Raw genomic sequence first — 273,887 nt, forward strand, 5'->3', positions numbered from 1 at the left:
CACACCGCGTCTCCAAGCGGGAAACCGCAGCCGGGGCCGAACCCCACCACACCGGCGCGCTCCCTCAGCGGGCTGCCCGCGAGCCGGCAGCCACTGCGCCACAGCGCTCCTCCGATCCGAGACCGCGCTCCTGCCTCGCCACCGACGCACCGGAGCTGGACCCTGGCCGGGGAGCCGTCGGCCAGAGCGCAGAAGCCAGGCTCGGGCACTTGGCCTGGCCTCTGGGCCTGAGGCCCGCTCGGCGGCGGGCGGCGGCGGAGGCCGCGCTCCCGGGCCTCCAGCTCCGACGGCTCCCCCCACGCCCCGCCGCCCCCGCCCTCGCACAGCCGGAGCACCGTTCCCGCCCGTGCCCGCCCTCGCGCCCAGCGCCCCGGCAAGAAAGCCAGCCGCCCAAGGCACTTTGGGACCGGGCTGTGGGTCGTCGAAGGAAACGTCGGCCTTCAGCTGCACCCGCCCACAGATCCCCTACCCTGACTGGCATTCGGGCGCGGGCCAGGCTTGGTCCGGCTCCCGGCTGCCTCTGGCGACGCCGGCCATCTCGCCGCGGCCCTGGGCGGCAGAGAAGGCGCGGCACGGGCCGAGCCTGCCTCGGTGCCTCGGTGCCTCCTCGCCCGCCCCCTTGCGACCGCGCCTGCGCCCTAGCGCCCTTCACGTACCTGGAGCCTCTCTTGGAGCCCACCAGTCCGCCGCCTGCTCAGATGGAGCAGGTGGCCGCGGAGGGCGGGCGGGGACCAGCGTCGGGCGGCTGGTGGCGGCGGCCATCGGTGCATGGGTGGTTCAGTGGTAGAATTCTCGCCTGCCACGCGGGAGGCCCGGGTTCGATTCCCGGCCCATGCAGCACCCCGATCCCCTTTTGGTCCCGCCGCCCCAACGCCGAGCGAGGCTTCCTCTCTCCCGCGCTCAAGGCACCTGTCCCACACCGGCTCTGCGGCCCACCGCAGCACATTCCACGTGCTCTCGTCTCCCCCGCCCCCACCCCCAAGCCCCCTCTCTCGCCCTGGAGACAGAAAGTGCACGCGGGGAACCAAGCCCCCGTGCCCAGACACCTCGACCGCTCAGCCACTCTTGTGCCCACACGCCTTCCTTGTCCCTCTGCTCTTCGCTCCCGTGACCCCGCTCGGCTCACGCCTTTCGCTTCGAGGAAGGCTACCCTGCACCACACACTGGCCCCCGCACGCCCCACTCCGTCACGGGGGTTCGCCCCCGCTCTCTGCCTCGCTCTACCCCCACTCCGAGAATCAGACCGTGTCGGTTCCTACCACCAGTAGGAGGCAACTTGCCACTCCTACGAGTGATCCACCGCATTCTCCCCGACGGTCACCGACTCGTGATGGCGCGCGCTCCAGTCGTTCCGAAGAGTTCCACGATATCATCACGATGCACACACACAGCGAGCATTCATTCACCTTCTCCCGCTTGGCCGCTCTATTTCCCAAACGCTGGCCCGCCCCTCCACCACTAAAACCACCTCCGCCGCCACCACCACCAAGTCCACCGAGTCACCTCCACCAGGGCCAGCACCACCGCTATCGTCACCGCCGCCGCCACGAACACCCCCGTCGCAGGCAGCACCACCACCCCGAGAACCACCGCGGACACTCCCGGGTCCAACAGCACCACAGCCTGCAAACCCCAAGCGGCACCGCCAGCCCCAGCACCTCCTCCTCCACCCCTCACCACCCTCCTACTCCCCCAGACACCCCTACTCCTCTCCTGCCCCACACTCCCCTCCCCGCTCCGCCCCCACCCGCGGCCCCCACGTTCCAAATTCTGCTTGGCCGGGGACCGCGGGTTGCATTCGTCCCTTTGGCCTCTTTTCAACTCAACCCCAGACACACACCTGAGACCCGACTCTTTGTCGTGGGCAGAGGTCACTTGTGTCTCTGGGGCAGTTGAATTCCCCACCCTTGCCTGCTGCCTACCCCTCCTCTCACCCTACTCCTTCGCCTGACCACCTCGCAGCACAGGACACCAGTCTCGCCGGCCTGGGCCCTCTCCCACCACGGGGGCTTCCATCTTCCTCGCGCCAGGGCCCACGCCCCCTGCCCGCCACCTGCTGTTCCTTCCAGCCCCCAGGCTCACCCCCTCCATCCCTCCGCCACCAACCCCGTGGACCCCGGGCCCCTCTACGCACACTTCCACCGGTCCTGTCCTCCTCCCTCGGGCCCCTCGGACAAACCCCTGCTCCGTCCCCACCGGCACCCTAAACCTCGGCCCCCCCACCGCACCGCCCCCCCCCCCCCCCCCGCGGCACCCGTGCCGGGCAAGGTGCGCCACCGCCCGGAGCCTGTGCAGAGCCCCTGCCTGAGCGGCCAGCCGCACTCCCGGCCACATCCCGCAAGCCCCGCACCTCCCCGCCCACGCTCCACTCCGACCCACCCGGGACGCCCTCCCACACCTCCCCCGTGAGCAGCACGACGCTCACGGCCGTCCCCTCTTTTCGGGGTCGTTTGGCCCTGTGCCCTGACCCGCGTGGGAGGCCACCCACGGGAACAGACACCTTCATCCCGCTCTGTCACCCGCCCACCCACACTCACCCCCAGCACCCCGGCCAGGCCGGTGAGGGAACTTCCTGCGCTGGCGGTGAGCACCCCCATGCCCACAGGGGCTCCTCGGCACACGTCAGAACGGCTCCGTCTAAACCCGCGGAGTGTGCCGCCGCCGCCGCCGCCGCCGCCGCGGCTCTCTGCCCTTCCTGGGCTCGGCTCTCCACTTTTGCCTCCGAAGGAGCCAGTCGGCGAAGAGGTGTTCAAGTCGCTGACAGCGGCCCGGTTGTTGTGGCGGGAAGGAGACCGAGAGCTGCCACCTACTTCGGGGAGTGTCCACAGAAGGAGATGGATCCAAGGGTGGAGACAGGGATGGCGTCCATCCTGGGTGGCTGGATGGTCGGTAAGGCGGGAACGGGAACGCATCGGACCGTCCAATCTAGGTGGCGGGTGGGGGGAGGGGTGTGTCGGGCAGGGAAGCGTTCCCGGTAACCTTCTGGCCACTTGGTGAGAGGACTGAGAGCGTCGGTGATGCCCAGTCGAATACAATGTTGGCCAGAAGTCCACTCTGTCATCCCTCTGCCTCCAGCCCCCCACCCCCCCTGCTTGGCCAGACTGGCCTCCTCCATCTCCCTGCTCTGTCTCCTCCGCCGCCGCCGCCCGGTGGTCTAGCTACCCGGACAGACGGACGGGTCCAGGTTCATTCTGACTTCTCCGCCTCCCGGGCGCCAGGCTCCGGCTCTCGGCTCCCCTCGGCGCACGAGACCACGACGCACTTGGCGCCCAATCGGCGGCCCCGGGGAGACGCAGCCGGCACAGGACCTGGCCGGCGGCGGCGGGTAAGCTGCCCGCGCCTTCGCCGGCACGAGGCGCCAAGTAAAAGAGCACGCCACAGGCCCCGGCCGGTGGCCGGACCTGGCGACGTAGACCCCGCGCCCTCCCCCACCACCCCAACCCGAGCCACACCTCAGGAGGCAGGAAGGGGTGGCTTGGGGGCCGCGACGTTTGTCCCGGCCGAAGGCGTGCCGCTGGAGAGTCGAAGCACGTGCGGTGGCCACGGCAGGCGAGAGTGGCTGCCCGGGCCACTGTGGTTTGGGGCTGAGGAAGAGCGGGAGCGAGGCGAGCGTCCGAGGAGGAGGAGGAGGAGGAGGAGGAGGAGGAGGAGGAGAGACGTCGGGTGGGCGAGGCGAGGCGAGCGAGGGCCAAAAAGGTTGGCAGGGGCGCAGGTGAGGTGGCAGGGCTTGGGCTGGCCGTGGAGGGTGCCGGGTGGCCTTGTCGGGGGTCCGGGGCCGAGGCCGAGGGGTAAGGGGCGAAGCGAGCGAGCGAGCTCTGGCGTGGGCTAAAAGGGGGTTGTGGAGGTGCTGGGGAGGTGGGGAGGCGGAGAGGAAGAAGATAAGGCTTCCCTGACCGGGAATCGAACCCGGGCCGCGGCGGTGAGAGCGCCGAATCCTAACCACTAGACCACCAGGGAGCGTCAGGCCTCGGGCCTGGCCTGCGCCTCCTGGACCCGGGGCCTCCATCCCGCCCGCTCGGCGCTCCCTTGGCGCCAGCCCCCTGCCTTTGGCAGGCCAGCCGCGCGCGGCCCCCGGCAATGCAGGCGCCCTAGCGTTCTTCCTGCCCGGCTGCACCCTCAAAACACTGCGCGCGCCTCCTTCTCGCACACACGCACACGGCCGCGGGCCCGGCTCCCGGCCTCCGGCTCCCGGCTCCGGGCCAGGAGGGCCCTGCGGTTCCGCAAAAGGTCGGCCCGCTGCGTTGGCCGGGAATCGAACCCGGGTCAACTGCTTGGAAGGCAGCTATGCTCACCACTATACCACCAACGCTGCACAGCCCGGGCCGCCCCGAGATGCCGGCCCGGGGCTCGCGCCGGCGCCGTCACGCCGCCGCCGCTGCCGCCGCCCGGCGCAGCCCTGCCCCGACGCCCCGCCCGCTCGCAGCTCGGCGCTGCCCCAGGCGCCGCCAACGGCCGCCCCGCGCCAGACGCAGCGGCCCTCGTCCGCCGGCCCGACCGCCTCTGGGGGCGCCCTGGCCGCCGTTCGACCCGACCAAAGCCAAAGCCGACCCCGACCCCGTCACGTCCGCCCTCCTCCTCCCTCCTCAGGTCCTGCGGCAGCGGGCTCGGCCAAGCCCTTCTCCACCGGCGGCTCCGCCAGGCCACTTCCGCGAGGCACCGAGGCGGGGGACCCATCCGACCCCCGACCCGTCCCGGCAGCTGTGCAGCTGTGCGTCGCGTCGCAAGGAGCCCATTGCGCCAGCCACCTTGGCAGGGCCGCTCGTCGGGCGCCGTGGGGAGGAGCAGAGGAAGCCCTCGCTCGGCTGCGGCGAGCAAGCGCCCGGCGAGGAGGAGGACAAGGAGGAGGGGAGAAGGGTCCGGGTGGGCGAGGGTGGGCAGCCGGGGCACGAGTCGGCGGCCTGCGCCTCGCTGGAGGGCGGGGGAGGGAGAAGAAGGGCCCTTGGGCGCAAGCGGCTGGACGGAGAGCGGTGCCGGCGACCAAAAGAGGGCGTCTTGCCTCCCCGTCGGGGAATCGAACCCCGGTCTCCCGCGTGACAGGCGGGGATACTCACCACTATACTAACGAGGACGGCGGCGGCCGCCCCGGCGCGCGATCGCTGTCCGGCTGCCCGCCGACGCCTACCCTGCTCTCGACCTCCTGCCCACCACGGCTGCCCGGCGCGTGCCCGGCCCGGCCCGACCCGACCCCTAAACAATCGCGTCATTCGACAAAGCAGATGGCGACCTCGATGCGGATGCGGACCCGGACCCGGACCCGGACCCGGACCCGGGGCTGCTCAACGCTCCGAGTGCGCGCTGCCTGTTGCCTCCAGTGCGGGGATCGCGCCGGCAGGAAGAGGCCCGAGAGGGCGAGCAAGGCGGCGGGGAGAAGGTGGGCGCGCGCCGTGCCACGTCCGCCGCGAGGAGAGGCGCGGGTGGGGGCTGGCGGCAGAGGACGGCCGCACCCCGGGGACGCGGCCCGGCGGGGGCCGGGGGTGGGCGAGGGTGTGTGGGCGGCGGAGCCCGGCGAGTCTCCCCGCCGGTCGGCGCGCGGGTCCCGTCCCTTGCGCGCCCACACAGCGGCCCGCCAGGCGCCGCGTGCGGCCAGGGTGGCACCGCTCTGCGCGTCGGGTCCCAGCCAGGTGAGCGGACACGCGCCCGGGCCCGCCGTCAGGATGGCCGAGCGGTCTAAGGCGCTGCGTTCAGGTCGCAGTCTCCCCTGGAGGCGTGGGTTCGAATCCCACTCCTGACACGCCAACCTTTTGGCCCGCCCAACAAATGCCCGGGTCCCGGGCCTCCGCGACACCCCGTCGCAGCTCTTTACCGCCTTACCGTCCGTCGCTGGCTTGCGCTCTTGCCGCCTCTCCAAAGTCCAGCCCCTACACCCACGCCTCTCGCCCCACCAGCTGCTCAGGCACGGCCACCTTTCCTGCCGACCCGTGCGCCGGCCTGGCAGAAATAGCCCAGGAGGGTGCTCCGGCGCCTTGAACCCCCTGGCAACTGGCTTGCTGGACGCACGCGCTCCCCCACCCACTCACACACCCTTCCTACCTGACCCCCCGCACGCGGAAGCTTCAGGACTTTGCACCACATCTTTCCCTCCCCTGCTTCCCCTCCCCGCCCCGGCGCCCCCCACCTCCCTCCGACCCGATCCCTGCGCCCCACCCCCTCCCCGCGCCCCCTCCCCCCGCTCCGTGCTTGTGGGTTCCCCCCTCCCTAACTGCCTCCCTCCCACTCCCGTCTCCGCTCCCACTGCCGCTCCCTCACCGCGCCCTGCGTGAAGAAAGCCCTCCACGGGTCACCGTCCGACTTCTGTCTGCTGAACAGCGACTCCCTCTGAGAGCCTGACACTCGCGCAACCAGCAGCACAACCGTCCGACGTTCTGTCCTTGCCGCCAGCCCCGCCCGCCTGCCCACCCATGCCATTCTCTCCACACCCTACTGAGGTCGCGGTCCCCATCTTGCTGGCCTGTGCCACCCACCGCGATTTTTCACCTCGGGGCCTCGCCCTGGCCACCTGCCTGCCTCCCGGGACACGCGCAGCGCAGCCATCTGCTCGCCAGCCAACGACAGAGCCCTCCCTGCACAGGGCCTGCCTGGCACCTGAGCCCAAGCCGGGAAGGTTGCTCCAGTGAGTAGCCAGCAGAAGCCCTGGGCCCCCCCCCCCGTCACGCACCCGCCAACGTCCGGCCCCCAGCCGGGGCCACCCCCCTCGGCGGCCACACCGCGTCTCCAAGCGGGAAACCGCAGCCGGGGCCGAACCCCACCACACCGGCGCGCTCCCTCAGCGGGCTGCCCGCGAGCCGGCAGCCACTGCGCCACAGCGCTCCTCCGATCCGAGACCGCGCTCCTGCCTCGCCACCGACGCACCGGAGCTGGACCCTGGCCGGGGAGCCGTCGGCCAGAGCGCAGAAGCCAGGCTCGGGCACTTGGCCTGGCCTCTGGGCCTGAGGCCCGCTCGGCGGCGGGCGGCGGCGGAGGCCGCGCTCCCGGGCCTCCAGCTCCGACGGCTCCCCCCACGCCCCGCCGCCCCCCGCCCTCGCACAGCCGGAGCACCGTTCCCGCCCGTGCCCGCCCTCGCGCCCAGCGCCCCGGCAAGAAAGCCAGCCGCCCAAGGCACTTTGGGACCGGGCTGTGGGTCGTCGAAGGAAACGTCGGCCTTCAGCTGCACCCGCCCACAGATCGCCTACCCTGACTGGCATTCGGGCGCGGGCCAGGCTTGGTCCGGCTCCCGGCTGCCTCTGGCGACGCCGGCCATCTCGCCGCGGCCCTGGGCGGCAGAGAAGGCGCGGCACGGGCCGAGCCTGCCTCGGTGCCTCGGTGCCTCCTCGCCCGCCCCCTTGCGACCGCGCCTGCGCCCTAGCGCCCTTCACGTACCTGGAGCCTCTCTTGGAGCCCACCAGTCCGCCGCCTGCTCAGATGGAGCAGGTGGCCGCGGAGGGCGGGCGGGGACCAGCGTCGGGCGGCTGGTGGCGGCGGCCATCGGTGCATGGGTGGTTCAGTGGTAGAATTCTCGCCTGCCACGCGGGAGGCCCGGGTTCGATTCCCGGCCCATGCAGCACCCCGATCCCCTTTTGGTCCCGCCGCCCCAACGCCGAGCGAGGCTTCCTCTCTCCCGCGCTCAAGGCACCTGTCCCACACCGGCTCTGCGGCCCACCGCAGCACATTCCACGTGCTCTCGTCTCCCCCGCCCCCACCCCCAAGCCCCCTCTCTCGCCCTGGAGACAGAAAGTGCACGCGGGGAACCAAGCCCCCGTGCCCAGACACCTCGACCGCTCAGCCACTCTTGTGCCCACACGCCTTCCTTGTCCCTCTGCTCTTCGCTCCCGTGACCCCGCTCGGCTCACGCCTTTCGCTTCGAGGAAGGCTACCCTGCACCACACACTGGCCCCCGCACGCCCCACTCCGTCACGGGGGTTCGCCCCCGCTCTCTGCCTCGCTCTACCCCCACTCCGAGAATCAGACCGTGTCGGTTCCTACCACCAGTAGGAGGCAACTTGCCACTCCTACGAGTGATCCACCGCATTCTCCCCGACGGTCACCGACTCGTGATGGCGCGCGCTCCAGTCGTTCCGAAGAGTTCCACGATATCATCACGATGCACACACACAGCGAGCATTCATTCACCTTCTCCCGCTTGGCCGCTCTATTTCCCAAACGCTGGCCCGCCCCTCCACCACTAAAACCACCTCCGCCGCCACCACCACCAAGTCCACCGAGTCACCTCCACCAGGGCCAGCACCACCGCTATCGTCACCGCCGCCGCCACGAACACCCCCGTCGCAGGCAGCACCACCACCCCGAGAACCACCGCGGACACTCCCGGGTCCAACAGCACCACAGCCTGCAAACCCCAAGCGGCACCGCCAGCCCCAGCACCTCCTCCTCCACCCCTCACCACCCTCCTACTCCCCCAGACACCCCTACTCCTCTCCTGCCCCACACTCCCCTCCCCGCTCCGCCCCCACCCGCGGCCCCCACGTTCCAAATTCTGCTTGGCCGGGGACCGCGGGTTGCATTCGTCCCTTTGGCCTCTTTTCAACTCAACCCCAGACACACACCTGAGACCCGACTCTTTGTCGTGGGCAGAGGTCACTTGTGTCTCTGGGGCAGTTGAATTCCCCACCCTTGCCTGCTGCCTACCCCTCCTCTCACCCTACTCCTTCGCCTGACCACCTCGCAGCACAGGACACCAGTCTCGCCGGCCTGGGCCCTCTCCCACCACGGGGGCTTCCATCTTCCTCGCGCCAGGGCCCACGCCCCCTGCCCGCCACCTGCTGTTCCTTCCAGCCCCCAGGCTCACCCCCTCCATCCCTCCGCCACCAACCCCGTGGACCCCGGGCCCCTCTACGCACACTTCCACCGGTCCTGTCCTCCTCCCTCGGGCCCCTCGGACAAACCCCTGCTCCGTCCCCACCGGCACCCTAAACCTCGGCCCCCCCACCGCACCGCCCCCCCCCCCCCCCCCCGCGGCACCCGTGCCGGGCAAGGTGCGCCACCGCCCGGAGCCTGTGCAGAGCCCCTGCCTGAGCGGCCAGCCGCACTCCCGGCCACATCCCGCAAGCCCCGCACCTCCCCGCCCACGCTCCACTCCGACCCACCCGGGACGCCCTCCCACACCTCCCCCGTGAGCAGCACGACGCTCACGGCCGTCCCCTCTTTTCGGGGTCGTTTGGCCCTGTGCCCTGACCCGCGTGGGAGGCCACCCACGGGAACAGACACCTTCATCCCGCTCTGTCACCCGCCCACCCACACTCACCCCCAGCACCCCGGCCAGGCCGGTGAGGGAACTTCCTGCGCTGGCGGTGAGCACCCCCATGCCCACAGGGGCTCCTCGGCACACGTCAGAACGGCTCCGTCTAAACCCGCGGAGTGTGCCGCCGCCGCCGCCGCCGCCGCCGCCGCCGCCGCCGCGGCTCTCTGCCCTTCCTGGGCTCGGCTCTCCACTTTTGCCTCCGAAGGAGCCAGTCGGCGAAGAGGTGTTCAAGTCGCTGACAGCGGCCCGGTTGTTGTGGCGGGAAGGAGACCGAGAGCTGCCATCTACTTCGGGGAGTGTCCACAGAAGGAGATGGATCCAAGGGTGGAGACAGGGATGGCGTCCATCCTGGGTGGCTGGATGGTCGGTAAGGCGGGAACGGGAACACATCGGACCGTCCAATCTAGGTGGCGGGTGGGGGGAGGGGTGTGTCGGGCAGGGAAGCGTTCCCGGTAACCTTCTGGCCACTTGGTGAGAGGACTGAGAGCGTCGGTGATGCCCAGTCGAATACAATGTTGGCCAGAAGTCCACTCTGTCATCCCTCTGCCTCCAGCCCCCCACCCCCCCTGCTTGGCCAGACTGGCCTCCTCCATCTCCCTGCTCTGTCTCCTCCGCCGCCGCCGCCCGGTGGTCTAGCTACCCGGACAGACGGACGGGTCCAGGTTCATTCTGACTTCTCCGCCTCCCGGGCGCCAGGCTCCGGCTCTCGGCTCCCCTCGGCGCACGAGACCACGACGCACTTGGCGCCCAATCGGCGGCCCCGGGGAGACGCAGCCGGCACAGGACCTGGCCGGCGGCGGCGGGTAAGCTGCCCGCGCCTTCGCCGGCACGAGGCGCCAAGTAAAAGAGCACGCCACAGGCCCCGGCCGGTGGCCGGACCTGGCGACGTAGACCCCGCGCCCTCCCCCACCACCCCAACCCGAGCCACACCTCAGGAGGCAGGAAGGGGTGGCTTGGGGGCCGCGACGTTTGTCCCGGCCGAAGGCGTGCCGCTGGAGAGTCGAAGCACGTGCGGTGGCCACGGCAGGCGAGAGTGGCTGCCCGGGCCACTGTGGTTTGGGGCTGAGGAAGAGCGGGAGCGAGGCGAGCGTCCGAGGATGAGGAGGAGGAGGAGGAGGAGGAGGAGGAGGAGGAGAGACGTCGGGTGGGCGAGGCGAGGCGAGCGAGGGCCAAAAAGGTTGGCAGGGGCGCAGGTGAGGTGGCAGGGCTTGGGCTGGCCGTGGAGGGTGCCGGGTGGCCTTGTCGGGGGTCCGGGGCCGAGGCCGAGGGGTAAGGGGCGAAGCGAGCGAGCGAGCTCTGGCGTGGGCTAAAAGGGGGTTGTGGAGGTGCTGGGGAGGTGGGGAGGCGGAGAGGAAGAAGATAAGGCTTCCCTGACCGGGAATCGAACCCGGGCCGCGGCGGTGAGAGCGCCGAATCCTAACCACTAGACCACCAGGGAGCGTCAGGCCTCGGGCCTGGCCTGCGCCTCCTGGACCCGGGGCCTCCATCCCGCCCGCTCGGCGCTCCCTTGGCGCCAGCCCCCTGCCTTTGGCAGGCCAGCCGCGCGCGGCCCCCGGCAATGCAGGCGCCCTAGCGTTCTTCCTGCCCGGCTGCACCCTCAAAACACTGCGCGCGCCTCCTTCTCGCACACACGCACACGGCCGCGGGCCCGGCTCCCGGCCTCCGGCTCCCGGCTCCGGGCCAGGAGGGCCCTGCGGTTCCGCAAAAGGTCGGCCCGCTGCGTTGGCCGGGAATCGAACCCGGGTCAACTGCTTGGAAGGCAGCTATGCTCACCACTATACCACCAACGCTGCACAGCCCGGGCCGCCCCGAGATGCCGGCCCGGGGCTCGCGCCGGCGCCGTCACGCCGCCGCCGCTGCCGCCGCCCGGCGCAGCCCTGCCCCGACGCCCCGCCCGCTCGCAGCTCGGCGCTGCCCCAGGCGCCGCCAACGGCCGCCCCGCGCCAGACGCAGCGGCCCTCGTCCGCCGGCCCGACCGCCTCTGGGGGCGCCCTGGCCGCCGTTCGACCCGACCAAAGCCAAAGCCGACCCCGACCCCGTCACGTCCGCCCTCCTCCTCCCTCCTCAGGTCCTGCGGCAGCGGGCTCGGCCAAGCCCTTCTCCACCGGCGGCTCCGCCAGGCCACTTCCGCGAGGCACCGAGGCGGGGGACCCATCCGACCCCCGACCCGTCCCGGCAGCTGTGCAGCTGTGCGTCGCGTCGCAAGGAGCCCATTGCGCCAGCCACCTTGGCAGGGCCGCTCGTCGGGCGCCGTGGGGAGGAGCAGAGGAAGCCCTCGCTCGGCTGCGGCGAGCAAGCGCCCGGCGAGGAGGAGGACAAGGAGGAGGGGAGAAGGGTCCGGGTGGGCGAGGGTGGGCAGCCGGGGCACGAGTCGGCGGCCTGCGCCTCGCTGGAGGGCGGGGGAGGGAGAAGAAGGGCCCTTGGGCGCAAGCGGCTGGACGGAGAGCGGTGCCGGCGACCAAAAGAGGGCGTCTTGCCTCCCCGTCGGGGAATCGAACCCCGGTCTCCCGCGTGACAGGCGGGGATACTCACCACTATACTAACGAGGACGGCGGCGGCCGCCCCGGCGCGCGATCGCTGTCCGGCTGCCCGCCGACGCCTACCCTGCTCTCGACCTCCTGCCCACCACGGCTGCCCGGCGCGTGCCCGGCCCGGCCCGACCCGACCCCTAAACAATCGCGTCATTCGACAAAGCAGATGGCGACCTCGATGCGGATGCGGACCCGGACCCGGACCCGGACCCGGACCCGGGGCTGCTCAACGCTCCGAGTGCGCGCTGCCTGTTGCCTCCAGTGCGGGGATCGCGCCGGCAGGAAGAGGCCCGAGAGGGCGAGCAAGGCGGCGGGGAGAAGGTGGGCGCGCGCCGTGCCACGTCCGCCGCGAGGAGAGGCGCGGGTGGGGGCTGGCGGCAGAGGACGGCCGCACCCCGGGGACGCGGCCCGGCGGGGGCCGGGGGTGGGCGAGGGTGTGTGGGCGGCGGAGCCCGGCGAGTCTCCCCGCCGGTCGGCGCGCGGGTCCCGTCCCTTGCGCGCCCACACAGCGGCCCGCCAGGCGCCGCGTGCGGCCAGGGTGGCACCGCTCTGCGCGTCGGGTCCCAGCCAGGTGAGCGGACACGCGCCCAGGCCCGCCGTCAGGATGGCCGAGCGGTCTAAGGCGCTGCGTTCAGGTCGCAGTCTCCCCTGGAGGCGTGGGTTCGAATCCCACTCCTGACACGCCAACCTTTTGGCCCGCCCAACAAATGCCCGGGTCCCGGGCCTCCGCGACACCCCGTCGCAGCTCTTTACCGCCTTACCGTCCGTCGCTGGCTTGCGCTCTTGCCGCCTCTCCAAAGTCCAGCCCCTACACCCACGCCTCTCGCCCCACCAGCTGCTCAGGCACGGCCACCTTTCCTGCCGACCCGTGCGCCGGCCTGGCAGAAATAGCCCAGGAGGGTGCTCCGGCGCCTTGAACCCCCTGGCAACTGGCTTGCTGGACGCACGCGCTCCCCCACCCACTCACACACCCTTCCTACCTGACCCCCCGCACGCGGAAGCTTCAGGACTTTGCACCACATCTTTCCCTCCCCTGCTTCCCCTCCCCGCCCCGGCGCCCCCCACCTCCCTCCGACCCGATCCCTGCGCCCCACCCCCTCCCCGCGCCCCCTCCCCCCGCTCCGTGCTTGTGGGTTCCCCCCTCCCTAACTGCCTCCCTCCCACTCCCGTCTCCGCTCCCACTGCCGCTCCCTCACCGCGCCCTGCGTGAAGAAAGCCCTCCACGGGTCACCGTCCGACTTCTGTCTGCTGAACAGCGACTCCCTCTGAGAGCCTGACACTCGCGCAACCAGCAGCACAACCGTCCGACGTTCTGTCCTTGCCGCCAGCCCCGCCCGCCTGCCCACCCATGCCATTCTCTCCACACCCTACTGAGGTCGCGGTCCCCATCTTGCTGGCCTGTGCCACCCACCGCGATTTTTCACCTCGGGGCCTCGCCCTGGCCACCTGCCTGCCTCCCGGGACACGCGCAGCGCAGCCATCTGCTCGCCAGCCAACGACAGAGCCCTCCCTGCACAGGGCCTGCCTGGCACCTGAGCCCAAGCCGGGAAGGTTGCTCCAGTGAGTAGCCAGCAGAAGCCCTGGGCCCCCCCCCCCGTCACGCACCCGCCAACGTCCGGCCCCCAGCCGGGGCCACCCCCCTCGGCGGCCACACCGCGTCTCCAAGCGGGAAACCGCAGCCGGGGCCGAACCCCACCACACCGGCGCGCTCCCTCAGCGGGCTGCCCGCGAGCCGGCAGCCACTGCGCCACAGCGCTCCTCCGATCCGAGACCGCGCTCCTGCCTCGCCACCGACGCACCGGAGCTGGACCCTGGCCGGGGAGCCGTCGGCCAGAGCGCAGAAGCCAGGCTCGGGCACTTGGCCTGGCCTCTGGGCCTGAGGCCCGCTCGGCGGCGGGCGGCGGCGGAGGCCGCGCTCCCGGGCCTCCAGCTCCGACGGCTCCCCCCACGCCCCGCCGCCCCCGCCCTCGCACAGCCGGAGCACCGTTCCCGCCCGTGCCCGCCCTCGCGCCCAGCGCCCCGGCAAGAAAGCCAGCCGCCCAAGGCACTTTGGGACCGGGCTGTGGGTCGTCGAAGGAAACGTCGGCCTTCAGCTGCACCCGCCCACAGATCCCCTACCCTGACTGGCATTCGGGCGCGGGCCAGGCTTGGTCCGGCTCCCGGCTGCCTCTGGCGACGCCGGCCATCTCGCCGCGGCCCTGGGCGGCAGAGAAGGCGCGGCACGGGCCGAGCCTGCCTCGGTGCCTCGGTGCCTCCTCGCCCGCCCCCTTGCGACCGCGCCTGCGCCCTAGCGCCCTTCACGTACCTGGAGCCTCTCTTGGAGCCCACCAGTCCGCCGCCTGCTCAGATGGAGCAGGTGGCCGCGGAGGGCGGGCGGGGACCAGCGTCGGGCGGCTGGTGGCGGCGGCCATCGGTGCATGGGTGGTTCAGTGGTAGAATTCTCGCCTGCCACGCGGGAGGCCCGGGTTCGATTCCCGGCCCATGCAGCACCCCGATCCCCTTTTGGTCCCGCCGCCCCAACGCCGAGCGAGGCTTCCTCTCTCCCGCGCTCAAGGCACCTGTCCCACACCGGCTCTGCGGCCCACCGCAGCACATTCCACGTGCTCTCGTCTCCCCCGCCCCCACCCCCAAGCCCCCTCTCTCGCCCTGGAGACAGAAAGTGCACGCGGGGAACCAAGCCCCCGTGCCCAGACACCTCGACCGCTCAGCCACTCTTGTGCCCACACGCCTTCCTTGTCCCTCTGCTCTTCGCTCCCGTGACCCCGCTCGGCTCACGCCTTTCGCTTCGAGGAAGGCTACCCTGCACCACACACTGGCCCCCGCACGCCCCACTCCGTCACGGGGGTTCGCCCCCGCTCTCTGCCTCGCTCTACCCCCACTCCGAGAATCAGACCGTGTCGGTTCCTACCACCAGTAGGAGGCAACTTGCCACTCCTACGAGTGATCCACCGCATTCTCCCCGACGGTCACCGACTCGTGATGGCGCGCGCTCCAGTCGTTCCGAAGAGTTCCACGATATCATCACGATGCACACACACAGCGAGCATTCATTCACCTTCTCCCGCTTGGCCGCTCTATTTCCCAAACGCTGGCCCGCCCCTCCACCACTAAAACCACCTCCGCCGCCACCACCACCAAGTCCACCGAGTCACCTCCACCAGGGCCAGCACCACCGCTATCGTCACCGCCGCCGCCACGAACACCCCCGTCGCAGGCAGCACCACCACCCCGAGAACCACCGCGGACACTCCCGGGTCCAACAGCACCACAGCCTGCAAACCCCAAGCGGCACCGCCAGCCCCAGCACCTCCTCCTCCACCCCTCACCACCCTCCTACTCCCCCAGACACCCCTACTCCTCTCCTGCCCCACACTCCCCTCCCCGCTCCGCCCCCACCCGCGGCCCCCACGTTCCAAATTCTGCTTGGCCGGGGACCGCGGGTTGCATTCGTCCCTTTGGCCTCTTTTCAACTCAACCCCAGACACACACCTGAGACCCGACTCTTTGTCGTGGGCAGAGGTCACTTGTGTCTCTGGGGCAGTTGAATTCCCCACCCTTGCCTGCTGCCTACCCCTCCTCTCACCCTACTCCTTCGCCTGACCACCTCGCAGCACAGGACACCAGTCTCGCCGGCCTGGGCCCTCTCCCACCACGGGGGCTTCCATCTTCCTCGCGCCAGGGCCCACGCCCCCTGCCCGCCACCTGCTGTTCCTTCCAGCCCCCAGGCTCACCCCCTCCATCCCTCCGCCACCAACCCCGTGGACCCCGGGCCCCTCTACGCACACTTCCACCGGTCCTGTCCTCCTCCCTCGGGCCCCTCGGACAAACCCCTGCTCCGTCCCCACCGGCACCCTAAACCTCGGCCCCCCCACCGCACCGCCCCCCCCCCCCGCGGCACCCGTGCCGGGCAAGGTGCGCCACCGCCCGGAGCCTGTGCAGAGCCCCTGCCTGAGCGGCCAGCCGCACTCCCGGCCACATCCCGCAAGCCCCGCACCTCCCCGCCCACGCTCCACTCCGACCCACCCGGGACGCCCTCCCACACCTCCCCCGTGAGCAGCACGACGCTCACGGCCGTCCCCTCTTTTCGGGGTCGTTTGGCCCTGTGCCCTGACCCGCGTGGGAGGCCACCCACGGGAACAGACACCTTCATCCCGCTCTGTCACCCGCCCACCCACACTCACCCCCAGCACCCCGGCCAGGCCGGTGAGGGAACTTCCTGCGCTGGCGGTGAGCACCCCCATGCCCACAGGGGCTCCTCGGCACACGTCAGAACGGCTCCGTCTAAACCCGCGGAGTGTGCCGCCGCCGCCGCCGCCGCCGCCGCGGCTCTCTGCCCTTCCTGGGCTCGGCTCTCCACTTTTGCCTCCGAAGGAGCCAGTCGGCGAAGAGGTGTTCAAGTCGCTGACAGCGGCCCGGTTGTTGTGGCGGGAAGGAGACCGAGAGCTGCCACCTACTTCGGGGAGTGTCCACAGAAGGAGATGGATCCAAGGGTGGAGACAGGGATGGCGTCCATCCTGGGTGGCTGGATGGTCGGTAAGGCGGGAACGGGAACGCATCGGACCGTCCAATCTAGGTGGCGGGTGGGGGGAGGGGTGTGTCGGGCAGGGAAGCGTTCCCGGTAACCTTCTGGCCACTTGGTGAGAGGACTGAGAGCGTCGGTGATGCCCAGTCGAATACAATGTTGGCCAGAAGTCCACTCTGTCATCCCTCTGCCTCCAGCCCCCCACCCCCCCTGCTTGGCCAGACTGGCCTCCTCCATCTCCCTGCTCTGTCTCCTCCGCCGCCGCCGCCCGGTGGTCTAGCTACCCGGACAGACGGACGGGTCCAGGTTCATTCTGACTTCTCCGCCTCCCGGGCGCCAGGCTCCGGCTCTCGGCTCCCCTCGGCGCACGAGACCACGACGCACTTGGCGCCCAATCGGCGGCCCCGGGGAGACGCAGCCGGCACAGGACCTGGCCGGCGGCGGCGGGTAAGCTGCCCGCGCCTTCGCCGGCACGAGGCGCCAAGTAAAAGAGCACGCCACAGGCCCCGGCCGGTGGCCGGACCTGGCGACGTAGACCCCGCGCCCTCCCCCACCACCCCAACCCGAGCCACACCTCAGGAGGCAGGAAGGGGTGGCTTGGGGGCCGCGACGTTTGTCCCGGCCGAAGGCGTGCCGCTGGAGAGTCGAAGCACGTGCGGTGGCCACGGCAGGCGAGAGTGGCTGCCCGGGCCACTGTGGTTTGGGGCTGAGGAAGAGCGGGAGCGAGGCGAGCGTCCGAGGAGGAGGAGGAGGAGGAGGAGGAGGAGGAGGAGAGACGTCGGGTGGGCGAGGCGAGGCGAGCGAGGGCCAAAAAGGTTGGCAGGGGCGCAGGTGAGGTGGCAGGGCTTGGGCTGGCCGTGGAGGGTGCCGGGTGGCCTTGTCGGGGGTCCGGGGCCGAGGCCGAGGGGTAAGGGGCGAAGCGAGCGAGCGAGCTCTGGCGTGGGCTAAAAGGGGGTTGTGGAGGTGCTGGGGAGGTGGGGAGGCGGAGAGGAAGAAGATAAGGCTTCCCTGACCGGGAATCGAACCCGGGCCGCGGCGGTGAGAGCGCCGAATCCTAACCACTAGACCACCAGGGAGCGTCAGGCCTCGGGCCTGGCCTGCGCCTCCTGGACCCGGGGCCTCCATCCCGCCCGCTCGGCGCTCCCTTGGCGCCAGCCCCCTGCCTTTGGCAGGCCAGCCGCGCGCGGCCCCCGGCAATGCAGGCGCCCTAGCGTTCTTCCTGCCCGGCTGCACCCTCAAAACACTGCGCGCGCCTCCTTCTCGCACACACGCACACGGCCGCGGCCGCGGGCCCGGCTCCCGGCCTCCGGCTCCCGGCTCCGGGCCAGGAGGGCCCTGCGGTTCCGCAAAAGGTCGGCCCGCTGCGTTGGCCGGGAATCGAACCCGGGTCAACTGCTTGGAAGGCAGCTATGCTCACCACTATACCACCAACGCTGCACAGCCCGCGCCGCCCCGAGATGCCGGCCCGGGGCTCGCGCCGGCGCCGTCACGCCGCCGCCGCTGCCGCCGCCCGGCGCAGCCCTGCCCCGACGCCCCGCCCGCTCGCAGCTCGGCGCTGCCCCAGGCGCCGCCAACGGCCGCCCCGCGCCAGACGCAGCGGCCCTCGTCCGCCGGCCCGACCGCCTCTGGGGGCGCCCTGGCCGCCGTTCGACCCGACCAAAGCCAAAGCCGACCCCGACCCCGTCACGTCCGCCCTCCTCCTCCCTCCTCAGGTCCTGCGGCAGCGGGCTCGGCCAAGCCCTTCTCCACCGGCGGCTCCGCCAGGCCACTTCCGCGAGGCACCGAGGCGGGGGACCCATCCGACCCCCGACCCGTCCCGGCAGCTGTGCAGCTGTGCGTCGCGTCGCAAGGAGCCCATTGCGCCAGCCACCTTGGCAGGGCCGCTCGTCGGGCGCCGTGGGGAGGAGCAGAGGAAGCCCTCGCTCGGCTGCGGCGAGCAAGCGCCCGGCGAGGAGGAGGACAAGGAGGAGGGGAGAAGGGTCCGGGTGGGCGAGGGTGGGCAGCCGGGGCACGAGTCGGCGGCCTGCGCCTCGCTGGAGGGCGGGGGAGGGAGAAGAAGGGCCCTTGGGCGCAAGCGGCTGGACGGAGAGCGGTGCCGGCGACCAAAAGAGGGCGTCTTGCCTCCCCGTCGGGGAATCGAACCCCGGTCTCCCGCGTGACAGGCGGGGATACTCACCACTATACTAACGAGGACGGCGGCGGCCGCCCCGGCGCGCGATCGCTGTCCGGCTGCCCGCCGACGCCTACCCTGCTCTCGACCTCCTGCCCACCACGGCTGCCCGGCGCGTGCCCGGCCCGGCCCGACCCGACCCCTAAACAATCGCGTCATTCGACAAAGCAGATGGCGACCTCGATGCGGATGCGGACCCGGACCCGGACCCGGACCCGGACCCGGGGCTGCTCAACGCTCCGAGTGCGCGCTGCCTGTTGCCTCCAGTGCGGGGATCGCGCCGGCAGGAAGAGGCCCGAGAGGGCGAGCAAGGCGGCGGGGAGAAGGTGGGCGCGCGCCGTGCCACGTCCGCCGCGAGGAGAGGCGCGGGTGGGGGCTGGCGGCAGAGGACGGCCGCACCCCGGGGACGCGGCCCGGCGGGGGCCGGGGGTGGGCGAGGGTGTGTGGGCGGCGGAGCCCGGCGAGTCTCCCCGCCGGTCGGCGCGCGGGTCCCGTCCCTTGCGCGCCCACACAGCGGCCCGCCAGGCGCCGCGTGCGGCCAGGGTGGCACCGCTCTGCGCGTCGGGTCCCAGCCAGGTGAGCGGACACGCGCCCAGGCCCGCCGTCAGGATGGCCGAGCGGTCTAAGGCGCTGCGTTCAGGTCGCAGTCTCCCCTGGAGGCGTGGGTTCGAATCCCACTCCTGACACGCCAACCTTTTGGCCCGCCCAACAAATGCCCGGGTCCCGGGCCTCCGCGACACCCCCGTCGCAGCTCTTTACCGCCTTACCGTCCGTCGCTGGCTTGCGCTCTTGCCGCCTCTCCAAAGTCCAGCCCCTACACCCACGCCTCTCGCCCCACCAGCTGCTCAGGCACGGCCACCTTTCCTGCCGACCCGTGCGCCGGCCTGGCAGAAATAGCCCAGGAGGGTGCTCCGGCGCCTTGAACCCCCTGGCAACTGGCTTGCTGGACGCACGCGCTCCCCCACCCACTCACACACCCTTCCTACCTGACCCCCCGCACGCGGAAGCTTCAGGACTTTGCACCACATCTTTCCCTCCCCTGCTTCCCCTCCCCGCCCCGGCGCCCCCCACCTCCCTCCGACCCGATCCCTGCGCCCCACCCCCTCCCCGCGCCCCCTCCCCCCGCTCCGTGCTTGTGGGTTCCCCCCTCCCTAACTGCCTCCCTCCCACTCCCGTCTCCGCTCCCACTGCCGCTCCCTCACCGCGCCCTGCGTGAAGAAAGCCCTCCACGGGTCACCGTCCGACTTCTGTCTGCTGAACAGCGACTCCCTCTGAGAGCCTGACACTCGCGCAACCAGCAGCACAACCGTCCGACGTTCTGTCCTTGCCGCCAGCCCCGCCCGCCTGCCCACCCATGCCATTCTCTCCACACCCTACTGAGGTCGCGGTCCCCATCTTGCTGGCCTGTGCCACCCACCGCGATTTTTCACCTCGGGGCCTCGCCCTGGCCACCTGCCTGCCTCCCGGGACACGCGCAGCGCAGCCATCTGCTCGCCAGCCAACGACAGAGCCCTCCCTGCACAGGGCCTGCCTGGCACCTGAGCCCAAGCCGGGAAGGTTGCTCCAGTGAGTAGCCAGCAGAAGCCCTGGGCCCCCCCCCCCGTCACGCACCCCGCCAACGTCCGGCCCCCAGCCGGGGCCACCCCCCTCGGCGGCCACACCGCGTCTCCAAGCGGGAAACCGCAGCCGGGGCCGAACCCCACCACACCGGCGCGCTCCCTCAGCGGGCTGCCCGCGAGCCGGCAGCCACTGCGCCACAGCGCTCCTCCGATCCGAGACCGCGCTCCTGCCTCGCCACCGACGCACCGGAGCTGGACCCTGGCCGGGGAGCCGTCGGCCAGAGCGCAGAAGCCAGGCTCGGGCACTTGGCCTGGCCTCTGGGCCTGAGGCCCGCTCGGCGGCGGGCGGCGGCGGAGGCCGCGCTCCCGGGCCTCCAGCTCCGACGGCTCCCCCCACGCCCCGCCGCCCCCGCCCTCGCACAGCCGGAGCACCGTTCCCGCCCGTGCCCGCCCTCGCGCCCAGCGCCCCGGCAAGAAAGCCAGCCGCCCAAGGCACTTTGGGACCGGGCTGTGGGTCGTCGAAGGAAACGTCGGCCTTCAGCTGCACCCGCCCACAGATCGCCTACCCTGACTGGCATTCGGGCGCGGGCCAGGCTTGGTCCGGCTCCCGGCTGCCTCTGGCGACGCCGGCCATCTCGCCGCGGCCCTGGGCGGCAGAGAAGGCGCGGCACGGGCCGAGCCTGCCTCGGTGCCTCGGTGCCTCCTCGCCCGCCCCCTTGCGACCGCGCCTGCGCCCTAGCGCCCTTCACGTACCTGGAGCCTCTCTTGGAGCCCACCAGTCCGCCGCCTGCTCAGATGGAGCAGGTGGCCGCGGAGGGCGGGCGGGGACCAGCGTCGGGCGGCTGGTGGCGGCGGCCATCGGTGCATGGGTGGTTCAGTGGTAGAATTCTCGCCTGCCACGCGGGAGGCCCGGGTTCGATTCCCGGCCCATGCAGCACCCCCGATCCCCTTTTGGTCCCGCCGCCCCAACGCCGAGCGAGGCTTCCTCTCTCCCGCGCTCAAGGCACCTGTCCCACACCGGCTCTGCGGCCCACCGCAGCACATTCCACGTGCTCTCGTCTCCCCCGCCCCCACCCCCAAGCCCCCTCTCTCGCCCTGGAGACAGAAAGTGCACGCGGGGAACCAAGCCCCCGTGCCCAGACACCTCGACCGCTCAGCCACTCTTGTGCCCACACGCCTTCCTTGTCCCTCTGCTCTTCGCTCCCGTGACCCCGCTCGGCTCACGCCTTTCGCTTCGAGGAAGGCTACCCTGCACCACACACTGGCCCCCGCACGCCCCACTCCGTCACGGGGGTTCGCCCCCGCTCTCTGCCTCGCTCTACCCCCGCTCCGAGAATCAGACCGTGTCGGTTCCTACCACCAGTAGGAGGCAACTTGCCACTCCTACGAGTGATCCACCGCATTCTCCCCGACGGTCACCGACTCGTGATGGCGCGCGCTCCAGTCGTTCCGAAGAGTTCCACGATATCATCACGATGCACACACACAGCGAGCATTCATTCACCTTCTCCCGCTTGGCCGCTCTATTTCCCAAACGCTGGCCCGCCCCTCCACCACTAAAACCACCTCCGCCGCCACCACCACCAAGTCCACCGAGTCACCTCCACCAGGGCCAGCACCACCGCTATCGTCACCGCCGCCGCCACGAACACCCCCGTCGCAGGCAGCACCACCACCCCGAGAACCACCGCGGACACTCCCGGGTCCAACAGCACCACAGCCTGCAAACCCCAAGCGGCACCGCCAGCCCCAGCACCTCCTCCTCCACCCCTCACCACCCTCCTACTCCCCCAGACACCCCTACTCCTCTCCTGCCCCACACTCCCCTCCCCGCTCCGCCCCCACCCGCGGCCCCCACGTTCCAAATTCTGCTTGGCCGGGGACCGCGGGTTGCATTCGTCCCTTTGGCCTCTTTTCAACTCAACCCCAGACACACACCTGAGACCCGACTCTTTGTCGCGGGCAGAGGTCACTTGTGTCTCTGGGGCAGTTGAATTCCCCACCCTTGCCTGCTGCCTACCCCTCCTCTCACCCTACTCCTTCGCCTGACCACCTCGCAGCACAGGACACCAGTCTCGCCGGCCTGGGCCCTCTCCCACCACGGGGGCTTCCATCTTCCTCGCGCCAGGGCCCACGCCCCCTGCCCGCCACCTGCTGTTCCTTCCAGCCCCCAGGCTCACCCCCTCCATCCCTCCGCCACCAACCCCGTGGACCCCGGGCCCCTCTACGCACACTTCCACCGGTCCTGTCCTCCTCCCTCGGGCCCCTCGGACAAACCCCTGCTCCGTCCCCACCGGCACCCTAAACCTCGGCCCCCCCACCGCACCGCCCCCCCCCCCCCGCGGCACCCGTGCCGGGCAAGGTGCGCCACCGCCCGGAGCCTGTGCAGAGCCCCTGCCTGAGCGGCCAGCCGCACTCCCGGCCACATCCCGCAAGCCCCGCACCTCCCCGCCCACGCTCCACTCCGACCCACCCGGGACGCCCTCCCACACCTCCCCCGTGAGCAGCACGACGCTCACGGCCGTCCCCTCTTTTCGGGGTCGTTTGGCCCTGTGCCCTGACCCGCGTGGGAGGCCACCCACGGGAACAGACACCTTCATCCCGCTCTGTCACCCGCCCACCCACACTCACCCCCCCCCCAACACCCCGGCCAGGCCGGTGAGGGAACTTCCTGCGCTGGCGGTGAGCACCCCCATGCCCACAGGGGCTCCTCGGCACACGTCAGAACGGCTCCGTCTAAACCCGCGGAGTGTGCCGCCGCCGCCGCCGCCGCCGCCGCGGCTCTCTGCCCTTCCTGGGCTCGGCTCTCCACTTTTGCCTCCGAAGGAGCCAGTCGGCGAAGAGGTGTTCAAGTCGCTGTCAGCGGCCCGGTTGTTGTGGCGGGAAGGAGACCGAGAGCTGCCACCTACTTCGGGGAGTGTCCACAGAAGGAGATGGATCCAAGGGTGGAGACAGGGATGGCGTCCATCCTGGGTGGCTGGATGGTCGGTAAGGCGGGAACGGGAACGCATCGGACCGTCCAATCTAGGTGGCGGGTGGGGGGAGGGGTGTGTCGGGCAGGGAAGCGTTCCCGGTAACCTTCTGGCCACTTGGTGAGAGGACTGAGAGCGTCGGTGATGCCCAGTCGAATACAATGTTGGCCAGAAGTCCACTCTGTCATCCCTCTGCCTCCAGCCCCCCACCCCCCCTGCTTGGCCAGACTGGCCTCCTCCATCTCCCTGCTCTGTCTCCTCCGCCGCCGCCGCCCGGTGGTCTAGCTACCCGGACAGACGGACGGGTCCAGGTTCATTCTGACTTCTCCGCCTCCCGGGCGCCAGGCTCCGGCTCTCGGCTCCCCTCGGCGCACGAGACCACGACGCACTTGGCGCCCAATCGGCGGCCCCGGGGAGACGCAGCCGGCACAGGACCTGGCCGGCGGCGGCGGGTAAGCTGCCCGCGCCTTCGCCGGCACGAGGCGCCAAGTAAAAGAGCACGCCACAGGCCCCGGCCGGTGGCCGGACCTGGCGACGTAGACCCCGCGCCCTCCCCCACCACCCCAACCCGAGCCACACCTCAGGAGGCAGGAAGGGGTGGCTTGGGGGCCGCGACGTTTGTCCCGGCCGAAGGCGTGCCGCTGGAGAGTCGAAGCACGTGCGGTGGCCACGGCAGGCGAGAGTGGCTGCCCGGGCCACTGTGGTTTGGGGCTGAGGAAGAGCGGGAGCGAGGCGAGCGTCCGAGGAGGAGGAGGAGGAGGAGGAGGAGGAGGAGGAGAGACGTCGGGTGGGCGAGGCGAGGCGAGCGAGGGCCAAAAAGGTTGGCAGGGGCGCAGGTGAGGTGGCAGGGCTTGGGCTGGCCGTGGAGGGTGCCGGGTGGCCTTGTCGGGGGTCCGGGGCCGAGGCCGAGGGGTAAGGGGCGAAGCGAGCGAGCGAGCTCTGGCGTGGGCTAAAAGGGGGTTGTGGAGGTGCTGGGGAGGTGGGGAGGAAGAAGATAAGGCTTCCCTGACCGGGAATCGAACCCGGGCCGCGGCGGTGAGAGCGCCGAATCCTAACCACTAGACCACCAGGGAGCGTCAGGCCTCGGGCCTGGCCTGCGCCTCCTGGACCCGGGGCCTCCATCCCGCCCGCTCGGCGCTCCCTTGGCGCCAGCCCCCTGCCTTTGGCAGGCCAGCCGCGCGCGGCCCCCGGCAATGCAGGCGCCCTAGCGTTCTTCCTGCCCGGCTGCACCCTCAAAACACTGCGCGCGCCTCCTTCTCGCACACACGCACACGGCCGCGGGCCCGGCTCCCGGCCTCCGGCTCCCGGCTCCGGGCCAGGAGGGCCCTGCGGTTCCGCAAAAGGTCGGCCCGCTGCGTTGGCCGGGAATCGAACCCGGGTCAACTGCTTGGAAGGCAGCTATGCTCACCACTATACCACCAACGCTGCACAGCCCGCGCCGCCCCGAGATGCCGGCCCGGGGCTCGCGCCGGCGCCGTCACGCCGCCGCCGCTGCCGCCGCCCGGCGCAGCCCTGCCCCGACGCCCCGCCCGCTCGCAGCTCGGCGCTGCCCCAGGCGCCGCCAACGGCCGCCCCGCGCCAGACGCAGCGGCCCTCGTCCGCCGGCCCGACCGCCTCTGGGGGCGCCCTGGCCGCCGTTCGACCCGACCAAAGCCAAAGCCGACCCCGACCCCGTCACGTCCGCCCTCCTCCTCCCTCCTCAGGTCCTGCGGCAGCGGGCTCGGCCAAGCCCTTCTCCACCGGCGGCTCCGCCAGGCCACTTCCGCGAGGCACCGAGGCGGGGGACCCATCCGACCCCCGACCCGTCCCGGCAGCTGTGCAGCTGTGCGTCGCGTCGCAAGGAGCCCATTGCGCCAGCCACCTTGGCAGGGCCGCTCGTCGGGCGCCGTGGGGAGGAGCAGAGGAAGCCCTCGCTCGGCTGCGGCGAGCAAGCGCCCGGCGAGGAGGAGGACAAGGAGGAGGGGAGAAGGGTCCGGGTGGGCGAGGGTGGGCAGCCGGGGCACGAGTCGGCGGCCTGCGCCTCGCTGGAGGGCGGGGGAGGGAGAAGAAGGGCCCTTGGGCGCAAGCGGCTGGACGGAGAGCGGTGCCGGCGACCAAAAGAGGGCGTCTTGCCTCCCCGTCGGGGAATCGAACCCCGGTCTCCCGCGTGACAGGCGGGGATACTCACCACTATACTAACGAGGACGGCGGCGGCCGCCCTGGCGCGCGATCGCTGTCCGGCTGCCCGCCGACGCCTACCCTGCTCTCGACCTCCTGCCCACCACGGCTGCCCGGCGCGTGCCCGGCCCGGCCCGACCCGACCCCTAAACAATCGCGTCATTCGACAAAGCAGATGGCGACCTCGATGCGGATGCGGACCCGGACCCGGACCCGGGGCTGCTCAACGCTCCGAGTGCGCGCTGCCTGTTGCCTCCAGTGCGGGGATCGCGCCGGCAGGAAGAGGCCCGAGAGGGCGAGCAAGGCGGCGGGGAGAAGGTGGGCGCGCGCCGTGCCACGTCCGCCGCGAGGAGAGGCGCGGGTGGGGGCTGGCGGCAGAGGACGGCCGCACCCCGGGGACGCGGCCCGGCGGGGGCCGGGGGTGGGCGAGGGTGTGTGGGCGGCGGAGCCCGGCGAGTCTCCCCGCCGGTCGGCGCGCGGGTCCCGTCCCTTGCGCGCCCACACAGCGGCCCGCCAGGCGCCGCGTGCGGCCAGGGTGGCACCGCTCTGCGCGTCGGGTCCCAGCCAGGTGAGCGGACACGCGCCCAGGCCCGCCGTCAGGATGGCCGAGCGGTCTAAGGCGCTGCGTTCAGGTCGCAGTCTCCCCTGGAGGCGTGGGTTCGAATCCCACTCCTGACACGCCAACCTTTTGGCCCGCCCAACAAATGCCCGGGTCCCGGGCCTCCGCGACACCCCGTCGCAGCTCTTTACCGCCTTACCGTCCGTCGCTGGCTTGCGCTCTTGCCGCCTCTCCAAAGTCCAGCCCCTACACCCACGCCTCTCGCCCCACCAGCTGCTCAGGCACGGCCACCTTTCCTGCCGACCCGTGCGCCGGCCTGGCAGAAATAGCCCAGGAGGGTGCTCCGGCGCCTTGAACCCCCTGGCAACTGGCTTGCTGGACGCACGCGCTCCCCCACCCACTCACACACCCTTCCTACCTGACCCCCCGCACGCGGAAGCTTCAGGACTTTGCACCACATCTTTCCCTCCCCTGCTTCCCCTCCCCGCCCCGGCGCCCCCCACCTCCCTCCGACCCGATCCCTGCGCCCCACCCCCTCCCCGCGCCCCCTCCCCCCCGCTCCGTGCTTGTGGGTTCCCCCCTCCCTAACTGCCTCCCTCCCACTCCCGTCTCCGCTCCCACTGCCGCTCCCTCACCGCGCCCTGCGTGAAGAAAGCCCTCCACGGGTCACCGTCCGACTTCTGTCTGCTGAACAGCGACTCCCTCTGAGAGCCTGACACTCGCGCAACCAGCAGCACAACCGTCCGACGTTCTGTCCTTGCCGCCAGCCCCGCCCGCCTGCCCACCCATGCCATTCTCTCCACACCCTACTGAGGTCGCGGTCCCCATCTTGCTGGCCTGTGCCACCCACCGCGATTTTTCACCTCGGGGCCTCGCCCTGGCCACCTGCCTGCCTCCCGGGACACGCGCAGCGCAGCCATCTGCTCGCCAGCCAACGACAGAGCCCTCCCTGCACAGGGCCTGCCTGGCACCTGAGCCCAAGCCGGGAAGGTTGCTCCAGTGAGTAGCCAGCAGAAGCCCTGGGCCCCCCCCCCCGTCACGCACCCGCCAACGTCCGGCCCCCAGCCGGGGCCACCCCCCTCGGCGGCCACACCGCGTCTCCAAGCGGGAAACCGCAGCCGGGGCCGAACCCCACCACACCGGCGCGCTCCCTCAGCGGGCTGCCCGCGAGCCGGCAGCCACTGCGCCACAGCGCTCCTCCGATCCGAGACCGCGCTCCTGCCTCGCCACCGACGCACCGGAGCTGGACCCTGGCCGGGGAGCCGTCGGCCAGAGCGCAGAAGCCAGGCTCGGGCACTTGGCCTGGCCTCTGGGCCTGAGGCCCGCTCGGCGGCGGGCGGCGGCGGAGGCCGCGCTCCCGGGCCTCCAGCTCCGACGGCTCCCCCCACGCCCCGCCGCCCCCGCCCTCGCACAGCCGGAGCACCGTTCCCGCCCGTGCCCGCCCTCGCGCCCAGCGCCCCGGCAAGAAAGCCAGCCGCCCAAGGCACTTTGGGACCGGGCTGTGGGTCGTCGAAGGAAACGTCGGCCTTCAGCTGCACCCGCCCACAGATCGCCTACCCTGACTGGCATTCGGGCGCGGGCCAGGCTTGGTCCGGCTCCCGGCTGCCTCTGGCGACGCCGGCCATCTCGCCGCGGCCCTGGGCGGCAGAGAAGGCGCGGCACGGGCCGAGCCTGCCTCGGTGCCTCGGTGCCTCCTCGCCCGCCCCCTTGCGACCGCGCCTGCGCCCTAGCGCCCTTCACGTACCTGGAGCCTCTCTTGGAGCCCACCAGTCCGCCGCCTGCTCAGATGGAGCAGGTGGCCGCGGAGGGCGGGCGGGGACCAGCGTCGGGCGGCTGGTGGCGGCGGCCATCGGTGCATGGGTGGTTCAGTGGTAGAATTCTCGCCTGCCACGCGGGAGGCCCGGGTTCGATTCCCGGCCCATGCAGCACCCCGATCCCCTTTTGGTCCCGCCGCCCCAACGCCGAGCGAGGCTTCCTCTCTCCCGCGCTCAAGGCACCTGTCCCACACCGGCTCTGCGGCCCACCGCAGCACATTCCACGTGCTCTCGTCTCCCCCGCCCCCACCCCCAAGCCCCCTCTCTCGCCCTGGAGACAGAAAGTGCACGCGGGGAACCAAGCCCCCGTGCCCAGACACCTCGACCGCTCAGCCACTCTTGTGCCCACACGCCTTCCTTGTCCCTCTGCTCTTCGCTCCCGTGACCCCGCTCGGCTCACGCCTTTCGCTTCGAGGAAGGCTACCCTGCACCACACACTGGCCCCCGCACGCCCCACTCCGTCACGGGGGTTCGCCCCCGCTCTCTGCCTCGCTCTACCCCCGCTCCGAGAATCAGACCGTGTCGGTTCCTACCACCAGTAGGAGGCAACTTGCCACTCCTACGAGTGATCCACCGCATTCTCCCCGACGGTCACCGACTCGTGATGGCGCGCGCTCCAGTCGTTCCGAAGAGTTCCACGATATCATCACGATGCACACACACAGCGAGCATTCATTCACCTTCTCCCGCTTGGCCGCTCTATTTCCCAAACGCTGGCCCGCCCCTCCACCACTAAAACCACCTCCGCCGCCACCACCACCAAGTCCACCGAGTCACCTCCACCAGGGCCAGCACCACCGCTATCGTCACCGCCGCCGCCACGAACACCCCCGTCGCAGGCAGCACCACCACCCCGAGAACCACCGCGGACACTCCCGGGTCCAACAGCACCACAGCCTGCAAACCCCAAGCGGCACCGCCAGCCCCAGCACCTCCTCCTCCACCCCTCACCACCCTCCTACTCCCCCAGACACCCCTACTCCTCTCCTGCCCCACACTCCCCTCCCCGCTCCGCCCCCACCCGCGGCCCCCACGTTCCAAATTCTGCTTGGCCGGGGACCGCGGGTTGCATTCGTCCCTTTGGCCTCTTTTCAACTCAACCCCAGACACACACCTGAGACCCGACTCTTTGTCGTGGGCAGAGGTCACTTGTGTCTCTGGGGCAGTTGAATTCCCCACCCTTGCCTGCTGCCTACCCCTCCTCTCACCCTACTCCTTCGCCTGACCACCTCGCAGCACAGGACACCAGTCTCGCCGGCCTGGGCCCTCTCCCACCACGGGGGCTTCCATCTTCCTCGCGCCAGGGCCCACGCCCCCTGCCCGCCACCTGCTGTTCCTTCCAGCCCCCAGGCTCACCCCCTCCATCCCTCCGCCACCAACCCCGTGGACCCCGGGCCCCTCTACGCACACTTCCACCGGTCCTGTCCTCCTCCCTCGGGCCCCTCGGACAAACCCCTGCTCCGTCCCCACCGGCACCCTAAACCTCGGCCCCCCCACCGCACCGCCCCCCCCCCCCCCCCCCCCGCGGCACCCGTGCCGGGCAAGGTGCGCCACCGCCCGGAGCCTGTGCAGAGCCCCTGCCTGAGCGGCCAGCCGCACTCCCGGCCACATCCCGCAAGCCCCGCACCTCCCCACCCACGCTCCACTCCGACCCACCCGGGACGCCCTCCCACACCTCCCCCGTGAGCAGCACGACGCTCACGGCCGTCCCCTCTTTTCGGGGTCGTTTGGCCCTGTGCCCTGACCCGCGTGGGAGGCCACCCACGGGAACAGACACCTTCATCCCGCTCTGTCACCCGCCCACCCACACTCACCCCCCCCCAACACCCCGGCCAGGCCGGTGAGGGAACTTCCTGCGCTGGCGGTGAGCACCCCCATGCCCACAGGGGCTCCTCGGCACACGTCAGAACGGCTCCGTCTAAACCCGCGGAGTGTGCCGCCGCCGCCGCCGCCGCCGCCGCGGCTCTCTGCCCTTCCTGGGCTCGGCTCTCCACTTTTGCCTCCGAAGGAGCCAGTCGGCGAAGAGGTGTTCAAGTCGCTGTCAGCGGCCCGGTTGTTGTGGCGGGAAGGAGACCGAGAGCTGCCACCTACTTCGGGGAGTGTCCACAGAAGGAGATGGATCCAAGGGTGGAGACAGGGATGGCGTCCATCCTGGGTGGCTGGATGGTCGGTAAGGCGGGAACGGGAACGCATCGGACCGTGCTGTCCAATCTAGGTGGCGGGTGGGGGAGGGGTGTGTCGGGCAGGAAGCGTTCCCGGTAACCTTCTGGCCACTTGGTGAGAGGACTGAGAGCGTCGGTGATGCCCAGTCGAATACAATGTTGGCCAGAAGTCCACTCTGTCATCCCTCTGCCTCCAGCCCCCCACCCCCCCTGCTTGGCCAGACTGGCCTCCTCCATCTCCCTGCTCTGTCTCCTCCGCCGCCGCCGCCCGGTGGTCTAGCTACCCGGACAGACGGACGGGTCCAGGTTCATTCTGACTTCTCGCCTCCCGGGCGCCAGGCTCCGGCTCTCGGGCTCCCCTCGGCGCACGAGACCACGACGCACTTGGCGCCCAATCGGCGGCCCCGGGGAGACGCAGCCGGCACAGGACCTGGCCGGCGGCGGCGGGTAAGCTGCCCGCGCCTTCGCCGGCACGAGGCGCCAAGTAAAAGAGCACGCCACAGGCCCCGGCCGGTGGCCGGACCTGGCGACGTAGACCCCGCGCCCTCCCCACCACCCCAACCCGAGCCACACCTCAGGAGGCAGGAAGGGGTGGCTTGGGGGCCGCGACGTTTGTCCCCGGGCCGAAGGCGTGCCCGCTGGAGAGTCGAAGCCGTGCGGTGGCCACGGCAGGCGAGAGTGGCTGCCCGGGCCACTGTGGTTTGGGGCTGAGGAAGAGCGGGGCGAGGCGAGCGTCCGAGGAGGAGGAGGAGGAGGAGGAGGAGGAGGAGAGGAGGAGGAGAGACGTCGGGTGGGCGAGGCGAGCGAGCGAGGGCCAAAAAGGTTGGCAGGGCGCAGGTGAGGGTGGCAGGGCTTGGGCTGGCCGTGGAGGGTGCGGGTGGCCTTGTCGGGGGTCCGGGGCCGAGGCCGAGGGGTAAGGGGCGAAGCGAGCGAGCGAGCTCTGGCGTGGGCTAAAGGGGGTTGTGGAGGTGCTGGGGAGGTGGGGAGGCGGAGAGGAAGAAGATAAGGCTTCCCTGACCGGGAATCGAACCCGGGCCGCGGCGGTGAGAGCGCCGAATCCTAACCACTAGACCACCAGGGAGCGTCAGGCCTCGGGCCTGGCCTGCGCCTCCTGGACCCGGGGCCTCCATCCCGCCCGCTCGGCGCTCCCTTGGCGCCAGCCCCCTGCCCTTTGCAGGCCAGCCGCGCGCGGCCCCCGGCAATGCAGGCGCCCTAGCGTTCTTCCTGCCCGGCTGCACCCTCAAAACACTGCGCGCGCCTCCTTCTCGCACACACGCACACGGCCGCGGCCGCGGGCCCGGCTCCCGGCCCTCCGGCTCCCGGCTCCGGGCCAGGAGGGCCCTGCGGTTCCGCAAAAGGTCGGCCCGCTGCGTTGGCCGGGAATCGAACCGGGTCAACTGCTTGGAAGGCAGCTATGCTCACCACTATACCACCAACGCTGCACAGCCCGCGCCGCCCCGAGATGCCGGCCCGGGCTCGCGCCGGCGCCGTCACGCCGCCGCCGCTGCCAGCGCCCCGGCGCAGCCCTGCCCCGACGCCCCCGCCCGCTCGCAGCTCGGCGCTGCCCCAGGCGCCGCCAACGGCCGCCCCGCGCCAGACGCAGCGGCCCTCGTCCGCCGGCCCGACCGCCTCTGGGGGCGCCCTGGCCGCCGTTCGACCCGACCAAAGCCAAAGCCGACCCCGACCCCGTCACGTCCGCCCTCCTCCTCCCTCCTCAGGTCCTGCGGCAGCGGGCTCGGCCAAGCCCTTCTCCACCGGCGGCTCCGCCAGGCCACTTCCGCGAGGCACCGAGGCGGGGGACCCATCCGACCCCCGACCCGTCCCGGCAGCTGTGCAGCTGTGCGTCGCGTCGCAAGGAGCCCATTGCGCCAGCCACCTTGGCAGGGCCGCTCGTCGGGCGCCGTGGGGAGGAGCAGAGGAAGCCCTCGCTCGGCTGCGGCGAGCAAGCGCCCGGCGAGGAGGAGGACAAGGAGGAGGGGAGAAGGGTCCGGGTGGGCGAGGGTGGGCAGCCGGGGCACGAGTCGGCGGCCTGCGCCTCGCTGGAGGGCGGGGGAGGGAGAAGAAGGGCCCTTGGGCGCAAGCGGCTGGACGGAGAGCGGTGCCGGCGACCAAAAGAGGGCGTCTTGCCTCCCCGTCGGGGAATCGAACCCCGGTCTCCCGCGTGACAGGCGGGGATACTCACCACTATACTAACGAGGACGGCGGCGGCCGCCCCGGCGCGCGATCGCTGTCCGGCTGCCCGCCGACGCCTACCCTGCTCTCGACCTCCTGCCCACCACGGCTGCCCGGCGCGTGCCCGGCCCGGCCCGACCCGACCCCTAAACAATCGCGTCATTCGACAAAGCAGATGGCGACCTCGATGCGGATGCGGACCCGGACCCGGACCCGGGGCTGCTCAACGCTCCGAGTGCGCGCTGCCTGTTGCCTCCAGTGCGGGGATCGCGCCGGCAGGAAGAGGCCCGAGAGGGCGAGCAAGGCGGCGGGGAGAAGGTGGGCGCGCGCCGTGCCACGTCCGCCGCGAGGAGAGGCGCGGGTGGGGGCTGGCGGCAGAGGACGGCCGCACCCCGGGGACGCGGCCCGGCGGGGGCCGGGGGTGGGCGAGGGTGTGTGGGCGGCGGAGCCCGGCGAGTCTCCCCGCCGGTCGGCGCGCGGGTCCCGTCCCTTGCGCGCCCACACAGCGGCCCGCCAGGCGCCGCGTGCGGCCAGGGTGGCACCGCTCTGCGCGTCGGGTCCCAGCCAGGTGAGCGGACACGCGCCCAGGCCCGCCGTCAGGATGGCCGAGCGGTCTAAGGCGCTGCGTTCAGGTCGCAGTCTCCCCTGGAGGCGTGGGTTCGAATCCCACTCCTGACACGCCAACCTTTTGGCCCGCCCAACAAATGCCCGGGTCCCGGGCCTCCGCGACACCCCGTCGCAGCTCTTTACCGCCTTACCGTCCGTCGCTGGCTTGCGCTCTTGCCGCCTCTCCAAAGTCCAGCCCCTACACCCACGCCTCTCGCCCCACCAGCTGCTCAGGCACGGCCACCTTTCCTGCCGACCCGTGCGCCGGCCTGGCAGAAATAGCCCAGGAGGGTGCTCCGGCGCCTTGAACCCCCTGGCAACTGGCTTGCTGGACGCACGCGCTCCCCCACCCACTCACACACCCTTCCTACCTGACCCCCCGCACGCGGAAGCTTCAGGACTTTGCACCACATCTTTCCCTCCCCTGCTTCCCCTCCCCGCCCCGGCGCCCCCCACCTCCCTCCGACCCGATCCCTGCGCCCCACCCCCTCCCCCGCGCCCCCTCCCCCCGCTCCGTGCTTGTGGGTTCCCCCCTCCCTAACTGCCTCCCTCCCACTCCCGTCTCCGCTCCCACTGCCGCTCCCTCACCGCGCCCTGCGTGAAGAAAGCCCTCCACGGGTCACCGTCCGACTTCTGTCTGCTGAACAGCGACTCCCTCTGAGAGCCTGACACTCGCGCAACCAGCAGCACAACCGTCCGACGTTCTGTCCTTGCCGCCAGCCCCGCCCGCCTGCCCACCCATGCCATTCTCTCCACACCCTACTGAGGTCGCGGTCCCCATCTTGCTGGCCTGTGCCACCCACCGCGATTTTTCACCTCGGGGCCTCGCCCTGGCCACCTGCCTGCCTCCCGGGACACGCGCAGCGCAGCCATCTGCTCGCCAGCCAACGACAGAGCCCTCCCTGCACAGGGCCTGCCTGGCACCTGAGCCCAAGCCGGGAAGGTTGCTCCAGTGAGTAGCCAGCAGAAGCCCTGGGCCCCCCCCCCGTCACGCACCCGCCAACGTCCGGCCCCCAGCCGGGGCCACCCCCCTCGGCGGCCACACCGCGTCTCCAAGCGGGAAACCGCAGCCGGGGCCGAACCCCACCACACCGGCGCGCTCCCTCAGCGGGCTGCCCGCGAGCCGGCAGCCACTGCGCCACAGCGCTCCTCCGATCCGAGACCGCGCTCCTGCCTCGCCACCGACGCACCGGAGCTGGACCCTGGCCGGGGAGCCGTCGGCCAGAGCGCAGAAGCCAGGCTCGGGCACTTGGCCTGGCCTCTGGGCCTGAGGCCCGCTCGGCGGCGGGCGGCGGCGGAGGCCGCGCTCCCGGGCCTCCAGCTCCGACGGCTCCCCCCACGCCCCGCCGCCCCCGCCCTCGCACAGCCGGAGCACCGTTCCCGCCCGTGCCCGCCCTCGCGCCCAGCGCCCCGGCAAGAAAGCCAGCCGCCCAAGGCACTTTGGGACCGGGCTGTGGGTCGTCGAAGGAAACGTCGGCCTTCAGCTGCACCCGCCCACAGATCGCCTACCCTGACTGGCATTCGGGCGCGGGCCAGGCTTGGTCCGGCTCCCGGCTGCCTCTGGCGACGCCGGCCATCTCGCCGCGGCCCTGGGCGGCAGAGAAGGCGCGGCACGGGCCGAGCCTGCCTCGGTGCCTCGGTGCCTCCTCGCCCGCCCCCTTGCGACCGCGCCTGCGCCCTAGCGCCCTTCACGTACCTGGAGCCTCTCTTGGAGCCCACCAGTCCGCCGCCTGCTCAGATGGAGCAGGTGGCCGCGGAGGGCGGGCGGGGACCAGCGTCGGGCGGCTGGTGGCGGCGGCCATCGGTGCATGGGTGGTTCAGTGGTAGAATTCTCGCCTGCCACGCGGGAGGCCCGGGTTCGATTCCCGGCCCATGCAGCACCCCGATCCCCTTTTGGTCCCGCCGCCCCAACGCCGAGCGAGGCTTCCTCTCTCCCGCGCTCAAGGCACCTGTCCCACACCGGCTCTGCGGCCCACCGCAGCACATTCCACGTGCTCTCGTCTCCCCCGCCCCCACCCCCAAGCCCCCTCTCTCGCCCTGGAGACAGAAAGTGCACGCGGGGAACCAAGCCCCCGTGCCCAGACACCTCGACCGCTCAGCCACTCTTGTGCCCACACGCCTTCCTTGTCCCTCTGCTCTTCGCTCCCGTGACCCCGCTCGGCTCACGCCTTTCGCTTCGAGGAAGGCTACCCTGCACCACACACTGGCCCCCGCACGCCCCACTCCGTCACGGGGGTTCGCCCCCGCTCTCTGCCTCGCTCTACCCCCCGCTCCGAGAATCAGACCGTGTCGGTTCCTACCACCAGTAGGAGGCAACTTGCCACTCCTACGAGTGATCCACCGCATTCTCCCCGACGGTCACCGACTCGTGATGGCGCGCGCTCCAGTCGTTCCGAAGAGTTCCACGATATCATCACGATGCACACACACAGCGAGCATTCATTCACCTTCTCCCGCTTGGCCGCTCTATTTCCCAAACGCTGGCCCGCCCCTCCACCACTAAAACCACCTCCGCCGCCACCACCACCAAGTCCACCGAGTCACCTCCACCAGGGCCAGCACCACCGCTATCGTCACCGCCGCCGCCACGAACACCCCCGTCGCAGGCAGCACCACCACCCCGAGAACCACCGCGGACACTCCCGGGTCCAACAGCACCACAGCCTGCAAACCCCAAGCGGCACCGCCAGCCCCAGCACCTCCTCCTCCACCCCTCACCACCCTCCTACTCCCCCAGACACCCCTACTCCTCTCCTGCCCCACACTCCCCTCCCCGCTCCGCCCCCACCCGCGGCCCCCACGTTCCAAATTCTGCTTGGCCGGGGACCGCGGGTTGCATTCGTCCCTTTGGCCTCTTTTCAACTCAACCCCAGACACACACCTGAGACCCGACTCTTTGTCGCGGGCAGAGGTCACTTGTGTCTCTGGGGCAGTTGAATTCCCCACCCTTGCCTGCTGCCTACCCCTCCTCTCACCCTACTCCTTCGCCTGACCACCTCGCAGCACAGGACACCAGTCTCGCCGGCCTGGGCCCTCTCCCACCACGGGGGCTTCCATCTTCCTCGCGCCAGGGCCCACGCCCCCTGCCCGCCACCTGCTGTTCCTTCCAGCCCCCAGGCTCACCCCCTCCATCCCTCCGCCACCAACCCCGTGGACCCCGGGCCCCTCTACGCACACTTCCACCGGTCCTGTCCTCCTCCCTCGGGCCCCTCGGACAAACCCCTGCTCCGTCCCCACCGGCACCCTAAACCTCGGCCCCCCCACCGCACCGCCCCCCCCCCCCCGCGGCACCCGTGCCGGGCAAGGTGCGCCACCGCCCGGAGCCTGTGCAGAGCCCCTGCCTGAGCGGCCAGCCGCACTCCCGGCCACATCCCGCAAGCCCCGCACCTCCCCGCCCACGCTCCACTCCGACCCACCCGGGACGCCCTCCCACACCTCCCCCGTGAGCAGCACGACGCTCACGGCCGTCCCCTCTTTTCGGGGTCGTTTGGCCCTGTGCCCTGACCCGCGTGGGAGGCCACCCACGGGAACAGACACCTTCATCCCGCTCTGTCACCCGCCCACCCACACTCACCCCCCCCCCAACACCCCGGCCAGGCCGGTGAGGGAACTTCCTGCGCTGGCGGTGAGCACCCCCATGCCCACAGGGGCTCCTCGGCACACGTCAGAACGGCTCCGTCTAAACCCGCGGAGTGTGCCGCCGCCGCCGCCGCCGCCGCCGCGGCTCTCTGCCCTTCCTGGGCTCGGCTCTCCACTTTTGCCTCCGAAGGAGCCAGTCGGCGAAGAGGTGTTCAAGTCGCTGTCAGCGGCCCGGTTGTTGTGGCGGGAAGGAGACCGAGAGCTGCCACCTACTTCGGGGAGTGTCCACAGAAGGAGATGGATCCAAGGGTGGAGACAGGGATGGCGTCCATCCTGGGTGGCTGGATGGTCGGTAAGGCGGGAACGGGAACGCATCGGACCGTCCAATCTAGGTGGCGGGTGGGGGGAGGGGTGTGTCGGGCAGGGAAGCGTTCCCGGTAACCTTCTGGCCACTTGGTGAGAGGACTGAGAGCGTCGGTGATGCCCAGTCGAATACAATGTTGGCCAGAAGTCCACTCTGTCATCCCTCTGCCTCCAGCCCCCCACCCCCCCTGCTTGGCCAGACTGGCCTCCTCCATCTCCCTGCTCTGTCTCCTCCGCCGCCGCCGCCCGGTGGTCTAGCTACCCGGACAGACGGACGGGTCCAGGTTCATTCTGACTTCTCCGCCTCCCGGGCGCCAGGCTCCGGCTCTCGGCTCCCCTCGGCGCACGAGACCACGACGCACTTGGCGCCCAATCGGCGGCCCCGGGGAGACGCAGCCGGCACAGGACCTGGCCGGCGGCGGCGGGTAAGCTGCCCGCGCCTTCGCCGGCACGAGGCGCCAAGTAAAAGAGCACGCCACAGGCCCCGGCCGGTGGCCGGACCTGGCGACGTAGACCCCGCGCCCTCCCCCACCACCCCAACCCGAGCCACACCTCAGGAGGCAGGAAGGGGTGGCTTGGGGGCCGCGACGTTTGTCCCGGCCGAAGGCGTGCCGCTGGAGAGTCGAAGCACGTGCGGTGGCCACGGCAGGCGAGAGTGGCTGCCCGGGCCACTGTGGTTTGGGGCTGAGGAAGAGCGGGAGCGAGGCGAGCGTCCGAGGAGGAGGAGGAGGAGGAGGAGGAGGAGGAGGAGGAGAGACGTCGGGTGGGCGAGGCGAGGCGAGCGAGGGCCAAAAAGGTTGGCAGGGGCGCAGGTGAGGTGGCAGGGCTTGGGCTGGCCGTGGAGGGTGCCGGGTGGCCTTGTCGGGGGTCCGGGGCCGAGGCCGAGGGGTAAGGGGCGAAGCGAGCGAGCGAGCTCTGGCGTGGGCTAAAAGGGGGTTGTGGAGGTGCTGGGGAGGTGGGGAGGCGGAGAGGAAGAAGATAAGGCTTCCCTGACCGGGAATCGAACCCGGGCCGCGGCGGTGAGAGCGCCGAATCCTAACCACTAGACCACCAGGGAGCGTCAGGCCTCGGGCCTGGCCTGCGCCTCCTGGACCCGGGGCCTCCATCCCGCCCGCTCGGCGCTCCCTTGGCGCCAGCCCCCTGCCTTTGGCAGGCCAGCCGCGCGCGGCCCCCGGCAATGCAGGCGCCCTAGCGTTCTTCCTGCCCGGCTGCACCCTCAAAACACTGCGCGCGCCTCCTTCTCGCACACACGCACACGGCCGCGGGCCCGGCTCCCGGCCTCCGGCTCCCGGCTCCGGGCCAGGAGGGCCCTGCGGTTCCGCAAAAGGTCGGCCCGCTGCGTTGGCCGGGAATCGAACCCGGGTCAACTGCTTGGAAGGCAGCTATGCTCACCACTATACCACCAACGCTGCACAGCCCGCGCCGCCCCGAGATGCCGGCCCGGGGCTCGCGCCGGCGCCGTCACGCCGCCGCCGCTGCCGCCGCCCGGCGCAGCCCTGCCCCGACGCCCCGCCCGCTCGCAGCTCGGCGCTGCCCCAGGCGCCGCCAACGGCCGCCCCGCGCCAGACGCAGCGGCCCTCGTCCGCCGGCCCGACCGCCTCTGGGGGCGCCCTGGCCGCCGTTCGACCCGACCAAAGCCAAAGCCGACCCCGACCCCGTCACGTCCGCCCTCCTCCTCCCTCCTCAGGTCCTGCGGCAGCGGGCTCGGCCAAGCCCTTCTCCACCGGCGGCTCCGCCAGGCCACTTCCGCGAGGCACCGAGGCGGGGGACCCATCCGACCCCCGACCCGTCCCGGCAGCTGTGCAGCTGTGCGTCGCGTCGCAAGGAGCCCATTGCGCCAGCCACCTTGGCAGGGCCGCTCGTCGGGCGCCGTGGGGAGGAGCAGAGGAAGCCCTCGCTCGGCTGCGGCGAGCAAGCGCCCGGCGAGGAGGAGGACAAGGAGGAGGGGAGAAGGGTCCGGGTGGGCGAGGGTGGGCAGCCGGGGCACGAGTCGGCGGCCTGCGCCTCGCTGGAGGGCGGGGGAGGGAGAAGAAGGGCCCTTGGGCGCAAGCGGCTGGACGGAGAGCGGTGCCGGCGACCAAAAGAGGGCGTCTTGCCTCCCCGTCGGGGAATCGAACCCCGGTCTCCCGCGTGACAGGCGGGGATACTCACCACTATACTAACGAGGACGGCGGCGGCCGCCCCGGCGCGCGATCGCTGTCCGGCTGCCCGCCGACGCCTACCCTGCTCTCGACCTCCTGCCCACCACGGCTGCCCGGCGCGTGCCCGGCCCGGCCCGACCCGACCCCTAAACAATCGCGTCATTCGACAAAGCAGATGGCGACCTCGATGCGGATGCGGACCCGGACCCGGACCCGGACCCGGACCCGGGGCTGCTCAACGCTCCGAGTGCGCGCTGCCTGTTGCCTCCAGTGCGGGGATCGCGCCGGCAGGAAGAGGCCCGAGAGGGCGAGCAAGGCGGCGGGGAGAAGGTGGGCGCGCGCCGTGCCACGTCCGCCGCGAGGAGAGGCGCGGGTGGGGGCTGGCGGCAGAGGACGGCCGCACCCCGGGGACGCGGCCCGGCGGGGGCCGGGGGTGGGCGAGGGTGTGTGGGCGGCGGAGCCCGGCGAGTCTCCCCGCCGGTCGGCGCGCGGGTCCCGTCCCTTGCGCGCCCACACAGCGGCCCGCCAGGCGCCGCGTGCGGCCAGGGTGGCACCGCTCTGCGCGTCGGGTCCCAGCCAGGTGAGCGGACACGCGCCCAGGCCCGCCGTCAGGATGGCCGAGCGGTCTAAGGCGCTGCGTTCAGGTCGCAGTCTCCCCTGGAGGCGTGGGTTCGAATCCCACTCCTGACACGCCAACCTTTTGGCCCGCCCAACAAATGCCCGGGTCCCGGGCCTCCGCGACACCCCGTCGCAGCTCTTTACCGCCTTACCGTCCGTCGCTGGCTTGCGCTCTTGCCGCCTCTCCAAAGTCCAGCCCCTACACCCACGCCTCTCGCCCCACCAGCTGCTCAGGCACGGCCACCTTTCCTGCCGACCCGTGCGCCGGCCTGGCAGAAATAGCCCAGGAGGGTGCTCCGGCGCCTTGAACCCCCTGGCAACTGGCTTGCTGGACGCACGCGCTCCCCCACCCACTCACACACCCTTCCTACCTGACCCCCCGCACGCGGAAGCTTCAGGACTTTGCACCACATCTTTCCCTCCCCTGCTTCCCCTCCCCGCCCCGGCGCCCCCCACCTCCCTCCGACCCGATCCCTGCGCCCCACCCCCTCCCCGCGCCCCCTCCCCCCGCTCCGTGCTTGTGGGTTCCCCCCTCCCTAACTGCCTCCCTCCCACTCCCGTCTCCGCTCCCACTGCCGCTCCCTCACCGCGCCCTGCGTGAAGAAAGCCCTCCACGGGTCACCGTCCGACTTCTGTCTGCTGAACAGCGACTCCCTCTGAGAGCCTGACACTCGCGCAACCAGCAGCACAACCGTCCGACGTTCTGTCCTTGCCGCCAGCCCCGCCCGCCTGCCCACCCATGCCATTCTCTCCACACCCTACTGAGGTCGCGGTCCCCATCTTGCTGGCCTGTGCCACCCACCGCGATTTTTCACCTCGGGGCCTCGCCCTGGCCACCTGCCTGCCTCCCGGGACACGCGCAGCGCAGCCATCTGCTCGCCAGCCAACGACAGAGCCCTCCCTGCACAGGGCCTGCCTGGCACCTGAGCCCAAGCCGGGAAGGTTGCTCCAGTGAGTAGCCAGCAGAAGCCCTGGGCCCCCCCCCCGTCACGCACCCGCCAACGTCCGGCCCCCAGCCGGGGCCACCCCCCTCGGCGGCCACACCGCGTCTCCAAGCGGGAAACCGCAGCCGGGGCCGAACCCCACCACACCGGCGCGCTCCCTCAGCGGGCTGCCCGCGAGCCGGCAGCCACTGCGCCACAGCGCTCCTCCGATCCGAGACCGCGCTCCTGCCTCGCCACCGACGCACCGGAGCTGGACCCTGGCCGGGGAGCCGTCGGCCAGAGCGCAGAAGCCAGGCTCGGGCACTTGGCCTGGCCTCTGGGCCTGAGGCCCGCTCGGCGGCGGGCGGCGGCGGAGGCCGCGCTCCCGGGCCTCCAGCTCCGACGGCTCCCCCCACGCCCCGCCGCCCCCGCCCTCGCACAGCCGGAGCACCGTTCCCGCCCGTGCCCGCCCTCGCGCCCAGCGCCCCGGCAAGAAAGCCAGCCGCCCAAGGCACTTTGGGACCGGGCTGTGGGTCGTCGAAGGAAACGTCGGCCTTCAGCTGCACCCGCCCACAGATCGCCTACCCTGACTGGCATTCGGGCGCGGGCCAGGCTTGGTCCGGCTCCCGGCTGCCTCTGGCGACGCCGGCCATCTCGCCGCGGCCCTGGGCGGCAGAGAAGGCGCGGCACGGGCCGAGCCTGCCTCGGTGCCTCGGTGCCTCCTCGCCCGCCCCCTTGCGACCGCGCCTGCGCCCTAGCGCCCTTCACGTACCTGGAGCCTCTCTTGGAGCCCACCAGTCCGCCGCCTGCTCAGATGGAGCAGGTGGCCGCGGAGGGCGGGCGGGGACCAGCGTCGGGCGGCTGGTGGCGGCGGCCATCGGTGCATGGGTGGTTCAGTGGTAGAATTCTCGCCTGCCACGCGGGAGGCCCGGGTTCGATTCCCGGCCCATGCAGCACCCCGATCCCCTTTTGGTCCCGCCGCCCCAACGCCGAGCGAGGCTTCCTCTCTCCCGCGCTCAAGGCACCTGTCCCACACCGGCTCTGCGGCCCACCGCAGCACATTCCACGTGCTCTCGTCTCCCCCGCCCCCACCCCCAAGCCCCCTCTCTCGCCCTGGAGACAGAAAGTGCACGCGGGGAACCAAGCCCCCGTGCCCAGACACCTCGACCGCTCAGCCACTCTTGTGCCCACACGCCTTCCTTGTCCCTCTGCTCTTCGCTCCCGTGACCCCGCTCGGCTCACGCCTTTCGCTTCGAGGAAGGCTACCCTGCACCACACACTGGCCCCCGCACGCCCCACTCCGTCACGGGGGTTCGCCCCCGCTCTCTGCCTCGCTCTACCCCCGCTCCGAGAATCAGACCGTGTCGGTTCCTACCACCAGTAGGAGGCAACTTGCCACTCCTACGAGTGATCCACCGCATTCTCCCCGACGGTCACCGACTCGTGATGGCGCGCGCTCCAGTCGTTCCGAAGAGTTCCACGATATCATCACGATGCACACACACAGCGAGCATTCATTCACCTTCTCCCGCTTGGCCGCTCTATTTCCCAAACGCTGGCCCGCCCCTCCACCACTAAAACCACCTCCGCCGCCACCACCACCAAGTCCACCGAGTCACCTCCACCAGGGCCAGCACCACCGCTATCGTCACCGCCGCCGCCACGAACACCCCCGTCGCAGGCAGCACCACCACCCCGAGAACCACCGCGGACACTCCCGGGTCCAACAGCACCACAGCCTGCAAACCCCAAGCGGCACCGCCAGCCCCAGCACCTCCTCCTCCACCCCTCACCACCCTCCTACTCCCCCAGACACCCCTACTCCTCTCCTGCCCCACACTCCCCTCCCCGCTCCGCCCCCACCCGCGGCCCCCACGTTCCAAATTCTGCTTGGCCGGGGACCGCGGGTTGCATTCGTCCCTTTGGCCTCTTTTCAACTCAACCCCAGACACACACCTGAGACCCGACTCTTTGTCGTGGGCAGAGGTCACTTGTGTCTCTGGGGCAGTTGAATTCCCCACCCTTGCCTGCTGCCTACCCCTCCTCTCACCCTACTCCTTCGCCTGACCACCTCGCAGCACAGGACACCAGTCTCGCCGGCCTGGGCCCTCTCCCACCACGGGGGGTTCCATCTTCCTCGCGCCAGGGCCCACGCCCCCTGCCCGCCACCTGCTGTTCCTTCCAGCCCCCAGGCTCACCCCCTCCATCCCTCCGCCACCAACCCCGTGGACCCCGGGCCCCTCTACGCACACTTCCACCGGTCCTGTCCTCCTCCCTCGGGCCCCTCGGACAAACCCCTGCTCCGTCCCCACCGGCACCCTAAACCTCGGCCCCCCCACCGCACCGCCCCCCCCCCCCGCGGCACCCGTGCCGGGCAAGGTGCGCCACCGCCCGGAGCCTGTGCAGAGCCCCTGCCTGAGCGGCCAGCCGCACTCCCGGCCACATCCCGCAAGCCCCGCACCTCCCCGCCCACGCTCCACTCCGACCCACCCGGGACGCCCTCCCACACCTCCCCCGTGAGCAGCACGACGCTCACGGCCGTCCCCTCTTTTCGGGGTCGTTTGGCCCTGTGCCCTGACCCGCGTGGGAGGCCACCCACGGGAACAGACACCTTCATCCCGCTCTGTCACCCGCCCACCCACACTCACCCCCAGCACCCCGGCCAGGCCGGTGAGGGAACTTCCTGCGCTGGCGGTGAGCACCCCCATGCCCACAGGGGCTCCTCGGCACACGTCAGAACGGCTCCGTCTAAACCCGCGGAGTGTGCCGCCGCCGCCGCCGCCGCCGCCGCGGCTCTCTGCCCTTCCTGGGCTCGGCTCTCCACTTTTGCCTCCGAAGGAGCCAGTCGGCGAAGAGGTGTTCAAGTCGCTGACAGCGGCCCGGTTGTTGTGGCGGGAAGGAGACCGAGAGCTGCCACCTACTTCGGGGAGTGTCCACAGAAGGAGATGGATCCAAGGGTGGAGACAGGGATGGCGTCCATCCTGGGTGGCTGGATGGTCGGTAAGGCGGGAACGGGAACGCATCGGACCGTCCAATCTAGGTGGCGGGTGGGGGGAGGGGTGTGTCGGGCAGGGAAGCGTTCCCGGTAACCTTCTGGCCACTTGGTGAGAGGACTGAGAGCGTCGGTGATGCCCAGTCGAATACAATGTTGGCCAGAAGTCCACTCTGTCATCCCTCTGCCTCCAGCCCCCCACCCCCCCTGCTTGGCCAGACTGGCCTCCTCCATCTCCCTGCTCTGTCTCCTCCGCCGCCGCCGCCCGGTGGTCTAGCTACCCGGACAGACGGACGGGTCCAGGTTCATTCTGACTTCTCCGCCTCCCGGGCGCCAGGCTCCGGCTCTCGGCTCCCCTCGGCGCACGAGACCACGACGCACTTGGCGCCCAATCGGCGGCCCCGGGGAGACGCAGCCGGCACAGGACCTGGCCGGCGGCGGCGGGTAAGCTGCCCGCGCCTTCGCCGGCACGAGGCGCCAAGTAAAAGAGCACGCCACAGGCCCCGGCCGGTGGCCGGACCTGGCGACGTAGACCCCGCGCCCTCCCCCACCACCCCAACCCGAGCCACACCTCAGGAGGCAGGAAGGGGTGGCTTGGGGGCCGCGACGTTTGTCCCGGCCGAAGGCGTGCCGCTGGAGAGTCGAAGCACGTGCGGTGGCCACGGCAGGCGAGAGTGGCTGCCCGGGCCACTGTGGTTTGGGGCTGAGGAAGAGCGGGAGCGAGGCGAGCGTCCGAGGAGGAGGAGGAGGAGGAGGAGGAGGAGGAGGAGGAGAGACGTCGGGTGGGCGAGGCGAGGCGAGCGAGGGCCAAAAAGGTTGGCAGGGGCGCAGGTGAGGTGGCAGGGCTTGGGCTGGCCGTGGAGGGTGCCGGGTGGCCTTGTCGGGGGTCCGGGGCCGAGGCCGAGGGGTAAGGGGCGAAGCGAGCGAGCGAGCTCTGGCGTGGGCTAAAAGGGGGTTGTGGAGGTGCTGGGGAGGTGGGGAGGCGGAGAGGAAGAAGATAAGGCTTCCCTGACCGGGAATCGAACCCGGGCCGCGGCGGTGAGAGCGCCGAATCCTAACCACTAGACCACCAGGGAGCGTCAGGCCTCGGGCCTGGCCTGCGCCTCCTGGACCCGGGGCCTCCATCCCGCCCGCTCGGCGCTCCCTTGGCGCCAGCCCCCTGCCTTTGGCAGGCCAGCCGCGCGCGGCCCCCGGCAATGCAGGCGCCCTAGCGTTCTTCCTGCCCGGCTGCACCCTCAAAACACTGCGCGCGCCTCCTTCTCGCACACACGCACACGGCCGCGGCCGCGGGCCCGGCTCCCGGCCTCCGGCTCCCGGCTCCGGGCCAGGAGGGCCCTGCGGTTCCGCAAAAGGTCGGCCCGCTGCGTTGGCCGGGAATCGAACCCGGGTCAACTGCTTGGAAGGCAGCTATGCTCACCACTATACCACCAACGCTGCACAGCCCGCGCCGCCCCGAGATGCCGGCCCGGGGCTCGCGCCGGCGCCGTCACGCCGCCGCCGCTGCCGCCGCCCGGCGCAGCCCTGCCCCGACGCCCCGCCCGCTCGCAGCTCGGCGCTGCCCCAGGCGCCGCCAACGGCCGCCCCGCGCCAGACGCAGCGGCCCTCGTCCGCCGGCCCGACCGCCTCTGGGGGCGCCCTGGCCGCCGTTCGACCCGACCAAAGCCAAAGCCGACCCCGACCCCGTCACGTCCGCCCTCCTCCTCCCTCCTCAGGTCCTGCGGCAGCGGGCTCGGCCAAGCCCTTCTCCACCGGCGGCTCCGCCAGGCCACTTCCGCGAGGCACCGAGGCGGGGGACCCATCCGACCCCCGACCCGTCCCGGCAGCTGTGCAGCTGTGCGTCGCGTCGCAAGGAGCCCATTGCGCCAGCCACCTTGGCAGGGCCGCTCGTCGGGCGCCGTGGGGAGGAGCAGAGGAAGCCCTCGCTCGGCTGCGGCGAGCAAGCGCCCGGCGAGGAGGAGGACAAGGAGGAGGGGAGAAGGGTCCGGGTGGGCGAGGGTGGGCAGCCGGGGCACGAGTCGGCGGCCTGCGCCTCGCTGGAGGGCGGGGGAGGGAGAAGAAGGGCCCTTGGGCGCAAGCGGCTGGACGGAGAGCGGTGCCGGCGACCAAAAGAGGGCGTCTTGCCTCCCCGTCGGGGAATCGAACCCCGGTCTCCCGCGTGACAGGCGGGGATACTCACCACTATACTAACGAGGACGGCGGCGGCCGCCCTGGCGCGCGATCGCTGTCCGGCTGCCCGCCGACGCCTACCCTGCTCTCGACCTCCTGCCCACCACGGCTGCCCGGCGCGTGCCCGGCCCGGCCCGACCCGACCCCTAAACAATCGCGTCATTCGACAAAGCAGATGGCGACCTCGATGCGGATGCGGACCCGGACCCGGACCCGGGGCTGCTCAACGCTCCGAGTGCGCGCTGCCTGTTGCCTCCAGTGCGGGGATCGCGCCGGCAGGAAGAGGCCCGAGAGGGCGAGCAAGGCGGCGGGGAGAAGGTGGGCGCGCGCCGTGCCACGTCCGCCGCGAGGAGAGGCGCGGGTGGGGGCTGGCGGCAGAGGACGGCCGCACCCCGGGGACGCGGCCCGGCGGGGGCCGGGGGTGGGCGAGGGTGTGTGGGCGGCGGAGCCCGGCGAGTCTCCCCGCCGGTCGGCGCGCGGGTCCCGTCCCTTGCGCGCCCACACAGCGGCCCGCCAGGCGCCGCGTGCGGCCAGGGTGGCACCGCTCTGCGCGTCGGGTCCCAGCCAGGTGAGCGGACACGCGCCCGGGCCCGCCGTCAGGATGGCCGAGCGGTCTAAGGCGCTGCGTTCAGGTCGCAGTCTCCCCTGGAGGCGTGGGTTCGAATCCCACTCCTGACACGCCAACCTTTTGGCCCGCCCAACAAATGCCCGGGTCCCGGGCCTCCGCGACACCCCGTCGCAGCTCTTTACCGCCTTACCGTCCGTCGCTGGCTTGCGCTCTTGCCGCCTCTCCAAAGTCCAGCCCCTACACCCACGCCTCTCGCCCCACCAGCTGCTCAGGCACGGCCACCTTTCCTGCCGACCCGTGCGCCGGCCTGGCAGAAATAGCCCAGGAGGGTGCTCCGGCGCCTTGAACCCCCTGGCAACTGGCTTGCTGGACGCACGCGCTCCCCCACCCACTCACACACCCTTCCTACCTGACCCCCCGCACGCGGAAGCTTCAGGACTTTGCACCACATCTTTCCCTCCCCTGCTTCCCCTCCCCGCCCCGGCGCCCCCCACCTCCCTCCGACCCGATCCCTGCGCCCCACCCCCTCCCCGCGCCCCCTCCCCCCGCTCCGTGCTTGTGGGTTCCCCCCTCCCTAACTGCCTCCCTCCCACTCCCGTCTCCGCTCCCACTGCCGCTCCCTCACCGCGCCCTGCGTGAAGAAAGCCCTCCACGGGTCACCGTCCGACTTCTGTCTGCTGAACAGCGACTCCCTCTGAGAGCCTGACACTCGCGCAACCAGCAGCACAACCGTCCGACGTTCTGTCCTTGCCGCCAGCCCCGCCCGCCTGCCCACCCATGCCATTCTCTCCACACCCTACTGAGGTCGCGGTCCCCATCTTGCTGGCCTGTGCCACCCACCGCGATTTTTCACCTCGGGGCCTCGCCCTGGCCACCTGCCTGCCTCCCGGGACACGCGCAGCGCAGCCATCTGCTCGCCAGCCAACGACAGAGCCCTCCCTGCACAGGGCCTGCCTGGCACCTGAGCCCAAGCCGGGAAGGTTGCTCCAGTGAGTAGCCAGCAGAAGCCCTGGGCCCCCCCCGTCACGCACCCGCCAACGTCCGGCCCCCAGCCGGGGCCACCCCCCTCGGCGGCCACACCGCGTCTCCAAGCGGGAAACCGCAGCCGGGGCCGAACCCCACCACACCGGCGCGCTCCCTCAGCGGGCTGCCCGCGAGCCGGCAGCCACTGCGCCACAGCGCTCCTCCGATCCGAGACCGCGCTCCTGCCTCGCCACCGACGCACCGGAGCTGGACCCTGGCCGGGGAGCCGTCGGCCAGAGCGCAGAAGCCAGGCTCGGGCACTTGGCCTGGCCTCTGGGCCTGAGGCCCGCTCGGCGGCGGGCGGCGGCGGAGGCCGCGCTCCCGGGCCTCCAGCTCCGACGGCTCCCCCCACGCCCCGCCGCCCCCGCCCTCGCACAGCCGGAGCACCGTTCCCGCCCGTGCCCGCCCTCGCGCCCAGCGCCCCGGCAAGAAAGCCAGCCGCCCAAGGCACTTTGGGACCGGGCTGTGGGTCGTCGAAGGAAACGTCGGCCTTCAGCTGCACCCGCCCACAGATCGCCTACCCTGACTGGCATTCGGGCGCGGGCCAGGCTTGGTCCGGCTCCCGGCTGCCTCTGGCGACGCCGGCCATCTCGCCGCGGCCCTGGGCGGCAGAGAAGGCGCGGCACGGGCCGAGCCTGCCTCGGTGCCTCGGTGCCTCCTCGCCCGCCCCCTTGCGACCGCGCCTGCGCCCTAGCGCCCTTCACGTACCTGGAGCCTCTCTTGGAGCCCACCAGTCCGCCGCCTGCTCAGATGGAGCAGGTGGCCGCGGAGGGCGGGGACCAGCGTCGGGCGGCTGGTGGCGGCGGCCATCGGTGCATGGGTGGTTCAGTGGTAGAATTCTCGCCTGCCACGCGGGAGGCCCGGGTTCGATTCCCGGCCCATGCAGCACCCCGATCCCCTTTTGGTCCCGCCGCCCCAACGCCGAGCGAGGCTTCCTCTCTCCCGCGCTCAAGGCACCTGTCCCACACCGGCTCTGCGGCCCACCGCAGCACATTCCACGTGCTCTCGTCTCCCCCGCCCCCACCCCCAAGCCCCCTCTCTCGCCCTGGAGACAGAAAGTGCACGCGGGGAACCAAGCCCCCGTGCCCAGACACCTCGACCGCTCAGCCACTCTTGTGCCCACACGCCTTCCTTGTCCCTCTGCTCTTCGCTCCCGTGACCCCGCTCGGCTCACGCCTTTCGCTTCGAGGAAGGCTACCCTGCACCACACACTGGCCCCCGCACGCCCCACTCCGTCACGGGGGTTCGCCCCCGCTCTCTGCCTCGCTCTACCCCCGCTCCGAGAATCAGACCGTGTCGGTTCCTACCACCAGTAGGAGGCAACTTGCCACTCCTACGAGTGATCCACCGCATTCTCCCCGACGGTCACCGACTCGTGATGGCGCGCGCTCCAGTCGTTCCGAAGAGTTCCACGATATCATCACGATGCACACACACAGCGAGCATTCATTCACCTTCTCCCGCTTGGCCGCTCTATTTCCCAAACGCTGGCCCGCCCCTCCACCACTAAAACCACCTCCGCCGCCACCACCACCAAGTCCACCGAGTCACCTCCACCAGGGCCAGCACCACCGCTATCGTCACCGCCGCCGCCACGAACACCCCCGTCGCAGGCAGCACCACCACCCCGAGAACCACCGCGGACACTCCCGGGTCCAACAGCACCACAGCCTGCAAACCCCAAGCGGCACCGCCAGCCCCAGCACCTCCTCCTCCACCCCTCACCACCCTCCTACTCCCCCAGACACCCCTACTCCTCTCCTGCCCCACACTCCCCTCCCCGCTCCGCCCCCACCCGCGGCCCCCACGTTCCAAATTCTGCTTGGCCGGGGACCGCGGGTTGCATTCGTCCCTTTGGCCTCTTTTCAACTCAACCCCAGACACACACCTGAGACCCGACTCTTTGTCGCGGGCAGAGGTCACTTGTGTCTCTGGGGCAGTTGAATTCCCCACCCTTGCCTGCTGCCTACCCCTCCTCTCACCCTACTCCTTCGCCTGACCACCTCGCAGCACAGGACACCAGTCTCGCCGGCCTGGGCCCTCTCCCACCACGGGGGCTTCCATCTTCCTCGCGCCAGGGCCCACGCCCCCTGCCCGCCACCTGCTGTTCCTTCCAGCCCCCAGGCTCACCCCCTCCATCCCTCCGCCACCAACCCCGTGGACCCCGGGCCCCTCTACGCACACTTCCACCGGTCCTGTCCTCCTCCCTCGGGCCCCTCGGACAAACCCCTGCTCCGTCCCCACCGGCACCCTAAACCTCGGCCCCCCCACCGCACCGCCCCCCCCCCCCCCCCCGCGGCACCCGTGCCGGGCAAGGTGCGCCACCGCCCGGAGCCTGTGCAGAGCCCCTGCCTGAGCGGCCAGCCGCACTCCCGGCCACATTCCGCAAGCCCCGCACCTCCCCGCCCACGCTCCACTCCGACCCACCCGGGACGCCCTCCCACACCTCCCCCGTGAGCAGCACGACGCTCACGGCCGTCCCCTCTTTTCGGGGTCGTTTGGCCCTGTGCCCTGACCCGCGTGGGAGGCCACCCACGGGAACAGACACCTTCATCCCGCTCTGTCACCCGCCCACCCACACTCACCCCCCCCCAACACCCCGGCCAGGCCGGTGAGGGAACTTCCTGCGCTGGCGGTGAGCACCCCCATGCCCACAGGGGCTCCTCGGCACACGTCAGAACGGCTCCGTCTAAACCCGCGGAGTGTGCCGCCGCCGCCGCCGCCGCCGCCGCGGCTCTCTGCCCTTCCTGGGCTCGGCTCTCCACTTTTGCCTCCGAAGGAGCCAGTCGGCGAAGAGGTGTTCAAGTCGCTGACAGCGGCCCGGTTGTTGTGGCGGGAAGGAGACCGAGAGCTGCCACCTACTTCGGGGAGTGTCCACAGAAGGAGATGGATCCAAGGGTGGAGACAGGGATGGCGTCCATCCTGGGTGGCTGGATGGTCGGTAAGGCGGGAACGGGAACGCATCGGACCGTCCAATCTAGGTGGCGGGTGGGGGGAGGGGTGTGTCGGGCAGGGAAGCGTTCCCGGTAACCTTCTGGCCACTTGGTGAGAGGACTGAGAGCGTCGGTGATGCCCAGTCGAATACAATGTTGGCCAGAAGTCCACTCTGTCATCCCTCTGCCTCCAGCCCCCCACCCCCCCTGCTTGGCCAGACTGGCCTCCTCCATCTCCCTGCTCTGTCTCCTCCGCCGCCGCCGCCCGGTGGTCTAGCTACCCGGACAGACGGACGGGTCCAGGTTCATTCTGACTTCTCCGCCTCCCGGGCGCCAGGCTCCGGCTCTCGGCTCCCCTCGGCGCACGAGACCACGACGCACTTGGCGCCCAATCGGCGGCCCCGGGGAGACGCAGCCGGCACAGGACCTGGCCGGCGGCGGCGGGTAAGCTGCCCGCGCCTTCGCCGGCACGAGGCGCCAAGTAAAAGAGCACGCCACAGGCCCCGGCCGGTGGCCGGACCTGGCGACGTAGACCCCGCGCCCTCCCCCACCACCCCAACCCGAGCCACACCTCAGGAGGCAGGAAGGGGTGGCTTGGGGGCCGCGACGTTTGTCCCGGCCGAAGGCGTGCCGCTGGAGAGTCGAAGCACGTGCGGTGGCCACGGCAGGCGAGAGTGGCTGCCCGGGCCACTGTGGTTTGGGGCTGAGGAAGAGCGGGAGCGAGGCGAGCGTCCGAGGAGGAGGAGGAGGAGGAGGAGGAGGAGGAGGAGGAGAGACGTCGGGTGGGCGAGGCGAGGCGAGCGAGGGCCAAAAAGGTTGGCAGGGGCGCAGGTGAGGTGGCAGGGCTTGGGCTGGCCGTGGAGGGTGCCGGGTGGCCTTGTCGGGGGTCCGGGGCCGAGGCCGAGGGGTAAGGGGCGAAGCGAGCGAGCGAGCTCTGGCGTGGGCTAAAAGGGGGTTGTGGAGGTGCTGGGGAGGTGGGGAGGCGGAGAGGAAGAAGATAAGGCTTCCCTGACCGGGAATCGAACCCGGGCCGCGGCGGTGAGAGCGCCGAATCCTAACCACTAGACCACCAGGGAGCGTCAGGCCTCGGGCCTGGCCTGCGCCTCCTGGACCCGGGGCCTCCATCCCGCCCGCTCGGCGCTCCCTTGGCGCCAGCCCCCTGCCTTTGGCAGGCCAGCCGCGCGCGGCCCCCGGCAATGCAGGCGCCCTAGCGTTCTTCCTGCCCGGCTGCACCCTCAAAACACTGCGCGCGCCTCCTTCTCGCACACACGCACACGGCCGCGGGCCCGGCTCCCGGCCTCCGGCTCCCGGCTCCGGGCCAGGAGGGCCCTGCGGTTCCGCAAAAGGTCGGCCCGCTGCGTTGGCCGGGAATCGAACCCGGGTCAACTGCTTGGAAGGCAGCTATGCTCACCACTATACCACCAACGCTGCACAGCCCGCGCCGCCCCGAGATGCCGGCCCGGGGCTCGCGCCGGCGCCGTCACGCCGCCGCCGCTGCCGCCGCCCGGCGCAGCCCTGCCCCGACGCCCCGCCCGCTCGCAGCTCGGCGCTGCCCCAGGCGCCGCCAACGGCCGCCCCGCGCCAGACGCAGCGGCCCTCGTCCGCCGGCCCGACCGCCTCTGGGGGCGCCCTGGCCGCCGTTCGACCCGACCAAAGCCAAAGCCGACCCCGACCCCGTCACGTCCGCCCTCCTCCTCCCTCCTCAGGTCCTGCGGCAGCGGGCTCGGCCAAGCCCTTCTCCACCGGCGGCTCCGCCAGGCCACTTCCGCGAGGCACCGAGGCGGGGGACCCATCCGACCCCCGACCCGTCCCGGCAGCTGTGCAGCTGTGCGTCGCGTCGCAAGGAGCCCATTGCGCCAGCCACCTTGGCAGGGCCGCTCGTCGGGCGCCGTGGGGAGGAGCAGAGGAAGCCCTCGCTCGGCTGCGGCGAGCAAGCGCCCGGCGAGGAGGAGGACAAGGAGGAGGGGAGAAGGGTCCGGGTGGGCGAGGGTGGGCAGCCGGGGCACGAGTCGGCGGCCTGCGCCTCGCTGGAGGGCGGGGGAGGGAGAAGAAGGGCCCTTGGGCGCAAGCGGCTGGACGGAGAGCGGTGCCGGCGACCAAAAGAGGGCGTCTTGCCTCCCCGTCGGGGAATCGAACCCCGGTCTCCCGCGTGACAGGCGGGGATACTCACCACTATACTAACGAGGACGGCGGCGGCCGCCCCGGCGCGCGATCGCTGTCCGGCTGCCCGCCGACGCCTACCCTGCTCTCGACCTCCTGCCCACCACGGCTGCCCGGCGCGTGCCCGGCCCGGCCCGACCCGACCCCTAAACAATCGCGTCATTCGACAAAGCAGATGGCGACCTCGATGCGGATGCGGACCCGGACCCGGACCCGGACCCGGACCCGGGGCTGCTCAACGCTCCGAGTGCGCGCTGCCTGTTGCCTCCAGTGCGGGGATCGCGCCGGCAGGAAGAGGCCCGAGAGGGCGAGCAAGGCGGCGGGGAGAAGGTGGGCGCGCGCCGTGCCACGTCCGCCGCGAGGAGAGGCGCGGGTGGGGGCTGGCGGCAGAGGACGGCCGCACCCCGGGGACGCGGCCCGGCGGGGGCCGGGGGTGGGCGAGGGTGTGTGGGCGGCGGAGCCCGGCGAGTCTCCCCGCCGGTCGGCGCGCGGGTCCCGTCCCTTGCGCGCCCACACAGCGGCCCGCCAGGCGCCGCGTGCGGCCAGGGTGGCACCGCTCTGCGCGTCGGGTCCCAGCCAGGTGAGCGGACACGCGCCCAGGCCCGCCGTCAGGATGGCCGAGCGGTCTAAGGCGCTGCGTTCAGGTCGCAGTCTCCCCTGGAGGCGTGGGTTCGAATCCCACTCCTGACACGCCAACCTTTTGGCCCGCCCAACAAATGCCCGGGTCCCGGGCCTCCGCGACACCCCGTCGCAGCTCTTTACCGCCTTACCGTCCGTCGCTGGCTTGCGCTCTTGCCGCCTCTCCAAAGTCCAGCCCCTACACCCACGCCTCTCGCCCCACCAGCTGCTCAGGCACGGCCACCTTTCCTGCCGACCCGTGCGCCGGCCTGGCAGAAATAGCCCAGGAGGGTGCTCCGGCGCCTTGAACCCCCTGGCAACTGGCTTGCTGGACGCACGCGCTCCCCCACCCACTCACACACCCTTCCTACCTGACCCCCCGCACGCGGAAGCTTCAGGACTTTGCACCACATCTTTCCCTCCCCTGCTTCCCCTCCCCGCCCCGGCGCCCCCCACCTCCCTCCGACCCGATCCCTGCGCCCCACCCCCTCCCCGCGCCCCCTCCCCCCGCTCCGTGCTTGTGGGTTCCCCCCTCCCTAACTGCCTCCCTCCCACTCCCGTCTCCGCTCCCACTGCCGCTCCCTCACCGCGCCCTGCGTGAAGAAAGCCCTCCACGGGTCACCGTCCGACTTCTGTCTGCTGAACAGCGACTCCCTCTGAGAGCCTGACACTCGCGCAACCAGCAGCACAACCGTCCGACGTTCTGTCCTTGCCGCCAGCCCCGCCCGCCTGCCCACCCATGCCATTCTCTCCACACCCTACTGAGGTCGCGGTCCCCATCTTGCTGGCCTGTGCCACCCACCGCGATTTTTCACCTCGGGGCCTCGCCCTGGCCACCTGCCTGCCTCCCGGGACACGCGCAGCGCAGCCATCTGCTCGCCAGCCAACGACAGAGCCCTCCCTGCACAGGGCCTGCCTGGCACCTGAGCCCAAGCCGGGAAGGTTGCTCCAGTGAGTAGCCAGCAGAAGCCCTGGGCCCCCCCCCCGTCACGCACCCGCCAACGTCCGGCCCCCAGCCGGGGCCACCCCCCTCGGCGGCCACACCGCGTCTCCAAGCGGGAAACCGCAGCCGGGGCCGAACCCCACCACACCGGCGCGCTCCCTCAGCGGGCTGCCCGCGAGCCGGCAGCCACTGCGCCACAGCGCTCCTCCGATCCGAGACCGCGCTCCTGCCTCGCCACCGACGCACCGGAGCTGGACCCTGGCCGGGGAGCCGTCGGCCAGAGCGCAGAAGCCAGGCTCGGGCACTTGGCCTGGCCTCTGGGCCTGAGGCCCGCTCGGCGGCGGGCGGCGGCGGAGGCCGCGCTCCCGGGCCTCCAGCTCCGACGGCTCCCCCCACGCCCCGCCGCCCCCGCCCTCGCACAGCCGGAGCACCGTTCCCGCCCGTGCCCGCCCTCGCGCCCAGCGCCCCGGCAAGAAAGCCAGCCGCCCAAGGCACTTTGGGACCGGGCTGTGGGTCGTCGAAGGAAACGTCGGCCTTCAGCTGCACCCGCCCACAGATCGCCTACCCTGACTGGCATTCGGGCGCGGGCCAGGCTTGGTCCGGCTCCCGGCTGCCTCTGGCGACGCCGGCCATCTCGCCGCGGCCCTGGGCGGCAGAGAAGGCGCGGCACGGGCCGAGCCTGCCTCGGTGCCTCGGTGCCTCCTCGCCCGCCCCCTTGCGACCGCGCCTGCGCCCTAGCGCCCTTCACGTACCTGGAGCCTCTCTTGGAGCCCACCAGTCCGCCGCCTGCTCAGATGGAGCAGGTGGCCGCGGAGGGCGGGCGGGGACCAGCGTCGGGCGGCTGGTGGCGGCGGCCATCGGTGCATGGGTGGTTCAGTGGTAGAATTCTCGCCTGCCACGCGGGAGGCCCGGGTTCGATTCCCGGCCCATGCAGCACCCCGATCCCCTTTTGGTCCCGCCGCCCCAACGCCGAGCGAGGCTTCCTCTCTCCCGCGCTCAAGGCACCTGTCCCACACCGGCTCTGCGGCCCACCGCAGCACATTCCACGTGCTCTCGTCTCCCCCGCCCCCACCCCCAAGCCCCCTCTCTCGCCCTGGAGACAGAAAGTGCACGCGGGGAACCAAGCCCCCGTGCCCAGACACCTCGACCGCTCAGCCACTCTTGTGCCCACACGCCTTCCTTGTCCCTCTGCTCTTCGCTCCCGTGACCCCGCTCGGCTCACGCCTTTCGCTTCGAGGAAGGCTACCCTGCACCACACACTGGCCCCCGCACGCCCCACTCCGTCACGGGGGTTCGCCCCCGCTCTCTGCCTCGCTCTACCCCCGCTCCGAGAATCAGACCGTGTCGGTTCCTACCACCAGTAGGAGGCAACTTGCCACTCCTACGAGTGATCCACCGCATTCTCCCCGACGGTCACCGACTCGTGATGGCGCGCGCTCCAGTCGTTCCGAAGAGTTCCACGATATCATCACGATGCACACACACAGCGAGCATTCATTCACCTTCTCCCGCTTGGCCGCTCTATTTCCCAAACGCTGGCCCGCCCCTCCACCACTAAAACCACCTCCGCCGCCACCACCACCAAGTCCACCGAGTCACCTCCACCAGGGCCAGCACCACCGCTATCGTCACCGCCGCCGCCACGAACACCCCCGTCGCAGGCAGCACCACCACCCCGAGAACCACCGCGGACACTCCCGGGTCCAACAGCACCACAGCCTGCAAACCCCAAGCGGCACCGCCAGCCCCAGCACCTCCTCCTCCACCCCTCACCACCCTCCTACTCCCCCAGACACCCCTACTCCTCTCCTGCCCCACACTCCCCTCCCCGCTCCGCCCCCACCCGCGGCCCCCACGTTCCAAATTCTGCTTGGCCGGGGACCGCGGGTTGCATTCGTCCCTTTGGCCTCTTTTCAACTCAACCCCAGACACACACCTGAGACCCGACTCTTTGTCGTGGGCAGAGGTCACTTGTGTCTCTGGGGCAGTTGAATTCCCCACCCTTGCCTGCTGCCTACCCCTCCTCTCACCCTACTCCTTCGCCTGACCACCTCGCAGCACAGGACACCAGTCTCGCCGGCCTGGGCCCTCTCCCACCACGGGGGCTTCCATCTTCCTCGCGCCAGGGCCCACGCCCCCTGCCCGCCACCTGCTGTTCCTTCCAGCCCCCAGGCTCACCCCCTCCATCCCTCCGCCACCAACCCCGTGGACCCCGGGCCCCTCTACGCACACTTCCACCGGTCCTGTCCTCCTCCCTCGGGCCCCTCGGACAAACCCCTGCTCCGTCCCCACCGGCACCCTAAACCTCGGCCCCCCCACCGCACCGCCCCCCCCCCCCGCGGCACCCGTGCCGGGCAAGGTGCGCCACCGCCCGGAGCCTGTGCAGAGCCCCTGCCTGAGCGGCCAGCCGCACTCCCGGCCACATCCCGCAAGCCCCGCACCTCCCCGCCCACGCTCCACTCCGACCCACCCGGGACGCCCTCCCACACCTCCCCCGTGAGCAGCACGACGCTCACGGCCGTCCCCTCTTTTCGGGGTCGTTTGGCCCTGTGCCCTGACCCGCGTGGGAGGCCACCCACGGGAACAGACACCTTCATCCCGCTCTGTCACCCGCCCACCCACACTCACCCCCCCCCAACACCCCGGCCAGGCCGGTGAGGGAACTTCCTGCGCTGGCGGTGAGCACCCCCATGCCCACAGGGGCTCCTCGGCACACGTCAGAACGGCTCCGTCTAAACCCGCGGAGTGTGCCGCCGCCGCCGCCGCCGCCGCCGCGGCTCTCTGCCCTTCCTGGGCTCGGCTCTCCACTTTTGCCTCCGAAGGAGCCAGTCGGCGAAGAGGTGTTCAAGTCGCTGTCAGCGGCCCGGTTGTTGTGGCGGGAAGGAGACCGAGAGCTGCCACCTACTTCGGGGAGTGTCCACAGAAGGAGATGGATCCAAGGGTGGAGACAGGGATGGCGTCCATCCTGGGTGGCTGGATGGTCGGTAAGGCGGGAACGGGAACGCATCGGACCGTCCAATCTAGGTGGCGGGTGGGGGGAGGGGTGTGTCGGGCAGGGAAGCGTTCCCGGTAACCTTCTGGCCACTTGGTGAGAGGACTGAGAGCGTCGGTGATGCCCAGTCGAATACAATGTTGGCCAGAAGTCCACTCTGTCATCCCTCTGCCTCCAGCCCCCCACCCCCCCTGCTTGGCCAGACTGGCCTCCTCCATCTCCCTGCTCTGTCTCCTCCGCCGCCGCCGCCCGGTGGTCTAGCTACCCGGACAGACGGACGGGTCCAGGTTCATTCTGACTTCTCCGCCTCCCGGGCGCCAGGCTCCGGCTCTCGGCTCCCCTCGGCGCACGAGACCACGACGCACTTGGCGCCCAATCGGCGGCCCCGGGGAGACGCAGCCGGCACAGGACCTGGCCGGCGGCGGCGGGTAAGCTGCCCGCGCCTTCGCCGGCACGAGGCGCCAAGTAAAAGAGCACGCCACAGGCCCCGGCCGGTGGCCGGACCTGGCGACGTAGACCCCGCGCCCTCCCCCACCACCCCAACCCGAGCCACACCTCAGGAGGCAGGAAGGGGTGGCTTGGGGGCCGCGACGTTTGTCCCGGCCGAAGGCGTGCCGCTGGAGAGTCGAAGCACGTGCGGTGGCCACGGCAGGCGAGAGTGGCTGCCCGGGCCACTGTGGTTTGGGGCTGAGGAAGAGCGGGAGCGAGGCGAGCGTCCGAGGAGGAGGAGGAGGAGGAGGAGGAGGAGGAGGAGGAGAGACGTCGGGTGGGCGAGGCGAGGCGAGCGAGGGCCAAAAAGGTTGGCAGGGGCGCAGGTGAGGTGGCAGGGCTTGGGCTGGCCGTGGAGGGTGCCGGGTGGCCTTGTCGGGGGTCCGGGGCCGAGGCCGAGGGGTAAGGGGCGAAGCGAGCGAGCGAGCTCTGGCGTGGGCTAAAAGGGGGTTGTGGAGGTGCTGGGGAGGTGGGGAGGCGGAGAGGAAGAAGATAAGGCTTCCCTGACCGGGAATCGAACCCGGGCCGCGGCGGTGAGAGCGCCGAATCCTAACCACTAGACCACCAGGGAGCGTCAGGCCTCGGGCCTGGCCTGCGCCTCCTGGACCCGGGGCCTCCATCCCGCCCGCTCGGCGCTCCCTTGGCGCCAGCCCCCTGCCTTTGGCAGGCCAGCCGCGCGCGGCCCCCGGCAATGCAGGCGCCCTAGCGTTCTTCCTGCCCGGCTGCACCCTCAAAACACTGCGCGCGCCTCCTTCTCGCACACACGCACACGGCCGCGGCCGCGGGCCCGGCTCCCGGCCTCCGGCTCCCGGCTCCGGGCCAGGAGGGCCCTGCGGTTCCGCAAAAGGTCGGCCCGCTGCGTTGGCCGGGAATCGAACCCGGGTCAACTGCTTGGAAGGCAGCTATGCTCACCACTATACCACCAACGCTGCACAGCCCGCGCCGCCCCGAGATGCCGGCCCGGGGCTCGCGCCGGCGCCCTCACGCCGCCGCCGCTGCCGCCGCCCGGCGCAGCCCTGCCCCGACGCCCCGCCCGCTCGCAGCTCGGCGCTGCCCCAGGCGCCGCCAACGGCCGCCCCGCGCCAGACGCAGCGGCCCTCGTCCGCCGGCCCGACCGCCTCTGGGGGCGCCCTGGCCGCCGTTCGACCCGACCAAAGCCAAAGCCGACCCCGACCCCGTCACGTCCGCCCTCCTCCTCCCTCCTCAGGTCCTGCGGCAGCGGGCTCGGCCAAGCCCTTCTCCACCGGCGGCCCCGCCAGGCCACTTCCGCGAGGCACCGAGGCGGGGGACCCATCCGACCCCCGACCCGTCCCGGCAGCTGTGCAGCTGTGCGTCGCGTCGCAAGGAGCCCATTGCGCCAGCCACCTTGGCAGGGCCGCTCGTCGGGCGCCGTGGGGAGGAGCAGAGGAAGCCCTCGCTCGGCTGCGGCGAGCAAGCGCCCGGCGAGGAGGAGGACAAGGAGGAGGGGAGAAGGGTCCGGGTGGGCGAGGGTGGGCAGCCGGGGCACGAGTCGGCGGCCTGCGCCTCGCTGGAGGGCGGGGGAGGGAGAAGAAGGGCCCTTGGGCGCAAGCGGCTGGACGGAGAGCGGTGCCGGCGACCAAAAGAGGGCGTCTTGCCTCCCCGTCGGGAAATCGAACCCCGGTCTCCCGCGTGACAGGCGGGGATACTCACCACTATACTAACGAGGACGGCGGCGGCCGCCCGGGCGCGCGACCGCTGTCCGGCTGCCCGCCGACGCCTACCCTGCCCTCGACCGCCTGCCCACGACAGGTGCTGAGCACGTGCCCCACTCGACTCCACACCCAAACTATCGCGTCATTCGACAAAGCAGACCTCGTCCCGTTCCGAATCTGGACTCTCAGCCGGAGTCGTTACTGGACCAGGGCCTGCTTAAAACTCCAAGTCTGCGGTGCCCGTTGCTTCCAATCCGAGTATGGCGTTGATAGGTAGAAGCCCTTTAGACCTACTGCATCAGTGTCCTTTTCGTTCTTGTATCCTACCCTACGTCTTTTTAAAGAGACTTTAGCAAGTAATTTTAAGGATGTAGGTCCTGCTCACAAGTATGGGAGATCCCTTGTTTTTCATTAGAGAGAAAAGGATCTTCTTGTGCAGCCTTGCTCAACCGTTTTAGATACAAGAGTGTCTGCATGCCTCATAACGTATCATCTCATCTGGGAAAACAATTACTTTAAGTGTGAAATTATTAACACAAAATTTCGTTTCTGCATGTCAAGTGGAATTGTAGTTTTTTGCACTGTATTTTTGTTATTGTGCATATGTCTTGACAACGATATTTTTTAATTATCCAGTTTACTAGGAATATTATAAATGGAATTATTATGTTAATATGAAATAACTTCATCAGAAGTCGATTACATGTATGGTTATAATAAAATATATTTAATGGTTTTACTTCACTTAAGATTATTTTCAAATAAAACTTCAAATATATTACCCTCTGGTGTATAAAACTGACACACTCCTAAAATGATACACAGTGTTAACAATTGACAGATATATTTATAGTAAGTATTTATCCTTGGCCAAAGAGAGATTTTGTCTTGTCCTTGGCCCTTGGTGGCAGTATTCAAGCCCTCAGAATGTCTGGCCTGATAAGATTGTCTTTAATTAGAGTGATGGTAGTCCATGCTCTAATGTCTAACAACCTAATTTATGCTTAGGTTTTGGGTTTCCTCTTATCATCTCATACCACTTGACCTCCACAGGGCTGGGACTGAGAGCAGCCACATAAGGACTCAACCCTGCCTAGGTGATGAAGCCCCAGTGGTATCTGGACCAAAGCTCAGTGAACCTCTCTATTCGAGTGTAAGCCATGGGTGTTGTCACACATCGATACTAGGAAAGTAATTTTGTCCATGACTTCAAGGTGAGCGGCCAGGTGAAATCTCTAAGTCTCGTTCTTTCGTTGATTCTTCCCTATCTGCTTCTTTCCTTGTGTGATTTTAATCTGTATCCTTTCTCTGTATTAAACCATAACTGTGAGTATAACAACTTTCAGTGAGTTCTGTGAGTTCTTCTAATGACCTTTTGAACCTAAGTGTGGTCTCACAGATGAGAAGTGGTAAACCCAGAGAATACAAACATGAAAAAATCTGGGTTCATGATCATATCAGATATACAAGCCAAAAAGCACTAAATGAGGCAAAGAAGAGTACTTTGTAATGCTAAAGACTACAATTAATGATGAAGATATTTAATAAGTATTTATGTTCCAGATAACACAATACAAACTTTTAAGAATGTACATTTTATGTAAGGAGAAATAATAGAAACACTGTAATGTTGGTGGACTTGAATACACCTCTCTCTGTCCAAAACAATGAAGCAGAAAAAATAAGTGAGGATATAGTATATTAAGGTAGATAATATGAATATATAATCTCTCTACCCCAATAACAGAAATACATCTTCAGCATGCAGTGCAGCATGCTGACTTCTGTAGAAAGGTCAAGAAGATATGAAGGGAACGTGTAGGGGGCTTTATGCATGAGTCAGAATAAGGAGCACCAAGTTTTGAGGGTCTTGAAACAAGCAAGAAAGGCAGGAAATGGTGGGTTTGTAGAGGACGCCCAAGACTGCAGCAGGATAGTAAACTGGGGCTAAGTCTTGAGGATTCTGATTCTCAGGTGGGTGGTGTTCAGGAAACGCAGACTGGAAGCTCTCTTGCTGCTAGGGGTCAAGTATCTAGACTGGGTTAAATTATTTTTTTTAGCCAAGGCTCCTTCATGTGCTTCCTGCACAGTCCAGTGACTGGCTCTTTGTACATCATGGACCATCTCCGAAGGCAAGGACTCTGGCTAGCTGTTTGCAGGACAAAATGAAGGTACCATTTCTCACCTATGTTTTCTGGTCTCCTTCCTTGGTCACTCCTGGAGCTGAGCAGAGCAGGTAGACAGGAGACAGGTAAATTTTGGCTTCCGAGACTGGACCACACTGCGTGTTATCCACTCCGCCCTAGCACGTGGCAGGAGTCTTCTGCTGCTGTTTTCTCCATTACCCGAACTGGCCTCTGCTCCTGTGTTGCGTCTCCATCCAGGATGCTCACCTGCACATTCTGCTGCCCCTGGACCACCCTGGTGTGCATGCAGCCGGGTGGAGACTGCGGCCAGAATTCTGGGCACCTGCTAGAGCCTGGCATGGGGTGTGGAGGTGGACAAGAGCCAGCCAAACCACATAGGGCCCTTTTCCTTAAGAATCTCACCACTCATTCCAGCAACGTTTCTGGCTTTTCCAACATGTGCCTGTGCTTGGCACTCACTGTCTGGTACACAAGCTGAATGTGTGTGTATACTTGTGGATGGATGGGTGAGGGACTCAGATGTGAAAAAGGAAAGGACTAGCCAGCAGGAGGGGTTTGGAATGCCAGTGAAATTGATTGACAGTGTGTTGCAGGGTTGCAGGGTGGGGTTGGGGGAGAGCTGGCGGCTTTTTGCCAGGCTGAGGTTGAGGACAGGATGGGATGGCATTCCACATACAACAAAGGGCATAAAACCAAGAACAAAAAAGAGGAGGGACATTTGTTGAGTGCTGGGAGGTGGGGAGAAGGAGTCCAGTGTGTCCAAGTGGGCTTCGGGCACAGAAGTGTCAGGCTTGCTGAGAGTGGCTGGGAGTGTGGTTGGTTAGTCAGGGAGGGGCTCTGTAGAGGCTTCAGGGCATAGAGACACCATGCCTGGTGTGTGCTGGGCCATGAAGGGGGGAGGGCGGGAGGGCATGCATCTAAGAAGCCTATAGGTGGCTAGGATAAGTGGTTTGCATTCTCAGGTCAGGCATGTGAGAGAAGTATATTGTAGCCAGCTGGAGGACTGCCAGATTGCAAGCTAGGAGTCAGTTCTGGGCCAAAAAAAGCAGAATGGAACAGATGGGTGGCTAGGACAGGTAGGAATGGTGTGGAGCAAGGCAGTGAAGCTTAGGGGTAGGGAGGAAGGCAGGCAAGGGTGCAGTTGGCAGAGTCTCAGCAAAGTTAGAAAGAGGTAGTGAAGATAACTTGGCTGCACTTTTCCAAAACCCAATGTAGTGGCAAACAAAGTGATGAAAGCTTAGGGAACTCTTTGAGATTGAGAGAGTAACCACTCAATGCAGTACATGATCCTAAATCAGAGGGGAAAAAAGTTATAAATATCACCACCACTTCACATACTACAGTCAAAATTAAAATTGTACCCCGAGATGAAACTGAGATAACAAGGTCATCTTGACTAGTTCTGGTCCTCCGAACAACAAAACTTGGAATATTTCCTGTCAACTTGAGTTCCCTAATAAAACAATTTTATCCCTAATTTTTGTAATGCTGATATCTGAGATATGTTGTGACTTGTGAATATGATGATCATGTGGTAAATCTGCTGTTTTGCCATCATGAACAGACTAACATAAACTTGGTAACCTTGGTAATTTTGGGTTTGTGTGTTTAGTTGAATACTTGTATTTGTATTAGATGACGGACTTTTTTTCTTTTAAAATACTTCTGTGTCTAAGTTTTCCTTTATAATTGTTTCAGGGAGTCAGAGTATCTACTGCACCACAGATTACTCACTAGTGTTGTTAAGGGGAAAGGTCTAGTTTTGGAGGTATGGAGGTATCAGGCTCCCACCACCACCTGAATACGTTAATTAATCTTAGCATCACTAAAAGCGGAACAAGTCTGTAATATGTGCCTCCTGAAATGATACAATGTAGTATATGTAGCATCATCTATGAAGTGTTCTTTCCAAAATGTCAAATCTGGATCTAATGAAACCTTAATAACTAACTTCCAGTTTACTGGAAATACATAGAAATTCATTAGAAAACAAGGTAAAAGACATCATGGGGAAGCAATTAGACAAATTCAGAGTGCAGACATTCTGAGGGAGAGCTGAACCCATTTCTTTAACAAATCAAGTGGTTGAACTATTCTCAATTAAAAGAGACTAAAAGGGCCTTAAAACACACCAACAAAATACAATATTGGGACATGTGGTGGAGTACATTTTCCAATGCTCCTGGCAACATTTTTGCCCATCTCTCATATATCTTCATTAATATGACTTTGCCACTCCCCCAATAAAAGGTGTAGTTTAATTCCCCTCTCCTTGAACCTGGGCTGGCTTTAATGACTGCTTATAACCAATAGATTGGGTCACAAGAGATGCTAGGTGACTTCTGATGCTCGGCCAGAAGATGGCTTGCAGCCTTTGCCTTGGTGTCTTGAAACTCTCCATCTCTAGATGTCCCTCTCACTCTCTCCCACAGCCTAGTCAGCATGCTGGGAGAAGTTCAACCAACGTGGAGAAGTGAGGTGTAGGTGCTCCAGTAGATAGTTCCAGCTGAGTCCAGATTTGAGGCACTTCAGCCTATGAGTCAGACATGTTCCATCCTGTAGACATTCCAGTCTCACATAGCCATTAGAATCAATTCCTCAGAAGTTAGGGAAGAGAGACAAGTTTCCCCTGCTGTGCCATGCCTGAATTCCTGACCCACAGAATCAATGAGTTTAATAAAATAGCTGTTGTTTTAAGTTACTAAATAGGGGGTGGTGTGTTACACAATAACAAATAACTGGAACAGGACCTTCTTTGGATTAAAAAGCCTCTGATATCTGGGAACTCGCATGATTCTAAGAGCTGGGCCTTGGTGTTGTTAGAAGCTGATCTGGCATTCACAGATAGGCGATGGGTTGATGTAAAGAAGCCATTCAATGAAATTGCTGCAAACCTAAAAGTTATGATAGCAATTTAAAAAGCTGGTCTCTGGACATTCTGCTCTGGAATCAGATGAAGCGGCTGGGACTGTGAGTGGCAGAATGGTCAGTGCTTAGAGCATTAGCTTTGCTGAGGAGGCCTTGAGCCTTCACTTGGAATCTGGTGAGAGCCAGGGGAAGTGGGGGTAACCAACAGAATCTTGCATTTGAGAAAGGCTATAATATTGCATGCTGGAACTCAACAATAAAAAAACAAACAACTCAATTCAAAAATGGGCAAAGGACTTAAATAGACATTTCTCCAAAGAAGATAAACAAATGGCCAAGCAGCACGTGAAAAGATGCTCAACATCACTAATCATTAGGGAATTGCAAATCAAAACTACAATGAGATACCACCTCACACCCATTGGGGGCTACTATCAAAAAATACACGCACACACACAAGAACAGAAAGCAACAAATGTTGGCAAGCATGTGGTGAATTGGAACACTTGTGCATTGTTGGTGGGAATGTAAAATGGTACAGCTATTCCGGAAAATAGTATGATGGCTCCTCAAAAAATTAAAAATAGATTTACCATATGACCCAGCAATTCCACTTCTGGGTATATACCGAAAAAAATTGAAAGCAAGGCCTTGAAGAGATATTTGTACACCTATATTCATAGCAGATTATTCACAGTAGCTAAAACATGGAAGCAACCCAAATGTCCATCGACAGATGAATGGATAAGCAAAATGCGGTATATACACACGATAGAATATCATTCAGTCTTTAAAAGGAAGGAAATTCTGGCATATGCTACAACACAGATGAATCTTGAGGACGTTATGCTAAGTGAAATAAGCCAGTCAAAAAAAGACAAATACTGTGTGATTCCACTTATATGAGGTACTTAGAGTAGTCAGAATCATAGAGAAGAGCGAGAAAGTAGCTTGGTGGTTTCCAAGGGCTGGGGAGAAGGGCGCATGGGTAGTTATTGTTTAATAGATATAGAGGTTCAGTTTTATAAGAGGAAAAGAGTTATGGGGATGGATGGTGCTGATGGTTGTGCAGCAGTGTGAATGTAATTAATACCACCAAACTGTACACTTAAAAATGCTTAAGATGGTAAATTTTATGTTATGTGTATTTTAACACACAAACACACAAAGATTGCATGCTGCAAGTTGACTGGAAGAGAGAGGCCAAAAGAAGTCTAGACCATCAAGAAAAGCAGTGTTCCCATGTTGGGAGGTGAGCTTGCTGAGGACAAGTCTGGAAATGGGGTCGTCTAGGGTAAATGGTGGTGTTTAAGAGAATGTGAGTATCAGTCTTGGAAAATATCTTGCAGGTGTTCAGCCAGCAAAGGTCAATTCAAATGCACTCAGAGCCCTATACCACTATTAACCATCCCTCCACTCCTCATAGCATGGTATTGCAGGCTGCCCAGAGCATATGCTTGTTTTGAGGTGAGTTCAGTTGAAGGTGAGATGATTTGTGTGTTGAGCCAACAGACAGCAGAGGTTGAATAGAGGAGAAATCTCCACTTTCCTAATGCCTTAGATAGCGGGGCCCACCTGGCCTGATAACTTAGTGAGCTGGTGCTGTCCTGGCTGGTACATTTCCCTGTCAGACCATTTCCCAACCAGACTGCCTGAGTCACCTCCCTCTGGGATCTCCATGCCAAGTCTTGTGACCTCCAAGGATGTGACCCCATTGTGACTTCCAAGAATGAGCATTGAGGCCATGAAGTCCAACTGTGGATTCCTGGGCTTTCCCTGCTGGAAACCTCAGAATGCAGAAAAGCCCCTGTCAGTGCCTCCACCCAGGTGTTTCTCCGAGAGCAGAGGTGTCAGGGCCCACACCAGAGTATTCACTGCCCTGCTCACTAGCCTACCCTCTCTCACCACGCTCAATCCCTGTGTTCTGTGGCAGTAGGATGGAGCACTCTGTTCAGGCCTCAGTTACTCCCTAATTCAAACTACCAGAGTCAGTGCCTGGGAGGAGAAAGCCCTATCACTGGTGGTGGGTGTCTGAGAGGCAGGAACAGCCAATGACAAAAGACTGGAACCAGGGTCATGCCCATCAGGGCTAGGTGGGGGAAGAAAGCAAATCACATTTGACAGCCAAGCAGGATAAAGTGAATACAGAGTATGCACCGTGATGATGCTGTGGGATTAATTTGAATTACTTGTGGGCGATAGTGACTTTGTGACCATCCAGGAGAATGCAATGTATCAACTTCTTGTTACTGGTTGTGCCAACAGAGTTTAACTTTGTTCCCAGGACGAAAGAGAGGAAGGGAAGTGACCTGATGGACAGAATGTGCGGCCATGGGCTGCGGTGGGCGCCAGAGCAGGTGTGGGACAGGTGCCTTGAGCGCGGGAGAGAGGAAGCCTCGCTTGGCGTTGGGGCGGCGGGACCAAAAGGGGAACGAGCTGCTGCATGGGCCGGGAATCGAACCCGGGCCTCCCGCGTGGCAGGCGAGAATTCTACCACTGAACCACCCATGCACCGATGGCCGCCGCCGCCACCAGCCGCCCGACGCTGGTCGCCGCCCTCCGCGGCCACCTGCTCCATCTGAGCAGGCGGCGGACTGGTGGGCTCCAAGAGAGGCTCCAGGTACGTGGAGGGCGCTAAGGGCGCAGGCGCGGACGCAAGGGGGCGGGCGAGGAGGCACCGAGGCACCGAGGCAGGCTCGGCCAGTGCCGCGCCTTCTCTGCCGCCCAGGGACCAAGCCTGGCCCGCGCCCGAATGCCAGTCAGGGTAGGCGATCTGCTTTGTCCTCTGCCGCCAGCCCCCACCCGCGCCTCTCCTCGCGCCGGGCGTGGCACGGCGCGCGCCCACCTCCTCCCCGCCGCCTTGCTCGCCCTCTCGGGCCTCTTGCTGCCGGCGCGATCCCGGCACTGGAGGCAACAGGCAGCGCGCCTGGAGTTTTGAGCAGCCCCGGGTCCGCGTCCGGGTCCGGGTACGGATCGGGGTCGCGATCTGCGTTGTAGCATGAGGCGATTGTTTAGGGGTCGGGTCGGGCCGGGCACGCGCCGGGCAGCCGTGGTGGGCAGGAGGTCGAGGGCAGGGTAGGCGTCGGCGGGCAGCCGGACAGCGGTCGCGCGCCGGGGCGGCCGCCGCCGTCCTCGTTAGTATAGTGGTGAGTATCCCCGCCTGTCACGCGGGAGACCGGGGTTCGATTCCCCGACGGGGAGGCAAGACGCCCTCTTTTGGTCGCCGGCACCGCTCTCCGTCCAGCCGCTTGCGCCCAAGGGCCCTTCTTCTCCCTCCCCCGCCCTCCAGCGAGGCGCAGGCCGCCGACTCGTGCCCCGGCTGCCCACCCTCGCCCACCCGGACCCTTCTCCCCTCCTCCTTGTCCTCCTCCTCGCCGGGCGCTTGCTCGCCGCAGCCGAGCGAGGGCTTCCTCTGCTCCTCCCCACGGCGCCCGACGAGCGGCCCTGCCAAGGTGGCTGGCGCAATGGGCTCCTTGCGACGCGACGCACAGCTGCACAGCTGCCGGGACGGGTCGGGGGTCGGATGGGTCCCCCGCCTCGGTGCCTCGCGGAAGTGGCCTGGCGGAGCCGCCGGTGGAGAAGGGCTTGGCCGAGCCCGCTGCCGCAGGACCTGAGGAGGGAGGAGGAGGGCGGACGTGACGGGGTCGGGGTCGGCTTTGGCTTTGGTCGGGTCGAACGGCGGCCAGGGCGCCCCCAGAGGCGGTCGGGCCGGCGGACGAGGGCCGCTGCGTCTGGCGCGGGGCGGCCGTTGGCGGCGCCTGGGGCAGCGCCGAGCTGCGAGCGGGCGGGGCGTCGGGGCAGGGCTGCGCCGGGCGGCGGCAGCGGCGGCGGCGTGACGGCGCCGGCGCGAGCCCCGGGCCGGCATCTCGGGGCGGCGCGGGCTGTGCAGCGTTGGTGGTATAGTGGTGAGCATAGCTGCCTTCCAAGCAGTTGACCCGGGTTCGATTCCCGGCCAACGCAGCGGGCCGACCTTTTGCGGAACCGCAGGGCCCTCCTGGCCCGGAGCCGGGAGCCGGAGGCCGGGAGCCGGGCCCGCGGCCGTGTGCGTGTGTGCGAGAAGGAGGCGCGCGCAGTGTTTTGAGGGTGCAGCCGGGCAGGAAGAACGCTAGGGCGCCTGCATTGCCAGGGGCCGCGCGCGGCTGGCCTGCCAAAGGCAGGGGGCTGGCGCCAAGGGAGCGCCGAGCGGGCGGGATGGAGGCCCCGGGTCCAGGAGGCGCAGGCCAGGGACGAGGCCTGGTGGTCTAGTGGTTAGGATTCGGCGCTCTCACCGCCGCGACCCGGGTTCGATTCCCGGTCAGGGAAGCTTTATCTTCTTCCTCTCCGCCTCCCCACCTCCCCAGCACCTCCACCAACCCCCTTTTAGCCCACGCCAGAGCTCGCTCGCTTCGCCCCTTACCCCTCGGCCTCGGCCCCGGACCCCCGACAAGGCCACCCGGCACCCTCCACGGCCAGCCCAAGCCCTGCCACCTCGCCTGCGCCCCTGCCAACCTTTTGGCCCTCGCTCGCCTCGCCTCGCCTCGCCTCGCCCACCCGACGTCTCTCCTCCTCCTCCTCCTCGGACGCTCGCCTCGCTCCCGCTCTTCCTCAGCCCCAAACCACAGTGGCCCGGGCAGCCACTCTCGCCCCCCGTGGCCACCGCACGTGCTTCGACTCTCCAGCGGCACGCCTTCCGCCGGGACAAACGTCGCGGCCCCCAAGCCACCCTTTCCTGCCTCCTGAGGTGCGGCTCGGGTTGGGGGGGGGGAAGGGGCGGGGTCTACGTCGCCAGGTCGGGCCACCTGCCGGGGCCTGTGGTCCCTTACTTGGCACCTGGTGCCAGCGAGGGTGCCGGTAGCTTTCCTTGCCACATGCCAGACCTTCACTTGTCTGTGTTAGTTGCGTTTGGTTAATATTCTTTATAAATCATCTTTTCTTTTGGTGAATAAGTATAAGGTAATGATGAATCTCACAGGTACCTTTCATGAATTTTGATAGTCTCGTGCTCTCTGCTTCTCTGCAGACAGTTATGGGAGGTTGTAGGTCCTGGGCTGAGGTCCACTGAGGAGTGTAGCTTCCCTTCCTTTTCCTTATCCCGCGCTGACTCGGAAGTTTTGCAGCCTTACGGTTGGCCTTACCCTTACCTTTACTGCCCTGTTTTTCATTTGCAAAGGACAGGTAGCGCTCACTCTGGTGTACTCACCACACTGTTGGCGTCTGAAGCCCAGTTTTTCATTGTCTGGCATATATCCAGGTAGCATCCAGGAGCTGGTGTATGGCTAATTTCCGGGGATTGAGTTTAGATTCCAGGTTTGAGAGCCCACTTTGGCCAAGTTGGCCTTGGCTGTCCTCATTTCTATAGTGGAAAGCTTCCACCCTGGCCCTCCCCCAGGTGGATACAGACGTTATTTTGGCATCTTAGAACGCTCTGCATTCCTTTTCATGTAGCATGGATGCTCCCTGATTTCTAGTTTGTTGCATGAATGTTAACTTTTCAAATATGTATTTTAAAAATTGAAAATAATTATAGAGTCTATTTCCTAATTTTGTAGATCTGTTCTTTAAAGTGGCTAGTATCATATTAAACATGTACTGTTTTTCTATGTTGCTGGTATGTTTCTTCTTTGATATTTTGACACCAGAACTATTACCTGTTTCTGGTTGGTCAGTTGCTTAGTCAATTACTGACACATATTGTGGGAATATCATTTGGTTCTTTGGGATCTGGCTTATGGGAGCCTTAGGCTCATCTCATTGTTTCTTTACTGCCTCTGTACACCTCAATACATTTGTGAGGGGTCAAATATTTAAACCTACATAATTCAAATCATGGTACCATAGCAATCATAATATTGGTGTGTGTAAATTCTTTCTTTGCATGACAAGTCACGTTTTTACATGAAAAACTTGTAACTGCTTAAAATCACCATATACAGTGTCAAATGATAAAAATAAAACAACAAAAACATTTGCAATACTTGGACCAGGGAAATCAGTTTTATTCTTAACTCGTTTTCTCAGAAATCAATAAGAGAAGGAGACCAGAACAGTTGAAAAAACACGTAAAGTCCCTGAGGGCATTCATAGAAGAATTTCAAACAGACAATCTGTATGTGAACACTGTTCACTCTCGCTAATAATTTCAGCATTTCAGCTGATGAAAATAAACTTGTGATATTTTAAATACCTCTTCCCATTTTAATATGAACACTTTCATACAAATAGGAAAAGTCAAAGTCTTTTACGGTGAACACTCGTGTAGTGTCCCCCTTAAATTCATGTCCACTTGGAACCTCACAATGTGACCTTATTAGGAATAGGGCCTTTGCAAGAGGATCTTGAGAGAAAACCGTCTGGATTTAGGGTGGGCCCTAAATCTAATAACTGGTGTCCTTATAAAAAGAGGAAAGGACACATAAAGACACACAAAGAGAAGGCCGTGTAAGCTGGAGATGGAGGCAGAGATTGGAGTTATGTTGTCACAAGCAAAGGAATCCTGGGAGTCACCAAAAGCTAGGAGGAGGCAAGGAAGGATTCTTCCTTAGAACCTTCAGAGGGAGCATGGCCCTGCTGACACCTTGATTGCAGACTTCTAGCCTCCAGAACTGTGAGAGAATAAATTTCTGTTGTTCTGAGCCAATCAGTGTGGTCATTTGTTCTAGCAGCCCTAGGAAACTAATGCAATTTGCATACCCACTATCTAGATTTTACAAGTAACACTCTACTATACATCCTTTATCACATATCCATTCATCTATTCAAACTTCTAGTTTGTGATATTTTTAGCCTTACCAGATATTATCAATATTTTAAATATTTAACAATGCCACGTTGCTGAGAGTCTGAGAAAATGGTCAATATTATCCACTTTGTTGGAAGTAAAATTATACTACAAAATTTTTAGAGAAAAATTTGGATCTCTCTAAATTTTAAATGTGTTTATCTTTTATCAAACAGTTTCACTGAAGAAATTTATCTCATCCAAATATTTGCCCTAGTGGGCAAACTTGTATGTTCATTGTTTCATTATTTATATTATAGAAAACTAGAAAATATCCCACATGTTCATAGTGAAGAGCCTGTTTATGAAATATACAACACAATGCAGCTGTTTAAAAGAGTAAGTAGATAAGTACATATGTCAGTTATACTTGTGTGGTAGTCAGCTTCTAACACAGCTTCTAATGATTACCACTTCCTGGCTCCCAACCCTCTGCAGTCTCCTCCCACATTGTATAGGGATTTGTCTATGAGAACAATAGAATATAGTTAAAATGAAGGTATGTCACTTCCAAGATTAGGTTAGGAAAAGCTGTGGCTTCCACCTTGGGCTCTTTCTCTCTCTCCTAACCATCTTTGGGAGAAGCCAGTTGACATTTTGTGAGGACATACAGGCAGCCTATGGAGAGGCTCACGGGGGAGGAACCAAGCCTAAGTAAGTAAGCAACCACCTGAATGAGCTTGGGATTGGATTCTCCAGTCTAGTTGAAGCTTCAGGTGGCTGCAGGCCCAAGGACAATCTCATAAGGACACTGAGCCAGAACCGTGAAGTTAAGCTGCTCCTGGATTCCTGACTCCAGAAACTGTGTCATTATAAATGTTTGTTGTTGTTGTTGTTGTTTTGTGAGGAAGATTAGCCCTGAGCTAACATCCGTTGCCAATCCTCCTCTTTTTGCTGAGGAAGATTGGCCCTGGGCTAACGTGTGCCTGTCTTACTCTACTTTATACGTGGGACACCTGCCACAGCATGGCTTGGTAAGCGGTGCATAGGTCCGTGCCTGGCATCTGGGCCTGCGAACCCCGGACCTCCGAAGTGGAGGACACAAACTTAACTGCTCCACCGCTGGGCTGGCCCCAAATGTTTGTTGTTTTAAGCTGCTAAGTTTTGCAGTAATATGTTATGCAATCATAGACAAGTAATGCAAATAGTATGTTAAAAAAGTAAATTTTACCATAGTATAATCATATTATATTATGATAAATCATATATACATAATTTTTTATATAAAAACTTGAAATTCATAACAGATAATAAAATGGTGAGTAAGAGCTACTGTATTACTTAAATATTTTTACAATTAACTTTTTTATTGCTGTATAATTGAGCTTTACTGATGTATAATTGACATACAATAAAATGTACACATTTAAGGTATACAATTTGATAAGTTTTGACACACAGAACCATCACTACAATCAAGATAATGAACATATTATCACCTGAAAAGTTTCCTCATGCCCCTTTGTAATCCCCTCCTTTTTGTCCCTCCCCAGGCAACAACTATTTGCTTGCTGTTACCATTGATTAGTTTATGTTTTCTAGAACGTGACTGTCCAATAGAATTTCTATGATAAGGAAAATGTCCTATATCTTCATTGTCCAATATGATAGCCACTAGTCACATAAGGCTATTGAGCACTTGAAAAGAGGCTTGTCCAAATTGAGAAATCTTGTAAGTATAAAATACACTGGATTTCAAAAACTTAATATGAAAACAAGACTGTAAAATATCTCATTAATATACTGATTATATATTGAAATGATACTATATTGGATATATTGGGTGTTATGGATTACATTGTGTCCCCCCAAAATTCATATGTTGAAGTCCTAACTCCCAGTACATCAGAATGTGAGCTTATTTAGAAACAGGTTGTTTATTTCCTATGTAATTAGTTAAGATGAGGTCGTACTGGAGTAGAGTGGGGCCCTAATCCAATATGACTAGCATCCATATCAAAAGGGGAAATTTGGATACAAAAACAGACACACACACAGGGAGAACACCACGTGAAGGTGGGAGTTAGGTTGCCACAAACCAAGAAACTATCAGAAGCTAGGAAAGAGGCCTAGAACTGATCCTTCTCTAGTGTCTTCAGATGGAGCACGGCCCTGCTGCCACTGATCTGACTTCCAGCCTCTGAAACTGTGAAACAATAAATTTTGTGTTTAAGCCACTCAGTTTGTTGTGCTTTGTTATGGCAACCCTAGAAAACTAATATATTGGGTGAAATAAAATATATTATTAAATTAATTTTACCTGTTCCATTTTATTTTTTTTATGTAGCTATTAGAAAATTTGAATTTATATATGTGGCTCACATTATGTTTCTCTTGGACAACACTGCACCAGAGGTACACTTAGCAACAAATTCATCCTGTCAGGTTTACCAGGAAGCTGTTTCTTCTTCTCCAAGCCCTTTATCTGGTGATGTCTGTCCATTCCACATCCCTAGTTAATATGGAAAGTCAATCCCTAATTAGCAAACAGCAACTGGTATTGCCTTTGGTATTCACCTAGAACACTCTCCCATTTATCTGTAATCTAGCTCTAAAACTCTCAAGCCTTCCTGATGACCTATTAGGAAGAATTCTCTGACTGACACTTGATCCCTCTCCTGAACACAATTTTTAATTTGCCCTTTAAATCCATGAAACTCCTGCCATAGACATTTTTGCTAATCAGCATACCAACACCCATTCATCCATCCTGATCCCATTGGAACCATTTCTATTGGGCTGGCCTGCTTGATTTTGCTACTAGGGGAGGAGCACTAAACAGATGCTATAGTATTCAAAATTCAGTCAATCAATGGCAACATTGGCATTGTTCTGTGAGTTATAGGGAGCCCCGTAGTGCCAGTTACTTTGATGGTTTTCTAGGTAAATATCATCTTGATTGTGCTCAATGGTGGTAAGCTTCAGGGACTAAATTGTTGATTCATTTATCAGTTGTTGTGGATGCAGTAATGCTCTTTAAAGTTCTGGCCTGCAAGGACGCCCTCGTCACATCTCCTGATGAAAGAAAATATAAAACACCTAAACTTTGGGGGAATATTTCGTTCCCAAAATATCATTTTAGAGAAGTTGGCACTGAGCTTTCTTTTTGACAATTATTAGATAGAAGAATCAGTAATTGAGGCCACTCAGTTCAGAGTTAGGGTAATAAAGTCTGATGCTCAATAAATGTGCCCATTTACGCAATTCAGCCAAAATCAGCATTATGCATCTATTAGGATCTCTGCCCTAGGGAAACTTTCAATCTGATGATCTTATTCTTGAATTATGGAAGGACAAATAACCGAGGCAATTAGAGAAACAGACATAGCCTGTAAGTCTTGAGTGGGAAGTGCAGATGAGTGAATGCAGGCAGTGAGGTATAATGGGACCCAGACTTCAGCACTGGAGAGAGGTATGTCCTGGGTCAACTCACAGCCTTTGTCTGGGCGATGGTTTCCTCATTTATAAAATGAAGGGATTGGACTTCAGCATTCTATTCGTGTGATTCTATAAATGAATCTTCTGCCCTTACGTTCTGGTGTCGGCAGCTTGAATCAACTGTCACCAGATGTCACATTTCACACTTTTTTTCTCTTTTTTTTGCAAAGCAGAAACCTACCACACAATTTATCATAAATTCAAGTTTCGAAACAAGATTCATACACTTCAGTACCCTTGCATCCAGAGTGAATGAGAATGTTCTGGTGATTATTTAAGTGATGCTAATTTGAACCACCAAGATCCAAACTGTAGCAGTAACAATTTCATTATAATAAGTAATAACTGCAGCTGTTAAGAGGGATTGTGATGATAGTAAATTAACAATTCAGGCTATGCTAGTGAAATAATCCAAAAGGAGATTAGAAAGAAAGCTGGGACAAGAGAGTTTAGAAAGCCCGGTTGTACATGTGAAAGTGACCAGGTTACAACAAAGTAAGGGAGCTTTGTGCCCAAATTTCTACCTATAAAGAAGCCTGAAGAGGGGGCAAAGGCATTCAGGCTGGGGACTCGCAGAAGCCTGAAAGTTCTAAGATCTCTGACTCTAAGACAGAGAGATGAGATCACAAAATTCTGACCATATGGGAAAGGAGAGTAATCTTCTAAGAAGGGTTCAGCAGGATCTTACACACTCAGGTGACACTTGAATTTCTGAGATGTCTTCAACCCCATCAAGGGCGTAGGGCAGCTCTGTTCAATAGAAATATGTGAAACATATATCTAATTTCTATATAAAATTTCTAGTAGCCACATCTAAAAAGGTGAAAAGAACCAGGTGAGATTAATTTTAATATGTTTTATTTAACCCAATATATTAAAAACATTATCATTTCAACATGTAATAAGTATAAAAAATATTAATATTTTATATTCTTTTTTCATACAAAGTCTTAGAAAGCCAGTGTGTATTTTATACTTCCAACACATTTCAATTTGGACTAACCACATTTCAAGTCCTCCATAGCCATAGGTGACTGGTGCCTACTGTCATAATGAATAGCAAAGGTCTGGAGGAAGAACGATGGATAAAACTGTTAATTCCCCAAGAGAAGTCAAGATTGGACCCTGTGTACAGGCACTAAGATTTAGATCACCCAAGATTTCTACCCCTATCCCCTTTACCAGAGGTCAAGAATGGCCACATATTTGGAGCAATGTGTGACACCCGGGCAACCTCAACTCTATCAACTGGGGTTAACACACTCAGAACTAACACAGGGCTTACAACCACTCTTTTGCTAGCAGGGATCAAGAGGGAGCTGCAGATGACCACTGCCCTCTACACGCCAACTCTTATAGCTTCACTGGCATTATCCATCTCGAGTATATTATTATGTCCTTTATCCATGTTTGTGCCAGTCAACAAAGGAAGCATCAATCTCCAGGTCACCTGAAGTCTCCATGAGGCTCTGCACACCAATATCTGATTGCAAGAGCATAAGAGACCCCAAGCAAGAAGTGCCTGATTGAGCACAGTCAATCTGCAGAACCATAAGAGATAATAAGAAATTGGTGGTTTTAGGCCATTAATTTTGAGGGTGGTTTGTTATGGTGCAATAAACAACTAAGACATTTAGGTTGAAAATCTTGGACTCATCCTTGACCTCTGTCTTTCTATCACTCCCCATATCTGATCTGTCAGGAAATCCTGTTGGTTCTATCTTAAAATAGACCCAGAATTTACCACTTCTTGCCACTTCTACTGCTACCACCCTGGTTCAGGCCTCCATCTTCTCTTGCCTGGGTTACTGCAATAGCCTCTTCACTTGTCTCCCTGATTCTACCCTCGCCACCCTAAGTCTATTTGCAACACAGCATTTCAGAATGATCCTTTTAAAACATAAGTCAGATCACGTCAGTCCTGTGCTCAAAATCCTTCCATGGTTCCCCATTTTATTCAGAGTAAAAAGCTAACGATTTCACAATGCTTGCATATGATCTGGTCTCCCTTGTTCCCTCTGACCTCATCATTTACTACTCTTTCCCTTACTCAGTTCCACTCCTCCAAATAATTCCTTGAACATTCCAGACATAAAGCAGTTTCAATCTGTTAAAACACAAGACAACAGGCCCAAAATGGAGTTGCTTGTGCTAAGCCCCTTGTCACCAAACTGAGGCTTAATTACAGTTTTGGCTCTTCCAGAAATGGAATCTTAAACCAGTCAATCAGGAATCACCTGATCACTACTAGTTAGGTAATCTGCCTGATAGACCCCTGCCATCCCCTAAGGGAAAGTAAAATTGCATTTACCAATCTGCTTCTTTGCCTAGTATAACTTACTTGTGCCTGCTCCTTCTGGCTTTAAAAGTCTTTCATTTTGCACAGCTCCTTGGAGCTCCTTTCTGTCTGCTAGATTGGATACTGCCTGATTCAAATCGATTTTTGTTCAGATAAACTCTTAAAATGTTTAATATGCCTCAGTTTGTCTTTTAACAGATCCCTTGCCTGACTGTTCCATCTGTTTGGAATGTTCTTTTGCTAGATATCCACTAGTCCAGTTCCTCTCATCTTTCAAATCTTTGCTCAAATGTCACCTTCTCACCATATGTAAACTTGCAATCCACCCCCAACTTCAAATCCCCTTCCCTTGCTCTTTTTCCCCCATACCCCTTATATGATCCTATAGACTCTACTTATTTAATAGGTTTGCTTTTTATTTTATATCTCTCCCCAATAGAGTGGAAGATCCCTGAATTCAGGGATTTTGTCTGTTTTATTCATGAATGTATCTCAGGTGTCTAGCACATAGTAAGCACCTAATAAATATTTGATGAATGAATGAAAATCTGTTGTTTGGTTGCTCCGAGGCTTTTACCCAGGCAATACTCACAGTTATATCTGAGGACAGGCCTCTGAGGCTTTTTTTGTACTTTGCCATTCTAATGAGTCAGAAAAACGTATAATCACAGGAAAAATAATGATGTGCAATGTATAATGAAAAAATATACGCTTTCTCATGGACAAACAATCATGCTCAGACACGTTTCAGCTCTCCTGCCTCAGAGAAAGTTCCCTGCCTGTTCATGAACTCCTGCCTGAGAGGGGGGAAGGTTTTGCATCTATATTTTTGTGAGTCACACCACCTCTATTCTTGACCTTGTTCACAAGTAGTCTTATCCTCGAACTGTTGTAGATCTTGTGTAAAGAGCTTCAAGTCCTCTTTAGCACCACAAAAATGCTGCTCCTGAGAATGGAATGCTGAATAGAATTTCTGTAAGTTCTGCTAAATGTGTCGGGGTAGGTGGCCAAGAAATCTTACAGAAGGCGTTGTTAAAACCCCAAGTCTGGGGTAGACACAGTTCTGTCAAATCTAATCTGAGATAACAGAAGAAGTTATCAAGAGATATGTGTACATGAAGGCCGTGGATCTTCTGGAAGGAATGGATCCCTCTTCCTCTGCCCGTCACACACTTAAACACTAAGTTCAACACGCATATACTTTCAAAATTCTACCTCAGACTAAATAGCAAATTCTTTTATTTTCTACACGTTCTTCTCAAGAGCCGTTCTTCTACAAAGCCTGTCTCTGAAGCCTGAAAAAACAACTAACATTCATGGATTCTTTATGAATTCCATTGACTTCATTTCCTAAGAGAAACACACACACACACACACAATAAAAAAAAAAACAAGCAAGCAAGAAACCTTGGCCTCTCCTAGTATATTTGAGGAGTCATCGTACTCTGTTAGGTCAAATTCACTGGCCCCTACCTGTGGCTATGTGTATTTGCACCGTTCCCTAATTCTCTCTAGAAGGGGCAAATATCCATCTATTGGCTTTTGATGTGCCATTTAAATTTTTAATGGGTTCTGAGGGTAAGGTTATTTTTTTCCTTCTTAGATTTCCTCCTCAACAGCTCCTTTTTCTTCCCTTCTTGAAGTCTGAATTCCAAGTTCTTTCCTGTCTCTACTGCACAGTGGGGCGAGACCATGTTGCACTCTCAGCACAGTGTGGGTAGTAACAAGCCAAAACCAGGGGGTATGTCCAGGGTAAGATGCTGGGTGATGTGGGAGAGGAAATATTAGTGTATGAGGGTGAAAGCAGAGTTAGGGGCATGGCCAGGCTGGAGCTGAAGTTTTGGAACATTTATTACTCATTGCTCAAAAGTCTTAGCATGTTTAATTTGCCAGGACTCCATAATATCAAATTTCTCTCAGGTATCAAGCTTTGGTTCTCTGGGACTCCTTTCTGCTAGGAAGTCTGTAGCTATAGTTTTCTATCTACTTTAGTACTACAAAAGAGCTTTTCTGATCTTCTGAGAAGTAAAACCATATCACTTCCAGTTTAGATTTTCCCTTGTTTCTCAAGGCCTCAAAAACAGCACCCTCTAGGGATGTTGTTCTTTGGGTGACCCAAAATTATCATTCATTTCTCACTTATGAGCAGAGAGTTGCCAGCTTTTATTTGCTGTATTAGGGTTTTTTCAGAGAAACAGAACCAATAGGATACATATAGATATATAGAAGGGGAGATTTATGATACAAATTGGCTCATGCCGTTATGGAGGTCGAGGAGTCCCAAGACCTGCTGTCTACAAGCTGGAGAACCAGGAAAGCTGGTCGTGTTATTCAGTTAGAGTCCGAAGGCCTGAGAATCCCAGGCCTAGTGGTGTAAGTGCCCATCTGAGTCTGAAAGCCCGAGAGCCAGGAGCTCTGATGTCTGAGGACAGGAGAAAATAGTTGTGTCAGCTCAAGCAGAGAGAGAGCTGGAATTTGCCCTTCCTCTGCCTTTTTGGTCTATACTGCACTCAAAGGATTGGACGATGCCTGCCCACGTGTAAATTAAAAATCACACTTGCCTTTCCTCTGCCCATCACACACTTAAACATTAAGTTCAACACACACATACTTTCAAAGTTCTACCTGAGGCTGAATAGCAATTCTTTTATGTTCTATAAAAGAATGTTTATGTTCTATAAAAATTTTTCTGTATATAAACTTACAACCATCTCCTGGGAGTGGAGGATGGAGTGTGTAGTATAAAGTAGCGTGAATTCACAATTTTCCATTGCTTCTCATTTAGGCTGTTTACACAGTTTGTGTTTCCTTTTCATTATTCCATAGCACCTCTTGATCCCTGCTTCACTGGTAAATCCCTCTTACGTGCCAGTCTTTCCCCCCAACTGAACCAAATCTGAAAAGTAACTTAATAAAATCCTAATTGTCGACTTCCTCCCTCTTTGGGCCAAAACAGAACCTCACAGAGGAAGGAACTCCTATAAATAACAAAGCAAGAGTGGTCTTATCTTGAAATGGCTTGACATTATCAATTCTATATGGTTGCCAATGCCCCAATCATCTCAAGGGGGAGACCTTGTTAATGAAAGGACAGAAAAAGATGAACTGCCCTTTGAGAACATAAGCCAGCAGTGGATGTCCTGGGAATGTGATTTTCCCAGGATCCCTAAAGAGTGCTGAGGCGTTACATTATGGAAGTGAAAGGAAATGCCTCCTTCCACGTTGAAACAGCCCAGAGCTTCATGCTTACAATTTCAATGGGAGAAAATTTCAATGGGAGAAAATGTTCTGAAAAACAGGGTAATCTATTTTGATTTTCTGTTCTTTGCACATGGAAAGTAGCAGGGCGCCACCATCTTCTCCAGGCTCTGGTCCCCTCTTCTCCAGCAGGCTGCATTGCTGGTTGTAGGTAATGCCTGTATCTTTGGCTCCTGCTGGGGGCAAACTACTCCAGTGCCTTCTTCTTCCTATTTTTGTGTTATATATACATTTTTATAGCTTTACTGGGATATAATTGATATATTATAAAACTGTGCATATTTAACGTATGCCGTCGGTTGCGTTTGGACATAAACATACACCCATGATACCATCATCATAATCAAGGTAATAAACATATCCATGACCTCCAAAAGTTTCCTTACGTCCCTTCCAGTCTCTTCGGTTTTTTTTTTCAGAGCTAACATCTGTGCAAATCTTCCTCTATTTTGTAAGTGGGTCACCGCCAGAGCATGACTGCTGATGAGTGGTGCAGGTCAGTGCCCAGGAACTGGGCCGAGGCCGCCAAAGCAGAGCACGCCAAACTTAACCACTAGGCCATGGGACCAGTCCGCTTTCCAGTGCCTTCTTGATGGGATTTTAACCCTAAAGACTTTGACAATAAAGAATCGATCCTTCAAGAAAAATTCGAATGTTAAAAACCTTGGGAATCCTCATAAAAATATAAAGCTACTTTTATTTGAACACTTATTAGACACCAGACAGTGTCCATTTTACAGATGAGGAAACTGAAGCTTTGAAAATTTAACAACCTTGTCCAAGATCTCATAGTCTGACTTTAAGAAATATTTTTTTTTAAGTATGGTAAAAAAAAAAAACACATAAAAAATAATTTACCATCTTAACCATGTTTAAGTGTACAGTTCAGTAGTGAGGAGTCTATTGTCATTGCTGTGCAATAGATCTTTGGAATTTTTTATCTTGAAAAATTAAAACTTTGTACCCATCCAACAACAGCTCCCCATTTCAACGTCCCCCAGCAACTGGCAACCACCATTCTATTTTCTGTTTCTGTCAGTTTGACTCCTTTAGATACTTGATATACAGTATTTGTCGTTTTTGTGACTGCCTTGTTTCACTTAGCATAATGTGCTCAGGGTCATCCATGTTGTAGCACGTGGCAGGATTTTTTTTATAAGGCTGAATAATATTCTATTCATTGTATGTATATACCACATTTTGTTGATCCATTCTTCTGTCACTGGACACGCGGGTTGCTTCCATCTGTTGGTGATTGTGAGTAATGCTGCAATGCACATGAGCATGCAAATATCTCTTCAAGATCTTGCTTTGGATTCTTTTGGATATATACTAAGAAGCGGAATTGCTAAATCATGTGGCAATTCTATTTTTAATTATTTGATAAACCTCCATACAGATTTCCATAACAGCTGCACCATTTTACATTCTCAACAGCAGTGTACAAGGGTTCCAATTTCTCTACATCTTCATTAACACTTGTTATTTTCTGGTATTTTTGGTTTTGTTAAAGTGCCATCCTAACGAGTGTGACATGATATCTCATTGTGGTTTTGATTTGCATTTCTTGAATGATTAGCGATGTTCAGTATCTTTTCATAGGCTTGTTCGCTATTTGTATATCTTCTTTGGAGAAATGCCTATTTAAGTCTTTTGCCCATTTTTAAATTGGGTTGTTTGTTTTTGTGTTTGTTGTTGAGTTGTAGAAGTTCTTTATATATTTGGGACATTAACTGCTTATCAGGTATATGACTTGCAAATATTTTATTCCATCCCATAGGTTATCTTTTCACTCTGTTGACTCATGTGCAGAAGTTTTTCAGTTTGATGTAATTCCATTTGTCTATTTTTGCCGTTGTTGGCTCCATACACTGACTTTTAACCACTGTGACCATTTTATCATGTTGCTGAACCCAGGCATACTACACAGCCACCTGCACAGAATATATAACATTGGAAATAACTTCACGGCTTTCTTACGAAAATTATTTCTTACGCTTGAAAATTTTCTTTTCTGTTAGGAGGGCAGTGGGTGAAGGGCAGGTGAAGGAACAACAGTCTTGCCTGTGGTGTACTTAGAGACTTCCTTGGGTTGAATCTTTCTGGAAGATAAAAACTCCATTTTGTTGTGGTTGTTTAACATTAATTCTTATTGGTTGCAGGTTTAACTAGGCTGACTTAACTTGTCTTGGTTGAAATTTATTTAAAACTTTCTGTACACTGGCAGAGAGGCAGCACAGGGAATGTGGTGGGAAGGGCACCTGAGAACTGAGAACTCAAGACAAGGGCTCCATTCTCAGTTCTGCTTCCTGGTGTTTCCCCTCATCAATTTCCTCACCAGCATAAGAACCCTACCTAGGGTATCACAAGGACAAAACAAGGTAATATAGGAAAGAGAGATTTGTCTGTAAAGCAGACTCAGCTTCTAGTTCGATTTGTTACTGATTGATTTGCAGAAATGGAGTCTGCTGACAGATGAGACCGTTTGAGAGGATGAAGCAATTTCCTTCCTCTTTTCTACGTTCATCTCCTAAACCCCACTGAACTCAAGCCCAGTTCTGGGATGACTATGGAGATCCAGACATTTCTGAATGTACATCCTGGTAGCCTTTGGCTGCTTCAACCACTGACAGTTTTGCTGCTGCTGAGTGAGTGAGGGTCATTCTGGAATAGGGTAATTTCAGTCACTTCTATGAGGACTCCAGGGATCAGTGTGGTGAGGAGCAGGCCTGGGCCCTGGAAGCTGGGGACAGATTGAAAGGCGAGAGAGAACCCTGAATTCTTACCATTCCACTGGTTCCTAAGGTCAGAATTCAGAGGTACTTTCACAGTCCCTGCACCACACATTTATGTTTTCTTTGTAGCCATGTGGAGAGACAGGGATGAGATGAGGAGGACATGAGAAATGAGTAGTCTTATAAGAGTACTGGAAACTGGAAATAGAGTAACTAGAAACAGGCTCTTGAGATGGGCCCTGGGGAAAGAAGGAGCCCAAGATGGCCTCCCCTTGCCCCTCTCCACACACCTACAACTACATTTGCTCTCCTCATCTTCTCCTGCTCTACACTGATCCACTCTCTTCTCTTTCACAGCTTCTGCACGCAGGGGAGCTGGTGAGTTTGCTCTTTGTTTCCTTGGGTTTATGGCATTATTGTCTCACAATGTGAGGCTATATTTACCATGTAGGGAAATATCTGTTCCAAGAACCAGGCTTGGGTTCGGCATGGGTGGTTCCCCCATTTTCGTGGGACCTGGGATTTGATTCTTGGTAGGATTCCCACTGGATCCACCAAAGACCTAAAGGGAATGAGGCTGCTACAAGTACACCTACCTTTAATTGAGGCCACAATAAAGGGGAGACTCTCTGGCCCCTGATGTGTCCTGTGAACTCCTTTGGAATCCATGGTCCCTCCAAGGTTACTTATTCCCATCCCTTTCTGCTCTCTGCCCCTCAGCACATCTCCCAAAGGCTGTGGTGAGCCTTGAGCCCCCGTGGATCAATGTGCTCCGGGAGGATACCGTGACTCTGAAGTGCCAGGGGGCCCACACCCCTGGGAATGACTACACCCAATGGTTCCATAATGGGAGCTCCATCACAACCCAAGTCCAGCCCAGCTACAGCTTTAAGGCCAGAAACAATGAAAGCGGAGACTACAAGTGCCAGACGGGCCAGACCAGCCTCAGCGACCCTGTGCATCTGGATGTGATTTCTGGTCAGTGGAGGAAGTTCCTGGAAGGGCCTGGGAGGAAAAGAGAGATGAAATCTGTTGGCGTGGCAGAAGTTTTTAGGAAACGGTGGTGGCTTGTTTACTGAGAAACATCTCTGTGAGTTTTTTGAAGCAGTTTTTGCCCACTCCTTTCCTTTTTTACCAACGCCCTTTGCTTGGTGTGTTTGGTAATGTAACAGATTACATTATGTTCATCACCCAAGGACTAATTGGGTGGAAGTTCCTAAGAGAGTCCTCAGAATATGTTATGCTGTTTGGCCTCAGTCCTGATTGAGTAGGAAAGTTACAAAGCCACAAACAAGCAGCCGGGGGTGAGAGAAGCAGAAGGAAATTTCTGCTCCATAAAACCATTCTACTCTCATGGCAGTGTGGTAAAACTCAGGGCGTGAAGGTAACCAGACTACAAAGGCCCTAAGCTGGGAGCGTGCCTGGTAGGCGTGAGGAGGTTGTTCTGCCCAGGGTGCAGGAGGCCAGAGGGAGCTATGGAATCTGGAAGATGAGGTCAGAGGGGAGGAGGACGGGCAGGGGTAGATCATGTGGAAGCTGTTAGTCTAGTATGATGACTTTAACTTTTATTCCTGAATGAGATGAGAATTCATTAGATGGTTTTAATTAAAGAAGTCACATGATGTGACCTAGGTTTATGTATATATCTGACAGTGTTCAGTTGAATAGATTCTGTAGAAAAATGCTCCTAGACACTGTATTACCCGACCCCCATGTCTGAGAATATGAGCAATTTATACTATAGTTGACTTCAACTGTACCTTGGTGTATAAACCCTGAAGATGGTCACATGTAAGCTTTCAGTGTTTTATGTTTAACATTGGGAAGATGATATTTTTTGTAGTCTTTTAAGGTCCCGGTGCCAGAGATCCTGGTGGTGGAGTCACTTTCTGTTGATGGTGCTCAATGGAAAGGGAAATAAATATTGACTCAACCTCAAAAACTTGACCACAGCTACCCATCTCTTCTCTTTGTTCATTGCCACCTCAGAAACAGCTGATTGTACTTCTGAGTTGTCCTACTGTACTTCTGAGTTGTCCTACCAAAATGTTAAAATATAGATTTCAGAAAGTTTAGATCTGAATGGTCATTAGAGGGAAACCACCTAGCCCCATCCTCCATTGTACAAAGAAATTAAGCCCATGAGACCTAACAGCCCAGAAGTAAATGTTGGAGCCAAAATCAGAACCTGACTTCAGATTTATGTCTCATGCTGTCTCAACAACAGTACCTTGCCTTTTGTATACAGGATACTGTTTTCTTAAATGAGTTTTCATTTAAATAAGATATACTAAATTCTAGAATTTATTTTTATAATAAATAGAGCAATTTGATTTTCTTCTCTAGGAAGTTTATTGAAATATTCTTGTTTTTTATTGTGGTAACATTGGTTTATAACATTATATAAAGTTCAGGGGTACATCTTTATACTTCTATTTCTGCATAGATTGCATTATGTTCACCACCCAAAGACTAATTACAGTCCATCACGACATACATGCGCCTAATCATCCCTTTTGCCCTCTTCCCTCCTCCTTCCCCTCTGGTAACCACCAATCCAACCAAATTCTCTTTGTGTTTATTTTTTGTTGTTTTTATCTTCTACTTATGAGTGAGATCATATGGTATTTGACCTTCTCCCTCGGAATTATTTCGCTTAGCATAATACCCTCAATGTCCATCCATGTTGTCACGAATGATTGGATTTCATCCTTTCTTATGGTTGAGTAGTATTGTGTATATATACCATATCTTCCTTATCCATTCATCCCTTGATGGGCACTTAGGTTGCTTCCAAGTCTTGGCTATTGTGAATAATGCTGCAGTGAACACAGGGGTGCATGTTTCTTTACGCATTTGTGTTTTCATGTTCTTTGGATAAACAACCAGCAGTGGAATAGCTGCATCATATGGCAGTTCTAGTCCTGATTTTTTGAGGAATCTCCATACTGTTTTTCATGGTGGCTGCACCAGTTTGCACTCCCACCAGCAGTTATGAGCGTTCCCTTCGCTCCACATCCTTGCCAGCACTTGCTGATTCCTGTGTTGTTAATTATAGCCATTCTGACAGGGCATGAGGTGATATCTCATTGTTTTGATTTGCATTTCCCTGATAGTTAATGATATTGAACATCTTTTCATGAGCCTGTTGGCCATCTGTATATCTTCTTTCGAGAAATGTCTGTTCAGGGCTTTTGCCCATTTTTTAATTGGGTTATTAATTTTTTTGTTGTTGAGCTGTATGAGTTTTTTATATATTTTGGAAATTAACTCCTTATCAGGTATACGATTTGCAAATATTATCTCCCAATTGTTAGGTTGTCTTTTCATTTTGTAGATGGTTTCCTTTGCTGTGCAGAAGCTTTTTAGTTTGATGTAGTCCCATTGCTTTATTTTTTCTATTGTTTCCCTTGCCTAGTCAGACATGGTGCTTGAAAATATGTTGCTAAGACTCATGTCAAAGAATGTACTGCCTATGTTTTCTTCTAGAAGTTTCATGGTTTCAGGTCTTACATTCAAGTCTTTAATCCATTTCGAGATAATGTTTGTGTATGGTGTAAGATAATGGTCTACTTCCTTTTTTTGCATGTGGCTGTCCTGTTTTCCCCACATCATTTATTGAAGAGACTTTCCTTTCTCCGTTGTATGTTCTTGGCTCCTTTGTTGAAAATTAGCTGTCCATAGATGTGTGGGTTTGAAACATTCTTTATGGACTTGTCCTCCAAGGTAGCCAAATTTTGGAATCTGATTACTCTGCCATCAGTGAAGGGAGGGGGTGGTTGGGACTGGGAATGTTTGTAAGCAGGGAGGAAGAATTGATTTTAAGTTAAAAGCTTTCTTTAATGCTCCTCTTGTTCAGAGTCACAATTGAATACTGAATTCACAAGGGCACACATTTTCATTTCTTATGTGGATGGAAATTCCATTCAGGGTGGGTGAGGCGTTATTAAAGCTCCATTTTGTTGCTAATATGGAGAATGGCTCCCCACCCTCATTTCCCAAAACTTGTTCAAAAGTTGCCGTTAAATTAGTAATTCCCCGACCACAAATGCTGTATCCACACAAACTGAAGGTTTCAGGTCCTGTTCACCAACCTCTACAGTTACTGAAATGCCCTCATTTCCTTGCTCCAGTATAGTGTTTTTAATGTCTCAAAATCACCCCACACCCCTGGGCCAGGGAGTGGTGTTCCTGCCATTCATCTTTGGAACTTCTGAAAACTGTCCTTCAGAGGTCCCACAGATAATGCCATATTTTGCCTATAAGAGAATGCTCACACCTGCCATGAAGCACCTTCAATTCCTCTGCTCCACATCTTTTCAAAAGTACTCAAATGAGTAATGTAACCCAAGCATGAGGCTCCAAGTGCCTTGGTATCCAGCCTTAGAACTTTTCCTTCCCATGTTGTGTCTTTCAGACTGGTTGCTGCTCCAGACCACTCGCCTGGTGTTCCAGGATGGGGAACCCATCCACCTGAGGTGCCACGGCTGGAGAAGCAAGCCTCTGTACAAGGTCACATTCTTCCAGAATGGAAAATCCAAGAAGTTTTCCCATCTGAATTCCAGCTTCTCCATCAGACAAGCAAACCTCAGTCACAGTGGCGAGTACCACTGCACGGGAGTTATAGGGCAAATGCTGCACACGTCACAGCCTGTGAACATCATTGTCCAAGGTGAGAACCAAGGCTGTTCAAGGGGCTTCAGACTTTGGAAGGATGGGTAGGGAGAGGATTACTGATCTTTTCTGGACTTCAGTACCTGTCTTCTCCTGAGTGGGCCTCTTTGATGTCAACAGGAACCCTTAAAGTCCTAGCTTGACCTGATTGCTGTGTGGATGTATAGCTCTGTTCCAGCTCATTCCTCGGGGATTATAGAAAGGGGTGTCATTCACTTGAAGTTTTAACTCTCAGGAGACAGAGTCATCCCCCCAAATCTGTCTACCAGACATAACCACCCTCTGTCTTTTCCAGCTCATTCAAACCACTCCACCTTGTCATATGTCCCTCTTGTCTCTAGGATTCTGGGGCTTCTCGTGCCTCCCTACTAACACTCTCAGCCTAGCCTCAAAGGTAAGCGGGGGGCAGCCATGTTGGCATGAGAGTCTCTCTGCACATGCAATGAACTGGGCTTCCATCTGTTCTTGAGAAATTGCGCATTGTGAAATCCATATCCTGCCCTTTCAGGAGGCATCACAAGCTATTTATGCCAGACTTGCACTGGTCAGTGAATACCGCCCATCCTGGGCTCAGAGGAGTTGGCAAGAGACAATCTGTTGATGTGGTCTGTGGATGCCCTAGTTCAATGTTTCCCAAAGGCTCTTCCCCAGTCACATGACTCTTTGAGAGGCTTTTCAGAATGAACATTTCTGTGGCCAAATTAATGCAGAACATGCTGCATATTCTGTTCCTCTCCTTTCATCTTCATAATGCACATTAAACACTTCTAGAAGTCCTATTGTAAAAAAAACTTTTAAAGTAAGTTTTATGAGTCATTTGCCAAACCTAGGTAACAACAAAACCTTTTTCCTCTGTAACTTCTACTAATGTCCCTTAGAACAGATGTGTCCAAGGTCACCCTTTCGGCAATGCTGATCCAGAGCTTTATTTGGGAAGGCAGAGAGATGAAGAGATGCTATGAAGACTTCCTGGGCTATCTGTCTGCGCTTGGCCTTGGCTTTAGCCTTAGCCCCTGGCTTGGGTGACTTCACAAAGGCTCCCCAGCAGGGCTCTGACTGGGTATTCCAAATTTATGCCTTAACACTTGTCAATCTTCTCATCCCTGTGCCTCTCCTATTAGGTCCGGCAGCACTATTCGTCTTTCCGCCTTGGTATCAAATCACTTTCTGTCTGGTGATGGCGCTCCTGTTTGCAGTGGACACGGGGCTGTATTTTTCCGTGCAGACAGACCTTCGAAGATCAATGAGAGACTGGAGGAACTACAAAGTCAGATGGAGCCAGGCCCCTCAGGACAAATGACCCCTCATCCCATGGTGTGACAGCAGCATCTCTTCAGGCCCTACATTTTCTCCTCCCCCAACCGCTATCTGACAGCATCCTGGGCTAAGGAGCCTCCAACCACCCTTTAGTCTCCAGGGAAAAGAAGGACCTGTGATCTCCAGAGTTAAATTCCAACAGACCACACACTCATGAAGTTCCTGAAGGTCAAGGCACAGTCACAGCCCACCTGGCTCTACAAGGACTCACAGCAAACACTCACACTGTTTTATAGACCCTAGACAGAGGTTCCTCAAATATACAAAACTCAGTGAATCCTGCGTCTACTTTCAAAATAAATCCAGCAATCTGACCCCTTCTCAGTACTCTACTATTAGCACCTTGGTCCAAGCTACCATCATCTCTCACTTGGGTTACTGCAATAGCTTCCTGATTGGTTTCCCTACACTCACCCTTGCCACCCTACAGTCTGTTGTCACCACAACAGCCAAAGTGATCTTTTAAAAATGTGTGTTGTATCTGTCGCTTCTGTGCTCAAAGCCATGCAATAGCCCCTTGCGATTAAGAGTAAAGCTAAAGCCTTTGCAATGTTCTACAAGGAGCTACATGACCTTGCTCCTCACTGCCTCTCTGACCTCATCTACTGCTCTTCCTTGCTTCAATCAACACACCAATTATACTTCTGCCCAGGGCTTATGTTAGTTCCAGTTTCTGGAATGTTCTTTCTTACAGATCTCCACATCATGCTCCATCATGGTCTTGACTCAAATGACACCTTATCAGTGAGGTCTCCTTCATCATTCAGTATAACCCCACTCTCTCACGGCCCCCTAATGCCCCTCTCCTGCTTTATTTTTCCTCATTGTACTTATTACCTACTGATGTATCATATGCTGACTTGTTTAATGGTTTATTGTCTCACTATGTCAACTCCCATCAGAATGTGTGCTCCAGGACAGCAGGGCCTTTGTCTATTTTGTTCGCTAATGTATACCTAGAGTCTGGGTCAGTGTCCAGCACATGACAAAGCACTCAGTAATTCGTGGAATGAGCAAATTCTTGAGCATTTGAAATCAGAGAATTTTAAAGCTAGAAAGTCCTTAGAAATGATGTGGTCCAGTCTCCTCATTTTAAAATTGAGTAAGCTGTGGCCCAGATGGGTGAAATGACTTGTTAAGGATATACAGGCCGTTGGTGTCACAGACCTTTACATAAACAGGTTTGGTTCACACTGTATGTTTGTTCTACAACTTGCTTTTTGTACTCAGTGTTGAGTCATCAGCATACCTCCACTTCACAATGTCTATTTAAGTTATCACTTTAGTATCTGTTCTACTTTTAAAGATACTCAAACTAAGCTACTAAACATAAATGGATACATGTAAGCGTGTGGATAAAGTTAGCACTGCATACATAAACTCCTATGTACTTGAACCTCTCTGAATTCAAAAGTAAAGAGAATGCCATTGGAAGAAGGCCTGTGTGAGGCTGTGGTGAATGTGCAGGCACAGAGGTGCTTGCTTTCGGGCTTTACCTGGAACTCTTGGGGCTGGGTGGGAAGGTGGGGTTTTGAGGCCGCTGAGGGCCGGGAGAGAAGGTTGGAGGAGCTTGGACAAGGCAGTCCCTCAACAGACCAGGGCACAGACCCCAGGCCAGGCCACCTTTTCCCTTCTGAGGTGAGGACCCTTCTCTTGCAGGTTCTTGGCCAAAATGTCTGGACTCTCACATCCAGGCCTAGACTCTGAGAGCGAATGAGTTTGGAGCTGAAGCTTCTCTTCCTCCTGGAGTTATGAAATAGGTTCCTTCTTTTTGAGGATGGTTTGATTTTCCACTGTGGAAGTCATTCATTGCACACTTCTTCAAACATTCCCTTTTTTCCTCGGACTGATCACCTTCCCGGCATAGCTGGATCTCTGTCCCAGAAGACTTTGCCAGTTCTTTCTCACTGGCACACTGGGAGAGGGTTGAACAAGAAATCCCGTCTAGAAGGGGGACTGACCTCTGCATCCTAACTCCCTCCTCCCTCTTCAACGGCCCCAAGAACTTTCCAAAGGATTCTGAGCCATTTGAGGAGAATAGAGCCACTTACCAAGCAAGGGTTTTTAGTTTCTCTTTTTAAAAATTAGTTTCCCTTGAATGAGGCAAATAACAATATATTACATGCAATACACTACTAAAGTTTAACGTTAGAAAATATGACGTTCCCCATGGATACCGTTCTCCTTAGTACAGCGGTGAGTATCCCCACCTGTCAGCCGGGAGACAGGAGGCTCCTCTTTCCTCCACTTCCACCCCCAAGTCTCCAAAAAGGGTCCTCCTTTTGGCTTCTCAGCAGAAGTCCACGCCAAGTAGAAATACTAGAAAACTCCAATAGGTTGTTCTGGATTAAAGAAAGTGAGACATGGCTAAGATTCAATTCGTAAGGCCGCAGGACTGACGGGAACTAGGATGGCTTTGCTGACCAATGGACTCCCCTCGCCCTCAGGCTTGCAGAGCATGGGATGGCCTGGGGCCTGCAGGAGTTTACTCCCCACCTGAGCTCTGGCCTCAGAGGAAAACGCACACTGTGCTTGCCAACCTGCCTTTGGGTACCATGCTCCTCGGGAATATGAGGGATAGGCATTGACAACAGGAGCGACATTCCACCACAGTTCATCTGCATCCTCCTTCCCGTGTGCTGAGTTCTCTCCAGGGTGGGGCGGCGAGATCACCCCCGAGTCTGCCCGCCACAGCGCCAGGTCTCGTCTCCCTTCAAGAAAGCGACTTCGTAGAGGATGGGGAGCCAAATCAAAAGAACCTAGCCTTCAGCTAACTGGTTTCGTTTACTTCAGTGTTGTAAGTGCTGCAATAGGAAAAAAAAAATTAAAATGACTATTTGGAAGGAAAAGATCACGCTACATTAGGCTGTTAATCGAACCCAGGCCTGCAGGGTGTCAGGCGGGAACCCTATGACTGAACCAGCAATGCGACCCACAAACAGTACTTTCCGGCGCTCTCTCTTAACCTCATCGCTGTCCCTAGCTTCATTCTGCAACCAGAATCAGGCCGCCTATCTGTGACAATTGCGAAAATACTGCTTTTATGTTTCATGACAAAAAAATGTTAAGACAAAAAAAATAACCATTTAAACTCCCGGCTTGGAGACCACGGCTCTATTCGCACGGTAACATACTTCCAGCTTTTGCCGAGCCGCCGGACTCAGGCCGGCTGTCTTCAGCCAACAGGAGGGGAACCTGTTTTGGGAAGTTAGGCCTTCACTGGCTTCTGCGGCAACCGACGGCCCCTAGAACCAGCCAGGAGAAGCTGCAACTGTCTCCGCAGCTCCGAGTCAGGGGCGGGTGGAGCCGGCGCAGCCAACCCGCGCCCCGCTCCGCGCCCCGCCTCGCACGGCCGGAGCCGCGCGAACCTGCTCCCCGACTCAGCGCGCCGCCCGCCCGGCTGAGGCCGCCCGCGCGGGCGGGGTGGGCGGCTCTGGGCTCTCGGCGAAAGCGCCGGCAGGTTCGCGGCCGCGCGGGCGGGCGGAGGCGGGTCCCCGGCAAGTGGCTAAAAGGCTCGTGGACGCGGAGCCGGGCAGAGCCGAGCTGGGCTTGCAGGAGAGAAGGCGAGCGGAGAGCGCGCAGCTGAGCGCACCTCGACGGTCGAGCAGCACCAAGTGCCGCAGGCTCGAGTATCAGACTGGTCCCCAGGAGCGCGAGAAGCCGCAGCCATGTGGGCCCCAGGGAAGTAGCGATAGGCATCGACCTGGGCACCACGTACTCCTGCGTGGGCGTGTTCCGGCCCCGCCGCGTGGACATCCTCGCCAATGACCAGGGCATCCGCACGAGGTCCAGCTACGTGGCCTTCACCGACACCGAGCGGCTGGTCGGAGATGCGGCTAAGAGCCAGGCGGCGCTGAACCCGCACCACACCGTGTTCCACGCCAAGCGGCTGATCGGGCGCAAGTTTGCGGACGCGACTGTGCAGGCGGACGTGAAGCACCGGCCCTTCCAGGTGGTGAGCGAGGGCGGCAAGCCCAAGGTGCGCGTGTCCTACCGCGGGGAGGACAAGGTGTTCTACCCCGAGGAGATCTCGTCCATGGTGCTGAGCAAGATGAAGGAGATGGCCGAGGCGTACCTGGGCCAGGCGGTGAGGCACGCTGTGATCACGGTGCCCGCCTACTGCAACGACTCGCAGCGCCAGGCTACCAAGGACGCGGGTGCCATCGCGGGGCTCAACGTGCTGAGGCTCATCAACGAGCCCACAGCGCCTATGGGCTGGGCCGGCGGGGCGCCGGAGAACGCCGCGTGCTCATTTTGGACCTGGGCGGGGGCACCTTCGACGTGTTGATCCACACTATTGACGCCGGTCTCTTTGAGGTGAAAGCTACGGCTGAAGACACCCACTTGGGTGGAGAGGACTTTGACGACCGGCTGGTGCACCACTTGACAGAGGAGTTCCGACGGAAGCACGGGAAGGACCTGCACGGGAACAAGCGGCCCCACGCAGGCTTAGCATGGCCTGTGTGCGTGCCAAGCGCACCCTGTCCTCCAGCACCCCGGCCACTCTGGAGATCGATTCCCTGTTCGAGGGCGTGGACTTCTACACGTCCATCACTCGAGCCCGCTTTGAGGAACTGTGCTCGGACCTTTTCCGCGGCACCCTGGAGACAGTGGAGAAGATCCTGCGGGACGCCAAGTTGGACAAGGCCCACATTCACGACGTTGTTCCAGTGGGCGGCTCTACTCGCGTTCCCAAGGTGCAGAAGCTGCTGCTGGACTTCTTCAGTCCAAGGCTGAGGATGAGGCCCAGAGGGACAGAGTGGCTGCCAAAAACTCCCTGGAGGCTCATGTCTTCCATGTGAAGAGCTCCTCGCAAGCGTAAAGCCTTAGGGACAAGATTCTTGAAGAGGACAGGAGCAAAGTACAAGACAAATGTCAGGAAGTCCTTGGCTGGCTGGAGCCCAATCAGCTGGCAGAGAAAGAGGAGTATGAGCATCAGAAGAGGGAGCTGGGGCAAATCTGTGGCCCGGTCTTCTCCAGGCTCTATGGGGGGCCTGGTGTCCCTGGGGGTAGCAGTTGTGGAGCTCAAGCCTGCCAGGGAGCCCCCAGTACTGGCCCCGTCGTTGAAGAGGTTGACTGAATGGCCCCTCCTGATAAGTCAGCTCAGACTGTAAGGGCTGGGCTTATGGGCCCCCTAGACTTCTGTGACCCTGCCCTGTCACTTCAGGAACGGGAGTGGAGGGGAATCTTCCCCCGGAACAGGGTGCTTTCTTCTCAGTATGTTTTATGACTGAGGTCTTTGTCCTTTGACTTTTTTTTAATCCTCTTCTCTCACATTAAACAAGCAGAACTAATTATTATTCACATGTGTGTGGCATGTTAATATTGCTATTACCTACATTTTGTGTATTTTGTTACTTGTGTGTATGGATTTTGTTATGTGAAATATAGATCTAAGTAAACTTTTAAAGCTCCTTCTTAGTTTCATTCCAACCAGTTAAGTACATGAAGGGGCGAGGCTTTCAGAAACAGAAAATGCTGGTGGGTGTCTGAAGGAGGGATGTGAAGAAAATTCACAAGGCTGTGTGAGATTTCTATTGGCGAAAACAGGGTAAGGGGAAGAGTTTGAGGCAGGCACATTGAATAGTAAGGAAATGTGAGGGCTCATAGGAGAACCGTGACTTGTGCTGTCAGGTTTACTAGGAAGCTGTTTCTTCTTCTCCAAGCCCTTCGATTGATGATGTCTGTTCACGCCACATCCCTAGTTAATATGGAAAGTCAATCTCTAATTAGCAAACCACAACTGGTATTGCCTTTGGTATTCACCTAGAACACTCTCCCATTTATCTGTAATCTGGCTCTCAAAATATCAAGTCCTCCTGATGATCTGTCAGGAAGAATTCTCTGACCTTGGCACTTGCTGCCCTCTCCTGAACACAATGCTTAATTTGCCCTTTAAATCCATGAAACTCCTGCCGTAGACATTTTTGCTAATCAGCATACCAACACCCATTCATCCATGCTGATCCCATTGAAACTATTTCTGTTGGGCTGGCCTGCTTGGTTTTGCTACTAGGGGAGGAGCACTAAACAGATGCTATAGTATTCAAAATTCAGTCAACTTTGACATTGTTCTGTGAGTTAGAGAGAGCACCTTAGTGCCAGTTACTTTGATGGTTTTCTAGGTAAATATCATCTTGATTGTGCTCAATGGTGGTAAACTTCAGGGACTAAATTGTTGTATCATTTATCAGTTGTTGTGGATGCAGTAATGCTCTTTAAAGTTCTGGCCTGCAAGGACGCCCTCTTCGCATCTCCTGATGAAAGAAAATATAAAACACCTAAACTTTGGGGGAATATTCTTTCCCAAAATATCGTTTTAGAGAAGTTGGCACTGAGCGTTCTTTTTGACAGTTATTAGATAGAAGAATCAGTAATTGAGGCCACTCAGTTCAGAGTTAGGGTAATAAAGTCTGATGCTCAATAAATGTGCCATTTACACAATTCAGCCAAAATCAGTGTTATGCATCTATTAGGATCTCTGCCCTAGGGAAACTTTCAATCTGATGATCTTATTCTTGAATTATGGAAGGACAAATAACTGAGGCAATTAGAGAAACAGACATAGCCTGTAAGTCTTGAGTGGGAAGTGCAGATGAGTGAATGCAGGCAGTGAGGTATAATGGGACCCAGACTTCAGCACTGGAGAGAGGTATGTCCTGGGTCAACTCACAGCCTTTGTCTGGGCGATGGTTTCCTCATTTATAAAATGGAGGGATTGGACTTCAGCGTTCTATTCGTGTGATTCTATAAATGAATCTTCTGCCCTTACATTCTGGTGTCAGCAGCTTGAATCACCTGTCACTAGATGTCATCGTTTCACATTTTTTTTCTTTTTTTTGCAAAGCAGAAACCTACCACACAATTTATCATACATTCAAGTTTCAAAACAAGATTCAGACACGTCAGTACCCTTGCATCCAGAGTGAATGAGAATGTTCTGGTGATTATTTAAGTAATGCTAATTTGAACCACCAAGATCCAAACTGTAGCAGTAACAATTTCATTATAATAAGTAATAAATGCAGCTACCCTGGTTCAGGCCTCCATCTTCTCTTGCCTGGATTACTGCAATAGCCTCTTCACTTGTCTCCCTGTTTCCACCCTCACCACCCTACAGTCTATTTGCAACACAGCATTTCAGAATGATCCTTTTAAATCGTAAGTCAGATCTCGTCTCTCCTATGCTCAAAATCCTTCCGTGGTTCCCCACTTTATTCAGAGTAAAAAGCTAACGATTTCACAGTGCTTGCATGTGATCTGGTCTCCCTTGTTCCCTCTGACCTCATCATTAACTAGTCTCTCCATTCCTCAGTTCCACTCCTCCAAACAATTCCTTGAACAATCCAGACATAAAGCAGTTTCAATCTGTTAAAAAAACAAGACAACAGGCCCAAAATGGAGTTGCTTATGCTAAGCCCCTAGTCGCTAAACCGATTCTTAATTACAGTTTTGGCTCTTTCAGAAATGGAATCTTAAAACAGTCGATCAGGAATCACTTGATCAGCACTAGTTAGGTAATCTGCCTGATAGACCCCTGCCATCCCCTAAGGGAAAGTAACATTGCATTTACCAATCTTCTTCTTTGCCTGGTATAACTTCCTTGTGCCTGCTCCTTCTGGCTTTAAAAGTCTTTCATTTTGTACAGCTCCTTGGAGCTCCTTTCTGTCTGCTAGATTGGATACTGCCTGATTCAAATCGATTTTTGTTCAGATAAACTCTTAAAATGTTTAATACGCCTCAGTTTGTCTTTAACAGATCCCTTGCCTGACTGTTCCATCTGTTTGGAATGTTCTTTTCCTAGATATGCATTAGCCCAGTTCTTCTCATTTTTCAAATACTTGCTCAAATGTCACCTTCTCACCATATGTAAAAACGCAATCCACCCCCAACTTCAAATCACCCTCCCTTACTCTTTTTTCCCCCATACTCCTTATATGATGCTAAATACTCAACTTATTTAATAGGTTTGCTTTTTATGTTATATCTCTCTCCAACAGAGGGGAAGATCCCTGAATTCAGGGATTTTGTCTGTTTTATTCATGAATGTATCTCAGGTGTCTAGAACAGTCTAGCACATAGTAAAGCACCTAATAAATATTTGATGAATGAATGAAAATCTGTTGTTTGTTTGCTCTGAGGCTTTTTCCCAGGGAATACTCACAGTTATATCTGAGGACAGGCCTCTGAGGCTTTTTTGGTACTTTGCCATTCTAATGAGTCAGAAAACTGTATAATCATAGGAAAAATAATGGTGTGCAATTTATAATGAAAAAATATACTCTTTCCCATGGACAAACAATCATGCTCAGACACGTTTCAGCTCTCCTGCCTCAGAGAGAGTTCCCTGCCTGTTCATGAACTCGTTCCTGAGAGGGAGGAAGGTTTTGCATCTATATTTTTGTGAGTCACACCACCTCTATTCTTGACCTTGTTCACAAGTAGTCTTAATCCTCGAACTGTTGTAGATCTTGTGTAAAGAGCTTCAAGTCCTCTTTAGCACCGCAAAAATGCTGCTCCTGAGAATGGAATGCTGAATAGAATTTCTATAAGTTCTGCTAAATGTGTCGGGGTAGGTGGCCGGGAAATCATACAGAAGGCGTTGTTAAAACCCCAAGTCTGGGGTAGACACAGTTCTGTCAAATCTAATCTGAGATAACAGAAGAAGTTATCAAGAAATACGTGTACATGAAGGCTCTGGATCTTCTAGAAGGAATGGATCCCTCTTCCTCTGCCCATCACACACTTAAACATTAAGTTCAACACACATATACTTTCAAAATTCTACCTCAGACTGAATAGCAAATTCTTTTATTTTCTACACATTCTTCTCAAGAGCCATTCTTCTACAAAGCCTGTCACTGAAGCCTGAAAAAACAACTGATATTCATGGATTCTTTATGGATTGCATTGACTTCATTTCCTAAGAGAAACACACACACACACACAATAAAACAAAAAAACAAGCAAGCAAGAAACCTTGGCCTCTCCTAGTATATTTGAGGAGTCATCGTACTCTGTTAGGTCAAATTCACTGGCTCCTACCTGTGGCTGTCTGTATTTGCGCATTTCCCTAATTCTCTCTAGAAGGGGCAAATATCCATCTGTTGGCTTTGGATGTGCCATTTAAATTTTTAATGGGTTCTGAGGGTAAGGTTATATTTTCCTTCTTAGATTTCCTCCTCAAAAGCTCCTTTTTCTTCCCTTCTTGAAGTTTGAATTCCAATTTCTTTCCTGTCTGTACTGCACAGTGGGGCGAGACCATGCTGCACTCTCAGCACAGTGTGGGTAGTTACAAGCCAAAACCAGCGGGTATGTACAGGGTCAGATGCTGGGTGATGTGGGAGAGGTGAAATATCAGTGTATGAGGGTGAAAGCAGAGTTAGGGGCATGGCCAGGCTGGAGCTGAAGTTTTGGAACATTTACTACTGATTGCTCAAAAGTCTTAGCGTGTCCCGTTAGAATGGCTATAATCACCAAGACAAAAAACAACAAATGTTGGAGAGGATGTGGAGAAACAGGAACCCTCATACACAGCTGGTGGGAATGCAAATTGGTGCAGCCTCTATGGAAAACGGTATGGAGATTCCTCAAAGAATTAAAAATAGAGATGCCCTATGATCCAGCCATCCCACTACTGGGAATCTATCCAACGCACCTGAAATCAACAATCCAAAGAGGCTTATGCACCCCTATGTTCATTGCAGCATTATTCACCATAGCCAAGAAGTGGAAGCAACCTAAGTGTCCCTCGACTGACGATTGGATTAAGAAAATGTGGTATATATATACAATGGAATACTACTCAGCCATAAAAAAAGACAAAATCGTCCCATTTGCAACAACATGGATGGGCCTGGAGCGTATTATGTTAAGTGAAATAAGCCAGAAAGAGAAAGACAAACACTGTATGATCTCACTCATATGTGGAATATAAACCAACACATGGACAGAGAAAACTGGACTGTGGTTACCCGGGAAGTGGGGGTGGGGGGTGGGCACAAGGGGTGAAGGGAGTCATATATGGGGTGATAGACAAACAAAAATGTACAACCCAAAATTTCACAATGTTAGAAACCATTAAAATATCAATAAAAAAAATATATCAAAAAAAAAAAAAAAGTCTTAGCGTGTTTAATTTGCCAGGACTCCTTAATATCCACTTTCTCTCAGGTATCAAGCTTTGGTTCTCTGGGACTCCTTTTCGCTAGGAAGTCTGTAGCTATAGTTTTCTATCTACTTTACTATCAAAAAAGAGCTTTTCTGATCTTTGGAGAAGTAAGACAATATCACTTCCAGTTTAGATTTTCCCTTGTTTCTCAAGGCCTCAAAAACAGCACCCTGTAGGGATGTTGTTATTTGGGTGACCTAAAATTATCATTCATTTCTCACTTATGAGCAGAGAGTTGCCAGCTTTCATTTGCTGTATTAGGGTTTTTTTTCAGGGAAACAGAACCAATAGGATATATGTAGACCTATAGAAGGGGAGATTTATGATACAAATTGGCTCATGCCGTTATGGAGGTCGAGGAGTCCCAAGACCTGCTGTCTACAAGCTGGAGAACCAGGAAAGCTGGTCGTGTTATTCAGTTAGAGTCCGAAGGCCTGAGAATCCCAGGCCTAGTGGTGTAAGTGCCCATCTGAGTCTGAAAGCCCGAGAGCCAGGAGCTCTGACGTCTGAGGGCAGGAGAAAATAGTTGTGTCAGCTCAAGCAGAGAGAGAGCTGGAATTTGCCCTTCCTCTGCCTTTTTGGTCTATTCTGCCCTCAAATGATTGGATGATGCCTGCCCACGTGTAAATTAACCATCACACTTGCCTTACCACCTTTAATACTTACAACAATCTCCTGAGAGTGGAGGAGGGAGTGTGTAGTATAAAGCAGTGTGATTTCACAATTTTCCCTTTCTTCTCATTCAGGCTTTGTGTTTCCTTTTCATTATTCCGTAGCACCTCTTGAGCCCTGCTTCAGTGGTAAATCCCTCTTATCTGCCAGTCTTTGCCCCCAGCTGAGCCGAATCTGAAGAGTATCTTAATAAAATCCTAATTGTAGACTCCCTCCCTCTTTGGGCCAAAACAGAACCTCACAGAGGAAGGAACTCCTATAAATAACACAGCAAGAATGTTCTTATGTTGAAATGGCTTGGCATTATCAATTCTATATGGTTGCCAATGCCCCAATCATCTCAAGGGGGAGACCTTGTTAATGAAAGGACAGAAAAAGATGAACTGCCCTTTGAGGACATAAGCCAGCAATGGATGTCCTTGGAATGTGATTTTCCAGGATCCCGAAAGAGTGCTGAGGCGTCACATTATGGAAGTGAAAGGAAATGCCTGCTTCCACGTTGAAACAGCCCAGAGCTTCATGCTTACAATTTCAATGGGAGAAAATTTCAATGGGAGAAAATGTTCTGAAAAACAGGGTAATCTATTTTGATTTTCTGTCCTTTGCACGTGGAAAGTAGCAGGGCGCTACCGTCTTCCCCAGGCTCTTGTCCCCTCTTCTCCAGCAGGCTGCATCGCTGGTTGTAGGTAATCCCTGTAGTTTGGCTCCTGTTGGGGGCAAACTATTCGAATGCCTTCTTCTTCCTACTTTTGTGTTATATATACATTTTTATAGCTTTACTGGGATATAATTGATATATAAAAAACTGTGCATATTTAATGTATGCAATTGGTTGCGTTTGGACATAAGCATACACCCATAATACCATCATCATAATCAAGGTAATAAAAATATCCATGACCTCCAAAAGTTACCTTACATCCCTTCCAGTCTCTTCGTTTGTTTTTTTTAGAGCTAACATCTGTGCGAATCTTCCTCTATTTTGCATGTGGGTCACCGCCAGAGCATGACCGCTGATGAGTGGTGTAGGTCAGTGCCCAGGAACCGGGCCCAGGCCGCCAAAGCGGAGCACGCCAAAGTGAACCACTAGGCCATATGGTCGGCCCCTGTTCCAGTGCCTTCTTGATGAGATTTTAACCATAAAGACTTTGACAATAAAGAATCAATCCTTCAAGAAAAATTCGAATGTTAAAAACCTTGGTAATACTCATAAAAATATAAAGCTACTTTTATTTGAACATTTATTAGACACCAGACAGTGTCCATTTTACAGAGGAGGAAGCTGAAGCTTTAAAAATTTAAGGACCTTGTCCAAGATCTCATAGTCTGACTTTAAAAAATATTTCTTTTTAACTATGGTAAAAAAAACCATAAAAGATAATTTACCATCTTACCAGTTTTTAAGTGTACAGTTCAGTAGTGTTAAGTCTATTGTCATTGCTGTACAACAGATCTTTAGAATTTTTTATCTTGAAAAATTAAAACTTTGTACCTATACAACAACAGCTCCCCATTTCCACCTCCCCCAGCCACTGGCAACCACCATTCTATTTTTTGTTTCTATCAGTTTGACTCCTTTAGATACTTCATATACAGTATTTGACTTTTTTGTGACTGGCTTATTTCACTTAGCATAATGTCCTCAGGGTGATCCATGTTGTAGCATTTGGCAGGATTTTTTTAAAGGCTGAAGAGTATTCCATTCCTTGTATGTATATACCACATTTTGTTGATCCATTCATCTGTCACTGGACACACGGGTTGCTTCTATCTGTTGGTGATTGTGAATAATGCTGCAATGAACATGAGCGTGCAAATATCTCTTCAAGATCTTGCTTTGGATTCTTTTGGATATGTACCCAGAAGTGGAATTGCTGAATCATGTGGCAATTCTATTTTTAATTATTTGATAAACCTCCATACAGATTTCCATAACAGCTGCACCATTTTACATTCCCAACAGCAGTCTACAAGGGTTCCAATGTCTGTACATCTTCGCGAACACTTATTATTTTCTGGTGTTTTCGGTTTTGCTATAGTGCCATCCTAATGAGTGTGAGGTGATATCTGATTGTGGTTTTGATTTGCATTTCTTTAATGATTAGTGATGGTCAGTATCTTTTCATAGGCTTGTTCGCTATTTGTATATCTTCTTTGGAGAAATGCCTATTTAAGTCTTTAGCCCATTTTTAAATTGAGTTGTTTGTTTTTGTGTTTGTTGTTGAGTTGTAGAAGTTCTTTATGTATTTGGGATATTAACCTCTTATCAGGTATATGACTTGCAAATATTTTATCCCATCCCATAGGTTATCTTTTCACTCTGTTGACTGATGTGCAGAAGTTTTTCAGTTTGACGTAATTCCATTTGTCTATTTTTGCCATTGTTGCCTCCTTAGACTGACTTTTAACCACTGTGACCATTTTATCATGTTGCTGAACCCAGGCATACTACACAGCCACCTGCACAGAATATAGAACTTTTGAAATAACTTCACGGCTTTCTTACCAAAATTATTTCTTGCGCGTTAAAACTTTCTTTTCTGTTAGGAGGGCCAGGGGTGAAGGACAGATGAAGGAACAACAGTCTTGCCTGTGGTGTACTTAGAGACTTCCTTGATTGAGTATTTCCGGAAGATAACTACTCCATTTTGTTGTGGTTGTTTAGCATTGATTCTTAGTGGTTGCAGATTTAAATAGGTTTCTTTATCTTGTCTGAATGGAAATTTATTTAAAACTTTCTCTTCACCAGCCAGAGAGGCAGGATAGGGAGTGTAGTGGGAAGGGCACCTGAGAACTCAAGACAAGAGCTCCATTCTCAGTTCTGCTTCCTGGTGTTTCCTCTCATCAATTTCCTCACCAGCAGAAGAACCCTACCTAGGGTTTCACAAGGACAAAACAAGGTAATATAGGAAAGAGAGATTTGTTTGTAAAGCAGACTCAGCTTCTAGTTCGATTTGTTACTGATTGATTCGCAAAAATGGAGTCTGGTGACGAATGAGCCCGTATGAGACGATGAAGCAATTTCCTTCCTCTTTTCTAAGTTCATCTCCTAAACCCCACTGAACTCAAGCCCAGTTCTGGGATGACTATGGAGATCCAGACATTTCTGAATATACATCCTGGTAGCCTTTGGCTGCTTCAACCACTGACAGTTTTGCTGCTGCTGGGTGAGTGAGGGTCATTCTGGAATAGGGTAATTTCAGTCACTTCTGTGAGGACTCCAGGGATCAGTGTGGTGAGGAGCAGGCCTGGGCCCTGGAAGCTGGGGACAGATTGAAAGGCGAGAGAGAACCCTGAATTCTTACCATTCCACTGGTTCCTAAGGTCAGAATTCAGAGGTACTTTCACAGTCCCTGCACCACACATTTATGTTTTCTTTGTAGCCATGTGGAGAGACAGGGATGAGATGAGGAGGACATGAGAAATGAGTAGTCTTATAAGAGTACTGGAAACTGGAAATAGAGTAAGTAGAAAAAGGCTCTTGAGATGGGCCCTGGGGAAAGAAGGAGCCCAAAATGGCCTCCCCTTGCCCCTCTCCACACACCTACAACTACATTTGCTCTCCTCATCTTCTCCTGCTCTACACTGATCCACTCTCTTCTCTTTCACAGCTTCTGCACGCAGGGGAGCTGGTGAGTTTGCTCTTTGTTTCCTTGGGTTTATGGCATTATTGTCTCACAATGTGAGGCTATATTTTTCATGTAGGGAAATATCTGTTCCACCAACAACCAGGCTTGGGTTCACCATGGGTGATTCCCCCATTTTAGAGGCACTTGGGATTTGATTCTTGGTAGGATTCCCACTGGATCCACCAAAGACCTTAAGGGAATGAGGCTGCTACAAGTACACCTACCTTTAATTGAGGCCACAATAAAGGGGAGACTCTCTGGCCCCTGATGTGTCCTGTGAACTCCTTTGGAATCCATGGTCCCTCCAAGGTTACTTATTCCCATCCCTTTCTGCTCTCTGCCCCTCAGCACATCTCCCAAAGGCTGTGGTGAGCCTTGAGCCCCCGTGGATCAATGTGATCCGGGAGGATACCGTGACTCTGAAGTGCCAGGGGGCCCACACCCCTGGGAACGACTATACCCAATGGTTCCATAATGGGAGCTCCATCACAACCCAAGTCCAGCCCAGCTACAGCTTTAAGGCCACACACAACGACAGCGGAGACTACAAGTGCCAGACGGGCCAGACCAGCCTCAGCGACCCTGTGCATCTGGATGTGGTCTCTGGTCAGTGGAGGAAGGTCCGGGGAGGATCTGGGAGGACAAGGAGAGATGATATCTGTTGACATGGCAGACGTTTTTAAGAAACGGGGGTGGCTTGTTTACTGAGAAGCATCGCTGTGAGTTGTTTGAAGTAGTTTTTGCCCTCTCATTTCCCTTTTCACCAACGCTCTTTGATTGGTGTGTTTGGTAATGTAACAGATTACATTATGTTCATCACCCAAGGACTAATTGGGTGGAAGTTCCTAAGAGAGTCCTCAGAATATGTTATGCTGTTTGGCCTCAGTCCTGATTGAGTAGGAAGGTTACAAAGCCACAAACAAGCAGCCGGGGGTGAGAGAAGCAGAAGGAAATTTCTGCTCCATAAAACCATTCTACTCTCATGGCAGTGTGGTAAAACTCAGGTGTTGAAGGTTACTAGACTACAAAGGCCCTAAGCTGGGAGCGTGCCTGGCAGGCGTGAGTAGGTTGTTCTGCCCAGGGTGCAGGAGGCCAGAGGGAGCTATGGAATCTGGAAGATGAGGTCAGAGGGGAGGAGGATGGGCAGGGGTAGATCATGTGGAAGCTATTAGTCTGGTATGATGACTTTAAATTTTATTCCTGAATGAGATGAGAATTCATTAGATGGTTTTAATTAAAGAAGTCACATGATGTGACCTAGGTTTATGTATATATCTGACAGTGTTCAGTTTAATAGATTCTGTAGAAAAATGCTCCTAGACACTGTATTACCCGACCCCCATGTCTGAATATATGAGCAATTTATTCTATAGTTGACTTCAACTGTACCTTGGTGTATAAACCCTGAAGATGGTCACATGTAAGCTTTCAGTGTTTTATGTTTAACATTGGGAGGATGATATTTTTTGTAGTCTTTTAAGGTCCCGGTGCCAGAGATCCTGGTGGTGGAGTCACTTTCTGTTGCTGGTGCTCAATGGAAAGGGAAATAAATATTGACTCAACCTCAAAAACTTGACCACAGCTACCCATCTCTTCTCTTTGTTCATTGCCACCTCAGAAACAGCTGATTGTACTTCTGAGTTGTCCTACTGTACTTCTGAGTTGTCCTACCAAAATGTTAAAATATAGATTTCAGAAAGTTTAGATCTGAACGGTCATTAGAGGGAAACCACCTAGTCCCATCCTCCATTGTACAAAGAAATTAAGCCCATGAGACCTAACAGCCCACAAGTAAATGGTGGAGCCAAAATCAGAACCCTGACTTCAGATTTCTGTCTCATGTTGTCTCAACAACAGTACCTTGCCTTTTGTATACAGGATACTGTTTTCTTAAATGAGTTTTCATTTAAATACGATATACCAAAACTAAAATTTATTATTATAATAAAGCGAGCAATTTGATCTTCTTCTCTAGGAAGTTTATTGAAACATTCTCTTTAAATTGCAGTAACATAAGTTTGTAACATTATATAAAGTTCAGGTGTACATCTTTATACTTCTATTTCTGTATAGTTTACATTATGTTCACCACCCAAAGACTAATTACAATCCATCACCACACACATGCGCCAAATCATTTCTTTCGCCCTCCTCCCTCCCCCTTCCCCTCTGGTAACCACCAATCCAACCTCAGTCTCTATGTGTTTATTTGTTGTTGTTTTCATGTTCTACTTTGAGTGAGATCATATGGTATTTGACCTTTTCCCTCTGACTTATTTCGCTTAGCATAATACCCTCAATGTCCCTCCATGTTGTCACATATGGCTGGATTTCATCGTTTCTTATGGCTGGGTAGTATTCCATTCTGTATATATACCACATCGTTCTTATCCATTCGACCCTTGATGGGCACTTAGGTTGCTTCAAAGTCTTGCCTATTGTGAAGAATGCTGCAGGGAATACAGAGGTGCATGTGTCTTTACGCATTTGTGTTTTCATGTTCTTTGAATACCCAGCAGTGGAATAGCTGGATCGTATGGTAGTTCTATTCTTAATTTTTTGAGGAATTTCCATACTGTTTTCCATAGTGGTTGCACCAGTTTGCACTTCCACCAGCAGTGTATGAGACTTGCCTTCTCTCCACATCCTCTCCAACACTTCTTGTTTCCTTGTTGTTAATTATAGCCATGCTGACAGGGCATGAGGTGATATCTCATTGTTTTGATTTGTATTTCTCTAATAGTTAACGATATTGAACATCTTTTCATGAGCCTGTTGGCCATCTGTATATCTTCTTTGGAGAAATGTCTGTTTAGGTCTTTTGCCCATTTTTCAATTCAGTTGTTAGTTTTTTTGTTGTGGAGATGTATGAGTTCTTTATATATTTTGGAGATTAACGCCTTATCAGTCATATGGTTTAGAAATATCTTCTCCTAATTGTTAGGTTGTCTTTTCATTTCGTTGATGGTTTCCTTTGCTGTGCAGAAGATTTTGAGTTTGATGTAGTCCCATTGCTTTATTTTTTCTATTGTTTCCCTTGCCCAGTCAGACATGGTGCTTGAAAATAAGTTGCTAAGACCGATGTTGAACAACGTACTGCCTATGTTTTCTTCTAGAAGTTTCTCGGTTTCGGGTCTTACATTCAAGCCTTAATCCATTTTGAGTTCATTTTTGTGTATGGTGTAAGATAATGGTCTACTTTCCTTTTTTTGCATGTGGATGTCCTGTTTTCCCAACATCATTTATTGAAGAGACTTTCCTTTCTCCATTGTATGTTCTTGGCTCCCTTGATGAAAATTAGCTGTCCATAGATGTGTGGCTTTGAAACATTCTTTGTAGACCTGTCCTCCAAGGTAGCCAAACTCTGCAATCTGATTATCCTGCCATCAACTAAGTGAGCGGGTGGTTGGGAGTGGGAACGTTTGTAAGCAGGGAGGAAGAAGTGATTTTAAGTTAAAAAGCTTCGTTTCATGCTCCTCTTGATCAGAGTCACAATTGAATACCGAATTAACAAGGTCACATATTTCCATTTCTTTTGTGGATGGAAATTCCATTCAGGGTGGGTGAGGCATTATTAAAGCTCCATTTTGTTGCTAATATGGAGAATGGCTCCCCACCCACACTTCCCAAAACTTGTGGAAAAGTTGCCATTAAATTAGGAATCCCCAGACCACAAATGCTGTATCCACACAAACTGAGGGTTTCAGGTGCTGTTCAGCAACCTCTACAGTTACTGAAATGCCCTCATTTCCTTACTCCAGTATAGTGTTTTTAATGTCTCAAAATCACCCCACACCCCTGGGCCAGGGAGTTGTATTCCTGCCATTCATCTTTGGAACTTCTGAATACTGTCCTTCAGAGGTCCTACAGATAAAGCCATATTTTGCCTGTAAGAGAAATCTCACACCTGCCATGAAGCAACTTCAATTCCTCTGCTCCACATCTTTTCAAAAGTACTCAAATGGGTAATGTAGCCCCAAGCATGAGGCACCAATTGCCTTGGTATCCAGCCTTAGAACTTTTCCTTCCCATGTTGTGTCTTTCAGTCTTGTTGCTGCTCCAGACCACTCGCCTGGTGTTCCAGGAGGGGGAGCCCATCCACCTGAGGTGCCACAGATTCACAAGCAAGCCTCTGTACAAGGTCACATTCTACCAGAATGGAAAAGACCAGACATTTTCCCCTCGGAACTCCAGCTTCTCCATCAGACAAGCAAACCTCAGTCACAGTGGCGAGTACCACTGCACGGGAGTTATAGGGGAAATGCTGTACACGTCACAGCCTGTGAACATCACTGTCCAAGGTGAGAACCCAGGCTGTTCAAGGGGCTTCCGGCCTTGGAAGGATGGGTAGGGAGAGGATTACTGATCTTTTTTGGACCTCAGTACCTGTCTTCTCCTGAGTGGGCATCATTGATGTCAACAGGAACCCTGAAAGTCCTAGCTTGACCTGATTGCTGTGTGGAGGTGTAGCTCTGTTCCAGCTCATTCCTCGGGGATTATAGAAAGGGGTGTCATTCACTTGAAGTTTTAACTCTCAGGAGACAGAGTCATCCCCACTAAACCGTCCACCAGACAGAACCACCCTCCCTCTTTTCCACCTCATTCAAACCACTCCACTTTGTCATACGTCCCTCTTGTCTCTAGGATTCTGAGGCTTCTCGTGCCTCCCTACTAACACTCTCAGCCTAGGCTCAAACGTAAGCTTGGGGCAGCCATGTTGGCATGACAGTCTCGCTGCACATGCAAAGAACTAGGCTTCCATCTGTTCTTGAGAAATTGTGCATTGTGAAATCCATATCCTGCCCTTTCAGGAGGCACCACAAGCTATTTATGCCAGACTAACACTGGTCAGTGAATATCACCCATCACCACCCTCTGAGCCCACCCATCTGGGCTCAGAGGAGTTGGTGAGAGTCAATCTGTTGATGTGGTCTGTGGATGCCCTAGTTCAATGTTTCCCAAAGGCTCTTCCCCAGTCACATGACTCTTTGAGAGGCTTTTCAGAATGAACATTTCTGTGGCCAAATTAATGCAGAACATGCTGCATATTCTGTTCCTCTCCTTTCATCTTCATAATGCACATTAAACACTTCCAGAAGTCCTATTGTAAAATAAACTTTTAAAGTAAGTTTTATAAGGCATTTGCCAAACCTAGGTGACCACAAAACCTTTTTCCTCTCTAACTTCTACTAATGTCCCTTAGAACAGATGTGTCCAAGGTCACCCTTTGGGCAGTGCTGATCCAGAGCTTTATTTTGGAAGGCAGAGAGATGAAGAGATCCTATGAAGACTTCCTGGGCTACCTGTCTGCGCTTGGCCTTGGCCTTAGCCCCTGGCTTGGGTGACTTCACAAAGGCTCCCCAGGAGGGCCCTGACTGTGTATTCCAAATTTCTGCCTTAACAATTTTCAACCTTCTCATCCCTGTGCCTCTCCTATTAGGTCCGGCAGCACTATTCGTCTTTCCGCCTTGGTATCAAATCACTTTTTGCCTGGTTATGGCGCTCCTATTTGCAGTGGACACGGGGCTGTATTTTTCCATGCAGACAGACCTTCGAAGATCAATGAGAGACTGGAAGAATTACAAAGTCAGATGGAGCCAGGCCCCTCAGGACAAATGACCCCTCATCCCATGGTGTGACAGCAGCATCTCTTCAGGCCCTATATTTTCTCCTCCCCAACCGCTATCCGACAGCATCCTGGGCTAAGGAGCCTCCAACCACCCTTTATTCTCCAGGGAAAAGAAGGACCTGTGATCTCCAGAGTTTAATTCCAATAGGCCCCACCCATTGGCGTTCCTGAAGGCCAAGGCACAGTCACAGCCCATCTGGCTCTACAAGGACTCACAGCAAACACTCACACTGTTTTATAGACCCTAGACAGAGGCTCCTCAAATATACAAAACTCAGTGAATCCTGCGTCTACTTTCAAAATAAATCCAGCAATCTGACCCCATCTCAGTACTCTACTATTGGCACCTTGGTCCAAGCTACCATCATCTCTCACTTGGGTTACTGCAATAGCTTCCTGATTGGTTTCCCTACACTCACCCTTGCCACCCTACAGTCTGTTGTCACCACAACAGCCAAAGTGATCTTTCAAAAATGTGTGTTGTATCTGTCACTTCTTTGCTCAAAGCCATGCAATAGCCCCTTGCGATTAAGAGTAAAGCTAAAGCCTTTGCAATGTTCTACAAGGAGCTACATGATCTTGCTCCTCACTGCCTCTCTGACCTCATCTACTGCTCTTCCTTGCTTCAATCAACACACCAATTATACTTCTGCCCAGGGCTTATGTTAGTTCCTGTTTCTGGAATGTTCTTTCTTACAGATCTCCACATCACGCTCCATCATGGTCTTGACTCAAATGTCACCTTATCAGTGAGGTCTCCTTCATCATTCAGTATAACCCCACTCTCCCACCACCCCCTAATGCCCCTCTCCTGCTTTATGTTTCCTCATTGTACTTATTACCTACTGATGTATCATTTGCTGACTTGTTTAATTGTTTATTGTCTCACTATCCCAACTCCCATCAGAATGTGAGCTCCAGGACAGCAGGGCCTTTGTCTATTTTCTTCACTAACGTATACTTAGAGTCTGGGTCACTGTCCGGGACATGAAAAAGCACTGAGTAATTTGTGGAATGAGCAAATTCTTGAGCATTTGAAATCAGAGAATTTTAAAGCTAGAAAGTCCTTAGAAATGATGTGGTCCAGTCTCCTCATTTTAAAATTGAGTAAGCTGTGGCCCAGATGGGTGAAATGACTTGTTAAGGATATACAGGCAGTTGGTGTCACAGACCTTTATATAAACAGTTTTGGATCACACTGTATGTTTGTTCTACAACTTGCTTTTTGTACTCAGTGTTGAGTCATCAGCATACCTCCACTTCACAATGTCTATTTAAGTTATCACTTTAGTATCTGTTCTACTTTTAAAGATACTCAAACTAAGCTACTAAACATAAATGGATACATGTAAGCATGTGGATAAAGTTAGCACTGCATACATAAACTCCTCTGTACTTGAACCTCTCTGAATTCAAAAGTAAAGAGAATGCCATTGGAAGAAGGCCTGTGTGAGGCTGTGGTGAATGTGCAGGCACAGAGGTGCTTGCTTTCGGGCTTTACCTGGAACTCTTGGGGCTGGGTGGGAAGGTGGGGTTTTGAGGCCGCTGAGGGCCGGGAGAGAAGGTTGGAGGAGCTTGGACAAGGCAGTCCCTCAACAGACCAGGGCACAGACCCCAGGCCAGGCCGCCTTTTCCCTTCTGAGGTGAGGACCCTTCTCTTGCAGGTTCTTGGCCAAAATGTCTGGACTCTCACATCCAGGCCTAGACTCTGAGAGTGAATTAGTTTAGAGCTGAAGCTTCTCTTCCTCCTGGAGTTATGACATAGGTTCCTTCTTTTTGAGGATGGTTTGATTTTCCACTGTGGAAGTCATTCATTGCACACTTCTTCAAACATTCCCTTTTTTCCTCGGACTGATCACCTTCCCGGCATAGCTGGATCTCTGTCCCAGAAGACTTTGCCAGCTCTTTCTCACTGGCACACTGGCAGAGGGTTGAACAAGAAATCCAGTTCAGAAGGGGGACTGACCTCTGCATCCTGACTCCCTCCTCCCTCTTCAAAGGCCCCGAGAACTTTCCAAAGGATTCTGAGCCATTTGAGGAGAATAGAGCCACTTACCTAGCAAGGGTTTTTAGTTTCTCTTTTTAAAAATTAGTTTCCCTTGAAGGAGGCAAATAACAATATACTACATACAATACACTACTAAAGTTTAACGTTAGAAAGTATGACGTTCCCCATTGATACCGTCCTCGTTAGTACAGCGGTGAGTATCCCCCCTGTCAGCGGGAAGACAGGAGGCTCCTCTTTCCTCCATTAGCACCCCCAGGTTTTCGAAAAGGCTCCTCCTTTTGGCTTCTCAGTAGAAGTCCACGCCAAGTAGAAACACTAGAAAACTCCAATAGGTTGTTCTGGATTAAAGAAAGTGAGACATGGCTAAGATTCAATTCGTAAGGCCGCAGGACTGACGGGAACTAGGATGGCTTTGCTGACCAATGGACTCCCCTCGCCCTCAGGCTCGCAGAGCATGGGATGGTCTGTGGCCTGCATTAGTTTACACCCCACCTGAGCCCTGGTCTCAGAGGAAAACGCACACTGTGCTTTCCAACCTGCCTTTGGGTACCATGCTCCTTGGGAATATGAGCGATAGGCATCGACAACAGGAGCGACATTCCACCACAGTTTATCTGCATCCTCCTTCCCCGTGTGCTGGGTTCTCTCCAGGGTGGGGCGGCGAGATCACCCCCGAGTCCGCCCGCCACAGCGCCAGGTCTCGTCTCCCTTCAAGAAAGCGACTTCGCAGAGGATGGGGAGCCAAATCAAAAGAACCCAGCCTTCAGCTAACTGGTTTTGTTTACTTCAGTGTTGTAAGTGCTGCAATAGGAAAAAAAAAATTAAAAATTAACTTTTTTTCCCCCAAAGCACCAGTAGATAGTCGTATGTCATAGCTGCACATCCTTCTAGTTGCTCTATGTGGGACCCGGCCTCAGCATGGCCGGAGAAGTGGCGTGCATCGGGATCCGAACCCGGGTCGCCAGCAGCGGAGCGCGCGCAGTTAACCGCTAAACCACGGGGCCGGCGCAAAAAAAAAAAATTAAAACGACTATTTGGAAGGAAAAGATCACGCAACATTAGGCTAATAATCGAACCAAGGCCTGCAGGGTGGCAGGTGGGAACCCTACTGCTGAACCACCAATGCGACCCACAAACAGTACTTCCCGGGGCTCTCTCATCGCTGTCCCTAGCTTCATTCCGCAACCAGAATTAGGCCGCCCATCTGTGACAATTGCGAAAATACTGCTTTTATGTTTCAAGACAAAATAATGTTAAGACAAAAAAAATAACTATTTAAACTCCCGGCTTGGAGACCACGGCTCTATTCGCACGATAACATACTTCCAGCTGTTCCCGAGCCGCCGGACTCAGGCCGGCTGTCTTCAGCCAACAGGAGGGGAACTTGTTCTCTTGGGAAGTTAGGCCTTCACTGGCTTCTGCCGCAACCCACGGCCCCTAGAACCAGCCAGGAGAAGCTGCAACTTTCTCCGCAGCACCGAGTCAGGGGCGGGTGGGGCCAGCGCAGCCAACCCGCGCCCCGCTCCGCGCCCCGCCTCGCACGGCCGGAGCCGCGCGAACCTGCTCCCCGACTCAGCGCGCCGCCCGCCCGGCTGAGGCCGCCCGCGCGGGCGGGGTGGGCGGCTCTGGGCTCTCGGCGAAAGCGCCGGCAGGTTCGCGGCCGCGCGGGCGGGCGGAGGCGGGTCCCCGGCAACTGGCTAAAAGCCTCGTGGTGCGGAGCCGGGCAGAGCCGAGCTGGGCTTGCAGGAGAGAAGGCGAGCGAGCGGAGAGCGGCGTAGCTGAGCGCGCCTCGACGGTCGAGCAGCACCAAGTGCCGCAGGCTCGAGTATCAGACTGGTCCCCAGGAGCGCGAGAAGCCGCAGCCATGTGGGCCCGAGGGAATAGCGATAGGCATCGACCTGGGCACCACGTACTCCTGCGTGGGCGTGTTCCGGCAAGGCCGCGTGGAGACCCTCGCCAATGAGCAGGGCAACCACACGACGCCGGGCTACGTGGCCTTCACCGACACCGAGCGGCTGGTCGAAGATGCGGCCAAGAGCCAGGCGGCGCTGAACCCGCACCACACCGTGTTCCACGCCAAGCGGCTGATCGGGCGCAAGTCTGGGGACGCGACTGTGCAGGCGGACGCAAGGCACCGGCCCTTCCAGGTGGTGAGCGAGGGCGGCAAGCCCAAGGTGCGCGTGTCCTACCGCGGGGAGGACAAGGCGTTCTACCCCGAGGAGATCTCGTCATGGTGCTGAGCAAGATGAAGGAGACGGCCGAGGCGTGCCTGGGCCAGCCGGTGAGGCACGCTGTGATCACGGTGACCGCCTACTGCAACGACTCGCAGCGCCAGGCTACCAAGGACGCGGGTGCCATCGCGGGGCTCAACGTGCTGAGGATCATCAACGAGCCCACAGCGGCCGCCATCGCCTATGGGCTGGGCCGGCGGGGCGCCGGAGAGCGCCGCGTGCTCATTCTCGACCCGGGCGGGGGCACCTTCGACGTGTGAGTCCTCACTATTGACGCTGGTCTCTTTGAGGTGAAAGCTACAGCTGGAGACACCCACTTGAGTGTGCAGGACTTGACGACCAGCTGGTGCACCACTTCACAGAGGAGTTCCGACGGAAGCACGGGAAGGACCTGCGCGGGAACAAGCGGGCCCCGCGCAGGCTTCGCACGGCCTGTGAGCGCGCCAAGCGCACCCTGTCCTCCAGCGGCCGGGCCACTCTGGAGATCGATTCCCTGTTCGAGAGTGTGGACTTCTACACGTCCATCACTCGAGCCCGCTTTGAGGAACTGTGCTCGGACCTTTTCCGCAGCACCCTGGAGCCAGTGGAGAAGGCCCTGCGGGACGCCAAGCTGGACAAGGCCCACATTCACGACGTTGTTCCAGTGGGCGGCTCTACTCGCGTTCCCAAGGTGCAGAAGCTGCTGCAGGACTTCTTCAACCGCAGGGAGCTGAGCAAGAGCATCAACCCGGATGAAGCAGTGGCCTATGGGGCTGCTGTGCAGGCAGCAGTGTTGATGGGGGACAAGTGTGAGAAAGTGCAGGATCTCCTGCTGCTGGACGTGGCTCCGCTGTCCCTGGGGCTGGAGACAGCAGGTGGAATGATGACCACGTCGATCCAGAGGAATGCCACCGTCCCTACCAAGCAGACCCAGACTTTCACCACCTATTCAGACAACCAGCCTGGGGTCCTGATCCAGGTGTATGAGGGTGAGAGGGCCATGACCGGGGACAACAACCTGCGGGGGCACTTTGAGCTCAGTGGCATCCCTCCTGTCCCTCGTGGGGTCCCCCAGATCGAGGTGGCCTTTGACATCGATGCCAATGGCATCCTGAATGTGGTGGCCACCGATAGGAGCACAGGCAAGGCCAACAAGATCACCATCACCAATGACAAGGGCCGGCTGAGCAAGGAAGAGGTGGAGAGGATGGTTCGTGAGGCTCAGCATTACAAGGCTGAGGATGAGGCCCAGAGGGACAGAGTGGCTGCCACAAACTCCCTGGAGGCTCATGTCTTCCATGTGAAGAGCTCCTCGCAAGAGGAAAGCCTTAGGGACAAGATTCTTGAAGAGGACAGGAACAAAGTACAAGACAAATGTCAGGAAGTCCTTGGCTGGCTGGAGCCCAATCAGTTGGCAGGGAAAGAGGAGTATGAGCATCAGAAGAGGGAGCTGGAGCAAATCTGTGGCCCAGTCTTCTCCAGGCTCTATGGGGGGCCTGGTGTCCCTGGGGGTAGCAGTTGTGGAGCTCAAGACTGCCAGGGTGCCCCCAGTACTGGCCCCATCATTGAAGAGGTCGACTGAATGGCCCCTCCTGACAAGTCAGCTCTGACTGTAAGGGCTGGGCTCATGGGCCCCCTAGACATCTGTGACCCTGCCCTGTAACTTCAGGAACGGAAGTGGAGGGGAATCTTCCCCCCAAACAGGATGCTTTCTTCTGACTATGTTTTATAACTGAGGTCTTTGTCCTTTGACTTTTTTTTAATCCTCTTCTCTCACATTAAACAAGCAGAACTAATTATTATTCACGTGTGTGGCATGTTAATATTGCTATTACCTACATTTTGTGTATTTTGTTACTTGCGTGTATGGATTTTGTTATGTGAAATATAGATCTAAGTAAATTTTTAAAGCTCCTTCTTAGTTTTCATTCCAACCAATTAAGTACGTGAAGGGGCGAGGCTTTCAGAAGCAGAAAATGCTGGTGGGTGTCTGAAGGATGGATGTGAAGAAAATTCACAAGGCTGTGTGAGATTTCTATTGGCGAAAACAGGGTAAGGGGAAGAGTTTGAGGCAGACACATTGAACAGTAAGGAAATGTGAGGGCTCATAGGAGAACTGTGACTTGTGCTGTCAGTTTACTAGGAAGCTGTTTCTTCTTCTCCAAGCCCTTTATCTGGTGATGTCTGTCCACTCCACATCCCTAGTTAATATGGAAAGTCAATCTCTAATTAGCAAACCACAACTGGTATTGCCTTTGGTATTCACCTAGAACACTCTCCCATTTATCTGTAATCTGGCTCTCAAAATATCAAGTCCTCCTGATGATCTGTCAGGAAGAATTCTCTGACCTTGGCACTTGCTGCCCTCTCCTGAACACAATGCTTAATTTGCCCTTTAAATCCATGAAACTCCTGCCATAGACATTCTTGCTAATCAGCATATCAACACCCATTCATCCATCCTGATCCCATTGGAACTATTTCTGTTGGGCTGGCCTGCTTGGTATTGCTACTAGGGGAGAAGCACTAAACAGATGCTATAGTATTCAAAATTCAGTCAACATTGACATTGTTCTGTGAGTTACAGAGAGCACCTTAGTGCCAGTTACTTTGATGGTTTTCTAGGTAAATATCATCTTGATTGTGCTCAATGGTGTCAAACTTCAGGGACTAAATTGTTGTATCATTTATCAGTTGTTGTGGATGCAGTAATTCTCTTTAAAGTTCTGGCCTGCAAGGACGCCCTCTTCGCATCTCCTGATGAAAGAAAATATAAAACACGTAACTTTGGGGGAATATTTCTTTCCCAAAACATCGTCTTAGAGAAGTTGCCGCTGAGCGTACTTTTTGACAGTTATTAGATAGAAGAATCAGTAATTGAGGCCACTCAGTTTAGAGTTAGGGTAATAAAGTCTGATGCTCAATAAATGTGCCATTTACACAATTCAGCCAAAATCAGTGTTATGCATCTATTAGGATCTCTGCCCTAGGGAAACTTTCAATCTGATGATCTTATTCTTGAATTATGGAAGGACAAATAACTGAGGCAATTAGAGAAACAGACATAGCCTGTAAGTCTTGAGTGGGAAGTGCAGATGAGTGAATGCAGGCAGTGAGTTATAATGGGACCCAGACTTCAGCACTGGAGAGAGGTATGTCCTGGGTCAACTTACAGCCTTTGTCTGGGCAATGGTTTCCTCATTTATATAATGAAGGGATTGGACTTCAGCATTCTATTCGTGTGATTCTATAAGTGAATCTTCTGCCCTTACATTCTGGTGTCGGCAGCTTGAATCACCTGTCACCAGGTGTCACATTTCACTTTTTTTCTCTTTTTTTTGCAAAGCAGAAACCTACCACACAATTTATCATACATTCAAGTTTCAAAACAAGATTCAGACACATCAGTACCCTTGCATCCAGAGTGAATGAGAATGTTCTGGCGATTATTTAAGTGATGCTAATTTGAACCACCAAGATCCAAACTGTAGCAGTAACAATGTCATTATAATAAGTAATAAACGCAGCTACCCTGGTTCAGGCCTCCGTCTTCTCTTGCCTGGGTTACTGCAATAGCCTCTTCACTTGTCTCCCTGCTTCCACCCTCACCACCCTACAGTCTATTTGCAACACAGCATTTCAGAATGATCCTTTTAAAATGTAAGTCAGATCACGTCACTCCTATGCTCAAAATCCTTCCGTGGTTCCCCACTTTATTCAGAGTAAAAAGCTAACGATTTCACAATGCTTGCATGTGATCTGGTCTCCCTTGTTCCCTCTGACCTCATCATTTACTACTCTGTCCCTTACTCAGTTCCACTCCTCCAAACAATTCCTTGAACATTCCAGACATAAAGCAGTTTCAATCTGTTAAACAACAACACAACAGGCCCAAAATGGAGTTGCTTGTGCTAAGCCCCTAGTCACTAAACCGAGGCTTAATTACAGTTTTGGCTCTTCCAGAAATGGAATCTTAAACCAGTCAATCAGGAATCGCCTGATCAGCGCTAGTTAAGTAATCTGCCTGATAGTCCCCTGCCACCCCCTAAAGGAAAGTAACATTGCATTTACCAATCTGCTTCTTTGCCTGGTATAACTTCCTTGTGCCTGCTCCTTCTGGCTTTAAAAGTCTTTCATTTTGTACAGCTCCTTGGAGTTCCTTTCTGTCTGCTAGATTGGATACTGCCTGATTCAAATCGATTTTTGTTCAGATAAACTCTTAAAATGTTTAATATGCCTCAGTTTGTCTTTTAACAGATCCCTTGCTTGACTGTTCCATCTGTTTGGAATGTTCTTTTCCTAGGTATGCCCTAGCCCAGTTCTTCTCATCTTTCAAATCTTTGCTCAAATGTCACCTTCTCACGATGTGTAAAATTGCAATCCACCCCCAACTTCAAATCCCCTGCCCTTGCTCTTTTTTCCTTGATACCCCTTATATGATGCTATATACTCTACTTATTTAATAGGTTTGCTTTTTATTTTATATCTCTCTCCAACAGAGGGGAAGATCCCTGAATTCAGAGATTTTTTCTGTTTTATTCATGAATGTATCTCAGGTGTCTAGCACATAGTAAGCACCTAATAAATATTTGATAAATGAATGAAAATCTGTTGTTTGTTTGCTCTGAGGCTTTTTCCCTGGCAATAGTCACAGTTGTGTCTGAGGACACGCCTCTGAGCCTTTTTTTGTACTTTGCCATTCTAATGAGTCAGAAAACTGTATAATCATAGGAAAAATAATGGTGTGCAATTTATAATGTAAAAATATACTCTTTCCCATGGACAAACAATCATGCTCTGACACGTTTCAGCTCTCCTACCTCAGAGAGAGTTCCCTGCCTGTTCATGAACTCGTTCCTGAGAGGGAGGAAAGTTTTGCATCTATATTTTTGTGAGACACACCACCTCTATTCTTGTCCTTGTTCACACGTAGTCTTAATCCTCGAACTGTTGTAGATCTTGTGTAAAGAGCTTCAAGTCCTCTTTAGCACTACAAAAATGATGCTCCTGAGACTGGAATGCCAAATAGAATTTCTATAAGTTCTGATAAATGTGTCGGGGTGGGTGGCCAAGAAATCTTGCAGAAGACGTTGTTAAAACCCCAAGTCTGGGGTAGACACAGTTCTGTCAAATCTAATCTGAGATAACAGAAGAAGTTATCAAGAGATATGTGTACATGAAGGCCCTGGATCTTCTGGAAGGAATGGATCCCTCTTCCTCTGCCCATCACACACTTAAACATTAAGTTCAACACACATATACTTTCAAAATTCTACCTCAGACTGCAGAGCAAATTCTTTTATTTTCTACACTTTCTTCTCAAGAGCCGTTCTTCTACAAAGCCTGTCACTGAAGCAGGAAAAAACAACTAATGTTCATGGATTCTTTATGAATTCCACTGACTTCATTTCCCAAGAGAAACACACACACACACACAATAAAACAAAAAAACAAGCAAGCAAGAAACCTCGGCCTCTCCTAGTATATTTGAGGAGTCATCATACTCTGTTAGGTCAAATTCACTGGCCCCTACCTGTGGCTGTCTGTATTTGCGCATTTCCCTAATTCTCTCTAGAAGGGGCAAATATCCATCTATTGGCTTTGGATGTGCCATTTAAATTTTTAATGGGTTCTGAGGGTAAGGTTATATTTTCCTTCTTAGATTTCCTCCTCAAAAGCTCCTTTTTCTTCCCTTCTTGAAGTCTGAATTCCAATTTCTTTCCTGTCTCTACTGCACAGTGGGGCGAGACCATGCTGCACTCGCAGCACAGTGTGGGTAGTAACAAGCCAAAACCAGGGGGTATGTCCAGGGTCAGATGCTGGGTGATGTGGGAGAGGTGAAATATTAGGTTATGGGGGTAAAAGCAGAGTTAAGGGCATGGCCAGGCTGGAGCTGAAGTTTTGGAAGATTTACTACTGATTGCTCAAAAATCTTAGCATGTTTAATTTGCCAGGACTCCTTAATATCAAATTTCTCTCAGGTATCAAGCTTTGGTTCTCTGGGACTCCTTTTGGCTAGGAAGTCTGTAGCTATAGATTTCTATCTACTTTACTATCAAAAAAGAGCTTTTCTGATCTTCGGAGAAGTAAGACAATATCACTTCCAGTTTAGATTTTCCCTTGTTTCTCAAGGCCTCAAAAACAGCACCCTCTAGGGATGTTGTTATTTGGGTGACCCAAAATTATCATTCATTTCTCACTTATGAGCAGGGAGTTGCCAGCTTTTATTTGCTGTATTAGGGTTTTTTTTTTCAGGGAAACAGAACCAATAGGATATATGTAGATCTATAGAAGGGGAGATTTATGATACAAATTGGCTCATGCCGTTATGGAGGTCGAGAAGTCCCAAGATTTGCTGTCTACAAGCTGGAGAACCAGGAAAGCTGGTCGTGTTATTCAGTTAGAGTCCGAAGGCCTGAGAATCCCAGGCCTAGTGGTGTAAGTGCCCATCTGAGGCTGAAAGCCCGAGAGCCACGAGCTCTGACGTCTGAGGGCAGGAGAAAATAGCTGTGTCAGCTCAAGCAGAGAGAGAGCTGGAATTTGCCCTTCCTCTGCCTTTTGGGTCTATTCTGCCCTCAAAGGATTGGATGATGCCTACTCACGTGTCAATTAACCATCACACTTGCTTTTCCTCTGCCCATCACACAATTAAACATTAAGTTCAACACACACATGCTTTCAAAGTTCTACCTGAGAGTGAATAGCGAATTCTTTTATGTTCTATAAAAGAATGTTTATGTTCTATAAAAATTCTTCTGTATATACACTTACAACCATCTCTTGGGAGTGGAGGAGGGAGTGTGTAGTATAAAGTAGCATGATTTCACAATTTTCCATTGCTTCTCATTTAGGCTGTTTACACAGTTTGTGTTTCCTTTTCATTATTCCATAGCACCTATTGAGCCCTACTTCAGTGGTAAATCCTTCTTACGTGCTAAATCGAACTGAAGCAAACCTGAAAATTAACTTAATAAAATCCTAATTGTAGACTCCCTCCCTCTTTGGGCCAAAACAGAACCTCACAGAGGAAGGAACTCCTATAAATAACAAAGCAAGAGTGGTCCTATCTTGAAATGGCTTGACATTATCAATTCTATATGGTTGCCAATGCCCCAATCATCTCAAGGGGGAGATCTTGTTAATGAAAGGACAGAAAAAGATGTACTGCCCTTTGAGAACATAAGCCAGTGACGGATGTCCTGGGAATGTGATTTTCCCAGGATCCTGAAAGAGTGCTGAGGTGTTACATTATGGAAGTGAAAGGACATGCCTGCTTTCACGTTGAAACAGCCCAGAACTTCATGCTTACAATTTCAATGGGAGAAAATCTTCTGAAAAACAGGGTAATCTATTTTGATTTTCTGTCCTTTGCACATGGAAAGTAGCAGGGCGCCACCGTCTTCCCCAGGCTCTTGTCCCCTCTGCTCCAGCAGGCTGCATCGCTGGTTGTAGGTAATCCCTGTATCTTTGGCTCCTGCTGGGGGCAAACTACTCCAGTGCCTTCTTCTTCCTATTTTTGTGTTATATATACTTTTTTATAGCTTTACTGAGATATAATTGATATATAAACAACTGTGCGTATTTAATGTATGCAATTGGTTACGTTTGGACATAAGCATACACCCGTGATACCATCATCACAATCAAGGTAATAAACATAACCATGACCTCCAAAAGTTTCCTTATGTCCCTTCCAGTCTCTTCATTTTTTTTTTAAGAGTTAACATCGGTGCGCATCTTCCTCTATTTTGTATGTGGGTCAGCGCCAGAGCATGACTGCTGATGAGTGGTGTTGGTCAGCGCCCAGGAACCAGGTCCTAGGCGGCAAAGCCAAGCACGCCAAACTTAACCACTAGGCCATGGGGCCGGCACCCCTTCCAGTGCCGTCTTGACGAGATTTTAACCATAAAGACTTTGACAATAAAGAATCAATACTTCAAGAAAAATTCGAATATTAAAAACCTTGGTAATACTCATAAAAATATAAAGCTACTTTTATTTGAATATTTATTAGATACCAGACAGTGTCCATTTTACAGAAGAGGAAACTGAACCTTTGACAATTTAAAGACCTTGTCCAAGATCTCATACTCTGACTTTTAAAAATATTTTTTTAAACTATGGTAACAAAAAAAAAACAACATAAAAATAATTTACCATCTTAACCATTTTTAAGTGTACAGTTCAGTAGTGTTAAGTCTATTGTCATTGATGTACAACAGATCTTTAGAATTTTTTATCTTGAAAAATTAAAACTTTGTACCTATCCAACAACAGCTCCCCATTTCCATCTCCCCCAGCCACTGGCAACCACCATTCTCTTTTCTGTTTCTGTCAGTTTGACTAATTTAGATACTTCATATACAATATTTGACTTTTTTGTGACTGGCTTATTTCACTTCTCATAATGTCCTCAGGGTCATCCATGTTGAAGCACGCGGCAGGATTTTTTTCAAGGCTGAATAGAATTCCATTCCTTGTATGTATATACCACATTTTGTTGATCCATTCATCTGTCACTGGACACGCGGGTTACATCAATCTGTTTGTGATTGTGAATAATGCTGCAATGAACATGAGCGTGCAAATATCTCTTCTAGATCTTGCTTTAGATTCTTTTGGATATATACCCAGAAGTGGAATTGCTGAATCATGTGGCAATTCTATTTTTAATTATTTGATAAACCTCCATACAGATTCCCATAACAGCTGCACCATTTTACATTCCCAACAGCAGTCTACAAGGGTTCCAATTTCTCTACATCTTCGCCAACACTTATTATTATCTGGTGTTTTCGGTTTTGCTATTTTGCCATCCTAATGAGTGTGAGGTGATATCTGATTGTGGTTTTGATTTGCATTTCTTTAATGATTAGTGATGGTCAGTATCTTTTCATAGGCTTGTTCGCTATTTGTATATCTTCTTTGGAGAAATGCCTATTTAAGTCTTTAGCCCATTTTTAAATTCGGTTGTTTGTTTTTGTGTTTGTTGTTAAGTTGTAGAAGTTCTTTATGTATTTGGGACATTAACCACTTATCAGGTATATGACTTGCAAATATTTTATCCCATCCCATGGGTTATCTTTTCACTCTGTTGACTGATGTGCAGAAGTTTTTCAGTTTGATGTAATTCGATTTGTCTATTTTTGCCATTGTTGCCTCCTTAGACTGACTTTTAACCACTGTGACCATTTTATCATGTTGCTGAACCCAGGCATACTACACAGCCACCTGCACAGAACATATGACATTTGAAATAACTTCATGGCTTTCTTACCAAAATTATTTCTTGCGCGTGAAAACTTTCTTTTCTGTTAGGAGGGCCGGGGGTGAAGGGCAGGTGAAGGGACAACAGTCTTGCCTGTGGTGTACTTAGAGACTTCCTTGGGTTGAGTATTTCCGGAAGGTAACTACTCCATTTTGTTGTGGTTGTTTAGCAATAATTCTTAGTGGTTGCAGATTTAAATAGGCTTCTTTATCTTGTCTGGGTTGAAATTTATTTAAAACTTTCTGTACGCCGGCCAGAGAGGCAGCTCAGGGAGTGTGGTGGGAAGGGCAACTGAGAACTCAAGACAAGGGCTCCATTCTCGGTTCTGCTTCCTGGTGTTTCCTCTCATCAATTTCCTCACCAGCAGAAGAACCCTACCTAGGGTTTCACAGGGACAAAACAACGTAATACAGGAAAGAGAGATTTGTCTGTAAAGCAGACTCAGCTTCTAGTTTGATTTGTTACTGATTGATTTGCAGAAAAGGAGTCTGCTGTCGGATGAGACCTTGTGAGAGATTGAAGCAATTTCCTTCCTCTTTTCTAAGTTCATCTCCTAAACCCCACTGGACTCAAGCCCAGTTCTGGGATGACTATGGAGATCCAGACGTTTCTGAATGTACATCCTGGTAGCCTGTGGCTGCTTCAACCACTGACAGTTTTGCTGCTGCTGGGTGAGTGAGGGTCATTCTGGAATAGGGTAATTTCAGTCACTTCTATGAGGACTCCAGGGACCAGTGTGGTGAGGAGCAGGCCTGGGACCTGGAAGCTGGGGACAGATTGAAAGGCGACAGAGAACCCTGAATTCTTACCATTCCACTGGTTCCTAAGGTCAGAATTCAGAGGTACTTTCACAGTCCCTGCACCACACATTCATGTTTTCTTTGTAGCCCTGTGGAGAGACAGGGATGAGATGAGGAGGACATGAGAAATGAGTAGTCTTATAAGAGTACTGGAAACTGGAAATAGAGTAAGTAGAAACAGGCTCTTGAGATGGGCCCTGGGGAAAGAAGGAGCCCAAGATGGCCTCCCCTTGCCCCTCTCCACACACCTACAACTACATTTGCTCTCCTCATCTTCTCCTGCTCTACACTGATCCACTCTCTTCTCTTTCACAGCTTCTGCACGCAGGGGAGCTGGTGAGTTTGCTCTTTGTTTCCTTGGGTTTATGGCATTATTGTCTCACAATGTGAGGCAATATTTACCATGTGGGAAAATATCTGTTCCACCAAGAACCAGGCTTGGGTTCGGCATGGGTGGTTCCCCCATTTTCGTGGGACCTGGGATTTGATTCTTGGTAGGATTCCCACTGGATCCACCAAAGACCTTAAGGGAATGAGGCTGCTACAAGTACACCTACCTTTAATTGAGGCCACAATAAAGGGGAGACTCTCTGGCCCCTGATGTGTCCTGTGAACTCCTTTGGAATCCGTGGTCCCTCCAAGGTTACTTATTCCCATCCCTTTCTGCTCTCTGCCCCTCAGCACATCTCCCAAAGGCTGTGGTGAGCCTTGAGCCCCCGTGGATCAATGTGCTCCGGGAGGATACCGTGACTCTGAAGTGCCAGGGGGCCCACACCCCTGGGAACGACTACACCCAATGGTTCCATAATGGGAGCTCCATCACAACCCAAGTCCAGCCCAGCTACAGCTTTAAGGCCACACACAACGACAGCGGAGACTACAAGTGCCAGACGGGCCAGACCAGCTTCAGCGACCCTGTGCATCTGGATGTGGTCTCTGGTCAGTGGAGGAAGGTCCGGGGAGGATCTGGGAGGACAAGGAGAGATGATATCTGTTGACATGGCAGACGTTTTTAAGAAACGGGGGTGGCTTGTTTACTGAGAAGCATCGCTGTGAGTTGTTTGAAGTAGTTTTTGCCCTCTCATTTCCCTTTTCACCAACGCCCTTTGCTTGGTGTGTTTGGTAATGGAACAGATTACATTATGTTCATCACCCAAGGACTAATTGGGTGGAAGTTCCTAAGAGAGTCCTCAGAATATGTTATGCTGTTTGGCCTCAGTCCTGATTGAGTAGGAAGGTTACAAAGCCACAAACAAGCAGCCGGGGGTGAGAGAAGCAGAAGGAAATTTCTGCTCCATAAAACCATTCTACTCTCATGGCAGTGTGGTAAAACTCAGGGCGTGAAGGTAACCAGACTACAAAGGCCCTAAGCTGGGAGCGTGCCTGGCAGGTGTGAGTAGGTTGTTCTGCCCAGGGTGCAGGAGGCCAGAGGGAGCTATGGAATCTGGAAGATGAGGTCAGAGGGGAGGAGGATGGGCAGGGGTAGATCATGTGGAAGCTATTAGTCTGGTATGATGACTTTAAATTTTATTCCTGAATGAGATGAGAATTCATTAGATGGTTTTAATTAAAGAAGTCACATCATGTGACCTAGGTTTATGTATATATCAGTTGTGTTCAGTTGAATAGATTCTGTAGAAAAATGCTCCTAGACACTGTATTACCTGCCTCCCATGTCTGAAAATATGAGCAATTTTTACTGTAATTGACTTCAACTGCACCTTGGTGTATAAACCCTGAAGATGGTCACATGTAAGCTTTCAGTGTTTTATGTTTAACATTGGGAGGATGATATTTTTTGCAGTCTTTTAAGGTCCCGGTGCCAAGATCCTGGTGGTGGAGTCACTTTCTGTTGATGGTGCTCAATGGAAAGGGAAATAAATATTGACTCAACCTCAAAAACTTCACCACAGCTACCCATCTCTTCTCTTTGTGCATTGCCACCTCAGAAACAGTTGGTTGTACTTCTGAGTTGTCCTACAAAAATGTTAAAATATAGATTTAAGAAAACTTAGATCTGAAATGTCATTAGAGGGAAACCACCTAGTCCCATCCTCCATTGTACAAAGAAATTAAGCCCATGAGACCTAACAGCCCAGAAGTAAATGGTGGAGCCAAAGTCAGAATCCTGACTTCAGATTTCTGTCTCATGTTGTCTCAACAACGGTACCTTGCCTTTTGTATACAGGATACTGTTTTCTTAAATGAGTTTTCATTTAAATAGCATATACTAAATTCTAGAATTTATTATTATAATAAAGCAAGCAATTTGATATTCTTCTCTAGGAAGTTTATTGAAACACTCTTTTTTTTATTGCAGTAACATTAGTTTATAACACTATATAAAGTTCAGGTGTACATCTTTATACTTCTATTTCTGTATAGATTACATTATGTTCACCACCCAAAGACTAATTACAGTCCATCACCACACACATGTGCCTAATCATCTCTTTCGCCCTCCTCCCTCCCTCTTCCCCTCTGGTAACCACCAATCCAACCTCAGGCTCTATGTGTTTGTTTGTTGTTGTTTTCTTCTTCTACTTAAGAGTGAGATCATACGGTATTTGACCTTTTCCCTCTGACTTATTTCGTTTAGCATAATACCCTCAATGTCCCTCCATGTTGTCACATATGGCTGGATTTCATCTTTTCTTATGGCTTAGTAGTATTCCATTGTGTATATATACCACATCTTCCTTATCCATTCGCCCCTTGATGGGCACTTAGGTTGCTTCCAAGTCTTGGCTATTGTGAACAATGCTGCAGTGAACACAGGGGTGCATGTATCTTTACGCATTTGTGTTTTCACCTTCTTTGAATACCCAGCAGTGGAATAGCTGCATCGTATGGTAGTTCTATTCTTAATTTTTTGAGGAATCTCCGTACTGTTTTCCATAGTGGCTGCCCCAGTTTGCTCTCCCACCAGCAGCGTATGAGACTTCCCTTCTCTCCACATCCTCTCCAACACTTGTTGTTTCCTGTGTTGTTAGTTATAGCCATGCTGACAGGGCGTGAGGTGATATCTCATTGTTTTGATTTGTATTTCTCTGATAGTTAATGATGTTGAACATCTTTTCATGAGCCTGTTGGCCATCTGTATATCTTCTTTGGAGAAATGTCTGTTTAGGTCTTTTGCCCATTTTTTAATTGGGTTGTTAGTTGTTTTGTTGCTGAGATGTATGAGTTCTTTATATATTTTGGAGATTAACTAGTTATCAGACATATGGTTTAGAAATATCTTCTCCTAATTGTTAGGTTGTCTTTTCATTTCGTTGATGGTTTCCTTTGCTGTGCAGAAGATTTTGAGTTTGATGTAGTCCCATTTCTTTATTTTTTCTATTGTTTCCCTCGCCCCGTCAGACACGGTGCTTGTAAATATGTTGCTAAGACCGATGTTGAACAACGTACTGCCTACATTTTCTTCTGGAAGTTTCTCGGTTTTGGGTCTTACATTCAAGCCTTAATCCATTTTGAGTTCATTTTTGTGCATGGTGTAACATGATGATCTACTTTCCTTTTTCTGCATGTGGCTGTCCTGTTTTCCTGACCTCATTTATTGAAGAGACTTTCCTTTCTCCATTGTATGTTCTTGGCTCCCTTGATGAAAACTAGCTGTCCATAGATGTGTGGGTTTAAAACATTCTTTATAGACTTGTCCTCCAAGGAGCCAAACTCTGGAATCTGAATACCCTGCCATGAACGAAGTAAGGGGGTGCTAGGGAGTGGGAACGTTTGTGAGCAGGGAGGAAGACGTGATTTTAAGTTAAAAAGCTTTGTTTGTGCTCCTCTTGTTCAGAGTCACAACTGAATACTGAATTCACAAGGTCACACATTTTCATTTCTTATGTGGATGGAAATTCCATTCAGGGTGGGTGAGGAATTATTAAAGCTCCATTTTGTTGCTAATATGCAGAATGGCTCCCACCCTCACTTCCCAAAACTTGTGGAAAAGTTGCCATTAAATTAGTAATGCCCAGACCACAAATGCTGTATCCACAAGAACTGAGGGTTTCAGGTGCTGTTCAGCAACCTCTACAGTTACTGAAATGCCCTCATTTCCTTGCTCCAGTATAGTGTTTTTAACGTCTCAAAATCACCCCACACCCCTGGTCCAGGGAGTGGTGTTCCTGCCATTCATCTTTGGAACTTCTGAAAACTGTCCTTCAGAGGTCCTACAGATAATGCCATATTTTGCCTGCAAGAGATGCTCACACCTGCCATGAAGCACCTTCAATTCCTCTGCTCCACATCTTTTCAAAAGTACTCAAATGAGTAATTTAGCCCCAAGCATGAGGCTCAAAGGACCCTGATATCCAGCCTTAGAACATTTTCTTCTCATGTGTCTTTCAGACTGGTTGCTGCTCCAGACCACTAGCCTGGTGTTTCAGGAGGGGGAGCCCATCCACCTGAGGTGCCACAGCTGGAGAAGCACGCCTCTGTACAAGGTCACATTCTACCAGAATGGAAAAGACCAGACATTTTCCCTTCGGAACTCCAGCTTCTCTATCAGTCAAGCAAAGCTCCGTCACAGTGGTGAGTACCACTGCACGGGAGTTATAGACAAAAAACGCCCATCACTGTGGTCACAGCCGGTGAACATCACTGTCCAAGGTGAGAACCGAGGCTGTTCAAGGGGGTTCTGGCCTTGGAAGGATGGGTAGGGAGAGGATTACTGATCTTTTTTGGACTTCAGTACCTGTCTTCCCCTGAGTAGGCCTCTTTGATGTCAACAGGAACCCTGAAAGTCCTAGCTTGACCTGATTGCTGTGTGGATGTGTAGCTCTGTTCCAGCTCATTCCTCGGGGATTATAGAAAAGGGTGTCATTCACTTGAAGTTTTAACTCTCAGGAGACAGAGTCATCCCCCCAAATCTGTCTACCAGACATAACCACCCTCCCTCTTTTCCACCTCATTCAAACCACTCCACCTTGTCATATGTCCCTCTCGTCTCTAGGATTCTGGGGCTTCTTGTGCCTCCCTACTAACACTCTCAGCCTAGCCTCAAAGGTAAGCTGGGGCAGCCATGTTGGCATGAGAGTCTCTCTGTACATGCAAAGAACTAGGCTCCATCTGTTCTTGAGAAATTGCGCATTGTGAAATCCATATCATGCCCTTTCAGGAGGCATCACAATCTATTTACGCCAGACTAGCACTGGTCAGTGAATACCACCCATCCTGGGCTCATAGGAGGTGGCGAGTGACCACCTGTTGATGTGGTCTGTGGATGCCCTTGTTCACTGTTTCCCAAAGGCTCTTCCCCAGTCACATGACTCTTTGAGAGGCTTTTCAGAATGAACAATTCTGTGGCCAAATTAATGCAGAACATGCTGCATATTCTGTTCCTCTCCTTTCATCTTCATAATGCACATTAACGATTTCCAGAAGTCCTATTGTAAAAAAAACTTTTAAAGTAAGTTTTATAAGGCATTTGCCAAACCTAGGTGACCACAAAACTTTTTTCCTCTATAACTTCTACTAATGTCCCTTAGAACAGATGTGTCCAAGGTCACCCTTTGGGAAATGCTGATCCAGAGCTTTATTTGGGAAGGCAGAGAGATGAAGAGATCATATGAAGTCCTCATGGGTTACCTGTCTGCGCTTGGCCTTGGCCTTAGCCCCTGGCTTGGGTGACTTCACAATGGCTCCCCAACAGGGCCCTGACTGTGTATTCCAAATTTCTGCCTTAACAATTTTCAATCTTCTCATCCCTCTCCCTCACATATTAGGTCCGGCAGCTCTATTCATCTTTCGGCCTTGGTATCAAATCACTTTCTGCCTGGTGATGGCACTCCTGTTTGCTGTGGACACGGGGCTGTATTTTTCCATGCAGACAGACCTTCGAAGCTCAATGAGAGACAGGAAGAATTACAAAGTCAAATTGAGCCAGGCCCCTCAGGACAAATGACCCCTCATCCCATGGTGTAACAGCAGCATCTCTTCAGGCCCTACATTTTCTCCTCCCCCAACCGCTATCTGACAGCATCCTGGGCTAAGGAGCCTCCAACCACCCTTTATTCTCCAGGGAAAAGAAGGACCTGTGATCTCCAGAGTTAAATTCCAACAGGCCCCACACTCACCGAGTTCCTGAAGGTCAAGGCACAGTCACAGCCCACCTGGCTCTACAAGGACTCACAGCAAACACTCACACTGTTTTCATAGACCCTAGACAGAGGCTCCTCAAATATACAAAACTCAGTGAATCCTGCTTCTACTTTCAAATAAATCCAGCAATCTGACCCCTCTCAGTACTCTACTATTGGCACCTTGGTCGAAGCTCCCATCATCTCTCACTTGGGTTACTGCAATAGTTTCCTGATTGGTTTCCCTACACTCACCCTTGCCACCGTACAGTCTGCTGTCACCAAAACAGCTAAAGTGATCTTTTAAAAATGTCTGTTGTATCTGTCACTTCTCTGCTCAAAGCCATGCAATAGCCCCTTGCGTTTAAGAGTAAAGCTAAAGCCTTTGCAATGTTCTACAAGGAGCTACATGATCTTGCTCCTCACTGCCTCTCTGACCTCATCTACTGCTCTTCGTTGCTTCAATCAACACACCAATTATACTTCTGCCCAGGGCTTATGTTAGTTCCTGTTTCTGGAATGTTCTTTCTTACAGATCTCCACATCACGCTTCCATCATGATCTTCACTCAAATGTTACCTTATCAGTGAGGTCTCCTTGATCATTCAGTATAACCCCACTCTCCCACCACCCCCTAATGCCCCTCTCCTGCTTTATGTTTCCTCATTGTACTTATTACCTACTGATGTATCATTTGCTGACTTGTTTAATTGTTTATTGTCTGACTACCCCTCCTCTCATCAGAATTTGAGCTCCAGGACAGCAGGGCCTTTGTCTATTTTGTTCACTAATGTATACCTAGAGTCTGGGTCAGTGTCCAGCACATGACAAAGCACTCAGTAATTCGTGGAATGAGCAAATTCTTGAGCATTTGAAATCAGAGAATTTTAAACCTAGAAAGTCCTTAGAAATGATGTGGTCCAGTCTCCTCATATTAAAATTGAGTAAGCTGTGGCCCAGATGGGTGAAATAACTTGTTAAGGATATACAGGCAGTTGGTGTCACAGACCTTTACATAAACAGGTTTGGATCACACTGTATGTTTGTTCTACAACTTGCTTTTTGTACTCAGTGTTGAGTCATCAGCATCCCTCCACTTCACAATGTCTGTTTAAGTTATCACTTTAGTATCTGTTCTGCTTTTAAAGATACTCAAACTAAGCTACTAAACATAAATGGATACATGTAAGCGTGTGGATAAAGTTAGCACTGCATACATAAACTCCTCTGTACTTGAACCTCTCTGAATTCAAAAGTAAAGAGAATGCCATTGGAAGAAGGCCTGTGTGAGGCTGTGGTGAATGTGCAGGCACAGAGGTGCTTGCTTTCGGGCTTTACCTGGAACTCTTGGGGCTGGGTGGGAAGGTGGGGTTTTGAGGCCCCTGAGGGCTGGGAGAGAAGGTTGGAGGAGCTTGGACAAGGCAGTCCCTCAACAGACCAGGGCACAGACGCCAGGCCAGGACGCCTTTTCCCTTCTGAGGTGAGGACCCTTCTCTTGCAGGTTCTTGACCAAAATGTCTGGACTCTCACATCCAGGCCTAGACTCTGAGAGTGAATGAGTTTAGAGCTGAAGCTTCTCTTCCTCCTGGAGTTATGACATAGGTTCCTTCTTTTTGAGGATGGTTTGATTTTCCACTGTGGAAGTCATTCATTGCACACTTCTTCAAACATTCCCTTTTTTCCTCGGACTGATCACCTTCCCGGCATAGTTGGATCTCTGTCCCAGAAGACTTTGCCAGCTCTTTCTCACTGGCACACTTGGAGAGGGTAGAACAAGAAATCCCGTCTAGAAGGGGGACTGACCTCTGCATCCTGACTCCCTCCTCACTCTTCAAAGGCCTCAAGAACTTTCCAAAGGATTCGGAGCCATTTGAAGAGCAAAGAGCCACTTACCAAGCGCCACTTACCAAGCAAGGGCTTTTAGTTTCTCTTTTTAAAAATTAGTTTCCCTTGAAGGAGGCAAATACCAATATATTACATACAATACACTACTAAAGTTTAACGTTAGAAAGTATGACGTTCCCCATAGATACCGCCCTCGTTAGTACAGCGGTGAGTATCCCCCCTGTCAGCCGGGAGACAGGAGCTTACAGAGAACTTTGGCTCCTTTTTTCCTCCATTTCCACCCTCAGGTCTCCTAAAAGGCTCCTCTTTTTTGCTTCTCAGTAGAAGTCCACACCAAGTAGAAACACCAGATAACCCCAATAGAATGTTCTGGATTAAAGAAAGTGAGACATGGCTAAGATTCAATTCGTAAGGCCACAGGACTGCCGGGAACTAGGATGGCTTTGCTGACCAATGGACACCCCTCGCCCTCTGGCTTGTAGAGCATGGGATGGCCTGCGGCCTGCAGGAGTTTACACCCCACCTGAGCCCTGGCCTCAGAAGAAAACGCACACTGTGCTTTCCAACCTGCCTTTGGGTACCATCCTCCTCGGGAATATGAGCGACAGGCATCGACAACAGGAGGGACATTCCACCACATTTCATCTGCATCCTCCTTTCCCGTGTGCAGAGTTCATTCCGGAGGCGCGCGCGAAGCGGGGGAGGGTGGCCAGATCACCCCTGAGTCCGCGCGCCACAGCGCCAGGTCTGGGCTCCTGAAGAAAGCGACCACATAAGGGATGGGGAGCCAAATGAAAAGAACGCAGCCTTCAGCTAACTGGTTTCCTTTCAGTGTTATAAGCGCTACAACAGGGGGAAAAAAAAAAAGGAGGCAGCGAGAGAAAAGACTCCTCACATTGCATTGGCCGGGAATGGAACCCCGGCCTCCAGCTGCCAGGCGAAAATTCTACGACTGAACCACCAATGCGCAGAGCGCTTCGCTGTTTCTGGCACTCTGTTAACGTCATCGCTGTCCCTAGCTTCATTCCGCACCCAGAATCAGGCCGCCCATCTGTCACAATTGTGAAAATACTGCTTTTATGTTTCAAGACAAAAAAATGTTAAGACAAAAAAAATAACTATTTAAACTCCCGGCTTGGAGACCACGGCTCCATTCGCACGGTAACATACTTCCAGCTTTTCCCGAGCCGCCGGACTCAGGCCGGCTGTCTTCAGCCAACAGGGGGAGAACTAGTTCTCCTGGGAAGTTAGGCCTTCACTGGCTTCTGCCGCAACCGACGGCCCCTAGAACCAGCCAGGAGAAGCTGCAACTTTCTCCGCAGCTCTGAGTCAGGGGAGGGTGGGGCCGGCGTAGCCCACCCGCGCCCCGCTCCGCGCCCCACCTCGCACGGCCGGAGCCGCGCGAACCTGCTCCCCGAGTCAGCGCGCCGCCCACCCGGCTGAGGCAGCCCGCGCGGGCAGGGTGGGCGGCTCTGGGCTCTCCGCGAAAGCGCCGGCAGGTTCGCGGCCGCGCGGGCGGGCGGAGGCGGGTCCCCGGCAACTGGCTAAAAGGCTCGTGGACGCGGAGCCGGGCAGAGCCGAGCTGGGCTTGCAGGAGAGAAGGCGAGCGGAGAGCGCGCAGCTGAGCGCACCTCGACGGTCGAGCAGCGCCAAGTGCCGCAGGCTCGAGTATCCGACTGGTGCCCACGAGCGCGAGAAGCCGCAGCCATGTGGGCCCGAGGGAAGTGGCGATAGGCACCGACCTGGGCACCACGTACTCATGCCTGGGCGTGTTCCGGCAAGGCCGAATGGAGATCCTCGCCAATGACCAGGGCATCCGCACGAGGTCCAGCTACGTGGCCTTCACCGACACCGAGCGGCTGGTCGGAGATGCGGCCAAGAGCCAGGCGGCGCTGAACCCGCGCAACGCCGTGTTCGACGGCAAGGGGCTGATCAGTCGCAAGTCTGCGGACGCGACTGTGCAGGCGGACGTGAAGCACCGGCCCTTCCAGGTGGTGAGTGAGGGCGGCAAGCCCAAGGTGCGCGTGTCCTACCGCGGGGAGGACAAGGCGTTCTACCCCGAGGAGATCTCGTCCATGGTGCTGAGCAAGATGAAGGAGACGGTCGAGGCGTACCTGGGCCAGCCGGTGAGGCACGCTGTGATCACGGTGACCGCCTACTGCAACGACTCGCAGCGCCAGGCTACCAAGGACGCGGGTGCCATCGCGGGGCTCAACGTGCTGAGGCTCATCAACGAGCCCACAGCGGCCGCCATCGCCTATGGGCTGGGCCGGCGGGGCGCCGGAGAGCGCCGCGTGCTCATTCTCGACCCGGGTGGGGGCACCTTCAACGTGTCGGTCCTCACTATTGACGCCGGTCTCTTTGAGGTGAAGGCCACGGCGGGAGACACCCACTTGGGTGGAGAGGACTTTGACGACCAGCTGGTGCACCACTTCACAGAGGAGTTCCGACAGAAGCACGGGAAGGACCTGCGCGGGAACAAGCAGGCCCCACGCAGGCTTCGCACGGTCTGTGAGCGCGCCAAGCACACCCTGTCCTCCAGCACCCGGGCCACTCTGGAGATCGATTCCCTGTTCGAGGGCATAGACTTCTACACGTCCATCACTCGAGCCCACTTTGAGGAACTGTGCTCGGACCTTTTCCGCAGCACCCTGGAGCCAGTGGAGAAGGCCCTGCGGGACGCCAAGCTGGACAAGGCCCACATTCACGACGTTGCTCTAGTGGGCGGCTTTACTCGCGTTCCCAAGGTGCAGAAGCTGCTGCAGGACTTCTTCAACCGCAGGGAGCTGAGCAAGAGCATCAACCCGGATGAGGCGGTGGCCTATGGGGCTGCTGTGCAGGCAGCAGTGTTGATGGGAGACAAGTGTGAGAAAGTGCAGGATCTCCTGCTGCTGGACGTGGCTCCGCTGTCCCTGGGGCTGGAGACAGCAGGTGGAGTGATGACCACGTCGATCCAGAGGAATGCCACCATCCCTACCAAGCAGACCCAGACTTTCACCACCTATTCGGACAACCAGCCTGGGGTCCTGATCCAGGTGTATGAGGGTGAGAGGGCCGTGACCGGGGACAACAACCTGCGGGGGCGCTTTGAGCTCGGTGGCATCCCTCCTGCCCCCCATGGGGTCCCCCAGATAAAGGTGGCCTTTGACATCGATGCCAATGGCATCCTGAGTGTGGTGGCCACAGATAGGGGCACAGGCAAGGCCAACAAGATCACCATCACCAATGACAAGGGCCGGCTGAGCAAGGAAGAGGTGGAGAGGATGGTTCGTGAGGCTGAGCAGTCCAAGGCTGAGGATGAGGCCCAGAGGGACAGAGTGGCTGCCAAAAACTCCCTGGAGGCTCATGTCTTCCATGTGAAGAGCTCCTCGCAAGCGTAAAGCCTTAGGGACAAGATTCTTGAAGAGGACAGGAGCAAAGTACAAGACAAATGTCAGGAAGTCCTTGGCTGGCTGGAGCCCAATCAGTTGGCAGAGAAAGAGGAGTATGAGCATCAGAAGAGGGAGCTGGAGCAAATCTGTGGCCCGGTCTTCTCCAGGCTCTATGGGGGGCCTGGTGTCCCTGGGGGTAGCAGTTGTGGAGCTCAAGCCCGCCAGAGAGCCTCCAGTACTGGCCCCATCATTGAAGAGGTCGACTGAATGGCCCCTCCTGACAAGTCAGCTCTGACTGTAAGGGCTGGGCTCATGGGCCCCCTAGACTTCTGTGACCCTGCCCTGTAACTTCAGGAACGGGAGTGGAGGGGAATCTTCCCCCCGAACAGGGTGCTTTCTTCTCAGTATGTTTCATAACTGATGTCTTTCTCCTTTGACTTTTTTTTAATCCTCTTCTCTCACATTAAACAAGCAGAACTAATTATTATTCACATGTGTGTGGCGTGTTAATATTGCTATTACCTACATTTTGTGTATTTTGTTACTTGCGTGTACGGATTTTGTTATGTGAAATATAGATCTAAGTAAACTTTTAAAGCTCCTTCTTAGTTTTCATTCCAACCAGTTAAGTACATGAAGGGACGAGGCTTTCAGAAGCAGAAAATGCTGGTGGGTGTCTGAAGGAGGGATGTGAAGAAAATTCACAAGGCTGTGAGAGATTTCTATTGGCGAAAACAGGGTAAGGGGAAGAGTTTGAGGCAGACACATTGAACAGTAAGGAAATGTGAGGGCTCATAGGAGAACTGTGACTTGTGCTGTCAGGTTTACTAGGAAGCTGTTTCTCCTTCTCCAAGCCCTTTATCTGGTGATGTCTGTCCACTCCACATCCCTAGTTAATATGGAAAGTCAATCTCTAATTGGCAAACCACAACTGGTATTGCCTTTGGTAGTCTCCTAGAACACTCTCCCATTTATCTGTAATCTGCCTCTCAAAATATCAAGTCCTCCTGATGATCTGTCAGGAAGAATTCTCTGACCTTGGCACTTGCTGCCCTCTCCTGAACACAATGCTTAATTTGCCCTTTAAATCCATGAAACTCCTGCCATAGACATTCTTGCTAATCAGCATATCAACACCCATTCATCCATCCTGATCCCATTGGAACCATTTCTGTTGGGCTGGCCTGCTTGGTTTTGCTACTAGGGGAGGAGCACTAAACAGATGCTATACTATTCAAAGTTCAGTCAATCAATGGCAACATTGACATTGTTCTGTGAGTTACAGAGAGCACCTTAGTGCCAGTTACTTTGATGGTTTTCTAGGTAAATATCATCTTGATTGTGCTCAATGGTGGTAAACGTCAGGGACTAAATTGTTGATTCATTTATCAATTGTTTCAGATGCAGTAATGCTCTTTAAAGTTCTGGCCTGCAAGGACACCCTCATCGCATCTCCTGATGAAAGAAAATAGAAAACACTTAAACTTTGGGGGAATATGTCTTTCCCAAAATATCATTTTAGAGAAGTTGGCACTGAAAATTCTTTTTGACAGTTATTAGATAGAAGAATCAATAATTGAGGCCAGTCAGTTTAGAATTAGAGTAATAAAGTCTGATGCTCAATAAATGTGCCATTGACACAATTCAGCCAAAATCAGTGTTATGCATCTATTAGGATCTCTGCCCTAGGGAAACTTTCAATCTGATGATCTTATTCTTGAATTATGGAAGGACAAATAACTGAGGCAATTAGAGAAACAGACATAGCCTGTAAGTCTTGAGTGGGAAGTGCAGATGAGTGAATGCAGGCAGTGAGGTATAATGGGACCCAGACTTCAGCACTGGAGAGGGGTATGTCCTGGGTCAACTTACAGCCTTTGTCTGGGCGATGGTTTCCCCATTTATAAAATGAAGGAATTGGACTTCAGTATTCTATTCGTGTGATTCTATAAATGAATCTTCTGCCCTTACATTCTGGTGTCGGCAGCTTGAATCACCTGTCACATTTCACATTTTTTTTCTTTTTTTGCAAAGTAGAAACCTACCACACAATTTATCATAAATTCAAGTTTCAAAACAAGATTCAGACATGTCAGTACCCTTGCATCCAGAGTGAATGAGAATGTTCTGGTGATTATTTAATTGATGCTAATTTGAACCACCAAGATCCAAACTGTAGCAGTAACAATTTCATTATAATAAGTAATAACTGTAGCTACCCTGGTTCAGGCCTCCGTCTTCTCTTGCCTGGGTTACTGCAATAGCCTCTTCACTTGTCTCCCTGCTTCCACCCTCACCACCCTACAGTCTATTTGCAACACAGCATTTCAGAATGATCCTTTTAAAACGTAAGTCAGATCACGTCACTCCTATGCTCAAAATCCTTCCGTGGTTCCCCACTTTATTCAGAGTAAAAAGCTAACGATTTCACAGTGCTTGCATGTGATCTGGTCTCCCTTGTTCCCTCTGACCTCGTCATTGACAACTCTCTCCCTTACTCAGTTCCACTCCTCGAAACAATTTCTTGAACATTCCAGACATAAAGCAGTTTCAATCTGTTAAACAACAACACAACAGGCCCAAAATGGGGTTGCTTGTGCTAAGCCTCTAGTCACTAAACCGAGGCTTAATTACAGTTTTGGCTCTTCCAGAAATGGAATCTTAAACCAGTCAGTCAGGAATCGCCTGATCAGCGCTAGTTAGGTAATCTGCCTGATAGACCCCTGCCATCCCCTAGAGGAAAGTAATATTGCATTTAGCAATCTGCTTCTTTGCCTGGTATAACTTCCTTGTCCCTGCTCCTTCTGGCTTTAAAAGTCTTTCGTTTTGTACAGCTCTTTGGAGCTCCTTTCTGTCTGCTAGATTGGATACTGCCTGATTCAAATCGATTTTTGTTCAGATAAACTCTTAAAATGTTTAATATGCCTCAGTTTGCCTTTTAACAGATCCCTTGCCTGACTGTTCCATCTGTTTGGAATGTTCTTTTCCTAGATATGCACCACCCCAGTTCCTCTCATCTTTCAAATCTTTGCTCAAATATCACCTTCTCACCATATGCAAAATTGCAATCCACCCTCAACTTCAAATCCCCTTCCCTTGCTCTTTTTTCCCCCATACCCCTTATATGATCCTATATACTCTACTTACTTAATAGGTTTGCTTTTTATTTTATATCTCTCTCCAACAGAGGGGAAGATCCCTGAATTCTGGGATTTTGTCTGTTTTATTCATGAATGTATCTCAGGTGTCTAGAACAGTCTAGCACATAGTAAGCACCTAATAAATATTTGATGAATGAATAAAAATTGTTGTTTGCTTGCTCTGAGGCTTTTTCCCAGGCAATAGTCACAGTTATATCTGAGGACACGCCACTGAGTCTTTTTTTGTACTTTGCCATTCTAATGAGTCAGAGAAATGTATAATCACAGTAAAAATAATGGTGTGCAATTTATAATGAAAAAATATAGTCTTTCCCATGGACAAACAATCATGCTCAGACACGTTTCAGCTCTCCTACCTCAGAGAGAGTTCCCTGCCTGTTCATGAACTCCTTCCTGAGAGGGGGGAATGTTTTGCATCTATATTTTTGGAAGTCACACCACCTCTATTCTTGACCTTGTTCACAAGTAGTCTTAATCCTCGAACTGTTGTAGATCTTGTGTAAAGAGCTTCAAGTCCTCTTTAGCACCACAAAAATGCTGCTCCTGAGAATGGAATGCTGAATAGAATTTCTGTAAGTTCTGCTAAATGTGTCGGGGTAGGTGGCCAAGAAATCTTACAGAAGGCGTTGTTAAAACCCCAAGTCTGGGGTAGACACAGTTCTGTCAAATCTAATCTGAGATAATAGAAGGAATTATCAAGAGATATGTGTACATGAAGGCTCTGGATCTTCTAGAAGGAATGGATCCCTCTTCCTCTGCCCATCACACACTTAAACATTAAGTTCAACACACATATACTTTCAAAATTCTACCTCAGACTGAGTAGCAAATTCTTTTATTTTCTACACATTCTTCTCAAGAGCTATTCTTCTACAAAGCCTGTCACTGAAGCCTGTAAAAACAACTAATATTCATGGATTCTTTATGAATTCCATTGACTTCATTTCCTAAGAGAAACACACGCACACACAATAAAACAAAAGAACAAGCAAGCAAGAAACCTCGGCCTCTCCTAGTATATTTGAGGAGTCATCGTACTCTGTTAGGTCAAATTCACCGGCTCCTACCTGTGGCTGTGTGTATTTGCGCAGTTCCCTACTTCTCTCTGGAAGGGACAAATATCCATCTATTGGCTTTTGATGTGCCATTTAAATTTTTAATGGGTTCTGAGGGTAAGGTTATATTTTCCTTCTTAGATTTCCTCCTCAAAAGCTCCTTTTTCTTCCCTTCTTGAAGTCTGAATTCCAATTTCTTTCCTGTTTCTGCTGCACAGTGGGGCGAGACCATGCTGCACTCGCAGCACAGTGTGGGTAGTAACAAGCCAAAACCAGGGGGTATGTCCAGGGTCAGATGCTGGGTGATGTGGGAGAGGTGAAATATCAGTGTATGAGGGTGAAAGCAGAGTTAGGGGCATGGCCAGGCTGGAGCTGAAGTTTTGGAAGATTTACTACTGATTGCTCAAAAGTCTTAGCATGTTTAATTTGCCAGGACTCCTTAATATCCAATTTCTCTCAGGTATCAAGCTCTGGTTCTCTGGGACTCCTTTTTGCTAGGAAGTCTGTAGCTATAGTTTTCTATCTACTTTAGTATCAAAAAAGAGCTTTTCTGATCTTCGGAGAAGTAGGACAATATCACTTCCAGTTTAGATTTTCCCTTGTTTCTCAAGGCCTCAAAAACAGCACCCTCTAGGGATGTCGTTATTTGGGTGACCCAAAATTATCATTCATTTCTCACTTATGAGCAGAGAGTTGCCAGCTTTCATTTGCTGTATTAGGGTTTATTTCAGGGAAACAGAACCAATAGGATATATGTAGATACATAGAAGGGGAGATTTATGATACAAATTGGCTCATGCCGTTATGGAGGTCGAGGAGTCCCAAGACCTGCTGTCTACAAGCTGGAGAACCAGGAAAGCTGGTCGTGTTATTCAGTTAGAGTCCGAAGGCCTGAGAATCCCAGGCCTAGTGGTGTAAGTGCCCATCTGAGTCTGAAAGCCCGAGAGCCAGGAGCTCTGACGTCTGAGGGCAGGAGAAAATAGTTGTGTCAGCTCAAGCAGAGAGAGAGCTGGAATTTGCCCTTCCTCTGCCTTTTTGGTCTATTCTGCCCTCAAATGATTGGATGATGCCTGCCCACGTGTAAGTTAACCATCACACGTGCCTTACCACCTTCAGTACTTACAACCATCTCTTGAGAGTGGAGGAGGGAGTGTGTAGTATAAAACAGCGTGATTTCACAATTTTCCCTTTCTTCTCATTCAGGCTTTGTGTTTCCTTTTCATTATTCCGTAGCACCTCTTGAGCCCTGCTTCAGTGGTAAATCCCTCTTATCTGCCAGTTTTTGCCCCCAGCTGAACCGAATCTGAAAAGTATCTTAATAAAATCCTAATTGTAGACTCCCTCCCTCTTTGGGCCAAAACAGAACCTCACAGAGGAAGGAACTCCTATAAATAACATAGCAAGAGTAGTCCTATCTTGAAATGGCTTGACATTATCAATTCTATATGGTTGCCAATGCCTCAATCATCTCAAGGGGGAGACCTTGTTAATGAAAGGACAGAAAAAGATGAACTGCCCTTTGAGAACATAAGCCAGCGTCGGATGTCCCGGGAATGTGATTTTCCCAGGATCTCGAAAGAGTGCTGAGGCGTTACATTATGGAAGTGAAAGGACATGCCTGCTTCCACGTTGAAACAGCCCAGAGCTTCATGCTTACAATTTCAATGGGAGAAAATTTCAATGGGAGAAAATGTTCTGAAAAAGAGGGTAATCTATTTTGATTTTCTGTCCTTTGCACATGGAAAGTAGCAGGGCGCCACCGTCTTCCCCAGGCTCTTGTCCCCTCTTCTCCAGCAGGCTGCATCGCTGGTAGTAGGTAATCCCTGTATCTTTGGCTCCGGCTGGGGGCAAACTACTCCAGTGCCTTCTTCTTCCTATTTTTGTGTTATATATACTTTTTTATAGCTTTACTGAGATATAATTGATATATAAAAAACTGTGAATATTTAATGTATGTAATTGGTTACGTTTGGACATAAGCATACACCCGTGGCACCATCATCATAATCAAGGTAATAAACATATCCATGACCTCCAAAAGTTTCCTGATATCCTTTCCAGTCTCTTCGTTTTTTTTTTAAGAGCTAACATCTGTGCACATCTTCCTCTATTTTGTATGTGGGTCACTGCCAGAGCATGACTGCTGATGAGTGGTGTAGGTCAGCGCCCAGGAACCAGGCCCAGGCGGCCAAAGCCAAGCACGCCAAACTTAACCACTAGGTCATGGGGCCGGTCCCACTTCCAGTGCCTTCTTGATGAGATTTTAACCATAAAGACTTTGACAATAAAGAATCGATCCTTCAAGAAAAATTTGAATGTTAAAAACCTTGGTAATACTCATAAAAATATAAACCTACTTTTATTTAACATTTATTAGACACCAGACAGTGTCCATTTTACAGAAGAGGAAACTGAACCTTTGACAATTTTAGGACCTTGTCCAAGATCTCATAGTCTGACTTTAAAAAATATTTTTTTAACTATGGTAAAAAAACAACATAAAAAATAATTTACCATCTTAACCATTTTTAAGTGTATAGTTCAGTAGAGTTAAGTCTATTGTCATTGCTGTACAACAGATCTTTAGAATTTTTTATCTTGAAAAAATAAAACTTTGTACCTATCCAACAACAGCTCCCCATTTCCATCTCCCCCAGCCACTGGCAACCACCATTCTATTTTCTGTTTCTGTCAGTTTGACTCCTTTAGATACTTCATATACAGTATTTGACTTTTTTGTGACTGGCTTATTTCACTTCTCATAATGTCCTCAGGGTGATCCATGTTGTAGCACGCGGCAGGATTTTTTTCAAGGCTGAATAGAATTCCATACGTTTTATGTATGTACCACATTTTGTTGATCCATTCATCTGTCACTGGACACGCCGGTTGCATCTATCTGTTGGTGATTGTGAATAATGCTGCAATGAACATGAGCGTGCAAATATCTCTTCTAGATCTTGCTTTAGATTCTTTTGGATATATACCCAGAAGTGAATTGCTGAATCATGTGGCAATTCTATTTTTAATTATTTGATAAACCTCCATACAGATTTCCATAACAGCTGCACCATTTTACATTCCCAACAGCAGTCTACAAGGGTTCCAATTTCTCTACATCTTTGCCAACACTTATTATTTTCTGGTGTTTTCGGTTTTCCAATAGTGCCATCCTAATGCGTGTGAGGTGATATCTCATTGTGGTTTTGATTGGCATTTCTTTAATGATTAGTGATGGTCAGTATGTTTTCATACACTTGTTTGCTATTTGTATATCTTCTTTGGAGAAATGCCTGCTTAAGTCTTTTGCCCATTTTTAAATTGGGTTGTTTGTTTTTGTGTTTGTTATTGAGTTGTAGAAGTTCTTTGTGCTTTTGGGACATTAACCTCTTATCAGGTATATGACTTGCAAATATTTTATCCCATCCCATAGGTTATCTTTTCACTCTGTTGACTGATGTGCAGAAGTTTTTCAGTTTGATATAATTCCATTTGTCTATTTTTGCCATTGTTGCCTCCTTAGACTGACTTTTAACCACTGTGACCATTTTATCATGTTGCTGAACCCAGGCATACTACACAGCCACCTGCACAGAATATATAACATTGGAAATAACTTCACGGCTTTCTTACGAAAATTGTTTCTTGCACGTTAAAACTTTCTTTTCTGTTAGGAGGGCCGGGGGTGAAGGGCAGGTGAAGGGACGACAGTCTTGCCTGTGGTGTACTTAGAGACTTCCTTGGGTTGAGTATTTCCGGAAGGGAACTACTCTATTTTGTTGTGGTTGTTTAGCAATAATTCTTAGTGGTTGCAGATTTAAATAGGCTTCTTCATATTGTCTGGGTTGAAATTTATTTAAAACTTTCTGTACACAAGCCAGAAAGGCAGCACAGGGAGTGTGGTGGGAAGGGCACCGGAGAACTGAGAACTCAAGACAAGGGCTCCATTCTCGGTTCTGCTTCCTGGTGTTTCCTCTCATCAATTTCTGCACCAGCAGAAGAACCCTACCTAGGGTTTCACAGGGACAAAACAAGGTAATATAGGAAAGAGAGATTTGTCTGTAAGGCAGACTCAGCTTCTAGTTCGATTTGTTATTTATGGATTTGGAGAAATGGAGTCTGCTGACAGATGACACCGTTTGAGAGGATGAAGCAATTTCCTTCCTCTTCTCTAAGTTCATCTTCTAAACCCCACTGAACTCAAGCCCAGCTCTGGGGTGACTATGGAGATCCAGACATTTCTGAATGTACATCCTGGTAACCTGTGGCTGCTTCAACCACTGATAGTTTTGCTGCTGCTGGGTGAGTGAAGGTCATTCTGGAATAGGGTAATTTCAGTCACTTCTGTGAGGACTCCAGGGATCAGTGTGGTGAGGAGCAGGCCTGGGACCTGGAAGCTGGGGACAGATTGAAAGGCGACAGAGAACCCTGAATTCTTACCATTCCACTGGTTCCTAAGGTCAGAATTCAGAGGTACTTTCACAGTCCCTGCACCACACATTCATGTTTTCTTTGTAGCCATGTGGAGAGACAGGGATGAGATGAGGAGGACATGAGAAATGAGTAGTCTTATAAGAGTACTGGAAACTGGAAATAGAGTAAGTAGAAACAGGCTCTTGAGATGGGCCCTGGGGAAAGAAGGAGCCCAAGATGGCCTCCCCTTGCCCCTCTCCACACACCTACAACTACATTTGCTCTCCTCATCTTCTCCTGCTCTACACTGATCCACTCTCTTCTCTTTCACAGCTTCTGCACGCAGGGGAGCTGGTGAGTTTGCTCTTTGTTTCCTTGGGTTTATGGCATTATAGTCTCACAATGTGAGGCTATATTTACCATGTAGGGAAATATCTGTTCCACCAAGAACCAGGCTTGGGTTCGGCATGGGTGGTTCCCCCATTTTCGTGGGACCTGGGATTTGATTCTTGGTAGGATTCCCACTGGATCCACCAAAGACCTAAAGGGAATGAGGCTGCTACAAGTACACCTACCTTTAATTGAGGCCACAATAAAGGGGAGACTCTCTGGCCCCTGATGTGTCCTGTGAACTCCTTTGGAATCCATGGTCCCTCCAAGGTTACTTATTCCCATCCCTTTCTGCTCTCTGCCCCTCAGCACATCTCCCAAAGGCTGTGGTGAGCCTTGAGCCCCCGTGGATCAATGTGCTCCGGGAGGATACCGTGACTCTGAAGTGCCAGGGGGCCCACACCCCTGGGAACGACTACACCCAATGGTTCCATAATGGGAGCTCCATCACAACCCAAGTCCAGCCCAGCTACAGCTTTAAGGCCACACACAACGACAGCGGAGACTACAAGTGCCAGACGGGCCAGACCAGCTTCAGCGACCCTGTGCATCTGGATGTGGTCTCTGGTCAGTGGAGGAAGGTCCGGGGAGGATCTGGGAGGACAAGGAGAGATGATATCTGTTGACATGGCAGACGTTTTTAAGAAACGGGGGTGGCTTGTTTACTGAGAAGCATCGCTGTGAGTTGTTTGAAGTAGTTTTTGCCCTCTCATTTCCCTTTTCACCAACGCCCTTTGCTTGGTGTGTTTGGTAATGGAACAGATTACATTATGTTCATCACCCAAGGACTAATTGGGTGGAAGTTCCTAAGAGAGTCCTCAGAATATGTTATGCTGTTTGGCCTCAGTCCTGATTGAGTAGGAAGGTTACAAAGCCACAAACAAGCAGCCGGGGGTGAGAGAAGCAGAAGGAAATTTCTGCTCCATAAAACCATTCTACTCTCATGGCAGTGTGGTAAAACTCAGGGCTTGAAGGTAACCAGACTACAAAGGCCCTAAGCTGGGAGCGTGCCTGGCAGGCATGAGTAGGTTGTTCTGCCCAGGGTGCAGGAGGCCAGAGGGAGCTATGGAATCTGGAAGATGAGGTCAGAGGGGAGGAGGACGGGCAGGGGTAGATCATGTGGAAGCTATTAGTCTGGTATGATGACTTTAAATTTTATTCCTGAATGAGATGAGAATTCATTAGATGGTTTTAATTAAAGCAGTCACATGATGGGACCTAGGTTTATGTATATATCTGACAGTGTTCAGTTGAATAGATTCTGTAGAAAAATGCTCCTAGACACTGTATTACCTGCCTCCCATGTCTGAAAATATGAGCAATTTTTACTGTAATTGACTTCAACTGCACCTTGGTGTATAAACCCTGAAGATGGTCACATGTAAGCTTTCAGTGTTTTATGTTTAACATTGGGAGGATGATATTTTTTGTAGTCTTTTAAGGTCCCTGTGCAAGAGATCCTGATGGTGGAGTCACTTTCTGTTGATGGTCCTCAAAGGAAAGGGAAATAAATATTGACTCAACCTCAAAAACTTCACCACAGCTACCCATCTCTTCTCTTTGTGCATTGCCACCTCAGAAACAGTTGGTTGTACTTCTGAGTTGTCCTACAAAAATGTTAAAATATACATTTAAGAAAACTTAGATCTGAAATGTCATTAGAGGGAAACCACCTAGCCCCATCCTCCATTGTACAAAGAAATTAAGCCCATGAGACCTAACAGCCCAGAAGTAAATGGTGGAGCCAAAGTCAGAATCCTGACTTCAGATTTCTGTCTCATGTTGTCTCAACAACGGTACCTTGCCTTTTGTATACAGGATACTGTTTTCTTAAATGAGTTTTCATTTAAATAGCATATACTAAATTCTAGAATTTATTATTATAATAAAGCAAGCAATTTCATCTTCTTCTCTAGGAAGTTTATTGAAACAATCTTTTTTTTTATTGCAGTAACATTAGTTTATAACACTATATAAAGTTCAGGTGTACATCTTTATACTTCTATTTCTGTATAGATTACATTATGTTCACCACCCAAAGACTAATTACAATCCATCACCACACACATGTGCCTAATCATCTCTTTCGCCCTCCTCCCTCCCTCTTCCCCTCTGGTGACCACCAATCCAACCTCAGTCTGTATGTGTTTGTTTGTTGTTGTTTTCATCTTCTACTTATGAGTGAGATCATACGGTATTTGACCTTTTCCCTCTGACTTGTTTCGCTGAGCATAATACCCTCAATGTCCCTCCATGTTGTCACATATGGCTGGATTTCATCTTTTCTTATGGCTTAGTAGTATTCCATTGTGTATATATACCACATCTTCCTTATCCATTCGTCCCTTGATGGGCACTTAGGTTGCTTCGAAGTCTTGGCTATTGTGAATAATGCTGCAGTGAACACAGGGATGCATGTATCTTTACACATTTGTGTTTTCACCTTCTTTGAAAACCCAGCAGTGGAATAGCTGGATCGTATGGTAGTTCTATTCTTAATTTTTTGAAGAATCTCCATACTGTTTTCCCTAGTGGCTGCCCCAGCTTGCTCTCCCACCAGCGGTGTATGAGACTTCCCTTCTCTCCACATCCTCTCCAACACTTGTTGTTTCCTGTGTTGTTAGTTATAGCCATGCTGACAGGGCATGAGGTGATATCTCATTGTTTTGATTTGTATTTCTCTGATAGTTAATGATGTTGAACATCTTTTCATGAGCCTGTTGGCCATCTGTATATCTTCTTTGGAGAAATGTCTGTTTAGGTCTTTTGCCCATTTTTTCATTGGGTTGTTAGTTTTTTTGATGTTGAGATGTATGAGTTCTTTACATATTTTGGAGATTAACCCCTTATCAGACATATGGTTTAGAAATATCTTCTCCTAATTGTTACGTTGTCTTTTCATTTCGTTGACGGTTTCCTTTGCTGTGCAGAAGCTTTTTAGTTTGACGTTGTCCCATTTCTTTATTTTTTCTATTGTTTCCCTTGCCCAGTCAGACATGGTGCTTGAAAATAAGTTGCTAAGACCGATGTTGAACAACGTACTGTTTTTTCTGGAAGTTTCTCGGTTTCAGGTCTTACATTCAAGCCTTAATCCATTTTGAGTTAATTTTTGTGTATGAGGTAAGATAATGATCTACTTTCCTTTTTTTGCATGTGGCTGTCCTGTTTCCCCAACATCATTTATTGAAGAGACTTACCTTTCTCCATTGTATGTTCTTGGCTCCCTTGATGAAAATGAGCTGTCCATAGACGTGTGGGTTTGAAACATTCTTTATAGACTTGTCCTCCAAGGTAGCCAAACTCTGGAATCTGAATACCCTGCCATGAACGAAGTGAGGGGATGGTTGGGAGTGGGAACGTTTGTAAGCAGGGAGGAAGACGTGATGTTAAGTTAAAAAGCTTTGTTCGTGCTCCTCTTGTTCAGAGTCACAACTGAATACTGAATTCACAAGGTCACACATTTTCATTTCTTTTGTGGATGGAAATTCCATTCAGGGTGGGTGAGGCATTATTAAAGCTCCATTTTGTTGCTAATATGGAGAATGGCTCCCCACCCTCACTTCCCAAAACTTGTGGAAAAGTTGCCATTAAATTAGGAATCCCCAGACCACAAATGCTGTATCCACACAAACTGAGGGTTTCAGGTGCTGTTCAGTAACCCCTACCGGTTACTGAAATGCCCTCATTTCGTTACTCCAGTATAGTGTTTTTAATGTCTCAAAATCACCCCAACCCCTGGTCCAGGGAGTGGTGTTCCTGCCATTCATCTTTGGAACTTCTGAAAACTGTCCTTCAGAGGTCCCACAGATAATGCCTTATTTTGCCTGCAAGAGAATGCTCACACCTGCCGTGAAGCATCTTCAATTCCTCTGCTCCACATCTTTTCAAAAATACTCAAATGAGTAATGTAGCCCCAAGCATGAGGCACCAAGGGCCTTGATATCCAGCCTTAGAACTTTTCCTTCCCATGTTGTGTCTTTCAGACTGGTTGCTGCTCCAGACCACTCGCCTGGTGTTCCGGGAGGGTGAGCCCATCCACCTGAGGTGCCACAGCTGGAGAAGCAAGCCTCTGTACAAGGTCACATTCTACCAGAATGGAAAACACCAGACATTTTCTCATCTGAATTCCAGCTTCTCCATCAGACAAGCAAAACTCAGTCATAGTGGCGAGTACCACTGCACGGGAGTTATAGGGGAAATGCTGCAAGCGTCACAGCATGTCAACATCACTGTCCAAGGTGAGAACCGAGGCTGTTCAAGGGGCTTTCGGCCTTGGAAGGATGGGTAGGGAGAGGATTACTGATCTTTTTTGGACTTCAGTACCTGTCTTCTCCTAAGTGGGCCTCATTGATGTCAACAGGAACCCTGAAAGTCCTAGCTTGACCTGATTGCTGTGTGGATGTGTAGCTCTGTTCCAGCTCATTCCTCGGGGATTATAGAAAGGGGTGTCATTCACTTGAAGTTTTAACTCTCAGGAGACAGAGTCATCCCCCCAAATCCGTCCACCAGACATAACCACCCTCCCTCTTTTCCACCTCATTCAAACCACTCCACTTTGTCATATGTCCCTCTCGTCTCTAGGATTCTGGGGCTTCTCGTGCCTCCCTACTAACACTCTCAGCCTAGCCTCAAAGGTAAGCTGGGGGCAGCCATGTTGGCATGAGAGTCTCTCTGCACATGCAACGAACTGGGCTTCCATCTGTTCTTGAGAAATTGCGCATTGTGAAATCCATATCCTGCCCTTTCAGGAGGCATCACAAGCTATTTATGCCAGACTAGCACTGGTCAGTGAATACCGCCCATCCTGGGCTCAGAGAGGGTGGCGAGTGACCATCTGTTGATGTGGTCTGTGGATGCCCTAGTTCAATGTTTCCCAAAGGCTGTTCCCCAGTCTCATGACTCTTTGAGAGGCTTTTCAGAATGAACAATTCTGTGGACAAATTAATGCAGAACATGCTGCATATTCTGTTCCTCTCCTTTCATCTTCATAATGCACATTAAACACTTCCAGAAGTCCTATTGTAAAAAAAAACTTTTAAAGTAAGTTTTATGAGGCATTTGCCAAACCTAGGTGACCACAAAACCTTTTTCCTCTATAACTTCTACTAATGTCCCTTAGAACAGATGTGTCCAAGGTCACCCTTTGGGTAGTGCTGATCCAGAGATTTATTTGGGAAGGCAGAGAGATGAAGAGATCCTATGAAGACTTCCTAGGCTATCTGTCTGCGCTTGGCCTTGGCCTTAGCTCCTGGCTTGGGTGACTTCACAAAGGCTCCCCAACAGGGCCCTGACTGTGTATTCCAAATTTCTGCCGTAACAATTCTCAATCTTCTCATCCCTGTGCCTCTCTGGCAGCTCTATTCGTCTTTCGGCCTTGGTATCAAATCACCTTCTGCCTGGTGATGGCACTCCTGTTTGCAGTGGACACAGAGCTATATTTTTCCATGCAGACAGACCTTTGAAGCTCTAAGGGAGACTGGAGGAACTACAAAGTCAGATGGAGCCAGGCCCCTCAGGACAAATGACCCCTCATCCCATGGTGTGACAGCAGCATCTCTTCAGGCCCTACATTTTCTCCTCCCCCAACCGCTATCCGACAGCATCCTGGGCTAAGGAGCCTCCAACCACCCTTTAGTCTCCAGGGAAAAGAAGGACCTGTGATCTCCAGAGTTAAATTCCAACAGGCCCCACACTCACCGACTTCCTGAGGTCAAGGCTCTACAAGGACTCACAGCAAACACTCACACTGTTTTATAGACCCTAGACAGAGACTCCTCAAATATACAAAACTCAGTGAATCCTGCTTCTACTTTCAAAATAAATCCAGCAATCTGACCCCATCTCAGTACTCTACTATTAGCACCTTGGTCCAAGCTACCATCGTCTCTCACTTGGGTTACTGCAATAGCTTCCTGATTGGTTTCCCTACACTCACCCTTGCCACCCTACAGTCTGTTGTCACCACAACAGCCAAAGTGATCTTTCAAAAATGTCTGTGGTATCTGTCACTTCTCTGCTCAAGCCATGCAATAGCCCCTTGCGATTAAGAGTAAAGCTAAAGCCTTTGCAATGTTCTACAAGGAGCTACATGATCTTGCTCCTCACTGCCTCTCTGACCTCATCTACTGCTCTTCCTTGCTTCAATCAACACACCAATTATACTTCTGCCCAGGGCTTATGTTAGTTCCTGTTTCTGGAATGCTCTGTCTTACAGATCTCCACATCAAGCTCCATCATGGTCTTGACTCAAATGTCACCTTATCAGTGAGGTCTCCTTCATCATTCAGTATAACTCCAGTCTCCCACGGACCCCTAATGCCCCTCTCCTGCTTTATGTTTCCTCATTGTACTTATTACCTACTGATGTATCATATGCTGACTTGTTTAATTGTTTATTGTCTCACTATCCCAACTCCCATCAGAATGTGAGCTCCAGGACAGCAGGGCCTTTGTCTATTTTCTTCACTAACGTATACTTAGAGTCTGGGTCACTGTCCGGGACATGAAAAAGCACTCAGTAATTTGTGGAATGAGCAAATTCTTGAGCATTTGAAATCAGAGAATTTTAAACCTAGAAAGTCCTTAGAAATGATGTGGTCCAGTCTCCTCATTTTAAAATTGAATAAGCTGTGGCCCAGATGGGTGAAATGACTTGTTAAGGATATACAGGCCGTTGGTGTCACAGACCTTTACATAAACAGGTTTGGATCACACTGTATGTTTGTTCTACAACTTGCTTTTTGTACTCAGTGTTGAGTCATCAGCATCCCTCCACTTCACAATGTCTGTTTAAGTTATCACTTTAGTATCTGTTCTACTTTTAAAGATACTCAAACTAAGCTACTAAACATAAATGGATACATGTAAGCGTGTGGATAAAGTTAGCACTGCATACATAAACTCCTCTGTACTTGAACCTCTCTGAATTCAAAAGTAAAGAGAATGCCATTGGAAGAAGGCCTGTGTGAGGCTGTGGTGAATGTGCAGGCACAGAGGTGCTTGCTTTCGGGCTTTACCTGGAACTCTTGGGGCTGGGTGGGAAGGTGGGGTTTTGAGGCCGCTGAGGGCCAGGAGAGAAGGTTGGAGGAGCTTGGACAAGGCAGTCCCTCAACAGACCAGGGCACAGACCCCAGGCCAGGCCGCCTTTTCCCTTCTGAGGTGAGGACCCTTCTCTTGCAGGTTCTTGACCAAAATGTCTGGACTCTCACATCCAGGCCTAGACTCTGAGAGTGAATGAGTTTAGAGCTGAAGCTTCTCTTCCTCCTGGAGTTATGACATAGGTTCCTTCTTTTTGAGGATGGTTTGATTTTCCACTGTGGAAGTCATTCATTGCACACTTCTTCAAACATTCCCTTTTTTCCTCGGACTGATCACCTTCCCGGCATAGCTGGATCTCTGTCCCAGAAGACTTTGCCAGCTCTTTCTCACTGGCACACTGGCAGAGGGTTGAACAAGAAATCCAGTCCAGAAGGTGGACTGACCTCTGCATCCTGACTTCCTCCTCCCTCTTCAAAGGCCCCGAGAACTTTCCAAAGGATTCTGAGCCATTTGAGGAGAAAAGAGCCACTTACCAAGCAAGGGTTTACAGTTTCTCTTTTTAAAAATTAGTTTCCCTTGAAGGAGGCAAATAACAATATATTACATACAATACACTACTAAAGTTTAACATTAGAAAGTATGACGTTCCCCATAGACACCGTCCTCGGTGGTACAGCGGTGAGTATCCCCGCTGTCAGCGGGGAGACAGGAGGCTCCTCTTTCCTCCATTTGCACCCCCAGGTCTCCGAAAAGGCTCCTCCTTTTGGCTTCTCAGTACAAGTCCACGCCAAGTAGAAACACTAGAAAACTCCAATAGGTTGTTCTGGATTAAAGAAAGTGAGACATGGCTAAGATTCAATTCGTAAGGCCGCAGGACTGACGGGAACTAGGGTGGCTTTGCTGACCAATGGAGTCCCCTAGCCCTCAGGCTCGCAGAGCATGGGATGGCCTGTGGGCTGCAGGAGTTTACACCCCACCTGAGCCCTGGCCTCAGAGGAAAACGCACACTGTGCTTTCCAATCTGCCTTTGGGTACCATGCTCCTCGGGAATATGAGCGATAGGCATCGACAACAGGAGTGACATTCCACCACAGTTCATCTGCATCCTCCTTCCCCGTGTGCTGGGTTCTCTCCAGGGTGGGGCGGCGAGATCACCCCCGAGTCTGCCCGCCACAGCGCCAGGTCTCGTCTCCCTTCAAGAAAGCGACTTCGTAGAGGATGGGGAGCCAAATCAAAAGAACCTAGCCTTCAGCTAACTGGTTTCGTTTACTTCAGTGTTGTAAGTGCTGCAATAGAAAAAAAAAATTAAAATGACTATTTGGAAGGAAAAGATCACGCAACATTAGGCTAATAATCGAACCAAGGCCTGCAGGGTGTGAGATGGGAACCCTACCGCTGAACCACCAATGAGACCGACAAACAGGACTTCCCGGGGCTCTCTCATCGCTGTCCCTAGCTTCATTCCGCAACCAGAATTAGGCCGCCCATCTGTGACAATTGCGAAAATACTGCTTTTATGTTTCAAGACAAAAAAATGTTAAGACAAAAAAAATAACTATTTAAACTCCCGGCTTGGAGACCACGGCTCTATTCGCACGGTAACATACTTCCAGCTTTTCCCGAGCCTCCGGACTCAGGCCGGCTGTCTTCAGCCAACAGGGGGAGAACTTGTTCTCTTGGGAAGTTAGGCCTTCACTGGCTTCTGCGGTAACCGACGGCCCCTAGAACCAGCCAGGAGAAGCTGCAACTTTCTCCGCAGCTCCGAGTCAGGGGCGGATGGGGTCGGCGCAGCCAACCCGCGCCCCGCTCCGCGCCCCGCCTCGCACGGCCGGAGCCGCGCGAACCTGCTCCCCGACTCAGCGCGCCGCCCGCCCGGCTGAGGCCGCCCGCGCGGGCGGGGTGGGCGGCTCTGGGCTCTCGGCGAAAGCGCCGGCAGGTTCGCGGCCGCGCGGGCGGGCGGAGGCGGGTCCCCGGCAAGTGGCTAAAAGGCTCGTGGACGCGGAGCCGGGCAGAGCCGAGCTGGGCTTGCAGGAGAGAAGGCGAGCGGAGAGCGGCGCAGCTGAGCGCACCTCGACGGTCGAGCAGCATCAAGTGCCGCAGTCTCGAGTATCTGACTGGTCCCCAGGAGCGAGAGAGCCGCAGCCATGTCGTCCCCGAGGGAAGTGACGATAGGCATCGACCTGGGCACCACGTACTCATGCGTGGGCGTGTTCTAGCACGGCCACGTGGACATCTTCGCCAATGACCAGGGCATCCGCACGAGGTCCAGCTACGTGGCCTTCACCGACACCGAGCGGCTGGTCGGAGATGCGGCCAAGAGCCAGGCGGCGCTGAACCCGCACCACACCGTGTTCCACTCCAAGCGGCTGATCGGGCGCAAGTCTGCGGACGCGACTGTGCAGGCGGACGTGAAGCACCGGCCCTTCCAGGTGGTGAGCGAGGGCGGCAAGCCCAAGGTGCGCGTGTCCTACCGCGGGGAGGACAAGGCGTTCTACCCCGAGGAGACCTCGTCCATGGTGCTGAGCAAGATGAAGGAGACGGCCAAGGCGTACCTGTGCCAGGCGGTGAGGCACGCTGTGATCACGGTGCCCGCCTACTGCAACGACTCGCAGCGCCAGGCTACCAAGGACGCGGGTGCCATCGCGGGGCTCAACGTGCTGAGGCTCATCAACGAGCCCACAGCGGCCGCCATCGCCTATGGGCTGGGCCGGCGGGGCGCCGGAGAGCGCCGCGTGCTCATTCTCGACCCGAGCGGAGGCACCTTCGACGTGTCGGTCCTCACTATTGACGCCGGTCTCTTTGAGGTGAAGGCCACGACTGGAGACATCCACTTGGGTGGAGAGGACTTTGACGACCGGCTGGTGCACCACTTCACAGAGGAGTTCCGACGGAAGCACGGGAAGGACCTGCGCGGGAGCAAGCGGGCCACGTGCGGGCTTCGCACAGCCTGTGAGCGCGCCAAGCGCACCCTGTCCTCCAGCGCCCGGGCCACTCTGGAGATCGATTCCCTGTTCGAGGGCGTGGACTTCTACACGTCCATCACTCGAGCCCGCTTTGAGGAACTGTGTTCAGACCTTTTCCGCAGCACCCTGGAGCCAGTGAAGAAGGCCCTGCGGGACGCCAAGCTGGACAAGGCCCACATTCACGACGTTGTTCTAGTGGGCGGCTTTACTCGCGTTCCCAAGGTGCAGAAGCTGCTGCAGGACTTCTCCAACGGCAGGGAGCTGAGCAAGAGCATCAACCCGGATGAGGCAGTGGCCTATGGGGCTGCGATGCAGGCAGCAGTGTTGATGGGGGACAAGTGTGAGAAAGTGCAGGATCTCCTGCTGCTGGACGTGGCTCCGCTGTCCCTGGGGCTGGAGACAGCAGGTGGAGTGATGACCACGTCGATCCAGAGGAATGCCACCATCCCTACCAAGCAGACCCGGACTTTCGCCACCAATTCGGACAACCAGCCTGGGGTCCTGATCCAGGTGTATGAGGGTGAGAGGGCCGTGACCAGGGACAACAACCTGCTGGGGCGCTTTGAGCTCAGTGGCATCCCACCTGCCCCTCGTGGGGTCCCCCAGATTGAGGTGAACTTTGATATTGATGCCAGTGGCATCCTGAGTGTGGCGGCCACCTATAGGAGCACAGACAAGGCCAACAAGATCACCATCACCAATGACAAGGGCCGGCTGAGCAAGGAAGAGGTGGAGACGATGGTTCGTGAGGCTGAGCAGTACAAGGCTGAGGACGAGGCCCAGAGGGACAGAGTGGCTGCCAAAAACTCCCTGGAGGCTCATGTCTTCCATGTGAAGAGCTCCTTGCAAGAGGAAAGCCTTAGGGACAAGATTCTTGAAGAGGACAGGAGCAAAGTACAAGACAAATGTCAGGAAGTCCTTGGCTGGCTGGAGTCCAATCAGTTGGCAGGGAAACAGGAGTATGAGCATCAGAAGAGGGAGCTGGAGCAAATCTGTGGCCCGGTCTTCTCCAGGCTCTATGGGGGGCCTGGTGTCCCTGGGGGTAGCAGTTGTGGAGCTCAAGCCCGCCAGAGAGCCCCCAGTACTGGGCCGTCATTGAACAGGTCGACTGAATGGCCCCTCCTGACAAGTCAGCTCTGACTGTAAGGGCTGGGCTTCTGGGCCCCCTAGACTTCTGTGACCCTGCCCTGTCACTTCAGGAATGGGAGTGGAGGGGAATCTTCCCCCCGAACGGGGTGCTTTCTTCTCAGTATGTTTTATAAGTGAGGTCTTTGTCCTTTGACATTTTTTTAATCCTCTTCTCTCACATTAAACAAGCAGAACTAATTATTATTCACATGTGTGTGGCATGTTGATATTGCTATTACCTATATTTTGTGTATTTTGTTACTTGCGTGTACAGATTTTGTTATGTGAAGTATAGATCTAAGTAAACTTTTAAAGCTCCTTGTTAGTTTCTTTCCAACCAATTAAGTGCATGAAGGGGCGAGGCTTTCAGAAGCAGAAAATGCTGGTGGGTGTCTGAAGGAGGGATGTGAAGAAAATTCACAAGGCTGTGTGAGATTTCTATTGGCAAAAACAGGGTAAGGGGAAGAGTTTGAGGCAGGCGCATTGAACAGTAAGGAAATGTGAGGGCTCATAGGAGAACTGTGACTTGTGCTGTCAGCTTTACTAGGAAGCTGTTTCTTCTTCTCCAAGCCCTTTATCCTGTGATGTCTGTCCACTCCACATCTCTAGTTAATATGCAAAGTCAATCTCTAATTAGCAAACCACAACTGATATTGCCTTTGGTATTTATCTAGAACACTCTCCCATTTATCTGTAATCTGCCTCTCAAAATATCAAGTCCTCCTGATGATCTGTCAGGAAGAATTCTCTGACCTTGGCACTTGCTGCCCTCTCCTGAACACAATGCTTAATTTGCCCTTTAAATCCATGAAACTCCTGCCATAGACATTTTTGCTAATCAGCATACCAAAACCCATTCATCCATCCTGATCCCGTTGCAACCATTTCTGTTGGGCTGGCCTGCTTGGTTTTGCTACTAGGGGAGGAGCACTAAACAGATGCTATTGTACTCAAAATTCAGTCAATCAATGGCAACACTGATGTTGTTCTGTGAGTTACAGAGAGCACCTTAGTGCCAGTTACTTTGATGGTTTTCTAGGTAAATATCATCTTGATTGTGCTCAATGGTGGTAAACTTCAGGGACTAAATTGTTGTATCATTTATCAGTTGTTGTGGATGCAGTAATGCTCTTTAAAGTTCTGGCCTGCAAGGACGCCCTCGTCGCATGTCCTGATGAAAGAAAATATAAAACACCTAATCTTTGGGGGAATATTTCTTTCCCAAAATATCATTTTAATGAAGTTGGCACTGAAAATTCTTTTTGACAGTTATTAGATAGAAGAATCAGTAATTGAGGCCACTCAGTTTAGAGTTAGGGTAATAAAGTCTGATGCTCAATAAATGTGCCATTTACACAACTCAGCCAAAATCAGTGTTATGCATCTATTAGGATCTCTGCCCTAGGGAAACTTTCAATCTGATGATCTCATTCTTGAATTATGGAAGGACAAATAACTGAGGCAATTAGAGAAACAGACATAGCCTGTAAGTCTTGAGTGGGAAGTGCAGATGAGTGAATGCAGGCAGTGAGGTATAATGGGACCCAGAGTTCAGCACTGGAGAGAGGTATGTCCTGGGTGAACTCACAGCCATTGTCTGGGCTGTGGTTTCCTCATTTATAAAATGAAGGGATTGGACTTCAGCATTCTATTCGTGTGATTCGATAAATGAATCTTCTGCCCTTACATTCTGGTGTTGGCAACTTGAATCACCTGTCACCAGCTGTCACATTTCACACTTTTTTTGCAAAGCAGAAACCTACCACACAATTTATCATAAATTCAAGTTTCGAAACAAGATTCAGACACGTCAGTACCCTTGCATCCAGAGTGAATGAGAATGTTCTGGTGGTTATTTAAGTGATGCTAATTTGAACCACCAAGATCCAAACTGTAGCAGTAACAATTTCATTATAATAAGTAATAAATGCAGCTACCCTGGTTCAGGCCTCCGTCTTCTCTTGCCTGGGTTACTGCAATAGCCTCTTCACTTGTCTCCCTGCTTCCACCCTCAACACCCTACAGTCTATTTGCAACACAGCATTTCAGAATGATCCTTTTAAAACGTAAGTCAGATCACGTCACTCCTATGCTCAAAATCCTTCCGTGGTTCCCCACTTTATTCAGAGTAAAAAGCTAACGATTTCACAATGCTTGCATGTGATCTGGTCTCCCTTGTTCCCTCTGACCTCATCATTTACTACTCTGTCCCTTACTCAGTTCCACTCCTCCAAACAATTCCTTGAATATTCCAGACATAAAGCAGTTTCAATCTGTTAAAAAAGAAGACAACAGGCCCAAAACGGAGTTGCTTATGCTAAGCCTCCAGTCACTAAACCGAGGCTTAATTACAGTTTTGGCTCTTTCAGAAATGGAATCTTAAACCAGTCAGTCAGGAATCACTTGATCAGCACTTGTCAGGTAATCTGCCTGATAGACCCCTGCCATCCCCTAAAGGAAAGGAACACTGCATTTACCAATCTGCTTCTTTGCCTGGTATAACTTCCTTGTGCCTGCTTCTTCTGGTTTTAAAAGTCTTTCATTTAGTACAGCTCCTTGGAGCTCCTTTCTGTCTGCTAGATTGGATACTGCCTGATTCAAATCGATATTTGTTCAGATAAACTCTTAAAATGTTTAATATGCCTCAGTTTGTCTTTTAACACATCCCTTGCCTGACTATTCCATCTGTTTGGAATGTTCTTTTGCTAGATATGCACTAGCCCAGTTCCTCTCATCTTTCAAATCTTTGCTCAAATGTCACCTTCTCACCATATGTAAACTTGCAATCCACCCCCAACTTCAAATCCCCTTCCCTTGCTCGTTTTTCCCCCATACTCCTTATATGATGCTATATACTCTACTTATTTAATAGGTTTGCTTTTTATTTTATATCTCTCCCCAATAGAGTGGAAGATCCCTGAATTCAGGGATTTTGTCTGTTTTATTCATGAATGCGTCTCAGGTGTCTAGAACAGTCTAGCACATAGTAAGCGCCTAGTAAATATTTGATGAATGAATGAAAATCTGTTGTTTGCTTGCTCTGAGGCTTTTACCCCGGCAATACTCACAGTTATATCTGAGGACACCCCTCTGAGGCTTTTTTTGTATTTTGCCGTTCTAATGAGTCAGAAAAATGTATAATCACAGGAAAAATAATTATGCGCAATGTATAATGAAAAAATATACTCTTGCCCACAGACAAACAATCATGCTCAGACACGTTTCAGCTCTCCTGCCTCAGAGAGAGTTCCCTGACTGTTCATGAACTCCTTCCTGAGAGGGGGGAAGGTTTTGCATCTATATTTTTGTGAGTCATACCACCTCTATTCTTGACCTTGTTCACAAGTAGTCTTAATCCTCGAACTGTTGTAGATCTTGTGTAAAGAGCTTCAAGTCCTCTTTAGCACCACAAAAATGCTGCTCCTGAGAATGGAATGCTGAATAGAATTTCTATAAGTTCTGCTAAATGTGTCGGGGTAGGTGGCCGGGAAATCATACAGAAGGCGTTGTTAAAACCCCAAGTCTGGGGTAGACACAGTTCTCTCAAATCTAATCTGAGATAATAGAAGGAGTTATCAAGAGATATGTGTACATGAAGGCCCTGGATCTTCTGGAAGGAATGGATCCCTCTTCCTCTGCCCATCACACACTTAAACATTAAGTTCATCACACATATACTTTCAAAATTCTACCTCAGACTGAATAGCAAATTCTTTTATTTTCTACACATTCTTCTCAAGAGCCATTCTTCTACAAAGCCTGTCACTGAAGCCTGAAAAAACAACTAATATACATGGATTCTTTATGAATTCCACTGACTTCATTTCCCAAGAGAAACACACACACACACACAATAAAACAAAAAAACAAGCAAGCAAGAAACCTCGGCCTCTCCTAGTATATTTGAGGAGTCATCATACTCTGTTAGGTCAAATTCACTGGCTTCTACTTGTGGGTGTGTGTATTTGCACATTTCCCTAATTCTCTCTAGAAGGGGCAAATATCCATCTATTGGCTTTTGATGTGCCATTTAAATTTTTAATGGGTTCTGAGGGTAAGGTTATATTTTCCTTCTTAGATTTCCTCCTCAAAAGCTCCTTTTTCTTCCCTTCTTGAAGTCTGAATTCCAATTTCTTTCCTGTTTCTACTGCACAGTGGGGCGAGACCATGATGCACTCTCAGCACAGTGTGGGTAGTAACAAGCCAAAACCAGGGGGTATGTCCAGGGTCAGATGCTGGGTGATGTGGGAGAGGTGAAATATTAGTGTATGGGGGTGAAAACAGAGTTAGGGGCATGGCCAGGCTGGAGCTGAAGTTTTGGAAGATTTGCTACTGATTGCTGAAATGTCTTAGCGTGTTTAATTTGCCAGGACTCCTTAATATCCAATTTCTCTCAGGTATCAAGCTTTGGTTCTCTGGGACTTCTTTTTGCTAGGAAGTCTGTAGCTATAGTTTTCTATCTACTTTAGTATCAAAAAAGAGCTTTTCTGGTCTTCTGAGAAGTAAAACCATATCACTTCCAGTTTAGATTTTCCCTTGTTTCTGAAGGCCTCAAACCCAGCACCCTGTAGGGATGTTGTTATTTGGGTGACCCAAAATTATCATTCATTTCTCACTTATGAGCAGAGAGTTGCCAGCTTTTATTTGCTGTATTAGGGTTTTCTCAGAGAAACAGAACCAATAGGATACATATAGATATATAGAAGGGGAGATTTATGATACAAATTGGCTCATGCCGTTATGGAGGTCGAGGAGTCCCAAGATCTACTGTCTACAAGCTGGAGAACGAGGAAAGCTGGTGGTGTTATTGAGTTAGAGTCCGAAGGCCTGAGAATCGCAGGCCTAGTGGTGTAAGTGCCCGTCTGAGTCTGAAAGCCCGAGAGCCAGGAGCTCTGAAGTCTGAGGGCAGGAGAAAATGGATGTGTCAGCTGAAGCAGAGAGAGAGCTGGAATTTGCCCTTCCTCTGCCTTTTTGGTCTATTCTGCCCTCAAATGATTGGATGATGCCTGCCCACGTGTAAATTAACCATCACATGTGCCTTACCACCTTTAATACTTACAACCATCTCCTGAGAGTGGAGGAGGGAGTGTGTAGTATAAAGCAGTGTGATTTCACAATTTTCCCTTTCTTCTCATTCAGGCTTTGTGTTTCCTTTTCATTATTCCATAGCACCTCTTGAGCCCTGCTTCAGTGGTAAATCCCTGTTATCTGCCAGTCTTTGCCCCTAACTGAACAGAATCTGAAAAGTAACTTAATAAAATCCTAATTGTAGACTCCCTCCCTCTTTGGGCCAAAACAGAACCTCACAGAGGAAGGAACTCCTATAAATAAGACAGCAAGAGTGGTCCTATCTTGAAATGGCTTGACATTATCAATTCTATATGGTTGCCAAAGCCCCAATCATCTCAAGGGGGAGACCTTGTTAATGAAAGGACAGACAAAGATGAACTGCCCTTTGAGAACATAAGCCAGCGGTGGATGTCCTGGGAATGTGATTTTCCAAGGATCCCTAAAGAGCGCTGAGGTGTTACATTATGGCAGTGAAAGGACATGCCTGCTTTCACGTTGAAACAGCCCAGAGCTTCATGCTTACAATTTCAATGGGAGAAAATTTCAATGGGAGAAAATGTTCTGAAAAAGAGGGTAATCTATTTGGATTTTCTGTCCTTTGCACTTGGAAAGTAGCCAGGCGCCACTGTCTTCCCCAGGCTCTTGTCCCCTCTTCTCCAGCAGGCTGCATCGCTGGTTGTAGGTAATCCCTGTAGTTTGGCTCCTGTTGGGGGCAAACTACTCCAATGCCTTCTTCTTCCTATTTTTGTGTTATATATACTTTTTTATAGCTTTACTGAGATATAATTGATATGTAAAAAACTGCATGTTTAATGTATGCAATTGGTTGCGTTTGGACATAAGCATACACCCATAATACCATCATCATAATCAAGGTAATAAACATATCCATGACCTCCAAAAGTTACCTTACATCCCTTCCAGTCTCTTCGTTTTTTTTTCTTAGAGCTAACATCTGTGCGAATCTTCCTCTATTTTGTATGTGGGTCACCGCCAGAGCATGACCGCTGATGAGTGGTGTAGGTCAGCGCCCAGGAACCGGGGCCAGGCCGCCAAAGCAGAGCACGCCAAACTTAACCACTAGGCCATGGGGCCGGCCCCCCTTCCAGTGCCTTCTTGATGAGATTTTAACCATAAAGACTTTGACAATAAAGAATCAATCCTTCAAGAAAAATTCAAATGTTAAAAACCTTGGTAATACTCATAAAAATATAAAGCTACTTTTATTTGAACATTCATTAGACACCAGACAGTGTCCATTTTACAGAGGAGGAAACTGAAGCTTTAAACATTTAAGGACCTTGTCCAAGATCTCATAGTCTGACTTTAAAAAATATTTTTTTTAACTATGGTAACAAAAAAACATAAAAAATAATTTACCATCTTAACCATTTTTAAGTGTACAGTTCAGTAGTGTTAAGTCTATTGTCATTGCTGTACAACAGATCTTTAGAACTTTTTACCTTGAAAAATTAACACTTTGTACCTATCCAACAACAGCTCCCCATTTCCACCTCCCCCAGCCACTGGCAACCACCATTCTATTTTCTGTTTCTATCAGTTTGACTCCTTTAGATACTTCATATACAGTATTTGACTTTTTTGTGACTGGCTTATTTCATTTAGCATAATGTCCTCAGGGTCATCCATGTTGTAGCACATGGCAGGATTTTTTTCAAGGCTGAATAGTATTCCATTCCTTGTATGTATATACCACATTTTGTTGATCCATTCATCTGTCACTGGACACACGGGTTGCTTCTATCTGTTGGTGACTGTGAATAATGCTGCAATGAACATGAGCGTGCAAATATCTCTTCAAGATCTTGCTTTGGATTCTTTTGGATATATACCCAGAAGTGGAATTGCTGAATCATGTGGCAGTTCTATTTTTAATTATTTGATAAACCTCCATACAGATTTCCATAACAACTGCACCATTTTACATTCCCAACAGCAGTCTACAAGGGTTCCAATTTCTCTACATCTTTGCCAACACTTATTATTTTCTGGTGTTTTCGGTTTTGCTATAGTGCCATCCTAATGCGTGTGAGGTGATATCTCATTGTGGTTTTGATTGGCATTTCTTTAATGATTAGTGATGGTCAGTATGTTTTCATACACTTGTTTGCTATTTGTATATCTTCTTTGGAGAAATGCCTGCTTAAGTCTTTTGCCCATTTTTAAATTGGGTTGTTTGTTTTTGTGTTTGTTGTTGAGTTGTAGAAGTTCTTTATGCATTTGGGACATTAACCTCTTATCAGGTATATGACTTGCAAATATTTTATCCCATCCCATAGGTTATCTTTTCACTCTGTTGACTGATGTGCAGAAGTTTTTCAGTTTGATGTAATACCATTTGTCTATTTTTGCCATTGTTGCCTCTTTAGACTGACTTTTAACCACTGTGACCATTTTATCATGTTGCTGAACCCAGGCATACTACACAGCCACAGGCACAGAATATATAACATTTGAAATAACTTCACGGCTTTCTTACCAAAATTATTTCTTGCGCGTGAAAACTTTCTTTTCTGTTAGGAGGGCCGGGGGTGAAGGGCAGGTGAAAGAACGACAGTCTTGCCTGTGGTGTACTTAGACACTTCCTTGGGTTGAGTATTTCCGGAAGATAACTACTCCATTTTGTTGTGGTCGTTTAGCATTAATTCTCAGTGGTTGCAGATTTAAATAGGCTTCTTTATCTTGTCTGGGTTGAAATTTATTTAAAACTTTCTGTACACCAGCCAGAGAGGCAGCACAGGGAGTGTGGTGGGAAGGGCACCGGAGAACTGAGAACTCAAGACAAGGGCTCCATTCAGAGTTCTGCTTCCTGGTGTTTCCTCTCATCAATTTCCACACCAGCAGAAGTACCCTACCTAGGGTTTCACAAGGACAAAACAAGGTAATATAGGAAAGAGAGATTTGTCTGTAAAGCAGACTCAGCTTCTAGTTCGATTTTTTACTGATTGATGTGCAAAAATGGAGTCTGGTGACGAATGAGCCCGTATGAGAGGATGAAACAATTTCCTTCCTCTTTTCTAAGTTCATCTCCTAAACCCCACTGGACTCAAGCCCAGTTCTGGGATGAGTAGGGAGATCCGGACTTTTCTGAATGTACATCCTGGTAGCCTGTGGCTGCTTCAACCACTGACAGTTTTGCTGCTGATGGGTGAGTGAGGGTCATTCTGGAATAGGGTAATTTCAGTCACTTCTATGAGGACTCCGAGGATCACTGTGGTGAGGAGCAGGCCTGGGCCCTGGACACCGGGGACAGATTGAAAGGCGAGAGAGAACCCTGAATTCTTATCATTCCACTGGTCCTAAGGTCAGAATTCAGAGGTACTTTCGCAGTCCCTGCACCACACATTCATGTTTTCTTTGTAGCCCTGTGGAGAGACAGGGATGAGATGAGGAGGACATGAGAAATGAGTAGTCTTATAAGAGTACTGGAAACTGGAAATAGAGTAAGTAGAAACAGGCTCTTGAGATGGGCCCTGGGGAAAGAAGGAGCCCAAAATGGCCTCCCCTTGCCCCTCTCCACACACCTACAACTACATTTGCTCTCCTCATCTTCTCCTGCTCTACACTGATCCACTCTCTTCTCTTTCACAGCTTCTGCACGCGGGGGAGCTGGTGAGTTTGCTCTTTGTTTCCTTGGGTTTATGGCACTATTGTCTCACAATGTGCGGCTATATTTATCATGTAGGGAAATATCTGTTCCACCAAGAACCAGGCTTGGGTTCAGCATGGGTGGTTCCCCCATTTTCGTGGGACCTGGGATAGTATTCTTGGTAGGATTCCCACTGGATCCACCAAAGACCTAAAGGGAATGAGGCTGCTACAAGTACACAGATCTTTAATGGATTCGACAGTAAAGGGGAGACTCTCTGGCCCCTGATGTGTCCTGTGAACTCCTTTGGAATCCATGGTCCCTCCAAGGTTACTTATTCCCATCCCTTTCTGCTCTCTGCCCCTCAGCACATCTCCCAAAGGCTGTGGTGAGCCTTGAGCCCCCGTGGATCAATGTGCTCCGGGAGGATACCGTGACTCTGAAGTGCCAGGGGGCCCACACCCCTGGGAACGACTACACCCAATGGTTCCATAATGGGAGCTCCATCACAACCCAAGTCCAGCCCAGCTACAGCTTTAAGGCCACACACAACGACAGCGGAGACTACAAGTGCCAGACGGGCCAGACCAGCCTCAGCGACCCTGTGCATCTGGATGTGGTCTCTGGTCAGTGGAGGAAGGTCCGGGGAGGATCTGGGAGGACAAGGAGAGATGATATCTGTTGACATGGCAGACGTTTTTAAGAAACGGGAGTGGCTTGTGTACTGAGAAGCATCGCTGTGAGTTGTTTGAAGTAGTTTTTACCCTCTCATTTCCCTTTTCACCAACGCTCTTTGATTGGTGTGTTTGGTAATGTAACAGATTACATTATGTTCATCACCCAAGGACTAATTGGGTGGAAGTTCCTAAGAGAGTCCTCAGAATATGTTATGCTGTTTGGCCTCAGTCCTGATTGAGTAGGAAAGTTACAAAGCCACAAACAAGCAGCCGGGGGTGAGAGAAGCAGAAGGAAATTTCTGCTCCATAAAACCATTCTACTCTCATGGCAGTGTCTTAAAACACAGGTGTTGAAGGTAACCAGACTACAAAGGCCCTAAGCTGGGAGCGTGCCTGGCAGGCGTGAGGAGGTTGTTCTGCCCAGGGTGCAGGAGGCCAGAGGGAGCTATGGAATGTAGATGAGGTCAGAGGGGAGGAAGACGGACAGGGGTAGATCACGTGGAAGCTGTTAGTCTAGTATGATGACTTTAAATTTTATTCCTGAATGAGATGAGAATTCATTAGATGGTTTTAATTAAAGAAGTCACATGATGTGACCTAGGTTATGTATATATCTGACAGTGTTCATTTGAATAGATTCTGTAGAAAAATGCTCCTAGACACGGTATTATCGCCCCGCATGTCAGAAAATATGAGCAATTTATACTGTAATTGACTTCAACTGCACCTTGGTGTATAAACCCTGGAGATGGTCACATGTAAGCTTTCAGTGTTTTATGTTTAACATTGGGAGGATGATATTTTATGTAGTCTTTTAAGGTCCCTGTCCCAGATATCCTGGTGGTGGAGTCACTTTCTGTTGATGGTGCTCAATGGAAATGGAAATATATATTGACTCAGCCTCAAAAACTTGACCACAGCTATGCATCTCTTCTCTTTGTGCATTGCCACCTCAGAAACAGCTGATTTTACTTCTGAGTTGTCCTACAAAAATGTTAAAATATAGATTTAAGAAAACTTAGATCCAAAAGGTCATTAGAGGGAAACCACCTAGTCCCATCCTCCATTGTACGAGGAAATTAAGCCCATGAGACCTAACAGCCCAGAAGTAAATGGTGGAGCCAAAATCAGAACCCCGACTTCAGATTTCTGTCTCATGTTGTCTCAACAACAGTACCTTGCCTTTTGTATACAGGATACTGTTTTCTTAAATGAGTTTTCATTTAAATACGATATACCAAATCTAAAATTTATTATTATAATAAAGCGAGCAATTTGATCTTCTTCTCTAGGAAGTTTATTGAGACATTCTTTTTTTATTGCAGTAACATTAGTTTATAACACTATATAAAGTTCAGGTGTACATCTTTATACTTCTATTTCTGTATAGATTACATTATGTTCACCACCCAAAGACTAATTACAATCCATCACCACACACATGTGCCTAATCATCTCTTTCGCCCTCCTCCCTCCTCCTTCCCCTCTGGTAACCACCAATCCAACCTCAGTCTCTATGTGTTTATTTGTTGTTGTTTTCATCTTCTACTTGTAAGTGAGATCATAAGGTATTTGACCTTTTCCCTCTGACTTATTTCGCTTAGCATAATACCCTCAGCGTCCCTCCATGTTGTCACATATGGCTGGATTTCATCGTTTCTTATGGCTGGGTAGTATTACGTTCAGTATATATACCACATCATTCTTATCCATTCGACCCTTGATGGGCACTTAGGTTGCTTCCAAGTCTTGGCTATTGTGAAGAATGTTGCAGTGAACACAGGGGTGCATGTATCTTTACGCATTTGTGTTTTCACGTTCTTTGAATACCCAGCAGTGGAATAGCTGGATCGTATGGTAGTTCTATTCTTAATTTTTTGAGGAATTTCCATACTGTTTTCCATAGTGGTTGGACCAGTTTGCACTCCCACCAGCAGTGTATGAGACTTCCCTTCTCTCCACATCCTCTCCAACACTTGGTGTTTCCTGTGTTGTTAATTATAGCCATGCTGACAGGGCGTGAGGTGATATCTCATTGTTTTGATTTGTATTTCTCTGATAGTTAATGATGTTGAACATCTTTTCATGAGCCTGTTGGCAATCTGTATATCTTCTTTCGAGAAATGTCTGTTTAGGTCTTTTGCCCATTTTTTAATTGGGTTGTTAGTTTTTTTGTTGTTGAGATGTATGAGTTCTTTATATATTTTGGAGATTAACCACTCATCAGACATATGCTTTAGAAATATCTTCTCCTAATTGTTAGGTTGTCTTTTCATTTCATTGATGGTTTCCTTTGCTGTGCAGAAGATTTTGAGTTTGATGTAGTCCCATTTCTTTATTTTTTCTATTGTTTCCCTTGCCCAGTCAGACATGGTGCTTGAAAATAAGTTGCTAAGACCGATGTTGAACAATGTACTGCCTATGTTTTCTTCTAGAAGTTTCATGGTTTCTGGTCTTACATTCAAGCCTTAATCAATTTTGAATTCATTTTTGCGTATGGTGTAAGATAATGGTCTACTTTCCTTTTTTTGCATGTGGCTGTCCTGTTCTCCCAACATCATTTATTGAAGAGACTTTCCTTTCTCCATTGTATGTTCTTGGCTCCCTTGATGAAAATGAGCTGTCCGTAGATGTGTGGGTTTGAAACATTCTTTATAGACTTGTCCTCCAAGGTAGCCAAACTCTGGAATCTGATTACCCTGCCATCAACGAAGTGAGCGGGTGGTTGGGAGTGGCAACGTTTGTGAGCAGGGAGGAAGAAGTGATTTTGAGTTAAAAAGCTTCGTTTCATGCTCTTCTTGTTCAGAGTCACAATTGAATACCGAATTCACAAGGTCACACATTTTCATTTCTTATGTGGATGGAAATTCCATTCAGGGTGGGTGAGGCATTATTAAAGCTCCATTTTGTTACTAATATGGAGAATGGCTCCCCACCCTCACTTCCCAAAACTTGTGGAAAAGTTGCCATTAAATTAGGAATCCCCAGACCACAAATACTGTATCCACACAAACTGAGCATTTCAGATGCTGTTCAGCAACCTCTACAGTTACTGAAATGCCCTCATTTCCTTGCTCCAGTATAGTGTTTTTAATGTCTCAAAATCACCCCACACCCCTGGGCCAGGGAGTTGTATTCCTGCCATTCATCTTTGGAACTTCTGAAAACTGTCCTTCAGAGGTCCTACAGATAATGCCATATTTTGCCTGTAAGAGAATGCTCACACCTGCCGTGAAGCATCTTCAATTCCTCTGCTCCACATCTTTTCAAAAGTACTCAAATGAGTAATGTAGCCCCAAGCATGAGGCACCAAGGGCCTTGGTAGCCAGCCTTAGAAATTTTCCTTCCCATGTTGTGTCTTTCAGACTGGTTGTTACTCCAGACCACTCGCCTGGTGTTCCGGGAGGGGGAGCCCATCCACCTGAGGTGCCACGGCTGGAGAAGCACGCCTCTGTACAAGGTCACATTCTACCAGAATGGAAAAGACCAGACATTTTCTCATCTGAATTCCAGCTTCTCCATCAGACAAGCAAAACTCAGTCACAGTGGCGAGTACCACTGCACGGGAGTTATAGGGGAAATGCTGCACGCGTCACAGCCTGTGAACATCACTGTCCAAGGTGAGAACCGAGGCTGTTCAAGGGGCTTCAGACCTTGGAAGGATGGGTAGGGAGAGGATTACTGATCTTTTTTGGACTTCAGTACCTGTCTTCTCCTAAGTGGGCCTCTTTGATGTCAACAGGAACCCTTAAAGTCCTAGCTTGACCTGATTGCTGTGTGGATGTGTAGCTCTGTTCCAGCTCATTCCTCGGGGATTATAGAAAGGGGTGTCATTCACTTGAAGTTTTAACTCTCAGGAGACAGTGTCATCCCCCCAAAACCGTCCACCAGACATAACCACCCTCCCTCTTTTCCACCTCATTCAAACCACTCCACTTTGTCATATGTCCCTCTCGTCTCTAGGATTCTGGGGCTTCTCGTGCCTCCCTACTAACACTCTCAGCCTAGCCTCAAAGGTAAGCTGGGGGCAGCCATGTTGGCATGAGAGTCTCTCTGCACATGCAACGAACTGGGCTTCCATCTGTTCTTGAGAAATTGCGCATTGTGAAATCCATATCCTGCCCTTTCAGGAGGCATCACAAGCTATTTATGCCAGACTTGCACTGGTCAGTGAATACCGCCCATCCTGGGCTCAGAGGAGTTGGCAAGAGACAATCTGTTGATGTGGTCTGTGGATGCCCTAGTTCAATGTTTCCCAAAGGCTGTTCCCCAGTCACATGACTCTTTGAGAGGCTTTTCAGAGTGAACAATTCTGTGGCCAAATTAATGCAGAACATGCTGCATATTCTGTTCCTCTCCTTTCATCTTCATAATGCACATTAAACACTTCCAGAAGTCCTATTGTAAACAAAACTTTTAAAGTACATTTTATGAGGCATTTGCCAAACCTAGGTGACCACAAAACCTTTTTCCTCTATAACTTCTACTAATGTCCCTTAGAACAGATGTGCCCAAGGTCACCCTTTGGGTAGTGCTGATCCAGAGCTTTATTTGGGAAGGCAGAGAGACGAAGAGATCCTATGAAGACTTCCTGGGCGACCTGTCTGCGCTTGGCCTTGACCTTAGCTCCTGGCTTGGGTGACTTCACAAAGGCTCCCCAACAGGGCCCTGACTGTGTATTCCAAATTTCTGCCTTAACACTTGTCAATCTTCTCATCCCTGTGCATCTCCTATTAGGTCCGCCAGCTCTATTCGTCTTTCGGCCTTGGTATCAAATCACTTTCTGCCTGGTGATGGCGCTCCTGTTTGCAGTGGACACGGGGCTGTATTTTTCCGTGCAGACAGACCTTCGAAGCTGAATGAGAGACTGGAAGAATTACAAAGTCAGATGGAGCCAGGCCCCTCAGGACAAATGACCCCTCATCCCATGGTGTGACAGCAGCATCTCTTCAGGCCCTACATTTTCTCCTCCCCCAACCGCTATCCGACAGCATCCAGGGCTAAGGAGCCTCCAACCACCCTTTATTCTCCAGGGAAAAGAAGGACCTGTGATCTCCAGAGTTAAATTCCAACAGGCCCCACACTCACCGAGTTCCTGAAGGTCAAGGCTCTACAAGGACTCACAGCAAACACTCACACTGTATTCCTAGAACCTAGACAGAGACTCCTCAAATATACAAAACTCAGTGAATCCTGCTTCTACTCTCAAAATAAATCCAGCAATCTGACCCCTTCTCAGTACTCTTCTACTGGCACCTTGGTCCAAGCTACCATCATCTCTCACTTGGGTTACTGCAATAGCTTCCTGATTGGTTTCCCTACACTCACCCTTGCCACCCTACAGTCTGTTGTCACCACAACAGCCAAAGTGATCTTTTAAAAATGTCTGTTGTATCTGTCACTTCTCTACTCCAAGCCATGCAATAGCCCCTTGCGATTAAGAGTAAAGCTAAAGCCTTTGCAACGTTCTACAAGGAGCTACATGATCTTGCTCCTCACTGCCTCTCTAACCTCATCTACTGCTCTTCGTTGCTTCAATCAACACACCAATTATACTTCTGCCCAGGGCTTATGTTATTTCCTGTTTCTGGAATGTTCTTTCTTACAGATCTCCACATCACGCTCCATCGTGGTCTTGACTCAAATGTTACCTTATCAGTGAGGTCTCCTTGATCATTCAGTATAACCCCACTCTCCCACCACCCCCTAACGCCCCTCTCCTGCTTTATATTTCCGCATTGTACTTATTACCTACTGATGTATCATATGCTGACTTGTTTAATTGTTTATTGTCTCACTACCTTTCCTCTCACCAGAATGTGAGCTCCAGGACAGCAGGGCCTTTGTCTATTTTGTTCACTAATGTATAGCTAGAGTCTGGGTCAGTGTCCGGCACATGACAAAGCACTCACTAATTTGTGGAAGGAGCAAACTCTTGAGCATTTGAAATTAGAGAATTTTAAACCTAGAAAGTCCTTAGAAATGATGTGGTCCAGTCTCCTCATTTTAAAATTGAGTAAGCTGTGGCCCAGATGGGTGAAATGACTTGTTAAGGATATACAGGCCGTTGGTGTCACAGACCTTTACGTAAACAGGTTTGGATCACACTGTATGTTTGTTCTACAACTTGCTTTTTGTACTCAGTGTTGAGTCATCAGCATCCCTCCACTTCACAATGTCTATTTAGATTATCACTTTAGTATCTCTTCTACTTTTAAAGATACTCAAACTAAGCTACTAAACATAAATGGATACATGTAAGCGTGTGGATAAAGTTAGCACTGCATACATAAACTCCTCTGTACTTGAACCTCTCTGAATTCAAAAGTAAAGAGAATGCCATTGGAAGAAGGCCTGTGTGAGGCTGTGGTGAATGTGCAGGCACAGAGGTGCTTGCTTTCGGGCTTTACCTGGAACTCTTGGGGCTGGGTGGGAAGGTGGGGTTTTGAGGGCCGGGAGAGAAGGTTGGAGGAGCTTGGACAAGGCAGTCCCTCAACAGACCAGGGCACAGACCCCAGGCCAGGGCGCCTTTTCTCTTCTGAGGTGAGGACCCTTCTCTTGCAGGTTCTTGGCCAAAATGTCTGGACTCTCACATCCAGGCCTAGACTCTGAGAGTGAATGAGTTTAGAGCTGAAGCTTCTCTTCCTCCTGGAGTTATGACATAGGTTCCTTCTTTTTGAGGATGGTTTGATTTTCCACTGTGGAAGTCATTCATTGCACACTTCTTCAAACATTCCCTTTTTTCCTCGGACTGATCACCTTCCCGGCATAGCTGGATCTCTGTCCCAGAAGACTTTGCCAGCTCTTTCTCACTGGCACACTGGCAGAGGGTTGAACAAGAAATCCAGTCCAGAAGGGGGACTGACCTCTGCATCCTGACTCCCTCCTCCCTCTTCAAAGGCCCCGGGGGGAACTTTCCAAAGGATTCTGAGCCATTTGAGGTGAAAAGAGCCACTTACCAAGCAAGGATTTACAGTTTGTCTTTTTAAAAATTAATTTCCCTTGAATGAGGCAAATAACAATATATTACATAAACACACTACTAAGGTTTAACATTAGAAAGTATGACGTTCCCCATAGATACCGCCCTCGTTAGTACAGCGGTGAGTATCCCCGCCTGTCAGCCAGGAGACAGGAGGTTACAGAGACCTTTTGCTCCTCTTTCCTCCATTTCCACCCTCTGGTCTCCGAAAAGGCTCCTCTTGGCTTCTCAGTAGAAGGCCATGCCAAGTAGAAACAGCAGAAAGCCGCAATAGGATGTTCTGGATTGAAGAAAGTGAGACATGGCTAAGATTCAATTCGTAAGGCCGCAGGACTGACGGGAACTAGGATGGCTTTGCTGCCCAATGGACTCCCCTCCCCCTCAGGCTCGCAGAGCATGGGATGGCCTGTGGCCTGCGGGAGTTTACTCCCCACCTGAGCCCTGGCCTCAGAGGAAAACGCACACTGTGCTTTCCAACCTGCCTTTGGGTACCATCCTCGGGAATATGAGCGACAGGCATCGACAACAGGAGGGACATTCCACCACATTTCATCTGCATCCTCCTTCCCCATGTGCAGAGTTCATTCCGGAGGCGCGCGCGGCGGGGTGGCCAGATCACCCCCGAGTCCGCGCGCCACAGCGCCAGGTCTCGGCTCCCAAAGAAAGCGACTTCATAAGGGATGGGGAGCCAAATGAAAAGAACCTAGCCTTCAGCTAACTGGTTTCCTTTCAGTGTTATAAGCACCAAAACAGGAAAAAAAAAAAAAAAAAAAAGCAAGAGGTAGAGAGAGAAATCACTCCTTACAAGCATTGGCTGGGAATCGAAACCGGGCCTCCTGCGTGCCAGGGGAGAATTCTACCACCGAACCAACAACGCGCCATGTGTTTTGTGTTTTGTGTTTTATGGTACTCTGTAAACCTCATCGCTGTCCCTAGCTTCATTCCGCAACCAGAATCAGGCCGCCCATCTAAAATACTGCTTTGATGTTTCAAGACAAAAAGATGTTAAGACAACAAAACTAACTATTCAAACTCCCGGCTTGGAGACCACGGCTCTATTCGCACGGTAACATACTTGAGCTTTTCCCGAGCCGCCGGACTCAGGCCGGCTGTCTTCAGCCAACAGGAGGGGAACTTGTTCTCTTGGGAAGTTAGGCCTTCACTGGCTTCTGCCGCAACCCACGGCCCCTAGAACCAGCCAGGAGAAGCCGCAACTTTCTCCGCAGCTCCGAGTCAGGGGCGGGTGGGGCCGGCGTAGCCCACCCGCGCCCCGCTCCGCGCCCCGCCTCGCACGGCCGGAGCCGCGCGAACCTGCTCCCCGAGTCAGCGCGCCGCCCGCCCGGCTGAGGCCGCCCGCGCGGGCGGGGTGGGCGGCTCTGGGCTCTCCGCGAAAGCGCCGGCAGGTTCGCGGCCGCGCGGGCGGGCGGAGGCGGGTCCCCGGCAAGTGGCTAAAAGCCTCGTGGACGCGGAGCCGGGCAGAGCCGAGCTGGGCTTGCAGGAGAGAAGGCGAGCGGAGAGCGCGCAGCTGAGCGCACCTCGACGGTCGAGCAGCATCAAGTGCCGCAGGCTCGAGTATCTGACTGGTCCCCAGGAGCGCGAGAAGCCGCAGCCATGTCGTCCCCGAGGGAAGTGGCGATAGGCATCGACCTGGGCACCACGTACTCATGCGTGGGCGTGTTCCGGCCCGGCCGCGTGGACATCCTCCCCAATGACCAGGGCAGCCGCACGACGCCCAGCTACGTGGCCTTCACCGACACCGAGCGGCTGGTCGGAGATGCGGCCAAGAGCCAGGCGGCGCTGAACCCGCACCACACCGTGTTCCACGCCAAGCGGCTGATCGGGCGCAAGTCTGGGGACGCGACTGTGCAGGCGGACGTGAAGCACCGGCCCTTCCAGGTGGTGAGCGAGGGCGGCAAGCCCAAGGTGCGCGTGTCCTACCGCGGGGAGGACAAGGCGTTCTACCCCGAGGAGACCTCGTCCATGGTGCTGAGCAAGATGAAGGAGACGGCCGAGGCGTACCTGTGCCAGGAAGTGAGGCACACTGTGATCACGGTGCCCGCCTACTGCAACGACTCGCAGCGCCAGGCTACCAAGAACGCGGGTGCCATCGCGGGGCTCAACGTGCTGAGGCTCATCAACGAGCCCACAGCGGCCGCCATCGCCTATGGGCTGGGCCGGCGGGGCGCCGGAGAGCGCCGCGTGCTCATTCTCGACCCGGGCGGGGGCACCTTCGACGTGTCGGTCCTCACTATTGACGCCGGTCTCTTTGAGGTGAAGGCCACGGCGGGAGACACCCACTTGGGTGGAGAGGACTTTAACGACCGGCTGGTGCACCACTTGACAGAGGAGTTCCGACGGAAGCACGGGAAGGATCTGCGCGGGAACAAGCAGGCCCCACGCAGGCTTCGCACAGCCTGTGAGCGCGCCAAGCGCACCCTGTCCTCCAGCACCCGGGCCACTCTGGAGATCGATTCCCTGTTCGAGGGCGTGGACTTCTACACGTCCATCACTCGAGCCCGCTTTGAGGAACTGTGCTCGGACCTTTTCCGCAGCACCCTGGAGCCAGTGGAGAAGGCCCTGCAGGACGCCAAGCTGGACAAGGCCCACATTCACGACGTTGTTCCAGTGGGCGGCTCTACTTGCGTTCCCAAGGTGCAGAAGCTGCTGCAGGACTTCTCCAACGGCAGGGAGCTGAGCAAGAGCATCAACCCGGATGAAGCAGTGGCCTATGGGGCTGCTGTGCAGGCAGCAGTGTTGATGGGAGACAAGTGTGAGAAAGTGCAGGATCTCCTGCTGCTGGACGTGGCTCCGCTGTCCCTGGGGCTGGAGACAGCAGGTGGAGTGATGACCACGTGGATCCAGAGGAATGCCACCATCCCTACCAAGCAGACCCAGACTTTCACCACCTATTCGGACAACCAGCCTGGGGTCCTGATCCAGGTGTATGAGGGTGAGAGGGCCATGACCGGGGACAAAAACCTGCTGGGGCGCTTTGAGCTCAGTGGCATCCCTCCTGCCCCTCGTGGGGTCCCCCAGATAAAGGTGACCTTTGACATCGATGCCAATGGCATCCTGAGTGTGGTGGCCACCGATAGGAGCAGAGGCAAGGCCAACAAGATCACCATCACCAATGACAAGGGCCGGCTGAGCAAGGAAGAGGTGGAGAGGATGGTTCATGAGGCTGAGCAGTCCAAGGCTGAGGATGAGGCCCAGAGGGACAGAGTGGCTGCCAAAAACTCCCTGGAGGCTCATGTCTTCCATGTCAAGAGCTCCTTGCAAGAGGAAAGCCTTAGGGACAAGATTCTTGAAGAGGACAGGAGCAAAGTACAAGACAAATGTCAGGAAGTCCTTGGCTGGCTGGAGTGCAATCAGTTGGCAGAGAAAGAGTAGTATGAGCATCAGAAGAGGGAGCTGGAGCAAATCTGTGGCCCCGTCTTCTCCAGGCTCTATGGGGGGCCTGGTGTCCCTGGGGGTAGCAATTGTGGAGCTCAAGCCTGCCGGGGAGCCCCCAGTACTGGCCCCGTCATGGAAGAGGTCGACTGAATGGCCCCTCCTGACAAGTCAGCTCTGACTGTAAGGGCTGGGCTTATGGGCCCCCTAGACTTCTGTGACCCTGCCCTGTCACTTCAGGAACGGGAGTGGAGGGGAATCTTTCCCCCAAACAGGGTGCTTTCTTCTCAGTATGTTTCATAACTGAGGTCTTTGTCCTTTGACTTTTTTTTAATCTTCTTCTCTCACATTAAACAAGCAGAACTAATTATTATTCACATGTGTGTGGCATGTTAATATTGCTATTACCTACATTTTGTGTATTTTGTTACTTGCGTGTACGGATTTTGTTATGTGAAATATAGATCTAAGTAAACTTTTAAAGCTCCTTCTTAGTTTTCATTCCAACCAGTTAAGTACATGAAGGGGCAAGGCTTTCAGAAGCAGAAAATGCTGGTTGGTATCTGAAGGAGGGATGTGAAGAAAATTCACAAGGCTGTGTGAGATTTCTATTGGTGAAAACAGGGTTAAGGGGAAGAGTTTGAGGCAGGCACATTGAGACAGTACCGAAATGTGAGGGCTGATAGGAGACCTGTGACTTGTGCTTGAAGAGGGAGGGAGGTGAGTTGGAAAATCAGAGAACTGAGAGAAACTTAAGTCCTAGCAAGATTCCCATATATGACCCTAAGATAAAAATTCTATTTTGTGAGCCTAGTGTAGCTGTCAGTCTATGTGTCCTAATACACTGACAAATAGTTTATATGCTAATTAGCTGTCTCTAATTATGTTACTTTATCCATTGTTCTTTTAGAGAACAGACCCCAAGTCTTGGCTCTGGGAAATAGTACATGTTAGACTAAGATAGGAGGTCTAGAGATGTGATTCAAGATATTATTGATCTTATCTATGTGCGAGAAATAGCATGGTCCCATTCGATTTCTGCTGATGGGCCCTAGGATAGTAACAATAATAGCAACCATGTAACATAATGTCTATACTGGAACCAAACTGCTTAGGTTTTCAGCTCTGCTACTTTATATATTTTGTAAGTTAAACTTTCTGAGCTTCCGTTTCCCCTTCCATATAGTGGAGATGATGATTATGATAATAGTACCTATCTCAGGATTGTTTTGAGGGTTCAATTATTAATATATGTAAGAGGTCAAGAAGAATGTTAGGCGTATAGTATATGAGCAACAAATATTAGCTATGACCAATTATTATTAGTTGAGTGTCAACTATGTACCAGGTACTTGAAATACCCAATCTAATTTAATCCTCACAGCGACATCACAGGGTATAATCCCTTTTTGAAGACGAGGATTCAGAGGTTTGAAGAGGTTAAATAATTTACTCAAAGTCACACAGCTATTAAGTGTGTGTGTGGGGGGGGCGGTTGGAATTAAGAACCCTGTCCTGCCTGATTCTAGAGCCTGTGCATTGTCACCTCACAAACAGGCCATAACTCCAATTATTACCAGTTCTTTCCCCAGATTTTGTGAAATTGGACATATTAAAACTTTAGAACACAGTTGGATACTGAGCCCTGAGAGAAAAAGCATATATTTACATTCTTCGTTAAGTGAATATTATGTGTTTTTTGCAGCAAGTGACTGACCTAGGAAATATCCTCAGGCTCAAGTTTACTGCCAGTTAAGTAAATGACATATAAGAGCAAGGATAAACTTGTGTGAGTTAGTTCCCAGTCAACGTAATCCACGCTGTTTCTTATTTGAGCAAAAGATGATTTATTTTTATCTCAGAAATGAAGGTGGGCTTGGCTAGAGCAATGCTACATTATATTTAGCTAAATGTAATCTCTTGCAGGTGGAGAGGAGGTTGCAGGAACAACCCACTTGTCCTCTGGATGTCATTTCACATTTTTAACACTTTTTTGCACCCGGCCTAAGTCCAATGCAACCTGGCTTCACATTGAAGGAACCTGCAAAAAAGAGATGGCATCATATATGCATTCTGTATTACACTTTCCCTTTCCTGAATTTCCTCCCAACTTCCAACATTGACCACCCAGCCTATTTGTACTTCCCAAGAGGAATGATAGTACTCACAGAGTTTAGATAGTTTCTTAGCATTTCAACAACATATGTCTTTCTCTCTCTCTCTCCTTAAAAACACGTATAGGGTGAAAGAAGGAAAATTTTATTGTGCTTAGTTGTGAAAACACTTCAGATCCTCACGTTTGGGTGGTATCTATTTTTCTATAGAGGGGTTTAAACAAAGTCACCACTTCATTTACTTTTAAATAACTATTGTTGGTTTAGTTTCTTTGGGGACTGTTTCCTGTATAACAGACATCTAAATATCCTTCTGTTGTATATAGTCTTAGTTTGAGTATTGTAATCACAACTATGTCACTCAGTTTCTCCCCTCCAAAACTGGAACAAATTAAATCAAAATACGTGCCCATTATTAAAAAATCAAATCTTGCTACAAGGCTTCTAATGAAAAACACAGCAGTTTCTTAGCCCACTCCCAATTCCTACTCCTTACAGGCAACCACTTTCAATTTTTTTTAAAAAAAGGCCTCTTTATTTTGCAATAATCTTCAATTGACGGAAGAGTTGTGAAGATTCTACAGAAAGTTACTGTATATCCTTCACCCAGCTTCTCCTAATGTTAAGATCTTACATAAGCACAGTACACTTATCAAACCTAAGAAATTGACATTGGTCAATACAATTAACTAAACTGTAGACTTTATTCAGATTTCATGTTTTTCTACTAATGTCCTTTTACTGTTTCAGAAGCTAATCCAGGATACCACGTTGCATTTAGTTATCATGTCTTCCTCACAATCTGTGACAGTTTCTCAATCTTCCATTGTTTTTCATGACCTTGACATTTTTAAAGAGTACTAGTCAGGTATTTGGTGGGTTGTCTCTCAATTTGGATTTGTCTAATGTTTTTTCACGATTAGGCTGAGGTTTTTGGGAAGAATGCCACAGGGTGAAGTGCCCATCTCATCACATATCAGGGCGTCTGTGATATTAATGTGACTAATTACTGGTGATGTTAACTTTGATCACCCTGTTAAGGTTCAACTTTATTTTTTTACATCTCTCTTATGAGTGCACTATCATTGTCTTTAGTTTAGACACAGTTTTTAACGTAACTTTTTATTCTCTGTTCTAAGCACAGTGTCTGACATATTGTAAGTGCTCAAATGACACTGAGTAAAAGATGGCCTGGTGAGAAGCAAGGGAAAGGATATTCCAAGTTAAAGATCAACCATGCAAAGGCACCTAAATTAGATAGACCAGTGTTTCTCAAACTTTAATATGCATATGAATCACCTGAGGATCTCATAGAATTCAGATTTGATAGGTCTGAGGTTTGGCCTGAGATCAGGATTTCTAATAAGCTCCTAGGTTATCTCACTTAATCCTCACAACAATTCTATCTCCATTTAACTACAAGCAAACTAAGGCTCAGAAAAGTCAAATGCATTTCCCAGCGTCAGAGTCTACTAAATAACAAAGACTGCACTTTGGCAAACTTTCACTAATCAATCTAAAGATCCTTCCATCCTCACATTTATGGACCTCACACAACAACCTCTTTGGCTTGACACTTCTTCCCTTTTCCCAAAAGGACAAATTTTTTCCATAACCAGTTCCCCCCAAGTCAGAAAGTGCTTCTTTGCAATCTTCAAGAAAACAGAGTTCTTGCAACAACCAACTCCATGTGTTTATCTTTCCTCTCTATTACTTTCCCCCCATTTGGTCTGTTGATTTCTTTTCCTGGTTTTTGGCGACACAGCAAACCTACTGAATTAGAATTGGGGGTGGGAGTGTGTCGGGCAAGATGGTGGGGTGTTCGCAGCTTACCAAAGTTTGAACACTCAGGCCAATTATAGCAAATTAAGGGATCTAGGTTGAGGGCTTTTCCTCGTTCAGCCAACGGAGTCTTTGGTTTCTGCCTGCCCTAAGTGTTGTTGGCACATAGAAAGGGCTCAATGCATTGTTGTCGAGTAAAGGAATGAATAAATAGGCACTGAGAAGCTGTATCCTAAAGGAAAAAAACTTTTTTTCACAGTTAAGGATAGATCTTAGCCTCAACTAGTTCCTGAATTCATAGACCAGACTCTTGCCTATAATACAGAAAGAAATATATTCAGTTCCATATTCACAGTGAAGCACAATCTTCACCCGGAGATGCGCAGGATAAAAAGGTGTTGATTAATCAATGCTCATTTCTCCACGAATTCCAACCTTGTTTGTTGGCTCGGGAAAAGAGACGTTGAAAAAGCATGTTGTCAGGAGTGGGATTCGAACCCACGCCTCCAGGAGAGACTGCGACCTGAACGCAGCGCCTTAGACCGCTCGGCCATCCTGACACACACGCCGGGCCTTTTCTTATTTCATTTTAACGTTATCATTTGGTGCTGTATCATGACGTAATGCTGTTTATTTTTTGTCTTAAATAAAACGGGAACTCTCCCTGGACTCCTTCGCAAAGTAGGAAAAATAAAACTGTCTCCGACTTCCCTTTCCTATTTCTTCACCATCCTAAACTGTAAAGATCCCTTTTCTCTAGCGCCCTTTCGAGCGCTCCTCTCGCTCCTTCTCTAGCGGGGCGGAGCCGTGCCAGGGTGGACCCCTTCTCGGTCGGTCTCCTTCGGACCCTCCACCCCAAATCGCCTTTATCGAATCCGACACCCGGTGATCCAGTGCTGGGGCGCGCCAAGCGGCAGAGCTGGGAGAAGGCGGCGGGAGAGATCCTCGGGCCGAGTGAGGCGTCAGCTTTCCCGCCCAGCTTCCCGCGCCCCCGCCCTCTGGCTCCCGGCACCGGATGGTCTCTGCTCTCCTGGCCCCGAGTCGTTAGCTGGCGGGATCATATAAGAGGAGTAAGGAGGGCATCCATTCTCGCCTAGAGAAGGCTCCATGTGCCTCGGGATCACAGATTCAGAGCCCTGCGAAGCGCGGTCGGTAAAGCCGTAGCCTGTACTTGTCTTGTATACAAAATTCCCGAACGCTTGACGCCGCGGCGTTGGTGGTATAGTGGTGAGCATAGCTGCCTTCCAAGCAGTTGACCCGGGTTCGATTCCCGGCCAACGCAAGCGCTGTTCTTTCTGTTTTTCATTCTCGCTATTAGCAAGTCCCCGAGGAGAACGAGAGAAAGCGCGCGCGATGTATTTTTTTAAGCCTGAAGGAAACTGGGAGGCACACCCATACCTCACATTCTCTCCTGGCTTCCTGTATCGCCCCGGGGCCTCTTTCTCTACCCAGCCACACTATGGAGGGATTAGATTGTGAAGGTTTTCTTCTTTCTTCTCTTCTCTTCCTTCCGCCTTCCTTTTTAAACTTCCAACTTGAGAAATCTTGGGGATCTTCTGGATTCCGGGATATCTGTCTGAAGCTCAGCCTCGGAAGAGGGCCGTTGTGTCTGTATCTGCGAGATTCATATGGTAACCACGGGCTATTGGGCACTTGAAATTGGCGAGTGCTCTAAGGAACTGCATTTTCAAGTCTATTTAATTTAATTTAATTAATTGAAATAAATAATTGGAAAATTTTAAACAGATACTCAATTCAGCTATTGGAGAACGTTTGATAACTACATTAGGAACAACTTGGGTATATGAATCCACTTTTTCAATTGTAAGTTTTATGAAATGTAAGTACTGATCAAGTTTTTCAGATGAAAATTTAAGGTCCGAGTTGAAGTGTGGTATCTGTAGCGTAAAATACATACCAGTTTGAAGACTAAATACGAAAAAAACCCTAATTAATATTTTTATATTAGTTACATGTTGAAATAATATTTTGGATATATTGGGTTAAATAAGATAGTTATTAAAATTATCACCTGTTTCTTCTTACTTTTTAATATGGCTATTAGAAAATTCAAGTCACAGATAGAACTCCCATTACGTTTCAATTGTAACGCGCCAGATAGTAAAGGTACAACCCCGCCGGCAGCTAGCAAGCTTTCGCGAAGTAAATTGCTCTGACAGCTTAGAAGTTACTTCCTAAGCAGTAATTCTCAAGCTGTAGCTGTGGTTTTCCTCGTTAGTATAGTGGTGAGTATCCCCGCCTGTCACGCGGGAGACCGGGGTTCGATTCCCCGACGGGGAGACAAAATACGCTTTTTCTTCCTTGATGTGTAAGAAGTTCTCTCTTACTGCCGAAACAAAAATTATTCTTAAATAACTTTAGGTTCTCTCCAAGAGTATGTCTGTCGCATACGAATTTCGTGGATAATAGGCAAGAGTACTAGTAAGTGAAGTTATTTTGACCCTGGTTCTGCGCTAAACGCGTTGTATCTTTAATACCGCAAGCAAGTTTCCACCTGATCTGTCATTGAATGGACCTACTACGGGTGTATCTTCTCTGATCCGCATACATTTCCTGCTGGCCACTGGAAGAGAATCCTAGGATCCAGGCTCTGCCTTAAGCCCTGTACTCCAAATTCCCACCTTTCTTTCTTGCCTTCTCTCGCACCGATGACTCACTAGGCGCTCCTTCTCTCTCTCTCCCGTGTTTATTGCTATTCGGCAGTGGCCAGCCTAAGTTCTCCAGTCCGCTCTCTTTCCACTGCTATATTACACGAAAGTGTGCAAACTTGTGAAACAACCTCCCCTACAACGGATGATGGCGGATAAACTGAGATTTTATGTCTATACCGGATACAGAGAAGTGAGCACTGATCTGACCATCAGAAGACCTGCGTTTTTATTACTAACGAACGGTTTGTTTTTGCGCAAGTCATTTCACTTCTCTGGGCTTCGGATTCTTCATCTGTAACGCGGAAGAGCCAAACTCTGGTTTTTGAGACCCTTTGCGACTCTAAAGTTCTTTGAAGTAGTACCCTGCACTAGCACCTGGCACATAGTATATGCTCATTTTTTAAAAGGTTAATATTTTTCCTGAATATAAGAGTAATATATAGTCCTTGTAGAAAATATGGAGAATAAGCAAATCACAAGTAAATAAAAGTCACTCATATTTCCACCATCCGGGAAATTCCTGTTAGTATTTTGCTGTGTGTTTATCTCTTTGGCATTTTTTTTAATGCAAAGTTGAATCATACTGTGCATATTGTTTTTTAACCTACATGAGTGTTCACTTAAAAATGTGAATCTTTCTATAGTCATTAAATATTAGTCTAAAACATTATTTTAATGATTTCATTGTATTATACTATACATCATAATTTCTTTAACAAATCTCCAATTTTTGAACATTTATGTGATTGCCAGTGTTTTTGTCTCCTCTGGTGGGGCAGCTCTTGAAAACTCTGCTGAGTACTCTAGCCTTCCAGCTATTGTTCTCCCCCCTCCTCCCTGGAATCTGCTCAGTACATACCTGGTTCAAGGGTGAGCCAAAGACATGAGAGGAGATTTATCTACAAATTTGGTTTTCCCAAATGGGGCTGTCTCCTTTCTGAAATGTACTCTTTCAATTTCCAGCCAAGCTGGCATCTCTAAGCATTACCTTGATGCGTGAGGTATAAGACTGGTTTTCTGCATGCCTTTATATGCCTGAGTCTGGTTGACTTGTGAGTGCCCTCAGAATGAGGGTCTTACCCATCGTGGATCCTTCTTCCAAGGCTTGAATCCTCTTTGATTCTATCCGATTTGATTGCTTTCCAGTACCTTCAAACAGATTTTTTTTAAAAATATTTTGCCCTGAGTTTATAATTGTTATCTGTAGAGTGGTTAGTCCTGTGCAAGCTACTCAACCATTATGGAAACTGGAATTGCTTTTTAATTTTATTCATAGTATTTTTGAAGTTCAGAAGTTTCTAATTTCTATGTAGTCGGATATTTTCCCTGGTAGTTTCTTTCTTAACTTTTTTTATATGTAGAAAAGTCTTTCCCACCCCAATATCAGATCAGTTTTTACCTTTATTTTCTTTAAGTTTATGTTTGTTTTTGTTTTTTGGCATTATCTCTTTAATTCTTTTTGAAATTATTTTGAGATATAACATGAGGTAAGTCTATAACTCTATTCCCATCCCTCCATGTGGTGGTTCTCCATTCAGTTTATTGAATATTCCACCCCTCAATCACTGATATGAAATGACATTATTGATGGGTACTAACCCATCCACCCTCTCAAACAAAGCCAAACAAAAACGCTTGGGCATTCTTGACTCCAGTCCCAGCTTGGATCCATGAGACAATGGTGAAACCAGATGATGTCAAGCTTCCTCTTGGATATTGTGGATGATTGGGAGTCAACGGCTTACACTCTTTTGCTCTACTTTCCCTTGTGTCATTTCCTGCTCATGTTTTTTTGCTATTCAACTAAGTGAGTGATGCCCCACTCTGATTTCCAAGACAGTTTTGACTCCAGGCCCACCTTGGATCATGAGATGTTAATCATGAACTCAGGAGATTGCAAGCTTTCTCTTAGATATTATGGATGATTGGGATGGTCTACACTTTTCTCTGTTACACTGTTTGGATCTTTTCCACAGGAATTTGGGAGGAGGAGTCCAAAACAAAGACTTGGTCACCCCTCCCCCACCCCACCTCCCAGGCCCAGGTTGTCATTTAAGAACAAAAACATGCACAGACCCTTGCCGCAGTTTATCACAATATGCTCACATCTGTAGCCCCCTGTTACCTAGTTCTTTAGATCATTTCATCTCCTCCCTAACAGCCCGGTATTGGGGGTGGAGGTGGGAAGGTTATTTGGTTTTGGCTTTATTTTATTTTTATTTTTCAGTTTGCTCATTGCAGTGGATATGTGGATTGGCTTGCTCAACACCCATTCCAATGTCATTCTGGTCTGCTTTCCTGTGCTATAGAAACTGGCAAGCTAAAAACTACGTTTTCTAGATTCCTCTGCAGCTGGGGTTCTATTTATGATTTAGGTTTCATCCAGATGTACTTGAGCGAGATTTTGATTTGGGACTGAGTGACATGGGAGAGAGGCAAGGATACAGTTTTGCTGGTATAAATAGTGGCCTATGCAGGTTTGTTCTAGAATTGGAGATTGTGGAAGCTTTTTAATTTGTTTTGTAGCAGGTTCAGTGTATACTGTGGTAGCCCAGTATACAGAGTGGTTTTGGGGTTATTCCTGGAAGTCAGCCTGAGTCTGTTTCTTCGGTTTTCGGTCAATGCCTCGTCAAGTATCTGTACCCCTCAAAAAATCCTTTTGTATTTAAACAAGCTAGAGTAGATTCTCTTCTTTGCAATTAAGAACACTACTGTGCTCATCCTTGAATGAGAAGTAATCCAAATAATTTATAAAGGTCTGGGGTTTGTCCTTAAACACAGAGATAAATTCTTTCTGCTTCTCCCCCATTGTCCACTTAAATGCTATAATTTTCCTCCCAGATCTTAAGCAGGAGGGCTAGTTTGCAACAACAAAGAATAAATTTTAACAAAACAATTCACACAAATAAGCACATCACAAATATAAAATGTGGAAATAATAAAATGAGCATCCCTGTATTTCAATACTCTGCTTAAGAATGAAACAGAACAGAGGAACAGAAGCCTCCTATATTCTTCTCTCTGATGCATTCCTCTCCCTCCCAGTAATGAGTAACCCTTATTCTGGATTTTATGGTTATTATTCCTTTGGCTTTTGCAATAGTTTCACTACATGTGTATGTATAATCATATAATATATTATTCAGATTTTCATGCTTTTAAAGTTTATATAACTGGTATCAAGCAGTATGTATTCTTCTGCGACTAGCATTTTTTTCACTAAATATTATTTTTATGGGATTCATTTATGTTGAAACACCAGGAATGGTATTCAGAAGATTTAAAACAGTTACAGGAATATATATTTCAAATATTTCCTATTATTCTTTAACTGTATATGTATATGTGTGTGTTTATGTAACTTATAAAACTGATTTCCAAGTAATGTAAGTTGTAGTGCAAATACTATGTCAAATCTTTCTAATCATCTCTAAAATTATTTTATTTTTAATAATCGTTGGTTTTGTTTGATACAGCTGTCACTAGCTAAATGATGCCTCTACCTGAGCCCTGGTTTAACATGGGGAACTACATCAAATTCCTCTAATTTCTTTCCAGTAAATTGATAGTCATTAGGTAACTTGTCTCACAAAGCAGAAAATTTTTTCCTAAAATTAGGAAAGGATCAGTGTTAATGATACTGAATCCTTTGTCATCATCTGTTGAACTAACAGCGATTGTATTAAAATTTTTTTCTAGCTTTTAAGATATTGTCTGAGGCTTTTATGTATCTGTTATATCTATTATACAAAAATCAGTTATTGGAATGACATATGTAATTAGGTTGACCTCAATCATTCAGGCTGGATGAGGCAGCCTAATATGGTGGTTAAGTGCATGGGCTCTGTTGTGCTTCCTGTGTTTGAATCTTGGCTTTCTTTGTCTCTGTTTCCTCATCTGTTGTAGGGGATAGTGATGATAACTATAATTCTCGAATAAGTTAATAAATGTTTAGAATGGTGCCTGGCAATGAGCAAGCATTAATTATCCTCCTTATTACTAAAACCAACTTAATGACCATGGTGGGAGGATGTCCGAGGTTCAAAAAAAAAAAAAAACTTGTCTCATGAAATGAAGATGAAATTGACATACAACACGGGTGGAAGAAAGGGACATTTGCACCTAAGTCATCCTTTACCCCCAAATTTCCCCTATGCTCCAGTCCACCTCACAGCCTTCATCCTGTCACAGGACGGCCAGCAGTACCAGCGAAGGTCACAACACCTGGCTGACGCCTTCAGTGTGACGTATTATTGCCTGCCTGCTCTTTCTGTTATTCCCTGACTCTCTTGGTACCAACGTTGCGTGGAGGCTGCAGTTCCCACAAGTGGCCATCTTCTGGGTTCTGCTTTGGCTTTCCTTAGACACCCCAGAAAGCCAACACCCACACCACCGCTTCTTGTGCCAGTGTCAACCACAGTTTTTTGCAGACGTAGAGAGCACTAAGAATTTATTCTTCAGTGAACTGACTTGGCGGTCAATTGTTGCCCTGCCTGTCTCTGTGGCGCAATCGGTTAGCGCGTTCGGCTGTTAACCGAAAGGTTGGTGGTTCGAGCCCACCCAGGGACGGCAACCTAAGCGTTTTTACCCCGGCGTTGTGTGTCTTGAGACCTATCAATCGCACCGGAATCCTCTTGCCGTACACTGTGAGGTTTTCAGTTCCTCACTCAGCCAGCGTCCACCCTTGGTGCTTCGCTGGCAGTTTCGATTCAGTCTGTCTGCGTCATTAGGGTTTCAATTAGTAACGAAATTTCTAGCTACTGGATTTGGGTTCTGCCGAAATGACTCATGAAACTGATATTTTAAAAATATTTACCGACCGAAGGAAGTAAATACTAATAATCCAAAGACGAATTCTTTTACCAAACCTGTGCCTGCTTTGCTTTTGTACTTGTATTTCGTAACTCGCGAAACGGGCATGTCTGGAACCTGGGCCCCTAGTCATGCTACACATCCTACCGGTTACCAATTTTTGAAGAGTCTGCCTTCTAAATATCTTCTGAATAGGCACCTTCCTCTCCAGCCTCGCTGCCATTTACTACCAGATTACTTCCCCCTTGGGTTACTGGAACAACTACCTAGCCGCCTAGCCGGTTTCCTGTCTTCAGCTCTCCTCTCCCTTCCATCGTCCAAGTAGCTGCCAGAGAGGCTTTCTAAAATGCAAAGTTATGCTTAAAATCCCTCAATGGCTTGCAGTGTCGGCTACAGTCTCCTTATTTTGGAACGCAGTGCCTTTCATGATCTGGCCCCTGAACTCTCTCCTTGCCTTCACTGCCTCTTTAGACTCAAGCAGAACCAAACTACTTTCTTGAACCCCTTCTCTGGCTTTTCAATATTTGCTCACAGACCTTCAGCGTTTCTCCTCTTTGCCTGGCAAACTCCTACACATCCTTCACTGCCACGCCAAAAACTAAGCCTCTTCTCTGCAGTTTCTTCACTATCTTATTTACAGGTTTTTCTCACTAGTATGAAAGCTCCTCCAATGAATGACCTTGTGTTGTTCATCTTGATATCAGCACCTAAACTCAAGCTTGGCACATCACAGTTCCTAAATAAATGTGAGTTGAATGTTCGGGGTTTCCAAATGCACTTGTCTCATGTCTGAATCTCACCCAATATTCCTACACCAAGTTTGAATCATCTCGGCATATAGCTCATGATTGACACAATTAGTCTGACCCTACACCTCTGCCCTGCCCCCTCCCTCCTTCCTAGCTGTGCTTTCCCCTACCTGCCCCATGTTCTAAACTACTTGGAATTCCCAGTCACCCTGCTATCCCATACCACCTATAAAAGTCCCCCTTTGACCAATTGGTTCAGCAAGATTTGGTGAATTAGCAAGCTGACTAATTCATGTGAGTTGTGGTGAGAAGGTTGCTGAGAGGAGAGGGGTTTTTCATCATCCTAAACTAATCCCTGATACAGTTTTAGACAATGAGAGGAAAAGAGGATTTTGTCATTCATGTTTTATTACCATGGTTTTTCCACGTTCTGAGAGTAGCATGCAAGATCTTGTAAAATGCTTTATTGGAATCAAGAAATGATCTGTTTACAGCTTCTAAAACAGAAAAATAGCGCTAATGTTTTCTTCCACAAGCAACAATTGACTTCTCCATCCCCACTCCATTGTTACTGACATGCTGAGGGGTTTCAAAGTTTCATAATTTAACTCGGTGGAATGTAGTACATTTAGTATTGGTTATCCAACATTTGTTTAATGAATAATATGAACAAAGCTATAGCTGAACTTGATACTGAAGCGGAAAAACAGGTTTTATAGTCCCCACCCCTCCTCTCGCTCATTCTTACTATCCTGGCCAACAAAAGCGTCCTCACCTCCTGCCCGTTCCTTCTTGTGCAGTTGTGGTTGACTCTTTCTTGTCATTCTTTCTCAGTTCCGACGCTGACATATCTCTGTTCACTGAGCTTAATCTGGGATGGCAATGCTGCTTTCCTTCGTATGGACACAGGGTTTGTTCTGCGCTTTCTTGTTCAAATCCCCCCGATCTCCAGCCTTCTTCCTAGGACCATTTTCTACTCATGACATTAAAAGGGTTCATCATTATATACTCCCAGACCACCCCAATTCTGGCAAGGCCTCCCCTGAAAAACTCAATTCTACATCACCCCTGTGATCTTCTCTTACCTCCACCATGGCTCATGTTCTAGGAAGACAGCCTAGGCGGGGTTCTCCTCTGGTCTGTCCTGGACTACCCTGCTCTTTCCCAGCCACCCCCTTCATTCATTCTGCTGTCTCCCTTAGACCCCAAGCAGTCCCCACAGTCTGTCTGGAAAGAGTTTTAGGGTGCCTTGAAGGCAACTAGCCTTGCAGCAGTAGATGCAGACAACTACCCAGCTGGCCCTCAACCATTAATTTTCTTACCTACTTCTCCAGTTATTTAAGAACCATGTTCATACATCAAGGGTCACCATCCAGAGTCTGTATTGTTGCTTTGCTGTGATGAATGGTTGGGACAAAGAAAGTATCTGTGTAGCTCTGACACTTCAATTCCTGGTAATGCAGCTACTCAGTGGGGCTTCACTGTTGGCTCTTGAAGATCACAGGCCCTTTCTTTCCATTGGAGACTAAAAGAAAATGCAGTTGGGTGAAGGACCCTCAGGATAGACTCTGAGGTGTAGTTTTCCTTCTGCTCCCAGAGATGCGTGTTGGGGATGACAGGGTTGTGAATCCAGAGAGAGGTTCAGAGATGCTGCTTTTATTACCACATTTGTCCTAAGAGCCCTGGCTCCATGTGACTTTGCCATTTCTTCAGTTTCCCTTTGAGCTTCGAAGGTCTCTCTGCACGGAGAAGTACAGCCCCGTGTCCACTGCAAACAGGAGTCCCATTAGCAGGCAGAAAGTGATTTGGTGCCAAGGTAGAGAGGGTGGTGAGATGGATGGAATTGCTGGACCTAATAGAACAAGCCAAGGGATGAGAAAAATGACAGTTATTAAGGCAGAAATTTAGATTAACAGCAAAGTCATCAGTGGAGAGTCTTTCTGACACCTGGCAAGAGAGAGGTTCTAAGGAATGGTGGGGGCGTTGGTAGAAAGTCTTTACTTCCTCCCACCGAGTCCTGATCTTAGTGCTACCAGAGCAGAGCACAGCTCATCAAACACTTAGCAAAACCATCTTCACGTTTGATAGAGGTATGTGACAGGGAGTGTTGAGTAAGTTAGGTTGTAACTGAGTTTTGTGTGAAATTATGAAATTTGTCGAAGTTTAAGTTGGTATGAGAACCTTTTTTCTTAATTCAGTAACTTTCTCTTGTGTCTCAAAATCATGCTTATTGTTTTCACCTGGTATTGTTCATTATCACTAAAGGAAATCTAAAAAAAAAAGTGAACCATTGAAATTTGCTACTTACCGGCAGAAAAGTGATAATATTTCTTTACTGAGGCCCAGTGACTAATAACCCAAAATGGAAAGAGGTAGAATTTGTTTGTTCTCAACCTCTTAGCCCTTATTATTGTCATTTTACAGTCATTCTTTGCTGTTGTCTATAAACTGGTAACATTAGAGTAGATTTTTAGTTTCAATTTTTTAATTCTTAATTTTGATTTAATTTCAAACTTAAACAAAATGTTACCAGAATAGTATAAATAACTCTCATACATTTTTTCCTAGATTTACTGTTTGCGTTTTGCCCCCTTTGTTTCATTATTTGCTCTTTTTCTCTAACCATTTGAGAGTATTTACTTTCAATTTAAATTGTAATGAAATTATTTTTTATCCAAATTGTGGCATTGTTTTGTTAACATCTCAAAAGGTGTGTGTCTATCTTGCTGTCTTACATGTAAATTCCTTATGATGTACGTCTTGGTCTGGTCACAGGTGGAAGTTTTGTGAAATCAGGAAGTCCAGGAGCACTTTGGTAAGGGACCTCTGACCCTGGAGCATGGCACTTCATAAACTGGAGATGTTTTCCAGGTGACTTAATGGGATTCAAAACTCTATCATAGGACATTGATGCCTGTTCAATTCGTTCATTTTATCTAGTAGTTAAATATACAGGCTTTGAATCTTTGATGTGACCTTAGGAACACATTAATTACCCTCTTTTTTTTTTTTAATTCAGTTACTTCATCTGTAAAGTCAATATTTCATATTGTTGTTGTGAGGGGTCACAATGGTCATGAAACTAGGTGCATTTAAAGAAGCACTTAGCACAGTGTCTAGCACACTGAAAAGTGCCAATAAATGTCGGCTTGCCTTTGTTACAGAAGAGGAAATTGAGGTTCAGAGAGACTGAATGGCTTACCCACAGTGACATGGTTAATTAGTAGCAAACCCAGAACCCAGGTTCTGGGCCCTTTTTGTGAGGGAGTGAGGGGCTCCTGCCAGGTTGTCTGTTGGCTAAGACTCAAGGTTTGGAGAGGAAAGGAGGGCAGGTAAAGATGGGCCAGCGTGATAGGGACACATAACACTGTGGGTGTGGCTTGAATGGGGTAAATAAGGACAGGCATATTTATGGGCGAGGAAATATGGCTTCTGCTCCCACTGTCACATTGCAGAGTGAATGACACCTCTCAGAACCCATGTAAAGAAGTCTGTGGAATAGTTAGGAATGTCCTCCCAGCTAGTGGGAATGCAGACTCCACACACAGGGGGCTCTGAGCCCTCTAGGGCTGTGCATCTCTTACCTCGAACGATGATATTCACAGCCGTTGAAGACTCGTTTTTTCTCCCGATAAGCCCCCTGCAAAAGTAGGAGCCACTGTGTTCTCGTGTTGCATTTGGAATGTAGAAGTCAGAATTCTCATGAAAAAACTTCTTGCCTCTGCCATCCTGGAAATATTGGACGTTATGCACAGGGGTGTTCTTCCAGCTGTGGCACCTCAGCAGAATGGGCTCCCCCTCCTGGAACACCCACCGAGTGGCCTGGAGCAACAGCCAGTCTGAAAGGCACAAAGAGACCACAGGCCCAGGAGGCCTCAGCGATCCTTGTGAAGGGGACACTCACCACCCAGATCCTAGGGCATAATAGAAAGCCAGACTGGAAGCCATCCCCACATTGCTCCCTGTGGGAAAAAGTCAACTGGGCCTTGCAAGAGAATTCAAGTCACATCAAGACCTTTTGTCTAATGAAGAAGAGGGACAGACACACACATGATCAAAACATAAGGTTAGAGCAGAGTGATTAAGTGATGAGGTAGGTGAGACACAATCTGCAGAATCCTTAAGTGCTACACTTGGATTTGCTATGGCAGAAAATAAGGAGCCACAGTAAGTTCTAGATCAAAGACTAAAAATTGCATTTGAAAATGATAATTTGCCCTGTTAAAGAAAAGACAGACTTCAGAAGGAATAGGCAGTTGTAGGAATATTGAAAGACTCTTGCAGCCAGGCAGGAATAAGGTCATTGGATGGCCACAGGACTGGCTACAGAAATCATGAAGGAGAACTCAATACAGATGTCAAGGAGGGGAAAGAAAGGCACGCCTAGTAGTGCTCATGGAAACTGGTGGTTTCTGAAGGGCCACAGGGCCTCAGCGAGGCCATCTTCCTTACTGAGCATTGCCTTCAAGAGAGAAAATTCTTATATCACCAGGATACTTGTTCTCACAACTGTCTTGCCAAGAAATCAGACTCCACACAGAGAGAACATGAAGTCATGATCAGGAGGTTGACCTGAATAATTAAAAATGATATTGCAGATAAGTTTTAAAATGACATGAGAAAACATTCATGAGGCAATGTTAAGGTAAAAACACAGAAAACAAAAACTATGTATGTGCAGGAAAAAAAAGAAAGATCATGCACTTAAATATTAACAGGGGTTTTCTCTGGGGGTAAGACTACAGGTCATTTTAATTTTCTCCCTTTACTTTTATATATTTTTGAAATTGAACCCGAATGACTTTTGTAATAAGAACAAAACAATAAAACTTACTATAATTTAAAAAGTCTACTACCTTATGCTAAATAAAATTGGTAGAACAGGAAAATTCTCTACCAGGAAGATTTGCCAAACAGAAGGTAACTTAGGAGATGCCATTTACCAAAAAAAAGCCATGTGCCTATATATCCACTTACTTTTTCAGCAGAGAGATGAATCATTTATTAGCATAAGATTATGGTTATAAGATTATATATACATGTCTGGTAGCCTTTGGGGGAACACTCTTGTTCGAATCTGTTCTGTCCTGGACATGATGAATGTCCATATGTACATTCATTCAATAAACGTTTTACTCAGCACTGACCATGTTCCAAGTGTTGTGCAGAATGGGGACACCCAGATGACTAAGACATGATCCCTAATCTCAAAGAATCTGTAGTCTAGACATAGAAACACACATACTCAGAAATAATTACAATAAGATGTAATAAGTGCTACAACAGGCTGAGAACAAAGGACTACAGGGCCAAAGAGAATGGAACAAAAAATTCTGCCTAAAGAAAGTAAAGAAAGCTTCTCAGAGGAGAAGATAAGTGAAATGGGTCCTAAAGGATGATCAGGAGTTTGCCTGGTGAAGTTAATGTCCATGGTCACAGTTTAATACAGTCCTCATTGAGTGGACTTCTAAAGCCGGTTTCTAGAGCGAAGTTCAAGGCAAACTAATAACTCTTAGACTTGATTTTTCTATTGCTTTCTGTTGGTAATTCTCCATTTTATTTGGTCTTAGGTGGCCATCTCTCACCTACCTAGGTAATAGACTTTCTTCTTTGTAACTCTGTAGAGTGAGGACCATGTCAGCTAAGTGGCACAGTCAGAGGCAAAGGAGCCACAGAAAAGTCAGCTTCAGAGGCCCAATTCTATGAAACTCTGTTGCAGGTCCACCTCCGTTAGGCCCTCGTTCCCCTCTAGGTTTGTTCCACCCATGTATATTGTACAAATGGGGCAGCCATGGAAGTAGAGTCAGGCTTGCAAGGTGACACTGCAGGTACCAGGCTGTGTGGTGTGATTCCAGGGACATCAGGAACGATCCTTGCCTCCAAAATACTTCTCCTACCTGTGTCTGATGCCTGGATTCTGTTAACAATACACATAGACTTTCACTCCATGATTAATGTGCAGGCTGAACATGTATATATCTCTATTAGGAGAGATATCACATTGCCAAATTTATGCTGAAGTGTAAGTTTGAGTGTAGCATTGATGGGGAGAGAGAGATAGACATGACATTAGGCGATTAGGGATAGTTAAGGGGGTAGCTTAGGGCATTGCATGTCTGAGAGTGAGAAGGAGATTGAGGTCCTAAAAACAGATTAATTTATTCAACAAATATTATTGAGCATCAATGTCATGCCCTGACCGTCAGATGACACCACTGGTGTTGCATGTGTTCTATGTGAATGGTGATTCCTGGAATTGTGCAGTGCGCAGCAGTCCTGTATCTATTATATGCCAGGCTTTGACATTTTGCCTAAGGCTTACTTGTGACTAGGACTACAACTTTGATATAATTCAGTGGGACCAAAAATTATCTCATCTTAGTTTTAACCCCCAAGCACATCATCTTCTGTGTCTTCCCAAGTCTTTCAGGGCATCTTGTTTCACCTTTTATTGGTGATTTCCCTCTTCCCCCTCACCTACTCACCTCTGTGGACTTCTAGCTGCACCGGGTCACTGAGCGCAGAGAGGCCTGTCTGGCACCTGTACTCTCCACCGTCCTCAATTCTGGCAGCCGCAATGAGGTAGCTGGGGGATTGGTTTGAGATGAACTTCCCATTGTGAAACCACTGTGTGGAATTGTCCCCAAGGGGGTAAGCCCCCTGGCACTTCAGAGTCACCTTGTCATTCCTGAGCACCCTGTTCCATTGAGGGTCTAGGCTCACCACAGCCTTGGAGGGATCTGCTGAGAGCCAAGAGAATGTGGATGAGGACAAGAAGATGAGCAGACCCCACGCTGGCATTCCCAGGGAGGCTCAAAGCCGGAGTGAGCCCATTGTAAACCCACAGTTGGTGACTCAGTCTTAGAGCATCTTGGCTTGGAGGCACTTGGCCCCATTTTTGGCTTCTCTTTATCTTGAGAAAAATTGGCCAGAGAAACGTAGTGCCAAGATCCACTGCGTTGGAGGAACTGTCCCTGAACCACCCCCATCAGCAGTTTCCCATGCAACGGACATTTCCCAACACCCTGTGGCTGTTGCACCCTACGTGCCTCACTTGGTTAATCCAAGACCATGAAGCAAACTCACCAGCTCGTGTGCCAGATGAAACTGCAAGAAAAAAGAGTGAAACAAATATTGAGCAGAAGCAGAGATCAAGATGACTGGAGTGTGGAGTGAGTTTAAACTCCCCTGCCCACCCTGCTCTGGGAGTCCAGTGTTCCCAAGAATCAAGACATAAATACTGGATAGCTCTCCTGCTGCCTGCCCTCTGGTCTCCAATGTCTCTGCCTCTTGCCCACTGTCCACCCAAATCCCTGCTTTCAACACCATTCCCTTGCTCCTTGGTCCCTGTTCAAACTCCCAAGTTAAGGGTACAAATCGAATTTCCCTGAATCAAGCCATAGAAGCAACCTCAAACCAAGCTCCCCAGAAAGAGTAGAAATCAAAAGTCTTAGAGGGGAGCCCTGGTGTGTCAGACCTTGGGGACCACCTAGTCCATACTCTTCAATTTACAGATAGGGAAACTGAGACCCAGAGGGGTGAAGTAATGGAGACCTCACAGTCCCCCTTCACCTCTTCGTTATGCCCAAATCAGAGCCAGCCTTCTCCTCATCTCTAGTCCCCAATGGTTTGTCCTAGGAGCTAAATCTAGGGCTATAGAAGTGGGAATGGGTCCTATCCCTTGGTAGAGGGTCTCATCCTTGGCCTGAAAATGGGTCTCTGCTGAACCCAGGCATCTTGAGCTTCTCCTTCAGCCATGGTGATTCTGACTTACCTAGAAGTAGCAAAGCCGTTGGTGGCAGCAGCTGCCACATGCTGCTGCACGAGAGTGGATAAGTCACCACAGATATCCGGAGCACTCAAGGGACTGATTTGAAGAGAGGAAGTCAACAGCCTTTTCTCTAACACCCCAGCCCATTAATCACCAGGTTCCTTTTTCGGAGAGTCATCTGATTCTTGAATCTGAACTCTGACAAGTGAGCCCCGTATAGGGCAGGAAGAGGAGGGAAAGAGCCTGAAGAGAACCTGAGGTGAATACGCCCCCTTTGCTCCATGTAGGTATGCAGCAGAGCATCTGGTGACGGAGTCTGTCAGGAGCACCCTCAGAAGTCTCAGGATATTTTCCTCCACCTCATGAGTTTGGATCCACTCAGTGCCAAGAATGGGATAGCATGACCCTGGGGATGAGACTCAAGAGGGAGGGCATTCCCTGAGGGGTCTCTCGTTCTGCCTCAGAACTTCTCACTCTCTTCCCTGGCCCAGCCCCATTTCTATCCAGCCCGGGCCTGCCTACATACAGAAAGTAGTCATTTAAATCTTCAAGCCCCTAGAAGTGTCCCTCACCCCAATATTATCTACGCCAGCATTTTCTTTCAGAATTCAAAATGCATATGCCCCTGGGATCTGTAAACCACAGGAGCTGCTAACTTCTGAGTGTGAATTTGATCATGAGATTCACATCCTCTGTTAAAACAAACCCAGGCAATGGGAGAGAAATGGGCCCTGGGAGGAGGAGATACCACGGAAAGGTTGAAAGGAACGTGGATTAGGCACATGTGCATGGTGATGGATTGCAATTAGTCTTTGGGTGGTGAACATGATGTAATCTACAAAGAAATCGAAATATAATGATGTACACCTGAAATTTATATAATGTTATAAACCAATGTTACCGCAATAAAAAAAGAAAGGAATGCAGAAAAGGTGGAGTGGAGGAGAGGGGGCCACAGCGAGGTGAGGACAGCTGCTCTTTACCTTCACCCCAGTGTTCCCAGGGCTATACTGAGCCACAGTATCTCAGGTTAGCTTGGGTGCGTCAGGGACCCATTGGGGCTTGGGCTGGTCTGTGAACCTAGTAGCCAGGGTTCCAGGGCTCCTTGCTGGAAAAGGTGGAGGTGCAGTGACCAGGAAGTGATAAGCTTGTTAACCTCTTCTCCTTTCCCTAGATCTCCCCACCCCCACCAACACATACACGCACATACTCACTCCCACCTTGTTAACTTCTCACATCACTCCAGGTCTCAGATAGAAAATCAAATAACTCTGCTTGGCAGTGCCACTCCCCCAGCGGGTTCCTGGACCCCTGGGACAGGTCTCAATTGGAAAAGCCCAGGGGGTAAGCAGTAAACAGATGTGGGCAAGTGATGTTTGGCAGGGGTAGAGTGGAGGCAGGAGCCGGCACAGGTGCCTGCTGCCCACCACTTTGGACCGACGCCCCTTTCCACTCCAGAGTCGTATAAAAACCACTTTCTCAGCTTTCAATTTTTGTTTTGTTTTGCTTTTGGGTAGAGTTAATTGATCATCCCCCATTCACATCCATCCATGCCCTACACATTTTCTTGCAGCAGCCAACAGGCTCTTGGATTAGATGTCTGATTAGGATGGACAATGGAAACGAACCAGGCAGCCATTCTCCAGAACTGTGAGAAAATAAATTTCTATTATTTAAGCCACCCAGTCTGTTGTACTTTGTTACGGCACACTGAGCTGACTCATACAGGAAGCCAAAGAGCAGGCTGTGATCTAGGTTTGGCCAATTTGTCTCTTCTGGGATGTTGAATCCTGAATAAGCGACACTTATTCGCTTATAAGGGAGATTCACTTATAAGGGATGGTTGGGTCCCAGACATCACAGCAGTGGGATAGGCTGACCTATCGGATTTAAAGGAATCCAATAAATTCCTTTCCTTTACTTAATGTATCCAGATCCTGATACAGCTGCTTATAATCAAGAGTCCTGAGTGATACCATAGGAAAGGAGATCAGATAGTAACTAGAGGGGCCGGCCCCGTGGCTTAGCGGTTAAGTGTGCACGTTCCGCTGCTGGCGGCCGGGGTTTGGATCCCGGGACCGCACTGATGCACCGCTGCTGAGGCCGCGTCCCACATACAGCAACTAGAAGGATGTGCAGCTATGACAACCATCTACTGGGGCTTTGGGGGAAAAATAAATAAATAAAATCTTTAAAAAAAAAAAGGTAACTAGAGGTGATCAAGGAAAGAAAGGGAGATTTTGTTTTGTTTTAAGTGAAACTCATTGAATTTGTTTAATGGCCATTATGATGAATGGCTTCACTTTCCACTGAACTCTACTTGTCAGACAGTTATAAGCCCACCCAGATTCGAGGGTAGGGGATGTAGATCCCATCTCTTGATGGAGAGAGTGTCAAAGAATTTGCAGCCTTTTTTTATTACTACCACAGCTAGCTACTCTAGTAACTTTTTGAGGATTTCCTGATATTTTGAGGTTGTAGTGATTAAAGTGAAATCCTTAAAATAGATAGGGCCTATTAGACATGTATGGGAGACCATAAAATAGAGGGACGTAAAGAATTTTCATCCTATTCAAGGCCAGTCACAGGAAGAAGGGAGGTAGTTGGTATAACTGGAAAGAAAAAAGCTAGAAAGACATTACCCATCCATCTCCTCCCAGACCCGAGAGTTTGGGTAAGATTATAACAGCCAAGAAACAGTGTATTTCATGACACCATCTTAGCTCAGGGCTAAAGTGCAATGCTGAGCTATGTAAAAACAAGGACTTCTTGACCTTGAATCCGTAGTACCCTCTGAGTTCTTTGCAACTCAAAAATTGCTATGACTCAGTTGACTTAACAAATACAATACAATGTACAAGAGAGGGTAGTACTACCCGATAGCCAGCCCCCTTCCTTCTTCCTAATACAGTTCTGATTTTATTCAGGAATCCACTCCATCCCATATACAGAGGTGGATCTTGATTTGTCTAAGCCACTCAGGGGTAGCATTCCCCTGGCTTTTATTGGTTAGGTGGGAGAAGAAGGGACACTGTCCAAAATAGGTCTAATCAGGCAGAAAGGAATGGCTTTTACATGTCATGTTTGGGAGAGAGTGTCAGTCTTTTCCACTGGACTCATTTTGTCTCAAGTTCTGCTGGCAGCTATTTTTAAGACTTTGAGGGTGGCCAGCCTGAGGCCAAAGCCAAAATGTCAAGGAGGGCAGAGAGGAAAGAGGGGAGGGGTACAATGTGGCCTTGGTGACATTACTGAGCTTCTGAAGCAACCAATCCAGATTTCTTATAATTTGAGATATATTTTGTTTTGGTTTAACCCTGTTTACATCTGGGATTGTTACTTGCAACCAAAGGCATCCTAATGGACACATAGGTATTTACTGGGTACCTACTACAGGGGTAAGAAACTCTCTTTCTGAAAGGAGCTACTAATTAATAGGAGGGAAAACTTGGCATTTAATGAAGAAGAAAGAACACTGACCTGGAGGCCAGGAGCTCTGGACTTGGCTATGCGACCCTGAGCAAGTCACTGAATCTGACCAGATCTCAGTCTCTACATCCATGAAATGAGAAGGTGGACTGCGTGTTTGCTAAGATCCCCTCTGGTTAAACAATTCTGTCTTAACTTCCTTAAGGGAAGAAAGATGACTCCCTCATGTTTTTTTGTTAAGCATCAGTGGTCCACAAAGAAATGAACAATTAAGGCCCACAGAGAGGCAAAAAGAAATTTAATTGTCTCTTAAGAAAATATTCTACTTATTCATTTTAATAACAAAATATAGTAAAGTAACCTCGGAACTATAAATACAATAGATATCAAAATCACTTAATAAAAAATATTCACTGTTGCATGTCTAGTAAAGTGAGGAAAAGAAATAGGAAAGGAAATTGGCAGTATAAAAGAAAAGGGAGAGGAGGCAGAGAGTGAGACATGAAGACGTTAAATGGGGGCAGAAGGTAAAGAAGAACCAATGGGGAAAAGCTGAGGAGGGCACAGATGCTGGGAAAGTGAAAAATACTAAGAAAGATAGCCAGGTTCACAGACACCAAGTCTCAACCATAGATGAAAAATGCCCTCAAACAAGACACACACACAGAGGTCTGGAAACAGACACGCCTGCAGTGACACATACAAAGGCAGTCATGGGGCAGGGAGAAAACAACTGCAAAAAACAGGAAGAGATAGATGGACACAAGGGAAGAAAAGTACAAGGAACTGAAATCGATTCTGTGGTGTAACCCTAAGCCACAGCCTGTTTGCTTTGGCTACGGTCATTAAAATAATGTAGCCTATTGATATACAAGAGCTTTCCAGAAATTTGATGCTATCTGCTAGGATGACTTATAAATGCCCTACTTTGTTATCTCACATCAGAACACACTTAGACTTCCCCCAAACTTACGAAATTTTCAAGTTTTAAAAGAAACCGTGATGTGTTATGAGGAGGATACTGGTCAAGGAGGAAGGAAATCCAGGTTTTGGTTTCAGTCTGACAGTTGCTAGCTGTCAGGCCACTTCACTTCCCTAAACCTCCTGTTTCCTCAACTGTAAGTGAGGTAATTGGACCGGGTTATGTTTAGCTCTTTCCATCTTAGATATTTATAGTTCTGAATGCTGACTTCTGAAGGTAATTTCTAGACTTTGCAGAATGTAGTTGTCTTTGTCTTCTAAAAATCCTGATGAAGGCCATTGCACAACTTTTGGGAGCCAAAGGAATTTTCTAGCAGAGCTAGCAAATTAACAGCTCTAAGATTTACAAGTCAATTATAAAAACTGAACTCGTGCTTTCATTCACATGCAAACTAGTCAGAACCTACTAGAAAAATAAAAGGAAATACCAAAAAGAAACCTTACTTTTGAAAAGGAAATAGAAATACTGTTGTTTTTTTTTAAATTAGCGCCATGCTTTTGGAGACAAGAGGAAGTTTGGAGCCATCAGTGGGAGTATGAGCAGAGCCCAGAACCATCCAGAGATTCAGTCCTTGTCTGTCTCACCAATATTTTGTTGTTGCTTTAAATAATTTTTTGTTTGAAAATACTCACATGAGCTATAATATATTCTTGCTGTTAAATAAGTGAGGTAATTCAGGGAAAAAATGAGGTAAAAATGAAAGTGACACTTAATGTGCTCTCTTCCCCAATTTTACTCTCCTCCTCAGGGGTAACCACCGAGAAGTTTGTTTTGTCCTTCTGATACCAGCCCTGATATCAGTTCCCCTACATTAAACCCAGAATATATGGGGTTAAAACCAAAAGCACTCATCCTCTTTCCCTGCTTCTCTAAATTACATTCATATGTAACTATTGGGGTTTTTTTTTATCCCTGAACTTCGCAAGGCAGACAGAAGTTACTAATTGTTAAAAGCCCAGGTGGCCTCAAGCTGGGCTCACACTGATGTTTTGGCTAATTACCAGTTCTTGAGGTTTGTTACAGGGAAACTGATATCAAGAAGCTAATGCTTTGCAGGGGCCTGCCGGGTGGCGCAAGCGGTTAAGTGCTCTCGCTCCACTGCGGAGGCCGGGGGTTCGCGGGTTCGGATCACGGGTGCGTAGGGACGCACTGCTTGGCAAGCCATGTTGTGGTGGCGTCCCATATAAAAAGTGGAGGAAGATGGGCATGGATGTTAGCCCAGGGCCAGTCTTCCTCAGCAAAAAAAAAAAAAAAAAGAGGAGGATTGGCAGATGTTAGCACAGGGCTGATCTCCTCACACACACAAAAAAAGAAGCTAAAGCTTCTCAGACCTCAACTCCTTGGCTTCCTGGCACCGGAATCCATCATCCACCATGGAGACAGAGATAGAGATGGTTGAAGGACACCCTCCTGTGGATTCCCTTATCTCACCATCCTCCTCCCTGCCAGCAGCCTCACAAGGCCAAACGCAGGCTGGTGGGAAAGTGCTGACTGGCAAGGCCACAGGCTCCCCCTCCCTACAAGCAGCCACATTCCTCACAACCTTTAAAACCCCTTGCCTCCCAACTTTCGGGGAGACGGGACAAATTTGAGAGCTCTCGGCTCCCGGCTGACGTCACCCGAAGTAAAAACTCTTTCCTTGCCATAAGCCTGGCGTTCTAGTTTTATTTGGCCCCTCTTGTGTGGCGGGTAAAGAACCTGGGTATGTATCTGGTAACAATTTGGCCAGCCAGCCAGGAGGCTCTTTGCCTGTGGCTCCACGGCCCGGGCCGACTGGGATTTCCTGGGAAGCAGTCCAGCAGCTGCCTAGGTGATCTGCCCCAGGGACTGCCCCCAGTACTTTCCGTCTGACCTGGCGCCGCTGACCCTGGGCACATTTTCTTATGGCAAGGAAACAGGCTCCAGAATTGTTTGTTTGTTTGGTTGGTTGCTTGGTTGTTTTTGCTTCTGGTGAGTCGACGGACTCAATCTGAAATTCAGTAAGTCGCCTTGGGGATGCCCAAGAACTTCCTTTCCCTCTATCTGGGGTCCCTCTGACGACAGGCGGGTGGGGGTGGTGGGAGGGGGCATCTGGGGTCCTTCCACTTGTGGGAGGGCCATCTGGGGTCCAATAGGACCGTCTGGGCGTGCACTGGGAGGGAGGATAGTTGTGGGACTTGACCTGAAATCTGGGAACTAGTTCGCTGGTGTCTGTTTTTTTTCTGGTGCTTGATTGTGTTTCTGTGTCTGTGTGTGCATGTGGGATGTGTCAACTTTATATAATAATGGGAAATTCACCATCGGTTCCCCGGAAGAGCCCCTTGGGGCAAATTTTGAATAATTGGTCTAATTATAGTTATAAGCCAATGTCTAAAAAGGAATGACTTTCTCTTGTAACACCACATGGCCACAATATTCTTTAGACTCCAGAGAGAAAAAAATGGCCAAACAATGGATCCTTAAGTTGGAAAAGTTTTAGAGAGCTCTCATCATAAACAACTGTTTTATTGATACCTATGAAAAGAAAATACAATGACTAGTCTTAAAAAACCTTAGGGCCGGCCCCATGGCTTAGCAGTTAAGTGCACGTGCTCTGCTGCTGGCGGCCCGGGGTTCGGATCCGGGAGCGCACTGACACACCACTTCTCGGGCCATGCTGAGGCCGCGTCCCACATGCAGCAACTAGAAGGATGTGCAGCTATGACATACAACTATCTACTGGGGCTTTGGTGGAAAAATAAATAAATAAATAAAATTATTAAAAAAAAAAAAACCTTAAACTAATATTGTGTAAAGAGGTTATGTCAACTTTGTCTGGATGTGTTTTTCTGGAAATGAATCTTATGTCTGGCTGGAAATGCTTCCCCTACACAGTACTATAAAACTGAAACTTGTTAACGGAATCTTAATAAAAGCGATAATTAGAGGTATAAGAGTGATAAAATTAAGATAATGTTTTATAAAAGTTGGTATATTTAATGAGCTTTGTATAAAACGATTACATCTCTTTTGTCTGATTGTATTATAGATTATGTTATGGGGATAAACATTGTGTCTCACTGGCGAAAGAAAACATTTCCCCTGCCTGATATTGTAAGAGCAGATAAATCCAGGCAATGTTAATTAAACATACTAAAGGAGATCTCACTGTAAAATGGACAAAATGGGACGATCTCAGTTTACCCAAACTGGTGTATTTGCTTTCACAATTGGAAAAAGCCAGCTACAAAGTTAAACAACCAGCAGGGAGCCTATTTTAATTTTTTTGAGGCTTCTACATTAGATCAGGAATAGGGTACTGCTGCTTTAAAAGAAAATAATTAAATAATTAAACATGCCAGCAGCTGAAGCTGAATCTGCTGCTCCTCTCTCTTCCTGAGCCTTCCCTATGTCAACCCCCCCGAAATACCTGATCTAAAATTAAACAAGTAAAAATAAGTAAACTTTTAAGATAATTTGGAATTGTAATGGCCATTCAGGAGAACTTCGATTTCAGACAAGGCCACCTTAAGGAGGTACTCTTAAAAGAGGATTCAAAACCCCTCACCGTGGGATGCAATCTTTAACAAATATACAGAAACTTCTAAAAGACAAAATTATTTCAAAGACAGCTGTAAAAAGTTCTTACAGCAAAAGGCAAAAACCTGTAGCAAACATTTTTGGCCATCTGAGCAGATCCACCTACTAGAAAAATAGTTTGGGTCTAATTATTCCTTTGAGTTTTGTACCTGAGACCTGGCTAAAATTTTGAAAATCTCTGTGTTTATCTGTCTCTACGTGTATTTGTTTGCCTCTGGATGTACAGTTTCTAAAGGAGCTCTATTTATTTGGCTTGGAGTAAACACTTTTATAAGTTATTTCTAAATGTAACAGAAACTAGCCCAGATGTCTTTCAAGTTAACATAATATAACATGATCTTTGGTAAATAAAAGCCTGTTTAAGATTGCTGGTTTAATTTAAAATAAATATGTTTTCAGAGTTATCAACATTGGATATGATGCAAAAGTGTTATCTTTGTTACAAAATTTGTCAACAAAAGTAATGACTTATAATAACTGTTTCTGATGTCTCGTGACGCTTTTGTAGACAATCTAATTATAATTATTAAGGACAGGTAAACTAAATAGATATATAAAAGATAAAAGTTTTTTAACTATTTGGCTTTCTTTGTTTGCTTTCAAGATCTTTGGTTGTCACCTTGCTTAAATGGATAGCTAAACGTTACTTCATGGAACCTACGATATTATGTTAATGAATGTTATCAATATAGGTGTTTTAAAATTGTATAGCATTCCTAAAATTCTGACCTGTCTTGGTTATCAGTCATAATTCTGGTTATTATTTTAAAATGTTGTATGTCACAAAATTAACCAAATTTCTTTGTCAACTGCCATTTTTGGGTCTTGTTTACAGACAGCTGTGTTACTCTGATACTTTTGCAAAATATGTTTCATCTTCGGAGAAATTCATGGAAAGGACTCTGACACTCTAAATACAGGTTTCTGATAAACTTTCAGATTATAAAACTGAACTGGGTAAGAAATTACAGAATTCTAAATAAACTGACAAAATGATTATAATTTTTTTATGACTTTTATGTTTGAAATATTGCTGATTTTTCTAGGGGTTTGGTTTTTACAGGTTTAAGGAAAACTTTTTCTCTTTCTCTTAAGGAGCTATGACTTGTACATTTTGTACCAGAATTAAAGCATTTATTTTTTCTCCCTACTTGATCCCTCCAGAATTTGAAAACTGTTAGTAAGTGAATGTTCTTATTTCATGGCAAGATAGTTGTTTGCATAAGTTCAATAAAAATCTGTTCTTCTTATAACAGGACATTTAAAAACAATGGTTATATTACCAAAGCTTTGACTGGAACATCATATTTAAAAAGCATATACAGGCTCGGATATGACCAGACAGCTTTTGAGGAATAAAAATTGGACTTTATGGAATAAAGCCACTTGGAAGTATTGGCCTGGTACCTTGTTTACAGCATACCCAAACAGCAACCTCACAGATAAGTAAAGAAGGTCACTTATCTGACAGGTGCCTGGAACCTCAATATTTTGGGAAACTTCAAAAGAAGAGAGGAATTCACCCAAATCTGTAGGTATTACAGGCAAGTCTGATGACAAGTCCTTGGCTTGGCTTTCCTGGCCTCGAGAGGCCTTAAAGTTCAATCTGAGATTCCTTATAAAAAGTTCCAGCAAAGCAGGTTTAAAAGAGCCTATATGATCAGTTGCTATTCTTGCTGTACTTATGTAAATAATTGGGCCAAGTTTATTAAAACTAGACTTATTTTATGAAGCAATGCGTCTTAATTTGGCTATCTTTGGTAAAAAGGAGGGTGATTTTAGAGAGAAAAATTATGTTTCAACAAAAACTATGATACATATTTGTGGATGTTAAATTCTGATTCTGTTAATTGTCTTTAAGATTTTTGTTATATCTGTTAACTGGACTGGATCATGAATTCTTCTAGTCTCCTGAAATATCTGGCTACAAATCTCCAAACTAACGTTTTCAATTCTTTCTGTCCTTTTCATTTGGAATCATTGAGAACTGAATCTTCCCTTTTTCCTGAAGCCTTACAAATTGAAGCTGGAGGACTTAACATAAACTTAAGAGAGATTCATGTCTGTTACTATGTAAGCCACTCAGAAAGATACCTGAATACCGGATGACATCATCAGAGACATTTCAAACTGCAAAAGATGCTTTTACTCTGACACCTAAAAATCTTTTTGACTGGCTACACACTGTCCTCAGAAATTGGTTTATAATTTGCTCCAATCGTTAACCTTGTTTTTCTTTTTGTTTCTCTAGAAATACTTCTTATTAAATACCTGGTTACTTACTTACACAATATAGGCCTAACTTTGGGAGCCCACCTACATCACTGCCTTCCTAAGAGACTGGTTCAATGAAATGGAACCACCTATGTCGCTTATCAGCAGGTATCTCCAGAGGTACCACGTCCAAACTGGACTGTTTTCTTGGAATCCCGAAGGGATTAAGTCTATTTTTCAGGTACTGTTAAAATTTGGGTTGTCTATACTTCTTATCCTTTTGGTCAGATACTTAATATGCCTTTAGATGTTATTCCAAGCTGTTAAACAAGGTACAAAAGTTCTAATGATACAAAATGTCAACCTGAAACCAGAAACAAAAAAAAATGTTTCCAAATGAGTGCTAAACAGTCTCATTCCTCTAACCTGGACCTATGCCCCAATTCAGCAGGAAGTAACTAGATCGGTCGTCAGCCTGAATCCCTCAAGATTGAGGAATGAACATAAATAGAGGGGAAATTGATACCAGCCCTGATATCAGTTCCCCTACATTAAACCCAGAATATACGGGGTTGAAACCAAAAGCACTCATCCTCTTTCCCTGCTTCTCTAAGTTACATTCATATATAACTATTGGGTTTTTTTTTTTTTATCCCTGAACTTCACAAGGCAGACAGAAGTTACTAATTGTTAAAAGCCCAGGTGGCCTCAAGCTGGGCTCACACTGATGTTTTGGCTAATTACCAGTTCTTGAGGTTTGTTACAGGGAAACTGATATCAAGAAGCTAAAGCTTCTCAGACCTCAACTCCTTGGCTTCCTGGCACTGGAATCCATCATCCACCGTGGAGACAGAGACAGAGATAGAGATGGTTGAAGGACACCCTCCTGTGGATTCCCTTATCTCACCATCCTCCTCCCTGCCAGCAGCCTCACAAGGCCAAACGCAGGCTGGTGGGAAAGTGCTGACTGGCAAGGCCACAGGCTCCCCCTCCCTACAAGCAGCCACATTCCTCACAACATTTAAAACCCCTTGCCTCCCAACTTTCGGGGAGACGTGATAAATTTGAGAGCTCTCGTCACCCGAAATAAAAACTCTTTCCTTGCCATAAGCCTGGCATTCTAGTTTTATTTGGCCCCTCTTGTGTGGCAGGTAAAGAACCTGGGTATATATCTGGTAACACTTCCAGAACTTTCCCTATACATTCATATTCGTGTAAACACATATCTACCTATGCTTATTTATATTTTGTTCATTTTTGTTGTTATTGTTTACATATTATATTACATGATTTTTCTGCAACTTGATTTTTTCCAATACTTTCACATATGCATGGGCACACAAAGGAACACACGACTCAATATTTTTCACATTTTTTTAATTGGAGAAAGAATACTAAAAATATTTTTGAGGAATATGTGGAAAGGAAGGGACAATGTTACTCATTGTACTTTCTCGTATCCTTAAAAGACTCAGGTAATTATAAGCAACAGAACAGGGGCTTTCTCCTATACAGAGGTTGTCTACTCCACAGCCGTTTCTCTGTTTCTCTGTTTCTTCCTTGCTGACAGAACATGATTTTGTTCAGATATGTGGTCAAAGGGACGAATGCAACCCGCGGTCCCCGGCCAAGCAGAATTTGGAAAGTGGGGGCCGCGGGTGGGGGCGGAGCGGGGAGGGGAGTATGGGGCAGGAGGGGAGTATGGGGCAGGAGAGTAGTAGGGGTGTCTGGTGGAGTAGGAGGGTGGTGAGGGGTGGAGGAGGAGGTGCTGGGGCTGGCGGTGCCGCTTGGGGTTTGCAGGCTGTGGTGCTGTTGGATATGTGGTGGCCATGAGCGTTAGGGAAGACTAGACCTTTTCCCATTCCCAGGAGGTGACTTTTGGTTAGTCTAAGTCAGTGGTTATCAAATTGAGCTACTTCAGAATCATCTGGAAGACTTGTTAAAATGCAAATTGGTGAGCCTCACTTTCAAATTTTCTGATTTTGGTGGGGTCCAAGAATTTGCATTTCTAACAAGTTTCCAGGTGATGCTGATGCTGCTGGTCCAAGGACCACACTTTGAGAACCAATTCACTTGCCAGCGATTAACTTAGGACTGAGCATGTAATACAGCTCTAGACAGTGAACTCTTAGGGACAATTTACTGGGGGGATTCTGGGGCACAAGAGGTAATGAACTCTCTGTCAGTTTTTGGACATGGTGATGTTTAAGGTATGATGCTGGGAGCTGCTGCAGCCATCTTGCTTTTATGAAGGAAGTGGCTGACATGCTAATGATAGCAAAACAAAGAAAGAGAAGATTCTGGGTTACTGATGATATTACTGAGTTATAGATTAACCTGGAACTGCCCTATCTTCAGACAACTTGACATATTTCTTGTTTAAGCCACTTAAGTGGAATTTTCTGGCACTTGCTGCAGAAAGTCACCTAACTGATACATACGCCTCTATCTCAGCGCGCATGGAGAGACCAGCTGATGTAGTTGCAGAACAATTTACCTAAAGCCAGATTTTGGACATTTTTAGGTTGTTTCTAGCTTTCAATAAAAGACTAACAGTATTTTTTTTTATATTTTGGTGTATTTCCAAACGTCATTTTCCCAGCAGTGAAATTACAATGTCGAAAGTATGCACATTTCTAAGCTTTTGATAGTATTTCCACGTTTCTTTCCAAAACAATTGTTTTAATTTATACTCCATTCAGAAATCTATAATAATCCATTTAATCGTGTTCTTTTTCTTAGTCTTAGAAACTTAATCGATGAGAAATGGGTCTCATCATTTTAATTTGCATTTCTTTGATTACTAGTGTGTCTGAACATTTCCCATGTACTTGTTTACTAGTTGCATTTCCTCTTTCTTATTTCTATTTGATGGAAACACTTAGCATAATGTCTGGCATGCCTAGACATTTAACGTTTGTTTAACCAGATGTTTTTGGATGTCTCTGTTGATATCCCCGCCCTTGCCTATTTATCAGGACTCTATGTTTTTCTCATTAATTGCTTGTATAATAAAAATACCTCTTTGGGGAAGTGTACTTTTTAAAAAAAACATTCTTTTTTCTAGTTTGCAGTTGGTAGTTTATTTTGGGTTGATTTAATTTTTGTATTATTCAGAAATTTAAAAGTTTTATGAGGATCTTTTACTTTTTTTTTCCCCTAAGCTTAGAAATCTTTCTTCCTTCAGAAAATTTGATCAACATTTAGTTCTATTATATTCTGGGTTTTCTATAGCTTGATTCTGAAACATATTTGTGTGTATTGAGAGGAGTTGTCTGCCTAACAACTTGCCCTATTAAAAGGGGCTTATTGATACTTCCAAGTCCCCGCCTCTCAGCTCTCTACTTTTTAAAAACACTGTAGTAAAAAACACATGACACCCACCAGCTGGGAGAAAATATTTGCAAAACATATATCTGACAAGGAGTTAATATCAATAATATATAAAGAACTCACACAACTGAACAACAAAAAAACAAACAACCCGATCAAAAAATAGGCAGAGGAAATGAACAGACACTTCTCCAAAGAAGATATACAGATGGCCAATAGGCACATGAAAAGATGTTCAACATCACTAAACTTCAGGGAAATGCAAATCAAAACAACACTGAGATATCACCTCACGCCCATTAGAATGGCTATAATCACCAAGACAAAAAACAACAAATGTTGGAGAGGATATGGAGAAAGAGGAAGCCTCATACACAGCTGGTAGGAATGAAAACTGGTGCAGCCTCTATGGAAAACGGTATGGAGACTCCTCAAAGAATTAAAAACAGAAATACCCTATGATCCAGCTATCCCATTACTGGGAATCTATCCAGCAAACCTGAAATCAACAATCCAAAGAGGCTTATGCACCCCTATGTTCATTGCAGCATTATTCACTATAGCCAGGAAGTGGAAGCAACCTAAGTGTCCCTCGACTGATGACTGGATCAAGAAGATGTGGTATACATATATAATGGAATACTACTCAGCCATAAAAAAAGACAAAATCATCCCATTTGCAACAACATGGATGGGCCTGGAGGGTATTATGTTAAGTGAAATAAACCATAAAGAGAAAGACAAACACTGTATGATCTCACTCATATGTGAATATAAACCAACACATGGACAGAGAAAACTGTATTGTGGTTGCCAGGGACAATGGGGTAGGGGGTGGGCACAAGGGGTGAAGGGAGACGTATATATGGTGATGGACAAACAAAAATGTACAACCCAAAATTTCACAATGTTATAAACTATTAAAACATCAATTAAAAAACAAAAACACATGACATTAAATTTACCACCTTAACTATTTTAAAGTGTACAGTTGAGTAGTGTTAAGTCTATTCACATTGCTGTTTGACAGATCTCTAGAACTTTTTCATCTTGCAAAATTGAAACTCTATACCTAAATTAAATACTAATTCTCCCTCTCCCCCCGTCTAAGCCCTTGGCAACCACCTTTGCACTTTCTGTTTCTATGGCTTTGACTACTTTAGACACTTCCTATGAGTGGAATAATACAGTATTTGTCCTTTTGTGACTGGCTTATTTTGCCTGGTATAATGTCCTTGAGGTTCACAGATGTTGTAGAATGTGAAAAGATTTCCCTTTTTTTTTTTTTAAGGCTGCGTAACATTCCATTGTACACATATGTCACATTTTCTTCGTCTATTCATCCGTTGATGGACATTTGGGTTGTTTCCACATCTTGGCTATTGTGAATAATGCTGCAATGAACATGGGAGGGCACATATCTCTTCAAAATCTTGCTTTGAATTCTTTTGCTAAGGCAATGGTGGTGGGGTTGAGATTTTTAGCAAGGAGAACTGGCAAAACTGAATGTGGGTTATAAAAGAGAGGAAGGAAACCACGATGATATTCGGATTTCTGGCTTAGGAGGTGCCTTTCCCTGGGGTGGGAAATATGATGGGAAGAAGGTTAGCTGAGATGGAGCTGGGGAGACATGAAAAATTCAGGTTTGTATGTTCTGAGTTTGAGGTGCCTATGGGACGTAACAGTGGCGTGATCAGGATCATTGGATATCTGGAAGGATAGGTCTGGGCTAGAACAAGAGATGTGGACTCTGAATTGTGCTTTAGGAAATTAACTGGAAGCCATGGAAGTGATTCCTTTATTTTCCGAGGCCTTGAGGTGACAAGAAGATGACAAGAAGATGATGTTGAATCACTAGAAACTTATTTACAGTTCTTCAAATGTTCTTGCCAAATATTTACTTGCTACTGAGCAGGGCAGCTTCAGCCTTCCCCAGAAGGAGTTTCCAGCAGTTCTCAGCAAGTTTGGCTTAGGACAGTATTCTTACCCTCCTGAATCTTCACCCATGCACTTCATACAGTTAAAGGACAAAGCAGGCCTGCGGGGGAGATTCTAAGCCATGAGTTGCAGACCCTAGATGTTGGGATCTAACTCCCAGCTTTCCACTACAACTTCGAATTCTCCCTTCACCACTAAAGGCCTAAAGCCAGAGTGCAGACGAATGAAAGCAAGACTATTCCTGAATGACACTGTCTTGGTCAAGAGTCGCTCAAGCAGAAGAGCAGAGCAAGTGGCTGAAAGCGAGAGCATCCCCAGGTTCTTCTTGCTCCTGAACCTGACTCTTGGTCCCCTGTCTCGTAAGCTGGCTGCTTCTTGTGTTAAACCACTCAGATCTTTCCTTTGTTTTCTTGAAAACTGGGTATCTTTGTCCTGCAGATGAGACTCACATTGCCCACCTTGTTTCAACAGAGGGCAGTAGAGAGCAGCAAACAGCCTACATTTCTAAACCCCGAAAAAAACAAGTCAGTCTACAACCTTATCTTAGTGTCAAGGTACCCAGAATATGGCATATTGTGCTTCATATGTTCATTAATAAAAGAGATCTTTGTGGAGGTATGGCAGCCCCTGGAAAGTCAACAACTCTTAGATGACACTCCCTCTTGCAAACAAGAGTTTAGCTATGTGCAACTATGGAAGGCTTTATGGAGAAGGAGTTTTGTCTTGAAGAATGAGTATGAGTTGGGAAGATAGCTTTGTTGACAGAAAACAGCATGGGTGAAAACATGGCAAGACATGGCAAATTTGGGGAACAGCAAGAAGTTTGGTATTGGTGGAGCATAGGATTGGGATAGAGACAGCAGTGATAGATACACTCTCAGATGCTATGTGCCACCCTGAAGGGCTTAGATGTCATCTTGAAGGGATGAATATCCTGAAGGCAATGAGAAGTCACTGAAGAATTTTGAACAGGGCAGTAACCTGATCTGTTACGCAATTTTGTTTTTTTGTTTGTTTTGTTTTGAATTGAGATATATCTTGGTATTGTCAGACTTTTTAATTTTAGCCAATCAGGTGAGTGTATAGTGAGATCTCATTGAGTTTTTAATTTGCATTCCCCTGATAAGTGTTGATGTTGAGTATTTTTTCACGTGCTTATTTGGGCATTTGAATATCCTCTTTTGTGAAGTGTCTGTTTAAATCTTTTGCTCACTTTTTAATTGGGTTGTCTTCTTATTGATTAGTAGGAGTTCTTTATATATTTTAGGTATGACTCCTTTGTTAGAGATACCTATTACAAAAACAGGTATACCTGTTACAAAGCCTATTCTATGGTTACTCTTTTTTTGTGTGTGTGAGAAAGACTAGCCCTGAGTAACATCCGTGCCTATCTTCCTCTACTTTATATGGCACGCCACCACAGCATGGCTTGACAAGTGGTACGTTGGTCCACGCCCAGGATCCGAACCTGTGAACCCCGGGCCACCAAAGTGGAGCGTGAGAACTTAACTGCTTTGCCACCAAGCCAGCCCCCTCCAAACTGTTTTTTATCTCATTAACTGTGTTCTTAATATCCAGAATTTCTGTTGGTTTTTTTTTTAGAGTTTCAATCTCTTTGGTGAAGTATTCCTTCTGCTCGTTAATTTTATTCCTGAGCTCATTGAATTGTCTTTCTGAGTTCTCTTGTAACTCATTGAGTTTCTTTATGACAACTGTTTTGAATTCTCTGTCATTTAGATTGTAAATTTCTGTGAATTCAGGATTGGTTTCTGGAGACTTGTCATTTTCCTTCTGCTCTGAAGTATTACTGTAGTTCATGGTTTGATGAATTGAGCCTTTGCTGGCACATTTGTGGTAGTATCAGGTCGCAGATTCCACCTGCCACCGCTGGGGGGAAGCAGGAGCTGTGTTTTCTGATCCTGCCCTGTCTGCTGGAAGTTGTGTGGGTAGGGCTACTCTGCATTTGCAGAGGCTGGCCGTGGCTGCTTTGCAGGTTGTGCTCACGTGGGCAGGGCCTCTGTGCTGGGCAGGCGGGTCAGGCACCATAGGTGGGGCCTCTGTGCTCGGCAGGGGACCTGCTGAGCAGCAGTGTGCAAGGTGGGAGGGGCGCCTGCATGGGGGCTGAGCCGCCTATTGGTTGGTCCTGTGGACTGCTGTGCTTGCGGGCAGGGGTGCCTTCTGAGTGGGAGGGGCACCTTCTTGCCTGTGCTGTGCTCAGCCGGTGGGCACCTTCACAGGGGCGCTGAGTGCCCATCACTTGGTGTGGAGTGTTCCCACCAGCAGGGCTGCTGTGGCTCAGTGGGTACTCCCACAGGCTGGACTGCAACTCCAAAAGCATTCACACAGGCTGGGCTGTCCCCACCTCCTCTTACAGTCGCCAGCCGCCGGGTGAGGATCCTGAGATCCGAGACCTAGCTCACTGCTGCTGGGGAGGGGAAGGAGTGCACTCACCTAGTTCCACTCCCTCCTGGGGATCTAGTCCACCCACCTTCAGATGTATAGCTGTGTGGATCTTTCAGCAGTCCTATTGTGCTGTGCAGGGAATCCTCTGCCAGTTAATGATTGCCCATTTAGTTGTAACTTAGGGGGAGAGACTAAGGGGACAACTCATTCTGCCATGATGCTGACATCATTCCCACTTTTAACTTATTTAATCCTCACATCAACCCTGTGAGGTAGTCATACTAATATTGTCCCTATTTTACAGATGAAAAAAACAAGGCATGGAGAAATTAAGTGACTTACTCAAGGTTTTCTACCGCTAACAACTGGCAGGAGGCAAAGAAATTTGAGAGAACTTAGTTATTGATTGGATAGGAATAATAAAGGAGAGTAAGGGACCCAAGATAACTTGAAGGATTTTGACTTAGGTAACGGAGTAGATCATAGAGAAAGAAATGCAAATTTGGGAGGAACAAGTGAATTTCATTTTGGAAAATAGTTTTTGAAGTGGAAATGCCTAATAAGTAGCTGAATATTTTCCACTTTTCTAGAATTCAGGAGAAAAGTGTTGAGTAAAGATAGAGATTTGGGAATCATTAGCATATAGGGAGCAGAGCAATTTCTTAACCTCAGCACTATTGACATTTGAGGCTAGGTAATTCTTTCTTGTGGGGGCCATTCTATCCATTGGAGGACATTTAGAAGAATTCTTGGCCTCTACCCAGTAGATGCCACGAGCATTTGGTTTGTAACAACCAAAAAATGTCTCTAGACATTGGCGACTGTCCCCAGGGGAACAAAATCACCCCAGTTGAGAACCAGTGGTATAGAAGAAGCCGTGGGTGTGGATAAAATCATTTAGAAGTGAGAAATGTACAGGATCATGTTTCTCAATCCTTTAAAGTCCATTCTCAACCCTTTCAAACGTAAAGATAAAGTTTTTTCCTCTTCCTTTAATTTTATCTTAAGTTTAAAAATTGGTTTGTCAAATTTACAACTATAAAATTGATTATAATGCTGAATAATCTTTTCAAACTACACCTCTACTTCTCTTTCCCTCTCCTATTCTGATACACCCCTTGGAAGAGTCTCTGCTTATTTAGATAAGTACACCGAGGATAGAAAGTGAATAAACACCAATATTTTGTGGGTGAATGAAGATAGAGGAACATTCAGGGAGAGTAACAAGAACCATCAGAAGGGCAGCAGGAAGAGAACCCTAATAAGTCTTGATGAAAGGGATGAGGAACAACATCAAAGTATTTTGGCCCTGAAAACTGCAATGATATTTCACAACAGATTACATTCCACCCCCCCGGAGTTCATAAGTGACTTAGAGAAGCGAGAGGATTCCGAGTGCTCCCTTGGCTTAGAGTGGAAGGAGCATTTCCTGTGACCCAGGGCAGCATCTAGGACAACTCAGAAGAGGAACCCTTGAGATTCAGAAAGAAAAGTGACTTCCTCTTCAAGGCAAGAGATAAGGAAGACTGCAGAGCAGCCACCTAGAGCCTGAGAAGACCTAAAGTTTTAATCTTGAAGGGAAGACTGGAAAAAAAGGCTGAGCTCTACTGAGTTTCCCACCTATTGTGGAAGGAGAGTATTGCTTTGCAAGATGCTTTAGAAACTGGGCTCTGCCATTCTTCTTTTGCTCATCTCCATTTCTTTACAAAAAAATTTTTTTAAACCTTCTAGCCAATTGTGAGTTAACCAAGAGAAAGATTTAGATGTCTTGACATTTCTACTAACATAGTCTCTGGAGCAGTTATGCCCTTGGTGGCTGGCTAGGGTGGTAGCACTGATATCCTAGCTCTCCAAGATTTTAAAAATAAAGGTCTATTGGTAATTTAATGATTTTCTGTTTATCTTTGGTTTTCAGCAGTTTGAATATGATGTATTTAGGTGATGTGTGCATTTAGTCTGCCTATGGTTCTCTCAGCTTCTTGGATCTGTGGTTTGATGACATTCATTATTTTTGAAAAATTCTTGGCCATTATCTCTTCAAATGTTTCTTCTGCTCTATTCTTTCTTTCTTCTTTGGGATTTCAAATATACATATATTAGACCATTTTATATTGTTCCACAGTTTCTGGATGTTCTGTTCTATTTTCTCTTTTTTACTCTTTTTTTCTCTTTGAATTTCAGTTTGGGTAATTTCTATGAATGCATCTTCAAGGTACTGATTATTTCTCAGGTGTATGGAGTCTACTAATGAGCCTACTGAATATATTCTTCCTCTCTCTTACCACATTTAAAAATTTTCTAACATTTCCATTCGCCTCTTCTTATAGTTTCTATCTCTCTGCTAAAATTTCCTATCTATTCATACATGTTGTCTATGTTTTCCACTAGATCTTTTAACATATTACTTATAGTTATTTTAACTTCCCTGTTTGATAGTACTAACATCTGGATCATTTCTAAGACAGTTTCTATTACTTGCATTGTCTTTTGATAGGGTTGTTTTTATCTTGCTTTTTTGTGTAGTTTCACAATTTTTAATTGAATTCTGAACATCATATGTAGGATGGTAGAGACTGAGGTAAATTATATTTATGCTTGGAGATGGACACCCCCTTCTTCCGTTAAGCTGTTGGTCTGCAGGTTTGAGGCAATTTAGTCAGGAGTTGAGCCAGGATTGGGTTGTGCTGTTGCCATAGTTACCTTCAATTCTTCTAGTGTTATCTTGTGCTTGGGGTGGGAGCTGATTTTCCTGGAGGGTTTTTTCTCAATGTTCCTGCTCCACCCTCAACTTTAGGCCTTTCCTTTGTGCCTGTACCTCAGAAGGTCTCTCTCCAGTGGTAGAGTGCTGTTGCTTCTCTTGAAAAGAGAGACGAAAGGCCCAAAATGGAGTCACTTGTGCTAAGCCCCTGTCGTGAAACCACGACTTCATACCTAAGTTAGTTACAGTTTCAACCTCTCTCAGAAGTGGAACCTTAAACCTGTCGATCTGGAATTACCTGGTCAGCACTAGTGAGGTAATCTGCCTGATAGACCCCTGCTGTCCCTCAGAGGAACGTGACCTTGTCTGAAGCAATCTGCTTTTTGCTAGTACCTTCCTTGTCTTACCTGCTTCTACCTCTAAAGTCTTTCCTCTTGTACAGCTCTTTGGAGCTCCTTTCTATCTGCTAGATGGGATGCTGCCCAATTCATGAATCATTGAATAAAGCCAATAGATCTTTAAAATTTACTCAGATGAATTTTCTTTTTTAACACTTCTTATTCAGAACTTGCTAGCCTGGGACGTGTTATAGGGATTTCTCTGTTGTCCTGGTCTCAACATCAGTCATAGGAAAGATAGGTGTTCCTGGAGCTTGACTTTTTCGGTGATTCTGTGCTTCTCCCAATTGTCTAAACCTGGAGTCGTTTCCAGGCCCTCCCCCAAAGGCTAGAGGTGTTTTTTCTGCTCTTTTCCTCCAGGTGAAATGGTCTTTTATGTGTGCCCTGGGCCCTTCTCCTAGTGACTTAAGGCTTTTGTTCATTAGAGAAAAGGGTTCAGGTGGGCTTCATGCCCTTCCCACAGTGGCAGTTGCTCTTGTTACCTAGGTATGCACCACCAGGGAGACATTCTCTGGTCTCTCTCCCACTGTTACAGAACCAGGCTCATTTTGCATGCCTCACAATAGGCCAACCACCGAGATGATGAGTTTTGCAGCAGAGAAAGTGTTTATTCATGAGGCAGCCAGGCAAGGAGATGCAAGAACAAGTCTCAAATCCACCTCCCTGAAAATGAGGATTATGGATATTTATGGGATAGAGGGGCAGGGTTGTGTGAAGTGTGGGGATAGATGATTGGAGATAAGGAGAAGTGAGGTAATTGATGTTCTGCATAAGCATAGTCAAGTTTCATGGCTCTTCATAGGATGCATGTTCACAAAATGGTGGCATTAGCATGATCTGAAGGGGGAGTTTTCAGCCCCCTGACATCAAAGGGTCACCTATTGGGCACCTGTGCAGGCCCAGTTGATGAGTCAGTGGTCTTTACCGGCCTGAATTGGGCAAGGAGTTGACTCAGTTCCTGAAAAGCTTAAGCACTCATTACCTTGGTGACCCAAGTGTCAGAGATGTTATCTATAGGGTGGGCATTAGTAATGCATTATCTAACTACTTTTGCAAACAGACAAGTGAGTATAGTGAAAGCAAATTGGCCCCTGGTTTCAACTGCCCCCAGTCTTTTCATGAGCAACCGAGTGGAGGTCCATGAAGAAGACCCTTCAAGTGGGTATGAACTCCCCTTGTATCAGCAGCTCCCAGTTCTTGGCCACACCTGGCTTTTAGCAATTTGTTTAAAATGTTAGCTGAATTCTTTTAGCTCATTTGTATGGTAGCCCCATCTTCCTCCTATGCTCTGTTACAGGTGAGTCTGTGCTCATGTCCTAGCTCTCCTTGGAAACACCTATCTTTCCTTAGATTTCAAGGTAGTTGGTTGCCCTGCTACCTCAGCACTCTGATGGACTCAAGAAAGATTTTGTATATTATCTGTATATTTTATATATTATCTGGTTCTTTTTGTGGTTCTAATTAAGATATTTTAATGTGACTGATTTTCACAGCTGTTTTTACAACACTAAATCAAAATAGTCAAGTCCAAAATGAAAAATCACCAGGATGGCAAGTCATGATCAGTTTAGGCCAGGAATCGATACCGAACCTCTTAATCTCAAGTTCATGCGCACGATGCACAGGAAACCAAACACTGAGACATCAGTGCTTAGAAATGGAGAAAGATTTATTCAAATTGGCCAGAACAAGTAGGTGGGAGCCTGGGTTCACTCAAATCCACCTCCCCAAGAACAGAAAGCAGGGAGATTTTATGGAGCTAAGGGGCTTGGCAGGAGGACCTTCGGGAAACAAAGGGGTCACTCCCAGTAAGCCCCTGGGCAATCTGACTTCTGGGCTTCAATGGCTGCTGAGGGCCAGCCATCTGGTGATCACAACCTCCCTGAAGGCATTCTCTTTCTTCTGCAAAACAAGCTCACAAATCCTCTAGGAAACAACCTAACAAATCCTTAAGACCCCTGAGTCGCCCATCAAGTTAAACAGGAAAACAGCAAATTGGTTTAATATCTATAGCACCCCTCAGGTACCCAGCGAGGATATCAATTTCAATCTTATGACTATCGTAACCATTTATGTTGCAAGCCTGCCTCTCTTAATGTGATATTGTGATTTATAATAAGAAATATATATTTGTTCTTTGTTCCTTTTTTCTGGCACAGAGCTCCTAAAAGTCTTGCAATTTCCTGAGTGATGAGAGTGATAAAGGTGTTTTTGTTATGTTAATGAGGTGACTTTTTGACCTCACCTAAGGATGGGGGCTGGTTGCCAGGAGGACCAATCATGTGATTAGAGGGTTGGAACTTTCAGTTCCACTCCCCTGATTTCCAGGAAGGGAGAGGGGCTGAAGGTTGAATCAATTGCTAACGGCCAATGATTTAATCAATCATGCCTATATAATGAAGCCTCTGTAAAAACCCAAAAAGGACACGGTTCTGAGAGTTTCCAGGCTGGTGAACATGTTGAGATTTGGGGAGAATGGCATGCTCAGAGAGAGTTTGGAAGCTTCATGCCCCTTCCCCATACCTTGCCCCATGCATCTCTTCCATCTGACTGTTCCTGAGTTATATAATAAACTGATAATCTAGCAAGTAAAATATTTCTCTAAGTTCTGTGAGCTGCTCTAGCAAATTAATTGAACCCAAAGAGAGGGTCATGGAAACTTCTGATTTATAGCCAGTCAGTCAGAAGTACAGGTAAAAATCTGGACTTGTTACTGGCATCTGAAGCGAAGGGCAGTCTTATAGGACTGAACCCTTAACCTGTGGAATCTGATGCTATCTCCAGATAGCATCAGATAATGTCAGGATTGAGTTGAGTTGTAGAACACCCAGCTGGCATCCTGAGAATTGATTGTTGGTGTGGGGAACCCTCTCCACACATTGAAAGTCAGTCCAGGAACTCAAAAGACTTAGCTGCTCTGTTCTTCAGTGTTGTCTCACATCTATGTTATTATTGCTTGATATTTAGATCTACTTTGCAGCTAACCTGCAGGTGTGTCTGAAATCAAAACACTTTTGATTAGATACTTTCACTCTACAATCGATAATCATTTTTTCTAATGCTTACACTTTTCTTCAAATTTTAATTCCAGTCACAAACTCAAAGCTCTTTCTGCCCTGCTAACACAGGTGAAGGACAGGATGTGTTCATGTTGTCTTTATATCTGTCTCCTGCATGTATTCTGTCTTGGTCTTTATAATGAGAGTTCCTCAGGGCAGAGACTCCTATCTTTTCTTATTTCTTCCTCTTCTTCTCTCACCTCCACCCCATCTCTTTTATCAGCAGAGTTAGATATGGTTAGAGCACTGGGTGTTGACTTAATAATCACTTAGTCTCTAATTGGCCTCTTCCTCTTGGGCAAGTTCTCCCTTGCTCAGTGTTTAGTGCTATTGCCAGTGTCAGGGAGGGGGAAATTCTCCCTTCTACCCTTCTTGTGTTCTTATGGCTGGACTAATAATAAAATCAACAGAAGACTAGATTAACAGGAGAAAAATCAAATTTAATATGTACATATTGGAGATCATAAAAATGGTGCTCTCCAAGATGGGCAAAGCAGGCTGCTTTTATATCTTTTTACACACAAAAAAAACAATAAATTTGTGAGGAATGACAGGACAAAGAAACTTAGGTTTGGAGTACCTAATAAGAGAGGAATTTAAACAGAATTTAGGTTTGAGGTAGTAAATTAGTCAAAGTAACAAGATTTGTTTATACAGGCTTCCCAGCCCTGAATTCCCTAGCTCTGGTAATAGGATGTCTCTCTCCTGGTGCAGAGAGGGCACCATTCATATGGGAGATTTATTCCAGCTTTCAGGGGGAACAGAGAGAGGAGGGTCAAAATGCCGTTTTTTGTTTTTTTTTTATGTTGGCTGCTTCTCAAGTAACTTTACTTCAAAATAATCAGTATGCCATTGTGGGATATTATGGGGTGGCCTGCCCTGGGCCCCAACAACACCCTCAGTATCATTTCTCCTCAGTGGTTCCAGAAGACCTAGCTTCACTTCCACAATTCTGCTAAGGCCCAAGTTCAGTCCAGCCTGCCCACTTGTTCTTCACCTTTGCCAGAGTAAACTATTCTCCTGGGGCCTCTCTTGAGACTAGGGGCCACAAGAAAGAACAGATGCTGATCTGGGGACTCCCACTGTCTGCTTGCACAAAATAACTTTTCCCAGTTTCTAGACTGATAAACTAAGGCGCCATAGAGGGACTTTTTCATAAGGCTCCTCAACCAGCAACAACACTACCTTTCATATTCACAACTTTATTCAACTGCCACGGTCAGAGATCTCCTTTATTTACATTCCTGTCATTTTAGGATCTGTCTTTCCCTAGCAATCTGTCAACCAATGCACAAGAGGAATGAATGGTGGGAACTTGGTGTTGACAAGATTTGTTCCAAGCTGAGTGTGGATCCACCACACTTCCATCTGTCTCTGACTCTTCCTCTTCCAGTACTTCTGCTCTGAATACCTGATTAATGCGCCTCTCTGGTTCCTGACTCCTCTGCTTTCTCCCCAGGCAATGGCATACCTCTTCCATCGTGGCATAGCACCCGTTTAGGAAGACACCCATGGTAAGCTATTTCTTTGTCCCCACCCTTCTGTGTGTTGCCCCAGAGTAGCCTGCCTGGGTGTGACCGAGGGTCCTGACTCTCTCTTTTCCCTGACAGGTCAGGCAAGACTAGTCACCCTTGGCCTGGGAGTCATCACTGAAGAAAAAGTAGAGTCTAGAACTCTACCTTGCACTGGGTAAAATTGGAAATGAGTCAACGCTTACCTTCATTAGCCTTTTAGACATATAGGAACATGGTGGTTAGAACAGGAAGAGCTCTTAAAGAGCATCTGGTTATTGGCAAAAGAATAGGCAAATGAATGGAACAGACTAGACAGCCCAGAAATAAACCCACATAAATATAGTCAACTGATCACTGATAAAGAATCAAAGGCAATACAGTGGATAAAAGATAATCTTTTCAACAAATGGTGCTGGAACAACTGGACATCCACATGCAAAAAAATGAATCTATATACAGACCTTACACCCTTCACAGAAATTAACTCAAAAAGGATCATAGACTTAAATGTAAAATGCAAAACTATAAAACTCCTAGAAGGTAACAAAGGAGAAAAGTCTAGATGACTTTGGATATGAGGATGACTTTTTAGATATAACACCAAACGTATGATCCATGAAAGAAAGAATCGACAAGCTGGACTTTATTAAAATTGAAAACTTCTGCAGTGCAAAAGACACTGTCAAGATAATGAGAAGACAAGCCACAAACTGGGAGAAAATATTTGCAAAAGTCATATCTGATAAAGAGCATCCTGTTCATCCCCCTCACTTTATGGAGGTCCAGAGAAGCAAAGTGCCTTGCCCAAGACTCCACAGTGGCATAGCTGGGTCTAAAATCAGGTCTTATCTCTCCCTTCCTGACCTAGGTCCTCAGCGATAAATAAGCCTCTGTTGTCTAAGACCCTTACGTTGTCACAGAGTCTTGGCTTTCTGGGAAACAGCCCTTCTCCTGATACTGAACCTCTCAATCTCAAGTTCGTATGCCCGATGCCCAGCAAGCCAAACACTGAGACATCAGGGCTTGGAGATGGAGAAAGATTTATTCAAATTGGCCAAAACAAGTAGGTGGGAGCCTGGGTCTTCTCAAATCCACCTCCCAGAACAGAAAGCAGGGGTGTTTTATACAGCTAAGGGGCTTGGCAGGAAGGGCTTCAGGGAGACAAAAGGGTCACTCCCGGTAAGCCTCTGGGCAATGTGACCTCTTAGCTTCAACAGCTGCTGAGGGCTGGATGGCCATCCAGTGATTGCAACCTCCTTGAAGGCATTCTCTTTCTCCTGCAAAACAAGCTCACAAATCCTCTAGATCCGAGTCACCCCTCAAGTTAAACAGGAAAAACAGCAAATTGGTTTAATATCTACAGCACCCCTCAGATACCCAGCTTCGCTCCCATATTATTTCTATCTCCTCCTCTCATCAAACTTTTTCAGCACTCTGCTGTTCTAAAAAAGAGTGACTGGTGAACAAATTTACACTCTGAAGTTAATGATCCACATAGTTTAGGGTATTTGCATTTCTAAAAAGTTGTTACAGATGACAACGCTTTAACACAAAGACATGAATTCCCTAAGGAAGTTTCCTGGCTAGACTGACGATGCTGGTGCATGGACCTGGCTTAGACCTCTCCAACCAGAACCTCCATAACTCAATCATTCTTTCTCCTGTCTTCTCCTTCTGTGGTTGCCTTCCTTCCCAGGCTTCCTCCTCCTTTGGGGTCAGCAGCTGATTTTAGTGCTGTCACGGGTGGCTCAGCTCTTGGGGAAGTGGCCATAATGAGGAAATCCTAAAGAGGACTGATAAAACAATCACAGAGATCCACTGAAAGGGTGGTCAGGGTATCAACAGGAAGAGAAACAAAACCCAATCAAGCAGAGAAAAGAGAAAAGAGCACCTTCTGAATCAAGTGGCTGTAATCTGAAAGTGTCTACAGTTGGAATCATTTGAGATTATAGCATTTATGTGCTCTTCCCAAAGTGGGTCCGTAAACACCAGTCCCCACTGGAAGCAGTGGACTAGACTCTCCTAGTCTTTTATTTTTATTTACTTATTTATTTTTTGCTGAGGAAGATTAGCCCTGAGCTAACATCTGTTGCCAATCTTCCTCGTTGTTTTGCTTGAGGAAGATTAGCCCTGAGCCAACATCTGTGCCAATCTTCCTCTACTTTTTATATGAGGGTCACCACCACAGCATGGATGATGAGTGGTGCAGGTCCACGCTGGCATCTGAACCCGCGAACTGGGGCTGCTGAAGAGGAACATGCCAAACTTAACCACTACACCACAGGGCAGGCCCTTCCTAGTCTTTTAATGATGATAATGATAAAGACCAAATTTATATGCCAGGTTCTGTGTTAAGCATTATTCATCGGTTTTCTCACTTAATCTTAACAACAACATTATAAGGTAAGCTAATGTAATTTCCACTTTACAGATGAGGCAATGAAGCTTAGAAAGGATGAATAATATATCCAAGATTACACAGCTGGTGAGGGATGAGGCTTTTGGTCTGAGTCTATCTCCAAAGTTCATGCTGTTAATCATTGGGCTTTTCTGATTTTTGAATTATTCATACCTTTCCCGTTTCCAGTCATATACATTTTATATCAAGCTGTCCCTTCCAAAGAATTCTCCTTTCTCACTGGCATATTTCAGTTTTCAATAAATAGTGTGCCCTTATATTTGAAATCATTTTCTTTTAGAAACATCACCTTGTATTTTGTTCTTTCTTTAGTCTTTTCCCAGTGTGACTGGAAAGAGAGACTCATATTTCTGTTTTTGTTTGTGTCCTTGGAAATGCCCTACCTGACTCTGTGAATACCTCCTTTTTATAAGTCATCCTAAAAGTTTTGTCTGGTACTTTTATCTCAGTGAAATGGCTAGCAGTAGTATCTGGTGCCTGAGACAGTTCAGGGAAGTAACATGTTCAGTGCAGAGCTTCCTGAATGGTTGTCACATCGTGGTACACACAGAAAACCCAACGTGTACTGTGGTAAACAAACAAGGAAATTGGCCCCTCTCAGACATTTCTAGAGCCCAGGGAGATGCAGTGACTCAGCCCACCTGTAACTCACACAAGGCACATTGCAGGGTCCTTGCCCACTGTTGGGGAAGCTCTAGTGTAGAAAACATGAAGGCCTTAGAATCAGGCAGACATGGTTTCATATTCTGACTCCCCTTACTAACCATGTGGCCTTGGACAAATCGTTTTAACTTCTCTGCAGCTAAGCTTTGTTAGATTAATTAAAGAAAGAGGCCATTAGACTGAAGTGGTTCTAATACCTTAGCAGCCTATGTAAGCAAACCAAAAGCTAAGCCTGTAAATGCCTCAGAGGTTAAGAAATCAAAACCTCAGGACAGCCAATCACAAACAGCCAATTGGGCTTTCAAGTAATGCAAATGCTTAAGCTGTAGCCAATCAAATCATTTCCTTGCTTTGCTTCCACCTTTTCTCTTTAAAAATATTTCTCCTAGCTCCTGTTGATGGAGCACTCCTAATCATTTTCAGTTTGGCGCTGCCTGATTCAAATTGATTTTTGCTCAAATAAACTATTAAAAGTTTTAATATGCCTCAGTTTATCTTTTAACAGTTTCTTCATGCGCAAATGAGGATGATATAATTTACCTTCCGAAACTGTGCTAGTATAGATAATGTTAAGTTGAGTGCCTCCTCCATAGTAAGCATTGACATGGTTACATTGTAACTATTAATTTTGGTCTCTTAGTGTGTTAACTATATATTGCTCTATACTTTTGTTTCTAATGATTTTTTTTTTGGTGAGGAAGATTGGCCCTGAGCTAACAACCTTTGCCAATCTAACTCTTTTTGCTTGAGGAAGATTATCCCTGAGCTAACGTGAGCTAACATCAGCTAACATCCATGCCAGTCTTCCTATATTGTGTATGTGGGGCACCACCACAGCATGGCTTGATGAGCAGGGCGTAGGTCCAAGCTTGGGCTCCAAACCCGCAAACCCCAGGCCACTGAAGCGAAGCAGGAGAACTTAACCACCATGCCTCCGGGCTGGCCCCCCTAATGATCTTTTTAAAGTACTGATCAGCTCATTGGCCTCTTGTCACTGATAAAAAAAATTTCTCAGGGCCGGCCCCATGGCTTAGCGGTTAAGTGTGTGCACTCCGCTACTGGCGGCCCGGGTTCCGATCCCAGGCGCGCACCAATGCACCACTTCTCTGGCCATGCTGAGGCCGCGTCCCACATACAGCAACTAGAAGGATGTGCAACTGTGACATACAACTATCTACTGGGGCTTTGGGGGGGAAAAAAGGAGGAGGATTGGCAATAGATGTTAGCTCAGAGCTGGTCTTCATCAGCAAAAAAAAAAAAAAGGAGGATTAACATGGATGTTAGCTCAGGGCTGATCTTCCTCACAAAAAAACAAAAAAGAAATAAACACATAATATAAAAAAAAATTTCTCAGGCAACTAGACTTTTGGTGGTGAACGCAGTGTAGTCTATACAGAAGTCGAAATGTAATGATGTACAACTGAAATCTATATAATGTTATAAACGAATGTTACCTCAATTAAAAGAACAATAGGAAAAGAAAAAATCAAATAAAGAAATTTTAAAGGTAAGGAGGGGAAAAAAAGAACATTTTTTATTTGTTAAGAAAAAATAAATTTAAAAAGGAAAGCAGTACTTAATACCACTAAACTGTACACTTAAAAATGGTTAAGATGGTAAATTTTATGTTATATGTATTTTACCACAGTAAAAAAATTTTTTTTAAATTTCTCACCTAGAAATAAGAACAGGGCTGGAGGTAGATTGAATGGCTGATGATAGAATGCAGCAGGTATTAAAATCATGTGGCCCAGGGGTGGGGCTGTTGAGGTTTCTGAAGACCACAGAGTCATTTCCCTGAGTATTACAGCTTGCTTCCTGAGAGGGCATTTGGGAAAGAGGCTCCAGCAGAGGGCCCCAAGAGAGATGCCAGCGCATCTCGTGTTCTCGGGGCATTGAGGGTGAACAAATGGTGATGAGGATGATGACAGAAAGCAAGAAAAGGAAATTAGCATTCATTGGACACCCAGGATGCACAAGGCACTTTGCTAGTATACACATTCTCTTTTATTTTTCCAAAGCCTTGAGTGCAGTCATTCTCAATCAGGGGCAATTTTGCCCCCAAGGGAATATTTGCCCGTGTCCAGAGATATTTTTAATTTCGAAACTGGGGGATGCTACTGACATCTAGTGGGTAGAGACCAGAGATGCTGCTAAACATTCTACAATGTACAGGACAGACCCTCACAACAAGAATTATTTGGCCCAAAATGTCAAGAGTACTGAGGCTGAGAAATCCTGCTTGAATGGTAGGCATGATAATCTTCATTTTTATGGATCAGAAACCTGAAGTTCTGAGAAGCTACCAGGCATTCAATCCTAGGCTTATACAGCTCCAATGCCATGCTCTTTCACCATGCCGTAGTGATAAGAAGAACAGTGATGGCAATGAAGGTGGCAAAGATAAAGAACTAGGGCACAAATGGGTGCTCAATAGATATTTGTTGAAGAAGTAAAAGAGTGAATGACGGGGGGCAATAATGAGGATGAGTGTGATCATCCTCTCGCCACCCTGACACGCCACCTTGTTCTTGTTCCACAATACAAAAGTGAGTCAGGGATTATGATAATAAATAAAATCAAATGATGGTGGGTGGCCTCAAGCCCCCAGGCTCAATTTCAGGAGGAGTCCAGATTCCAGTGTCTGGGGGTCCAAATGGAACTACAAGTACTAGAAGTTCTACAACTACGTGGAAGTACAAGAAGACTATCTGTACACTCTCCTCCTTCACCTTCTCTAAAGAGTTAGAGACAGATAAGAGGTTCTGAACTGAGTTTGGGTGACCATTCCCCTCTTTCTCCCAGAAGCCTGGCCCGGCTATGGCCCCAGAGGAAGAGGAGGAAGTTGCTTCCCAGCTTCTAAAATTTCTGTGAATTTGGAGTTGGGCTGAGCCAGATTTGTTCTGGGAAGCCCTGAATCTTCTGGGAGGGAACAGTTGAAAGGAAAGAGGGTGGAAGGGGAGGAGCCTGTGATAAAAGAACATTTCATTTCACTTCCTCTTTTGGGCTCCAAAATTTGTCCTCTGGGGTGATCTGTCAAGCCTCCAGAGAAGCCTGTGCCTGCCGCCCTGGTGCTGTGGAGCCAGGTCACTCCAGGAGGTGATGGAGATTCCTTCATTCCTACCCATGCCTGCTGCTGAGAGGATCTGGGCTGACTGCACACTCTGCCGTCCTTTGGGCCACATGCTACTGTGGACAGCTCTGCTATTCCTGGGTAAGTCAGAGTCCCCAGAAGAGAGAGAGGACCAGGAACAGAGGTAGGTGCGCTTTCCTAACTCAGCTGCTGCTGCCTTGGTTGGGGCTGAGCTTGGGCAAGGATGAGGGGTGGCATGGGAAGCGTGTGAGGAAAATCAGGAGGGTGAAGGCAGGCTAATGAAGACCAAATTCTGACAACCCTGCTGGCCCTTGGCAAATTGTGAAATTGGCAGAGTTTGAGTGTTGTTGTTTTTTTTAGTGTCTTTCCCCAGTCTCACTGGGCACTCAGGTCCTGGATCCTCTGCCACCCTCCACATCAGAACCTGCTCTGAAGAAAATCTAGTGACCTAGACTTGAATGACTGATGAGTGGACAGGATGTTTCTCTTCCTTGGAAATTTGTGTTTCACAGGGACCAAATCTTATGTTGGAGGGCTAATGCTGTCTTAGACAAAGAGTGAAGAGGAAGCTGTAAGACACATTTGCGGGGGAGGCAGAGGCCAGTCTCTGTGCCCCTGAAACCACTTCATGCAGCAGAAGCCTATTCTCTTTATGTCTAAGGAGATTCCCCTAGGAAGAAGCACAAGAGGGTCTGGGTTATCCAGGGAACTGGGGCTCAGAAGATAAATAACCTGGGCAATTCTAGAATTATAAATTGTGGGACCAGAGAAATCATGCATGCCTCCTTACACTGCACAGACATAGGGACAGGTCCTGGCTCTGATCAGAAAAAAAGCCAGGGTCACGTTCTTAGCTGTGGGCGAGGGGCCTGGGACAGGTGGTGCTGGGTAGGAGCAAGAGTCTAGGGGAGGCCAATTAGGGGAGTGCCACTGCCAGGACTGTCTCCTCAAGCTCAATTCCTGGAGTTTCCACCCTTACATTTGCCTCAAGATGGCCCCAAAGGAAGACATGCAGCCACTCCCCCAAGTTATGTGCTATGACTCATAGTAAAACCTGGTCAGCTCTGGTAGCCCTTGGCCCTCCATGCTGGATGATACTGGGACAGGAGCTGGAGGTGAAGAAGAGAGAATATTCCGCTATGAGCGGGATGAAATGGATTGAAGTAGAATAGCATGTAACATGAGCCCCGAACTACCTCGTTTTTCACGTCCAGAAGCTCAGGCCTGGAGAGATGATACGCTTCTCTGTCTCTGCTAATAGTGTTACCAATGTGCCGGTCACCTGGGCAAGACTCCTGGGAGAGACTTTTGGTGTTTTCTTCCATGTGTGCTTTTGCTAAGTCACCGAGGGTCTACTCCATCTTTTCCCTTCTCGTTTGGGCCCCCATATTTAGGTCTTCATCACTCAATGACTCAATTTTCACAGCACCCTCTGACCTGGTCTTGACTGCTCCTGTCCCCTCTTCCCTGAATCCACGCTGCACACTCAGGCCATGACATTTTCAGTACAGCTATGGCTGAGTCACTGCTCTTCATAAATGACTTCAAAGCTGCTCTAGTGCCTACTGAATAAAGCTCCAACTCTACCCTCCTAACCGCGTTCCCCATTGCACCCCAAGTGGATCTTCCTCTATAGCCAGGCGACATGGGCACTGCACTGTCTGCTTTCCACATTTTCTGCAAACTGCCTTGTTTAAGCATTAAATGAATGCTGTGTGCAGGCACAAGTTCTAGGACTTGGGGATTTATCAGTGAACAAGACAGACAGCCTTCCTGACCTAAAGCACAAGGTTTTTATCTCCCTCACACTGATACTTTGGTTGTGACCATATTTAATATTTGCTCCTATTTGTTGAATGTGGAATAAATAACTGGTGACTTCTCTCTCCTTGTCTCATCTCTTCCTTGTTTCTTCTTTTCCTCCTCCTCCTCTTAGTCTCTACTTCTTTACTCGCTCTCCTCCTGCACTGTCTCTCTTGCTGATCCTACACACTCAGGTTTTTAGCTACCACTTCCATGTCAATAACTCTCAAACCTATCTCTGTTGCTTGTGTCAAGTACAATTTCATGTTTCCACCTGCTAGTTGGACACCTCCAGATCGATTTGCCAGCTCAGAAACAAAACATATTCACAATCCAACTTATCCTCTTCCCCTTACAAGTGTTCTTCCCCTCCTCACATTTATATTTGTGTGAGCACAACTAACCTTGTTCCTAGTTGCCCATTTTCACTACCCCCACGTTGTATCACATGCCAAGTTCTCGCAGTTCTGCCTCTTAAATCTCTCTCATATCCACGTCCTCTTCTTCACTTCCTATTGTCAACACAACTTTGGGCTCTCCTATCTCTCACCTTGATGCATTCAATGAATGATTTCCAGAACACTGGCAAATAAAATTAATTTGACTACTGCCATCTTTGAACTTACATCCTACTGAGGGATGTAAACAATAAATAAACAAACAAAATGGCATAAATATAAATTGAAAAGGGCTATGAAGATGTAAGGAGGATACTCTGTTAAGAACAGTTGTTGTTGGGGAGGTGAGAGAGCAGCCTGCTTAAAAAGGATGCTACAGAAAGACTTTTCTGAGGAGGTGACGTTTAAGCTGAGAGCTTAAGCAAGGTAAGAATTTAGCCACTTGAAGATACAAAGGAAGCATGTTTAGAGTAGAGGGACCAGCATACACAAAAGCCCCAAGTGTTGAGAATTTAAAGGTGGCTGGTGTTACTGGAGCTCAGCGAGTAAGAGAAGAGGGTATCAAGATGAGGCTGGAGAGGTGAGCAAGGGCCATGTCAGGTGGGGCCTTGTAAACTATTAACATTTTATTTTAAGAGCAAAGGAAGGCCATTGAACGCTTGTTAGCAGGGGAGTGACATTATCTGATCTGATTTTTTAAAAAGAACTCTAGCTTCTCTGTAGAAAATGGATTGCAGCGGGGACAGAAGAAGTGAGGGGACAAGACAGGAGATGGGAGAAAGCACATGGTAATCTAAACTAGAGTGACGGCCACGGAGATGGAGAGAAGTTGATGGATTCAAGAGCAGAGTTGGAAGCAGAATAATAAGATTTACTGATGTGAAGGAGGAGGAGGTTTGGGAGACAGAGAGGAATAAAAGGTGACTTGTAGTTTTCAGGCATGAGTAACTGGGTAGATAGTGAAGATAGGTACTTATATGGGGAAGACTGGGAGAGAAATAGAATGTGTCCACTTGATTCGACAACATGGAGATCATTGGTGATTTTGACAAGAAAAGTTTTAGTGGACTGGTGACGGCAGAGTCCAAATTGCAGAGAATTCATAGTGAACGGGAGGAGAAGAAATGAAGACAGCCTACGTAGGAAAAAAATGGAGAAATCTGGCTGTGAAAGGAAGCAGAGAAATAATTCTGGAATTATACGTGGAGTTAAGGGAAAGTTTTTTTGTTTTTTTGTTTGTTTGTTTGTTTGTTTTAATGAAAGCTCCTGGAATATATTTATGTTGATGGAAAAGATCCAGCTGAAAAGGAGAAACTGGTGATGCAGAAGAGAAAGGGAATTACAGAGAGAAGGAAATCCTTGAGAGGATGATAGGGAATGTGTTCCAAATTCCCTATCACAACCCGGGTGCTATCAGGATAGAGACTGACCATAGGTAGGAGAGAGACTTTCCCCAGTGAAAAGCAAGAAAGGAAGACGGATAGAGATGCCAATAGGTTAGAAGATTTAGTTGGGGGAAGTTATGAGATCTCCTGTCTAACAGCTTTTGTATTCTCTGTGAAGTATGAAGGAAGGCATCAGCTTTAAGTGAGAGGGGAGTAGAGGCAGAGGAGGGGAAAGGTGGGGAGTGAGGAAAAGACGAGTTTCACTACCAACAGTAGCAGAGCAAATTTACCAGAGAAAAGTGTCAGAATAGCAGTTCAATGTCCTTTTGAATACGGTGACCATAAATTTATGGAGATACCAATCTGCCTGCTTGTGTGGTAATTTCAGTGACACACAGCTGAATAAGTAAAGGCCTGGATAACACAGGTGAATTTGCTGGAGACAGAAAGGCAAGAAAGTTAAGGGGATTTGCAAGGAGGTGATTATTTATAAGGATGAATCATCGAATCTAAACTCCAAGGCTGATCTTTACTTTCTCTCTTACAGCTCCTGTTGCTGGGACACCTGGTAAGCGCTCCACCACATCCTCTCCCTCCCCCAGCTACCCTCTTCTTTTACTCCCAGTACCCTGTCTGGACTGCTATGAATGCACCAGTAACCCAGTCCTGAGGTAGAGCCAGGAAAGAATAATTGCTCCCGGAAGATGCCCTGCCCCCTCTCCCTCACTCCTTCCTCCTTCCCCTCCTACCAGGGAGGCAAAGGAGGGGCAGCCATGAAGCATAGGTGCTTCAACCCTTGTAGTTCTGTTATGGTGAGATGTCACAGATATTGTCACAGAATGTAACTCTGTCCTCTCTCTCAATCGCCTTCCTCTCCAAGTAAAATCAAGAGCCCAGGCGATTTAAATGTCAGCTGCATGTGAAATCACATGATCTGCTTAGGTTGTCCCCATGTGTTGATAAATCCTCTACTTTGCATGTATCTGAGGGCTTCAGGGCCTCCTCCCCTAAAGAGGAGATTCCACTGGTTGCAGCTTGGTGGAGGGAGCTCTGCTGGGCACTTCTTTCTCTGTACCACTACTCTCCCTACAGCTCAGGACTGGTAGGGGGGCATGCTCTCCCTGGGACCCGGAACCCAGGGCTCCCTAGACTGGCCCTCTGGCCTTTCTCCTGCTCTCTTTAGCCTTCTGAGGCCACAGGGACTCCTCTGTGCTTGTATGTGAGGATAGGCCACCCTGGTCTCCTTTCTAAAGGGGTTAAGAATGACATCAGGTCAGAACAGAAAGCTGATGTCTGTCTTTCATGCACTTGCCTTCATCCAGCTCTGGAGAGAGTTTATCCACTAGCATCTAGATGCCTCAGTTTAGAGGGGAGGAAAGTGGGTCCCAAAAGTGTGTGTGTATGTGTGTGTGTGCGAGAGAGAGAGAGAGAGAAGAAACTGGTTAGATATCACTTGGTGAGGTATACATATAGTTCTAGAGTATTTGCCTTGCCCCCTCTCCCTTTCTCTTACCTCTTGCCCTCTCCTTCTGAGGAACAGTCAAGCTCTCTGAGAGGACCCGGGATCTGTGGGGCCCCTATGGTGGGATGCACGAGTAAGAGGAATTGCCTTCAGTTGCAGAACAGTTCTGGGCCGGGTTCCACTCTTGATGTCCCCAGCAGGACCACTGTTTTTCACTGTCTGAGACTTGGGGCCTGCTTAGGCTCTTGGTGTCCCATTTCCTCACTCTGCCTCCTCTCTCTGCCCCTCAGCAAATCTCCCAAAGGCTGTGGTGAGCCTTGAGCCCCCGTGGATCAATGTGCTCCGGGAGGATACCGTGACTCTGAAGTGCCAGGGGGCCCACGCCCCTGGGAACGACTACACCCAATGGTTCCATAATGGGAGCTCCATCACAACCCAAGTCCAGCCCAGCTACAGCTTTAAGGCCAGAAACAACGACAGCGGCGACTACAGGTGCCAGACGGGCCAGACCAGCCTCAGCGACCCTGTGCATCTGGATGTGATTTCCGGTCAGTGGAGGAAGGTCCAGGAAGGGTCTGGGAGGACAAGGAGAGATGAAATCTGTTGATGTGGCAGAAGTTTTTAGGAAACAGTGATGGCTTGTTTACTGCGAAGCATCGCTGTGAGTTGTTTAAAGTAGTTTTTGCCCACTCATTTCCCTTTTCACCAACCCCCTTGGCTTGGTGTGTTTGGTGGGGGTGGAAGTTCCTAAGAGATTCCTCACAATATGTTAGGCTGTTTTGCCTCAGTCCTGATTGAGCAAGAAGGTTACAAGGCCACAGACAAGTAGCCGGAGAAGAGAAAAGCAGAAGGAAATCCCTACTTCATAAAAATCCTTCCATTTTTATGGCAGAGTCAAAAAGCGCAGGCGGACCACACGTGAATCCTAGCCCTGGAAATTACTAGCTGTATAAACATGATGAATTCATTTACCCTGAGTCTCAGTTTCCTCGTCTGCTCAATGGGGATACTAATGCCTCCCTCATCAGATTCTGGTGAGAATCTGCATTTCCCTGCCCTCCAGCCCTCCGTGCAAATTGAGGTGAAAGTTGTGTTTTAACTATCTTTGCATTTCTAGCCCCTGACACAGGGCAGGGCTTAATAAATGTTTGCTAAACAGATCAATGATTTTACAGAGCCCCTGGCAAAAAGTAGGTTCTCCATAAAGAATAGCTACAATGTGATTATGATGAATATTGTCATTGTTACTCTTCACTTAGTCCCCTTCTCTCACCTGTTTCCCAAATTTTCCTCAAAAGTACATAGCAGGCAAGACAGGCCCACAGACCCGGGCCTGCTGCCCCCATCTTCTCAGCCCAGCAGGAAGTGACACCTGGAGGGAAGCCCTGGAGGCCTGGCAGAGCCCTGACCTCAGTGTCCCTGCCCCTCCAGGAAGGGGAGGAGGCGAGAGAATCCCTCCACCAGACTGAGCAAGTCCCCACTCAGCCGCCAAGTCTGGGGACTGGGGACTCTGGCATATGAGGCAGATGCCCCTCTGGAGGACTGGGGTGCAGAGTCAGATGTGAAGGTCTTGAGTCAGAGCACCAGCCTTGGGGACCCTGGGCCACTACTATGGAGAATGAGAGCCAACAGAACTCCAACTCCACCAATGGGAGTTCCAGCTCAGGGGGCAGCTCTCAGCCCCTGATAGCTCAAATGTCACTGCACAGTGGCACTGCTGCGGCAGCCCGGTAGGGCTCTCTACCAGTTCATGCTCCAGCAGCTGCTCAGCAATGCCCAGCTGCATAGCTGGCTGCTGTCCAGCAGGCCACAATCGCTGCCAGTCAGCAGCCCAGCTCCCTAAAACACCAGCACTACCCAGCAGCAGACTACCACCACCCAGGCGTCAGTCAGTCTGGCCACCACATCGGCCACCCAGCTCATCAGCCATGCCCAGAGTGTGGCACTACCACTTTGACCCACCTACTCTGTGCTACTGGGGACCACCACCTACTCACCCCTTCAACCAGTCCCAGGCCCAGATGTATCTAAGGCCACAGCTGGGAAACCTACTGCAAGTAAATTGGACCCTGGGCCGGAATGTGCCTCTAGCCTCCCAAATCATCCTGATGCCTGTCGGGGCAGTAGCTGCAGTCGAGCAGGAGGTGCCATCTGCTCAGTCTCCTGAAGTCCATGCAGATGCAGATCAGGTGCAGAACTTGGCAGTGAGGAACCAACAGGCCCCAGTCCAAGGCTCCACTCAGAAGACTATTCTCCTGTCTTTAGCCTCCTCCGTCTCCAGCCAGGCTCTAGCCGAGGCTCAGGCTTCCTCGGGGGCCTCAGGCCAGTCCTCAACCTTAGTCAAGCTGAGGGATGCAGTGAGAATAGCAGCCCAGGTTCACAAGTCCAGGTGGCAGTGGCCACGCACCTGGGCATTTGGATCAGTTGCCTTCCTCAGGAATGGGTGGTGGTGGGAGCTGTCCCAAGATAGGCACAGGAGTGGTGGAGCCCTGGCCTGCAGCTCAGATAGTGACTGTGAGCCAGAGCAGCTAGACAGAGGATGAAAGTGCAGTGGGCCAAGAAGGTAGGAACAGATGGATGTGGACAGCAGGACGTGGTTATGAACCTGACACGGACAGCTACACCTGCTCCTAGCCAGACTCTTAGTGGCTCAGCCACCCACTCACAGATCCAGCCCCATTCACTGATTTAGCAGCAGCAACAGATCCAGCTCCAGGAGAAACAGGTGGTGATCCAGCAGCAGATTGCCATCCACCCCTGGCAACAGCTCCAGCACCATCCATCCCAGTACTGCACACAGCTATGCACCTCCAGTTGGCACAGCAGCCACAACTCTCACTGTCCCTCAGCCACCAGAGCCCAGGTCCTTCTACATGCAGTTTGTGCATGTGCGGGCAAATCCAGACACTGGCTGTCAAACATAAGGTTGAGTCTGAGGAGAGAGACAATGTCTCCGCATTGGGTTCAATGCTTCCTTCCAAGGCGTATCCAGCAGCAAAGAGCCCCAAGGCCGTGGAGGAGAAGAGCAGTCTTGGAGAGAAAGATGAACTGGTGACCAGTGGGAAGGCTAATACCCCAAGCAGTGAACGGCAGCAATCGCCCCCACCCATCAGCATCATCGCCTACATTAGCCATGGTGTCCAGACAGATGGGCGACACAAAACCCCCACAGGCCATTGTGAAACCTCAGATTCTCACCCACATCTTTGAAGGCTTTGGTGTCCAGGAAGGAGCAGAACCTTTCCTGGTGGGTTGTTCTTCATTACTGAAAGAGTCTGAGAAGCCACTACAAGCTGGCCTTCTGATAGGACTGAATGAGAGTCAGTCAGGTGACCTCTTGGGAGGGGACAGCCCATCTGCTGAGTAGACAAGAAGGCGAATCTCCTGAATTGTGAGCACTGTGGGAAGTATGCCCCTGCAGAACAGTTTTGTGGCTCCAAGAGGTTCTGCTCCATGAGTTGCACTAAGAGGTACAATGTGAGCTGTAGCTGCCAGTTCTAGCTGAAGAGGAAAAATATGAGAGTTTCAAGAAGCCAGCTGAGCTCATGTTCACCAGGGTGGACACCACCGCAGCTCCTCTGACATCGCCCATGCCAAGATCTGGGGCAAGCACTGCCAGGGTCAAGAGGATTCTAGCAGGGGTCCAGAGAATTCCAGTTATGATGAAGCACTTTCTCCAACATCTCCTGGGCCTTTATCAGTGAGAGCTGGGCATGGATAATGTGACCTCGGGAACCTCCATATGGCTCTGCCTGCACCAGAATTACATGGCATCAACCCTGTGTTCCAGTCCAGTAATCCTAGCCATTGGAGTGTAGAGTAGGTATATGAGTTTATTGCTTCTCTACAAGGCTTCCAGGAGATTGCAGAGGAGTTTCGTTACCAGGAGATTGGTGGAAAGGCCCTTGTATTACTTAGAGAAGAACATCTCATGAGTGCCATGAACATGAAGCTGGGCCCTGCCCCCAAGATATGCACCAAGATAAATGTCCCCAAGGAGGCCTAAAGTGGCTCTTTTGCACAAACCAGCCTAAGGCAGACACTGCCTACTTTCTAGGTTATAACCTGGCACCAGCAGAGACTTTGCAGGAAAGAATGAGCTGTTCCAATGATGTACATCCTCTACAAAGGGGACTACCCAGACAGGGAAGAGAAGTGCAAGAATTGGCTGCTGGTGCTACGTGGCAGCAGCTTTGACATTTTCTCTGGGTTCTACTTTATTTTAAAAAATCTTGAACAATTCTCAGCATTCCCACCTACCCTAATCCAATCTTTATATAAGAGGCAGTCTGGAGAACCAGGACTGCTCAGCCTTGTCCTGGAGTGGGGAGTCTAGCCAGGGTCTGAGTTCTCCAGGAGGAGGAGTATGCAGTATGGTAGGCAAGGAAATGGGTGGAAGGTAGGGGTGCCTCCCCAATGGGAGAGGTAGGGTTTTCTAGCTTGTGTGACACAAGTGGCAAGATCTGGTACTCCCCCCTCTTCCCTCTGGATTATTCCACAGTAGCTGTAGCTCAGAGTTTTCTCTTTGTTGTCACTCCCTCTCTTGTTATTGAACATTTTCTCCTGCCTCCATGGTAGGGTCACCAGCCAGTTCAGAGACTTATTTGGCCTCATTCTGATTCGCTGCAGGGACTAAGAGTGTTTGACTGCCACACATGTGGCTGTTGTCATTCTGTCTGCATCCCCTGCTCCCTTCCAATTTCTCTGTGGTCTTCTACCCTACCTTTCCTTCCAATTCCAACTCTCTTCTGTCCTAGGGCTTTAGAAAAATGGAGTGTATGGGGCTGAGGTCAGGAGTATAATACTCGCCTTAGGCTCTATTCCCTATACAACAAAAATATTAAATGTTTTTTTCTTTCTCAGTGAAATGATGAGAATTGGGGGAAAAAATGTACACAGCAGGCTAATGACCCACCCATGACACTGCTGCCTTCAGACAAAGACCCTGCTGAAGCAACGCTCCACGTTTACTAACATTCATCCAATAAGCTAATATTTGTTGATGTCTGTGACTTTCTACTATCCCAAAAGACATATGTCTCTGCTGTGTGCCCCTCACATGTCATCTCCTATGTCAGACTGGATCCCTCTCTCCCTCCCCCAGGGAAGGGAGTGTACCTGGGGGTCTCTTGTATCCTTCCTGTGGAGGCCTGTTGGGCAGGACAGGGCTGCAGCTGCCTTCTCCCAGGCCAGAAAAGAGAAGACAAGCATAGCCTGTACACCTACTATGTGCTCGAAACTATTGTAGATGCATGGTATTATTATGTCCATTTTCACAGATGAGGAAACTGAGGCCCAGAAGAGTTAAATTACTTGCTCGAAATTACAGAGTTCATAAATGATGGAGCCAGAATTAGAGACCAGGATCATCTGATTCCGTACTTAAGCTCTTCCCTCCACACATCATGTCCTACCACTAAGGATAGTCTGGGTCTCAGAGTTCAGTCAAGACCTGCTGGGTTCTGTGGTCCCTTTGTGTCTTTCAGACTGGGTGCTGCTCCAGACCCCTCACCTGGTATTCCAGGAAGGGGAGCCCATCCTTCTGAGGTGCCACGGCTGGAGAAGCAAGCCTCTGTACAAGGTCACATTCTTCCAGAATGGAAAATCCAAGAAGTTTTCCCATCTGAATTCCAGCTTCTCCATCCGACAAGCAAACCTCAGTCACAGTGGCGAGTACCACTGCACGGGAGTTATAGGGCAAATGCTGCACACGTCACAGCCTGTGAACATCACTGTCCAAGGTGAGAACTCTGTCAAGATGGAAGGAGGGGAGAAAGGGGATGGACAATCAGGGCTAAGATCATTTGGGCCTACATGGAGATCTGAGGAACGCCACTGCAGTAAAATTGGGCACAGGGCAAAGAGGAGGGGTATGAGGGCTTTACTAAGCATTGGCAGGTGGGCAGGAGTAGGGGCCAGAGCTCTGAGCCCTGAGCTTCTGGTAATAGGTGACAAGTGAAAAGGCTGTTGGGCCACTTTGAAAGGCAGGCCCCCTACTAAGGAGGGCAGCAGAGCAGAGCTTCCTCATTGGAAGGAACCTCAGGGGTTCCTTGAAAGAATCCCTAAGAACTGAGGTTTTCCTCATTTCTTCTCAGTTCTCGTGTTACACCCGTTCACTCCCAAAGGCACGTTCCAGACAGTTCAAGGCTGTGCTAGATCCAGTGGTGGTGCCTCCAGCTATGGGAGGCTTCAGGTCCCCCCTCCCTGCTATCCTCGAGGGCTAAGAGGAACCCTTCCCTCTGTCCCTACACACTCAACAGTGTGCCTTTATTAGATTAGTGGAGAAATCTGGGTATGGGGTAGGCACAAGTCCAGCTACAGAAACCTGTGCAGGTAAGGTTGGGGGAGGAAGCAAGTGTTGCCCCCGTGGGTGACCCAGACACAAAACAGCTCCAGGGGAGAAGCACTGGGGTATAACATTGGAGAAGGGCTGGGAGGGTGGAGGCGGGACTGGGAGAGTACTGCCTGTCCTGAGGTCTGTCTTCCCCAGGGCCTGGGGACTCTTCACTGGTGGTGATAATCGTGTCTGTGGTCGCCGTGATCACTGCAGTGGCCATTGGTGCTGCCGCAATAGGCTGGTTCCGCCTCAGGAAAAAGCAGATCTCAGGTTTGTGGCATCTCTCGATCCTTCTTGTTATTAGTTCTTTTTCGGCCAAGGTCCTAACCCTAAATATTGCCAGAACCCTCCTCTTTGGGCTAGAGAATCCTTAGCACTCAGATAGAGCCCCATATTTTATTCAGTCATTTATTCATTCATTCATTCAACAAGGCTTGAACAAACTTGCTTATGTGTCAAGCACTGTGCTAGATACTGTGGATGATACCAAGATAAAGAAGTCCAGTCTCTGTCCTCAAGGAGTTCACAGGATGGTGGGGAAGACAGATGCACAATAATTAGATGGGATAAGAGCAACGAGAGAGAAATGCAAAGGCTATGATGTGCGGGGAAGAAGAGCCCACATAACCCAGCGTGGGCTGGTGCAGTTAGAGAAGCTTTCACTGGAGGCAGTGTTGTGTTGCACACGTGATGGGGCCTGAGTTCAAATGTCAGCTCCACAGCTCCCCAGTTGTATGATCCTGAGTGAGTTACTCAACTTCTCTGTGCCTTGGTTTCTTCATCTGGAAAGTGAGGACACTAGTAGAACCTACCTCATAGGGTTGTTATGAGGATGAATGAGGCTGAAGTTCTTATGCCTAGTACACAGCAAACAGCACATAAGTACTAGCCGTTATCATGAGGGAAGAGGTGATGTTTGAGGGTAGCAGTTAGCCAGGCAGAGATGGCTGGAAGAGCATTCCAAGCCTGGGGGCCGCAGCATGGAAATGAGGAACGTTGTGGCTAGGATGGGGGTCGAGGGAGGCGTAAGGAGGGTGCTGTAAACAGTCTGTTGAGACTGAAGCCATAAATTGCAAGGCAGAAAAAGAAGAGATGAAGCAAGGCAGAAAGATGGGCAGGGGCCAGGTCGTGGAGACCATGTAGACCACATTAAAGAACTAAGCTGTATTCCAATGGGGTTGGCAAGACCACAGGAGGGCAGTAACCATGTTTCCTCATTCTGCACTTATCCCCCACTACCGAGCACAGCACTTGCCACGCAGCAAGATGCTCAATAAATATTTGTTCACTGACTGATCAGCTGAAGAACTTCAACTCTTGGAAAGCAGTGTCTTTCCGCCTTAGTACTAATGTAAAAGAGCTGAGAGAGAAGGGAAGGTGCCATAGAAATTTAATAAGCAAATTGTTGTAATTCATCACACTGAAAAGTTCGATTGGTAGAGAGAGAAAGCACTAAAGACACCCAGACGCAGAGAAAGCAAAGGGGAAAAAAGACTCACAAAGCACTTTGCAATCGGTTCGTAGCCAGGACCTCAGGTAATGATGGTAAGTAAATACAGAGCTACGGAGAGAGATACCACGAGGGAGAAAGAGGTGCATTTTAAAAGACAGAGCAAGCCTAAGAAAGATGCAATAGAGTGGCCTTTCTGACAGTCCCAGGAGGCCCAACGGTTAGCCTAGCTGACTTGTGTCTCTCTAGACCAGCCCTTTCATGGGCTAGGGCAGTCCCTGGGCAGGAGAGCTAGGGAGTGGGGAGGAGAGGAGACATCTGTGTGGGGGAAGGGTCTGTGTTGGTTCTAACCCAATCCTGCCCCTGGTCCTTGTTTCTGAGGACTCAAGCCCTACCCCATAATCCTACTAACCTCCTATGTGCCCCTCCTAGCTCTCTCAGGAACCCCTGAGCACAGGGATATGGGAGAGACTCTCCCTGAGGAACCAGGTGAGTGCAGCTCCCCTTCTGGGGGCTCAGTGACACCCCACCTGGGGCTGCTGTATGGATTGGAGCCAGCAAGAAATGGCTTGTGTGAGTTCAGCTGGGAGCACAGGAGAGGGAGGTGGCAGTGGGAGGAGGGCAGGGGCTCAAATCGCTTGGTCAGTTCTGAGACTAACTCCTGGGCCGAAAGAGGACCTCACTGGAGATGAGAAGATGAACACCTGTCCCAGATAGAGAGGGGAGGGCTATGTCTGAATTTATGGGCCAGGGATATTTCCAGAACAGGAAATCAGAGATATTTGGGTCTTTCTCTGGGGCTTTGGTAGAGCTGGCACAGGGCAGGTGTTAGAAATTGTGACTGAGGCAAATAGGACTAAGGAGGTAGTATTCTAAGGAGAAAGGAGAAGGAGGCCTAGGGAAAAAACCCTGAAATTGTTGAGGAGCCTGTCTCTGTGGAGTGATAGGGATCAGGGTAACAGGGCTCAGCTCTTAGTGAAACATTAAGAGATTTTGGCTTGAGAAAGTTCTGGGCAACCAGGAGTATTAGTGGGTTTTGTGGGCAAAGCTTGGTTCTAGGTTTATTGAATATGGGCCTGGCCCTAGCTCTGTCACCATCATACAACGGAATCTTTAACAAGTCATTCCCCCCTCATGGAGTTCAGTCACCTCACTAAGGACATGAACGGGTTGACCTGGATGACCTCTAGGCCCTACCAGGTCTGACATTCTGACAGCCAGTTACCACCCAATCACTGGCCCGGCTGGGAGTGTGTAAGAGGAGCAGGAATATTCCAGGAGACTTCCCCACTGTAGCTAAACCTGCTTTCTCTGGGGGCTCCCAGACGGCAGAAACAGGCAGCAAAAAGAGGTCCTCGAGGACTATGGCTGGGAGTATGACTCAGAGCAGAGCCAACAGATTTGAGAGCTTGAGCAAAATGGCACTTGTCCAGCTGCGCTTTGAGCAAGGCCCCTATGTCCCTTGGCCAGGCCAAGTGGGGATACGGGCCTGAGTCCGCTCCAGGGCCAAGCCAGATCTAGAACAAAAGCCTAAACATAACTGGATTAGCCACTTTGACGTTCGGTTCATCTATACTGGCATAAATATATTTCACAAGTCATTTATGCAGCCAGACCCAAAAGGCATAGCAACGTTGTTGGGCTTGTTGAGGGAAGCATTAGAAGGAGAATTCAGGACCTGATTTGTTCCAGAACTTGGAGCATGGCAAACAAGGACTCTTTGTGTCCAGGGATGAGTTAAGAGACTAGATGCTTAGTCTCAGACTCCTCCCCCGCTTCCTGAGGAATGCTGCTTTGCAGGTACTGAGGCTGCTTTTCACATTGGCAAAGTGAGTTTACTGGCAAAAACATAAGGGAATTCGGTGTGTTTTAGATATTTACCAGGGAAAGTACTGGCTTGCTTTCTTGCTTCCTTCTTTCCCTCCCCAACCCTCCCTCCTTCACTCTCATGCTTTCTTTCTCTTTAATGTCACGGAGTATCTGATTCTTTAAAGTTCCAACAAAGATGCACTACAGCTGGCCAATGTGGAAATGGCCCTTGGTCTTCTCTCCCCAAAGTCTGTGGCTGGCAAAAATCTGGACTTGACTTTACTCTGATACTGAACACCCCCACCTCTTCCCCAATATCTCTGATCCCCGAAGCTGCCTTATTTGCTTCTAGGAAAACTCAGCAATTCTCTGAAAAGAATGCAGCGCAAATGACTGCCTCACTTTGCCAGTGTGGCCAGTGGAGGAGGCCATGTCTGGGATACCGAGGGGGTTGGGGGGTGGCTGAAGAACAAAGCCCTTGGCCTACAGGCCTGAGTTGGGGCTGGTGGTCCTTGCCTCAGGTCTGATTTAGGGCTTTGCAGCCTCAGCAGCAGTGCGGGTAGGCCCTCTTCTACAGCAGTGCCCTGGCTGATCTATTCTTTTTGCCCACAGCCAATTTCACTGATGCTGAAGAGGCTAACAAAACTGAGGTGAGCCATCCCAGCCATCTCCTTCTCACCCCCACCCCCACGCCCTTTTCTCCTGCTGCCTCTTCTGTTCCTGACTTCTCTGAGGATCCCCATTGCTCTTTTCTGCTTTATCTAGGCTGAGAATACAATCACCTATTCACTTCTCTTGCACCCAGAAGCTCTGGAGGAAGAAACAGAGCCCCCAGATTACCAGAACATTTAGTCTTTGTTGTTTTGCAAGAGACTGGCGGAAGAAAACCAGAGAGGCCAGGATCTGGTGTCTTCTGAATTCTCCTTAGGGAGGCCAAGAGGATGCTGCAGTTCCGAAGGAGCAGGACTCTTCCAGAGTTATCTACATGAATTCTAAAGCTCCCTGTCCTAAAAGCCATAGACAATATGGCCCTAGATGACTGACTGTGCTGATTCCTTCTGTGCCTTAGCACTTCTCACCATCAAGACTCTTCTGTTATACGTCCACACAGCCAATAAAAATTACATTTATTAAGAGATTGTAGCAACATGGGAAATGCTTATGTGTTACATGAGAAAAATTATGTAAGTGTATATGATTTCAGAATTGTTGAAACAGACTAACATATGCCAACGTATTAAAAGTGATTGTTTTAAGGTGATGGAATTATTGGTACTTTTCATTTTCTTTCTTTATTTTTCTCTACAGATCATGTATTACTTTTATAATAAAATACTATAAATACAACATTCCCTTTACCTTTTAAAGGCTGTATTGGTTGAAGTGTAGACTGATCTGGGGTCTGTTTCTTTTCAATAATAAAAATCTTGGGAAGGTAGAAATGGGTAGCAGGTGGGAGAGAGGGGAGATGAGACATGCAGAGTGAGTGTCTCTCTTCTTAACACTGAATACTCTTCTTCCAGTGAATTTGTATTCTTGTTGTCGTGTCTTCTTCCTCATCCTCCCACGACAAATAAAACGATCATTTAGTTTTGCAACACCAGTTCTTAGGAAGCCAAACTTCAGATGAGTCCTCAGTGGAGACTGCTCCCTTTTCTTGCCCTGCTATTCTCCTATCATAGTTACTAGAAGGATGTGACCTTCTCAGAGAAGCCATCCTGGCAGGTTAGAAGCATGACTGACAGCTTCCTTAAGGGTTTGGTGGGTGCCCTTGGAGAAGCCTTGTTTTCCTGGGACTCTAACACAGCTCCATCGTGCAACGTTCTTGCATTCAAGATTTAGTAGATTTCTTTGTTGGGTAGTTTCCATAGCTTTCCGTGATACTCATGTTTTATAATCCCACAATCAGATTCCATCCTCACATGTTGTTATAATAATAAGGAATAGTAATTGCAATTACTGGATTATTGAGGGCTTACTTTATGCAAAACTGTGCTTTAGAATTAGAGAGTTTAAGAGTATCAGCCATTCGCATTTCTTCTTTTGCGATTTTCCTTTTCACATGCTCTTGCCCATTTTTAGAGTAACGTTTATGTCCCTTTATTTCTAAGTTACATAGTAGCAACTTATTTCCTTTTATTTATATGCAAATTATTTTACAACACTAATATTCTTTTTATAAAATTAAAATACAGATAAGCAAAAAAGATAAAGCCACAAACCAGAAATAATCAATGCTAACATTTAAAGAATGTCAAGTCACATTCCTCTCTGTAGCAATATGTATAAACACATGTATTTTAAAAATTGGATCACATATTTTTACATGTTCATAAATACACATAGGCATTGTAAGCATGTAAGCTCAAATAATACAGAAACATAAAGAGTAAAGTGAAAGTGACCTTTTGTCTTCGCCGCCCCCCCACCCTCCCCCAAAGCCTGTTCCACTTTCTATGGGTAACCACTGTTGAACATTGGGTGTATATTTCTGCATTTTTTTCGTGTACATCTAACACATATTTATAGTTTTTTAAAGGCCATAAATGGGATCATACTTTACATATGCTTCCGCAGTTGACTTATTTTGATTAGCAGTGTGTTATAGAGCTCTTTATGGAAGTATTTTCTTTTTAAGGATTATATAGTATTCCATAGTACAAATACTATACCATATTTTATTTAACCAACATTTTAAATGTTACTGATTTTGTGCCAGCCCGGTGGCATAGTGGTTAAGTTTTCATACTCCACTTCAACGGCCCAGGGTTTGCTAGTTTGAATCCTGGGCACAGACCTATGCGCTGCTCATCAAGCCATGTGTGGAGGTGTCCAATGCACAAAATAGAGGAAGATGGGCACAGATGTTAGCTCAGGGCTAATCTTCCTCAACAAAAAGAGGAGGATTGGCAACAGGTGTTAGCTGAGAATAAAATAAAATAAAAGTAAATGTTACCAATTTTTCATTTTTATACACAATACTGCAATGAACAGCATTCTTGGATGATATTTTTGGCTGCACGTGTGAGTATTTCTGCAGGATAAATTCCTAGAAGGAGAGTCATTGGCTCATAGGGTACTCGCACATTGTCTTTTAAAAAGCTGTTTACAGGGCCAGCATGGTGGCGTAGTGGTTAGGTTCCTCCCACTCCACTTTGGTGGCCCAGGTTCACCGCTTCAGATCCCGGGCACTGACTTTCACAACTCATCAAGCCATGCTGTGGTGGTGACCCACATACAAAAATAGAGGAAGATGGGCACAGAGGTTAGCTCATGGCCTCTCTTCCTCAAGCAAAAAGAGGAAGATTGGCAACAGGTGTTAGCTCAGGGCCACTCTTCCCCAACCAAAAAAAAAAAAAGCAGTTTACATGTCCTCCCAAAGTATATTAGGGTGCTCATTTCCTAACGCCCTTGTCAATGTCAGGCATTTTTAATTTTTGCCAATCTGATTATAATCGACTATGTTACTCTTCCCTACCCAGCATGAATTTCCCTTGATTCTAATAACAGATCCCAATTTTATTTTGGCAAAATGGCTCTACTTCCCCTCTCAGTCCATGTGGGTAGGTGGGCTGACTTCATCCCTGATTCCAGAGGAGAGTGTGCACCCCAAGCTGGCCAATCAGGCACTGTTTCCCTGGAATTTAAATCCTGCACAGAGTGACGCAATGACTGAAAGCAGGTGAAGTTGGTTCATCCCAATGGCACTACCCAGATGAGATCGACTTCGACATCCCTGAACCTGCCCTGTTTCTTGTAGTTTCTAAGGTCTTTCAACTTCTCCTTATATTAGTTAATTTATATCTGATAGAATTCTCCTATAATATTCTATGGGCTTGATACCTTTTTTACGATAGATCTTTGACAAACATTTTTTTTTCCTGCATTATTGGTCTGATTGGGCTTTTTTATCTCTTTTGGAGTCAATTTTGAAAAATTTTACTTTCCTAGGAAATCATCTACTTTATTGGTATGCAGCTGTACACTGTATTTTCTTCCATTTTTTGTAATAATTTGTGTCTTTACTTACATCTCCTGCCTCACACCTAGCTCTTGGGCTTTCTTTCTTTTATCAGTTAGATGATGTCAGTTGGAAATAACAGGAAATCATGATTCAAACTGGCTTAAACAATAAGGAAACGTATTATCTCACATAACAAAAAGTCCAGAGACAGGGTGTCTCCAGTACATCAGAACTCTGGGTCCACTTTTTGCAATTCTCTGGGCATGGATCTCAGGCTAGCAGCAAGATGATTACAGCAGTTCTAAGCCCCATACCCAAATATCTAGAGAAAGAAAGGCACTACCTACCTCTTCTATGTGTCTCTTAAAAGTGAGGAAACCTTTTTCCAACAATCTTTCCATCATATCATGTTGGTCAGGACTGGGTCACATGCCCATTCCTAAAACAATCACTAGAAAGGGAGGCAAGATTATTACCATAACTTACTTAGCTTAATCATTTAGAGGTGTAACGATTGTTGGAGAGTCAACCAACTTGACCACTATATCTGTTTATCTTAATCACACTTGCCAAAGGTTTGTCTGTTTTATTAGTCTTGACACAGCTTTTGACCTATTGACCAAGTCTTTGTCTTTTGTTTGTTTTCTAACATATTATTTTTCTTCTACTTTATTTTGATTTACTGTATTATTCATTGATTTCTAAACTTCTGTTTTTAAACAAATTCACAAAAGGCTATAACTTTTCCTCTTATTGCTATTTTGGCCTCTTCCATTAGATTTTGATATGTACTCCTGTCATTGTTATTTGTTTCTAAACAATCTATAACTCTAATTTTATTTTTTCTTAACTCAAGGTTTATTTAGAAGAGTGTTTTATTTTGTTTGTTTTATTTCCAAGGGGAATGAGCACTATCTTTTTTATTTTCCACTTTTGTTGCACAGTGATGTGGTCTGTATGATTTTTCTGCATGTGAATGTCTTAAACATATATGTGAAGACAATGCTTTATTTTGTTTTTAAATAAATTTATTTTCTTTTAAAGTAATACACACGTAATTTGAATTGTATAATAGAATACAAAGCATATCACAAGAAATAGCTATTTCTTGCCCCTTCCCTCACATCCCCTCAGTACTGTTCCCCAGAGGCAATCATTTTCAACAATTTTAACTATGTCTTCTGTTACTTTACCTCCATATTTCCAAATAATATATTACGCTATTTCTTGATTTTTCAACATTAGGTATTATCCATTTGATTTCCTACTATAGAATATGAAGACTATTCTTATTTTACCACAGTACTCGCTTCCCACTTTCCTTACCCAGTGCTCCAATATAGCTCTATCACAATTTTATGACTACTGTTCATTACTGAGACAAATAGTGTTCTCTGGTTACATTTCCTTTCCTAAACAATCTTTTTTCCTTCTAAAGATAATAACTGTTTCATTTTTATTATTTGTTTAGTTTTCTATGTACCTATTATTAGCTTTTCTCAAATTTTTCAAAAACATTTGGAAGCAGCTTAATACTATTTCCCGTGTAGTCAAATGCGTCAACTAGTTTTTCAGTTTCTTTTTCTTTTTTCTCATCAGTGAGAGATCCCTCCTGGAATTCTCTGTTCTTCAACACTAATTTGGATTGTTTGACCCCTAGGCCCTCTGCACAGCTGTTGCCTGGGACTTCCCTTCATCTGTCTTTTGTATTAAACCTCCATTTTCTTGAATCTTATGTCTTCCTATTTCTTGGTTTACTTCCTTTCTTGGCTGGAGCACGTTTGCCAGGGTGGCCTCAGAAAGGGTGTAGGAATGGGATAGCAGATGCAGTTGATTCCCCACCTCCTATTCACTCGACTCACCTGAGTTCACCTGCACCTACTAGCTGGTTCAATTTCTCCTGAGAATTAAACTATTGTGGGGGAAAATTAGTCACCTGGAAACACCTACTCCCCTTGGGTAGGAGAGAGGCCCTAAGAGTCTAACTTCTCCTTATACAGACTTTTCAGCTATCCTCTTATTTTCAAAATCATTCCTGATCCATATCTTGTGTTGTATCTAATTCCTCTAATTCCTGAACATTTCCTGGGATCTTCCAGGAAAATTATTTTGCTTTTCATTAGCATTCTCCTCTTTAGGGAAATAAACTCAATTCCCTATAACTCAATTTTCTATAACAACATGACCAAGATTTGTGGTCATCTCAATGTTACTTTATCGATATTAAACAAAATATTGTTGTCCAGAAGTTGAATACTAAAGAGACATCTTTATGCCTCTGTTTATCTGAATCAGACTTGTCAAAGGTCTATTTTATTGATCTTTTCACGGATTTAGCTTTTGTTTTTTGTCAAGTCTTCTCTTATGTTGGCTTTCTATCTTGTACATTGTAATCTCTTCTATATTTGTAATAATTTTTACTTTTGAATAATATCACCTTTCTTGCTTCTAATACTTTTGCATTTTTAATACCAAGGAATATGTATATATTTAAAGTCATCTAAGATATTTGCCCCACCAGAGTAGTCTTTTTGTTTACTGTACTCCTGTGTCTGCTGGAGTTAAATATTTCTTATTTCTCTTCTTTTATTTTTGCAAAAAGCACCATGTCATATGAGTGCTTAAATTATACAGGCATTTATATCAACAAGATTACTTAAGATTTTTCATCAAACACCTTGTAACATACATTTCTATAACTACTCTTGGTCAAATAAATTAACTGTGTCAATTTATGATTTCCACATATCTGGTGAAAATCTCTGTCTTTTAATAGATCATGCTTTTGGTATCAAGTCTAAGAACTCTTTGCCTAGTACTATTTCCTGAAGAAATTTCTCCCATAATTTCTAAAAGTTTTATAGTTTTACACTTTATTTTAAGCCCATGATCTATTTTGAGCTCATTTTTTATGAGGTGAGAGATTTGGGTTGAGGTTCATTTTTTTACCTATGGATGACCAATTGCTTCAGCAACTGTTTGTTAAAAAGATTGCCTTTCCTCAAGTTGAATTACTTTTGCACCTTTGTCAAAAATCAGTCTGGCATATTTGTGTGGGTCTATTTCTGGTTCTCTGTTCTCTTCCTAATGGAAGAGTCTATGTGTCCATCTGTCTGCCAATACCACATAGTTTTGATTATTGTAACTATGTAGTAAGTTTTGAAATAGAGTAGAATGATTCCTCCCACTTTATTCTTCTTTTTCAAAATTATGTTAGCTATTCTAGTTCCCTTGTCTTTCCATATACATCGTAGAATAATTTTGTCTATATCTACAAAAAAATCTTGCTGGGATTTTGACAGGAATTGTGTTAAAACTTTTGAAGAGAAATGACTTCTTTACTATGTTGAGTTTTCTAATCCATGAACATGGTATATCTCTCCATTTATTTAGGTTTTTAAAATTTCTTTCATCAGTGTTATGTAGTTTTCATCATACAAATCCTGTACATGTTTTGTTAGATTTACACCTGTTGTTTCTTTTTATTGAATATAAATGGTATTGCATTTTAAATTTCAGAGTCAACGTGTTCACTGCTAAATATATAGAAATAAAATTGGAATTTGTATGTTTATCTTGTGTCCTGCAACCTTGTTGGATACTCATTTATTATTTCTAGGAGTTTTTTACAGATTCTTGAGATTTTCTATGTAGACGATCATATCATGTACAAGCAGGAATATTTTTATTTCTTTTTTCCCAATCCAAAAGCCTTTTATTTTATTTTCTTGCTTTACTGAACTGGCTGGAACTTCCAGCATTATGCTGAATAAGAGTGGTGAGAGCAGACATCTTTTCCTGGTTTCCTATCTCGGGGGAAAGCATGCAGTTTTTCACTGTTAAGCGTGATGTTAGCTTAGGTCTTTTGTAGATGCTCTTTGTCAAGTTGAGGAAGTCCCTTTCTATTCCTTTTTTTCCCCCAAGACTTTTTATCATGAATGTATGTTGATTTTGTCAAATGCTTTTTTGTATGGATTGACATGGTCATGTGATTTTTCTTCTTTAGCCTGTTTATATGGTGGATTACATTGAATAATTTTGAAATATTGAACCATCCTTGCATCCCAAGAATAAACTCCACTTGGTCATGGTGTATAATTCTTTTAATGTGTTGCTAAATTCTATTTGCTAATATTTTGTTAAGGATTTTTGCATTTATATTCATGAGAGATATTAGTCTGTAATTTCCTTTTGTGTGTGTTAAAACTGTATTTCGTTTTGGCCCAGGATATGGTCTATTTTGGCATATGTTCCACAGGCACTTGAAAAGAATGCGTATTATTCTTTGTCTGGCTTTAGTATCAGAGTAATACTAACTTTCTAAAATGAATTGGGGCATGTTCTTTTTTCTTCTATATTCTGGAATAGATTGTGTAGAATTGGTGTTAATTCTTCTTTAAATGTTTGATAGAATTCTCCAGTGACACCATCTGGGCCTGGAGATTTCTTTTGGGGGAGTTTTACAATTATGAATTCAATTTTCTATATAATTATAAGGCTATACAATTACCTATTTCATTTGGGTGAATTGTGGTAGTTTGTGCTTTTCAAGGATTTGGTCCATTTTGCCTAAGTCGTCGAATTTATGTGTATAAAATTGTTTGTAGTATTCCCTTATTCTCCTTTTGATATCTGCAGGTTCTATAGTGATATGCCATTTCATCCCAATATTGGTAACTTACGTCTTCTATCTTTTTTTTTCTTTGTCAGTCTTGCTAGAGGTTTGTCAACTTAATCTTTTCAATAAAGATCAATTTTCTCTTTTTTTAATTTCATTGATTGTATCTACTGTTTTTCTACTTTCAATTTCATTGTTTTATGCTCTCATCTTTATTATTTCCTTCCTTTTGCTTGCTATGGATTTATTTTGCTTTTCTTTCTCTAGGTTCCTGAGGTGGGAGCTTAGATTATTGATTTGAGATTTTTCTTTTTTCTAATATATGCAGTTAGTGCTGTAAATTTCCCTCTCAGCACTGCTTTAACTGTGTCCCACAAATTTTTATATGTTGTATCTTCATTTTCATTCAGATCAGTGTATTCCTTAATTTCCTGTGAGACTTCCTCTTTGACCCATGATTATTTGGAAGTGTATTGTTTAATTTCCAAGTGTTTAGAGATTTTTCTTTTCTCTTGCTGTTATTGACTTCTAACTTGATTCCATTGTGGCTGGAAAACATACTGTGTATGATTTCAATTTTTTGAAATTTCTTGAGGTTTCTTTTTGGCCCCAGAGGTGGTCTATTTTAGTGTATATTCCATGGACACTTGAAAAGAATGTGTGTTACACTGCTATTGGGTGGAGTGTTCTGTACATTGATTAGATCCTGCTGGTTGATGATGTTGTTGAGTTCTTCTATATTCTTCTTGATTTTCTGTCTAGTTGGTTTATCAATTGTTGAGAGAGGGGTGTTGAAGCCTCCAACTATAATCGTGGATTTGTCAACTTCTCCTTTCCACTCCATGGTTTTTGCTTCACATATTTTGCAGCTCTGCTCTTTGTTACATATACATATGGGATGTCTTTTTGGTGGATTGATTTTTTTATTATTATATAGTGTCCTTCTCTGTCTGTGGTAATTTTCTCTGCTCTGAAGTCTACTTTATCTGATGCTTTTGTTGGGGGGGGCAGTTTTTTCCTGTGATATTGCTAGTGTAGAGCATATATTGTCTAAATATTTTCAGTCACGCTAAGCTGTCCCTTTCCTAGTCCTTCAGCTAGAGACAGCAGGCTTTTACTGGTGCTTTTTTTTAAAATTATCTGTGCCATTGACATTGCTAGGTTGCTGGCTTGTTCAGCTCCAAGTCTGGGACGTATAAAGCAAAAAGAAAACCCGGTGGGAGTGGAGGGAGGGCCAGCCAGGTGGCGCAAGTGGTTAAGTGTGCGCACTCGCTGCAGCGGCCAGGGGTTCGCTGGTTTGGATCCCAGGCGCGCACAGACGCACTGCTTGGTAAGCCATGCTGTGGCGGCCTCCCATATAAAGTGGAGGAAGGTGGGCATGGATGTTAGCCCAGGGCCGGTCCTCCTCAGCAAAAAAAGAGGAGGATTGGCAGATGTTAGCACAGGGCTGATCTCCTCACAAAAAAAATAAATAAAAAAAAAAAAAAAAAGAAAACCCAGGGAACTCACCACCATGTTGTTCCTTTGGTCCCAAGGTCCCTAGCTGGTTTGCCTTCTTCTCTACATTTTTTGTTTGTTTGTTTTTGTGAGGAAGATCAGCCCTGAGCTAACATCCATGATAATCCTCCTCTTTTTGCTGAGGAAGACTGGCCCTGGGCTAACGTCCATGCCCATCTTCTTCCACTTTATATGGGACGCCACCACAGCATGGCCTGACAAGCGGTGAGTGGGTGCGCGCCCGGGATCCGAACCCTGGGCCTGCCAGCAGCAGAGCGCGCGCACTTAACCACTATGCCACGGGGCTGGCCCCTCTACATTTTTTAAGAGTCTTATTTTTGTATATAATGTCCAGAATTTTTAGTTGTACTTAGCAGAAGAAATAAGGAAAAGTACCTCTACTCCATATTCCAGAAGGTATCTGGAGCCTTATATTTTTAGTATACGCATTTAAACTTATATTTTCTATTAATACATAGAATTAATCATAGTCTACATTTCCTCCTGAGCTTATTGTGGGAAAAATGTCCAAGAAGAAAATAAACCAAACTTTCAATAGGAAAAGTCTCTACATGGGAGAACTATGGATGCATTTTATTTCTTTATTTCGTTTTTCGGTATTTTCTACACTTTCTACAATTAGCATGTATCATTGTAAATAAGATTTGGAAGCTTTACACTCTATGTGCTTTATGTTATTATTCTTAAGTAAAATCCTATTCATTTCTACATCATTTCTACCAGTAAAATAGAGTTTTATAGGCCTTCTTTTTGTTTACAGTGCTAATGAATAAAATTACAAGTTCTAACCTTAAAATGCACGTCTTTATAACTAATAAAAGGAGTCTCAGAAAGAGATGTCCCCTCTCACTTGAATCAACAGAGGAAGGATTATCCTTCTCCATCATAAAGCTGGTTCAAAGAATCCAATGTGATGAGGTGTTAAACTAAAGACTTTTATAAGAATATCAATATTGTTTTCTTGAGCAAAATAGAGACTTGTGTGACTGTTCATAATTGTTTACCAACTTGTTCTGTTAATATCAATCTGTTCTTGGTAGTAAAATTTGACTAAGGGGTTCTTGTAGAAGAAGTTCTTAAAAATTGCCATATTCTATGAAAATTACCTTCAAAAGGAAAGCCATAATTCTATTCGGTTATTTCATAATTTGTTGTCTGGGCAATAATATTGTAATTGACATCTCTGTATTCCTGCACAGAATAAATACTTGTAAAATCGCTCTGTCAAATAAGAAGCAGTTACTGACACTTTCATTTCCTCAGTCATGTATGTTGGGGGAAAGAAGCTTATGGTTATGTTAAATCGTCTTCAGCAAAGATATTCAGAGACTTATTTCAATTAATTGACAAATTACATTAACAAATCCATGGAGGGGATGAGAGCTGAAGGCTGTGCTCTGTGCTGACAAGCCCAAATAAAGCAGCAAAGAGAAGGGAGATAGACCATCATGTTGGGCCCCAGCAGGAGCCTGCCTGCCTCTGTGATGTACCTCTTGCCAGTTTAGAATAACTCTGTTTTACTAAATGAATCTGCAGAGTCATCATGAAAAGGGTAAGAAAAAAATACACATATTTGTATTTTTTAATCATCCGTGGCCAAAGAAACTCAAGCTGTTTCAATTTCCCAAGGAGAAAGAGCCCAGGGCACTATGAAATAGGCTTAATTCTTTTATTTGCTGCCAGGATTCAGGTTAAAGGAATAGCTCAGGGCACTATCTTCTAGGAATATGTGACTTTTCCTTATGAAAATGAGGCCCATCTGGCAGCAGGGTGAGTTTCCCATACTTATAGTGTCCGGGGGGTAAGGGATTGACTTTCCTTAGGAACTGGGAGCCACTCCCTGGAAGAGAAACAATAGAGTGAGAGGTCTGGTCCATGGGAGACTCAGAGCATCTTTGTGCATGCTTTCTGAATATGTGTTCTAAAAATTTAACTGTGGGTGAAACAGGCATCCAGAGAGGGGCATGTCAACTCATGTCTGGCTTGTCTGGAGACTTATAGCTTCTACCTGAGCAACCTGAAAGTTGACCTGAGTGTATTCTTTCTTTTTTCCTCCCCCTGCCTCTCTCCCTCCCTCCCCCCTTTCCTCCCTTATCTTCTCCCTCCCTTCTTTTTCCCTCCCTCCCTCCCTTCCTTCTTTCTCTTGGAAGACAGACACAAACAAGCCAAGTCAAGATGTGAGGAATAGGGCCAGCCCCGGTGGCCTAGTTGTTAAGTTCAGCCAGGTTTCTGCATGCAGACCTACACCACTTATCTGTCAGTGGCCATGCTGTGATGGCAGCTCACATACAAAAAGAGGAAGGTTGGCAACAGATGTTAGCTCGGGGCAAATCTTCCTCAGCAAAAAAAACAAAAACAAAACATGTGAGGAGTAACTGTGTACTGCAGTGCATTTTCAAATCTTAGGAATGACACAGGTGACATCACTATAGATCCTACAGATTTGCAACTAGCCATACAAGCACCCAGTAACCACAGTGCTGCTATAGACAGTAAAAAGATAATAAAGGAATAGTTTGAAAAACTTTATGCCAATAAATTTGACAGCTTAGACAAAATGGACAAATTCCTTGATAGACACAAAATACCAGAGTTTATTCAAGGAGAAATAGATAATGTTGATAGCCCTATATCTATATCTATTAAAGGAACTGAATTTATTATCACACTTTGCCACAAAGGAAACTCAAGACCCAGATGGCTTCACTGGTGAATTCTGACAAAAATTAGGGACTAAATAATACTAATTCTACACAAAGTCTTCCAGAAAATAAGAGGGAAGAACACTTCCCAATTGAGACACCCAAGCAAAGACATAACAAGGAAAGAAACCTAGAGACCATATCTCCTATGAACATAGATACGATAATTTAGCAAACAAATTCAACAGTATAAAAAAGGGCAATATATCTTGACCAATGCAAGGTTGGTTTTATATCCAAAAACCAGTGTGATTCACCATATTAACAGAGTAAAAAAGAAAAAACATAGGATCATTTCAATAGATGCAGAAAAAGCATTTGACATAATTTAACACCCATTAATGATTTAAAAAAGAAACAAACTAGGAGTAGAAGGAAACTTCTTTAACCTGACACAGGGAATATACAAAAAACCCACATCTAACATCATCAACAGAGAAAGACTGCATGCTTTCTCCCTAAGATTGGAAACAAGGTGAAGATGTCTGCTCTCACCACTCTTATTCAGCCTAGTGGTGGAAGTCCTAACCAGTGCAATAAGGCAATAAATAAGAAGATAAAAAATGTACAGATTGGAAAGGAAGAGATAAAATTGTCCCCATTTCAAAATGACATGATGGTCTATATAGGAAATCCCAATGAATCTATGTTTAAAAAAACTATAACTAATAAGTGAGTTCAACAAAGTTACAAAGTCAATATACAAAACTCAATTGTATTTCTATATACTAACAATGAACAATCACAAATTTATTTTTTAATAACCATTTGCAATAGCATCAAGCATATGACATACTTAGGGATAAACTTGGCAAAACTTGCAAGATATATGTACTAAAAACTGCTGAGAGAAATTCAGGAAAACTTAAATAAGTTGAGAGGTATGTTGTGCTTGTGAATCAGAAGAGTTGATATTGTTAAGATGTCAATTCTCTCCAAATCGATCTACAGAATCAATATAGTCCTAATCAAAGTCCCAGTAGGCATTTTTTTTTTAGAAATTGACATGCTGTTTCTAAAATTTGTGGAAGTATAAAAATATTTCTATGGAAATGCAAAATTTAGGTGAAATCGTTTTTGAAATTTTGAAAAGAAGAACAAAGTTGAAGAGAGTCCAGACACAGAATCACATATATACGGCCAATTTATTTTTGATAAAGATGTCAATGCAATTCAATGAAGAAAGTATAATCCTTTCAATAAATGGTGCTGAAACAATTGATAGCCATATGTAAAAATTAAGCCTTGGCCCTTAACTCATACCCTATATAAAAATTTACTTTAAATGGATCATGTATCTAAATGTAAGAGCTAAGCCAATACAACTTCCAGAAGAAAACAGCAGAAAATCTTAGCGACTTCAGGTTTGGCAGAGATTTCTTAAATAGGGTAAAAAAAAATCTCTAAAAGAAAAATTAATAAATTGGACTTCATAAAAATTTTAAACATTTTGCTTTTCAAAAGACAATGATAAGAAAATAAAAAGACAAGCCACAGATAGGGAGAAAATATTTGCAAAACATATACCTGACAAAGGACACAAATCTAGAATAAAGACAAACAAACAAAAAACTCTTACAACCCAATAATAAAAAAAACAACTCAATTTTATACACAGGCAAAAGATTTGAATTGATACTTCATCAAAGTATATATATGATTAGTAAATAAGTGAATGAAAAGATGCTCCACACCATTAGTTATTAGAGAAATGCAAATTAAAGCCACAAGGAGATACCACAACACATCCATTTGAAGAGTTATGTCTGACTGACTATACCAAGTATTGGTGAGGATGTCTAGCAACTGGAACTCTCCTGCACTGTTAGTAGGATTGTAAAATGGTTTAACAACTTGGAAAAAACAGTTTGGCAGTGTCTTAAAAATTTAAACATATTAGACCTAAAACTACAAAACTCTTAGAAGAAAACATAGGGCAAAAGTTTCATGGCATTGAATTTGGCAATGATTTCTTGGTTATGACACCATAGGCACAGGCAACAAAAGAAAAAAGACAAATTGGACTTCATAAAAATTAAAAAATTTTGTGCACCAAAAGACATATCAACATAATAAAAAGACAACCTACAGAATGGATGAAAATATTTGCAAATAATAAATCTGATAAGGGATTAAATCTAGAATATGTAGAGAACTCCTAAAACTTAACAACCATAAAACAATCAAATTCAAAAATGGGGAAAGGAGTGGAACAGACATTTCTCTAAAGAAGATAAACAAATGGCCAATAAGCACATGAAAAGATGCTCAGCATCACTAATCATTAGGGAAATGCAAATCAAAACTACAGTGAGACACCACCTCGTATCCATTAGCATGGCTACTATCAAAAAAAACAAAATAACAAGTGTTGGTAAAGATGTGGAAAAATTGGAATCCTTGTGCACTGTTGGTGGGAATGTAAAATGGTATAGCCACTGTGGAAAACAGTATGGTGGCTTCTCAAAAAATTAAAAATAAAATTACCATATGATCCAGAAATTCCACTTCCGGGTATTTACCCAAAAGAATTGAAAGCAGGGTCTTGAAGAGATATTTGTACACCATATACTTAGCAACATTATTCACAATAGCTAAATTGTGGAAGCAGCCCAATTGTCCATCAATGGATAAGCAAAATGTGGTGTATATATATATATATATAAATATACAATGGAATATTTATTATTCAACCTTAAAAAAGAAGGAAATTCTGACATATGCTACAATGTGGATGAATCTTAAGGATGTTATGAGCCAACCCAAATGTCAATCAACAGTGAACGGATAAACAATATGTGTTATAGCCACACAATGGAATATTACTCTGCAATAGAATAGAAAGAACTATCCATAGGTACAACATGGATGAATCTGAAAATAACTATGCTGAGTGAAAGCCAGTCACAAAAACAAAACCAAATACTATGTGATTCTACTTCCATAAAGTACTTAGAGTAGTAAAAATTATAGAGGCAGAAAGTAGAATGGTGGTTGCCCTTCTACTGGGGGTGGGGATGGGGAGTTATTGTTTAATGGGTATAGAGTATCAGTTTTATAAAACGAGAAGTTATGGGGATGGATGGTTGTGATGGTTGTACAACGTTATGAGTGTATTTAATACCACTGAACTGTACACTTAAAAATGTTTAAGATGATAAATTTTATGTTATATGTATTTTGCTACAATAAGAAAATTATAAACACACACACCTACATACTCACATAAATAAATACATTTTCAAAAATAAAAATAAAAAGTTAAATGCCTATACCTGTATGATCCAGCCAGTCCACTTCTAGGTACTCAAGAAAAATGAAAGTCAGTAAGTCCTGGGGATGTAATGTACAGCATGGTGACTGTAGTTAATAACACTGTATTGTATATTTGAAAGTTGCTATGAGAGTAAATCTTAAAAGCTCTCACCACAAGAAAAACAATTTGTAACTATGTGTAGTGATAGACGTTAATTAGACTTATTGTTGCCATCATTCTGCAATGTATACAAATATTGAGTCATTATGTTGTACACTTGAAACCAATAAAGTTATGTCAATTATATCTCAATATAAATAAATAAATAAAAAGAAATGAAAGCCTATGTCCATGCAGCAACTTGTACATGAATGTTCATAGTAGTTTTATTTGTGGTAGTCATAACTGGAACCAACCCAGATGTCAGTCAACAGTGAATGGATAAACAATATGTGTTATAGCCACGCAATGGAATATTACTCTGCCATAGAACAGAAAAAACTATTGATAGATACAACACGGATGAATCTGAAAATAATTATGCTGAGTGAAAGAAGTCAAACGAAAAAGAGCACATGCTTTATGATTCCATTTACGTAAAATTTTAGAAAATGTGATCTAAATAACAGTGACATAAAACAGATTTTTGATGGCCTGGGGAAGGTGGCTCAGGAAGAAAGCATTACAAAGGGGCACAAGTGAATTTTCAAGAGTGATTCATCTGTTTATTATCTTAACTATGGTTATGGTTTCACAGGTACATACTTTTGTCAAAATTAATCAAATTCTACAATTTAAATATGTGCCCTTTATGTATGTCATTATATCTTAATAAAGTGAACTTAAAAATCATATAAAGAAAGTGAAATGACAAGCCACAAATTGAAAAATACTTGCAACACATATAATTGACAAAGAATTTGTTTAGAATGTATACAGACCTTTAAAATTCAATAAGAAAATTCCAGGGCCGGCCCCGTCGCTTAGCGGTTAAGTGCGTGCGCTCCGCTGCTGGTGGCCCAGTTTCGGATCCCGGGCACACACCGACGCACCACTTCTCCGGCCATGCTGAGGCCGCGTGCCATGTACAGCAACTAGAAGGATATGCAGCTATGACATACAACTATTTACTGGGGCTTTGGGGGAAATAAATAAATAAATAAAAATTATTTTAAAAAAAAGAAAATTCCATTCATATATGTGTCTTAGAGACACTCTTATACCTACAAGTTACGTAAGAGTATAGATGCACAATTTTTAATGGCAGAAACCTGAAAATAACTCACATGTCCATTGTCAGAAGAATAATTGTGGCATAATCACATGATGGAATACTTCACAGTAGTGAAAATTAATTAACTATACCTACATAGAACATTTGTTTGAATCTCAGGAACATACCATTGAGTTTGGGGAAAAAATGCAAGTCTTCTACTAAACACCTATTAGAATGACCAAAATCTGGACCACTGACAACACCAAATGCTGGTGAGGATGTAGAGCAACAGGAACTCTCATTCATTGCTGGTGAGAATGCAAAATAATACAGCCATTTTGGAAAACAGTTTGGTGGTTTCTTACAAAACTAAACATACTCTTACCACACAATCCAGCAAATGCACTCCTTAGTATTTACCTGAAGGAGTTGAAAACTATGTCCAAACAAAAACCTGCATACAATGTTTACAGCAGCTTTATTGATAATTGCCAAAACTTGGAAGCAACCAAGACATCCTTCAGTAGGCGAATGGCTAAATAAACTGTGGTACATCTAGACAATGGAATATTATTCAGAGTTAAAAAGAAATGAGCTATCAAGCCACGAAAAGACATGGAGAAACCCTAAATACCGATTGCTAAGTGAAAGAAGCCAATCTGAAAAGGCTACACACTGTATGATTCCAACTATATGACATTCTGGAAAAGGCAAAACTATGAAGACAATAAAAAGATCTGTGGTTGCCAAGGGTTGGGATGAATATACAGACCACAGAGGGTTTTTAGGGCAATGAAAATACTCTGTATGATACTATAATGATGGATACATGTCATTATGCATTTGTCCAAACCCACAGAATGTACAACACCAAGAGTGAACCCTAATATAAACTATAAACTTTGGGTGATAATGATGTGTCAATGTAGGTTCATCAATTGTAACAAATGTACCACTATGGTGGGGATGTTGATAATGGGGGAGGCTACAAATGTGTGAGGGCAGGAGGCATGTGGAAACTCTCTGTGTCTTCACCTCAACTATTCTTAAAAAACAGTCTTTAAACATTAAACACACAAACACATTTGACCTGACGAGTGGCAGAAAAGGAGTTAAGAATCTGCTGTCCAAGCCCAGCATAAGGCTAAAAAAGAAATTCACAGGAAAAAAAGAAAGCAATTCTCAGAACAATAAATACAATATGATTTCATTTATTAAAAATTCAAAAGTACAAAATTGTTACAACTATAAAATAAAGGAAGTGATAAATACAAGATCAGGATTTTGGTTGATTATCATGGGGAAAGAAGAGGGTGTAATTAGAAGGAACCTACACAGTACTTCAAGGATAATGGTAATACCCTATTTTTTTAGCTGAGTGAGGGTACAAAAGTGCACATTGCACCATTATTCTTTATACTTTCACATTTTTAATAAATATTTTTTATCTACTCAATTAAAAATAAAGAAAAAATAGGCATCAGCCGACTAGTGACAAGCCAGGAGCAGTTGGGGTTGACATCAAAGGCCTAACCGGTATTGGGATGGGATGAGCACAGGGACGTGCTCCATCTCCCTGTGAGAATTCTGGGATAATCTTGATGGCAGAACTAACTCAATGAACTGAATCTTAGTCTCCATAAGTACATAGCAGGCCCAATGTTGCTTTTTTCTCAGTGAAACTATTGTTCATTGATCAGGCTTCAAGTGAGCGAAATCTTCCAGAGGCTTAGTAGGAATTTAAGTGTAAAGAATATGGTAGCTTCACCGTAGATCTTCAGAGGCCTTCTTGCTTTCCATATCGAAAGTGGCGTCCTATGAGAGTTGATGCAGATGGTATAGAGGAGGGTCTCTATCCTGGTATGACAGGACGGTAAAGGCAGTTAAGGAGAAGGGATGGCATGAGAAGGGAAAGATTTTTGTGGTTACTTTAGAAGCCCCTTAAAAACCTGTCTAATCCTGAGATTCTGTTTTAGGGTGTGTTAGTGGTAGAGGTCCATCTAAAAACATTTCATTTTCTTAATTTTCATTAGGGCTGGCCTAGACTTTTCTTCCTCTTCTGAGGCTGCTGGGTCTTTTATATCACATCAGCTGCACAGCTTCCTGCCTCACTGCTTACCCCACACCCATAGTCAACCCCCCTGGATTCCTTGGGGCCACCTGCACAGAAACATGCCTCTCAGATAATGGAAAATTATTCTGAATGCTTATTTTAGATTGAGAAATATCCGCTCTCTCATGCTCATGCTGCTAATATGTCTGTTCTGATCTGTGGTTTTTGCACAGCTGAAGGGTCATGCCGGCCCTCCCTCTGCCTTCAAGCAGGACTGCCTTCTCCTATTTCTGATGGCTCATTTCATCTCCAAATAACTAACTGAGGGCCTGGTGGCTGTTGTAATGGAGGGGAGAGGAGTGTGACTCTCATGAAAAGAACTATGGGCCCTGCCATTGAGGAGGCCTCAATCAAACAGCAAACATTTAGAGGCAGGGACAATGGTTCCCATAAGGCTAACTGGAGCTGAAGAGAGATGCTATAGCCTCCATATTGGCCCTATTCCTGAGTCTCCTCAGGTTTCTCAGGCTATCGAATGCCTCTTGTCTCTAATTTCCTCAGGATCGGTGGCTTGAGCTTTGGCCATGAGCCTGAGCTCCGGGCTTACTGCTGGGTCCTCTGGAAATCGATTTTCTTTTTTCCTCTGCTCTTTCCCAGGGGAGTCTCTCTGCCTTGTACTCAGATTTCCACTGAGACTGAATAGACTTAGTCATGGTGCAGAAACAGAGAGCTGAAACATGAGTCCAGAGAAATTTGTGTACAAATTTGTGTGGGCTTTGGATGGTAGGAGATCATAAGGGACTAATCTAATATCTGATTTGGTGCCGTTACCAATCTTCTTCCCCTTCCTGTGTTGCTCCGGTCTGGTCACCAGAAACACGTAAGGCTTGGGTGAGGATAGGGCAAGATACTTGAATTCTCATCATTGCTCTCCTAGTGATTTTCCCTGTAGCCTTCAAGCAATTTCCTGCCTCTTGTCCCCAGTTGTTTCGCCAGTGAAGTGGAAGATTGTTGCACTGACCTTTCCCAGAGTGTTTGTGAAGGCCAGTGGGATATCAGACAATTACATGCTTTCAAAGGTCTCTGAGCTCTATGGGGGACTTCTGGAATAATTGAGAGCACTTTCCCAGAGTGTTTGTGAAGGCCAGTGGGATATCAGACAATTACATGCTTTCAAAGGTCTCTGAGCTCTATGGGGGACTTCTGGAATAATTGAGAGCACTATCGTTCCATCCACAACCCTAAGGATGCAGAAGATGCTGATGCCAACCTAGCCAATCTGAATGATGAAAGCCAGTCACAAAGTTGAAAATAGGCCCCAGATGCAAGGGGACGAGACAGTTAGATTTACTTCCTCTTTTCTAATTTGAGAGGTTTCGTATTGAGCAAAATCAGTGTGTTAGAAGCTGCAGGACACTTAAACACCGTCACCATGAAGCTGAGCTGTGTCCTCATGGCTGGGGCCTTCTACTTCTCTCTTACTATGCTCTGGACAGCTCAGATACTACTGGGTAAGTGAAATGTTTGAATGTGTGGAAATGGAGATATGCCTGACTGTGGGAAGAGACCCAAACGAAAGAAACGCAGACTAACTTCTGCCCTCTAAAGAAGCAGTGTTCAGGTGGGATATGAAGGATAGATATTAGGAAGTTTGGTGTGCAGGATTGAATGGATCTTTCCGAATATAAAAACCTTCAAGACGTTTCCATCCTAAAAGTCCCCTTGACTATGATGCTCTCGCTAGCTAAAATCTCAACTCTTTTCTTCCTTTTCTCAGATAAATTTCTTGAAAAAGAATTCTGTACTTGCTATCACCACTTCCTCACTTTTCACTCACTCCTCAATGCTCACACTCTGGCTTCCATCAGAATCAATTTTGCTCAGGATGCAATGACCTCTGTATTGAGTGGGCCATTTCACACTCTTTAATTCTTAACCTGCTGGACTTCTCTGCTGCATTAGGCACTGTTGATCACTTATTCTTTCTTGGCATTCTCTACTCTGGCTTCCAAGCACCATTTTCTCCTTATTCCATCTACCTGCCTTTGTCCTTTTGGTGGTTTCTCTTATCTTTCCCTTAAAGACTGGTATTTTCTACAATTGAATCCTTGTCTCCCTACTCTTCCTTCTTTACACAATCGTCTTAGTGAGCTAATTTGTCTGTATAATTTTCCCACTACAACTGTATAATTAAGAGTTCTAAATCATATCTCCAACCCTAATTATTCTTTTGAGTTTCAAACTCAAATATCAAGGTTTGCACAAGACATATCTACCTACAAGTATCTCAGCACAATATGACCAGAGCTGAACTCATCTGTCCTCTTGGCCTCTACCTCTCCTAATTTCATCTTTTACTATTTCTGATCTCAGTTAATGGCATCCACCCAGACATCTAGGCCAGAAACTTGGGAGACAACCTAGACTCTTCCCTCTCCATCCTCTGCATATTACGAATCAGAAGGTTTGGCAAAATCTACCTTCTAAATTCCTCTTAGAGACAGTCCCTTCCTTGAAACATAGCTAATAGTATCCTAGGACAAGACCTCATCATTTCTGACTTGGGCTAGTCCAATAACTTTCTAACTAATCTCCCTGTCTCAGTCTTATGCCCTTGAAATGAATTCTGCACTCTGCAGCCAGAGTAATTTCTAAAATTCAGGTCTGCCAGCCCAAGCTCCTTATGATGGCACACAAGGCACACTCTAACCTGGCCTTTATTTAACCTCTTCAGCCTCTACTCTCACCCTTTGAGCCATGCAATTTATGCTCTAATAAATCCCAACATGCTTATATTCGCACATTCACACACCAGATTCTCACCTGTCTCCAAAGCTTTGCTTCTACTGCTACCTCTCCCTGAAATGAGCTTTCCCCATTGTCCGCTACTCCCCTCTCACTTACAAACTTCTAGGCATCCCTAAAAACTCAGCTTAGGAAATCTTCCTTGAACCCTCCTCTCTGCTCTGATGGCTGCTTGTGACACCTCTTTCTTATTACTTTCCTCCTAATGCTGAAACAATCTCTTCATATGCCTGCGTCATCCACTAAACTGAAAGTTATTTGTAGACAAGGACAATGCCTTTTTGTTTTTGTTTTTTTAACCTTGTCTTATGTATCTTCGAATTCCCAGCACCTGCATTGTCCCTGCACAATAATTTTGTTGAATTGTTTTATTGAACTCAAACAGGACTGGGTGACTGTATTGAGATGCAGCAATGGTATTGTGGCAAGAACTCTAGACATGACGTAACTCAGACACTCTGGTTCAAGCCCCTCTTCTTTTATTTACTACCTCTATGAAACTTAAGAAAAATCACTTTTTATATCTCTGAATTCAGTTTTATTATTCATAAAATGAGAATAATAATACCTACCACATAGTTTATTGAGTGAAAGTGCCTGGTAGCCCAATAAGATTTTATTTTCAAAAAGGTGAGGAGGCTGAATCCAGTTGAGTGACAGGGGAGGAAGTGAAAAGGGGTAGCAGAGCGGTGAAGGGAGTTGAGAGAGGATCTAAAGAAAGCACCTGGTTCTGACGTAATGAGAATTAGGAGGTAGAGAGGGGCCTTGCTAAGGGAAGTTACAAGGTCAAAGAAGAGTATTGGGCCACTGAGAGTGGGAACAAAGGCAAGTGGGACAAGAAAGGACAGAGTGAAAGATTGAGTGCACGTGAATGGCCATGGGCCTGGAAGAGGGGGAGAAGGATTAAGAGGGACAAGAAGCAGTTACGGAGATAGAAGAAATGGAATTTACCTTGCCTGAGTCAACCATGGAGCCAAGAGATATGTTGAGGAAATGTGGTGAGAAATCCGTAACTCTGTTTCAACTCGGAAGTAAAGAAAGAATTGTTCCATAGTTACCAGTACAGACTAGGAGTAGAGGGTCAGGGGTAGAGAGAAGGACATAGAAAGGGCTCTACATTGCCAGGGAAAGTTCAAGGTAGAGATGATTGAAAAACGAAGACCTGAAAGGGAGAGCAAGGAAGGAGGAGAGACACAACTAGGTACTGAAAGCTATTTGGTAGATAATATATTCAAAGATGAAGAGCCAAGTGAATGTTGGGAAAATGAAAATATGGAAGAAATCCCCCAAGGAAGGTCTGAGGACTGAAGTAGATCGTGTGTGAACAGTGAAGGAAAAAGAACACTGATTTTCTTGCTTCATTCCCTACTCTCTTTTTAAACTTTGGCTAAGTTAATTGACTTTTCTAACCCCGTTTCTTTAAGATTTATAAAATGGGAATGAAATCACATACCTAGAAATTTTGTGAAGATTTAATAGGATAATGTGTGAAAGTGTCTGGCACATGGTAAACACCTGATGAATGCTAGAATCTGATCATCTCCCTTCCCATCCTGTCCTGTGTCTGCCTGCTCTGGGGTCATCATCATCTTTGGACTCTGGTTTCCTGCATCAGCAGCTGGATGTCACGCTGGTGAGTTCACCATTCTGCCATTCTGTCCCCTCCCTCTTCCCCAAACCACAGTCCATTCACTGACAGCACATGGAAGCCAGTAAATCAAGTCAAAACTATCCCTCTGAGAGACCCATATGGGTCTCTTGGAAAACAGGTTTTGATGTCTTCTTATTCTCACTCTAAAAAGGATGATTCCCCCCAGGAGAGGGAGGAACCTCTGTGGAGGGCAATTTCCTGTCCTCTTTCTCCAAATCACAGCATCATTTTCTGGTTCTTCTTGGGCCATACCCTCTTCAGCTGCCAGTTTTGAGACGCTACAATGTGAAAGACCTGTCAGGAGCCAGGACAGCAGCTGCCACACAGATGAAGACTTGACAGGCCCAAGAGAAGTTGACTTCCAGCTCAAGGGATACACTTTCAGTCAACCCTTCCATCTGATTGTGTCCTACGGTGAGGTCCCAGAAAGGACTGACCAGTGCAGGCCTGCTCTTTCTCCCATTTCCCAAACCTCTCCTTTCAGCCCTATAGCCCACTCAGTAAGGTGCCCCCAGGAAGTTGGCCATGGTATGAGATACCTTCTTCGCCATCTTCAGCCCACAGGAGCCAGGGTGCCCTCAGTCCCAGGCCCTAACAAAGTTGTTCCGCACTCCCAACCAGGAGTGAGAGTTACCTGGACCCTCAGAGAAAGTTTAGGGGGGTCTGGTATGGGCAGCACTGGGGGAGCTCCCAAAGAAGGCAGTGGGTCACACTCAGCTCTTGCTTTGGGTCACAGACTGGCTCATCCTCCAAAGTCCAGTCAAGCCCATATTTGAAGGAGACCCACTGGTTCTGCGCTGCCAGGCTTGGCAAGACTGGCCACTGACCCAGGTCACCTTCTACCGAGATGGCTCAGCCCTGGGTCCCCCTGGACCTAACAGGGAATTCTCCATCGCCGTGGCACAAGAAACAGACAGCGGGAACTACCACTGCAGTGGCGTCTTCAGGAGCCCTGGTCCTGGGAGCCCAGAAACGGCATCTTCTGTGGCTATCATAGTCCAAGGTGAGCGCTAGAGGTTGTGTTTGTGGCAGAAGATGGTGGGGAGAGACAGAGGAACCAAGAATGTCTCTCACTGGAGATAGTAAGATCACTGAAGTCCTCAGGAACATGTTGCTGGCAAATGCCCAAGTTAGGCTTCAGGAGAGGTAGCATCTCAGCACTGCTTTTCAAGTCATTTAGCGCTACTCCAAGTTCAGCATGTTTTCTACCACTCTGTCCCACAGATCTATGCTTCCCAATGTTTGCAGATTGGACATCTGGACTATTGTCCAGTTTGCCCATCTCTGGATCTTTTCTAGTCCTGTCTACTTGAGGAGAGAGAGGACTTGAAAGATTCAAACGGAACTTTTCTAAGACAGCTCATTACTGATGGAAATAGGGGAAGGAAAGTGTGACTGGATTTCTTTGCCTGTCATGGGTCCCCTGATGTCAGATGGCTGAGCTCTTCTTTCTCACCTATCTCTCTAGAACTGTTTCCAGCTCCAGCTCTCAGAGCCACACCCTCAACTGAACCCCAAGAGGGAGGCCCAGTGACCCTGAGCTGTCAGACAAAGCTGCCCCTGCAGAGGTCAGCCACCCGCCTCCTCTTCTCCTTCTACAAGGACAGTAAGACAGTGCGCAGCAGGGGCCTCTCCTCAGAATTCCAGATCCTCACAGCTTCAGAGGCACACTCTGGGTCCTACTGGTGTGAAGCAGCCACTGAGGGCAACCAAGTTTGGAAACAGAGCCCCAAGCTGGAGATCAGGGTGCAGGGTGAGTTAGTGTGTATTTGTCTGTTTGGTGTGTGTGAAAAGGCGGGGATAGGAAGATTGGGCTCATGAGCTGGGATTCAGTGTAAGCAGGTTAAGAAAAGACACAGAAGAGGCAGGAACAATAAGGCAGAGTCCCTGGTTTTGGAAGAGAGCACAAATAGGGAACTTCTCCCTCACACCATGGTACATATCTCACCAAAACAAGACGTCAGCCAGCTCCACAGCTGCTGCCCCATAGACCTTACACTCCCTACATGAACTTGGGACATTGGTAGGAATATAGTATCTGAATGAGGTTGAGGTAGTCTGGAGTTTATGTTCTATTCTGGGAGCCTCCATTACAAAGGCTGCACTTGACCTGAAATATAGCCACAAGAGGTGTCCAAGGTAATGAGGGGACTTGAATCCACGTCATAAGAAAAGTAATGGAAAGGATGGGAGGTGCTCATCCTGAAGAAGAGATGACTTAAGGGGCCAGCAGAGAGTGTCCTAAAAATGCTGAAGTTTGGCACAAGGATGAGGAATTATACTAATGTCATATACAATAAAGAGGTTGACCTATGACCAGTTACCACATCTATGTGCTGGGAATTAGATTCTGCCTTGATAGAGGAGAAACTAGCTAATATCCATAGCCCTTTAATGATAACATCTCATTGCTGATGATTTTCAAGCAAAGGTAGCCAAGCTTCAGATTCAAATTTGGACCAGGAGGGACACTAGAGTTCTCAAGTCTCTGCTGCCATTGGGCCCTACACCTACTTTCAGAGAACAAGAAAACTTGACCAGGAATATGAGGGTGGGGATAGAGTCATACTTCTCTCTTGTATGTGCCTCCTATCCCATTATCCAGGTCCCTCCAGCTCTGCTGCATCCCCCACCTTGAATCCAGCTTCTCAGAAATCAGCTGCTCCAGAACCTACTCCTACAGAGCCCCGTGAGTCTCTGCCTCCACTGCCTACCCCTTCTTCTGAGGATCCAGGCTTCTCCTCTCCTCTGCAGGTACCAGACCCCCATCTGCATCACCGGATGGGTGTTCTTCTCAAACAAATGCAAGATGTGAGAGCTCTCCTTGGTCACCTGCTCATGGAGCTGAGGGACTTGTCTGGCCACCTAAAGCTTGAGACCACAAAGGGTCCTGCTAAATATGAGTAAACAATTCATCTGCAACTACCCCCAATAAATTCAACTCTTTCTATTTTTTGTCATTCTGTCCTATACATATGCATAAATAGTTTTATAAATTGCCCAATGTTTTGTTAGAGTTACAGAAATAGGTGAATATAAATAAATTTGTACAACGTGATAATTGGAGTTTAGCTATAATTATGTACTCTCTCTTAACATGACAACATAATCCTGGCCCTCTCTAGGCCAGGAATTGCCTTCTGCTGCCCAGACCAGAATCTGGTGATTGAAAGAGAAGCAATGAGATGGATTTAATGCAGCAGTCTCAACTGGGGGCAATCCCCCACCCCCAGGGGACATTTGGCAATGTCTGGAGACATTTTTGGTTATCACACTGCGGGGAAGGGTTGCTACTAGTGAGTAGAAGCCAGGGATGCCACTAAATATCCTGTAATACCCATGACAGCTCCACACAACAAAAGATTATCTGGCCCAAAATGTCAGTAGTCTCGAGACAGAAACCCCAGCCTTATGGAAGCTGGGTGTTGGACTCTGGGGTGGGTCTTTGTCTCTTCTGCTTACTCTCCCCTCCCAGCTTCATTCAGCAAATATACATGCTGATATTCTGTTGGCCTCTGCTACATGCCCAAGTTTATGCTAAGTATACTCACAAGACAGTGTTTCTGTTTATAGAGGGTTTAGACTTTGGGATGTAGGGGCAATAACACCCCTACCTAAAAAACGATTAAAGCAGGGTATATAAAAAATTCCCACAGGTCCTACCGGACTCAGAAATATGTGATTGAGCATAACATTGCTGGAGAAGCAATTATTTGTTTTAATTCATTTGTCTCTGAAATATTTTTCTTTAAAAACACACATAAATCTATTTTTGTACTATAATAATACTTTTTTCTGTGTTTGGACTGCTTTAGACATTCTCAGCAAATGAGGGCTAGCCTGACAGAATTTACAGTGATCTTTGATCAATGAGTTAGCACACTATTTTACAATGACCTCAGCAAATGAGCATTCTACCGTGTTATCCTAAATCATGTGGTGTGATGTTATCCACTGTACTCTTTCATTGTGCCATTTATTCTGTGCCTAGTTTTGACCCACAAAGTTTGCAAAAGATGTATATGTGATCATTCCAACATGCCACAAAGAAACAAAGGAATAAAATCATGCTGGATGTTAAAAATTCGAGTTTTATGGTGGTTCCTAGAGCCCTCTAAAATCAAGTTTTATTGTGATTCCTAACACCTTCCAGGTGAAAGATCAGGAGGTAATTGGGAATTGGTAAAAGTCCATAAATATCACTGCAGCCTGAGAGGATTGATTAACAACGGTATGAACGAGAGTTGCAAGAAATGACGACCAGAGGTATGTCATGACTTTGGTGGATTTGAAAAAATGGAAGCTCAATTGCCAATGGACAGTGCTGGATGTACCTCCAAAGATACTATGTTATAACCATTCTACATGGAGTTGATTTCAGCTAATGGTACCATTTTCACGAATGCATCCTGCAAGCTCATGCTAAACAGGGAAATCATGTACAGATAATAAAAGCTATCAGAGATCAGAAAAGGAAGAAACAGAAGCAGCAGGCTGAGATAAGTGTCAACTCTGTACTCCTCATCCATGTGTCTGTGTGCACCTCTATCATGACATTGCATTTGAATTTTTCATTACCTTTTTCTGTTCAGTAGAGGGTGAGCTCTTTGAGAGCTCCTTGAGCTCTGTGTTCCACATTGACTTTGACTCATTGGTGTCCAGTTTAATGAGGCATATTTAAGCTCTGAGTAAATTTGTTTAATTGAATTGAGTTGGGTCAGCATAATAAGGGAAGGCATCTTGATGAAGATGGGAATTAAGCTGGACCTTAAAGAATAAGTGGCATGTCTGGCATCAGCAAAATCTCCAGACTCTGCCCAGGGGACCCAGCCTGGGTCAAGGACTTGGAAGCTTCAGGGAGAGGATCTCCTATCATCAGGGATGAGGAAGGCAAGAACAGAGCTGAAAGAATGAGAGAGACAGAAAGAGAGGGGAGGAGGAGCTTTTACCTGTCTCCATCTGTGTGTCTAGCCTGAGGAGGTTGGAAAGGGGGTGGGGAAGAGGAATTGTTGTGCTGGACTTGGTTTTTGGTCTGTGCAGCTTAGGAGTCTGTAACCCACAGAGGTCCCAACGCAGCTGTGCTGGATATTGTCTCTGAAATAAACATTAGATAGTAAGCATGTCCATTGTCTTGTAAAGTTGAATACTTGCATACCCTATTACCCGGAATTCCATGCCTGGGTGTATATACCTACGAGAAATTTTAGTATATGTGCACTGGAAGACAGGTATAATGATGTTCACAATAACATTATTTGTAAAAGCAAAACTTTGGAGTCAATTCAGTTGTTCACCAACAGAAAAATGGATAAATTGTGCTATTTTTGTAGAATGGAATACAAAGCAACAGTAAAAATGAATGAATCATAGCTAAAATGTAGCAACATAAAAGAATATCAGGAATATAACAGTGAGTGAAAAAAGTAAGTCCCAGAAGATACTGTGTAGTGTGATGCCCTCTATACAAAGCTTAAAACACAAGTAAAACAAAGGAATATATTGTGTAGGCATTCACACAGACATACGAGAAACCTTTAACAAAAGGCATGAAAATGGAAACACCAAGGTTGGGATAGTAGTTACCTCGGAGGGGCTGATCTGGGAGACCATGGAGGAAGAGCACATAGGTAGGTATAAATTATTAGTAATTTTTTTTTTACCTTCTCTGAGTAGGAATTTAGACCTCCTTTAAATATATATATTTCTCTAAATCATCTTCAGATTACTTTATGTTTTCTGCCTTTATCTTTGCTTAGAGGTAATAAGAAGCCAAGTTTGTTACCTACAATGTGGAGTTGTTCTTCCCTTTATTGATCCTCAAGTAACAATATCAACCTATCAAAGACGGCTCCAGAATACTCTTAGTATTGCTAGATTTGGTGAACCTTTGTTTGTTTGTTGACCTTAAAGTCATGACTAGATATGTTTCACACATTTTCCCCAGCCTTAATCAGACCAGACAAGATAGCTAATTTTCTTCAGTACTGAAGCACCTTCATTTAATTTGACATTTATGTGCAAAGTATTGTGCAAGGTGCTGGAAGAAAAAATAAAGATGAATATAACGTGATCTCTGCCCTCACAGGAGCGTTCAATTGAAGTTTATGAGGAAAATCTGGCCTCATACAGATTTGTTGTTGGAAAAGGGAGGAGCATTTTAAGAGCCTTTTCATATAATTAAGGATATTCTTTGATGCTTCACAAAAACTCGACGAGGAGTGGTTTCTTAAAGATGAGTTGCAATATGGAATCTGAAACCATATCAATAAACATTTCTTACCCTGTTACATTAAAATCCATTGGTCCTTCCTGTACTTTAAATGAATCTTTTACCCATGCATTTGAAAATATTAGTTCACAAAGTTATGTGGATCTTTCAAACGTTGATACCATTTCATTATATACAGTATTTTAAAAATCACATTTAATATCATTGCCAATATCATCAGAAAAGTCTTTAATTACTGGGAAGCTGTCAAGCTCATGATGATGAATACAAATTGTCCAAAATTCTAATTTTCATTTGAAAGCTTGAATTTTATCATTGGCAATAATTACCGTCAGATATTTTCCTTGAAGTGACAGCATCACTTTGTTCACTTTTGAGAAAATGTCTGCGGAATACCCAAGTCTGAATGACCATAGTTTTCCAGTCATTCTTTCAATTAAAAGTGACATTCCGTGAAAAGAGCAGCTAGTTCTGCTCAGAACTCAAACAGTTGCACAACAGCTTTCCCCAAAGGTAGCCCTTATTTCAGTAGGAACAGAAGGGCATGCTTCCACTTCATCACACAGAACATTAAAAAGATGTATACCTGAGCTCAAATTTTAATAAAATTAACTTTTTTTTACTATTTTATCGAGGTTTTATTTTTGTTCTGTTTTTGTTTTTTTACTGTGAGTGCATGATGGTGAAAAAATAGTTTGGTGCCACTGCCTTAAACTGTGCTGAGGAGCCAGTAGTTTTACCCCCCACTGCTTTGCAAATCACCGCAAATGTCAACCTAGCGAGACAGGCAAATAACCTCTTACTATTGTTATAAAAATAGTTTTGACTTTGCAGACCCCCAAAAGGGTCGTGAGAACCCCCAGATATCTACAGACCAAACTTTGAGAATTACTGGATTAGATCGTTCTTATTTAGATCATTTCTCAGAAATCTCATTATTTACGCGTTTCTGAAGAGAAGAACTCATTTATCTTTCCATTCCTAAGTGAGTTCTCTATGTGTAACAAAATAATTATTGACCTCCACTTCAGGTCAATCATTTTAATGTTTTTGACTGGATGCTTTTTAAAAGTCTAAGTTGATTATACTACATGTTCCTTTATTTCGTATTACATCTGTGAGAAAAAGCAACATCTTCTGCACAGCAAAGGAAACAATCAACAAAATGAAAAGGCAACCTATGGAAGGGGAGAAAATACCTGCAAACCAAATATCTGAAAAGGAGTTGATATCCAAAGTATATAGGGAGCCAGCCTTATATATATATATAACGAACTCATACAACTTAATCGCAAAAAAACAATACAAATAACCTGATTTAAAAATAGGCAAAGGACCTGAATAGACATTTCTCCAAAGAAGACATACAAATGACCAACAGGTATATGAAAAGGTGCTCAACATCACTAATCATCAGGGCAAAGCAGATCAAAACCACAATGAGGGGCCAGCCTGGTGGCATAGCAGTTAAGTTCACACTTTCCGCCTCGGCAGCCCAGGGTTCACGGGTTCAGATCCTGGGCATGGACCCACTCACCACTTATCAAGCCATGCTGAGGCGGTGTCCCACATAGAAGAGCTACAGTTCTACAACTATGATATACAACTATGTACTGGGGCTTTGGGGATAAAAAAGAAAAAGAGGAAGACTAGCAACAGATGTTAGCGCAGGGTCAATCTTCCTCAAAAAAAAAAAAATCACAATGAGCTATCACCTCACACCTGTTAGAATGACTATTATCAAAAAGACAAACGATAACAAGTGTTGGTGTGGCTGTGGAGAAAAGAGAACTCTTGTGCCCTGTTAGTGGGAATGTAAATTGGTGCAGCCACTATGGAAAATAGTATGGAGGTTCCTCAAAAAATTAAAAATAGAACTACCTTATGACCAGGAATCTCACTTCTGGGTATATATCCAAAGGAAATGAAATCAATATCTCAAAGAGACATCTGTACTCCCACGTCCATTGCAGCATTATTCACAATAGCTGAGATACGGAAACAACCTAAATGTCTGTCGATAGATGAATGGACAAAGAAAATGTGAGATAATTATATATATATTATACACTTACACACAATGAAATGTTATTCAGCCTTTAAAAAGATTCCTGCCATTTGCAACAATATGGGTGAACTTGGAAGACATTATGCTAAGTGAAATAAGCCAGACACAGAAAGACAAATATTGCATGATCTCATTTATGTATGAAATCTAAAATAGTCAAACTCATAGAAGCAGAAAGTAGAATGGTGGTCATCAGGGGCTGAGAGAGAGAAAGAGAGAGAGAGAGAGAATGAGGAATTGGCTCACAAAATTACGGAGGCTGAGGAGTCCCACAATCTGCCATTTGCAAGCTGGAGACCGGGGAAAGTACAATTCAGTCCAAGTCCAAAGGCCTGAGAACCAGGGGGGCCAATGGCGTAAACCCCAGTCCAATGACCAGAGAAGATGAAATGAGATGACCCAGCTCTATCATTGAGGCAGGGAAAAGAAAGGAGCGAATTCCTCTTAACTCTGGCTTTTGTTCTAAAAGAGAAAATAATATCTAGAATACAATACTATTTACGTAAATTAATAACACTAAATATTTCTCAAGGATAAAAAGATGCATGTACATAGGAACATACAGTAAATATCGTAGAGTGGGTGCTTATGTGGAGGAGAGGATAACGGTAATATAGATGAAGGGGAAAAATAATAAAGCAAGAGAAGGGACTTGAAAGGACTGGTGCTGACGGTCTGCCATGAGCGTGAGAGACACAGAGCAGATTTTGAAGAGAGACAGACTTCTATTCAATTTCCAGTTCTATCGCCTCAGGGTCCTCATATGTGAAATGGAGATAATAATAATCCTTCCTCAAAGGGCCCTTGAGGGCATTAAGTGAAGTAGTATCTGTGAAGCACTTGGCATGGTGCCTGCCACACGCCACAGCGTTCATGCTACAGCCCTCGCTGAGAGTGAGCTGGTGTCATGACCGTCAGCAACAGCAGTATTATCTTATTATTGTCATCATCATCACTGGAAACATTTTATTCATGAGAATTCTTATCAGACGATGGAATATCTTGTCCAGAAATTATGTTGTGAGAGGCTTCAAAGAATTTCTCAGGTAACAAATGATAATTGCTAAATTTCTCTCCATAGTAAAGGGGTGAAGAATTAGAAATTCTGCAGGGAAAAGTCCTGGATGGAGAAAAAGATCCAACTTGCGGAAAATGCAGAAGAAAGCCTAGAATAAAGAAATGTTGGGGGCCGGCCCTGTGGCTTAGCGGTTAAGTGCGCGCGCTCGGCTGCTGGCGGCCCGGGTTTGGATCCCGGGTGTGCACCGACGCCCCGCTTCTCTGGCCATGCTGAGGCTGTGTCCCACATGCGGCAACTAGAAGGATGTGCAACTATGACATACAACTATCTACTGGGGCTTTGGGGGGAAAAAATAAATAAACAAATAAAATTATTAAAAAAAAAAAAAAAAGAAATGTTGGGTGGGAGATTCTGCAAGCCAAATTCTGAGCATTGTATGATATGAACTCTATCGGTGATTCTAGAGATATTCAGGGAAGACTGTACACCTCATGAACTTTGGGTGTAATCAGGTTTCTTGTGGAATCTGATGAAGTGACTGAGATCTGTGTTCTGAGTGAGAAGCCAAAACAGCATCAGCTTGTGTAGACTAAGGGGACAGCTGATGGGTGTGTTACATTCCTGTCACAGAGGTGGGGGCCTGGTGCAGAAGCCAGACCTCTGGGGCAGCTGTGGATGATGTGAAGACGCCCACACTGGCCCGGGATGAGGTGTCAGGCCGAGTGTGGGGGAGCCCGCGTGCATTGCCTAGCCCAGGCACCGCTAAAGAGCCAGTTTATGATCTCTGTTCTCAGTATCCGCTTCTTCTCTCCCTCTGCTGCTCCTAAGCACCTTATCAAACACCTCCCTA

At 49.9% G+C, this 273,887-nt stretch overlaps 7 protein-coding genes, 5 non-coding genes and 4 pseudogenes across 32 annotated transcripts; 13 read left to right on the plus strand and 3 right to left on the minus strand.

The window, feature by feature from the left end:
* Positions 1–3,885: 3,885 nt before the first annotated feature.
* On the minus strand, positions 3,886–3,957 carry TRNAE-CUC (transfer RNA glutamic acid (anticodon CUC)). The gene has a single exon. It is a non-coding gene; the product is annotated as a tRNA-Glu (tRNA).
* A 6,644-nt stretch (positions 3,958–10,601) lies between these two features.
* On the minus strand, positions 10,602–10,673 carry TRNAE-CUC (transfer RNA glutamic acid (anticodon CUC)). Its single transcript has one exon. It is a non-coding gene; the product is annotated as a tRNA-Glu (tRNA).
* Positions 10,674–33,199: 22,526 nt separating this feature from the next.
* Positions 33,200–38,535, plus strand: LOC131401695 (basic proline-rich protein-like). The gene is made up of 7 exons (XM_058536919.1): positions 33,200–33,411; positions 33,477–34,694; positions 35,463–36,319; positions 36,720–36,863; positions 37,091–37,213; positions 37,555–38,021; positions 38,089–38,535. The coding sequence occupies exons 1-7, from the start codon at positions 33,200–33,202 to the stop codon at positions 38,533–38,535; spliced, it is 3,468 nt and encodes a 1,155-aa protein (XP_058392902.1).
* A 7,301-nt stretch (positions 38,536–45,836) lies between these two features.
* TRNAL-CAG (transfer RNA leucine (anticodon CAG)) lies at positions 45,837–45,919 on the plus strand. The gene has a single exon. It is a non-coding gene; the product is annotated as a tRNA-Leu (tRNA).
* A 6,613-nt stretch (positions 45,920–52,532) lies between these two features.
* On the plus strand, positions 52,533–52,615 carry TRNAL-CAG (transfer RNA leucine (anticodon CAG)). The gene has a single exon. It is a non-coding gene; the product is annotated as a tRNA-Leu (tRNA).
* Positions 52,616–81,647: 29,032 nt separating this feature from the next.
* Positions 81,648–89,668, plus strand: LOC131404696 (low affinity immunoglobulin gamma Fc region receptor III-like). Its single transcript, XM_058539678.1, has 5 exons — positions 81,648–82,055; positions 82,500–82,520; positions 82,863–83,120; positions 86,560–86,814; positions 87,938–89,668. Exons 1-5 carry the CDS (start codon positions 81,971–81,973, stop codon positions 88,114–88,116), a joined length of 798 nt encoding a protein of 265 aa, XP_058395661.1. The 5' UTR covers positions 81,648–81,970; the 3' UTR covers positions 88,117–89,668.
* Positions 89,556–92,935, plus strand: LOC131401705 (putative heat shock 70 kDa protein 7; annotated as a pseudogene).
* Positions 92,936–101,953: 9,018 nt separating this feature from the next.
* LOC131404689 (low affinity immunoglobulin gamma Fc region receptor II-b-like) lies at positions 101,954–241,286 on the plus strand. Of its 16 annotated transcripts, none has more exons than XM_058539659.1 (15): positions 102,050–102,143; positions 102,588–102,608; positions 102,954–103,211; positions 126,874–127,134; positions 143,148–143,405; positions 146,822–147,076; positions 162,650–162,670; positions 163,016–163,273; positions 166,690–166,944; positions 230,634–230,891; positions 235,830–236,084; positions 236,834–236,950; positions 238,563–238,703; positions 240,552–240,589; positions 240,705–241,286. In XM_058539659.1, the coding sequence occupies exons 1-15, from the start codon at positions 102,059–102,061 to the stop codon at positions 240,789–240,791; spliced, it is 2,568 nt and encodes an 855-aa protein (XP_058395642.1). In that variant the 5' UTR covers positions 102,050–102,058; the 3' UTR covers positions 240,792–241,286. The 16 variants fall into 16 exon arrangements, with proteins under 16 accessions (XP_058395647.1, XP_058395642.1, XP_058395655.1 ...); XM_058539665.1 differs by lacking the exons at positions 102,050–102,143; positions 102,588–102,608; positions 102,954–103,211 and adding exons at positions 122,269–122,391; positions 122,836–122,856; positions 123,202–123,459; XM_058539661.1 differs by lacking the exons at positions 102,050–102,143; positions 102,588–102,608; positions 102,954–103,211 and adding exons at positions 122,272–122,391; positions 122,836–122,856; positions 123,202–123,459 and having other exon boundaries at positions 238,563–238,619.
* On the plus strand, positions 104,016–114,852 carry LOC131405021 (heat shock 70 kDa protein 6-like; annotated as a pseudogene).
* Positions 132,424–134,425, plus strand: LOC131404694 (heat shock 70 kDa protein 6-like). The gene has a single exon (XM_058539677.1). The coding sequence runs from the start codon at positions 132,524–132,526 to the stop codon at positions 133,826–133,828; it is 1,305 nt and encodes a 434-aa protein (XP_058395660.1). The 5' UTR covers positions 132,424–132,523; the 3' UTR covers positions 133,829–134,425.
* On the plus strand, positions 152,021–153,951 carry LOC131404692 (heat shock 70 kDa protein 6-like; annotated as a pseudogene).
* On the plus strand, positions 171,814–175,614 carry LOC131404693 (heat shock 70 kDa protein 6). Its single transcript, XM_058539676.1, has one exon. The coding sequence runs from the start codon at positions 171,918–171,920 to the stop codon at positions 173,694–173,696; it is 1,779 nt and encodes a 592-aa protein (XP_058395659.1). The 5' UTR covers positions 171,814–171,917; the 3' UTR covers positions 173,697–175,614.
* Positions 184,760–184,833, plus strand: TRNAN-GUU (transfer RNA asparagine (anticodon GUU)). The gene has a single exon. It is a non-coding gene; the product is annotated as a tRNA-Asn (tRNA).
* LOC131404697 (low affinity immunoglobulin gamma Fc region receptor III-A-like) lies at positions 186,275–193,738 on the minus strand. 2 transcript variants are annotated; one of them, XM_058539679.1, is made up of 5 exons: positions 193,600–193,738; positions 192,912–192,932; positions 192,311–192,568; positions 189,410–189,664; positions 186,275–187,677 (listed from the first exon to the last, which is right to left on the minus strand). In XM_058539679.1, the coding sequence occupies exons 1-5, from the start codon at positions 193,637–193,639 to the stop codon at positions 187,535–187,537; spliced, it is 717 nt and encodes a 238-aa protein (XP_058395662.1). In that variant the 5' UTR covers positions 193,640–193,738; the 3' UTR covers positions 186,275–187,534. The 2 variants fall into 2 exon arrangements, with proteins under 2 accessions (XP_058395662.1, XP_058395663.1); XM_058539680.1 differs by having other exon boundaries at positions 192,311–192,565; positions 193,600–193,735.
* Positions 231,955–235,808, plus strand: LOC131404691 (polyhomeotic-like protein 1; annotated as a pseudogene).
* Positions 241,287–260,654: 19,368 nt separating the features above from the next.
* On the plus strand, positions 260,655–270,464 carry FCRLA (Fc receptor like A). Of its 5 annotated transcripts, XM_058539685.1 has the most exons (7): positions 260,671–260,777; positions 263,687–263,704; positions 263,945–264,136; positions 264,459–264,725; positions 265,191–265,475; positions 266,328–266,476; positions 267,876–270,464. In XM_058539685.1, the coding sequence occupies exons 1-7, from the start codon at positions 260,699–260,701 to the stop codon at positions 267,906–267,908; spliced, it is 1,023 nt and encodes a 340-aa protein (XP_058395668.1). In that variant the 5' UTR covers positions 260,671–260,698; the 3' UTR covers positions 267,909–270,464. The 5 variants fall into 5 exon arrangements, with proteins under 5 accessions (XP_058395669.1, XP_058395668.1, XP_058395666.1 ...); XM_058539686.1 differs by lacking the exon at positions 267,876–270,464 and having other exon boundaries at positions 260,655–260,777; positions 266,328–267,806; XM_058539683.1 differs by lacking the exon at positions 267,876–270,464 and having other exon boundaries at positions 263,984–264,136; positions 266,328–267,806.
* Positions 270,465–273,887: the final 3,423 nt, after the last annotated feature.

This window comes from Diceros bicornis, chromosome 4, assembly GCF_020826845.1.
Source record: "Diceros bicornis minor isolate mBicDic1 chromosome 4, mDicBic1.mat.cur, whole genome shotgun sequence".
Lineage (NCBI taxonomy): Eukaryota > Metazoa > Chordata > Mammalia > Perissodactyla > Rhinocerotidae > Diceros > Diceros bicornis.

Coding starts and splice junctions, on each gene's coding strand:
- LOC131404693 (XM_058539676.1), top strand. CDS start 171,918: ATGTCGTCCCCGAGGGAAGTGGCGATAGGCATCGACCTGGGCACCACG.
- LOC131404694 (XM_058539677.1), top strand. CDS start 132,524: ATGGTGCTGAGCAAGATGAAGGAGACGGTCGAGGCGTACCTGGGCCAG.
- LOC131401695 (XM_058536919.1), top strand. CDS start 33,200: ATGCCATTCTCTCCACACCCTACTGAGGTCGCGGTCCCCATCTTGCTG. Junction 36,320..36,719: donor GCTGCCACCTACTTCGGGGA/GTGTCCACAGAA, acceptor CCCGGGCGCCAG/GCTCCGGCTCTCGGCTCCCC. Junction 36,864..37,090: donor TCGCCGGCACGAGGCGCCAA/GTAAAAGAGCAC, acceptor TTTGGGGCTGAG/GAAGAGCGGGAGCGAGGCGA.
- LOC131404689 (XM_058539659.1), top strand. CDS start 102,059: ATGACTATGGAGATCCAGACATTTCTGAATATACATCCTGGTAGCCTT. Junction 103,212..126,873: donor GCATCTGGATGTGGTCTCTG/GTCAGTGGAGGA, acceptor TGTGTCTTTCAG/ACTGGTTGCTGCTCCAGACC. Junction 236,085..236,833: donor TGTGAACATCACTGTCCAAG/GTGAGAACTCTG, acceptor TGTCTTCCCCAG/GGCCTGGGGACTCTTCACTG.
- LOC131404697 (XM_058539679.1), bottom strand. CDS start 193,639: ATGTGGCAGCTGCTGCCACCAACGGCTTTGCTACTTCTAG. Junction 192,933..193,599: donor AACGGCTTTGCTACTTCTAG/GTAAGTCAGAAT, acceptor TTTTTCTTGCAG/TTTCATCTGGCACACGAGCT. Junction 189,665..192,310: donor GCAGCTAGAAGTCCACAGAG/GTGAGTAGGTGA, acceptor TGTGCCTTTCAG/ACTGGCTGTTGCTCCAGGCC.
- FCRLA (XM_058539686.1), top strand. CDS start 260,699: ATGAAGCTGAGCTGTGTCCTCATGGCTGGGGCCTTCTACTTCTCTCTT. Junction 264,137..264,458: donor CCATCTGATTGTGTCCTACG/GTGAGGTCCCAG, acceptor TTTGGGTCACAG/ACTGGCTCATCCTCCAAAGT. Junction 265,476..266,327: donor GCTGGAGATCAGGGTGCAGG/GTGAGTTAGTGT, acceptor CCCATTATCCAG/GTCCCTCCAGCTCTGCTGCA.
- LOC131404696 (XM_058539678.1), top strand. CDS start 81,971: ATGACTATGGAGATCCAGACATTTCTGAATGTACATCCTGGTAGCCTT. Junction 82,521..82,862: donor TTCTGCACGCAGGGGAGCTG/GTGAGTTTGCTC, acceptor TCTGCCCCTCAG/CACATCTCCCAAAGGCTGTG. Junction 83,121..86,559: donor GCATCTGGATGTGATTTCTG/GTCAGTGGAGGA, acceptor TGTGTCTTTCAG/ACTGGTTGCTGCTCCAGACC.